Source organism: Coenobita brevimanus, chromosome 100 (assembly GCF_032717465.1).
Source record: "Coenobita brevimanus isolate Jiangsu-jjx chromosome 100, ASM3271746v2, whole genome shotgun sequence".
NCBI classification, from domain to species: Eukaryota; Metazoa; Arthropoda; class Malacostraca; order Decapoda; family Coenobitidae; genus Coenobita; species Coenobita brevimanus.
The window spans coordinates 64,065,453-64,342,779 of record NC_137053.1 but is presented as its reverse complement, the minus strand read 5'-3'; the positions used below and the strand labels follow the sequence as shown (position 1 = coordinate 64,342,779).

The 277,327-nt window shown below is 44.3% G+C and overlaps 2 protein-coding genes across 2 annotated transcripts in view; one reads left to right on the top strand and one right to left on the bottom strand.

Annotated features, from left to right (window-relative positions):
- Positions 1-37,020: 37,020 nt before the first annotated feature.
- LOC145414581 (uncharacterized) lies at positions 37,021-188,169 on the top strand. Its single transcript, XM_080284099.1, has 11 exons — positions 37,021-37,049; positions 48,669-48,803; positions 49,209-49,388; positions 51,400-51,729; positions 93,309-93,356; positions 116,600-116,672; positions 163,166-163,349; positions 169,805-170,046; positions 186,456-186,673; positions 187,098-187,410; positions 188,066-188,169. Exons 1-11 carry the CDS (start codon positions 37,029-37,031, stop codon positions 188,167-188,169), a joined length of 1,848 nt encoding a protein of 615 aa, XP_080140225.1. The 5' UTR covers positions 37,021-37,028.
- Positions 188,170-212,432: 24,263 nt separating this feature from the next.
- Positions 212,433-277,327, bottom strand: part of LOC145414710 (uncharacterized) — a 373,182-nt gene continuing 308,287 nt past the window's right edge. Inside the window, exons 6-10 of the mRNA XM_080284237.1 lie at positions 258,231-258,414; positions 240,670-240,935; positions 215,092-215,306; positions 214,626-214,860; positions 212,433-214,324 (exon numbers count right to left, since the gene is read on the bottom strand). Coding sequence (XP_080140363.1) covers positions 214,218-214,324; positions 214,626-214,860; positions 215,092-215,306; positions 240,670-240,935; positions 258,231-258,414 — 1,007 coding nt within the window. The 3' untranslated portion in view covers positions 212,433-214,217. The remainder of the gene's footprint in view (positions 214,325-214,625; positions 214,861-215,091; positions 215,307-240,669; positions 240,936-258,230; positions 258,415-277,327) is intronic.

Below are 277,327 nucleotides of genomic sequence, written 5' to 3'. Positions count from 1 at the left end.
TAAAATCAAGAATTAGGAAGTAACAAATCAAATGTCCCTGGACTCAGTGAGTTTTTAAGACTGCAGTGTTTCAGTTTAAGATGAGTTGTTTCTTATAACTGAAGTAACCAATATGTTTCATCCCTTTGTACACTGAGCTTAGTTGCATTCTAAGTGGCTTTGGACATTTTGTAACAGCTCTTCCTTAGTGATAAATTCTGTACCTTACACCTCATTATGAAGGCCTTGAAAGAAACAGAGGCTTGAGTGTTGCAACTGCACGAGGCTTACTTGAAGGAGTGTTAGTGCCAATTTTAACATGTGGGTGTGAGATTATGGTGTGGCATGAAAATGAAAAGTCAAGAGTAAGAGCAGTGGAGATGGGACTGCTGAGGAAAATATGTGGAGTACAGAGAGTGGATAGGATTTGGAATGACGTGATTCATGAAAGATGCTGAGTGAGGAAGTCTGTGGTCACCAGAATCGAAGAGCATGTACTGAGATGGCATGGCCATGTGGAGAGAATGAATGACAGTAGAGTGGTGAAAAATGTATTCTTAGCGAGTTTGAAGGAGGGAGGAGGCGAGGTAGGCCAAGAGGAAGGTGGAAGGATATTGTGGATCAGTGTGTGAGGAAAAGAGGTATGGAAGTTGTTGAGGCATAGAGACTGACAAGAGATCGAGCTTACTGGGTGATTTTTGTGTGAAGAAGCACTTGACCAGGGATTTGGCACCCCATTGTAACTTGACAGCATTCGGATTGGCTCTTTCAGATAAGTATAGGTGAAGCTGCAGAATGTGGTGAAAGTTTTTGGTCTGTCAGATGGAGCCAGGATTTTGTGGGCTTGAATGATGAGTGAATGGAAGTATGTCCCATTGAATTGGACAAATTTTGGCTCTCTGGGCACTGCTAGCCCTCACCCTGCCGTAGGGTGGGAAAGGAGGTTCAGATGACAATGATGACACCTCATTATCATATGTTATTGATTCAGGCACTGTCAGTATTAGAGTAAGTAGCATACAAGACTGTGTTAAGGTGTAACATGGCAAATATATGACAAAGGAAAAAGTGCTGTGGTTTTGGAGATTTTGTAACATCTCTTCTTTATTGATTAATTCTGCACATTACACCATTGTATCCTATTATATGTTATTGATGCAAGCACTGTCAGTATTAGAATGATGTAAGTAGCGTACAAGAGGGTGCTACGGTGTAATATGCCGAATAAATCGCTCAGGAAGAAGCGCTAGTGCTGTAAAACCTCCATTGCTACCTAGAATAGTGACCTTGGTGACATCCCATAAATTGAAGCACCCAACAAAATGTTTCTTTCTAGTTTGTACCCCTCAATGTGTGGATTGTTAAGCGCAATTAGTACAGTATTGCAGAGTGGTATGTTCATAGCTTGCAGTGCAGTGTACACAAAGTCCTCGCTATGTGTCCTTACATTTTTACATTCGTTGCTATTTATTCCACAGTAATTTATGGAGGAATTGCAGTTTCATCACTGCCAGAAAAGCAGATTTGTCAGTTTCTCCTGATTTACAGTAACAGTTTTGAGGGAAATTTTTTTGATATTTTGGAATACATCACAGACATGTAACGAGGACCCACTGTAGTAAGGTAGATTTTTAAAAATATGTATACATGATGCTCTGCTGAAATTTTTGTCTTTTTTAATGGATTATTATTAATGTTGTTTTCAGAAACTTTACACTTGTAACTACAGTTACTTTCTTTTGAGCCAAGGCAAGTGAAGCTGAATTATTCATTTGTAAATATAGTCTAAGGGTATTATGTAACAGTCATTTCTTTTTCATAGCTGTAATCTTATAGTGAATCTCAGTGTTAGAAGTCAGCATATGAAATTTGTTATGGTAACTGAACACTTACCAAGTTTATGTAATAAGAATAATAAACATACAGGTTGTTCATTCAGTACTTGGTTATTGAATTTTGCTTTTGAATATTGTAAAGTTGCATTTATATTTGCCATAATTTCCATGTAACTTGTATTCCTGCCATTATCTAGCAAACAGACTTGGTGCAACCACTCTAGATTACAAATCAAAATAGAGTAATGTATATCAGTGAATAACCATTATCTACTTTTGGGTCAGTTATATCATATTTCACGGAGCTCTGATGGTGATGTAAATTAAAAGGAAAAATACCAGTTACTGATACCATAACACTTGCTGAAAGAAACCTGTTATTTGTCCTGCAGCTTTAGAATAAGATACAAAACAGGGCTGATCTTGAGATTAACCTCTTTAATATGGTGATGCATTTTTCATTTAATTTTTTGTGGTTGCCGGATGAGTTGGTTTTACTGAAGGGAGACTCTGGTAGTTAAGAGGTATATGAAGGCTGTATATTTAACCCCTCCAGTTTTAAAAAGTCTCTCCTAAGCAAGTAAAGTTGCCTGCTATAGGAATACTAAGAATGTATTACAAAAAAAAAAATGGGATTGAAGAGGTTCAGGTTTGTAAAGCTTTATATATATACTTTGGTTATTCAGAGAGGTTGAAGGCTTTGTGTATAACCCCTCTGGCATGGAAAGTCTCTTCTAAGCTTAGTAAAATTATCTTCTGGTAGCAAGACTAAAAAGAATGCAGTGGGATTGAACATTGAAGGAGGTTTTGTTTTGTAAAACATTATATTCATACTCTGGTAATTCAGAGGGGTTTGATGCCATTGGGATGTGTATAACAGGTGCTGTGCATATTTATGGCATGCAAATATTTTTTACTGAGTTTCCAGAAATGGGAATTCAACCCCTTTCATTTCCATAACATATTTTCTTACTCTGTTCTGTGTATCTACAGTTGATTTGATTTAACCTAGGAATTATCTGCAGTAGGGAAGGAGTTAAGACAGTACCTCTCTCCTCCAGTCCAAAAGATGTTTTCTGATATAAATAAGTATAGAGATAGCTCGGATAACTTTAGAAATACATAAGTCAGACTGATGGGGTTAATAATTGTGTGTGTATTTTTGCATAACAGTTTGATATAATTGCTTGTAATGAGAGATATTAGTATGAGGGTTTCTGTACAGTCTGTATCATACTGTAATGAAAGAAATAGGTACCTTATTAAGTGTACATAATGGTAAGCCCTTTTTATTTGGCATTACTTGGAAGGATAGGCCAGTGGTATGCTAGAGCAAGGGTATATGGAGAAGTAATGCAGTGTATCTATGCCCTTACTTGTACCAGGTTATCTTGCTTAAACTTGTAGCTGCCATCATTTTAAACACCTTCACAACAGTGATGTATTTTTAATTTTCATCAGGCAACCACCATGTGACATAATACAAAAGGCAGCATCTAACCCTTCAAGTGTGAAAAATATCTTAAGATGAATAATGTTATCAAGAGAGCAAAAATATCTCTAAAGATGTCAGTGGATTGAAATGGTTAATAAAAATTGCTGTCCAGAAACACATTTCTTGCTGTTATGCAGAAGCAAAAACCTGTAATTGTCAAAATGTCATGGTTGGAACAGAAAAGTGTGGGAGTAATAAAGGCCCAGTATAAAAAGAATTAGCTGTATGGTGATCTAGTAACTCTTTAGTCATGGACGTTTTTCATTTTACTCATGTTATCTTCAGACCATTTTGTTCAAGCTCAGAAGGAATTCTAACTGTGAAGGAGTTAATGAAGGCTGTATCTATTCCTTCCCATTCTAAATGCAGCTCATAAATTAAATATTATCTTTATTATGGTAATAATAATAATAATAATAATAATAATTAGTAATTAGATTGATGGGATTAATCTCTTTATTCACATGATTTTTTTTTTCTATATCCAGACAATTCTGTTTAGCTTGGGACTTCACTGTTGTACTGGAGGAGTTGTTAAAAGCTGTGTCTAACCCTCAAGTTAGATGACTTTTAGGGTGAATAGAATCACCTGGTGACACCAAGAATGTGGTTCATTCATTAATCACCCTATCACAGTTTACCCCATATAAAAAGAGGATGTAGTTTTTTGTTTAATGCTTGCTGTTTCCAGAAGATTCTGTTCAGCAAGGGAAAACACCACAGTTTTGAAGGAATTAATGAAAGTTACTTTATATCAGCCCCTGAAGTTTTTTTTCCTGAGGTGAATTTAGTTGTGTGGGGTTACCAAGAATAAGACAGTAAAACATTGATTTAGTGGACAACAGTTCAGCTTATTTCGTATTTAGTGGACAGCATCTGATAATCAAATTTAAATATTCGCCCACATGGTCAGAGGTTCCAATCAGCAACAGCAAGGCCACAATATTCACCTCCTGGTACTGCTCTGGGATTGTTTCTTGCCATCCAGTTGGTGTTCACTCTTCATTATGTGTGGATGACTTTGCAATATATGCTTCAAATTCTGACATCTCTGTCCTTGGTGCTGGTATTCAATGTGCAGTTTCTGTTGCCTCAAAGTGGGCTACTACCCATGGTTTGTGTTCTCTCCTTTCAAGTCTAATGCTATCACATTTACCTGCTCTCGTCTCATTCCTCAACCGTCTGTTTTTCTTTATGACTTTCCTCTGCCATATAAAACCACTGTTTCCTTTCTTGGCCTTATTTTTGATTCTCGTCTTACTTGGAAGGACCATATCAATTTCTTTAAAATTTCATCTTTGCAGCGCCTCCGTCCCTTACAAACTTTGTCTCTTGTCGTCGGGTGCCGATCGAACTACGGTACTTTCCTTCCCCTCCATGTTCTCGTTCTCTCCAAACTTAATTATGGTTGCCAGGTTTATTCTTCTGCCTCAGATACCGCCCTCCAACAACTTGATTCCGTGCATCATCACGGTTTGTGTTTGGCTATTGGCTCTTTCAAATTTTCCCCAGTTGAAAGTCTCTATGCTGAATCAGGAGCTCCTTCACTTTACCGCCGTTGTGCTTTGCTCACTCTTCATACCTCTGCTAAGTTGCACTACTTCTCTGATACCCCTTCTCTGCTTCCTCCCGGTCCTGACTTGAACACTCTTTCCTCACATCTTAGGATCAAACCACCTGTTGCAATTTGAGTTCGTACCTTCCTCTCACACTCGTCCCTTGCCTATGGTAATGTTTTCTCTTTCCAGACAAGTCTTTTCTCCCTCATGGCTTCTTCCGCATCCCAGCATTTGTTCTTCCATTTTCCAAGTCTAATTCTTCTTCCCTCATTCTCCGTTCTCATTTTTTAAACTATCTTTCCTGTCATTCTGTTGCAATTCCTGTATACACAGATGGTTCCAAAACCCCAGAAGGTGTCGAGTTCACTTTTCTCTTTCCTGACGCCATTTTCATGCTTTAGCCTTCCTGTTTGTGTGAGTGTTTTAACGGCTGAGTTGTATGCCCTCTTGTTTGCGATGTGGTATATTTGTCACTCCTCCTCTTCTATATTTTTGATATTCTCTGATTCTTTTGGTGCCCTGTCCCTTCTTGAATCACTTTCTATTTCTCACCCTTTAGTCCTTCATATCTTAGAATGGTTGTTTTGTGTTTCTTCTCATCATATATCTGGCCAGTTCTGTTGGGTCCCAAGACATGTAGGTGTTGTAGGCAATGATTGTACTGATTGGTTGGCTCACACAGCTGTTGCCAGAGATACTTCTCCTCTCTTACTCATTCCAGTCTCTGATTTCTTTCCTGCCCCATCTTCCTTCCTAGAACATTGATGGCAGTCTTTTTAGGACTCTGTCACAAATAATAAACTCCATGCAGTTAAGCCCGTTATTTCTCCCTGGTTGAACCCTTGCCACCGTAATAGGAGGTGAGAAACTGCTTTAACTTGTCTTAGAATTGGCCATGCTAGGTTTACTCACTCATACTTGATGTCCGGTGACTGCCTTCCCCTCTGCACTCATTGCAATACGCTCCTGTCCATATGCCATATTTTCCTCGATTGTTCTCTTTACATTTTACTGCGCCATGTTGCTTTTCCTTTCTTGACACAACTTCAACATCCCCCCCTTCTCAAAGACTTCCCCCAAGAATCGCCATATTTTTCCATCCATAATATCATTTCCTTCCTTGCCCCTGTTGGTATTCTTTCTGACATTTGATTACATTCCCTATTTCAGTAGTCATGCTTGTAATATGATATATGTCTTCCGTTAATACAGTACATTTCTTTAACCACGTCATGTCAGTGTTCGTGGGCTGCCAAACATACACAACTTGTATCCGATGATCTGGCTCTTAGCTGGATTTTGGCACTAGGTTCTTATTGTTCTTCCCTGTACTGCCCAGTTGGGTCTACATCTCCCTTTCCAAGGCATCCCAAGGTTCTTTCTCTGAAAATTACTCATGGGATTATTAAAATAAGTTTTTCATTTCTATTCATAATTTTAAGGATTTTTTTCTGCTTGAACAGTAAGACACTGGAAAATTCCAGATGAAGTCATTTTGTTTCCATTTGTGATCAGTCATGATGCATAGGAGGATTTATGCCTTCTTCTAGGTGATAATAGTCATCATCATCATCTTCATCCTGATATCCCTTCCCACCATACGACAAGGTGAGGAGTAGCAACGTCCAGACAACCTAAGTTTGCCCAGTTTAATGGGCCATGCTTCCATTCACTCATCATTCAATAATGATAATAGTAATAATAACAGTAATCATTTCATTCATTGTTTATAATGGCTTCAGCCATGCTGCTTAATCTCTGGCAGCCTTCCTGTTCAGTCCCTTATCTCTGAGGTCACACTTTATGACTTTGTTCCAGATCTTTTGGGGTCTGTCACAACCCATCCCCAGACGTTCACACTTCTCACCTTCCACACTCAATTTTCATCCTTCATCCTCTCAGCATGCCCAAATCATCTCAGTCTTTCCCTCATCACATCAATACATTCCAGTCCCATCCTTCCCCTCAACTCTTGGATCATAACCCTAGCCCCCCCCCCTCCCAAGGCCTCGCATTGAATGATGCATGACACATCCATCTAACCATTTAATAAAAAGCAATAAATTGTTTTTGTTAGTTTACTTCATTTTCTTTTTTTGTACGTATTAAGATTGCCTATATGATAGGGAGAAGTATTTGGATAGGTTGGGGGGAATTATTTCACAGACAGTCATCATAAATGAACGGGGTTTTGCTACTAATAATTTGCTAAGTTGATGTTTTACTGCATAAAAGAGATGTCCTTGGATTAAAGGAGTTAACAGCCGTAACCCAGCAGTTCAGTTTTTATTTCTTAACTAACCAAGTCACTTCAGTGATAGTTACGTATTCTACCCAGCTGAGAAGTTACAGTTGATTAAGAATCACACTCATTAGATCTTGGGTCGTATATCTAGGTATCTTTAGGAGATATGATAACCACTTCCTTAACAGTGCATTCTTCACACTGCACCTCTTCCTTTTGCATGTTATTGATACAGACTAGGTTGGTGATAAGATGATATAAATAATACACAAGAGAATGTTTAGGTTTAATATGCAAAATAATAAAGAGATGCTGTGAAATCCCATTAATGACAGAATAAGATGCAGTGTTGGTAATTCACAGCCAAAGGGTTAAATGGTACTGGCAGGCAAATGGTCCTATAGATCCTCTGTTTCTTCTCCACATTATGAGAATAATTTATTTATTTATTTTTTTTATTTATTTATTTTTTTATTTTAATGTGTTCGACTCTGGACATAGGCTTCACAACCTGCTTCCAAGGCCCAGTAGTCCTCCTACATACCATACACCTCTACATGTCACCACTTTGGCACTAACACCCACCGTTAATATTGAATACATGCTAGGGCTGTTTCATACAGGACTGGTGTATTGGTATTAGTGGGGATGTTTTGACAACTTGTCGTTAGGTCTTCAGGTAGATCTGTAAAGTCTGATTTTATGAAATTCAAATCCTGAAACTGTTCCCTGCCCCAGCGGGGATTTGAACCTGGGTCCAGAAGGACTGCAGGCCATCTCTCAACTGATTGAGCCACTGCCTGTTTCCAGAAGATTCTGTTCAGCTGGGAAAACACCACAGTATTGAAGGAATTAACGAAAGTTACTGTATATCAACCCCTGAAGTTTTTTCTCCTGAGGTGAATTAAGCTGTGTGGGGTTACCTAGAATAAGACAGTAAAACATTGATTTAGTGGACAACAGTTCATCTTATTTCATATTTAGTGGACAGCATCTGATCAACCCCTGAAGTTTTTTCTCCTGAGGTGAATTAAGCTGTGTGGGGTTACCTAGAATAAGACAGTAAAACATTGATTTAGTGGACAACAGTTCATCTTATTTCATATTTAGTGGACAGCATCTGATCAACTACTGTCTCCTTGGGGTGACCCAGTGTAGAGGTATGTGAAGCTATATATAACCTCTCCAGTTCAAAATTTGGAAAGCTAAAGAAAATTGTTGTGATAAACCAAATGTGAAAAGAAAAAGTAATTGGAATCAGGGTGTTAACAAAGAAACCCACCAGTGTAAAAATGGTTGTCATCTTCATCCATGACCTTAAGATATCATCTGGCACAATGATGGATGATTCTCGACACAGTTTCTTTTGGATGAGATGTGCACCTACCCACTTTTTTTTTTCTCTCCTTTTTTTTTTTTTTTACAGTGAACACAGTTATCCAGCATAATTCGTCCAAGTCCTACGGTGAATAAAGTGAAATGCCTGATGTTGCATTGTACCCCCCCCCCATTGGCTCAGGATTCGGTGTCGAGCTGGATATTGTTACTATCTGTCTTGACCCTCTATCCTAGAAACTGTCCCATGAGTAAAAGATGAAAACTTAGCACAAAATACAATACAGTAATGATAAAGTACAGTAATACAGTACATATTGTACTACTATATGTACTCACCAAGTGTTGGCATCGATGAAAGGTAGAGTTCTCCGCCATGCAGTACAGTACTGCACTGCACTGCACTGCACTGGGGGTTTGCACCACATGCAGTCGTGCTTTCAGGATCACAGTAGAGCATTAGGACACGAGCACTGACAGGCCATGAGCTTTGCAACAATGAGTATAGGATGCCTCAGAGTCAGTCACAACACTAGGGTTTTGCGACTACATGGTCAGGGCGGAGTGCCCAGACACATCTTTACTATACGAGATCCACGGCCGAGAATGAGAACATGGTGGTATGCTTGGCGGCCCAGGTGAGCCGCCCCAGTAATAGATTCGGATTGGCTGGCACATAGTGCGTGTTCTCGTTGGCTGGCGTGTTTGGGGGTTTTCTCGGGGATCGATTGGTTACCGCTTAAGAGCTGGTTAATATGCCTCATTGCCAGATATTGCTTAGAACTGCTGGTTACATCCTGTGTTAGTGCCAGATGTTGCATAATGTTGATGAATATTGCTTTAATAGAGCCGAGTCAGCAGTGCTGGATATTGCATTAGGATGGATGTTCGGATGATGGAGAATTGAGAGTTTAATAGAATTTACTGAAATATTTTTTGCACAACCCTTTGTCTGTTTTCAATATCTAGTCACCAGTAGGATACAGAAGAATGCCCATACCTGGTGTGTACTGTATTGAAAATATTCAGTCATTTGAGTGCAGTGCCAGTCATTGGAATGTGTTTCTCTCTCTCTCTCTCTCTCTCTCTCTCTCACACACACTAATTTCATTTTTTTTTTTTTTTTTTTTTTTCCCCAAATAGAGGCTGATTATTTGTGGATGTGGTGGATAGACTGGTGATTGTATTGCTGAATTCTTGGAACCTTTATATATATATATATATATATATATATATATATATATATATATATATATATATATATATGTGTATATATATATATATGATATACACAGGCATCATTATATATGGGAATTCTGTTTGTATGTTATTTCCATGAACATACTGTATATCAAGCATCATTCATGTATTATTCTGTTTATTAGTTGGTTTTTATTGAGGATGATTGTACTTTTTTTTTTTTTTTTTTTTTTTTTTTTTTTTTTATTGTGGTCTACTGTATGTTGTTTGTAAGTGCTCACCACTGCTCTTCTCAGTACTTTTTACTACATTACTACTCAGTTTCTCTCCACTGCAGTGCTCAACAGTTTTGTGTAATGTAATTATGCATACTGTACCAGTATGAAGCTTTCCATATACATTAATTCATCAGTTAGTAGACTTTCACATAACAGGTTCTTCACCCTAAGGCTGAAAGTTAACATTAGAACACTTTTTTCATTATGCAGTATGCTATGTTCATTGTTAAGCAGTCAGGATGTGCAGTGAAGGGCCATCTGGAGGTAGCTAGAATGAAGGAAAAAATATGTCTTAGGGCTGAAAAGGTTCATAATGGATAAAAGAGAGCAGTGTAATGTGTGTGTTGTGTAAGATTTGGTATTAACACTTTCCGGACCCAGTTTATAGACTGTACTTTCTTGTTGCTACGACTGTGGTAACGAAAAGAAATGTTCTCATAAAAATATCATTATTACTCATGAAGCCATCATGCCGCTTTACAACAGTTTTTTTTTTTTTTTTTTTTTTTTTTTTTTTTTTTTGAACACATCCCGGACAATGAACAGTGGTTGTACCATAGCTGCCCTTAGTGTTCAGTACCATAGGGTATACTGCATATGGAAGTTTTCAAACAGCATCATATTGGCTACAGTGACCTCTGCTGTTGTGCTGCCATGTTTTTTTTAATGTAATCAGTCATAATAGTGAACTTTTTATTTTTTTTTTTTATTTTTTTTTTTTAAGCTGTAGGGAAATTCTTAAATGTCATAAATAATAAGGTGTATAAAACCTTCGACTTAGTTATCAGTAGTGCAGCAAATGCCAAATTTAGGGAGTACTCATGAGAATAAGTGAAAAAAAAAGATTGATATAAGTATAATGTCTGTAGAACAAGTGAAAAAAAATAGAATAGTAAAAGTATGATGTCTGTTTTTCAGTTTCAGTTGTTTTTAGCTAACATCCCTAGCCCCGGGCTCCTATGCTCCTCCTTGAGCAGCGTAGGATTGGATGATGGATGGATGGAATATATTCAAATAATTCTTATGTGCAAAATATCCTGTTATATTATTATTTGTGACTTAAGTGTTTCCAGTTATAATTATATACTGAAACACATTTTACATCATTGTTTGCAAAATTCCATCAAAACAGGATGGTATAATAAGATTTTAAATACAGTGATAAACAAATGAGCTGATGATATTTGTTTTCCCTCTTACTGTGACTTAGTGCTTATCCTCCCAGCATGCTTGTAGGTGCCTGACGGGATGACTCGGCTGAAGTAGCGTTTTTCTTGGCAAAATATTGAATTCATATTCTTGTCGATTAAGGAGACTCCCTGCAACTTCCTCATTACCAGCTTGTTTCTGTGATTGATATGTTATTTATGCAGTCAGCATTGGGACCACCAAGATTCAGATACCATGCAAAAGAATATCAAGGTTTAATGTGCAAAATCCATTACCAAGGAAAAGGTGTTAGATGGCCCATTAAGCCAGTGAGACTATAAGCCTTATCATTGGGTGCCAGGTAGCATCCTCTGGTCCAGAGATATGTTTTTGTTGTTGTTGTGATCCAACGCTCATTTGAACATAAACTAATGAACAACATAGTGAAGTTGTCCTTCTGCAACCCACAAGCCTTTTTTTGTGGTATACTGGAGGGAGAGAGCTGAGGGACATTTGCATAACTAGAAAGCCCAGCCCCCTTGTTACATTGGTACCATCACATGAGGGCATACCCCTCAAGCAGAGGTCCAAAACTTTAGGGAGTGAATTCAGGATAGGGGTAGAAAATGGAAAGTTGCTTGGCTAAGTGCTAATTTCCTCATGAAGTTGCTCACTGATTGACAGTATGTCTGGATGGGCAAAGGCCGTAAAACGAAGAGGAGGTCAAAGTCCTGTTCAAGCAGGGCTGGAGATGATTTTATTATATGTTGTACTGAGATGGTATCAGGACTGTGGGTGCATGAATGGTGTTCGAATGAGAGTGTGGCCCATTTAGTTAAGAGGCTTTTAACTGTTTTCCCTGTCAGGTTTTTTCTTGCTTTCTGAACCCTACCTCACTGTACCCTTAGATGGGAAAAATAAATCAAAATGATGATGAAGTGTGTCTAATTGTCTGGGAAGTGTTAATACTCTTCACTGTATAGAGACTAACCCCCATCAAAATAATGATATATTTTGTATCCTATTCTTGTTGCTTCCTGATGCTTTTATTCAGCTTAGGTAGAGACATCAGGTTCTGAATGGGTTGATGGGGGCTGTTCCATACCTGATTGCTACAGATGGCCTCACCAAAGCTTAATATATCATGTAGAGATAGCAAGAACAAGATGTCATAAATGCTGAAGGGACTAATCTGTTTGGAGTATCTTTATTGAAAATGTGCCTGATGCAACCACCATACATCTCGTATAGTAAATGCACATAACCGTGTTGGCACTGGACTAGCATGTGAAGTCTTTGATGACCTTTTAGCAGAGAAATTTTCAATACTTTCAGATGGCTATGTCAGAAGTTTTGACCATCTCATACCAAAAGCTAAGTTAGCCAAGCTACATGCATGTGGTATGTGTCTCTAAAATGAAGTTGATCTTGAAGTTGATCTAATTCAGCGAGGTAACTTGCGTGAAAAACAGCCACACTATCTACACCATAGAGGATAGTTTCTGATGTGAGTTACTTCATTGAATGCTCAGGTGCTGTTCAAAGACACATAGCACACATATTTAGCATAACTAACATAACTTCACTTGTGAGACAACCTTTAGGCAGTTACAGTGATTACAGTACTGTATTTTTATAGATATCACTGTACTGTAATACATACTTGCTCAGGTTAGTTTCTTAATATAAAAAATGAAAGCTGGGGTTACCTTTGTTTACAGATTAACATTATACGTATTACCTTAACAGCTTACCAGATACCGACAGTCTAACATGAGAGGTCATAATTACTGTTACTCTCCATGGTTTCAATTATGGAGGATGTTCTGTTTTGTTGGTGACTTATCATTACATATAAAAATATATTTTTATTGTTTTGAGCATGGGCTATGTGAATATTGCAATAACACATACACCTATTAACTTGGGCATTGTTTGAAAGCTCTTTTAGTTGTCTACACGCTTGGGTACCTGTTTGCTTGATCGTGTCTGTGACATTTCACTCTCATAACATCTTTTTACATTGTTCCTGTTACCACCAAATGGTTTTATGCAGCTTAGGGAAGAATCTTTTATTGGATGGGTTTGTTACAGCCTTTGTTAAACCTTTCACCACAAGAGATCTCCCAGATGCTGATTATTAATGTCTAGAGGTAGCAAGAACCAATAAAACATTTCAGTGGATTGGAAAGGGTTTGCTTGCTGGACTGAAGATGTTCCTGTGCAGTGTGTGTTTGTGGAAATTGTCAGTCACTGAAAGTGCAGTTCAGAGACATCTTCCTGTACATGTGTTGCTGTACATGTGCATTGCTGTCCATGTTTTACTGTACACATGCATTGCTGTACATGTGTGTTACTGTACATGTTCATTTCTGTACATTTTACTGTACATGTGCATTCTTGTACATGTTACTATACATGTACATTCCTGTACATGTGTATTACTGTACATGTATTTACCTAATTGTATTTACCTAATTGTGATATACAGGAAATGAGCTGCACTCATGGGGTCCCGTCTCTATTTCTCAACAAGTCAAATTTAGCTTTAAACTCGTTTAAGTTTCTAGACTGGACGACCGCTTTGTCCAGGCTATTCCACAGGTCTTTACATCTATAAAGAAAACTATATTTCTTGATATCCTTCAAGCAGCTTGACTTCTTCAATTTCATTCCGTGTCCTCGTGTTACTCTCTTATCCCATACAAACAGATCTTCTTTGTCAATTTTGTCTACTCCCATCATGGTCCTGAACACTGCAATTATGTCGCCCCTCTTTCTTCTTTCCTCTAAGAAAGGCAAATCCAACTTTTCCAGCCTCTCTCTGTATGACGGATCTGCCAGACTGGGGACCATTTTGGTTGCTGTTCTTTGTATTCTCTCAATCTTGTTTATATCTTTCTTTTTGTGTGGGGACCACACTACTGCTGCATATTCTAACCTGGGGCGGACCATGGCCACTATCAATTTTTTCATCTCCTCATCCATATAATGAAATGCATTGCTGTATATATGTGTTACTGTTCATCTGCATTGCTGGACATGTGACTTGCATTGTTTACATAAAACTTGTGTCCTGCATTCTCTTCACTGCCATGATAGTAACCTAACCCACCTCATGAAAATTATCCAAACTTTAACCTATGGAAACCCATCTCATAATAATGATCAAAACTGACCACTAGAATCCAGTGACATATTTTTAAAAATTCATGCATGCCACCACCAAACAAATTATTTAATACTGGAGGGACTTTTTGAACTGGAACCAATAGATATAACCTTCATTAAAATCCATTGCTATGTGGGGTCCATCCCAAGCTGAATAAAATCATATGGAGGTAGCAAGAATACCAATACACACACACACACACACACACACACACACACACACACACACTATAACTTCCAATGAGGACAGTAGTTGATTCTTTGAATCCAGGTCATGTCCTCTTTTTTTTAGGTTGTTCTTGCTGATACTGTATGATTTTATTTAATTTAGGAAGGGGCTTTCATGCTGGAAGACTTTTTAAGGCTATCACTATTTCTCCAGTGCTTCAAAAAGCTTTTCCTGTCTTGAATAAAAGTCGCAGAAGGTGATGATAGAATATAAAGCAACGTCTCTGGGTCCATTAAGACAACTCCGTTAATTTGGGGAATATATCTTTTAGCTTATTCTTGCTGCCACCATATAATTTGATTCAGACTAGGGAAGGCCATTTATAATGAAAGGGTTTATTAACGTGGCTGCCCCAATTCAAAAGTCTGTCATAGTTTGAATCAAATTGTCAGGGGATTGCAAGAATAAAATGAAAAAATGCTTTCCTGGAGCTAACCACTATAGTCTTGTAGTTAATAAAATAATACTTTCCCCATAGACAAACTTCAGAATGTGGTGTGTGGATTAGTGACAAAGTTAGAAATATTGTCAGTACATCATTGTATTTGTTCTTAACCCCTTCAATGTAATGATGATGCATATTATATTTTGTTCTTTTGGGGATAGCAAGAATAACATAAAAAGTACATCATTGGATTGACTGGGATAATCCACTTGTAAAGAACAATTGTGGGAAGTATGGTAGGTTGAACTGTGAGGAACATATTTCTGTTCCAGTGTGCAGGGATCTGTATATACTGTACCAGGTAGGTCAGAGGATAACCACATACATTCTCATTATCAACTTTTTTAAAGGTTGATTAGATAAGGACTGTAATTATAGGTACTGTATGTTGTAGAAACCTATTAATATAGCATATAATAAGTTATGATATATTATGTCCATGAACAATATTGTTTCCCTGCTTATATTTGCTTGATAATTGCTTTTGATCTGTAATAATGAAACAAGAATATTACAAAGATCCCCCATGTTGCTGTTACCTGTGCTGGGATGGGATTCTCAAACATATTTACAAGTAATTCTCCATTGTACTGTAGAATTGTTTTTGCAGGAAGAACTAGAGATACCCAGGAGGAATATGCACTCCTTTTTTGTTGTTCTTCGTGTAGAAAGTGGATTCAGTCTATAATAATTTTCCTGGTAACCAAAATTTTTATTCTCATTTTTTAAAAGTGGACAAGGAGATATGGAAGACTAGGCATTCTCTTTTCCATGTTTTTCCTGCAGAAAACAGATTTAACCAATAAAATTTTCCTTGTAAGAGATTTATATTATTATTTGTTATTATTTATTTGTTATTTTTTTATTTTTGAGGATGTACAGAAGACTTGGGAAAACTTGGCACTCCTCTTTTCCTGCAAAAGTTAATCATGGTTATGATGGAATGAGCCATAATTGTGTTTGTTAATAATTACTTTCCTTGTACAATACTTTTTTCTTCATCAACAGATGGTAATTTTACCTCATACATTTAGGTTGCTATGGCAGGAGTTCAACGTGAAAGAAGGAATGTGTTTGTTCTAAAAATGTTCTATATTTTTATATTTTATGGATTGAAGCTGTTTGTGATGGGGAATGTATTCACAAAGTAGGCTGACCAAGTGTAGAATTACTGTATTCAGTAGCTGTATGTTGATGAAAAGAGACAGTCTCACTATAGGGAAGTGCATGCTACTCTTGTGATTTGCTGGTGCCATTGTAAATGATGTATGATATCACATTGTATCATGCTTCTAGTTTTCTTCAGTGCAGTTCCCATTTACCACTCATTTGACCTATTAAACTGACTATGGCATGAATTTCAGCAATTTATATTTATCTAAAGTTAGTGTTGCTCGTAATCTCCACCATAGATATTTTGCCCCTTTCATACTAGGAAGTTATTGTCATCAGAGGAAATGTTTTCTCATAGTGACCTGTATATTGTTGTCATAGATAAGAATGTAGTCATCAGCATACTGTGCCTGTTAACCACTTGAGTCTATTGGCATAGTTTTCATTTTCATAAGGCCACCAGCAAACAGTTTATTCACCATAAAGGCTATACTGTATCTTGTTTGAGGGGTTTATGATGGCTGTGTCTAACCTCTCCAGTTTAAAAAGTCTCCCCTAAGCTGAACAAAATTGCCTGTAGGTAGGAGAAATAAACTATAAAAAGACGTCACTGGATTCATGGGATTGTTGTTGCATGAAGGATATAGATTTGGGCAGAAGTGTATGTGAAGGATACAGGTATGTTTTGCATTTTTTTTTTTTTTTTTTTTTTTTAAATTTAAATACAGGGAAAGGAAACAAATTACATATAATAAACATTCACATACCAGATTAAAGATGTCCTCCATTCATAAGAAAATCTGTAATAGTTGCCCTTGAACTGCTGTAGGATGAAGTTTGGGGAGATATTAATCTGAGGAAGCAAGTTCCAAAGAGAAGCAGTTTGGGGAATATAGGAATTTTGATAAGCAGAAGTTCTGCAGTATGGGAGTGTGACAGTCAAGTCATAGGTGCCTGTGTAGCACAGGGGGAGACGTGGAAAGGTGTCACAATGGATGCAACTTCGTCTAAGCATTTGCCAAAAAATATCCGTAAAATAATGCTAAGGATCCAAGACTCCATCTTACTCGTAGGTGAGGTAGTTCATTTGTAATGCAGGATTACTAATTATTGTATTCTTATAGGTTTGTTCTGAATTTCGTACAGTTGTTCTAGTGCAACCCCTCCACATTCACTTTACAAGGGTGAGCAATATTTGGGTTGAGAGCCCACATGAGTTGTAACTTATTGCTAACTGCTCGTCAGTGAAGAAGCTGTGGATTCTGTAATATAATCCAAGTTTCTGTGAGGTGGTTTTGACAAGTGATCTAACATGAGAAGTCCAACTGTGGGTATTGTTAAGCAAAACACTGAGAATTTAAATGCTTTTAGAGATAGGAATATTGGTTGCGTTGAAGGTAATACAGTTAAGTAAACTCCCAGTTATCTGGTATAATAGAGCCAAAGGCCTGCCGAAAACTGTCAAAATGCTGGATTATGCAAAATTCCCTTCTAGGGGTCCCTAATCCCCCAACCCTCTAACACTTATCCACTGTCTGACCCCCAGAGAGTGCTTTCAAACGTCAAAAAACAGATGTTCTGAATAATAAAATACTGTAATGTAAAGTACAGAGTGATTTTATGTACCAAAGCAATTTCACCACCAACACTCTGTGAGCTGTGAGGCCCACCAACCGTCAACCCTTCCTCCCTCAACACTCCACCACTTCTGTATTACAGTACAGTATAACTCCAAACTTTTTGTGTATTTCTCTTTTTATTTTCTTTTTTTGTGATTATGGCTGGACGTTTGATGACTCAGTAGAGAGGCAGCCTGCAGTCCTAATGGACCTAGGATCGAATCCCAGATGGGGCAGGGAACAGTTTAAGGATTTGAATTTCCTAAAAGCAGACCTTCCTGATCTACCAGAAGACCTGCCGACATGTCATTAAAATACCCCCGCTAATACCAATACACCAGTGCTGTATGAGACAGCCCTAGCATGTATTCAGTATGGATGGTGGGTGTTAGCACCAAAGTGGTGACATGGGGAGGTGTAGGAGGACAACTGGGTCGTGGGATAGGTCACTGCCCCCGAAAAATAGGCCCTGATGCCTTTGCCTAGAGTCGGACACGTAAAAAAATAATAATAATAATAATAATGTACTTTTAGTCAGAAGAAAGGATTCTTCATGCTGGATAATGCCAAAGATTTTATGCTTACTGCCGTACACCATTTTAAGTCAGCCATTGGCTGTGACGGATGATGTCGTATGATGCAGCACTGGATAATTGGGAGTTTACTATATAGGAATTGATCAGTATCTGTCTACTGTATTAGTAAATTGGATAAAGTTGGTTTTCCAAGCATTAAATGAGATAATGTTATTTTGTCCCCGTTCAGTGATCTTAGATAAATCTTTATTTATGGAGAGTTCTTTTGCTGAGTTGGGAGTTAGAGATGTCAGACTTTGTGAGTGGTTGGTCAAGTGTAATGGAACTATGTAGCACTGAGTCATCTGCATATGGCTGAATGGGATTATGGGTGACAAACTAGAGATCATTAATAAGAACAGGCGACAGGATTGGGGTCAGGACTGATCCTTGTGGCATACTGGCCTTAATATCAGATGAAGCTGGTTTAGTAAGTGTGTAAATTTTGCCCCTTCCTGTTTTCTGCATCTCATGGCCCTGTTGTTATACCCAGTAACTGGTGATGGTTTGTCCTGATCAGTATACACAAAGGATTTATATTTGATGACTGGATATACAGTATCATATGAACATGAGGTGATTTAGTTCATTTGCCTCCCATTTTTAAATAGAGGTTAAAATGTGATCTTTCATGGGAATGTGACAAGCACAATGTCACTTTCGGATGCACATTTGTCGTCTTGAATATAATGGTTACTCATTGGATGTGTGATTTTCATCATTTGTTGGCTGACAAGTGAGCAGTTTTAGCATACAAGGTTATCAAAAGATAATCAAAGTATTGTGTTGTATATTTCCACAGATAAAATCCTACATTTCAGTTCTTGTTAGTTGCCTTACACATTGTCAGTACTCTTTAGTAATTTTTGTTGTTGGTTTAGATGAGTGATTTTATTAACTTTTTAATTGGTAACTAATGCCAATATGTTGTAAGCTCTCTTTTATTTTTCATTTTTAAAATTAAGGTTCTGATTTGAAGTTGTACAGTGATGGTTTTCTGAATTTGTTTCAGATAACTGTATTTTTGTACTAACTGCAGTATACTGCTTTTAGTTGGGGGGTCAATAGAAAGCAATCCACATGGTGTAAGAATTTAACTCCTGGAGGAACAGCTTTAGCTACCTGGGGATTATTTGATATTCATTCGATTTTAATTCCTGAAATCTGGGTGACATCCTCATTAGTTAATTCTTGCTGCTACTAGAGGATATTGCTTGGTGCAGGAAAATCTTCTCACATTCTGTTTAGCTGTCTGTTTATCTGTCTGTCTATCAATCAGTTTGTCTACCTATCTCTCTACCTACTTGTCTTTCTGTTTGTGTATTGCCAGACGCCATATTCCCAAAAAGGGTGGCCACAAACAAATTGCCTCCACATCACTCTGTTCTCAGCCATCTACTGTAGTTGCCCTTCCTTCAACTCAACCCCCCCCTCTCTCGTATCTGTCTGTCTGTCTATCTGTCTATATCTGTCTGTTTGTTTATCTGTCTTTCTGTTTGTCTTTTGCCAGGCACCTTATTCCCGAAAGGGGTGGCCACAAACAAACTGCCTTTATACCACTCTGTTCTCTGCCATTTTGCTGCCCTCCCTCCAACCCAAACCTCCTTCCCTCTCTTATATCTCTCTCCACTTCATCTCTCCATCTCCTCCTTAGTCCCTCCCTCTTCTCCCCCTCCATTTCACTCGCATACACTCTTTCAAGTCAATTTCTCATTCACCATCCTCTCCACATGACCAAGCCTCTTGTATTTAAGGGATTTATTAATGTTGTTCGTACCCCCTCCATTTCGAAATGTCTATCCATGACTATAAAAATATGTCAAGATATAGCTGGAATATAATGAAAAAGACCATCCCTGGGCCAAGTGAGTTGATTGTATTATATTTATTAATATCAGCTTTTGTATTTCACTTTTATTTAATGTTTTAATAGTTCAGCACAATTTGCCTAACCCCTAAATGTCGGTCCCCGTTCCGGAACGTTTAGACAGACTTACCTTTTCAGCCACTGCTCTTCAATAAATAATCGTAGGACATTGGAACATCACTCATTTTTAGCCTAAGCTAAAGAGTTGTACTTTGCTGGGTATAAAGATTTTTATGATAGGTTTCATAGTTTTCATAGGAGCAATTTTTGAAAAATCACCAATTTTTTTGTGAAAAATGCCTTTTCCTTCTGGTCAATTTTATAAAGTGCCCGACCCCAAGGGGTTAATACTGATAAACCCAAATTGTATTCTTGGTATTTTAAATGACTGCCTGGCAGTCTGAAGGTAGAGATCTCAGATTGGGAAGAGTATTGGTTTACATGCCGTGGTTGAGTCTTAAAAGTGACCAGAGGTTTTCCCTTCATGTAAAATATTACCAGGGGCATCTCCTACCCTTAACTGCTCTAGACTGTGGTAACCTAGCTTTGGGCCCATACCCTCCAAAGGGTTTTACTGCAATTTGGACTGTACCGTACTATAATAAGGTTTAGAAATGCCATATTAAAGGAAATACGTTCAGAACAAATTACATTAACATCTCATTCCAAATAGTGTATTATATTTGTCTATTGCTCTATCTGTCTGTCTGTCTGTATATAGCTATATCTGTCTCTGTACCTGTCTATCAGTGTGAGCAAAAGCAGTATACTGTATTTCATGAAACAGTTACACTAATAACAGTTTTCCTTGCCAGTCCAATAACCTTTTTTTGGTGTAACTTGTTGATGTGAAAAATTAACTGCTTCACTTGGATAATATATTTTGTTATTCTTTCTAACACTAAACAGTTTTATTCATCACAGGACAAACCTCTGTTAGTGAAGGGAATACTAGACTCTTTATCGGTATGATTTGTTTCTCTCTCTCTCTCTCCAGAGAAGGAACCAAATACTAAGTTGTTCTCTCAGAGAGGGAGAGAGAGAGAGAGAGAGAGAGAGAGAGGGGGGGGCAAATTTTGGGATAATTATGCAAAGTATATAATGAAACATGTGTAATCTGTCTGTCTATCTATCTATCTATTGCCAGACGCCTCAATCCCGTTTGGGGTGGCCACAAACAAATCGCCTCCACGTTGCCCTGTCCCCTGCCATTTCACTGCCCTGCTCCCAGCTCACACCTCCCTCTCTCATATACCTCTCCACCCCATCCCTCCATCTCATCCTCGGCCTCCCCCTTCCTCTTCCCCCCTCCACCTCACTCACATACACTCTCTTCGTCAGTCTTTCACCCTCCATCCTCTCCACGTGGCCAAACCACCTCAGTGTGTTCCTCATAACGCTTCCTATCACATCCACATCCACACCACAACGTTCCTTTATATCCTTATTCGTCAGCCTGTCTCTCCATGTGACTCCACATGTAATCTTACTGAAGAAATTAGTGTAGCCGAATGTATTAAAATCGCAAAAACAATTCATAACCCCTTGCATATGGTGATGTCATTTTTATCATATTCTTGCTGCTACCACACTGTTTTATTCAGCTGTGGAAGAAGTTCATGTAATGGAGGGACAATATGTATAGTAATGTTCAGTCCTGTAACCCTTTAATCACTTTAATGCAAGAGGTCTTTTCTAAGTAAACTCTTCTGTAGATAGAAAGATGGAAGTAAAAAATATGTTACCTAATCAAAGGGGTTAACTGCAGTAGAGCAGTTGCACAATAGACTCTTTGTAATTTACTGCAGACTTATTAGTTAAAAAAGTGCCAAAAAGGCAGTGATGATCAAAGGCTTAAATAAAGAGTGGATGAATATTCCCTCTCTTACCTGGCACCTTCTGATATACAGTACAGTACAGTGATGGATATTTTTCCTTGGTTGATTACTTTTCTGATACAGTATCTTGATTCTCTGGATTCTCTCCTTCCCATGCAATTAGAATTTGGGACGGGATGATACTGATATTAAAGAAGTAGACTAAGAGTTTTGAAAAAACAAATGGAATGTCTTACGGAACCCATAAGATAGATGTAATAGCTTTCTGGTTATCCAGAATTTCCCAAGTAACTATATATGCACATCCCTAGAAATGTAATTTACAAATATGGTAGATGCCATGGTCTTGTGAGCTAGAGTGCACACTACTGATTGAAGGGTCTCTTAGCTGATGCCAGGGAAGGTATCCGGTCACAAGTACTACATGCTTCACTGATGTTCTGTTGATATAGACACCTTTGTCCCTTGAGTGGGCTGTTTGGCACAAAGCTGCATCATCATCATCATGATCATCATCATCATCATCATTTTCATGATTACCTACTTACAATACCAACTCTTGTGAAAACTGTACTTTTATGCCGTGAATAGTTTTATAATAATAATGGTGTAACAGAAATAAGAAATACAATGCAGTAGAACCTTAACATTCACACAGTGTTCCATTTGTGAGTTACAACATTCAGATCTGGATGGGAACTGTCCTGTGGTGTTTAGGGAAAAAAAAAGTAAAAAAAAAAAAAAAAAAAAAAAAAATCAGTCTGGGAGCCTTCACAAGTAACTGAATGTTAGTGAGAGGAAAAATTGATTTTTTTTTTTTTTTTTTTTTAAATACTATGAATAATGGTACTGATACTGTATGAAGCACATCCACTGAATACTGTATGTAAGTAAGTGACAGTTATGTGAACAGCACATCAGAATTTGTAATAATGTATTTGTCAGTCGTGCTCATTGTTATGATTTATAATGTAATAGTACTGACAATATCTTGACATGAAGGATTTTGAGTAGGGTAACCATATGTCACTTGGAGAGAGAGAGAGAGGGAGAGAGGTTCCTACCACAAACAGTCTTGGACAGTCTCAAAACAAGGAAATACTTTTATTTGACTGTGTAAACATTTATGATGCTCAATTATATTTTTCCACTATTACTGACCAAATGTTGAAATGAATATTCATATTAAAGAATATATCACTCTCCACAGTTTGCCCTAAGCGTTGATTTATCATTACCCAGATTGTGAAGATGCACTTCAGATTAAAAACTATATACAGTATGTGCTGAAAATACTGATGTCTATGAACAGAAGTAGTCTAGTTATTTTGAAGTACCAAATATAAAATGATTTACCATGCAGAAGTATGTGTTTTATTTCACAGGCATCTACTTAAATGTAGTAGCATACTGGTACATTTTCCTGGGATGAGCACAGATGTTAATATTGTGCATCCTCTGCTATAATCATGCACAATCTGCTTTTGTGTTTATAAATGCCCCGAGCATATTGGTGATCCGCAGGTTTATTAGTGATCCACATGACGAGGTTAAGTAGATATTTCCAGTCCCTGTGTGAACCTTATAATTTGTTTTATCCTCACCTTGTAGTTCATCTGCCTTATTACCACTTTATATTTTTCTTTGGATAGAGTTTCTGTATTGCTCATTATGTAAACAAGGCCAGAAAGACTACAGGTACAGTATGTTAAATTTCAATGCTATGTAGTTCACACATTAACTCTTTCACTGCTATGGATGAATTTGGAATTTTAAAAATTCTAATTAAATCCACATCATTTTATTAAGCTGAGAGAATTTCCAGAGGTTAATCAAAATAGGTTTCAACACTTTGACTGTTATAATTATTTTCCAATTGAAGAAATCGTCTTTTGGTAGCTCAAGTAAAATACTGTATTGCATTTATAGAAGATGAAAGAGTTATCATATGTATGTAGCTGTTCAGCAGTGCAGGATTACAGCTTTTTTTCCCCCTATGGTTCATTGAAACTAATGTTATTTAAAGTGGAAAGTAAATAGGATTCCCCTGATTTTGAGGTTTTGTACAAATCTCAGGTGCATCTTCCAGATTTGGGGATGAATTTATCGAGTGGAACTTCTATTGAGTTAGTTTGACCAGCGTTGTTTTTAATTCATGTATAGGTTTGAATGCTAAGTACCAGCCTGTGTCTTTGTCCTTTATCATGTTGTTTTTGTCTGGTTTTGTACATTTTTAAAATTTCAAATACTTTTACTGTATATTATTAGTCATATCAGGTTTAGCATGAGGATTGTGATTTACCCAACTTAAAATTGTTTGTCTGTAAATTAAGAAAATCTTTGGTATTGGATAAACTTATAACTGCACATATATTTGCAAGAGAAAATGAGCAACACCTGAGCTTTATCCAAAACCTAAGTTTTCTTTTGAAACCTTAAATTTCAAGGAAGGATTTCATATATTAAGAGGTGTATTGTTTTAATCCCATTTACTTATGTGCCGAGAAGCCAGTAAATGTCACATTTCAGCAAAGAGGCTTATTTTCCTTAATTTTACTTTATTTTTGTTATTTCCAACACATGTTATTTTTGTAAGTTTTGTGCCTTTTACCTAGTTGGTACTGTACTATGAGTCAGGTACTTTACTGTTATGAGGATGAGTGTGAAGTGTGGTTGCAAGCATGGTAAAGGTAACCACATCACTGCATTGCATACAATCACCCGTGCCAACAGCACAACATGACTCTCCTTAGGGACTCGGGGCTGTTTGGCCAGACTGCCTAGGGAACAACTACTACCATTACCACATTACCATTCACCCATGCAGACTTCAGCCACAGTTATTCACCACCACCACCCCCACTACCACCACCACTTGTGGTTGACATAAATTCACAATGAAAACTCAGGCTGAGATTTTCACACATAACACTAGATTTTCACACAGATCTCAGACCTTTCATTATTGAATCCCTTGGGATGAGGAGAACAAAATATTCTCCAAGTAGTCACTGCTACAGTAGCCAAATGGTTAGTGTTGCTACCTATGAAGCTCCCAGCTTGTTAGTGCAAGGGCTCAAATCCTGGTGTGAGTAGCTGGCACCATTTGACTCCTGTGTCCATCCAGCCTTTGTGGGTTGGTTGGCAAAATGAATGCATCAGGTAGCACCTAGGGGAGGTACCTGTGGTAGCCTGGATGATACAGTAGTCTCGTATCCAAACATAAGTTATGGAAATGAGCGCCATAGTAAAGTGCCTTGTAGCAACTACCCCAACCTTCACCTGTTATTCCGTTTATTGAAGTGATGGAGGGACATTACCCAAAGAATTGTTTAAGTAGATTGGATCTGGGTAATTTGCCCTCAGAAGCTCAGTAGAAATTGGCATGCTTGTGTGGGTGTGTGGAATATTACATGTGTGAATGAAGAATGGAAGGGAGTGAATGTAATTTGTAGATTTAAGGAAACAAGTTGCAGTGGCTGTGATGGCTTTGTTTGAAATGAAGATATAAGGGAGTGAAGTGGATGGATGGATGGGAAGGTGTGATATGTATAACGTCAGGAAAGCACAAACATAGGTGGAGTATAAAGATGGAACTGGTTAGTTGATGAATGATGAATGGCAGAGAGGAATGAATAACAGCTTAATGAACTGTAGAATTAGAGCCAGCAAAACTAGTCCCCCTCCAATTAAAAATGAACAAAGAAGAAAGCCCAAAGTCAAGATACAATACATTAATTTTGAGATGCCTACACGCATCACATTTAAAAGACTGGAGGCCGTGGGTGGCAAACTGAAGAAGATAGTTTTGGAGTAGGCCAGCTTAATACATGAAGGCAGTGCCAGCTGACTCGGGTAAAATGTAGACTACTCGACATAAGGGTGAGAATGTGTTTCTAGGTGGATTATTGTATGCATGCTGTAAGTGGAAAGGGAAGCAAGCTGAACGGAATTAAGATCAGAGGAGTAACAATAGAGGTGAAAAAAAAAAAATGCAACATTATAGCAAGAGAGAGAAGTTAGGAGTCAGAGGAGAATTTATGAAAAGCCTCGGATTCTGGCACTCCACTCTGTTTTGAATAGCTGTGTGTGGCTGTATAGTTATCCATGATTTGAGAGATGATATAAACCATTAGTCAATAGTGAAAAGATGGCAGCATTATTGTACTGTTCTTTTGGATTCAGTAGTTTATATAATCTTACCAAACTGTTTTATGCAATATCTAGTGTGTGTGTGTGTGTGTGTGTGTGTGAGACCAAACGGGTGAGGGAAAGTGAAGTCACGATATTTGTGAGGTGCTGTGCAACTGCACAGACTTTCGTTAGGCTAATTGGAGACTTGGAGGTTCATTCGGTACGATATCAAATTTTTCTTGTCATACGATTTCATTCAGCTTAGGAGAATTCTCTTGTAAATGATGAAAAGCAAGCTCCATTAATCTCTTCATATTTATTCTTGCATGAGCGTCGGAACTTTGTTCAGCTGAGAGCCCTCGTAGTGAAGGGGTTGCTGTCGGAGATTGGTTGTCAGGACGGACAAGGAAGTGAAAGGAGAACTTACATTAGAACAATAATGTGACAGCTGTGACCATGGGTATGAAAAGTGCTGATTTATTCATTCTCATATGACAGTCCACATAAATTCTATATTCGTTTTCGGCAACTGGTCAAATATTAAACAGTAGCCTATCTTTTGGTAATATTTACTTGTTTCGAAGAATTCAGGACAAATTTTATTTTCATTCAGTGCATAATGAATTTACTTATTTGCTTTGCTTTGATGATCACTAGTTTCGGTGTTCTGACACAGTTGTGCTAAAATATGCATCCCACTTGCGGTATGTGACGTTTCGGGACCCTTGTAGTGGTTCCATATGTACGATAAGTATTGTACATATACGAAATTTCACGTTTACGATGGACGTAGCAATTTCCACTGAGCTCAATAACATGAAGAGGCTTTCTCATGGCTAACAGCGCAACTAATGTAGCCGCCGCCAGGGCGGCGCTGGTGTAGCGGCAGCCATGTTACACCTTGCCTGATGCCCACGGTTTTTGAACTGTGTTCGTTGGGTTTTAGAAAACAGACGATGATTCAATAATTTATAGTGCCATGGTCAGCTGTGCAGCTTCTGGATGCAAAATTGGATACAGGAATTCATCAGAGAGATATGGCATTACACATCACAAGTAAGAATCTTGTTGCTAATTCTATAAGATTATTGCATCATGGGGTGGGGCGGGAAGATTCTTCCCCGGTATCCCTGCATGAATGAGGCTACTAAAACGGGCCTATTTATCTCCAGTCTTTCTCTGCATGTCTTCTTCTCTTTTGTTCACACTCTCTTGTAGATATTTCCATGTTTCTTTCGGCCTTCATCAATCTAGACATTCGGTTTCATGACATGCATAGTGCCATAAAGGGTAAGTTGTGCACTGCAGCAACCTATGGCGTTGTTTTATACTCATTGGCTAAATATACCCGATATAATTCGTTGAACTATTGTAGGCAGAAAAAAAAAATCGTAATCCGTTTTTTTTTTTATTATAAGCAAATGTGTCTCTTTAATAATAATCACTGCTTAGTGGAAATGAAGTATTTGAATTTGAATTTGTCTGTGTTTCATTGGCCACCAATATCACACGGCCGCGGTGGAGATACCCTCTTCATATTATAGAGCTCAGTGAGCATTTCTTATTGCGTACGTTTTGTACGATAATTTCACTATTCTCCAAAAAAGGAGAGAGAGAGAGAGAGAGAGAGAGAGAGAGAGACATCATCTCTGATATTCACTGGCTTCGTACCAAACTATAAAGAAGAAAAGGAGTATCGGCCAAGCAAGTCAAAAAGAGGCATCGTTCATACTCGTCGTAAAATGTAAGTCATAATATCATCATAGAAAGTGTTCTGCTTTACACTGGGGGATTCATCACTTTTTTTTTTATCTCAACCGATATGTGCATTTTTTGGGGGGATAGAGATAATAATCCAAAGATATAAGCCAACAAAGATGTTCTTTCCCCGCAAAATAAGTTAATAAAAGTAAAAAGCCAAATTCAAGATCAATTTATTCTCCAGATTGTTAGACAGCGTTATACTGTATATTACTGATATAAACTACATCGGCACTAGAAAGACTTGTTTTAGCATACAAGCCAGTAACAAGATGAAAAGTGAAAAAAAAAAAAAATAGCTGAAACCTAATCAACCTAGAATACGACCTTCAGTCCAAATTTGTCAAACCAATAGCATTTACCAGAATCAATATCTAAATTTCAACAAAAACTCTTACGTAGATAAACAGATTAAACATGAAAGATTCATTACGAAATGAAACTAGACACATTTTTACCCTTTTTCTTGCCAGACAAACCACCTTTCCTCAAGAGTATCAATTCCGCAAATTTTGTTGATATATATATATATATATATATATATATATATATATATATATATATATATATATATATATATATATATATATATATATATATATATATATATATATATATATATATATATAGAGCTTAGTGGTTCGCGTGTGTTTGTGTCAGATAATTTTGGTGTAAATTCCATAATTGTGTGGTCTCTGTACGATAATTCTGTGTTTCTAATATGACAACACTGGACCCTTCCCGCCTTCCGGGCCCGAGATCAGTCTGAAATTGCGTGTTGTTTAGTGTTGCGCGGATGTGTTACGGATATCTGTAGAATTATTTCACCAGTTATCAACTCGATGGCCCCAGTCTTCGTGACGGTGAGGAGAGAGATTCGGAGATGGAAAGGCAGGTGACCAAATGAACGTGTATGTTACTTAGAGAGCAGATGAATGTGACGTGCGATTACCAGAGAGATGGTGTGGGTATCTTTGGATTGCACGGATGCAAGGCTAATTAACAAAATGATTTGATGTGAACAGAGTTGAGATGCTTTCTAACGACAGTTGATATTCTTTTTAGTAACGGCGACCTGTTCAAATATGTAGGTAGTGTGATGAGCAGGGAGAGGAGCTTAGAGGATGAAATGTAAGGGTTTAGCAGGGAAGGAAGGTGACCTAAGTACATGGATTTGTTTTCCTTTTGTTGCACCCATATTTTTTTACTTTTATTTTCAGCTTACAATTTTTAACATTTCGATCGATTTTGAAACTTGTCACAAATAACTCCTACCTACTGAGCTCTATGATGAGCTCAGTGCCCCTAACCCGACAAGGGTGTGGTCAGAAAGTCAGACACGAAATAGAATCCAATTCGATCGAAATACGTTAAAAACTCACCCATACCTGGAATTTTTTTCCTTTGTTGCACCATTTTTTTTTTTTACCCCTATAAATTAACGATTTTCAACATCTTTCGATCGATTTTGAGACTATTGTCGCAAATTACTCCTACCCCTACAGAGGTGTGGTCAGAAGGTCAGACACGAAATAGAATCCAAATTGATCGTTAAAAACCCACCCGAATCGAACCTAACCTGCCCTAATTAACCTATCAACCATACTAAACCTAACCTTATCCTAACTGGGGGGAGGGGGGCGAACCTCCCTCTGGTGTCATTAACTAATCCAAACTTAACCTAAACATGAAAGCCCCTGAGCCTTTAAAAACAGCATATCTTGGGACGAGGGTATGCTGTAGTTTAGGCCTCGTCAGCCGCACTGGCACGGCTGGGGATGGGAGCTGTCGCTGGGTGATGAAGGTCGCGCATCACGGTCGGAGAAATTACTTACGAAACGATATTTAAACCCCCATGAAGACCGTATTTGTGCCATAGAGAAGACTCTCCCTCCCCCTGACTTCGGGATATAATGCCATAGAGAACATTGAAACAATCGACGGACGTGGCTGTAACTAAGGAAAAATAAACCAAGTACATTGACTCAGAGAGGTAACGTATGAAAATGAAGATTGGACTCTGGTGGAAGCCTAACTTACATACAAGTCAAAGACGGACAGAACCCTGATCATAACGTAGTATGTAATCAAAGTGAAGGGATTAACGATAATGATTCTGTTTCGGGGACAAACTTACAGTCGAAGCACCGCCCATAAGCAACTGTCACGTAGAGTCGCCACTCTTATTTTATTTTTTTCTTTAAGGCAAGGAAGATTGGATGCTGCTACTGCTGAGGATGACGAAGAAGGAACAACGGCTGGAAACCTGCAAGAATTTCCCTCCAAGAAAAGCAAAAACAATATAACAGAGGAAAATTCAATATCCGTTCATTCCGAAATGCGTGGACACACCTCGTTTGAAAGACTGGAGGTCATAGGCAGTATGAAATACAGACACAGAAAGACAGTTCCAGAGTTGACCAGTTGCATACATGAAGGACTGGAAGGGTTAACTCTTGCTTTAGAGAGTTGGACAGAAAAGGGATGAGAGTTTGTTGACGGGTGCTACGCGCCAGCGTAGTTTTGGAGGGATGCAAGCAGACAGTTCAGAGGAGCAGTGACCATTGATGTAGCGATAGGAAAGAGATAAAGATGCAACAGCGGGGCTAGAAGACAGGTTGAAAGGAGCCAGGAAGAGGAGAGTTGAGACGAAAAGCCTTTATCTCCACTATGTTGAGTAGAATTGTATGTGGGGAGCCTACCCACGCATGAAAGTTGAACTCTACGCAGGGTCGAATAAAACTCGTGTTTATACAAAGTCAACAACTGTGCAGAGGTAAAGAAGGCACGGAGTCGGCTTAGCACACCTAATCTCTCTTAAACACAAGAGCAGTAATACGATCTTTCCAAGATAAATCCCGAGAAAATCAATCCCCAGGTATGTTTAAAGATGATGCAGGATTGAGCTGGATATCGTAAAAAAAGAAAAAAAAAAGAAAAAAGGATATTCCTGCGGAGGATTTTGATGGGTTGAAAGATGTTAGAACTGAGTTTTTAATGTATTAAAAACAACAAGATTACTTTTGCCCCAGTGAGAGATATAAGCCAAGTCAGACGTTAGGTGTGCTATGTCCTCATTCCTTGTTTGATGAGGTAATTGCTGAGATGGACGCTGTGAGAAGCGAATGGAAAGGTGAAGGGTGGAGTCATCAGGGTATGAGTGGATAGGGTTAGATACACAACTTAGAAGGCCATTGATGAATTGAAGGAAGAGAGTTGGTTATAGAACAGAGCCCTGAGGAACATCATTACTGATAGCTCTAGAAGAACGGTGGCCGTCTACAACAGCAATTATAGAACGGCCAGAAAGGAAGCTAGAAATGAAGGCACAGATAAAAGGACAGAAACCTTAAGAGGGCAGTTTGGAAATTGAAGATTTATGCCAGACACGATCGAAAGCCTTTGAGATGTCAAATGCAGAGGCAAAGCTTTCGCGAGTGTCCCGAAAGGAAAATGACCAGGAGTCTGAATGGTGGGTGAGAAGGTCGCCAGTGGAGAGTCCCTAGCGGAACCCATACTGACGATCGGAGAGAAGGTTGTGATAGGAAAGATGTGTATTTTTTTTTTTTTTTTTTTGTTAAGAATATATTAAAAAATTTGAAATACAGGATGTTAAAGCAATTGGGCGGTAGTTGGAGGGCTGGGAAGGACACCCTTCATTTGGAACAGGCTGAATGAGAGCAAACTTCCAGCAAGAGGGGAAAGTACAAGTTAACAAAGACGAAGTTTGCTTAGGCAGGGTGTAAGCACAGAAGCACAGTTCTTGAGGACAACAGGAGGGACCCCATCAGGCCCATATGCCTTGTTGGTATTGAGGCCAGTGATGACAGAAAACACATCAATTGAAGAAATCTTCTTATCAGCTGCGAGGAAGTCGGAGGGGGGAAGTGATGGAGGAACAGCACCAGAATCGTCTAAGGTGGAATTGGAGGAGAAAGTCTGAGTGAAGAGTTCTGCTTTATTAATAGAAGAAACAGCTACTGAGCCATCAGAGTGGAAAAGAGGGAAGGACAATGAGGTAAAGTTTTTTTTTTTTTTTGGCAAGCTGCCAAAAGGAGCAGGAAGAATTTGAGTTGGAGAGTTCAGAACATTTTTTTTTTTTTTTTTTTTTTTTTTTAGCAGAGCAAAGGACACTTAGCACGATTTCGGGCAGAGCATAAAAGAAATGGGGTGAGTTGACTTCGATACCTTTTGTAGACCTTTTTGTGGACAGCATTAGAACAAGCGTGATTAAGCCATTTTTTTTTTTTTTTTTTTTTTTTTTGCTCATTACTCACAGGATTAGAGAAAGGAATGTATGCTTCTAGGCCCGAGAGAATAACCTCCATAATGCGCAAGGAAAGCTCAGATTGCTCTTGGCCATAGAAGAAAGTCATTTCAGGGAAAGTCAAAGAAGCATGTTACTGCCTGAGAGCCTCCCAATCGGCAGCTCTAAAGTGCCATACCTGCCGCCACTCGGGAGGGTTCACAGGCCTTGCTAGAACGATAGGACAGGTTAAGGTGATAAGATTGCGATTGAAGGAGCCCAATGGAGAGAAAAGATTAACATAATAAGGAGAAGGATTAGCTGTAACGAAGAGGTGATATGTTGGAACTCTCTCCAAGGCAATCGGGGATATGGGTAGGGTACTGTACAAGCTGCATTAGGTTATTAAGCAGAGAAAAGATGTAGGCTTGTTCACCATGCAGGTAGATCAGTGAAAGGAGAGGGAAGCTAAAGGTGGTGGTGAACATTGCAATCACCTAGAATGGAGGTTTCAGAGAAAGGAAAAATTGATAGAATGTGTTCCATCTTAGAAGTAAGATAGTCGAAGAATTTTCATAGAGTCAGAGGAAAAGTAAACAGCACAGAAACCATAGATATATTTAGTCAGAGAATGACGGGATAGCCGGAGCCAGAGAGTAGAGAATTCAGAAGATTCAAGATCAGGAACACGAGAGCAAGGTATGTTGTTATGTACATATACACAACAGCCACCTTTGGCTTTGAAGTGAATATGGAGAAAGCTGGAGTATACAGAGAAGGATTTTCTATCAGTCAACTCAGACAATGGAGTCTCGGTGAGGAAGAGAAGGTGAGGTTTAGAGGAGGAGAGGTGGTGTTCAACAACGAGAAAGATAGAGGAGAGGCACGAATGTTACAGAAAGTAATGTGGAGTGAGTCAGAGTGTTTCTCCAGGCATCTCTCATGGCCGTCACCGGGAGAGGGGCGGATGGTGGGGGCTTTTATGGTCTACCCCCCTGGGGACTCTGAGTCGGTGTCGGGATGCCGTTTTCTTATATTTTGAATAGGAAGTGTATTATGTAATGTGCATGTAGTTTGGTGTTGACAGTTAGAAGAACTTGTATTGGAGAGCATGCTGAAGTACTCTGTTACTGAAACACTGGAAAAGTTCAGCAGAGGGGGATGGCTAAGAGCTAGTCTCTAGGGCTGATGAAACGGGAGCTCCAGTTCTCCCTGTCATCAGCTTTCCATTCACCTTGAGAGTACCGCCCTGTTCTACTTGTGCTGCAGTCTACCCTCTGCTTTTAAACCCTTCAGTACCATAGTGAATTTTTAAGTTTGTTCATGCTGCTACTATATGAGTCTATTCAACCTAAGTGAGACTGAACTGACTGGGTTAGATGTAGACTCAGTAATAATAGACCGTATGTCCCTCTTAAATTGAATAACATTGTCTTGTAATATAGCAAGCATAAAATATGTCACCGGACTGAAGCGGTTAAAAAACAGTTTGAGTCCTGTTTTATGAGTAGCTGGAGTCCGTGGTACAGAGAGAGAAAAAAATCATCTTAAAGTTTGACGAATACATAGCAGAAATGTCGAATCAATTTTGAAAGACGCACTAGCAGAGATAGGTTTCAGTGTATTTCTCCAGTTGCAGTGTTCTTCAGACGGAACTGGGAAGACAGTTGTTACTCTGACTGTACATTAGGTTGCACATCCATCTTGCAACTAGATGAACCCGAGTTCGATTCTGGAATACTGATCGAAGTGGTGTTGGCCAGAATTTGTTTCCCCTGTGTCTCTGTTCACCATGCAGTATAAATGGGGACCTGAAGATAAGTGAGAGTGCTGCATGTCGTACTTTTGGGAAAGATTTGGACTTGGCACAATTGTCTGCCATAATGATAATCTTGCGGTTGATAGGCATTAATCGAAGTATTATTCATCTTTCGTCCAAGTATTATTTATCCTTCATAAAAGTTATTCATCTTTCATCCATGTATTATTCATCCTTTATCCTTGCAGCGTCAGAAACACCCTAAGTTCTCTTGTTTGGAAGGTTCCTTATAGCATGGCAACATAAGGCATGAAAATGTGTATCTAAGTATTGTTCATAATCATCCTTGCAGCATTAGAAACACCTGAAGTTCTTTTGTGTGGAAGGTTCCTTGTAGCATGGCAATATATAGCAGTATACCAAAAAGCAATGTACCTAATATATGTATGTAATTAAGGTTCATATTCCATTGGAGTATTTCCTCCTCTTCCCCTCCGCCGATCGATTTCTCCGCTGATGATGGGTACATTTTATCTGCGCTATCGATGGATCGTTCAACTTTACGACAATTACTGATGACTATTTTTTTTTTTTTAGTAAGATGTCATCACTGAATGATTAATATGCTATTTGTCTTTTCATAGAGATATATATGTTTTTCAATCCATAACTGTCATTGTTATCATATCAGTCATATCAGTAGTATCGTGTCTTCTGGCATGTTATGTTACGTCAGTTAAGTGCTGCTATGCCACTTTACTTTGTGTCAGTGTCATTACCTAATTTTACGCCATGTTGGTGATGTGATGTCATGTTACAACTGTCTTCCTTTGTCTGTATTTCCTAATGCCAATGGCCTCCAGTCTTTTAAACGCAGTGTGTCCTGGCATCACGAAATGAACAGATCTTGATTTTGGCTCACTGTTATCTTGGTTTTGTTTTCTTCTTGGAGGGAACAGTTTTGCGAGTTGCTGGCCTTTGGTTCCTATTTCCTTGAATAAAACAACAAAAGTCACATCAGTAGTCATGTTATGTTGACGTAAAGGGAGCGTCGTTCCCCCACTAATTTCATACAGGAATTACACTTGGTATCATTGTTTTGTCATGTGACAGTGGCCGGCTGTGTGTGTGTGTGTGTGTGTGTGTGTGTGTGTTTGAGAGAGAGAGAGAGAGAGAGAGAGAGAGAGAGAGAGAGAGAGAGAGAGAGGGAGAGAGAGAGCTTTCCCACCATGAAACGGTTATTGGTACCAGTATATCACTCAGGCTCATATGACTAACAGCTGGCAAACTGTATAAAATTGGGTCAGATTTAGGGAGCATGAAAGATTGAATAATAATAATAATAATAATAATAATAATAATAATAATAATAATAATAATACAAGATTATAGAGTTGTCCTGATTATGAAATTCGGTTAAGTTTAAGGAGTATGAAAGGTTAAATAATAAGGCAAAATGATAAAAGCGACTGACAAAAAAAGGAAGTGTGGTGTGTGTGTGTGGAGAACGAGATGGAAAAATAAAACGCAAGGAGAGGGTGGAAAAGGAATTATGACTGCGGCTGTACATGAGGGAAGATTTCTCGGATTGGTAGGAGGGAGTGCAGAGCAATGGCGTTGAAAGGATCAACCCTTCACACCGAGTACGTCTTTAAATTTATTCATACCTTACTGTTTTTACGCTAGCCCGGCCTACAACTTTCCACTCTTTGTGAAATCCGAAGTTGTACCAATAGGGAGGGAGGATTTTAACTGGAGAACTAATCATCAACATGGCCAAGGAATTGGGCCACACGCTCACTCACCACTCATGCCGCCAGAATGCTGGCTTCATCCGTTTGGCACATTTTCCTTTCCACACCTGGCCTCATAATTATCTATCAGAAAGTCAGAGTGACGACTATCGAATTAAAAAGGGGAGGTAAATCTTTGTCATGCACTCATCCGTAGAAAATTGAACCAACCAGTTCGATCCTTTGTCAGTTCTCTAACCTTATCAACCTCATCTCTCATACATTCATTTACTACGCCTCTCCACCTTTTCCTTGGCTTACCACGCACCTCTCGCCTTGAGACTCACAAAGCCTATACCCTTTTCAGCACTCAGTTTATGTCTATTCACTTGATGTAACCACAATATCTGATGTATGATTGAATATAGCAAAAGGAAAATGAGAAGGCCGTAATCGGGTTGCAAAGGCTAAGGCAGTTTTTACTGCGGCCACAAGTTACGAAATTGAGGGTTAGACCTCCGACGATAAACAAAAGACAACATGAGATGCGTGATGGATGTCATTTTTTACCTGCGTCACCCTGGATGAACTCCAGGATTACACACCTGGCATTAGACGGAATGGAATACAGTGCCGGAGCCAGTGAGAATGGACGGGTGGCACTGCGACGCTATCAAACCGCTATCATTGGCGGATCAGCCAACATCAAACTCCGCCCACCGTGATAGCCAGGCGCTCAACCCGTCCGTCCTCCATAGTTGCCAGTTTAGCACTTTTAACAACAGATTTAGAGTTAGTATTAATCTAGCGCTAACAGTTTTGGCGACTTCTATCAATTTGATCAATATTTATGCGATCATCAATAGCTTTTAGCATCAATTACCACGGTTACCAGAGTTTTTTGTAGCAATGGACAGCCTAACGCCTCTTCATCTGGCAGCTGCTTTCGTCCCCTCCCGCGCCCCCGTCAACCATTGGCCGCCATCCCGCCCTCCGTCGCATCGATCTGAACCAACCGCAATGTCGTTATTATTTCTACACTTCTTGCCTCGTGGGACACAACTTCGCTACAAATCATAGTTAATTACCTTCATCAATTATTTAACATTTCATTTGATCCGCTGAAGACAGAGAAACTGGAAAGAAGAGTGTCCGAGTTAGGAGCGATTTTCCTCCCCGAATGTAGTGACTCTTGGCATCCTTCGAGGGAAACACGGGAACTCGACTCTCAAATTCCGCTCAGTTGATTTCGGTGGTTCGTCTTAGGTGGTGTGGGTTTGTTGATGTGGCTGTCGTTGCCCGTCGAGTTGCCACGTCAGAAAAGCTTTGATACACAAAGAGACTAACGTTATAGGTGGTTGTGGTTGTTGCATTTGCGGGATCAGCGAGAAGATAAATCCGGCAAAATTCGCGTGAAGAACCGAGACCCGCTGCCCGTGTATCAGATGGAGCACCAGGAGGAGATGGAAGAGGAGAGTCGCTCGGTGAGTTTTATATGGTGCAGTACCCCTTCCCCTTCACGTCACATCCATACACTGGTACATAGACACATGCATTGATTGGATTCTCTACATCCTTTTTTTTTTTTTTTTTTTTTTTTTCCACCCGACATCCCGACATCTTGATTTCTTTGCCCAGTCCTTCAGTAGAACCGCTTAGTTCAGAACCTATCTTCATCGCGCATCCAGATACATAGATATTTTTTAAAAATCACATTATTCACTTTACCTTGCTTTTTCGACATCTTCATTCAATGCATAGCCTTTTATGGTACTGCGAAAATAATGCATTATAAAGAAGAAATATCTAAATGAGTCAGAATCACTACATGAAAGTGTGACCAAGTAGGGATGATTGGTTTCATTGTTGATTTATGAACTAGTTAATTCCAAAACTGGAAAAATACCATTCCATCAAACCTTTAATGAAAAGTGAACGGTCGGTCACCGTCTTGAGCTAATAATCATTTCGTGTCATCCCCATTAATTTGAATAATCAGGAAAATAAGACATCAGTGCGAATGGTATAGCCTAGCCTGGTTAATATGAAGCTGAGTGTCGAAGTCTTGAAAGAGGGTGAATAATCTGTTCTTGTAACTTGCTACGTTTCCAGTTTTCTATTTGCGAATCCTACTCATCCAGTTGGAAGTGCTAAATTGTGATGAGATAAAGATGGATACGGTTATATTAATCCTGAAGAGTAGTACATTTCCCTTCGATATCAAAGCAATCGGTCCTCTGCCTCAGTTTGATTACCGTAGTTGATTAACTGTGGTGTTCATAGCAAGTAAACCGACTCATATCCCACTTCGGAAGATAATGCTAATGCAGCGATTGGGGTAACGATAATACTCAATGATGTACGGTGGTACGGTAATGATAATGATACGAAGTAATAGGGGGCGTGGATATAGAAAAGCGCTTTATTGATGTGACGATTACAACTACTACTATAATTACTGCTGCTACTACTACTACTATAACTACTACGTTTTACCAGAACTGCGCAGTGAAATATTTTGAACTTAAATAGAATTACTGGCACTTAGCGGCAGACACATGCACTCCGCATTAACCGTTTCGGTACGATGAGTGTTAAAGAATACAGTACCAGGTAGTATTTCCAAAAGATTTTTGCCTGCTTAGGCTGCAGGAGTTAGATTTAACTTTTATTATTTAATTTATTTCCATGCTATTTGAGCTTAAACCAAGGCAGAATGAAGTCATTTGGAGATACAAATCATAAATGATAAAATTGGCGTGAATTAAGATTCCCCTCCTTTGTAAACATATTCCTCACAAGTTAGATTCGTTTACCTTAACTTAGCGAAGATTCTCGTCCTTTTGCAGCCTATCCCCTGTTGCCCCCCCCCAAAAAAAAAGCCTATTATGAATACAGTAGGCCTATATCCTTTCTAAAACAGTTTTTCCTGATTAACATCACACAGAAGTGTTATTCTCTTGTTATAACTCGGCAGTCAAGATGGTATGATGGTAATTTTAGGCCAAGTTAAAATGAAGAGAGTATAATACCGTATTTTGGTACGATGGAGAAAGAGCAATTTTAAGCCAGGTTAAGGTGAACGGAGCATAGTTCCCATCCTCATCACGCCGCATTTCCCTCTTCACCCTTCAGTCACCACATCCTGCCACCACCATCTCTCTCTCTCTCTCTCTCTCTCTCTCTCTCTCACACACACACACACACACACACACACACACACACACACACACACTCAATCTTCCTTCACCATTATCACTATACACCCCATATCAATCCCTCCTCACACATCATATCTCCCCTCACTACCCTCATCATCACCACTAAACACACACCTCATATCTCCCACATCCCCCCTCCTCACCATCCCCAACACACTTTACGTCACCATACCCATCCATCACCAACCTCATCACACTCTCCGTCACCATCCTTATTTTACACCCCATTACCACCATCTTCACGTAGCATCCTTGGCCGTATCAGTCATCATCATCTCGTCATCATCATCCAGCCACCACACCTCTTCCTTACTATCAACACACTCCATCACCATCCCTTTCATCATTAACGTCCTTCGCCGTCCTTGTTGCCTCCTCCCCTCACTATCCGCTCACCACACCACTTCACACCGTCCTAACCACATCTCTCCTAACCAAGCCTCTCACCATCCCTGCCATTAGGCTGCATCTCTTCACTATCCCTTCACCTTACTTTCCCTCACCATCCTAATCACATTTCTCCTCACCTCACCTTTCACCATCCCTGTCACCACAGCACATCACCATTCAACACTGTACTCATCGTCATCCCACCGTCCCTCACCATCCCGTCACCATATCACCCCTCACCATTCCCTCACCACACCTTCCATCATCCAGTCATGACATCACTTTTCAGCACTTCAACAGTCCATCACCACATCCTCCATCACCATCCTGTCACCACATCTCTCCATTGCCACCACACCATCCATCACCATCCTGTTAGCACACCTCTCATCACCATCCTGTCACGACATCACCCCTCAACATTTCATCACCACACCTTCCATTACCATCCTGTCCCACACTCCATCACCCATCACCAAACCTCTTCATTGTAACCACACCATCCATCACCATCCCGTCACTACAGTACATCCTTCCTAACCACACCTCTCACCATCCGACCGCCTTGCCCTAATCAACACGCACCAGGCCTTTCATCACCACTCCCGTTGATATCTCGTGATCTGAGGCATTTTAACCTCACCTAAATTTCTTACGTACAGCCGTGCGCAAAAGTTCTCGGACACTTCTTTTGACAGCTAAAGACAAGGAAGTTTTACGTGGTCTGTTTTCATGTGATAGCAATATGAAACGAACAACAGAGGAGTATAAGGAAGGGTACTCTGTTGTTTAGGGAGGAATGAGAAATCGGGAAGGCAGGACACAATGTTGTCAGAGAATAGGTAGGCAGGACAGTGTTGGCAGATGTTACCGGTATGTCAGCAAATTTTCCTCTTGGCTGTACATTTATTATTACCGGCATTATGATTCTGTTGCCGGTAAGCCGATGTGAGTGGCTTCCCTCATTAACCCTCTCACTCCGATACACAAGGTGGTCCGTATTGTAACGCTCCATATCCGCTCCGGCGGGTCGTATCTCGTGTGTTGTGGGGACGGCTCAGCCATTCTTATCAGTATCTACCCTTCATCATAACTCATTTCCTACTCGCTGCCACAGCCACGCCCACTGAGCCATCCCCGCTACGCGTTTTTCGTGAAGCTTTGTTACGGGTCGCCCTGTACGGTATTTCATTTTATTCTGCGTTCATACCATTTTATTCAGCTCAATGAGTGATATAAGGCTTTGAAGGGGTGGGCGTATTATTGTTTATATTCTTGCTGCTGGTATCTCCAGGCATTTTATTCAGTTTTAGGCAGACTTTTAGCATAGTGCAGGAGGAAACAAGGCTTTGTTTATCCTCTTCATTTCAAGTCCCTTCTCACTTCAATAAAATGGCCTGGAGATGGCAAGAATTCATTAAAAATGCATCATCTCATTGAAAGGGTTAATAGCGACTGGTTTCCGTCGCTACAAATGCTCTTTCTTTAACAAATACCTCTGGAGGCAGCAAGAATAAAAACCCGAAAACAGGTCGTTAGATTGAAGTGCTTAAAATCCTTCCTCATACTTCAAGTATAGGTTTCACTCTCTCTCTCTCTCTCTCTCTCTCTCTCGTCTTTTCGAACGTGAGGGGTTAAATACAGCCTCATTCAACCCCTTCGTTACGAGGGGCTTTTGTTGAGTAAAACCATCAAGTAACAACAAGAATTAACTGGAGAAAATGTCATCTGGATTCATAGGGGTTAACGTAGAAGACTTACGTTCGTATGCTCGTCGGGTAAGGATGCTCCCTAACACATCTTCCTCATCGACTTAATTGCCTACACCAGCGAAGTTGAAGGAGGCTATGTATTTATCTGTGTGTCTGTCTGTTTGTCCAGACGATATCTCCAAAAGTTCTCTATGAATTTCAATGTAATTTTCTGGAAGGGTGTCTCATGGACCAAGGAAGATATGATTAAATTTGAGGGTGGATCAGGATCAGGGTCCGGAGTATCCCGCACAATATCTCCAGAAGTTCTCAGTGAATTTCAATAACATTTTGTGGAGGGGTGGGCCATAGAATTGATAAAATTTGGGGGCGGATCCGGATCCTATCTCAATGGATCCGGATCCGGAGTATCTCGCACAATATCCAAAAGTTCTCAATGAATTTCAGTTGAATTTTGTGGAAGGGTGGGCCATGGGCCAAGAAAGAATTGATTAAATTTTGGGGCGGACTCCACGGATCCGGACCCAGATCCTTTTTAATGGCATTGGCAGAGGTATGCGCTCTCTGAGTGCTCTCTAGTTTAGGTTTATATTTTTGTCGGATAAGGAAGCCCTCTAGTACCTTTTCCTTAGCGATTTTCCTGTCATCATGTAGTTTCCAGTAATAACATACAAGAAGAGAAGTAATGAGTGGAATAAGTCGGTAAGGTAGAGGTGTTGCGAAATTTCAAGTACCACATAAATACGATTTTTGCCTTCATGAACCCTTTCAGTACGAGGGAGGGCTGAAAGAAACAGTCTGATATTAGCTAGAACAGGAAAAAGACGTCCTGGGGATGAAGGGGTTAATAATAATAATAATAATAATAATATAATAATAATAATAATGCGATAATAATAATAATAATAATAATAATAATAAAAATGATAATAATGGTGATGATGATGATGGTGGTGGTGGTAGTGATAATGATGGTGTTGATGACGATAATAATAATAATAATAAAAATGATAATAATAATAATAATAATAATAATAATAATAATAATAAAAATGATAATAATAATAATAATAATAATAATTATTATAATCATAATCATGATCATAATAATAATAATAATATATAACTGTTTATTCCTTCCGGTAATCGATTTTCATTCTGTATATTGTAACTACCATTCTTGCAATTTTTTTTAGGCCAGGAAAATCGACATAGGTTAGGTTTGTTTTGTTAGCATCAGGTTAGGTTAATTTGTTGGTCAGTTAATTTGTTTAAGTTAGGATTGGGTAGGCAAAGTCAGGGGGGAGAGAGAGAGAGAGAATCATCGCAGCGAAATTAAACTTAGCAAAACTGCAAAAATGGTACGGTATACAAAATGAAAATAAGCACCTTGGTACCCTATTTTTCATTCTATCCATGCTGTTACTTGAAGACTTTATTCAGCGTAGGATAGATTAATTGAACTGCATTATTATATATAGCCTTGATAACTCCCTTCAGTACTGTCGTATACTTTTTCAAATCTCTGACTTGGCCCAGATTTTTCATCCTGTAGCAGTCTGTTTTCTGTAGCTCAGTGGCACAAATAGATATTACTGCGGCTCTGCATCCTTTCCACAGCATTTCGTGTCGAGGACCAAATTTTACTTTTAGTCTCTTACTACAGTTCAGAACTCAAGATGGAGGGGTGGCAATTTTAGATCAAGTCAGAGTTAAAACAGTATTGAGTCCTTTTGTAAGATGAATAAAATCATCAGGTACCATCAAGAATAAACCAACACGGACCTTACTCCACCTTCATTGTGTTAATGCTTGTAGTAAAAGGCGGAAAGGTGAATTCAGCAAAGCTCACAAAGTTTCATAATTCCAGAGGTCGTTAGGGTGAAATATTGGGGTTGAGTGACGGTACATTTCTGTTCCCGTCTCGAAGTATATTCTGGTTACTGAGCAGTAAAAATGCTGCAGAGATTTCAGGGCAGAGATACCCCGGGGTAATTGTATTTTTAGTCTGTAGTTTTCATCCTTTTATGAGGCCAACTGTTTCTGTTTTTCGTGTCAATTTTATAATCCTTTAGTGACAATTTAGTCGACTTGAGGACATTCGTAAGTGTATTATTATTATTATTATTATTATTATTATTATTATTAGTAGTAGTAGTAGGAGGAGGAGTAATAGAAGTAGAAGAAGAAGAAGTAGTAGTAGTAGTAGTAGTAGTAGTAGTAGTAGTAGTAGTAGTAGCCTCAGGTTCATCTTAAACGTGATTCCAGTGGACTGCAGAGTAAACTTGTCTTTCTGAAGTCCATCATCATCTTCCTGGGGGATAGGGAGGGGATCAAGAGACGTTCGTATAATCGGGCAGCTCCACCGTCCAGTCATATCGGTGCCACCACATGAAGGCGTCCGTCGTCAGCACCGTGGTAACAAAAATAAATTGGTTAACATTTCAGTCAGCGGAGGGTTAAGTAGTGTGGTATTTCAATAACCAGCCAACGCGTTTGAATTTAGCTAGGTATGTGTTATTATGATAACCACCTAACTCGTTTGTATTTGGCTAAGTAAAGTTCACGGTACATAACTTACTTTCCCAGTCTGAGTTAACCCCTTCCACCGGGTGAATTCTTGTACTGATTTATTATCCAGACGATTTTGTTCAACATAAAAGATGATTTTCGAGCTGGAACGGGTAGGTGTCTCCCTCATTAGCTTTTTCACCATTAAAAGCCCTCTATAAATTGAATAAGAATATGGTAGAGTAACAGCCCGATAGAAAAAAAAAAAATAAAGGAAAAGAAAAACGTCATAGGAGTTAAGGGGTTAACTTGAATTTCTAATCCCATGACATATTTTAATTTTACTTCTCTCTCCAAGGGATTTGATTTAATTTAAGAAAAACATTTTGTCGTGAACGGGGTTAATGGAGGCTGTATCTGGCCCCTTGAAAGTGTGTTCTAAGCTGAATAAAAGCCTTTGGAGGTAGCGAGAATCCAGTGAAGAGTACGTCACGGGACTGAAGGGATCAGAGGTCAACGCCCTCAATCCGAAGACCTATGAAGATGCCACCAAGCAAGGACCTCTGGTAGCGATGAGGTTACTGGAGACTATATCTTACCCATCCATAATGAAAATTCTTCCCGTAGCTGAAAAAAATCGTCCGGAAATAGTGAGAATAAAATAGTAGTAGTAGTAGTAGTAGTAAAAGTAGCTGTTGTTGTTGTTGTTGTTGTTGTCGATGGTGTTGTTGTAACCCCAGGCTCATTCGAAACGTGAACCTGGTAGGCTTCATGCTGAAGTTGCCCGCCACCAGCGGCCAGCCATCTGTCAATCCATGGCACATGACATGAATTTGTGTGTGTGTGAGTGTATTTTCACGGTGAAGATGTACAGTATCCTGTAGAAAACATTTCCTTTCGACGAAATTATCTTTACCCTGTAGTGATTAGCGTTAGCTACGTCATTGTTTTTTGCGACGCCTCTAATTTTGGTGATGTAATATTACTTGGCTCATCTTGACGGTCTCTTATGTTACCACGTTACTATTAACGCCTATGTGTGATTAGCTCTTCGAAGGTAAATTCCACCAAAATAGAAAGTACATAGGTGTTAGCAGTGATTTATGCGTTCATAATAGACCAGTCACTGTAAATATTTTGTTTTTGCAGCATGTACACTTGCACAGGTCATGCGAACAAGCCATTCCGCTTCTGGCAACTCGCATCGTAAAGCTTATCAGTGTGACATCATAATATTACTTAAGGATGATCGTAATTGATGAGGAGAAAATGGAGGTATTTTCTTGGTAGAAACTCACCAATAATCCAGGCTCGATAATTAAGCTTACTTTGCCTGACCCATTACCCAAACAAAGCGCGCCGCCCCGTGTAGCCGTATCTGACAGGTAGTGACCGTTCCCAGCAAGGTTCCCAGATGTAAACAGACCCACGTGCACTTTCGTTGTGCCTGCCTTAAAGGTGTCCGACTCCCTCAGAAACCTGTATAGCCCGTAGTAAAATTCTGGCACAGAATTTATCGAGTAGCCATGTATCGAACTGATGACAGACACCACATCACTCTCTAAGTTTTACAAACAGAGCGCGACAAAGACGTACGCTTTTTCCCCGTACATAACTTTTATATAAGTTATCTTTCAGAGAACTGTAGACTGGGCCGATTACCACGAAACGGTTCGAAATTGTAGTCTACTAGAAACTCACTATAGTTAGATCCAGTTTCCAAGAGTCAGCTGTCAACCAGTACGGTTCCGTACAATAGGTCAGCTCTGGAACTGTCTACCTCTGTTTGTATTTCCTACTGCCTACTCCAGTCTTTTAAACGCAGTGTGTTCAGGCATCTCGAAATGAAAGGATCTTGAATTTGTCTCTGTGTTATTTTGTTTTTATTTTTTCTTGGAGGAAACAATCTTGCGGGCTTCTGGCCTTTGGTTCCTTCTCCCTTGCATAAAAAAAAAAAAAATCCTGGCTCGACTTTACTCTTTCAAGAATGGTAAATAGGACTGCACTAAAGTTTTCTTCCACAGTTGCCTTAAACACCTGCAGTGCGATGACGTCTTTTTTCTTATTATTCTTGCTATTTCCAGATGATTTTCTTTAGCCTATAGGTGATTTTTACAGCATCAGGGCTTGGATATAACCTCCAGTAATTCCTTCACCGTGAAGGATCCTGCCAACGGTGAATGAAATCGCCTGGTGGTAGCAAGAATAAAATACGTAGTGATCGTGCTCAAGAGGTTGACACTTAACTAGAACGGGCGAAATATAGGATAACATACTATATGCAACGAACTTCTGCCCTGTGGTGCCGAATGCCGATAAATGTGCTAACAAAATCAGTGAATAAAAAATGCCAATTCTTAGATGATGATCTAGATCAAAACTAAGTCGAATGAAATAATCTGGCGGTGGCAAGAATAAAATGGGTACTCGGTAAGATTTCTTACGTGAAAGGGCTATAGTGGAGATTGATTTTTTGTCATGAACGACAGGAGGCCACGCATAAACTGTATAAATTTGTCAAGAAAAAGTAGTTTCGATTTATGAAGACCTAAATGGCTTCAGGGTTTTATTATCTTATTTTTTACAGTGAAATATGCAGAAGGGTCTTGCCGCACGTCGGTAGCCTTGCGTTCCTTATTTGGTGTGACGTGGATTAAATGTTGCTTTTCTTCTGTGTTATTCTTCATGTTTCTTGTGTATGTATTCAGCAGGACAACAGGGGCCGTGTTAATAAACTCGCCTAAACTTAAGCTGTGTGTAAAATTACTTGTATGTAGGATTGCCTTTTGTGATACAGCTACTGAAGACTTAACTATCATATCTGAAAGACTATAAAAATTGAAAATGATACGAAAACGAAATGATTTATAGCAGTAATGAACCGTTGTGGAGATTTTGTTTAGCTCAAAAATGAGTTAAGGAGCCTTTGAAGATACAGGTCCAGGAGTTATGTTGACTTCCGTATCCATTGGACCCCACTCTAAAGATTGGTACAAATTTAATGGAGTTACCAAAAAAAGTTAGATGCTTCGGCTGTCTTATCCATCATGAATTACGAGAACTTTGAATTCCTGTAGCAATTGCCTGTATTCGCCAGTAGCCGTATGATCACAGGACGAAGAACTTTGAAATATCTGCTGCATTTTCTTTACCAGTAATCATTTCATTTGTCATCGCTCTCATTAAAGTGTTATATTTTGGCATCACCGTGAATTTTCTACTGAAACTTATCAAACACATAAAAGCATATGGCAAAATGTCGAATGTACGAACGAGTCCCCATACTTCTTTACATCGTACTTCTTCCGTTGATTTTCTGTATTGTACTTTCGTTGGTTCCCTTTATCGTACTTCTTTCGTTGATTCTCGACATCATACTTCTTTCGTTGATTCCCCATATCGTACTTCTTTCGTTGATTCTCAACATCATACTTCTTTCGTTGATTCCCCATATCGTACTTCTTTCGTTGATTCCCCACATCGTACTTCTTTCGTTGATTCCCCATATCGTACTTCTTTCGTTGATTCCTCCTATCGTACTTCTTTCGTTGATTCCCCATATCGTACTTCTTTCGTTGATTCCCCATATCGTACTTCTTTCGTTGTTTCTTTATATCGCGCTTCTTTCATTGAGTCTACAGATAACGGGGGTGATAATATGTGGCAGTTGCCGTCTATTCTTCCTCCTAACTACTACTTCAGTTCATCCGTTCATCTGTATATTCCACTTGCCATGCGGTTCTCACTTGTTTAGTTTAGTTTGGGCCATAAGAAAGTAACATTTATCAGGGTGAGGGAAAGGGGGGTTTGGAAGATGATGAAGAGAAGGGGAAAGAAGCTGTAGGAATGGATGATTAGGATGAGTCGTGGAGAGAGATGAGTGAGGGAAGAGAAAGAAAGCACTGGATAAATAGTTATTGGATTACACGATTGTCATAAGGCAGATAGCTTTTTTGAGTCCTATATTTCCCCTTGAATACGACCCACAGTAGTCACTGTTTTACCCACGAAGTGTATTAGAATATCCAGGAAAATTCGAACGGTGAGGGGAGTGATGAGAGTGAGGGAGATAAGGAATAGGGATGGGGAGGGATCCGGGGCGGAGCGCCGTGGTAGAATAGATGATGTGGATGAGTGAAAGATAGAGATGAATGAGCGAGGTGAAGGGAGCTAGGTGAATAAGAAACAGTGGTCAAGAGGAGAGTGAAAGTGAGGGGAGCTGTAGTAGAATGAACGATAAGTCAAGGAGAGACAGGAGTGAGGGAAGAAAAAGAGAAAGGGTATATATAGGAAGGTGAGGAGAGGGAAAGGGTAAGGAAGGGAAGAGCGGAGGAGGGAGGAAGAGAAATGAAAGTGAGGGAGGGGAGGAGCGGAGGAGGGAGGAAAAGAAATGAAAGTGAGGGAGGGTATGACTGGAGGAGGGAGGAAGAGAAATGAGGGTGAGGGAGGTGAGGAGCGCAAGAGGGAGGAAGAGAAATGAAAATGAGGGAGAGTAGGAGGGAAGAAGAGAAATGATAGTGAGGGAGGGTAGGAGTTCAAGAAGGAAAAAGAGAAACAGAAGTGAGGGAGGGTAGGAGCGCAAGAAGGAAGAAGAGTAATGAAAGTGAGGGAGGGGAGAAACAGAGGAGGCGGGAAGAGAAATGAGAGTGAGGGTGAATGGTGTCTGAATGGATGGCTGCTGAATGGTAATGTTTTAATGCTAGCACATAACATTGTAATCTCGACCATTATCATCGGACTCAGAGCAAGTTTCGGTTCTTCATATCACCCCTCCTTCAGGTAATATATTAGTGATCTAGTTTATATTTTCTTCAGTCTACTCCCAGCCTATTTTACCTAACTTGGAGAGAAGCTGTAGTAGTGAAGGAGTTGGTGAAGGCTATATCTAACCCTTTTGGTTAAAAAAGTCTCCGTAGTTTAATAAAACTATCTGGAGACAGCAAGAATAAAAGAAGAAGTGAAGTCCTTGGGCAGAAACGGTTAATAATCCCTGTAAAATCAGATGTGTTCTGCATTGCTAATCCCTGCAACAAGGTGACATCATTTTTATTTATTTCATGTATTAGCTGCACACTGTTTTACTCAACATATGAGGGACCTCATGTAGTTGAACAGTTTGTTTCGTTAATATTCATAATAATATATCGGTAAATGTCGAGAAATATGAAGCCGATGATGATATGATGCCAGGTAGTAAGTGTTCGGAGGCAGGATATATAATGATGATGGTGATGATGATAATGATGATGACTGTCTTTTTTCCCCCCAGCAGTGCGTGAAGAGCGAGGGCGTGGTCAGCATGGAGGAGGACGTGGGTGGAGGTGGTGGGGGTCGAGACAGCCCCATCAAGCCAGACATGAGCATGGTGGAGGGTGAAGACATCCTGGCCAAGCTGAGGGAACAGGTATATACCGTATTTACTAACTTTATGGAAGTTTCCGTCTGAGGGGTGGTTGAGGTTTATTACTCAATGCCGCTCAGGGTCGAGAGAGGCTGGTCACCCTTGTCTTAAGCGTCGGGACTGATTAGCCCGGCCCCAGCCCTCTACGCTCCTGATGGAGGCAGAAAGGAGTGGATGATGAATTGTTGGATACGACTGATTGGTTTCACTTAGGCTATCGTAGCTGAGCTTTAGTTGCGAGTAAGAGTGATTATAATAATATTTTGATTTTCGCTTATAACTACATAACACATCAAATCCAAACCTGCTTGAGTTTCAGATGTGTATAAGATTGTTCGTTTAATGATCTAATTCACTGACGCATCGAATTGAAGGGCTTTTAAAAATCCATTATGACCGCATTTTCAGGTCTCGTCGGCCACTACCAACCTTCTCCCCCCGACGGGCCTCCCTCTTCCTCCCCCGTCCTCTCTCTCTCCCGGCAACAACCATCACAACAACATCAACAACAACAACAACAACAACAACCACGTGCATAGTCTCTACGATCGCCTTCACACCCTCCTCCAGGCCAAGAAGAAAACGGAGGTGAGTTCTTTAAGGCTTTTTTGAGTTCTGTAAGCCTTTTCATAGTTCTTGAAGCCTTTGTTTGGGTCTATAAGTCTTTTTTGTAGCTATTTAAGACTTTTTGAGCTCATTAAACCTTTCTTGAGTTCTTTAGCTCATTTTTGAATTTGTAAGCCTTTTTTGAGAGTTTTAAGCCTTTTTTGAATTCTGTAAACCTTTTTTGAGTTCTCGGAGTCTTTTTTTTTTAGTTCTTTAACTCTCTTTTTAATTTCTTTAAGCCCTTTTTGAGTTTTTGAAGCCTCTTTTGATTTTTTTTTTCTTAGTTAACCTTTCTTTAGTTGTTGTGTTTTAATGATTTTTTTTTATTATTATTATTCCGTCAAGTCTTGTTTGAGGTATGTAAAAGCAAGCCTTTTTGCTTGTAAAAGGTACAGTTTGTTATTGTATGTAGGCCAGTCCCGTGCGCTTACGAATGAGGGAACCCTACCATGTTAAAGCCAGTGTGTATTGAAATGGTGACAAGTTAAGGTATGTAGTACGTATAGGAGGACTGCAGGACCTCAGGGAACGGATTATCAGTCATAAAACTGGAGCTGGACGGGCAAAAAAAAAAAAAGTGGGTGGCGTAATGAAGGCCATGATACAAAATAAATAATTGAGTATGAAGGTTGCAAGAAGACTGCAAGGTGTTTAGAGGGCACTTTAACATGAGTGTTGGACTTGTATGAAATGAATGTGAACAGCGAGTTACCTGAGAGAGCAGAGAAAATGTGACTGTTAGGGAAATGTGCGTGAGATGCGTAAAATCGTCAGGCTAAGAAACATATAAGAGATAGGTAAAAGATGTGGAGTAAAGAAGGCTAGATTAAAAGCATAGCAGAGTGTCTTTAGGTAGTATGATAATTTTGAGAAAATAGGTGAGGTGGTGCATGTGCTGTATTTTTTGAGTGGGAGGATGCGTGTTAGGCTAAGAAGATTGTAGCTGCTAGCTGGAAATGGTAAAGGAATGTGTGAGAAAGTGTTATGTGGTAGTTGAGGAAGCCAAGGAAATGACAAATGATCGAAGATTCTTGATGAATTAGGTCTGTGTAAGGAAAATGAGGTGAAGTGACTTGGCATCCCTTTCTGTGATGCAATAATTGGTGGAATAACTCTTCCATGGGTATATGTGAAATGCGTCAAATAATAATAATAATAATAATAATAATAATAATAATAATATTAATAATAATAATGATAATAATAATAATGTGTGAGTGGTTTTACTTGTACGTTGGTTCCAGTATTTTGAAGGACTGAATGATTTGTGAATTATTTGTGGTCCTTATAGCTTTGGGCATGCTTGTTGATAAACCTACTTTTGTACCGGGTGTTTTCTTTGTTTATGGCTTATTTTACCCCAGCTCTTAGGTGGGAATCAGGGTTGGGATGATGATGATGATGATGATGATGATGCGCATTACTTGCAGCTCAAATATAATATTAACACTAGCATAATATTGTCTTAGAAATCCTGTCTCACAGAACTCTTTTCACTGAGCGTAACCCACAGAACCTCACACGTCACCCACCATCACCCGTACCACCACCCATCATCACCTCCCACCCACAGCCACCACTCACCACCCACCATCACCCATACCACCACCCATCATCACCTCCCACCCACAGCCACCACTCACCACCCACCATCACCCACACCACCACCACCATCAACATTTATTATTACTATCATCATCACCATTATCTTCATGGATTCCTTCGTTTCTGCCATTTTGTGTTCACGAGAGCTACTTGTTTTCATTTGTCAGTTTCCTACATATATCATTAAATGTCTGGTGCTTTTCTTTCCTCACTCCTGTCTTGCCGTTCATTCTTTTCACTATCTGAAACCATAATGGAAGGATCTCTGGAGATAGGAACAATTCTTGAGCATGAAAGAGGGAGAGAAAGAATATTACTCTCGTATTTCCTACCTGTAAAACAAGAGTAAAAGTGTACTAGCATTTTTAACCTGGTCTGTGACCTGCAGGAGGAGGGTGATGGCGAAGATGACTCTCGCGACCTGATGTTCCGGGCGGAGGTGCTGCAGCGGCAGCGTGAGTCTCTGTTGTCGTCGCCTCAGGCCCTGATGAATGCGGTGCGGGGGGGCGCGCCCCCTTCGCTGGTACCGCCCTCGCCCCACCCCCACCTGCCCTTCATCCCCGCCACGGTCGGCCTCCCGCCTACCGCCCAGATGCCGCCCACGCCGGGCTCGGCCGGGTCCAGGGACTCCTCTGGCAACGGCGCCCGCACGCCCTCACACACGCCAGAGCCGCACCAGAGTCACCAGGCGTGGAGCTTCGAGGAGCAGTTCAAACAGGTACGTCATTTAACTCACCAACCTTGAGTCTCCCATCACTGCTACGCCTGGCAGTGAAACAGTTTTCACAGAGATTAATTTTTTTGTGTTGTTGTAGACTGCATAAAGGATATCCCCCAAATTAAAGAAAGTTAACCTAACATATAAATGTTTTTAAATTTGTACAGCAAATGAAGGTGATACATGAAGAAAACAAATTTTATTACTTGAGATAAAGCTGGTCGTACTTTGTCTTTTACCCAAGTAAGCTACGTGCGTATTGTCTGGGAGTTAAAGACAGCGTCTCATATAGTAAATCGGTCAGGAGTCATTAAGATGAAAAGATTTTCATTTACTATAGGTGGAATGTTTACGTGGATTGTTGTTATGGATTTTAAGGTAACAGGGACAGATATGCCAGAAGATCGTGTCAGCACTGCCTCTTGCACAGCACTGGATTGTGCAGTATACTAAAGATCAGGATTTCTTTAGAGGAAACATGTCATCTTCAGGTATGCCATGGATATCTAACTATAGCCAAGGACTGAACGTGAACCCTTTATGTATACATTAACCTCAACTGTCATACTTACGGTACTTGAAAGTGTCAGATTCATTTCATTGTTCAGTGGACGCCATTTGATTATAATCTTGCTGCACCCAGATAATTATATTCAGCTTAGTAGGTACTGAACGGGTTTTGTAATGGCTATATCTAACGCTTCTAGCTCGAAAAATCTCCTCTGAGTTGAATAAAAGCGTCTGGTGGTAGCAACAATATAATAATAATACTTGATGGAACTGAATAGGTGGTTAATCAGTCTTTCAGACCTTTCTTTGTATCAGTTATTGTTATACTTTACTATAACTATACTTCGACGGAATTATTGTATCCCACGGATGTATAGGTGAAGCTCATCTACAAACAGCAATAAAAGATTCTATGTGCAGATGTTTGCCCTGTTGTGTCGAGTTAGGATTTTGAAGGCTTGAATAGTGTGTTTGAATAATTGTGAGACATGATGGTTAACATTTGCCGACTCCTATGACTCTCTCAGATGGAAAAAAAGAAAAAAAATCAGGCTTTAGCTAGGGTCGAATGCTCGAGTTTCGACGGTGAGAACGTTAATACTCTCAGACTCTTATATCAGAGTGAGTAAAATCAAAACTTACTAGAATTGTCCCGACCATGACAGAGGTATATTGTGTTTTATCTCTTCGTTGGAGCCTACCTCTTCCCATTTCTTGGGTAGGAATTAACGCTGAGGTGACGATGCTAATATCTAGTTTGTAAACAGACTTTCCCTTGTCTGGTCTCGACTTGTGGCTTTCCAACTTGAACCTGAGAGACGGGATGAGAGTATATGCAGGGGCTGGAGTGTCTGATATTCTTGTCCACAGTAATTCAGTTTATTGGTAACTTCACCTCTTCAACCAGGAGACTTGTTTTTTTTTTTTTCCCCTATCCTCAGTGGTTTTATTCAACTTCTAATAGACTTTTCGAGCTGGAGAAAGTGTTCATTTACCCTCTAACTACGAACGAGCTCTCCTAACCTTCATAAAAGCCTCTTAACGTAGTGTAGGATTTCAGTAAGAAGCATGTCATCTGAGTGAAGTGGTTAGGTACAGTGTGATCCACCGTGAATGTCGTGGCGTAGATTTTCATTTCTTTTGTTGCTGAATTTCCCTTTAGTACAGATTTGCATAGGATTTGTTGCAGACTTTCCTCGTTGCTCATATTTTCGTACGTTGTGTTGCTGACTTTTCTCGTAGCACAGAATATCACTGGGTGTGTTGCTGACTTTTCTCAATAGTACAGATTTGAGTAGGATTTGTTGCTGATTTTCTTCGTTGCTTAGATTTATGAACGTTGCGTTCCTGACTTTCCTCGTAGCACAGAGGGTTTCTTAGGGAACAAGAATTCCTGGTAAGATATTAGTACTGTAACGAGTGAGTGGTAACTGAAGGGTGGTGTTCGTGAGAGGCACTGCAGTTGTTGTTTTGGTGTTGAGAGAGAGAGAGAGAGAGAGAGAGAGAGAGAGAGAGAGACAACAGAGTGGGTTGGAGGTTGGTTGAGCGGGCAGCAGTCCTGAGTCAGTGATTGACACCAGTTGTTGGTGCATTAGCATATCATGACCTCCACACCCACCACCACACCGGCGTACTCCACTCATCCCCTGCACGCCAATACCACTTTTACGTACTTGCTCCACAAATATTTAAAGTCCCTCCCCCCCGAGCCACACCTGTGACACTCAGCCAGTCATAACCGAGCTGGGGAGGTGCACACGGACGGAAGCATCACTCATATACATAGACCCTTATCAGTCTTAAACCTCCTGAGCACAAGCGTTAGAATACCGTGGCATATAGAGGAAAGTACCACTCATATACACAAACTGCAATCAGTTCTACGCCTCGGCAACATAAAAGCCAGAATACCGTGGCACATAGACGGAAGCACCACTTATATACACACATGACATTATTAGTTCTACGGCTCCCCAGCATAAGAGACAGAATGCCGTGGCACACAGAGGGAAGCGCCATCATATACAAAGACTATTATCGTTCCTACGCATCCCGGCCATAAGAGCCATAATGCCGTATTGGAGGGTCAAGTCTGTCATCACCTCTATATCACCCGGTCATTTGGCTGAGTCTTGCCTGTCGAAGCAGCACTCGCTCACACAAATCATTATTAATCCTACGCCTCCCCAGCTTAAGAACCAGAACGCAATGGCAAAGGGTCGAGTCTGTCATCACCTCTATATCACCCCGGGTCTTAACTCCTAACTTTTAGTTGTGTTTGCCATTATGTGTATACATTTGTCTTCACTCATACAGCGGCCAAACACAATATCAGAGGGTACATTAAAAGGGGGGAAAAAAAAGAAAAAAAAAGAAAGAAAAACAACGATCTATGGTGATAACTGCCGTGGACACTTCTGTATCCTGTGAATTGGCTAAGGTCGTTTATGATACAATGCCCGGTCATTTGGTCGAGCAACGCCGTTCATCTTGGAGCAGCCCGACAAGCCCGTCACTCCCTCCTCGCAATAACAGTGGACCGGAATTCACAAACCTGCCATAAAAATTCTCTCGTAACTCTGATACCTTTTTACAGGAAGGAAAGGGAGAGTTTGATGATGATTCTTCCCCCCCTTCCCCCCCCTCTCTCTCTCATTTGTTATTCCTTAAAAAAAGAGTCTAACTTACGATCAGAGAGCCAATCTTCAGTCCGCTCGCGCCTCCGGATCCAGACCCGTATTCTCACATAGGAAACTCTCCATCACAGTAAATCACAAAGGAAAATAATCTATTAAATTCTCCTATACGGCTTTCAATGGTATTCTGGAAGACGTAGGGGACATCTTAGCACGCCTTAGCGATTTCTTAGCACGTTTTAGCGATTTTCAGTGTGTATTTCTTAGTGCTTACGTGTTTTTTAAAATCGGTAGTTTGATTCTGTAAGGATCAAGAGTACATTAAGGAGTCTTGTGCAATATGTAAATCGCTAAGAAAAATGCTACTAAATTTCCTGTCTGTGCCAACGAGAATACGGCTTAAAAGGGTTGCATTCCCGATGGCATAAACGATTCGTATTAATTGTTCCTTAGCGGTGTCCATTGCATATTTCTTCTCAGTAACGCCTTGTATGGGAGATGTGTACTTTGATGTCGACATAAGTTTGCATCATCATCGTCATCATCATATAAGAGGATTTTGATCTGTTTTGGCTGCTGACATGTTATTTTAGTTAATCTCGGAACTAAGGGCTTACATAAAGTCTTCAGTGATACCATCCTTACTAAAAATCTCCCCTAAGCAGAAGAAAATCGTCCGAAAACAGCAGGAAAAATGATATCGGATTGAAGGAATTAAGGTGTGCAAAACAAATCGTCAAGAAAAAGCATCACAAAGTCTCCAATGTCAGTGAGAATAGTACCCCAAGTGCTACAGAAAATGGGTCGCCGTCGCCGCCATGATCACTAGTTCGCGTTCTGGCTGGGTTTCCTGTGTTTACTTGTGCTGACAGGGATTGTGTGTGGCAGCGTTTGGCCCCGTAATGTGCACCTTGGCAGGGTTAATGACCGTGCTTGATGATCGGTTGCAGCCAGAGAAAGTAGGGCCCAATATGTGCCTGTATGTGAGCGGTTTCCACAGCACCTCGACCCCTGTTTAACCTAAGCCTACTAACCAAACCAAACCATTCCATACCATACCATACCATACCATACCAACGCAACCCAAACCAAACCAAAGCAAACCGAGCTAAATCAAGCCTAACCAGACCTAACCTAACCTAACCTAATAGGTCCATGCTCATAGTATTTCTTTCTCCATCCATCATCCAATCCTGTGTTGCCCCATGAGGAGCGTAGGAGCCCGAGACTAGGCAGTTGGTCCCGACATTTAAGATTGTTCGTACCCCTTCTGTGGTGGTGAGGTCATTCAGGAGAGCAAGGCGATCATTTGCCACATTCACAGAGTCAGTAGGGTGGGTGGGGGGGAATGAGAGGGCAGTCGATAACGTGGGTGTGAGTGAGACCGAGAGCGAGAGCAGTGTTAAGGGCGACTATTGAGGGTGAGGGAAAGGTTGAGGGTGGAGATGAGAGTGAGGGCGAAGATGAGGGGGAGAGCAGTGGTGAGGGTATGAAAGTGAGGACGATGTTAGGGTAAGGTGAGGGGAGTGAGAGACTGTGTGAGGGTGTGGATAAGCATGAGGGTAAGAGTGAAGTCTGCCATGAGAGTGAGGAGATAGTTAAAGGGTAAGGGTGAGGAGAAGGGTGGAGGTTAGTGGTAAGGGTGAAGGAGAGGGTGAGGGTAAGGGTGAGGTCATTGGCAAGGGTGAGGGTGATGGTGGTGGTGTGTGGGTTATCAGGCTAATATTCAGGTCCAGCACCATGAAGGGATTTATAGAAAACTGCCGCGGGGGACAAAAGCGCTAATGACTCGGACGCTGATAACACCGCCTGATGGATCACCCCCGACACACACACACACACACACACACACACACACACACACACACACACACACACACACACACACACACACACACACACACACACACGGCTCTGCGTCTGTGCATACTGTGTTGTGTCTACATCAAGACGTATACTCTGGGTAGGTACAGAACAAGTACCATATTCTTATATTTTCCGTGATTTCATGTAGAAACCGCTGATGAAATTTTGAAAATATCCTCAAGTAACTTCATATTTTTATGTATGCCTGCGATACCTAATAATACAGAATATCATATGAAATACACTACTCACTGAGAAATCTTTTCCATGAGAATTAATAGTGAACAGCAACAGCGTTCATTGTGAAACTGTCGATCACCCGAGTCCGAATACTTCTTGTAGGTGTTGCATCTGTCCACACCCAGGTCAAGCAGTGTGTATTCAGTCAGCTTGCACAGCGTGGTATAAAAGTTTTCGTTTATTTGTATACTTTATATATTTGTACAAATGCGGTGTACACAGCCACTTGAATACGTGTGAGTGTAGTCTTCCCCACACAGTTTGTGCATAAAGTTCCTTACTTACTACCATGATTCTGTAGATGTGTGTGTGTGTGTGTGTGTGTGTGTGTGTGTGTGTGTGTGTGTGTGTGTGTGTGATATAGTTTATGACATATGTGTATAAACATGCGGTTAATCTTCACAGTTTGATGAGTGTACTGTACATCTGTGTGCACACGGTCTGCTGCATAATATGTACACAGATGTGTGTTCTCAGTATAATTCACAGCTACATATGCATACCACTGTAACCTGAACTGCTATTATTAAGGGGGATTCGAACCCACGTTAGAAAGCCATATCCTGGGTGGCATATGAGGATTCATAGCTTTTCTTTTTAAGCGACTTGTTTTGAATTTTACCCGTTCACCTTTTTGTGTGCTTTTTTTTTTAAGTCTTCTTATTACCGGCATGGGTTTGCATCACTAACGTAGAAGAGGACATTGAATTTTAATGTACAAAATAAATCGCCGAGGAGGAGGTGTTACGCAGTCTCCAAGTCACTTGTCCGACCCTGAGCGTCCTCTAAACGCGAGGACAGTGCCAAAGCAACCAAGGCCCGTATTCTCTTAGGGCGAGGAAGCTTTTTAACACATTTTCCGTAGTTTTTTTTTTTATTATTATTATTATTACACCTTACTCCTATTTAATGTTACACAACTCCTTTTAATTTCGCCATACGCAAAAGGATATTAACCAGCCATATCCAAAAAAATTAATCGCTAAGGAAGAAGTGTTAGGGAGCTTCCTTACCCGACGAGAGTATCGGTCCAAGTCACTGAGTCTCCCTGAGCGTCTTGGCGGCCGTATCACATCCCTGGTCGGCGCCATCTTTATTGTGGTTTGATTGCGTGGTATCAAATCATTGGCCCCGCCCCGCACCCCGCCGCCGCCCGCCATTGGTCCGCCACCCTTGATTGTCCTACGATCCCCACGCCGGCGATTGGACCTCCACCGTAATTGTCCCACGATCAAACGCATCCCATTGGTACGAGGTTTTTAATGGATGGGATCTTACGTTCTCTTTGTACCATCCACTGTCCACCTTCTTTCAGTCCAGTGAGTGACTAACCCCACTCTATTTCACCTGTGTTGGAGGAGCACCTTAACTGTCCCTTACGCCCCTTTTCCATGTTTTGCTATTATTTATACACTGGAAGCAGTCTTATGTTCGAACTGGTACCTGCTCGCTTTTCTTATGGACACAATATTATGTTCAAGTTGGTATGGCTTTTTCTTGGACGCACTCTTATGTTCAAGGAGCACGGTAATAATAATAATTATTTTTTTTCTGAAGCAGTTGTATCCTCGCTTCTTTAATTTTCTCGGGTCCGGCGGAGTACTTGATTTTTCCAAACTATTTTATTCAGCGTTGGGGAGACATCTAGTAGGGAAGGGGTTAAGAGGCCTGTCCCAGTCCCAGTGCAATGAACAGGATGAGAGTGAGAGGATAGAGCGAGCGCATTTTTGTTGAACTAAAAGGATGGAGAGGACGCTTTTTTGTTAAGAGGATAGACAGGATTTTTCTTTTTTCTTTAATTGACTTACACCCTCCGACAGACAAATGACCCCATCCTTACCCCAACCTTCACGGAACAGTTTACAGTGTCACTAGGAGGTAAGAAGACATATGCGGTGCTCACATTGTGCCGGATAGGGTGAGGGGCAGAGAATAAGGGGAGGACAAGAGGACTGGGAGAGGATGAGGGGACAATGAGAATGACAAAGAAAAAGAATAGGAGCAAAAGTTAGACCGAGGACGAAAGGACAGGCAGAGGATGAGATAAGGTGAAACTGCGAAGTTATACAGTATAGGGACTAAAGATGAAATAGACTGGGCTGATAGGATAGTGTGATGATGGGACTGTAATGAGGGGATAGGGAAGTATGGTATTTGATGATAGGATAATGTGACGATGAAACTATAATGAGAGGATAGAGAGTACGCTTTTTGATAATGGGGTAGTGTGACGGTGAGACCATAATGACAGAATAGTGTGACGACGAGACTGTAATGAAAGGATAGAGAGAACGCTTTTTGTTGAGTTACAGCTGCCGTCAGCCACATGACCTCCTCCTTCCGCCGATCTTCACCAAACACTTTACTGCTTGTTTACTCCTTGATCTTGGTTTACTCTTTACTGCCCCCGACCTTGTGCTCACCGCGATGGCCCCAAGTGCAATTCTGAAACTGTAATTGTGTGCCGAGTTTTATATCGCAAAAGTGAAAGCGAGCCTATAATTTTGAATCTACATTATTGGAACGCCTGTCGTTGTTAGATGTAACTAGCCTGCATTGTATTGTACATTACAGAGGCCAGATTTCTCTCTCTCTCTCTCTCAAATTCGAGCCTTGCCTTCTCCGCAGATTGTGTTTTAAGCATATGGCTGCTTCTTTTCCTGGAAGGTCTACCTAGGTTAGGTTCGTCTGTTGGGTTATATTAATTAAGGTTAGGCTAGGGTTGCCGGTAAAGACAGCAAGAGCGATCATCCAGGACAGAGAAAAATCTTTAAGCTCGGTCGTGACATGGCTTGGCCCGTATTTTCGTTGTATATTGAGGCATCGTGGCACACTTTTCTTGGTGATTTATTATGCATATTACACCTTGATAGTCTGTTATTTATACATGTTTAGTATGAATATAATCCGCCTCACCAACGTAGGAGAGGATAAATCGGTGTGATACGCGGAATACATTGCAAAGGAAGAGGTATTACGAAGCTTCCCATGTCACCAAGAATACAGCTCACATGTAGCTGTAGTAGAAGCAGTGGCATCCCTAGGCTCATCTGAACGCGAACCCAGTGGACTGCAGGTTGAAGTTACCCTCCTCGTGCAGTTCGCTATCCTTCTTTTGAGGGATAGGGAGGGTACCGAAATGCGTTTATATATAACTGATCAGGTTCACCGCTTAGTTATATCGATACCACCACGTGAAGGCGTCCCTCTCCAGCAACCCTGAAATGGCGTAGAGTGCAGAAATATGTTCCCCCGCCCCGCCCCAGAGACCACCATGCCTCAAAATTCGCTCGGAACTGCCTCTGATGAAGTTATTTGCTGGCGTTTATGAGCTCGTATTCTGACGGGGCTTCCGGTGGGGGTGGGGGAAGAGGGGGGGGGGGAGAAGCACTCGAGGGGAAAGGAGAAATTGAAAAGGATGTGGGTAAGAAGGGGGACACTGATTTGTGTGTGTGTGTGTGTGTGTGTGTGTGTGTGTGTGTGTGTGTGTGAGAGAGTGAGAGAGAGAGAGAGAGAGAGAGAGAGAGAGAGAGAGAGAGAGAGAGAATTTTAATTAGAGATTGAACAACATCCCCCCAAACATATATATTGCGTTTATCACCTGCTAAGTAGTTGTATACACTGAATTCTTGTTATCTGAATACAGTGCGTTCTTTCTGACATAAAGATCCGTAAACACTTTTAACATACTGGCTTATTCTTACCCCACAACTAAAGTTCATCGGAATTTCATGCAACCACCGCGTCGGATATTTGAGTTGTGGAAATGACAGTTCACCCAGACAGAAGGAAATCGATTGTAATTTAAGGCACATAGATATCCACTCTTTGGCTCTCTGTTATTTTGTTTTTATGTTTTTCTTGGAAGGAGGTATCCTGCTGGCTTCTGGCCTTTGGTTTCTTCTTCCTTGCATTAAAAAAGATAATGCTTGACTCCACCAGCACTGCAGATTACTACCTTTAACTGTGCTTTTAGACCAGGTAATTAAGGTAATGGAGATAGTTCTAGAAGGTATGATTAGAGAAAGAGTGAATATTGATGAGATACAGTTTGGATTTATGCCAGGCAGGGGGACCGCTGATGCCATATTCATTATTCGACAGCTTCAGGAAAAATATATAGGAAAGGAAAGGGAACTGTACTTTGTTTTTGTTGATTTGGAGTCCCTAGAGAGATGGTGGAATGGGCAATGAGAAAGCTGGGGATTGAGGAGTGGCTGGTTAATGTGGTTATGGTCATGTATGTGGGTGCTCGCACCCAAGTAAGGTTGAATGAAGATTTGTGTGATGAATTTTCTGTGAATGTTGGTGTGCATCAGGGGTCAGTCATAAGTCCCATGTTGTTTGTTATGGTACTTGAAGCCCTCTCACATGACTTCAGAAATGGACTCCCGTGGGAGATGTTGTATGTTGATGATTTGGTGTTGATTTCAGAGAATGAAAGGGAGGCGGAGGAAAGATTTAGGAAATGGAGAGATGGTATTGGACACAGAGGGAAGATTTAGGAAATGGAGAGATGGTATTGGACACAGGGGCTTAAGAGTAAATACAGATAAAAGTGATGTTATCTAGCGCTGGGGGCGGTATTGTCAAAGAAGAGAGTGAGTGCCATGTGCGATTTGCCACAAAGGTGTAGGAAGTAATTCCATTTTGTGCAGTGTTTGTGCTTAGTTGGTGCATAAGCGATGTACCGGTAGTGGTATAAGAGGTAGACTGCTAGATAATGCTGATTTTCATGTGCGCGGTGTGTCGGGGAGAGCATGTGGAGATTGGCAGGCGTGAAAGGATTGAACTTGCTGGTGAGTCTTTTGAGAGTTTTGTTATTTGGGAGACATGTTATGTGCTGGAGGTGGGGCTGGAGCTAGCTATGTGGCTAGAGTGAGAAGTGGTTGGAAGAAGTTCTGGGAGCTGTTGCCTTTCCTGACATTGAGAGGGCTTTTCCTTCGTGCTAAGGGATCTATGTATGCGGCATGTGTTAGGAGTGCAGTGCTGTATGGTAGTGAGACCTATGGGCAGTAAAGGAAGAGGATTATTCGGAAACACAGACGTACAGAGATGGCAGTGATTAGGTGGAAGTGCAGTGCGTCCCTGAGTGCGAGGCCTGGGGGGTTAGGTTAGCTACCCCATGGATTTAAACCACTGCGGAGTTTTCCTAAGCTGAATAAAATCTGTTGGTAGGAAGGATAAAATAAGAAAATTCGTCATTGGATTGAAGGGGTTGAGGGTTGTGTGGAGTGAGAGCTGAACGAACGATGCTTTATGGGAAGACTATGAAGAGCTTTGAAGAGAGGGAAAGTGAGAGGAAAAAGGCGCCATTATGAAAGGCACCTCCGGAACGCTAAGAGAGGTAAATTGGTCATGAGAGAGAGAGAGAGAGAGAGAGAGAGAGAGAGAAGGTTCCCTGTGGTAAGAAAAAAGAAAAATGATATTACTATATGTATGTCTGTTTGCGTGATGTGTACAAGCGTTTATTTATACGTCTAATCAGTAGATCTGTTTACAATATCGCAAGACATCTCATCATAGACTTTATTCAGTCTGGCATCATCAAATTAACCATCATCATCATCACCTTAGCTTCTCAGTCACCACTCATCTCCATTCCAAGCCCATCATCATCATCATCATCATCCAGTCTTCTCAGTCACCACTCATCTTCACATCAGGGCGTCCTCCCTCACGTACTCCACCACACTAATCGTCTGTTCCCCCAACCCAGAAAAAAAGGAAAATGAGCATGGACACGGTAAATTAAATATTACGTAAAACTGGGCCATAAAAAAGGAGTTTATGAGTGAACCCAGAATATGAGAACGAGGGTGAGAAAATGACGGGGGAAGGGAGGTTAGGGGTAAGGGGCAAGTAAGAGAGAGAAGGGGGGAAAGGAGGAAGGTAGGTTAAGGAATGGAGGTAGAAGGGTAGGAAAGGGAACAGTAGGGGGGGGGGAGGAAAGAAAGGAAGGACGAAGGGAAGAGGGAGAGAAGGAAGACAGGAGAAGGGAAGAGGCATATGAGGTAGAGGGTTGGGGTAGAGTAGGGAGAGGGGTCGGAGAAAGGAAGATATCAGAAAGAGAATGGAACAGGTGGACAAAGATAAGGGAAAAGGAAGGGTAGGGAGAGGAGATGAAAGAGAGAGAAGACCAAGATGGAGAGAGGAAGAGGAGGGAAAGGAGGAAGGGTGAGTGGGGTAAAGGGGAGACAGGAGAGATAGGTAAGGAGGATGGGGGGAGGGGGGGAAGACGAAGATGGTGGAAGGGCAGGGGTAAGGAAGGTGAGAGGGGACGGGCGGAGTGAGTGTAAAAGTGTAATTATTTGATCTTATGTTTTTCGTATCCTGCCTTTGTTGTTTCTTTGTTACCCTCACGGAGTAGTATATCATTTTACCACGATAGTTTTTTTTTTCGTTTTATTTGTTTAAGTGAAATGATGAGAGGAAGTGAATATAAGTGAAGGAGTTGTTTTTGTATTTTTTCTATAATCTGTGTGTGTGTGTGTGTGTGTGTGTGTGTGTGTGTGTGTGTGTGTGTGTGTTCTGCCAGTAATGTACACTTCCGACTCGCAACTTACTTTCCCACAATGCACGTATTAAGGCTTTTCAGTTTTCCTCCTTCACAACCGCTTACAATTATTTTACGTCTCTTAATTACATATCTCTGTTTTATCCTGCTGTCAGTCCTTTACCAAGGAACGCAAAATGCTTGTACTTACAGCGCATGTCAGCACCACAACCACAGTCATCATTACATCATTACCGTCTGATTCCCTTAATTGGCCTAAGTCATCAATTTCTCATCTTATACCACTTCAGCCACCACCACCACATTTACTATAGACACCAACACCATCACAACTATTGCGGTCACCTGCACCGCAACTACTACGGTCACCAGCACCACAACTACCACAATCACTACAGCATTACCATAGCTAATGCAGTCGCTACCACAGTAGCTACCAAAATCGTAACCATGACCAATACTATCAGACACCTGCACCGCAACTACCACAATCACCACCAACACCAGAACTACCACAGTACATGTGGAACTATTTCAGCTACCACAGTTATTACTACCACCACAGTCATCACTCAGCTACAGTAATGGCCTTTGCCACAGTTACTACCACAGTCACCATTATCACAGTTACCACCACAGTCATCATCATCACCACAATCATCATCACCACCACAACTACACCACATGAGCCCCCACCACCATCTTCATTACCACCTCACCACCAATTATTCACAAGCTGAACCTTAACCTGTGTGTAGTAGCTGAGCAAGAACAACACCCCACCCCCACCCCACTCCACCCCTCACATCCCCCACCCCACCCCATTCCTCCCCACTCCATTGCCTTTTCACTGTTCCCTTTCCCCTTCTTCCCCTTCCCTTCCGCTCCTTTTTCGCCCTCCTCCTCCTCCTCCTCCTCCTCCTCCTGTCCCTTCTCTGCCCTCTTCCTGCCCCACCACTTCCTTCTGCTCCCTCCTCCTCCACCTCCTCGTATCCCTTCTCTCCCCCTTCCCCCCATTCCTTTTCATCACCCCTCCCTCCCCATCCCTTTCATTTCCTTCTCTCACCTCCTCTATCTTCCCCTTCCCTTATTATCTCCCCTCCCTTTCGCTTCCCCCCCACCCTCACCCCTGTATGTCTTACAACTTCATCTTCCACTTTCTATGCTTCTTTGCTTCCTTTCTTTCACTCATTTCCACTCATTTTCAGCTCCCACCCTCCCTCCCTCCTTCTCTCCCATCATATCCCTAATTCTACTTCTTTCCTATCCCCCTTACTGCTGCCCCCCTCTTCTCTCCCCTCCATTTTTTCCCCTCCCTTATTGTTCCTTTCCCCACCCCTCCCCCACTCCCCAGTAGCTGCTGCCAGCCTCTGCCTCTTCTGCCAGCCTATCTCTCCTCTCTCCCTTCCCTAGTGTTCATCTCTTCCCCTTCACCCCTCTCTCACCCCCTCCCAGGCATCCTCCACCCCTGTTCTCCCTCTTCTCCCCCTACCCCTGTCACCCCCGTAAAATCTGGCCGCATAATCGCTCTTTGTCCTCCCGGTAATGACTTGTTCTAAGCGGCCGATGACTGTCCCCCTCCCCCTCCACGTAAACCCCTTCACTGCGATTATGTATATTTTTACTGTGTTCTTGATGCCTTCAGTCAGTTTTACTCAGCATAAGGGAGACTTACTAACTGGAGTGGCTACATAAAGCATAAAGCCTTCACTGTAGCTTATTAATTTTCTTCTGAGGGACCACCAAGTCGTGATGGCGCCAGATTCCATGCGTCTTAGTTATGAGGCTGGAATGAGTCTCCTTGGTTACTAGTCATATTTATCCTCCAGTCTGACAACACCTGACCCTATACTGGACAGAAACAGGTGAGTGATCTTCGTCTATGAAGGTAAACAGACTATATTCCAGTCAGTGCTGGGGGTCTTTCCTAAATTCATATAAAATTAGAATAGTTAGTGAAAGGCAGATGAAATTGCCTTGGATCGGATATTGTCGCCATGGTGTGACAGGTGATGTGGTGTCGGCGATGACGTAAAGGTTCGCAGTTTTAACATTTGGAGATTTCGTAACACATCTCCCTTAGCGATTTATTATCCACATGACACCTCAACTATGGATGCAGACCATGTACGAGAGAATGTCAGGGTGCAATTATCAAACTAAATCGCCAAGGAAGAAATGTTAGGAAGCCCCCAATGGCAAGGTAGAGTAGGGTAGCGTGTGGCAGGCCTGATCCCCCCCCTCCCCCTGTCTACGGTGGCTGGCATTATTAAATGTAATTAGGGTGAAGCTAGGGTAACAAAGTGGCAGGAAATGGTGATTGGTAATGGTATATAATGACTGGTATTTGCATTTTTATTACTGATTGCATTGTGGTGCGTGGGTGAGCAGCGAAACAATCCAAGGGCCTGTCCTTCCCCCCTCCGCCATCTCACTCACACTATATTATACTCATACAATACTGCACACATACTATGCTTACTATACTCACATTGTACTATACATACACTGCTCATACTATGCTTGACTGAACACATCTGTGCTATTCTCACGCCATTCTGCAGCTCACTATACTCACATTATATTGTACTTGCAGTATACTCCTCTATGCTCATCTAGGCTGTACTCACACAACACTTCTGGGCCTCAAGGAACGGACATTACTTGTGCCTTGGAATGAAGTTGTCTGGGGAGTTACTGCAGTGAGATAAATGCCTGCAAGCAATCCTATGGCCAAGGATCACGCACGCACCCACTCACACATTCTCTCTCTCTCTCTCTCTCTCTCTCTCTCTCTCACCACACACACACACACACACACACACACACACACACACACACACACACACACACACACACACACACACACACACACACACACACACACACACACACATAAACCTAGGGAGTTCGTGGTGGGTGAGCGTTTGTCTGAGGACGAAAAGGGAGGGATGTATGTTCATGCGCGCATGTGTACGTGTGTGTGTGTGTGTGTGTGTGTGTGTGTGTGTGTGTGTGTGTGTGTTTGAGAGAGAGAGAGAGAGAGAGAGAGAGAGAGAGAGAGAGAGAGAGAGCAGGATTTGCATGAATGTGTGTGTGTGTGTTTTAGGACCTCTCTGCTTCCCATATTCCTTGTTGACCGTCTAATACTTATGACCAAAATAATAATGTTAGTAATAAAATCAATAATAATAAGAGCAACAGTGATAGGTGATACATAATAAGCTTGTCATTCCCTTATGTTGGGTTTTGTTGACAGGAAGTTGCACCATAATTGTCAAGGATAATAGTTACTCTTGTATTTTGAAGTTTGACGATAGTAATAGTACCGTAGGAACAGTGGTGGTGGTAGTAATAGTAGTACTAGTAGTAGTAGTTGTAGTAGTAGTATGATCATTACACTCTTTGTACTGTAACTTGACCTAAGCTTGTCATCTACCAACCTTAGATGCTGAGATGTAGCAATAGATTAACACAAAAAATATGGTGTTAGTTAGGAAGAAGTGCGGTGGAAAGGATTTGGAGCCGTAGTATTGTCTTTTTCTGCCACTGAGCTACGTGAAATAAGCTGCAAAAGGACGAAAATCTGGTTGAAAATAGGGCAAAGACAGTGTAGTAATAATAATAGCTGTAAAGAGTGCTTGATGTAGGACTTCTTGCGAACACTCCCTTACCATTTTTTGTAGGAAGGTGTATAGTAATTATCAATGAGTAAAAAAACAGTATCGTTACAAGAACGCCACTGATAATAGTAATGCCATAATAATACCATTAATGTATGGTGATAATCATAACTAGAAGGAAAAGAAGTCTTTTTGATGACGGTGATAAATGGTGATAATGATAGTAGTAAAATGAGTAGGGAAAACTGATTATAAGTAATAAATAATAAGTAATAAAATGCTTCCTGTGTGCGCTTCCGTATGTTTGGTTCTGTTGACAGGAAGTTGTGCAATAATTGTCAAGTAGTGGAGGAGCCACCTGCTGCCATGGCCCTGTTATTTGAACGGGTTATACTGTTATTAGGCACGGAATTATCCTATAAATTATATCACTGTGGTTTGAGGAGTATAGCTGTGCCGTAAACCCCAACTAGTTTGCGGTCGAGTTCTTTCTTTCGGTTATTGTTGCTGTTGCTACTGATCCTACCCCCTCCCTCTCCACTGTTCCTTCCCCCATACCCCAGTCCCCTTCTCCCTCTTCTCCCCCTTCCCCCTCCCCCTCTTGCTTGCGACATGCAGCTGTGGTTTTCCAATGGGGTGGCTTTAATGTGGACCTGCACATTTCCGCGCTTTGTGCTGCCCTCACCCGATCCTTCTCACTGATTTGCCCTGCCAACTGTTGCCACGTCCTGAAATTTCCTCTCCTTACATTCCACAACGCTATGGAACGAAAAAAATTCGCCCACGGATTCAGAGGGTTAAACCTTTGGGTGTGTTGTCCTTCTTTAACTCAGGAAAATCGCTTGATGGCAGCTAGAATAAAATATCTTAGTGGTCATTAAGGGCTAAATGTTCTGGTGCGGAAATATGGAGGTTGGTGGCCTCCTCCTTGGCGTATAGTTGTGATGATCCTACCCTCCAAACACCTGTATTGCAAGCTGCCTCGTACAGCAACATCATGAAGAAGAACCATCACAAAATACAACATAGTCCGGTAGTGAACACAAGGGGTGAAGGAAGATAGAAACACGGGTCCCTCGCAGCCACCGAAGAGACCGTAAAAGAGGCAGACACAGTAGAGGGAAGCACGGCACTGCCAATAGCCATTCCTTCTTCCCCATCCTCCCTCCTTCCCATTCTTGGGCTGGAACTGAAATTGGGACCTGCCTGTCATACTCGGGGGGAAGATTGGGGCTTGGTACATACTGCCATAATGACCGTGCAGTCAATGGGCATTGATCTAAGCTTTCGATGTCCAGTCTTCCTTTCCTTCCTCTCCCTTTCTCCTTCCCACCTCCTCTTCGCCTTGTGAGATTAGCAGCTCATTAAATTCTGTAGCTGATGGCTTAGTTTACGTGCACATCACACCGCACTAACGAATATTTGCATCTTGCCTACACCGCAGCAGTCACAGCGCTCACCCAGGCATTCTTTATCCATAGAATGAGACCCCTTCAGACCTAGGATATATGTATTTTTTATTCTTGCTATGTTCTCACCCATGTTCGCATCCTGTCAAGATTCGTTTATTGATATACAGACGCACTCAAATGCGCCACTCCAGCAGCACAAGATTCCACATGCACTTCTCACCACACACCCGTCTGTGAAAGGTTGGGAGGGGGCGGATTAGTTCTGTGACAGAAAGTGGTATTCGTTGGCCTCACGGTGCAGCTGTCGCTCAGGATCTGTAAAACATGGCATGATATATCTGCTAGAGCTGTCCACCTATATCAAGCATATACAAGCTGGTCGCCACAGTACACCCGTATACTGCCTTATGATTTTGTTCGGCTTTGCAGGTTAGATATAGCTTTCGTTGACCCCTTCACCACAAGCCGTCTCCCCTGTTATAAAATGTTTAGGTGGCAGCTAAACTGGGTTGATACAAATTACAGTAGGGCAGGTGGCTGGAAGTTTGAAATATGCAGCTGTAACCTTATTTTCGTGGACTTTCGAGACGCACATGTATCTCTTCCTTGTTTGTTTAATTCTGCATTTAACATATTATCCCCTCCAATTTGCCCTTCATACAGTAACTTGGTCCAGATTTTCGACATTTTGTAGCTTATTTCACGTATATCAGTGGCGGAAAAAGATGATGCTACAACTCCATATCCTTTCCACAGCACTTCTTCGTGACTACCATCATATTCTAGTGTTCTTCTATCGTTACAACTCAGAATTCAAGCCGTAGAGGTGCTATTTTAGTGTGAATAAAATTAGTTTAACTTCATCCATTCATTTCTCTCATTAACTTTGATTACTTTCCTTTACTTTCTGAGCCGTGTAGTTCATAAGGGTTTAAGTTTGAGGAGAGGTTGGGGTTAATTGCTCACACAATACCGCTTGGGGAAGGGGAACTGGTTTCTCATCTTAAATGTATGAATTGAGTAGCCTAGCCTCGGGCTCCTACGCACCTGAAGGGATAATGAAGGAGTGCATGATGAATGTATCCTAAAACACACACACACACACACACACACACACACACACACACACACACACACACACACACACACACACACACACACATACACAATCTTCCTCCCCAGCATATGCCGCCCCGGAGCAAGGTTACAACTCGACATTAACAAAACCAGCACAATCCAAACATTAATATTGTGGTCAAATTATAGCCCGTAGTTTAGATAATTTTGGCCTTTCCTCCTATGATTTAAGTCGACTAATCTCACTCGCTGTCTTATTCCAAACCGGATCTAATCAACTCTGGGACCGAAATCCAATACCCGATGAGAGCTCCACTTGATACTTGGTTGGGGGAAGGTAGTTTATAAAGAGAATGTGTGTGTGTGTGTGTGTGTGTGTGTGTGTGTGTGTGTGTGTGTGTGTGTGTGTGTGTGTGTGAGAGAGAGAGAGAGAGAGAGAGAGAGAGAGTACAGGATAATTTTCGGAGGGGAAGAGGAGAAACTGCAACGAGCAATGAGGATAAACAAAAGATTGAAAAGGAAATGGGCAAGAGAGAGAGAGAGGAGCACTGGAGAGAAAGAAGAGAGAAAAATGGGCCGAAATCCAATACCGCCGAGACTTCCACTTGATACTTGGTGTAGTGGGCGGGGCTGGGTTCCGAGGAGGCAATTTATAAAGTGGAGTAGAGTGGGAAAAGGAGGGGGAGAAGGAGGAGGAGGAGGGGGAGGAGAAGAAGGAGCGAGAGAAGAAGAGGGAGGAGGGGAAGGAGGAGGAGGGGGAGAAGAGGGGTAGAATAGGAAAAAAGAAGGGGAAAAAAGTAGGAATAGAAGAGGGATGGAAGATTGAAAAGGAGGTGGAGAAGATTATGGATTAGGAGAAGGAGGAGAAAGGAAATTATAAAAATGAGGAGAAGGAGGATGAAGAGGAGATCGGAAGACAAAATAGATATGCATGATGGAGAGAGAGAGAGAGAGAGAGAGACAGACAGACAGAGAGTAAACGGCATTCATCTTTGCTGTCGATACCCTTATATTTACGTGTGGGTAAGAGGTGTTATTAAGGCGTTATCACTTACACCGTGGTTATGTGGCCTCCTGATAGAGCAGAAGAGGGAGTGAGGGTGGGGGAGGGTGAGGAAGGGGGATTGGGCTACTGTAAGATGAAGGATAAGATAGTTTAAGGTTATGTAAGATAGCATATAGGGTGAGATTTCTGGAGACCTATGAGGAATTTGGTTAGCTTGATATGTTTCTAGGTTAGGTTTTATTAGTATTATTAGGTTATCTGTAGATGAGGTTGACTTAGGATACATTAGCATGACTGAGTTAGGGTTGCATTGGGTAGATAAGCATGAATAGTTTAGGTCAGGTTAGAATAGCATGTTAAGCATAAATAAGCCACATTACTATGATTAATTTTATGTTGGATTAAATTAGTATGATCACACACACACACACACACACACACACACACACACACACACACACACACACACACACACACACACACACACACACACACACACACACACACACACACACAAAATGGTTACGTAGGTATGGTACTGCTCACCTCAGCCGCTTTGTTAAACTAGTACACATACTGTATATGGTCACCCTCTACCCTTTGCCCTACACCTGACTAAGGAGTGGCTGAGAGAGAGAGAGAGAGAGAGAGAGAGAGAGAGAGAGAGAGAGTGAGAGAGAGAGAGAGAGAGAGAGAGAGAGATACTGAGTTAATTGAACGATGATTATTATAGTAGTCTTGAAGGCGATGTGATATACTGAGCCGAACAGTGATTAATTAAACTTTTATTTATTTATTTATTTCTGTGTTTATAGGAGCTGGTTAGTGGAAGATGAAGGTAATGGGAAATGAATTAGTTCCGTAACTTTAACCCTTTCACTGTGATTATTTTTTCTACTTTTGCTGCCACCAGACGATTTTGTTTAGTTACTAATGTTAGGCTGTAAAGAAGGAAATATTGGATGTAGTGAGCTCCTAAAACACACACACACACACACACACACACACACACACACACACACACACACACACACACACACACACACACACACACACACACAGGACAAGTACTCAGAAGCAGACCTAAACACACAACACGAGCAGTCACAAACAAACAGTTACATGCACAAACACAAGTCACAAACACACAGGTACACGCACAAACACACCCTACCCGGCACAAACACACACACAACACTGGTATATTTGCATAGAACAAATGGGTTTACAGGGGAAGGCCAGCATAGGAACACACACACACACACACACACACACACACACACACACACACACACACACACACACACACACACACACAAAACACTTGGAAAATTATATCAGAAAGCAGTGAATAATACTACACACACGTGCGCTTCTGTGTGTGTGTGTGTGTGTGTGTGTGTGTGTGTGTGTGTGTGTGTGTGTGTGTGTGTGTGTACCCCGATCCATAACACTGGTACCGGTTAACAGCTGTACCGTAGATCCTGTTCAGTACCTTAAATGGCTTCATGTACCATAGGGAAAATGGTTTTTATTGTATCATTAGGCTGTAGGAGGGGTAACGCAGGACTCTTCGTAGCGCCTGTCCCGTAGCGATTTACTTTGCATGTTAATTTGCACCTAACTTTCTCTTGCATGTAACTTATATAGTTTTCATATCAACAAAGTTTTCATTAATAAATCACAAGAGGATATTGAAGTATAATTTGTAGAATAGGTTGCTAAGGAAAAGGCGTTAGGAAATCATCAAAGCCACTTGTGATGAGACCAGTTTTTATATTTCTGTGGATTATTCAAGTGGAAGAGTTATGCGCACTTATGACGATGGTTTTTGTGAGGATAACTTTCAGCGATTATAATTATCTGCCCTGTGAATATTTCCATGTTGTTTTGTTGTTGTTGTTATCGTTTTTGTCGTTGTTGTTGTTGTTTCGGTTAGCAGGTTTACCATATATGATGTTCCTGTACCATAGGGACATTACCACGACCTTGAACGGATTAATATGTAGTGTATTGTAATGGACATAATAAACAAAGCTTAGTGTTGGGTTCTATAATAAACGACAAGCAAACACCATAATTAACTGAGTATTCCGCACCATGATAATGATAATAATATTTGGAAATGTAATATTACCCGAGAATGATATTATGAGTACTAATCCTAAGTCCACCATAGTTAACAGCTTGCGTTGTAATAATACTGGAATCTGGTGAAAAGCAAAAGGGTCTCATAATAATCAGAGTATAACTATCATTACCGTCATTATCATCATCATCATCATCAGCTGTAATAATGCAAGTGCCACAATAAACAGTTTGCATCATAATTATCCGTGCACCACAACAATCCAGCCTGCACCATAAAACAGAATACCATCATCCGGATGAGTGCGTACCATGGGGTAGGGGAGGTGCGAAGGAGGGAAAGGAAGGGAAGGAGAGAGGAGAGGGGAGGAGGGGAGAGGGAAGGAGAGAGGAGCGGAGATGAAGGGCGGAGAGGGAAGGGTAACGGAGGAAAGAAGAAGAGGGGAGGGCAACGGAGAGGAGATGAAGGGAAGAGAGGGAAAGATAATAAACGAAGTAGGAGGAGAGAAGGGCAAAGGAGAGGAAGGAAGAAGAGAGGAGGATATTGGAGAGGAAAACATGGGATGGGAGAGAAGAATAGAGAAGAGGAGGGGAAAATAGAAGAGAGGGGAGAGATGTGGAAGAGAACAGGAAGAAAAGAGAGGAAAGGTGAGTAGTGGGGGGGGAGAGGAAACAAGACAGAAGAGGAAAGGAAGAGAAGAGAGGAGGGGAGGGGGGGCTGGTGTGAGGGGAGGAGGGCAGGAGGGTACAAGCCAATAAAACAGAAGCTGGTCATTAGGCTTGTGGAGGGGTGCTAACAGGTGAGAGAGAGAGAGAGAGAGAGAGAGAGAGAGAGAGAAGCTAGTCTTTAGGTGGGAGGCTTGGTGCTAACAGCTATTGCTATCATGTGTTGGGGAGAGAGAGAGATGTGAGGGGGGGGGGAGGCTAGCTCACTCACACGCCCACCTTTTAATACATTCCAGTCAGGTGGCCAACACGGAATGCTTGTGTGTGTGTGTGTGTGTGTGTGTGTGTGTGTGTGTGTGTGTGTGTGTGTGTGTGTGTGTGTGTGTGTGTGTGTGTGTGTGTGCGCGCGTTTTGAGAGGCACCACAACACGGCTCAGACATCATCCTCATTCTCATTATTTCCTTGTCTAGGCAAGTCGTTACAAGTCTGTCTGCCGAAGTTGTCTGTTGTCCACAAGCATAGAGAAGCAACCCGGGTGTAGATTTTGTATAGAAAAATGACACTGTGGTTATTATCTGCAGATACAGAGAAGCGACCCTGGGATAAGACTTTTATATAGAATGCCACCCCAGGGGTATTTTGCTATATGTACAGAGGAGCGATCTAGGGGTCACCTCTCTGTAAAGAAAGCGACACGGGGTAATTTTTTATAGGTATATGACGTAGGTTTGACATATCTGTATTGAAAAACGACCTAGGGTAATTTTTCTATAGGTGTAGATAAACGACCCCGGGGTTACATTTGTGTATGGAGAAGCGACCCCGAGGCCATTTTTCTGTTGGTACAGGAAAGCAAACCAGGAATCTCATTGTTATACTAGTGTGAAAAATATACTGTACACTGGACGTCATTCTGTTTAAAAGATTCCACATTATAATATCAGCGGCCGAAGAACAAGAGAACAAGGCAGAGATTTACTAAATAGCTTCCTATTTCTTCCCCATATTGTTTTTTTTTTTTTTTTTCCAGGAAGAATAAGATACATAATAGTTCAACTTTCCCTCTTTACTGTCCATCCTCCGAACACACTTACAAGTTATGGAAGGATAATAATTGTCGTAAGTTATCTGCGAATCTGAGGCCCCAACCTTATGTCAGGGAAATACTGAGGCCGTGTGTATGGCTGACGGAGCTATTCTGGGCAGTGCCAAAGAGGTCTGCTGGGGGAAACAATACCCAGGGAGGAAGGTCGACGGTGCCACGGTTACTAGTGCCGGAATGGTCCTTATGGCTCCGGGAAGTATATTCATGGCACTAAGGTCGAGAGTACCTGGGGAAAATAGTGCCAGAATGACACTTAAAGCCCATGGCGATTGTTGCCGGCAATAAGGTCGAGGGTGCCACAAATAATATTGCGAAAATGGTCCTTATGGCTCCAGGAAATAGGTTGGTGGCATTAAGGTCGAGAGTGCCAAAGGAGATAGTGCCAGAATGGTTCCTATGACCTCGGGAATAATGTTGGTGATACTAAAGTCGAGAGTGCCACGTTGAGCAGTGGCTGGTTGGACCTTATGGAGTTACGGAGCGCGGGTCAATCGTTCATGTGTCGGGTATTGGATCTGTTTCCTGTTGTGTTAACGGCCCAGAGTTTCCTAATGACGGAATCATGCCCGTCTGCTCCCTGCCTACCCACGCCTTTCTTCCTCCCCGTTTCTCCTTCCTCCTCGTCTTTCATTTTTTCCTTCCTGGCGTCCTTCACTTTCCTCCCTCCTCCCCTTCTTTCGCTTTCTTCCATTCTTCCTTCCTTCCTTTTTCCTCCTTCCTCCGGTCCTTCATTTTCTACCTTCCTCCCCTCCTTCACTTTCGTCACCCTTTCGCTGCATTTACTCTCTTCCTTTTTCTCTCTCAATCCCTTCCATATTATTACCTTCCTCCTTTCTTCTATATTCACCCTTTCCTGTCATTTTTTCTTTCTTTTCCTTGCGTCTCCTTCCGTTCTTCGCTTTTCCCTTCCTCCCTTTTGTCCCCTCCTTTTTCTTATCACCCCCCCTTCTCCATCTCACCCCTTCCATTCCTTCGCGTCATCTCCATTTCCACCTTTTCCTTTCGTTTCCTTATGTTGTATCCTTCCCTCTTCTATTTCTCACTCACTCATTTCTTATTTCTTTTTAGTACTGGTATTTAACCTTTTTAAGCCCATCGCGTATTTCTTCCTTTTCTTCCATGTTCTCGCCATCAGGGTGTGTTCTTCGTTTTCTTGTTGGTTGTTTTACCGGAGGGAGTAATGGGAGGGAAACAACCTTCTATTTTCCTCTCATAGTTAGGTTAGATCTTCCAGTGTAAATAGTTTTACCCCGGCAGATAACCAACTTAGGGACCAGTGACCTCCTGTTATCTGTTATTCTTATGTATAGTACGCTTTTTTTTTTTTTATACTTTCATTCATTATATCATCTTATCCTACCTACAAGTTTTTTTCCCTTCCCCAGTTCATTAACTTTCCATTTCCATTTTTGTTACCTTTATTACTTTCATATTTATAGTACGGTATATCAAACATAGTAAATCTTTGAGTACAATAGCTCCAAATCCCCCTAACCCCCCCCCCCACGTCCCCTGTGCCTGGGGCTGGTGTGGGCGAGGCGGGAAGGGTGGGGTCAGTTTAGGGTCAGTTGAGGATGTGTGGAAAAACAGAGGGGGAAAGAACAACACACCATTAATGGCCGACCAGGCTGGAACCTTAACTGATGACTGCCACCTGGGGACCCATGTGATCACTGTCAGGTGCTGCTGACTGCTGGTGATGACTGACTGCTGGTGGTGGTGACTGGTGGTGATGACTAACTTGTGGTGATGACTGACTGGTGGTGTTGACTAGTGATGATGACTGGCTGGTAGTGGTGACTAGTACGGTGATGTAGGGCCAAGAGTCTCACTCAAGGCAGGTTACGACTGTTACTGACTTGGTCCAGTAATTTTCGTGTCGGTGATGATGTGGGCGACAGATGGGAGGACTTGATCAGTACGAGAGATCTTCCATAAGCTAAATAAGATCGTCTAGTTGTAGCCGAGATATCATACATAAGTAGGTACTTGCCCTCTAAGGCAGAAGTTTTTTTTTTTTTCTTTTTCTTTGGTCTGTTACCCCCCCTGACGTGTCCCGAGTGCATCTAGTCCTCCCATGCCTTGATGAATTTTGAGACGATAAAAAAAAAAAAAAATGCCGTAATCTTTACGTTTACTTACTGTTCATCAAACACAAGAATTAATGGATTCATCAAACTAATCAGCGTGCGAATACATCAGTCATTACACTGAAGTACATAGACATTATTAATTTCATGGAATCCTGCGGGAGTGAAGAAAAATGCACCTCGGCAAATTCCACTGCTTTTAGAAAACTCCTGCTCGGCAGTCCAAGTGCTGTTTCATTGTTCACCCAGAGGCAGAACACATCACACCACCAGATACCCAACAGCCAGTAATCTAAAAAACTGTTGCAGCAGACTTGTCAGACTCGTGCTTGTGTGTGTGTGTGTGTGTGTGTGTGTGTGTGTGTGTGTGTGTGTGTGTGTGTGTGTGTGTGCGTGTGTGTGATTAACAGATTGATCTTTTACCTTGGATTAAGAGAGTATATGCATTACTCGCAATATTATAATGATTACCCCCATTGTCGAAGCCCTACACTGCTTGCTTTAACTTGGCCCAAAATTGTCATCTCTCCATCTTTTTGTTACAATACACAAGCGCAAGAGTATGGTGCTAATCACTAAGTGCCAAGAAAAGACTGTACAGCCTTGACATTGTCTTTTTCTAACACTGAGCAACGTGAAAAAGCAGCAAAAAAAGGTGATGTGACCAAGTTAGGGTGAAGAATACTGTATAAAAGTGTTAACGCGGAACGGATCTATTCTTGTACCACCCTAGCCAGAACATCCCCAGTACCCCAGGTTAAGAAAAGCTGTTGTAGAGGGTTAATAGGACTAAACACGAGGCACCGGGACGAGGGGACGAGAAGAGGGCCAGAGTTGGGTGGTTGTAAAATGTAACCGTGTTGACTTAAGGCGAGAACCACAGGAGATCAGTGGGACCCAAACAGCCTCCTCGCTATTGGACAAACAACAGGGAAGGAGACTGGAGTGATAGCCTGTTCAGATGACTCGCGTGAGACACCTTCACCCAAAGAACCAAAACAATCGTAAACGTCGCTCGGTTCTCACATTCGCGCAATTCCAATTCATCGTCATAGAAGCATCATTGTCGTTATCATCGCCCGACGACTTCTTTCAGAGCTTATTCTGCCAATCGTGAGACGATTTTAATAAAGATCACGAGAGACGCCCCTGAATGGAAGGAATTAAGGACGATTACTCCTCTGCTGTAGACCCTCAAGTACGGGTATAGTCACTCTGTTTTCAATTGAGTCACGCCTGCAGCTTTATTGTTAATATTGTCTTGCATGATATTCGATGACCTGGAGTTACGAGTTAGGAATTAGTCTTTGGTTAGTATATTTGGTTAGTTTTTACCTGGCAGATTTGGGTTAGGCCCACAACTCTAGTTATATGAAATTCGACGTCTTAATTATGAGGCAGGGATGAATTTACTGCGATATTGTAGTTGCTTTGTTTTTACCGGGACGGAACCATTCTCACAACTTCTAAGTCGTAATTGCACAAAAATCGAAAATAGTTTTGTGATCGGAATGAGTCTTGCCAAATAGTCAGATCGACCCTCCAATCTGACTACACTTGGCCATCAACTGAGCTGAGAAGGGTTAGGGATCTTCGTTAGGTTAGAACAAACGCACCACAACTGTCCACGCAGAGTGTGTGGCTTAACGAGAGGTAACAGGTGTGCTGAAGGCGGAGGCGATGACTGACCCCAGGTGAAGAGGGAGAGGTTTGTTGTATTACCCCTCCTCCCTCCCCTCCTACTCTACCTCCTCCCTCCCTCTCCATGCACCTCCTCTTTCACTCTATGCCTGGCTGTGTGCGGCCTCCCTCCCTCCATCCCTACCTTTCCGGTACCCTTCTCTCCTCTGCAAGTCCTCCCTCCCTGTATACTCCCTCTCTTCGTCTCCCTTTACCCTCTCCCGCCCATCACTCTTCTCCTTTTTCCCCTGCACTCCATCTCTACCCCTCAGCCCCACACTCCCTGCCCCCCTCCCTCAGTTAGGCCTCATCCCCACCAGCCAATCATGTCCCTGAGTTGTAAGCTTTTTCTAATAATAATTGCTAATGGAGTGTGCCGCCTCCACCATCAGGGATAAACAGCCTCCACACGCATGATGCCATCCTTTTACCCGTTTTTTAACACTTTCAGAAATAAAATTGACGTCCTTAGACTGAGAGAGATAATAGAGCTTACTTCTAAAGCGTTCAGCCCTAGAATGCTTTCTGAAACTGAAAAAAATCGTCTGACGTTAGTCAAAAATGCGAAAAACGACACCATACAAAAGATTTTTGCAGGTAACATTCGCCTTTGAAAAAATCTTCATAATGATGCATCATGTAATTCACAGCGTACTGAAAACACAATATCGCATCTCATTCCTTCAGCATAAACTAATGACATTGCATTGACGAGTAGGGAATAACATATTAACTTACGGTGACTTCCTTGTATTGTATATTCTTCTTGATTTCAGATAATTTTAAGCGGCTTAGGAGTATCACAGGTAGAGAAATGGTTAAGGAAGATCATTCTTATCCTTCAGAGTGAGGGAGGCCCTATTAATTTATATAAAGTAGTCTTGTTCGTAACCAAAAATAAAAATGGAATACTAGACGACAGAGAAGGTGTAAGCGAAGCAGATGCAAGTCTGGACTTAGAAGGCATAGAAGCAGTGCCTATCGACCACACAAGGGTATTTAAAACAGAATAAGTTTTTATTAAGTCTCGGTCTTCCAGATTGCGACACTCAACTATCGCACAAATAGTCCAGTCCCTGTTTCAGTTCTAAGCAGTAACATGCAGGGGTTAAGAAGACCTCGTCCATATATCGCATGGCCGGCCCAGGAATTGAACCTGGGTCAACTTGGTTGAGGGCGTAGGCTGTGGTATTGGTTCCAACGGAGAAGTATCACAGGAGCGCAGTCTCAGTATCGCCTGATGTACTTGGAGTGATTGCCGGAAATAATAACCAGATGGGCATGTAGGCTGGAAACAGACCTCTGTGACCAGGTGGCTGAGAGGGGAGTGTAGCTTGTGGTCTGTTCGTCTCCCACAAAAATTCGCTCTGTGTTTTGGTTCCTACGCCCAAGGGAGGTGGAAAAGGCATATATCCGTATACTCGTATCTTTAGGTTTTCTCAGGTACCTCTTCCTTACTGATTTAATTGGATATGGAGGTATCCTTTTATACCGTTTGCGTGAGATTGAGGGAGAGAGTGGAGCGATATGCGAGAGAGGTGGGTGTGAGCTGGGGAGAGGACAGGCAAATGGTAGAGGACAGGGCGACATGCTGGAAATTTGTTTACGACCACACTGGGATTAAGGCGTCTGGCTAGATAGACAGACAGAGAGATAGACTGAGGTAGGTAGTGTTTCTCGTAGGCTAAGGGGGATTTCTAGTGCCTCTTCTGTAGCGAATTATGCGCATAAATAAAATTCAAAAAATTATAAAATTAAAATAGCAGAATGTACTAAAGAGTCACAGAGAGAGAGAGAGAGAGAGAGAGAGAGAGAGAGAGAGAGAGAGAGAGAGAGAGAGAGAGAGAGAGATAATGAAGTTGTTTTTGTTGTAGCCATAGAATCATCTGCAATGTGAACCTGGTGGACTGCAGTCTTAAGTTATTTTTCTCCTACAGTCCACCATCCGTCTTTCAGGGGATAGGGAAATTGCTGAGGGATGTTTGTATTACCAGGCAGTCGAGCCGCCCTGTTATATAGGTGCCACCACATGAAGGCACCCATCTCCCGCACCAAATGTGGAATGTAAAGCAGCTTTACGAATGAAAAATATATATTAACAAGAGATCATATACTCAAATTAAGCCCAAGAATGTCTGTAAATATAGCCCCTGATTCTTGAACTCAAGGGGGAGGCAAAAGGTATATAAATTAATAACAGAGTGGAAAATCACCCGTATTCTTCGTTACCATAAGTCCGAAATTCCTCCGAGGGCATGTTTCCTCCCTCTTAGCTGATGAGGCAGTGGAAAATCACCTTTGTTCATCATTATCCTAAGTCCGAAATTCGTCTGTCGGCATGTTCCCCCTCCCCTCTCTCTGCTGGTGATGCACTGGAAAATGGCCCTTGTTGATTATTACCTTAAGCCCAAAATTCCTGTATGGTCTTGTTTCCTCTCCACAGCTGGTGGGATAGTGTAAAATCACCCTAACTGATCATTACCATAGGTCCGAAATTCCCCTATGGCTATGTTTTCCCCTCTCAGCTTGAAAATCACTCCTGTTGCCCATTACCATAGAACCGAAGTTCCTCTGTGGGCCTGTTTTCTCCCCTCTCAGCTGGTGGGGATCATCGACTCAGCCAATATGAAGCTTTTGGGAACCCGATTTTGATCCTTACGAATAGACGGCCGTAGCGGTGATCTTCCCCCGCCGCCACTTACGCCGCAGTGATTGAGTTGTTTGGTAAAGGTAGCTCCTCTTTCACGGAATTCCCTCATGTAATCTTATCTTTCCGAAGAGTTTGTGTGGGGGAGGAGAGAGGGGAGACTTCCGGAACGGGGGAAGTCAGGGGAGCACTTGTGGAAATACATCAAACCTTTAATGACTCCACTCCTATTAACCGTTTCTTAGGCGTAGGCGCATTGAGGTGTTTTATCTCTTACTATACGAACATTTTTATGCAGTTGACGACAGTAAAGGAGAAGCTTCCGGAAAGAAGATGGAGTCAGGGGAGCACTTATGGAATACATCATACTTTAATGACTCCAGTCTTATTAATCATTTCGTTGCTGTAGATTCATTTTTTGGCTAACCCGTTCATGGTCACGTTCTTTTGTATTTTATTCCAGCCAACATGAGACGATTCAGTAGCTGAGGGTGAGTCATACGAGCCTGGCGTGACACTGATACCATAAACCCTCAAGAACGCGCCTTCTCTCGTATTTGAATCTAGTTTACGTAAGACGATTTTATTCAGTCTTAGGTGTTAAATGCCAGACGATTTTGTTGTGCTGGAGTCAAGAGCACGTGAGGGGGATATATTAAACCGTAATGACCTTTTATTGACCCATTCGTTGCCGTGAACGCACTTAAGGGTTAAATTTTTAAGTAACGTTGAGCAGGAAAGCGAAATGAGAGCAACAAAAACCCAAATTTGATAGTGAGAACAACAGGAAGGAGTAACAAAGAAATATTCACCAACTGCAGATACTGAGGGCGTAACAGAAACCAACAGGAGACAAAAACATAAACTGACCTAACCTGGCCAACAGTGGACAGCAGCGAGAACAACAGGATCCGTAACCTCATTTAAGCTAACCTAATCTAACTTAACCAAACCATACCTAACCAAACTATACCTAACCAAACCATACCTAACCTAACCAACAGCAGACAGCAGTGAGAGCAACAGAAACCAACAGTAACGTGATCACAGCCTAACCCAGCTGCCCGCTCTCCCACCATCACTCTTATCTGCTACCCTTTACCCCCACCGCCTCTCCCCATTCCCTACCTTCCTCCTTCCCTCTCTCCCTCTCTCTTTCTCTCTCTCCCCCATTCTGCTTTCTTTTCCTCTTATTTCTCTCTCCTTCTCCCTTCCTCATTTTCCCCTCCTTACTTCTTTCTCCGTCCCTTTCTTCTTCATCTCTCCCTTCCTTCCCTCATTTTTTTCTCTCTTCCTCCCTTTCCCTCACCTTTCTACCTTCCTTCCCCCCCATCTCTCTCCTTTCCCTTACCTTTCTCTCCCTTACCTCTATCTCCACCTCACACTTCCTCCTTCCTCTGTCTTCTCCTCCCATCTACACATTATGATATTCTAAGTCTGCCATTCTCTTCTCAACCTTCAATCTTTCTCTTTTCCTTTCTTCTTTTTCATTGATGTCTTTCCTTCTTTTCGTCTTATTTCTCCTCGTCTTTCATTTCTCTTCCTTCTCTCCACATCTTTTCTCTTCATTTCTTCCTGTCAGTGCTGTTTAGCATCTCTTCCTTCTATTTCTCCTCCCACCTCCACCTGTCTTTCCCAGTCCTTTCCTCCTTTCTTCCTTTCAGTCGTATTTCTCTTTTTCCCTTCAGTTCACCTCCCTCCCACCCATCTTTCTCTCTGTCTCTCCACACCGGCCCAGGTCGCCTTCTTTTATTTACCTCTTTCATCTCTCTCTCTCTCTCACTCTCTCTCTCTCTCTCCTTCCTTCCCATCCTTCCTCAGCTCTTCCAGATTACTCCACCTCTTATATTCCCTTTTTCCTTCTTTACTCTCAAAGGCCCCTTTGGCTTACTCAGCTGAACAGAATCGTCTGACTTTAGCTGAAATATATCACTAGAGACGTCCCGACCATGAAAGGGTTAATGGTACCGGTATTAACACTCAGGCTGCTATGACTTACTCTCAGCTTCATGGATTAAATCGTTTTAAGATGAAACTTCAAGAGTTGCCCCGATCATGAGATTAAGATTGACAGCATTAACATTCAGGGTTATATTCCCGCTCTCAGCTGAAAAAAATTGTCTGGCGTCAGAGATCGTTTGTTTCGTTTCCTATATCAAAGGCTCCAACATGCATGCTTCGGCCTTGGTCACCTAATGGCGGCTGTCCATGCTGCTCTGTTTCTGGCAGCCTCCCTGTTCAGTGAATATAATATCAGAGCTTTCCAATTTTTCGTACATCTCTTCATTAGTCTTACTTTTTCACTAATGTAATGATAGTGATGGTGATAAGATGTTGACTGTAACATCAAACAAAAGCTAAAACATTCATTGAAAAATCACCATCCCGTAGTTCATTTACAGAAGCTTTGGCAGTCAACGACGCTGAGTTTAAAGCTTGTGAATGAAATAAGTCATTACAGCCTTCTAAAGATTATAGTATGATGCTGACTTTCAAACAAAACTAGAGAACCAGAGGCTGGAAGTCTGCAAGTGGTTATGTTTTCCATAGAAAACTGAACAAAAGAGTTAAATCAAGATACAGGGTACGGTCCTTTTGAAATGACACGTGCATTTAAAGGCTGGAGATCGTAAGCGGAGGGATATACAGTTTGAGGAAGACAGTTTCAGAGCTGACCACTTGCATACATGAAGCGCTAATAGTACCGGTAATGCAATAACGTAATATCAAAGTATCACACAAGAAGAAGAAAAGAAAAAAAAAATGCTAGCTAACCATGCCGGCCTGTGTGTGCGACGAGAAGAACCTTAATGTCTTCGCCGTGAAAATCGCATAAAATGTCCGTGAGATATACGACGTCTGCCGCTAACATATTGCCGCCCTGCACGCCACCACGGAACTCGTATTTACCAAGAATCTTATCCCATTGCCTGGATAAATATGCCTCCAAAGCACCTCATTGGTTTTAGAAATCGCTTTTGTTTCAAGTATTTTGTCTCCCTGATATTCATTCTACAGTAGTGTAGGAGTGAAGTCCATGGTAGGGGTAGCTTTGTAGATGAAAATAACGATCTTTAATAATCATACAATATACGCTTAAGGAAGTTGGTAAATATTGGAGGTTACATCAAGAGAGTTGGCAAATAATTCAGCTTAAGCAAAAATAAATAAATAATCACGAAGAAAAAACTTGATTAATATGGATGACCGCCACACTACCATACCACTACCATACCTTCACTATACTACCACACCAGTACTACATTACCACACCGCCACACCTCCACTGCACTACCACACCACCACTCTTCCTCCACATCACACTACCACACAACCACACCAAACCACCGCACTCTCACGCCACCACACCTTCACTACACTCCCACACCACTATCGCACTACCACACCATTGCTACCCTTCCACCACATCACCACACCTTTGCAACGCATCCACCACACCTCCACTACACTACCACACCACTACCACAATACCATACCTCCATTACACTACCACACCACCACACAGCACACCACGCCGCCGTTCTCTCGCAGGTGGACGACACTTGGGCTACATGAGGGATGTGGCGGTGAGGCGAATTGATTATCCCACAACACGACTGGAAATTATATATCAGGATTGTTTTATAAATAATTTTCAGATTCACCAGAATATGTATTGCCAACTTACTGACGCTTTATTTATTGTGAGGATAAAACTTAAAACTATTTTTTGATACGTTAGGTGAAACTGTTATATATTTCTTTTAATCCAACTTGGCCTGCTGCTGGAGAGGGACGCCTTCAAGTGATGGCACTGATATATCTGGACGGTGGATCTGCCTGGCTATACAAACGCCCCACAATCCCTCCCTATTCCCTAACAGGAGGATGGTGGACTGCAGAAAGGCAGTTTTGGCCTGTAGTCCACTGAGTTCACGTTCAGATGATCTTGTGTTTGTAACTTCCATTACTATAACTTAAAATTGCAGTCTCTCCATCTTGAATACTGAGTTATAATAATAGATCAACAGTAGAAGATGATGCTGGTTAAGAAGAAGGGCTGTGGAAAGGGTTGGAACTACTGTATAGTATTATCTTATTCTGTCATTAAACTACGTGAAAGAAGCTGCAAAAAGACAAAAAACTGGGCCAGGTTAAGGTAAGAGAAATATGGTGTGTGTGTGTGTGTGTGTGTGTGTGTGTGTGTGTGTGTGTGTGGGTGTGTGTGTGTGTGTAATTAATCCCAGAAGCCACTATGAAACAAGACACATTTGGAAATCTCGCGTTAATCTTCCTCAATGTCCCTGTTCAACCAGCGGTACATTTGGGAACCTGGATGTAAGTTCGATTATTGTGTGTCGTATTCTGTGGGATGATTGTGACCATAGACAACCTGTGCTTCTATATTCGTCCACCTTAACCTGACAGAGATTTTTGTCGTTTTGAGCGAATTTTCCGGAGCTCTGTTATCTTATAATTATTCTTGGAGGGAATAATGTTGCGGGCTTTCCTTTGGTGCCTTCTTCCTTCCATATAGAAAGCCCAGTGGCAGAATAAGAGAGAATACCATGCCTTTGTATCCTACCCAGTGAGCTTTGGTTTGAGTAGCAATATATTCAAGTACCAAACTCTTGTTGCAGCTCAGCATTCAGGGTGGAGAGATGGCAGTTTTAGAGCAGGATAAAACGGAAAGAGCACTCGTATTGTAGCATTTTACTTAAGGGAAAAGCCTCGTCTTCTGTGAGATTCGAACCCTTGCATGTAAGTGATGGCCGTCACCCCAGCTGATGTATTCCCCTGCCTGACAAATTCACTCGGTAATGATTTTTGCAATGTAATTTTACGGAATTTTACTGTGTGGAATGTCACAAAGATTGCACACGTTTAAATATTTGTCTTTCTACGTCATTTTAAAATTTATTTGTCAGGTGTATTTTACAGTTGTTGCATTCAGATTGCTAAATGTCTTTTCAAAATGACATACTGTCTATTCGTGGCGGCAGATGCAATGTTTATTACATGTTAAGGAACACTACAGCTCAGTTGTAAAGCTGAGTAAACATGAAACAGCAATCAGGCGACAGTTTTATGTAGAAACACCGGAGACGGTATTTATAATCTATCCTAAGCTTAAGCTGTGTATAAGATTACTTGTATATACGTTGTTGTTCGCTCAGACGGCTACCAAACACTTCACGATCAAATCAGAGGGAATATTAGAATTTCAGAATACGAAAAACAAAACGATATGTGATAACATTTCAGTATTAGGGATTCTTGTTTATCCTGAAAACTGGTAAGATCCTGTATAAATACTGGATAGGTTACTTTTCCTGATTTTAGGAATGGGTTACATAATACAAGAGGCTCCAAATGCATCCAGGTAGAGAGTCTTATTTACAGTACAGTTACGTGTTTATCTGACAGTCTGTGGGTGGGTCTGAATCCTTGAAGGCCGGACAATAGCGTATACACTTACTCGCGTGTTCAAAGCAGGTAAAGAAAGAAACATGTGGTGCTTAACCCCTTCGATCCGACAACGTATTTTACATGTTATTTTACCTATCTCCGGGATACACACACACACACACACACACACACACACACACACACACACACACACACACACACACACACACACACACACACACACACACACACACACAAATGTTAATAAAGCCATCTGGTGTGGCGTTATAGATGTGAGTGTGTAGATGGTGGCGGGTGTAGGGCGTTTGGGCCTGTGTTGAAAGTATGAAGAGTATGTTTGGTGTGTTGAAGGTGTGTTGAGGGTGTGTGGGTGTTGTGGGTGTCTGTTTAGGGTGTGTTGAGTGTGTGGGTGGTGGCAGGTGAGGGGCACGTTTGGGCCCGTGTTGAGCGTCGCCTCGGCAAGTTTGGAGATTCTGGCGGCCATCACATTGATTTCCTATTGATGCTGCGCCCACCTAATGAACGTGGCCCTGTCCTCTCTTACCCTCTCCTGTCCTCTCACCTCTTTTTTTTTTCTCCCCATCTTCTCTGTTTTGCTCTCCTCTTCTTAACTCCTGTATTCTCTCATATTCTCTCATCTCCTATCCTTCAGTCGTGTTTTCTTCTGTCTCCTCTCCTCTCCTCCCCCACCTTCCCTCCCGTCTCTTTTCTTCTCTCCTCTGGCCTGCCCTGCGCTCCGTGGTACTCATTTTCTTGGCTGCTGCTACTGTGTCCAGCTCTTGTTGTATTGACCCCTGCATGGCACTACTCATAAATGTACCCTGTTGTGCCTTCAAAGTTGAGCACATTTGTCTCTTAAATAAATATATGAATCGTACGTCCTTATACCGATACTGTGAGAGATAAAATCAGATGAAGTACCAAAAATCGAATGAAAATGAAGAAATGATGAACAGTGAAAGTAAATCAAAAAATACTGATGAATGAAATTAGGTGAAGGAATACTAATGAATAAAAGTAAAAAAAAAAAGAATAATTGAAGAATTAGAACAAATGAAAAAGTATTGAGAGGAGACAGAGAGGAAGAGGCAGACATGATCGAGAGATGGCATGTCCTTCCGTCATCAAGGTCCCCTTCCCCTTACACACCCAATGTCCCCTCACTGTCCACACACACACACACACACACACACACACACACACACACACACACACACACACACACACACACACACACACACACACACACACACACACACACACACACACACACACACACACACACACACCAATAACAACAACGACGATGACGAGTACAACTAATGAATGTTTGAAGAATCTGTTTCTAAGACATTAGAGATGTGGCGGTGTGTGGTGTGGTAAGAATATGTGCCAGAATTAGGTGTGTGTGTGTGTGTGTGTGTGTGTGTGTGTGTGTGTGTGTGTGTGTGTGTGTGTGTGTGTGTGTGAAGCACACATGGTGTGGCAGAGTGTAGTGTGATAATGTTATGAGATTGTGAGAGGTTGCGATGTGTGATATAGTGTTTCATTTATTTATTTTTTGACGGAACTGGACTACTCTTACAACCTAAATACTGAACAGTAATTGCATAAAATTCGATGAGCCTTAATCATGAGGTATAAAATGGTCTCCTCGGTTACTAGTCAGATCGGCTGTCCAGTCAGACTGCACTTGGTGATCTAATAAGCGAAACCTTTTTCAGAAATCTCAGGGAGTGGCTGGTAAATTTGTTGTATCTCGGTAATAGGCCTACTTCTTTGGTCTTTCTTATCATCAATAATCGAAGACAAAAGAACTAAAGACGCCTCAGAAAAATCCTAAGTTCTCTAAAAAGAAGGTTTAGTTAGTTGTGTATATATATATATTTACTGTATTTTATCTTTGTTTTCTCAGCAGGTTCAGTTATTACAGTATTTATTTTTTATCTTTGTGTTCTCAGTGTGTTTAGTTTGTATTTATTTTCCCCCCTTGTGTTTTCTCCCATTTTCCGATATTACTCTGGATAAACGCCCCAAGAATCGTAAGTTCCCAAGCAGAGAGTTTTGTGTGTATATTTATTTTTTTACTTTTGTGTTTTCCTCCATTTTCCGATATTTCTCGGGAGGGCCCCTGATCGTCTGAGGGGTGGGGGATGGAGGGGGGAGACGAGGAGGGGAGAGCGAGATAGAAATAAGGAGGGAGGGAGAGAGAGGAAATGGTGAAAGAGAGAGGGGAATAAAGGGGCAGAGGGGCGTAGAGAGTTTGGGAGATTGTGGAAAAGAAAGGTGTAGGGGGGAGGGGAATGGAGGGAGGGGAGAAGGGAGAGGGAATGGAGAGGAGGAGGACAGGGATGGAGAAAGCGAAAGGGAGAGGTGAATGGAGCGGGAGAAAGGCTGGAAGGGATGGGGAGAGTGTGCGAAGGAAAGGTTTAAGAGGATGGAGATGGAGGGAGAAAAGGGGAAGAGGGTGGAGGAGTGTGTAGGAAGAAGGGGGAGAACGGAGGGATGGAGGGGGATGAAAGGGTGGGTGGGTGGGGGGGTCTGATGTTGGGATAGCATGGCGCTGGTCCGTCTCCCGTACTAACAGCCTCCCCGCCCTCCATACCCTGGGATTTACACAAGTCATTCCGGCCGCTGCATGGTGATCTGGCCTGGGATATACGGCCACCCACACCACCACCACATACAACTACGCTCACCACGCTGTTTTCACATACATGGTCCGGACTTCCACGTTTTGAGGAAGATGCCATTTCTTACAGGTGGTAGAAATCTCAGGTCAGAGTAGACTGTGCCTTTGTAAAGTTGTCTGCTAGCATGTTCTTTGGAGTTTACGTCAATTGCGGGAAAGGGAACTGCAACTGACAGCTGAAGAGCTAACCAAATTGCACGTCTGAGGTGGCTGGAATTGCCGGTGAGAATGATACTGTAGCGAGGTGATGGTGGTAGTGGTGATGATAATGTTTTGGTGGTGATAATGGTGATGGTGTTACATAATGTTGTCCCTCAGCAGTGACGCCTCACTTTCTTCCGTCCTCACCTGCCTTGCACTGTGTACCTGTCAGCAACCTGTGTGTTGGTGTTGGTGTTGGATAAAGACGTGTGCGGTGGTGATAGTGCGTGATATAGTGGCGAGAGGCTAATTTGTCGGCGCCCCGCCGTCCCTTAACGAGGGTAGAGGCGCCGCCGTCACCCCCGCTGTGCCGCAGCTAACAACCGCACGCAGGCTGCCGCTGCCGCCGTCACCCCCGCTGTGCTGCAGCTAACAACCGCACGCACACTGCCGCTGCTGCCGTCATCTCCACTGTGTCTCAGCTAAAAACCGCGCTCAGGCTGCCGCCGTAACCCCCGCTGTGCCGCAGCTAACAACCGCACACAGGCTGCCACCAACACCCATGCTGTACCGCAGCTAACAACCACACGCCGGCTGCCACTGCCGCCTTCACTCCCGCTGTGCCGTAGCTAACAACAGCACGCAAGCTGCCACTGCCGGTGTCATCTGAAATTTGTCGTCAGCTAATCTGTACATATATTGTCATTGCTGTGGTCACATGAGGTGATCAGCAGGTAATGCAGTTTGCTGTTGATGCTGCTGCCGTCGCCAGAGCCACCCAACTGTGACTGTGATACGGGAATAGGCATGGGTGGTGATGGTGGTGTCGGCGGCGGCAGCAAATAATGGGTCAAATATGTTAGCGAAGGGGTCATTACATCACGTCTGGTCGTTCTCTACTATGACCACACGTGCTGTCCAGGCTCATCAGAGGGGAGATGCCGCGATACCCAGGGTGATTACTGCCTTATCAACCGGTGTGCTGGCTGCTGTCACACATTAACTCTCTTGTGGTCACCCTTGTTCACAAGATATCCCAGAATACCATATCAGTCGTAGTGCGTTCACTCTCACACAGGCACATGTTACTTCACTAAAAACGCCTTCAGCCACCTCAGTAATTGATCTCCACTCTCTCCCGCCAGTCCAAGCCACTCTTTCCTTCATCTATATTGCTATAAGCATCCCAAACGGTCCCTAGCTTCAGTCAAACCAAACCCAGTCTAACTTAATCAAACGTAGCCTAAAATATTTTGCCAGACCCTAATTTAACCTAACCCGACCCAACCACCTGACTCCATTATCTCTGTCTCAAGTGCATAATTTCTCTTCTGCCTTTCTGCTAGCAAGTTTCATCAGCTAGCCAACTCTCTTCCTTTTCCCATTCTCCCCTTACCCCCAGCCCTATTCCCATCCACCCTCCCCTTCCATCCATCTCCTTCATATCCCATCCCCATCCATCCCTTATTCACCCCCTCCAACCACCTATCCCACCCCTATCCTCCATCCCCGCATCTGCTATATAAGTCCACCCTCCCATCCATCCCAATCTCTCCAACACCCCAATCCAACCTCCCCTTCACCCCTTCCATCCACCCTACCCTCACCCTCCATCCCCCCCACCCACTATATAAGTCGAGCGTCTGCTATTAACGTCATCTTTGTTACCCGAAGCCAATTATAACCAAAGCAAGATTTAACGCAGCTCGCTCTGTCATTACCAACTTGTCCCTCTTTACACAACCCACAAACGGCAATCAACCAGAGTTCTTGAAGGTCAGCTTTGTCTTCTTTAGATTACACACACACACACACACACACACACACACACACACACGCACACACACACACACACACACACACACACACACACACACACACACACACACACTTCTAGCCTCCTTTCCTAACAAACTCATTACCATGTTAAATGAAGTTTTTTCGAAAATTAATCCCTCTTTACATTTTTAAAATTATTATCCAGGTTGCCTACAGTCGTAGTATAGATCCACAGCCATCATCATCATCATCATCATCATCATCATAATGTCACTGTAATAGAGTGGTTAGGATCCAGAAACAGCAGAAAGGAACGTACAGAAGTGGGAGACTGTCATCAGAGTGCCCTGCAAAAATGGGCCACACCTCCTTTCACTCATCATTCAGACCTTCGAAGTTTCCAAGCTGGTTGAGTGGGACCCTATTTTTCATTTTCGTTCTGTTTATACTCTTGTCATTTCCCGACGATTTTATTCAGTTTAAGATAAAATTTTCGAATAGAAGGAGGCGTACAAAACCTAAATGAAGCCCCTTCATGTGGAGGCTCTTCTTAAGTTAAATAAAATAGACTGAAAGCGGTAAGAATATTTAAAAAAAGAACGTACTAGGATTTAAGGGGGTTAGAGATGAAAATGTCTGCGAAGGAAGTGAGAGGGCGTGGGAACAGGAAAGAAGAAACGTTAAAAAGAATATCAGATGAACGTGAAAGGACGGGAAAGAAGAAACGGTGAGGAGAGGAAAGAAATATGACAGACGAATGTGAGGAGAGAAGAGAGAAAAAGAAACGAGACAAGGTGATGGATGCAAGATAAATGCATGTGAGAGGACGGGTGGAGAGGACAGGAGAGATATAGACGGACGAAATGTGAAGAAGAGACAAGAGGTGATGAGAGGGCAGAACAGAGAGAATATAAGATGAGACAAAAGGAAACGAGGTTAGATGAGAGGAGAGGAGAGATGTGAATAGGAAGATAGAACAGAGGAGAATAACGGAAAACCAGACAGGAGGAGAGTAGAGGAGATGAGAGGTGAAAAGAGTGTGGTAAGAAGGGACAGAGGAGAATAAAAGGAAATGATACAGGAAGAAGAAAAGAAAGAAGATGAGAGGATGCAGCAGGAGCATAACAGGGGTGGTGTGGGGTGAAGTGGGTTGGTGTAGTGGCGGTGGTCGTGGTGGCGGTGTGGTGGTGGTGCTAGTGGTGGTGGTGGTGCGTGCTGGAGGGCTCTTCATTACACCCCGCCCCCGGCCCCTTCGTCCCGGGGTGAGTTATGGGTGATTAGGACCCTCTGCCTCATGCTGCCTCTGACGTCATAATCTGATAGTGTGCTCCTCCGATGGTCAGTGGTGGGGGGCTGTGGGGGGGAGGAGGTTATGATGTGCTGGTGTAGTAGTGGTCATTGAAGTTTAGGGTGTGTGGTTGTGGTGGTAGTTGGAGTGTGGTAGCGGTCTTTTAAGTTTAGAGTGTGTGGTTATGGTAATGGTGTGGTGGTATGGTAGCGGTCATTGAAGTTCAGGGTGTGTGGTTGTCGTAATGGTATGATGGTAGTTGTGGTGTGGTAGGGATCACTGAAGTACAGGGTCTTTGGTTGTGGTAATGGTGTGGTAGTTGTGGGTGGTATGGTATGATAGATGTATAATGTAGATATAATGTGTGTGTGTGTGTGTGTGTGTGTGTGTGTGTGTGTGTGAGTGGGGGAGAGTGGTTGGTGGTACAGAATAAATACAGTAGTTGTTGCTAGTGGGTGTTGGGGTGATGATTAATTGTGGTTAAATGTGTACCTTGCATTGCAGTAGTCTTGGAGTGGAAATTGCAGAGGAATAATTGTGATGTATGACTGTGCAGTCTGTCGTCATCACATCAGTGGTTGTGGTGATATGTGTGATGATAAACTCTGCAGCAACTCCGGTATTGTGTTCCAGCTTACTGTACGCCAGGCGATTTACTTTAAGAGAAAATCGTAGACGCCCAGAGGGTTTTGTGATGACAAAAGTGAGTCATAGGATCCTGAGAGAATGAAGTGATGATCGGTGTGATGAGTCATTGATGGGACGAGATGATAAAAGTAGAATGGGTGATCTGTCCATTGATTTTCTCCCATCACTCGTGTTCTCTTCGCACCCAGTCTTTGCTGTTACTTGAGCGTCTTTCTTAAGCTGATTTAAATCGTCTGGAGTTACTGAGAAAAATTATAGATGCGTTTGGCCTGAAAAAGACACTCGTTCACTTTGGAAAATGCCTCCAAATCTTCTACCTTATATTTACCTTGATTATTTTTAGGTACTCACCTGTCATTCTGTGTGTGTGTGTGTGTGTGTGTGTGTGTGTGTGTGTGTGTGTCTAGCTGCCTTACTAACCCCTATTTCTCCCTCAGGTACGGGAACCCACGAAGCACTCCTCCTTTGAAGAAGACAAACGCAAGGTAGGCGGCCATCCTTATGTTACTGTACTGTCTTGGTACTGTAGTGTGTAGTAATGTGTCCAGCACGCCCGCACGCACACACTTGCTACACTTGCTAGTACACACACACACACACACACACACACACACACACACACACACACACACACACACACACACACACACACACACACACACCTCGTTCGCACGCTATCAACGCACGCAGGTTACGTGAACTTGAGTTTGCTTGCTGAGGCAGTGCATGTCTACTCAACATATATCATATGGAACTAGGTGTTTGGTGCTAATGTACGTGTGTGATTGTGCTTGTGCAGACTTGACAGAGACTATAAAATCATTTCCGTGAGACTCAGAACTCCTCCAGCGAACAGGAGATGGTGCTCATGCCTTTACATATCATTGTCTGAACACTAATACTGAACTGTCCATATTTAAGTATGTGATGGTATTAGTACGGATGTCTTAATAGGTCTTATGGAAAACCTGTGACGACCGTTTTATCGAAATTGGGATATAAAATGTTCCCTGTATTAGCCTGAATTGATCCCGCGTTCGTACGATCATCAGCCCACTCCTATAACCTATTGATTTCCATATTTTTTGTATATATTGTGATCGACACACCTTGAAAAATAATGATAATAATAGATAGATAGATAGGTAAATGAATAGATTAAATACATTAAATTAAGATAAAGTATGGGAACCGCTGGATATGTAATATTTATGATATTTTTAAAATCTCATCCTTGTTGGTATATTTGGCTGGTGCCTCCCTAGATAAGTCCGTGTTAGTATGTGGAACTCGTCTTCATGGTACTTTGAACTCCAAACACTAATTCTTTTATTTGCAGTTTTAACGTGCAGTTTTCGCGTGTCGTTTGGTGTGTCAGATTTGAAAGACGCTTGCTGTTGTTGTTGTTGTTGATGCTGCTCTTATTGTTGCCGTCGTCGTCATTGTTGTTGTTGTTGTTGTTGCTGTGACCCCATTCTCATACGGAAATAAAGCCGGTGGACTGCAATCTGAAGTTGCCCTTTTACAGTTCACCACCACTCTTTCTGGGGACTGGGAGGGAGCTGAAGAACGTTTGTATAACTGGGCGGTGCCAGAAAATGAAGGCGTCTCACTCCGCTAAAGTGCTGGAATACTTTTTTTTTCCTTTCTTTTTTTTTTCGTGTGCACGTATGCATTATCAAGTTATCTGAGAGTGTGTGTTTGTGGTGGGAGGGGAGGGGGTGACTGTGTGCATGTGGGAAGATGGGTGCACATGTCCATTATCCATGTATGTGGGATCGAGTGTGTGTGTGTGTGTGTGTGTGTGTGTGTGTGTGTGTGTGTGTGTGTGTGTGAGAGAGAGAGAGAGAGAGAGAGAGAGAGAGAGAGAGAGAGAGTGTGAATGTGTGCGTGCGTGAAGGTGGAGGGAAGGGGAGATGGACATAAACAAGACAATACACTGACCCTCACTGATTCTTCCTCCTCATTAGTTGTCACAAGAGAGAGGAGGAAAGGGGGAGGAAATCAGAAGGGAGAGAAAGATGGGCGAAATCAGAGGGGGGAGAGGGGAAGGAAATCATAAGAGAGATAATGCGAGGAGGGGGAAACAAAAGACGCAAGTTTATGTGATAATAATGGAAGGGATTTAGTTCTCGTTGGGTTAATTCATATAGTGGAAGACCAGCATGATTCCTGTAATGGAAGTCTGTGTCTGCCTCCCTTCTTTTCACTCCTCCTCGTCTCTCCTTTCTTGCTCTCCTATCCTTATCTCCACCTCACGGATTTAGGAAACACAGTCATATTCATCTTTAACAAACAGCCTCGAAGGGACCATTAGCTCTCTTACTGGTTGCTTTCTTTTATACTCCATCATCCATCTCTCCGTCACCCATCTTATCATCCATCTTTCCGTCTCCCATTTTTTCACTCAACTCTCCGTCTCCGATCGTTTCATCCATCCCTCCGTCTTTCATCATTTTATCCATCTCTCCATATCCCATCTTTTCATCCATTTTTCCTTGTTCCATCTTTTCATCAATCTCTCCGTCTCCCATCTTTTCACTCTTGCCCTTCTCTCCCTTCTCTCCTTCCTCCTGCCTCCGTCCCTCTCCCAGTCGGCGCCTCCCCGGAAGTGTTTGATATGATGGATATCCCCAGGCAGCGATTCACTCCCTCGCCTCCTTGGTCTTACCCTTCCCTGTTTCACTTCTAATGTCTCATGGTGATGATGGTGGTGAAGAGTGGTGATGTTGGTGGTGTGGAGAATTTACGTAGATGGTGCTTATGGTAATGTTAGTAGCCGTGGTAATAATGGTGAGTAGTGATGATGATGAGGAGCTTTGGTAAAAAGGGACGGTAGTACTAATGATGGTGATGATATGGTGATGAGTAGCAATGATAGTGATGAAGAGCTTTGGCGTGGATGTTGCTTGTTGATACAGAGTCGACAATAATGATGATTTTGGTAGATTTAATGATGGTGATGATGGTGGTGATTTAAGGCAGGTGGTGAAACATGATGAAAACATTATGAGAGTGATGAGGTTGTGTGTGAGTGGGACAGTGAGTAATGATGAGGAAATGGGGGATGGCAGTCGTGGTGTGGAGTGATATGGGGAATGAATGAATGAATGAGAGAGAGAGAGAGAGAGAGAGAGAGAGAGAGAGAGAGAGAGAGAGAGAGAGAGAGAGAGAGAGAGAGACACGTAGTAGTTGTATGTTTAAATATCATTTTGTGTGTGTGTGTGTGTGTGTTGATAGGATTACTTAGTTACCCGGATGGCTGATCGTGGCTAGGAAGCAGTATTGTCAGAATGGTCGGTATATCAGACTATTGGATGGTTGGGTCGGGCGTGGGTGGATGGTCGGTTCATGTGGATAGTCGAGTGGTCGGGTGATGAGCACAGTAGTATGATGTGAGTAAGAGACCATAATATAGTTAGAGTCTGGTGTTGTGAATGATGCGATGGTTGATTCAGGTGGTGTGGATGGTCGGGTGGTTGAGTGGGTATGGATGGTCGGGTAATGTGGATGGTCAGGACAGGTCGGGTGTGGATGGTCGGGTGGTCGGGTCGGGTCGGGTGTAGATGGGGCAGCTTGAGTCATGAACCAGGAATTACATTGTCCATTTTTTGATTGATGACGCAGTGCTGATCATGCAGGAGAGAGAGAGAGAGAGAGAGAGAGAGAGAGAGAGAGAGAGAGTGGAATAGATCTGAACCAAGAGAACGAAAGATAAGAGAGACTGAGAACAAGAGTCAAGGTGATGAAAATATTGATGGAAGTTGAGAGGGCAGGAAACAAATAGGAGAGAGGGAGACGAGTGGAAATGAGTCTCTTTCTCTCTCTCTCTCTCTCTCTCTATTTATATATATATACTGTACACACTCATGTTATATAAATGTTTATGTAAGTATGTATGTATATATGTACGTCTCCTATACCTATCCCCTATTTTTTTCTCTCTCAAAATTAATCCATAATTGCTGTTTCCTATTTTGTATGTGCTCTCCGCCCTTTGTCTTTTACTCCCTCCCACCCCATCTTCTGTCACCGCTACTCATCCTCACACCCCATCTAGACCCTCTCCCCCTTTACCTGAACACCGTATCTCCTTCCTCTCAGTCTCATCCCCAACTTATCCATATCCTTCTCCCTCCATCTTTCACACCCTACCCAACTCTCCCTTCCCCTTCCTAAATCACCCCATCCCTTCCTTCCCTTTCCCCAGTCTCCAACCCCCCTTCCCCTTTCCCTTTCCTCAAACACCCCACCCTTCTCTCCACCTCATTCACCACCAACTCCCCTCTTCTATCACACCAGTCCTCTCATTCTCACCCACACCCAACCCCCACCTCTCCTTAACCCCTCCCAACCACCCCATCCCTTCTCAATCATTGTCTACTGTCCCACCCTCCCAATCCCACCCTCCAATTACCTCTCGTACGCGCCCTATGCATATTTGGGGATATTAATTACTTCATATGCCCGTGTTTATGCTGTGGATGTGCGGGCAAAGGAGCCAAATATACTTTGATTTACTGCCATACAAAGATTTATTGAAGGATGAAGGTGTACGCAGTGAGTATTGAGTGTGTGGGTGTTTTGTGGGAATGGATATATGTGTGTGTGGGTGTTTTGTGTGAATGGATGTGTGCGTGTGTGTGTGATGGGGAATAGGGAGTGGGGTGGAGTGAGGGAGGGAGGATGGACTGAGGTGTGAAGTGCAGAAAAAAGTGGATGGAGGGAGGATTCGACCTCTGGCCCAGCAGGATCACAGTTCACGACATATCCACTTAGCCAAGATGAGTACTCCACTTGCCTACCAGATAACACTTTTTTAAAAAGAGATAATTGCATAACGAAATTGTGGTAGTATGAGGATAGCGATTTTGAGCCCACTCTGACCCTCTTCCCGTGTGATGGTGGTGACGATGATGGATGATGAATTAAGACGTTGATGACGATGTATCCAAGATCGTGACACTAATGATGATGATGATTAGTTTAGGAAGATGCATGGCTTTGATGATGATATTAGGAAGTTCTCTTTAAGCTTCGACAGTGTGTAGAGACAATGCAGAGGAAACAATTGCCTCCGCCTGTACCCAACCAGACACCCCCACCCACCCTCGCTTTCTCACCCCCCTAGCGACCCGACCCGCTAACAAACGTCTCGAGCCAAACGTGTAGCATATAAACACTGGGAACGGACGGGTATGTATGCTATATATAAGATAAAATATACGCACGCACGCCGCTGTCAGGGCCGAGTATATCACAAGGCAGTATATCATATCCCACAGTCTGCCCGAGTACGAACCCGGGTATGTTTGAATAGATCTTAATCTGAGAGAATATTCAGTTCATAAATATAAATGGCGCGTGACACCAGAGGACAGGTGGTCTGGGAGGGTTCCTATTACCTCTTCCTTTATATTCCAAACTGTATCTTAGTATTTTCTTGTGTTATTTGTATAGAGATTATGTCGACATACTTTGCATCAGTAACATACTTGAGGATACTGGAGTGTAATGAGGAATAAACCACTAAGGAAGAGGTGTTTCGAAATCTCCAGTCCCACATAGTATACAGTCACAGGTTTTGGAATATAGTATAAAATGTGCGAAGTTGTTTTAATCATACCTCAGAGTCTACCAGAGGACATGCATGGATAGCCTGTACTTGTTTATACTCTGGCATGCACATCATATTTAGCACACACACACCTGCACATCATATTTAACACACACACACACACACACACACACACACACACACACACACACACACACACACACACACACACACACACACACACACACACACACACACACACACACACACACACACACACACACACACACACACACACACACACACACACACAAAACTTTTCCCTCATGTTGGTGAACTTGATCCCGTTTGCCCCCTCCTGCCATCTTCCCAACCCCTTCTTTCTGCCATCTCCCCAACCTGACTCTCAATCCTCCTCCTCATCCCACCCTGAACATCCCCCCTCCCTCTCACTCCCACCATGCAGACAAGGCAACACAAAGCTTCTCTTATATTTTCAAAACAACACATACAAACTTCAAGACAACGTAAATGTAAAGGTAAGATGGTAAAAATGCCTTTTCACGAAAGCTGATCAGATAAACTCTTAAAAGATAATTAATCTCAAAGGTTTCACTGATGTACAGCCAATTTCTCCAGCCTTTAATAAGATACATAGCTAAAAGTGCCTTAAATGAGCAGCCTGGAACACACAGTCATTAAATACACGGTACTCTAGACATTTCCAGCATCCTCTTGTATTCTGTTCGTCTGCAACGTCCAGCATTCTTGACCACTTTTTAATTTTTCAGGATTCCTACCCATTTTTTTTTTTTTAAGCAGTATTATCATTTCCAAAAGTGTCCTCCACTTCAAGCACCCTTGGCCTCTTCTTTCAAAACCCCTGACCACTTCTTCCAGCATTTCCCTTGCTCCCTTCCCAGCGACTGTTTTCACATCCACCACCATGTCCCACCTCTTCCACTTCCAGAAACCCTGTCCACTTCTTCCAATGCCCCCTCCTTTCAAATCCCAGCAATCTTTTTCACTTCCACTATGTTGTAACACCTCTTCCACTTCAAGTACCCTTATCCAGCAACCACTTTCTCTTCCCTCCATCTTGTACTACCCCTTCCACTTCCAGTACTCACATCCACCCCTTCCAACACCCCCTCTTCTTCCCTCCCAGCAGTCATTTTCACTTCCACTCCATTCTGTACCACGTCTTGCACTTCCAGTACCGTAATCCACATCTTTTAACCACCATCCCGTTCCACCTCTTCCACGTCCACTGCTTTTACCCCCATCGTCCAGCACCCCACTTTCCCCCTTTCCCTTCCCTTCCAACACCCCATTTCCTCCTTTCCCTTCCCTTTCAACACCCCATTTCCTCCCCCTCTTCTCTTCCAACACCTCCTTTTCCCCCCTTCCTTCTCTTCCAACACCTTTTGCCCCCTTCCTTCTCTTCCAACACCTCCCCTCTTCCCCTTTCCTTTTCTTCCAACACCCCCATTTTCCCCCCTTCCTTCTCTTCCAACACACCCCCGTTTTCCCCCCTCTCTTCCAACACCCCTCCTTCCCCCCTCCCTTCCTCCCTGACCCCGGTGTGGAATCGACCCAGGGAATGATAAATCAAAAAACAAACTCCCTGGCCGAGAGGAGCCTGACGACTCGAGCACCGCCACAAACCTTATTATATTATAGCTTAAAATTCCCCCGCCGGATTCAACACGGAGGCGCGGCTGAAGGAGGAGGCCACTGTCGCCCTTATAGCCCCCTCTTTATAAGGGTGAAATTCCTCTGCTCCCGGGTCTTATTCTTATCTGCCCATCGCCCCTTCAATCAAAGCCACTGAGGGTGCTGAGAGCTAGAAGGGCGTATATTCAGTTTGCTGGAGGGGAGGAGGGAGAGAGAGAGAGAGAGAGAGAGAGGTGGGGGGGAGGAGAGAAGCAATCAGAATAACCCATGTCGTTATTGGGATAGCCTGCCTCAATAATAAATACTGACTACTAATAGACCGTAATTCTTTCTCTTCCTCACGATACATATTCTCTCTCTTTCTCTGTCTTACCTGAGGGTAGTGGGAAAGTCATTCTGCGGCCATTTATATATGTGCTGGATGGGTCGTGCTGTACAGGATATACCCAAGCATACCCACGTTTGTACTCAGTTATACTCAGAGGATTTTATAACCTAACAAGGCTTATTTGTACTGCCAGAACAGGATATGCTCGACATACTCACGTTCCCACACCGGCAGATTCATTTACTGTGATATACTTCCTCGGTCCATATATGTATGAGATTGATATGATGTGCAGTCGAGGATATCCAAGTACAGGCTACCCACATTATACTCAGTTACACACAGGAATAATATAATCTTGCATGGGTCATTTATACTTGATCTTGATAGCTCTGACTTGAAATACACTATATCTATATTTGTCTATCTATCTATCCACCTACCTGTCCACCTATGTTTACTTATATCTTTCTATATTTTTCTGTATCTATCTACCAATCTCTCTGTCTATCTATCCATCTATTTATCTGTCCTTTTGCCCGCAAGAATTTCTCTTAGCTGGTGTATATATGAGTACCCAGGATTACATAAGGAAATACAGATAGCACGAATCTTACGGGCCAATATCGAAGTGATTTGTGGGTGTGGGTAGCAGGAATGAAAGAGGATGGTGGTGGATGGGATGGCAGAAGGTGGGAGTGAGTGGGGTGGTGGGGTGAATGAGGTGGAAGGGAATGGTGTAAGTGTGGGTGGATGGGGGTTGTATTGGTGGGGATGGATGGGGTGGTATTGGTGGGGTTGGATAGGGGTGGGAGTGGTATTGGGAGTGCATGGGTTTGGGAGAGTACAGTGTCTAGTCGTAACTCAGTAATCAACAGGCCGCCAGGATCCCCCTCTCGCTCCATATTATTTATAGCGCAGGTTTTTGTCACTGTAATCCGAGTTGGTGGCCGCACGGTGTGACGATGGTGGCGGTGATTGTGCTGGGGAGATTGTGGTGGAGGTGATTGTGGTAGAGACTGGTGCTAGTTGTGGTTGTGGCCTAGACTTAGATGGTGATTGTCGTGCAGACGATATTGTGACGATTAGTTGTGGTAAATTGTGATGGTGTCGTGGATGATTGTGAATGGAGATTATGAGTCATTGCTGGTCGTGATTGTGGTGGATTGTGGTTGTGGTGGTGACTGGTGGAGTGCGATTGTGGTGGAGTGTAGCAATGGTGGTAATTATGGTGGATAATATGGCTCGCAGTGGTAACAGAATGAAAGCAGCCTTCACACACACACACACACACACACACACACACACACACACACACACACACACACACACACACACACACACACACACACACACACACACACACACGAACGGAGTGAGTGGTGGTGGTTGGTCAGTGTTAATTTATTTGTGGTGTTGTGAAGGATCTAAGGAGTCTGATTGCCTCTGGTCACGCTCACCCACTCTCACTGACTCTCTCACTCCCTTTCACATATCTACCCTTCCCATCCCACTCCCATCATTCCTAATCTTCCTCTTATGTGCCTTTCCCTAACCTCTCCACTTCACTTCCACCTCTCAGTCCACCAGTATTGTTCATTTGAGACCAGCAACTCCCTTCCCCTCTCCACCACTTCCTACAGTCCCTCTACTCCCTCCTCCTTTTCCTTCGACCCCAGTACCTCCACATCCCAGTTCACCAGTATAGTTTAGTACCAGTTTACCTCTCACGACCCAACTCCCTTCTCCACCCCCTTGATCTCCCACGACCCTACTCTGCCTCCAAATTCAACTCCATACCCCCATTTTCCTCCTGCAGTCCCTTCCATTTTACCTCCTACGACGTTCTCCCCCTTCGCCCTCACCTCGTACAGTTCATTCCTCCTTCCACTTCTCCACGACCTAGTACGACCACCTCTGTCGTGCTACTGCTACTTCCTATGACCCTTTTCCGAACTCCTTGTCTCCCCATCTCCCTTACCTCTGTGATCCCCTTCCCCATCTCCACCTACGACCTCTATCCTCCACCTGCGACACCCCACCTCCACCCACGACCCTGCACCGTAACCTACAACCGCCTACCTCCTGCTACGACCTCCCCACTTCCACCTACGACCCTCTCACTTCCACCTGAGACACCCCATCTCCACTCACGACCCCACACCTGCCACCTACGACCATTCATCTCCACGCGCGACCCCATCTCCACCTATGATTCCCTTTCCCCACCTCCACTTACGACCCCTCTCCTCCTCCTCTCTGGTCGTGCGTGGGGTAAACACCGAACTGACGTGCCGTGTGAGTGATTAATTGGTGGATCTTGATTGGAGTTTTAATTAGATTGTGAGTAGGTCCCACCCCTTAGGCATCTCTCTCTCTCTCTCTCTCTCTCTCTCTCTCACACACACACACACACACACACACACACACACACACACACACACACACACACACACACACACACACACACACACACACACACACACACACACACACACACACACACACACACACACACACACCTCTAAGCTCTCCTCTGCCCTCGCATCATTCCCTCTCTCTCATTTTCTTACTGTTTCACTGTCTTCCACATCCCTTTCTTCACTCCGAGTCTCAAATACTCAGTCATAACTTCTTCCCCTCCCTTCCTCTCTCATCACTCCTTCTTCCCCCCCTCCCCTTCCACCACTCTTTCTCTCTGCTTTTGTCGTGCCGCAGGCAAAGTCAGACTGATGATGATGATGATGATGATGATGATGATCTACCACCTTTCCTATCACTTCCCCTCCCCTCCTTTAGCCCACTGCCCTTCCCTTCTCTCCCCTCCCTTCCCCTCCCCTCCCCTCCCATCACTTCCATTCCCCTGCTCTCCTGTCCCACTACCACTGTCCTCTCATCACTTTTTCTCCTCCCCTCCCCACCCCTCCTCTCCCACCATTCTATCTCATCCCCCCCCTCCTCTCCCACCATCCTATTTCATCCCCTCCCAACTCTCCCACCACTCTTTCTCTCTCTCTCATCCCCCCCCCCTCCTCCGCCATTCACAGCAAATCATACAACACCTCGGAGCCGATTCCTCCTAACGATAAATCGATTTATTCACCAGACCCGAACCCACCAAGAGAAAATTAAACTGTGGAAATCCATGCGAACGAAGCTGTCTCTCAAACCGTTCCTTATTGGCGGGTATTTATAAACTTTTCTACATTTGGCCACTTGAGAGTTTGGGACGACAAGAAAGTTGAAAATATCGACATTGGTAATTTTTGTAATATCTGTATAACTTGCATAAGGAAGGTGAAAATAACGGCGTTGATAATTTCCGTAGTTTCATCATTAATCGTATTTAAATAGATAAATAGCGCATGAAAATAGCTCTGACATAATAGCAAATACTGGCCGAACGATGTGATGCTTCGATTTATCCGTAAATAAGGAATATAAAAAGAAAATTTTCAAAAACTGAGAAAAGGTGGACAGTCTTCGATATCTTACTTCCTTACACAATCTAGTTTGATATTACAAATGAACGCAATATTTCTTACTTCGTTTAAATAATACCACCAGCATCCAAATCTGTTACGACTCGTGGACGCTCCTACCAACTCTTATCAGTTCGTTCGGACTGGAAGTTCGAAACTGTCTCGATTACTATACCGTATTTCTTTCACCTTTACTTGTCGCAGATTTTCGTGCACTTGCAGCCTATTTCACTTATCTCAGCGGCTGAAAAATATATAAAAATACGGCACTACATCCTTTCTAAAGCACCTCTTTGTTATTAGCATCCTATTCTAGCATTGCTTTCTTGCGAAAGCTTAGCATTCAGGATAAAGAGATGATAATTTTAGGTCAAGTTAGAATGAAAAAAGTTTAGTAATACAACCGAACACAATCTTCAACCACCCTCTTTTCTCTCCATCCCGATCACTTCCTCTCCTATCCGACCCCTCCAGCCCCCTCCCCCTCATCCATCCTCCCTCCCCCACCCTACCCCTCCTCCCTCAGCCACCCTTCCTCCCTCCGTCCCATATCCGACGATGGAGGTATAATCTTTTAGGAGACCGCACGAACTGGTTTAAGTCGCTACCCCGCTTGCGCCGCCATGTTTGTCCTGGCAAAAACGACTTTGCCAGTATACCATGTGTCATTCAGTGGTGAACATTTTTCTGCGATCTGGGTCATCATGCCAGTTTCTTGTGCCGCATATGGGTGTACAAATAGGTTCACCAAGACACTGAAGCCTAACATTACATTCCACAGGTACGTAATTTGTAATATGATGTATATTTTGGGTGTAGCAGAATTTTATCCGTATTTATCTGCTGCATAGACGCTAGTCAGCAGCGGGAGGCTATCAATGCTACTAATGCTACCACAGCAAAATACAGGGCTTTCAGATGAAGATAATGATGCATCAACAAAGGATGAATACACCAACATCCCCAGTTCTGTCCAGTCATCTCTCTGTTCCAGCAAAATTGTTGCATACATAGCAGCAACCTCCATGTACCCGACCCCCCAAGCCCCCCGCCCTCCATCCCTCCAGGCCTCCTCCTCCCTCGCACCCTCCCCTCCTCCGTCTCTCCTTCTCTCCCCTTGGCTGCATCTGCGAACAACCGCAAAATTTTTCAGGCAGGTCAGACTCTCGAACTAAATTTGTCTCGCTCTTGTCCCTCTTCACCCGTCAGTACTTCTGGATGCAGCATTGACTGTTGTGGGTCGTATTGTCTGCCTGAATGACCGTCGTGCAGTCGATAGGCATTGCAATAATTTAAGCATTCTTTTTCGTTACACTCAGAGAATCGACTTGTTCCTGCTGATTGAATGATGGCTAAAAAGGAAGACAGGAAATTGGAATTTTGAGGGTGATTGGTGAACATACTACCCTACTGGAGATGGATAGATAGATAGATAGACAGATAGAGATAATAGAAACATAGGTAGATAGATAGATTGGTTGATTTAGAATTATTTACATCAGATAGAGGGACTGGGAGAGGAAATGGAGAGAGAGAGAGAGAGAGAGAGAGAGAGAGAGAGAGAGAGAGAGAGAGAGAGAGAGATTGGGGAGGGAGAGTTTGCAGGGGAACCCACCATAAAGTAGTGAACAGCGGGAGGCCGACACTTCCTGGCTACTGTGTGCGTGTGTGTGTGTAGAAGAGTGAGCGTGTGTGTGTGGGTGTGTGTAAGAGAGAGTGCGTGCGTTTGCCCCCAAAATGTTGGTGTTTGTAATATGTGGTTGTGTATGTGTGTACGTGCACGTCTCTATGTACAGAAATATGTTGGTGTGTGTGCATGGAGATATGTTGGTGCATGTTTTCGTGCGTGTGCGTGTTTGCGTGTTGAATGTGTGTGTGTGTGTGTGTGTGTGTGTGTGTGTGTGTGTGTGTGTGTGTGTGTGTGTGTGTGTGTGTGTGTGTGTGTGTGTGTGTGTACGAGCGTGTGTATGCATGTTTCTGGCGGCTAGTGTCAGCGTATCAATTCTTTATGTGCATGATATACAGTGGCGTTCGTCTTTGAACAATCTGATTATTTCTGTTTATATCATATTGTGTGTTGGAGACTGTGTTAGGCTGGTTGGGGTGAGGGTGTGGGTAGTGGGATGAGGGTGTTGGGGTGAGGGTTTGCTAGGGTGACGAACAGGGTGTGATACTATATACGGTAGTTGGAAGGTGTGCTAGGGTGAGAAAGGTAGGCAGTATGGATGTATAGTAGACTTTGTGTGTGTGTGTGTGTGTGTGTGTGTGTGTGTGTGTGTGTGTGTGGTAGCCTAGTAGTAGTGTAACCAATTTCATTTTATTCAATCAAGGAAATCTTTCCCTCTTGTGTGAAGATTCACATTTACAGATTTGCGCAGAGAGAGAGAGAGAGAGAGAGAGAGAGAGAGAGCATGGATGGGTGGAAGGGGGAGGAGAGTAGAGTCAAGTAAAGTTAGAGTAAACCTTCCCTGCCCCTCCTCGTCTTCCCCCCTTCCCCCTTCCCCCTCTCCCCGTTCCCTGCTTAAGACAGCCTCAAGTGCGTGTTTATGAGCAGCGCTGAGGGATGGGAAGCTTCGTTAGAAATGCAGAGGTTATAATTAGCTCGGGAATGGAAAATTAATTCATGATCCCCGGAACAACATTAATCACGGGACCCGCTGAGGCTGAGGGTGAAGTAACTCGCCAAACTAAATGGTGGAGGAAATTCTCTTTCTTTCTCTCCCTCTCTCTCTCTGGCCTTCATTAACCCTTTGACTGCCAGGATTGCCCTCTGCTGAACAAAGTGGGCAGATTTTTTTTTTCTTGTATTTCACCCCATTCAGTAAGAAATGTTTCTCCCAGGCTTAATATTATCGTCTTGTTTTCAAGCACTTCAGGTAGATCTCTCGTAAGCTGAATTAGTTCGTCTGCCAAAAACTAAGGGAGATAAAAGACACCGTATGAATGAAGATTTTAAACTGCTTGGATTTCCCTTAGTTGCATTTAAACATATTCGGGTTTTTCTTGGCCGGATAAAATTGCTTGCCGTAGGAATCTTTAAGCAGGGTAAAATATTCTTGTTTTGATTTCCATCAGGTAAGTAAAATCGTCTGAAGGTAGTCAGATAAAAAAATACCATCGTGCTGAAAGGGTTGATATGCCTTCTAAACCTTTTACCGCCAAGATTTTCCTCAGGTGAAACAAATCATCTGAAAGTATTAAGCGTCTGTGCTTTAGCTCCCCCGGTCCCGAAGGCAACACGAGCATTTCCAAATTAGCATTGAAAATCATCAGCCAATTACTGAAAATAATCGGCCGTAAAGCTGTAGCGCCGGGCGGCCGTGTATTAAAATATGGAGGATACATCTTGGCTTATCTGATCCCTGCCAGCCTCTCGCTCTTACCCCTCCCCCCCCATCCTTCTCCCCTCCCCCATGAGGCATCTCCTTAACCCCCCTCTCCCCCACCTCCAATCCAACCACCACACTCACCAGAAATCTCCTCTGAACCCCACTTCTTCGACCCCCTTCTTAACCCCTCTTGTCTTCACTCCACACACATCTCTCCTTCTTTTCCTTATCCCCTCCCTTCCTTCCCCCACCCCTCATCTCCCCTCCCCCTCTTTTTTCCCCATTCTTTATCCTCTCGCTGACCCCCACTTCCTCTCAGACATCTCTTTACACTCCCTTTCCTTCCTTCCACCATCATAACCCCCCAACTGTGCCTCTTTTCCATATCCATCCCTCCTGTCATCTTCCTTCTCCATCCCATCCACTTCCCATTCCGTGTTCCACCTTACTCCATGTTCCCGCTTTTCTTTCCCCAACCTACCCCAACTTTCTCTCTCCCACTCCCACCTCTCTTTTTTTTCCTCTCCCTCCTTTTCCTCCCTCCCTCCCCTCTCTTTCTCCTCCTGCTCTTCCTCCCCACACCCTTAGTCCTTATCTCTTAGCTGGTAAATCTTAGAGCTGTTATCCTGTGATTCTTGATTCCTTGTTAGTGGCGGCTAGACCCTCACTCGCTCTTGGCTTGTCGTGAATAGAAAAGTTCGCGACATTTTATTATTATTATTATTATTATTATTATTATTATTATTACCACTACTACTATTGTAATTATTGTTGTTGTTATTGTTATCATTATTATTGTTAATATTATTGTTATTTCAGCCTTTCTCTCCACGTTTTTTACTATTTTCTGCCCATTACCCCGTCTTGTTTATAAATATCTGGTAATTTCGTTATCGTGTTCATAATGGTTCTCTCTCTCTCTCTCTCTCTCTCTCTCTCTCTCTCTCTCTTTTACATTCTGGACATTTTTTAGCTTTCTGTCCCACATCCTTCATGTGTTATAAATTTCTGTATAATTTTTTAACTTCCTGGTCATATCCATCTGGAATTTAGGAAGTTTATCGATATTTTTTTTAGCTCTTTGGCCTTCATTTCACCTTTATTTTATTTATTATTATTTCTTATTTCTGGACATTTTCTTTTCGTATTTTTTAAAGTGTTATGATATTTACATTTTTGGACATTTTTACATGCTCATAAATTTCTGACAATTTTCTTCACACCATATGTATATAAATCAATGAGCTATTTTCTTGCAGTTTTCTAGACACTTTAAGCTTTCTGTCCTCCTCCCTCGCCTGACGTTTATACATTTCAGGACATTTAACTTAGATGTGCTCTTTTAACTTTCTGAACGTTTCTAACACTGTGGTCATATCTTTCTCGCAATCTCTATCTGCCTTTCAGTATCTCAATCTAGCTATCTCTCTCCTTCTATATGTCTGTGTGTATGCGAATCTTGGGGCTTTTAAGATTTAGTGGTCTTTTTCCTGCTCAGAGTAATAAATATCAGGACGTTAAAGTTGAGCTACCCACATTCTTCCCTCCCTCCTCCCCCCTCCCCCTCTATTCCCCAACTTGCAAGCATGTCCCACATCCCCAGCCCTCTGCCCTTCCTATCCACTTGCCTACACCCGACACCCTCCTCCCCCACTCTAAATCACCGAGTGTGGATGATATCAGGCGCCCCGCTGTGTATTATTTGTTAACACCTTGTTGGAGTGGCCCAGGGCGCTCTGTTATGTAGCTGCTTCGGCTGGGAGGGTCTGCTATACTGTGGTGGGTTGGTGGTAGGGACAGAGGTGGTAGGAATGGTGGTGGAGGTAGTGTGGTGGTAGGAATGGTGGTGAAAGTACCGTGGTGTTAAGGAGGGAGATGGAAGTACCATGGTGGTAAAGGAGGAAGGTGGCAGGAATGGTGGTGGAGGTACTGTGGTGGTGTGGAGCGAGGTGCTAGGAATGGTGGTGAAGGCATCGTGGTGGTAGAAAGGGAAGTGGTAGGAATAATGATACAGTACGTAGTTGAAGCAATGAAATACCATCATTATACTGAGATATACGTGTCGGCAACTTATGGGTGTTACGAAATAATCAGGAACGAGTTTATGAACGTGACCTCGCTTAATTGGTAATCATACCTATAATAGAAATCATATAATTTAATATCGTGCATGAAAATAAAGGCCCTGTAATTACGGTGTTCAGTTAAGTATTTACACGTTCATGAATCTGTAGGTAAACAGAACTATAATACAGATTCATAACGGGTTACTAATGACTACCCTTGGGATCTCAGTATAATCTTTTGCAACCTGGGATTTAAGACAGATGCTGATTTTGACCCTGAAGAAAGAAAGATACAAATACAGAATAGAAAGTGACTAAGATAGATAGAGATGATAATGATGATTGTGATGTGGAGGTTTATGGTATGTAAGAGGACTACTGGGCCATGAGTGCAAGCTGCCTATGCCCAGAGTCGGACACAAAAAAAATACACAGGTGATGATGATGATTTTGATGACGATGGTGGAAATACAAAGATGTAAATGCAGATAATTGGTGATGGCGATGGTAGTGACTTAAGAGGGTCATGGCCGTGGATGGTGATGGAAACGATAATGATGTTAAGATTCCAAAAGAGAAGAAGGTAAAGATGTTAGGATGAGATAATGATGTTGGTGGTGGCGAAGGCGAATGGTGGAGAGAACATCCTGACGCATCATGATTGACGAATGTAACTCTCGCATGTTGTGGCCCCATCCTTCATTCCTCACCCTGCTCACACACACCCTCACCCTTACCACACCCTTCCCCGTACCACACCCTTACTCCTGTCCCATCCTCAGCCTCACTTTACTATGCCTTCTCTTCTGTCTCTCCTTTATCCCACCCTTACCACACCCATCATCTTCACTCTTGCCACACCCTGCCCCATTCACATCCTCCTCCTTATGTATCCCCATCCCTTCCCCCATCCTCATCTCCGACCCCCGAGCGACCTTGTCCCACATTCACCCTTACCCCTCCCTCACTGCTGCCCCGCCTTCACCCAACACACCTTCACCCTTACCCCACCCTCGCCCTTACCACAGCCTGTCTCACTCTTCCTACTTGTCACGCCCTTTCCCTGCCCTGCCTCACGATCTCACCCTGTTGAATACACCCGTACCACACCCTGCTTGACACCACCTTACCCTTTTCTCTTTATCCTTGCATCTCGTTCTTGTCTGTCAGTCATTCAATAAATACGTACGGTACCTTATGGCAGAGTGAGGCAGGGGGAGGGGAGTTGCAGGAAAGGTGAAATACCAGCCCAGGCAGTGAAACAGTATAAACTCTGATTATAATGATGATAAAGGATGGTTGATGATGACGTTAACGATGATAATAATAGTGTTATTGGAGATGATCATGACGAGGATGGTGACCATGATCGTTAAGTGGTGACGATTCATGAAGAGGATGATGCTGGTAATAATGATGGTGATGACTCATGACGAAGATGACGGTAATAATGATAATGATATACCCTTGCTGTGTTTAGTAGAACCACTCATGCCTCAAAACAAGCCCTTGGTCTTCCTGTTCCCTCCCTCCATCCTGACTGCCTCCCGTGTGAAGGTGTTCCCATGTCCTAACTCCTGGCCGCTCTAGCTTAGGAGTAGATGTATGGTGGGAGGGGTGGGGGTGGGCAGACCGGTAGAGCGGTTCGGGTTACCTCATATGTCTGATCACCAATGGGGGTAATAAAATGTTGCGTTGTGATTGGGTGGGATGGGGCCGCCTGCTGTCCTATTGGCCAATTATCGGATGGTAATGAGAGTAGTGACCATTGTAGGCTGAGGCTTCAGACGCCCTGTGTTTATCTCACCAAAATCAAGCATTATTTAATTCCCTCATCTCATTACCCGCGGCAGGTGGGCGTATCCCGCAGGAGCCGCAAGGTCCGTTGTCCCGCGGCGCAGGCTGCGGCCCCGGCCGTATCGCGCCGCACCGCCCGCCGCAGCCCGCTTAATCGTTAATGTCCGTCGCCACCAATTTATAGTGATCGAGGCATTATCAAAAAAGTCATAATTTGGACGGCGAGGCGGCCGCGCGGCGCATGAATATGAAAATTGTACATTACTGGTGGGGGTACGTTGGTATGATGGGGTGGGGTGATGGGGTTGTGTGTATCGGGTGGGGTTTGTTTGGGTGGGATAGGAGGTACTGTAGTATGAGGTGATGCTGGGCTGTGTACTGTTAAGGTGTGATGTTGGGGTTGGGGCACTGAGAGGTGGGGTCGGGGTGGGGTGTGATGAGACGGGTCGGGGAGAGCGAGATGAGGTGAGGGGAAGACAGGTGGGTGTGCTCGGGGTAGAATAGGACTGGGCTAGTGGCTCAGTGAAGTCAGATAGTTTGATTAATGCCTATCGAGTACACGGTCGTTAAGGCAAACAACCACTTTTTGTTGTCTTATGCATCTCTGACGCTACGACCCACAGTAGTCCGCCTACATCCAGCTGCCCAGTTATACTGCAGGGTGACCAGAGGCAGTGTGGGAAAAAGACTTTTGTCCAGGAGGCTGACTTTGGGTTGATGTTGGACGTTAAAGGTGGTGGTGGAAGGGATGGGTCATGACTGGGTAAAAGTGGGAGGTGGGGGAGACAAGTGGCTGGGAAAACAAAGTGTATTTTGCTTGAGGTGTAGAAGTAGGAGGGGGAGGGAGAGGGGGAGGGGACTGATACGGGAAAGCCTGGATCGAGAGGTACGGGAAAGAGAAAGAGAGAAGGGGAGGGAAGGGATATCCTTGATGACATATACCAAGTTTCTGAGTCACAAACATCTGAAATATTTGATATATAGCGATCTAGGTGAAAGTGACTGGATTAGTGGTGACTACCGGATCTACAAGATAACTTGGTGACATTATGAGTGTCTGGCCGGTCGTGGTGTTCTCCAGTACATGGCTGGAAGTTACGTGGCTCTTGCGTTGGCCATTACTTGATTTTAAGATGCATTATATGCTGTGCATTTTGTTTCGTCTACTGTATTCCTCGTGATGCAGAAATAAGACCAATACAGTGGCAGTGCGGCAACAGTGGCTGGGTGTGAATTAGGCAGTGTTGTGACGTGTGGTAGTGCTGACTGTTTTCATCACGTGCATCCTCCCCTTACCCCGACACCGCTTGTCGTCTTCCCCTCATGTCCCTTCTTCTTCCCTCCCTTTGCCCTCCTCCCCTCACGTTCTCCCCGTCGTCTCCCTACCCCTGTTCTTTTCTCCCTCCCCTTACTCCCTCTTTCTCCCCCTGTCCTTTCCTCCTAACCTTCCTCCCCTTGTCCCCATTCCCATCCACTTTGTCCTTACCGTCGCTTTTTCCTCCTCCTCTCGTCCAGTCATCCCTTCCACTTTCCCCGTCTTCACCCCCCCCTTCTTCTCCTCCCCATACCCACCCCTCTCCCACTCCCCCTGTGCTTTCCTCCTTCGCCTTTCCTTGTCTCCTCTCCTTCCCTCCCTGTTATCGCTGTCGTCATGCGTGGTCTGCCCTCCCCCATCCATCTTACCCTCGTATCTCCTAAATCCGCATTAAATCGTAATCGTTCGCTTAGTGCGTAAACTCTGCCCTCATTTCCATATGCTGTATGTCGGTTGTTCTGAAGCTCGTAGTACTGTATTATATCGTAGTTGTATAAGTATGCGGTAGTTGCGGAGGTTGTATAAATTTGCAGTATATACGCCCTGTAAAAAATAATCGGCACCCCTGATAGCAGTGAGTTTTGAAATGAATCGTAGAAGTAAAACGGTGTCCATCTGCTAATGTTGGTAATTCGGAATGCTTTGTCCGCTTGTCATAATTATTCTGTCACACCATAAGGGTTCCTATTAATTTATAGTGGGTGTACAGTCAGGGACAAAAGTTCGCCTACTATTCCACTGCATTTGTTTCACGGCTAGGGTATGCCCGTCACTTTCCTCCCTGCGCATCATATCTGTGAGAATCATCTACAGGCAGAGAAACATACAAAGCTCCTCTCAGCTTAGAAATATTAGTTAGCAGAGGTAACTGAGAAGTACGGCCTTTTTTCACCCGACTGTAATAATGCCACATCTCAGAATGTATACAGAGCTTTACCATTTTGCTGTATTTTAATACATTTCCGTCACATGGCATTATTTATACATAGCTCTCCCGCTTTGTGTTATGCAGTTTTGCCAGTTAATTTGCAGTATTTAAAGTTTCATCAGCTTTAATAGAAATCATTATTTATAAATTTATTACTTTACAATATCTAGCTACAGTTTTGTTTTACAGTGAGCTTTGGTAAAGCAGTATTTGGAGGGAGCCTTGTAACTTCACTATATACAGGGAGCTTTGTCACTGAAGTTTTACAGAGAGAGCTTTGTCACTGTGCAACAAGCGCTTGGGAGTATTTGTTTGAACTGGTGGGACAAGTATGCAGTGTGAGTGTGTTTGCTTGCTTTTGCCGTTGCTTTGTGCCAACACCCGTCTGTCTGCAGCTTTGGTTCTTACCACTCAGACAGAGGACGTATCTATTTTGTGTTTTACTGCTTCTAGCACCTCAGTATTTCATTTAGCTTAGGAGGAGACTTCTCGAACTGGTGGTATTTGATGTAAGCTTCATTAACCAATTCAGCAGTAGTCTTTCCTGAGTTAAGTAAAACCGTTTGGCGACAGCAAAAATAAAACAGAAAAGACGTCGTTGGATTGAAGGGCTTAACTCTTCTTAAATACACAACTTAGGTTTGTGAAATATTATCTCACCTCTTGTCAAAAATCAGTCTTAAATTCTTAGCACTTATTTATTGAATAAAACCACAAATATAATCAAAATAACACAGCATCATGCTTCGTATGAACTTTGAAGAAACCAACACTGGAGACATATTTAATGGCTAAGAAGTCATATTATACAGTGCTTGGCACCCCCGGAAAATTAATGATGTTTCGTACCCATATGTGGCGGGGGAGTGTGCACCCCAGGTAGGAACGGACATACAGACAGTTGAGGACCTGGATGTTATGTGACTGTGGGTTGTTTTATACGGGATAATTTCTTAAGAATATAAAAGAGGTTGATTGTGGTAGGCACGTTGGTTCATTATATACAATTCCTGCCTGACTGCTGCTAGAATAGGAGAATACTGACCCCCGTGTAGGCGATAGGTTCAGATCTGTCCCTTCTTCATCTTCCACGCAATTTCGCTCTTCCTTTTCTTCTTCTTCCACATTTTATCTCTTCCTCATCTTCTTCCAGATAATTTTCACTCTTCTTCGTCCTCTTCTACATGATTTTTGCTCTTCCCCTTCTTCCACATTTTCTCTCTTCCTCTTCTTCCACTTAATTTTCGTTTTCTTCTTCCACATAATTTTCGCTTTTCTTCTTTTTCCACATACTATTTGCGCTCTTCTTTTTCTTCCACCTAATTTTCTCTTCCTCTTCTTCCACATAATTTTCTCTCCTCTTCTTCCTAAACGTGTTGATGCGTCACAACACTTGTCCCGCCATACTCAAGTTCTTGCCACATTCCTTCACCCCGACATTTGCCCCGAGACATCCCCTCACTCCCCCCACCCCCTCGTCCTCTCCACCCTCACCGCCCCCTCCCTCTTCCTCTCCACCCTCACCGTCCCCCCTCCCTCCTTTGCCTTTCACCCCCTCCCTCTCCACCTTGATTTTCTCCCTCGCCCTCCTCTCCATCACCCTTCACCCCTCCTTTACCATTCTCCCCCCCTCCATCATTTCCATCTCCCCTCCCCACTTTTTGCAAATGTCTCTTCCCCCTCTCTTTTCTTGTCTCCCCCGCCCCACCAGTCTCCCTCCACAACTCTCTTCTCACTTCTTCCTCTCGTCCACCCCTCCATCCATGTCAGTCACCTCCCTCCTCCTCCTCCTCCTTGTCATCTCCCACACCTTCTTGCTCCCTTACTCTTACCTCTCGCTTTCTCCCATTCAGTTACACGTTCCACCCCTTCTCCCTCTCCTTGCCCTCTCCCACCTTTCTCCGTGTCTTCTCACCCCTCCTCCAAAAAAGGATGAAGTTATAGGGGATTAGAAACTGGGCAGGACAAATGAAAGGCAGGTATGGTGAACCATACAACAGTGATAGTAAATAGATTGTAGGTTTGGTTGCTGACAGACGTTTTTTTTTTTTTTTTTAATGAACAGCCATCATATAAACTCAGGTGTCAGTCAGTGGAATGAAACCCACGTCAGAGCGTCCACAGAACTTGAAACCCTTCTTATTTACTATCCTTGTCTTATTGTAGTAGTCTAGTTACAGACATAGAGGAGCTGCCTGCATGGACCACCTGGCCAACTGCAGCTGTCCTCTTTCCTATGTTCATATGGCAATACCAAGCCAACCGAGCCACTGCATAACCCCACATCTTATAAGGAACTCTATCCCTCGTCCCACGGTAAATTATTTCTTATGATCCTTCCTTAAGCTGGATAAATTGTCCATCGGTAGCGCGAGTAAACTAACTGCGACGTCGTAATGCTACCGATACTGGCGGTGCTGCGCAGAAACAATTAGGGAGGTGTGCGCAGCGGGGTGTTGACAGGCGTGACAGGAGCCGCCGCGCCCGTCCGCACGCACAGCTGGCCGGTGTGGCGTAAAATATTGGCGCATTAATGAGAAGGTGAAGGTAGGGTGTTGGCCTCCTGGTGGGTCGCTGGCAGTAATGTTGATATCATGTTAATTATTGCACTCATCCATACACATCACCGCCTCCAGGAAGTAACCAGGGGAGTTACCACGTCTCGCCCGAACTTTCATTGTAAATCTCTTCAATCTCATGACATATTTTTTGCGTTATTCTTACCACCTCCAGACGATTTTATTAATCTTAAAATAGTTTTTTTTTTCTTTTCAACTGGAGGGGTTAGATATTGCTTTCATTAACTCTTTCACCACCGGGAGGCTTTTCTAAACTACTGTAAGTGAATTCTCCGGCAGCGCTAAGAATGGAGTGGAAGTAGGCTTCATCGTACTAAAGTGGTTGAAGGCGTTGGGGTGATGCTGGCCCGGATTCATCAACAGACATTCGATTAACCGCCTCTCGTAACTGGATTTCTTTATGCAGTAAGGACATGGAAAGCGTCAGAGTAATAGTAGAGGGATGATGATGATGATGGTGGTAATAACGATGATTTTGATGATGGTGATAGCAGCAAATATGAATGCTTTTGTATTCATGTATTAATGAGAAATTGGGTTAGAAATGATAACGATGATAAATAACAGATATGTATATTACTGTCTTCAAGCCATTTCATAGGAGGGAATAGAGTTATGATGATGATGATAGACAAACATGAAAGCTGATTTTGTCATCTTTTTCTTGCAGTTGTACGAGTTAGACGACAACGTGAAAAGGAAGGAATTTCTAGACGAACTCTTCTCATTCATGCAGAAGCGAGGTGAGTACGAAGCTTACTGAGTGCAGAGGCAGTTTCCCGGTACTATGTTCTCACTAACTTGGTTAAAAATTGCCATCTTTCCATCCTAAATGCTCATCTTGGCCTAAAATTACCATCTTTCCCTCTTAATTGCTCATCCTGGCCTAATATTACGATCTCTCCATCTTAAACGATTAACTTGGCCTAAAATTACCATCTCCATCTATGCTTAACTTAGCCTAAAATTGCCATCTCTCCACCTAAAGTGCTGAGTTCTAACGAGAGATTAACACAAGACTGATGCTTGCCACGAAGAAGTGCAGTAGAGCTGTCGTATTATCTAATTCTGGCTTTGAGCTATGGCAATAAATTGTTAAATGGTAAAAATTCTCGCCAAGTTAATGTGAACGAACTGGAGCATGTATCCACCAATGTGTAATAATCGAATGATCAAAAGTGGGTACGCGAATGAACAGGTAAGTCCCTTTAAATGACATTATTATTGAAACGCATGATAGGAAGAGATAAATTTGGCCTTTCTACCTTGTTACTGACTATATTATGTAAAATGGAGTGCAGTGTACTAATTTCCAATGCTTACAGGTGTTTTGAAATTGGCCGTTCTTAATTGGGGTCTTTCCTACACCTTCACACACTTAAATTTAATAATGGGACTGTAAACAAAAGAATCGTAGGACTGTAATCATCACTGCTCACTAATTACACCCCACCTCAAGATAATCGTATTGCCGAACCTAACGATTCCAGCCCATTTCTTCCATAACAATCAAGCCTGTCCCAACCCCAGCAACCAAACCTATCCCATCCCATCGCTAATAATATAACCAGTCCTGAAACTCTGAGCTGCTGTGTACTAACTTAGGGCCTTCTGGGAAAGATAAAGGTCCCATTTATAATACAGGTCGGATATTTGCATTTCTTATTGGACACAAGATGTTTGCCATTTTCTGTAGCTGTATATTTTCTTCTATGTAATTTCAACGTTTTGACAGGACTAATTTTATGAAAGTAGTTTTTTTTTTTTTTCTGATCTGAAGAACATCTATAACTCCTTTCAGCAATGGCCAAATTTATCCCTTTTTTTTTACTTATTTATTTATTTATTTATTTATTTTTTTTTTTTTGCGTTAACTTTTCCCAATATTGCCATCTCTCAATCAGTAATGCTTTACAATAGGGATTAACGCTAGAATATGATGATAGTCACGAAAAGTATCATGGATTACTCGTAGATGTAAAACCGTCGCACTGTCTTTTTCTGCCACTGAACAGCGTGAAATAAGTTGCAAAGGACGAAAGTATGGTCCAGGTTAAGGTGAAAAGAATATCGTCAGATGGGGAGGATTCATACTGAAGTCCGTGTGTGTGTGTGTGTGTGTGTGTGTGTGTGTGTGTGTGTGTGAGAGAGAGAGAGAGAGAGAGAGAGAGGTATGAGGGTGGAGAATACAGGAGACTAATGGATGTTTCCCCCTACCTCGCTGATTGATGCCTCCTGGTGATTGGTGAGAGGGCCACTAGTGATGTGTTCGCCAGTGCTTCTCATGTTTCTCTCTCTCTCTCTCTCTCTCTCTCTCTGTATTTCCGTCTGCTTGTGTGTCTGTCTGGTGTATTTGTCTGTCTTCCTTTCCTTGGATATGATGATGTCATATAACCTTTTCCCGAGCGATATATTTTTCCCCCTTACACCTTAACACCCTTGAACTAAAACAACCCCTTCTTAGCAGCATAAAATCGTACGGCATCATATGGAATACAGTTGTTCTTGAGAGGGTTAATAGTACCATTGTTTAGTCTCGGTAGGACTCACTAACAGCTGAAGAAAATCGTCTGACTGGGATTAAATACAATAAAACTCTTAACTGTGGGTAGGTCAGTTATCCTTTTATGTGTAATCATTTAAACCATATCGATATTAAAGAGATGATAGAAGAGTACAGGGGTAGAATATGCATAATGAATTGTTAAGTAAGAAATGCCAAGTTGTCAGCTATGCCATCTAAAAGACTGCCCATTGCCTCCACTCTCCCTACCTTTGCCCCTCGTTCCATTTATCTCCGCCTCTCCCTTCATGGTACTTTTTACCTCTCCGTTACCTTTCCCTCTCCCTCACATACTGTTTTTATTTTCTTTTTCTCTTCCATCCACTTTTATCTTCTTCTGTATCTGTCTTTGCCCCACTCCATCTTTCGCTCTCCTTTCATTCTGTTTTTACGTTTCTTTCCATTTCATTAACTCTTACTTCAATATCCTTTTCTTTTCTCCCATTATATTTCCACCCTCCTTCCATCACTCTTTACAGGACTTCTCTCTCTCTCTCTCTCTCATCCTTTTCTTCTCAATTTTTTTTTTTTATTATACATCACCTTCACCTCTCTCCCTCCGCCCATATGTCCCCTTCCTCCCACCATCTTCCTCCTGTACCTTACCTCATTAGGAACTCCCAGAACATCATCAGTCCTTTCCACACTTCTCATTGATACCTTAGAGTTTTGTCATTCACCATTCCCTCTTACATCATCATCATCATTATCATCATCATCATCATCATCATTCCTTCATTACAGGAGGAAAATTTCGTACCTAAGGCTATATTAGTTCTCTCTCTCTCTCTCTCTCTCTCCACATCATAGTCTTAGACACCCTCTTCTCCACGTCTTCTTCCAATCCCCACCATTCGTCCACCCTCGGCTTGTCCATCACGGCCCATTGTGTTTCGCTCGCCAGGTGTCCAGCCACATCATGTTGCTGTGTCATAGGGAGATTTGCCGGGTTTGTAAATATAGGGAGTCTGAAGAATGAAGAATGGATGGAAGGAGGAGGAGAGGAACATAGGGAGGAAAACAAAAGAAAGAAGACAGAGGGGAAAGAAAGATGAGAGGTAGAAAGGGAGGAGAGAAGAGAAAATCTCCAGCCACATAACGCTGCTGTGTCATAAGGAGCTTTGCCGGATTTGGAAATACACAGGAAAGGCTAAGGAAGGAAGAATTAATGAGTGAGAGTGAGGGAAGAGAGTGTGTGAGGGAAGAAGGGTGTAAAGGTGAGGGGAAATTGGTGTGAGGGTGAGGGGAGAGAGTATCCCAACCACTACCCCTCACCTCTTGTGCCCCAGCATCTCTTACGCACTTCATACCGTGGCGGGTGGTAGCAAGAAAAAATACGGGGCCTGAGAGAGAGAGAGAGAGAGAGAGAGAGAGAGAGAGAGAGGAAGAAAATTCAGGAAAACAGTCAAGAAAGAGCGTCACGAAGAACTTAATGAAGGAAATGTAAGAGGAATGGGAGGTGAAGGGGTTGAAGAGTGAAAGGAAGGAGCGAGGAAAGTGAAAGGCATACAAAGGAAAGCAAACAGCAACAGACCTAGTGGCCCTTTCGAGGCTGTGTATTACTGAGAAATCTTTGACTATGATATCTTTTGAATGAGCCGATGCTGAGGAGAGTAAACCAAGAAGAAGTAAAAGTAAGGAAGGCGAGAGGGAAGGAAGGAAGGAAGGAAAAAGTGTTGGAAATGAGGAAGGGGTGAGGAGCTGAAGGGGGTGGGGGAAGATGGGGGGAAGGAGGGGAGGGGAGGTGGAAAGATGGGGGGGGTTCGGTGTTGGGTGTCACGATATGAGATTCCTGCGTCGGTGTTGCTCGTGACGGAAACAAATGACTGGCGAGGGGCGCTCCGGTTGCTGCGGAGGGGGGGTGGGGTGCTTAGGAAGTAGGAAGAAGGTGGAAAAATGATAAAAAATGAAAGGGGAAATTTTAGATGGTGTCCAGCATTTATTTCTTCCTCTCTGTATAAAAGAGGTAACACAAATAACCCGAGCTTTCTGTCCTGCAAAAATATATCTGTTCCGGGTTAATGAAGCCACGGTAAAGCTCTTATTTTCATGTGTGTGACAAGGGGGGAGGGTGGAAGAAGGAAAGAGAAGGAAGGAGGAATTAAGGAGAGAGGAAGGGAAGGGGGAAGGAAGAAGGAGAGATGGGGGGAGGAGGAAGGAGGGAAAGGTGGATGGAAGGAGAGGAAGGAAGGAAGGAAAGAAGAAGGAAGAGAGAGAGAGAATTAACGTGTGTGTGTGTGTGTTGTAATCTTAGGCAGGCGTTCCCTTAGTCCTTGCCCGGCAGATGGAAGCGAAATTTACTTAGCCATAACCCTCTGAGGTTCCTGTGACGAACTCTTAGCAAAATAAAATGATCGTCGTTATATGAAATAGCATCCTAGAGTTGTCCCGTCCATGAGAAGTGAATACCGTCACCATCAGCACCCGGACTCCCGTGATTCGTTCTCTGTTGAGTAAAATCGTCTGACGTTATCTGGAATACAATCCTAGAATTATTCCGACTATTAGAGGGTTAATAGTATCAGTATAAACACTCAGGCTCCTATAGCTCACATTCAGGGTCCTATAGCTCACAAAACTAAGAAAAATCGTATGTCATTAGCTGCAATAAAATCGATAAGAAGACACGGGCATGGGAGGGTAAATGACACATTATTCAATTATCGGTCATTAGACAGATTAAACATTCACACGGGAACCCTAATTAATTCATTCCGGTTCTTTATTACCTGTAGGAGTAAAGAGGAGGCCGGTAAGGGCGAAAATCCATTCAAAATGAAGATCATTTTGGTTCTTAGTATTTCTTGGAGGGAGGGCAAGGGCGTTAAGGGCAGAAATCCTGTTAAATAAAGATAATATTCGTCCTTATTATTTGCTCCTGGTAGGTAAGGGAGGAAACTCATTTAAAACAGGTAATTTTCGTCCTTATTATTTCTTATGGAAAGGGCGAGGGTGGTAAAGGCGGAAATCAACTTAAGATCAAGGTAATTACGCCCATATGGCTTTTGGCAATGAGGAGGAGGGAGGTAAGGAGGGAAAATCAGTTAAAATGAACGCAATTTCCTCTTTATTGCATGTGAGGGTGAAGACGAGGGCGGAAATCCATTTAAAATAAGCGATAATTACGACCTTATGAGCGGCCGTCTTTGGTGAAGAGCGCTGCGGCGGGGAGATGGTGGTCAGAGAGAGAGAGAGAGAGAGAGAGAGAGAGAGAGAGAGAGAGACTGATGGTGTAAGGGCATACGAAGGGAAGGGTGAGGGTGTGTGAACGTGTGTGTGCAAAATTGTCTTGTATTAGCATGGAAAGTGAGAGTGAGAGAGAGAGAGAGAGAGAAAGAGAGAGAGAGATAAAATTATCCTTTGTACTTTCATTTTTATCCACATTATACTTCAACCAGTGAAAGGGCTACTCTGAATTTTTATTATTATCATTATTATTATTATTATTATTATTATTATTACTACTACTACTACTAATTATTATTAAATTTTTTTTGGTGGGGTGGGGGGCTGGGGGTTATGATTTGTTAGACTGAAATAATGAAGATTTATCCTCATACTCAAAACATTTTCACGCACAATCCTTCACCTCGTAATTTACTCAAGAATTTATCGGTCACTTCAGTTCATTTTCATTTATATGCACTGTATGTGTTCCAGCATCTCAGGATCCTATGTTTTTCTCAGCGTCACCAGTTCCCAATACCTCCTTCATCATCTGACCTAACCTGATCTAATCTAACATAAAAATCTTCCGTGCTTCACCAGCATCATCATCATTATCTAAAATTTAGTCAGTTTATTGCAGGACGAAGGCCTCTTTTAATCCTTTTCAATCTTTTTTTTTTACTCTGATGCTACTTCACACTCATTTGCTTCACTGTCACCGCTTGCATCATCACAACCACCTCCACTACTGCCTTCAACACCATTACCACCTACTGTTTTCACTCTCACCACCTTCACCATTCACTATTCCCATCACCGCTGTCATCACCACCACCACCATCATCCACTGTTTTCACTCTCACCACCTTCATCATCATCCACTGTTTTAACTCACCACCTTCACCTTCACCACCTCTGCCTTCCACCACCACCACCCACATCGCCACCACAAGCACCCACCCGTAACTCCTGCAGCGGAAATATAAACCCGGCTACGTATTTGGCCACAATTTTTACCTGGGAGCTTGGGAGCACTTGAGATGCAGTGGTTGGCCTTGATTCCCTGTGAAGATTGTCCTTAAGTCAGCCGTTACGAGACAACTCTGCCGCCTTTGCCTCCCTCACTATTCTCACTTCCGCCTCACCCGACCTTAACTCTTGTACTGCCTGGGAAATTGACCTTATGCAGTTTTGGCGACTGTTAACACTTACGATATCCTTTTGGCATACACATGATGGGTGTTTCGGCAACTATTTACATACGGTATATTATGCAGGAACTGCCTAATGTGGCCCAGTTGGCCTTATGCAGTTATCCTCCTTTATTATGTTCATTTGTTTTGATGTGTTTTGATGAGTACATTGTGGAGCGAGTGTCTTGCTGCACACAGTATGCCTATCAACAAGGTACCGGTACACCAGACTTTGTTTACGGTTGTCATTGTTTAGACGCCATGAGTAGCGAAGGTGGGGCACAACATTTAGATTAGCTTCGTTAAAACATTTACCAATTTTTCACAAGAACCACCGACACCCGTGCTAATACCATTACACTGGCCCTGAATAACACAACCCGAACATTTATTCAGTATTGATGGAGGACAATAACGCAGACATAATGACCGGTGAAGGTATGTGCCATGAAAGGGGACCGCTAGTCGTCAGGGAACGGACTACCAGGTCTACAGTGTGTCAAGAATCGGACACTTCAATATTTATACATATATACCGGTATAAAAGAGCTGGGGAAACTTGTTTATTATAAGCAACTAAGAAAATACGTCACTGTTTTTAAGGGCGTAACAGGTTCGCTTTTCTTGCAACTGTAATAACAAGAGGTATATAAAAATGTCACAGATCACCCTAAAAGAACAGTACAGGTTGGATAGAGAAGTAGTGTGAGGTGATTTGATGGTATAATATTATTTGGGGAGAGGCGTTGCAAGTGGCCGATAAGAAAGAAAAGGGAAGAAAATGTGTCTCAATATTGGATGTGTGCTTATAGTAATATGATGATTCTTTCAGAGGAGCTTGGGTATACGGGTGAGGGCCTGAGCGCGAGGAGAGGGAGGGAGGGAAGGGAGGGTTGGCCTGGCTGGGGGCCCCAAACATTATCATGCACAGGGCCCCTTAGCACCTGGAGCCGACACTGAGAATGCGGCTCTTTGTGTTGGTAGGCTTTCACCTGTGTAGCGGAACCCAGAGTCCATCACATCACGGGCCTGGAGTTTGTATTTAATAAGGATGTTAGGCAGTTTTATTGACAAATAACTCTTTATGGCAGTTTACTGTGTTAGTCAGCTTAGATGAGGCCTCTTGTCGTGTAAAGGTGTTTTCTTTTTTCAGTTATGTGTAGGTTGCAACTGAGGGCATTGAGTTGATAGCACATTCTCTGACACCCAACAGTCATCCTGCTTGCCACACACCGCCGTTGGTTTTAGAAGTGCAGGAAATTTTGACAGTAAATAATTCTTGGAAGGTTCATAAAATCTGGTGATAGAACAACTCGGATGTTGTTTTTGTTACCTCTGGGTCATTTATACGTGAACCCGATGGACTGCAGACTGAAGTTGCCCTTTTCCTGCAGTCCACCATCCTCCTTTTGTGGGCTAAGGTGGGAATTGAGGGGTGTATGTATAACGGGGCAGCGGAACCTATTGTATTGGTGCCACCACGCGAAGGTATCCCTCACCTGCACGTAGCCGGATGTTGATTCACTTAGATAATGAGCCGTGTTGTGTGTCTGGGTCAAGTGATTTATGACCTGAAATCAGTGGCTGTCACACCGTAAGTACCGAGGGTCATTGAGTGTGACAGTGCGAGGCGTCACAGTGATTGATAATTGCTGGGGTCGATATCGTGTCTTATATCTGCCATAAATTAAGATGGACAAGGCGCGGGAGAGGCGGCGTGGGGCGGGGCGGTGCCGGGCCTGGTATAATTACTCCTATGTACCCTTGCACTAAGGCCCATTCTGCCCCAGCCTGACCCACATCTAGGCCACATAGGGACTCTACCCTCTGTATCCAGGGCTATAAGGTCGAGAGTGGCCTGTATAAATGGCCCCGCGGGGAGTGTCGACGGGGGGTCTTGGGCTGCAATGTGGCCAGCGGGGGGTGGGGCCGTCATGCCTGCTTATGGCCTTACGTCTATATCGCTCACACATTATATTCCAGACATCTGGCTATTCATATAAAAGGAATGAGTTTTCAACAGTACTCAAAAAGCTATGAAGAAGAATGAGGGAGTTAGGTAGGAGGGGGCGGTGGAGTGAGGGCAGTGGGTGGCGGGGTTCACGCTGGGCTCATGCCGTCATATATCACACTTATATGATGGCCCCGCTCCACTACCTGTGAGCTAAATCACTCTTGAGGAGCTGATGCAGCCACCTTGTTGCTCAGTGTGAGTAATGGCCCTGTGTGAGGTCGCTAGCCTATACCCTTCCCTCGCTTTAGCACACTTACACCACGGTACACTACACTAAGGCACACTACCCCCACTCTAGCACACTTGCACCATGCTACACTGTAGTAAAGTACACTACCCTCACTCTAGCACACTTGCACTAAGGTACGCTGCAGTAGGGTAGGCTACACTACCCTCACTCTAGCACACTTACACTAAGGTACGCTGCAATAAGGTACACAACCCTCACTCAAACACACTTACACCACGGTACTGTACACTGAGATACACTACCCTCACTCTAGCACACATATATACCATGATATACAACGGTAGGTACACCTTTTTGGCATCGCAGTATGTTGCATACAATAAATTTACAGTGTTACATCTATATTATATTACACTTTAATACACCTGTACAATAAGACACCAACACAGATAAATTTACACTCAACTGCCTCTCATTACAGTACATACGTACTCTCCTTGCCTTTCAAAAATACAAATACACTGGCTCTTACCCACACCTCACCTGCACTTTCAATACATTATTTATTTCCAGCTGCACAGGTACACTACACAGCTTCGTCATCATCATCATCATCATCATCTCTATTTCTCACTATAAATAGAATGGGTAGAATTAAAAAACGAGTCAAGGAGAACACATATACTTTAAGCAGATCTCCCTCACAGTGAGAAGTTTCTTCCCAGCGGAATACTATCATCTGGCGGTAGCAAGATTATAGTACGGAAGGAAACGTAATAATAATAATAATCATAATAATAATAATAATGATAGAAATAATAATAATAATAATGATCATACAGAAAGGGTTAAGGGCGGGAGAGTGGTTTGGAGAATATGGCTGATGTGCGCGTGGGTCCAGAAATAGTGAAATGTTTAGGATAGTGCAATGCGGTGTGTTGCATATGTATGAGGGGTTTGTTGTGGCAGGATGTGTGATGTGGTGATACTGCCTCTATGGTCGCCTTATCTTCGCCTGTCGCAGTTCTGTTGTGTCACTCTGCCTGCCTAACGTCTTCAGAGGTGTGCCCCTGTAAAGTAAAATCGTCTTGCAGTAGCTAAAATATTATAAACGTACATCCTTCGATATTGCGTGTCACTCAGCTGTCAAAGGTATTCTTCAAAGCCATAAATAATATATCCTTATATTTCTGATCCATAAATACTCCAGACAGCCTTCCATCCACTTCCATAAACTTCATTGCCAGACATCTTTGTGCAAATATCTGATGACATCCTTTGACTTTTTCTGGGATCTACCCTGTTCTTCACATATCGGCTCTTACCTTCGCTCTCTCAGTCAGTGCTCCTTCATATTGCCTAGATTAACCCCTTCGCTACTAGGGGGATCACCTAACGTGAATAAGAATCATTTGGAGACCCCAAGAATAAAATTGAAATACGTCATTGGATGGAAGGGGATAAGAGACCGCCATATTGCCCTGGTTGTATTTTACTTGGCAGAAACTTTGAGTCCTTTAATTCAATCAAATGCATGCAGAGTAGCGATAGGCGTAACCCATTGAATTCGGTGAGGGATTATTTAGTTTATTCTTCCTGAAATTGAATGACTTTGTTAAGCTTAGGCGAGACGTTATGTAGTGAAGGGGTTAATGGAGGCAATATCTAACCATTGCATTTACAAGTCTCCTCCAGTCAGCATAAAATCGTGTGAAAGTAATAGTGGTAATAGTAGCAGCAGTAGTAGTAAGAGTTGCAACCCTAGCCTTATCTGAGCGTGAACCTAGTGGACTGCAGGCCGAAGCTGCCCATGTTCAGCAAGTTCACCATCCTCCTTTCGGGGGATAGGAAGGGATTTAGGGGCGTTTTGTATAACCAGGCAGCTCCACCACCCGGTCATATCGGTGCCACCACGTGAAGGCTTCCCTCTCCAGCAGCATCTGAAGGAATAACATTAATAAACTTGAAAATTGCAACTTAGGTTTTAGTTGCACTGCTTGTGATTCCGTGCGTGGTGTTATGGTGATGGTGGTGATAATTGTTAGTGCTGTGTTATTGAGGTCACCACATCACACCCCCGGGGTTATTGTCCTTGCCCACACTGAAACTAATGTGTGTGTGTGTGTGTGTGTGTGTGTGTGTGTGTGTGTGTGTGTGTGTGTGTGTGTGTTTATGTTTGCGTGTGTATGTTGTGTGTGTCAGCCCATTAAGCGCATCTGTGTGCACTAGACCCGATCGAGAGGGTGAACTGAGGGCAGATGAGAGTCAACATGTGTGTGTGTGTGTGTGTGTGTGAGTGAGGGTCATAAATTTATTTACACATTCACACACACGCATTGACCGCTTCATTTGTTCACACTTAACCCCTCGATGAGGTTGGATACACACGGGTGGAGAAAGAGAGAGGGAGGGAGAGAGAGAGAGGGGGGGGGGTAGAATGAGAATGGTGATGCAGGCAACGACGAGAATGAAGTGAATTACAGAGTCAACACCAGAACACAACCATGCCACTTCTCACGTCACAAACACAACGTTCTCCCACACTGCCTCACTGTCTTGAGAGTAATGAGCACTCAGGAGTAGTGAGGACAAAAAATAAAATAATAATAATAATAATAATAATAATAGTCATCATCATCATCTCATTTCATATGATATCTGGAATGGGAATGAGGAGTGAAGTCTTAATAAATGGATATAAAACTAATACATTTAAGATATTAAAGGGAAAGTAAAATTGACAAAAGACTAGGAGAAAGTTTGCTTAGACTGAAAGTTAAGAAAGAGTGTTAACTTATGGGAAAGAGAGGGCGAGCAAAAACGTAGATGCACATAATGAAATTTGTGCAGGTAAGTCAGATGGATGCCAGAAAAAACATCAAGCAGAGACACTGCAATACACAGGGGGAATTTTGACCACAGAGTAAGACGTTGGGATGGCGAGCAGCATCTAAAAAGAGGGAAAATCGTGGACGAATGAAACAGTATATGGGTTAAGGAGGAGAAATAATAAAGGAATAAATAAAAGGTGAAAGCAGTGATGTATTGCCATGGTCTAGAGAGAGAGAGAGAGAGAAAGAGAGAGGGGGGGGAGGGGGGACGATGGTGATAGAGAACGGGGCTGGAGGAAACAAAGGGGCACAGTGGAACCCATACAGAGGCCTGTCCCTCACCTTGTGTAAGACGGCCTCACATTAATGACTTTAATTTACAGTAATGATGGGGTAGCCTTTCCTCTTACCACCCACACCCACCCACACTGTCCTTCCTCCACCCACACTGACCCGCTGCTACCCACATTGTCCCTCCACCATCCACACTGTCCTTCCTCCACCCACACCGACCCACTGCTACCCACATTGTCCCTCCACCACCCACACTGTCCTTCCTCCACCCACACTGACCCACTGCTACCCACATTGTCCCTCCACCACCCACACTGTCCTTCCTCCACCCACACTGACCCACTGCTACCCACATTGTCCCTCCACCATCCACACCCACCCACACTGACCCACTACTGCCCACATTGTCCCTCCATACCCACACCCATCCACTGCTAGCCACACTGTCCCTACCATCACCCACATCCAACCACACTGATTTGCTGCTACCCACACTGTCCCTACCATCACCCACGTCCACCAATACTAACCCGCTGCCACACACACTGTCCCTTCACCATCCATAGCCATCCACACTGATCCAGTGCTACCCAAACTGCCCTTCCACCACCCACCTTCAACTAAACATACCCACCCACCATCCACACATTTCCACACTAACTTGGCTTTATACTGCCATCTCTTCCTGTAACACTAGAGTGATCGTATTAGTAGTAGTTGTACCCCAGGTTCATCTGAAACATTTACCGGTGGAGTACAAGTTGAAGTTGCCTTTCACTGGCAGTTGACCATCCTCTTTTGGGGGATAGGGAAGGAGGCACGGGACGTTTGTATAACAGTGTTGCGTGATGCAGTGCAGAAGCAATTGATTAACACTAGAATACGATGCTAACAACGAGGAAGTGCCATGAAAATATGTAGAGCCGTAGTAGTAGTGATTTTTTTTTTTCCTGTCTCTGAGTTATGTGAAATTGTAGGGATTTGATTTCCAGGCTACGAAAAATAGGGGCATCGAACCCTATTGCCTGGCGATGTGGTGCAGAAGGAGGGGGACGGGGGAGGGAGGGAGGTGAATGGTGGAGGGGAGTGGATCGGGGACAGAGTGGGAACTGGAAGGAGCTAGAGAAGGGGATAAAGAGATGGGCGAGAAGGAGATAGGTGAGGGAGCGAGTGAAGGAACTGGGAGAGGGAACAGGAGAAGAGGGAGGGGGCAGGTAAGGGTGAGAAGAGCTAGAGAAGGGAGGGGGCACATATGAGAGAGGGAGGGAGGACGAAGTAAGAATAGGGAGAGGGAGTGGATCGGGGAAAGAGGGGGAGAGAGAAGAAGGAGGAGGGGGAGAGATGAGGGGCAAGGAGCAAGAGAATAAAGGGGAGGGGAGGGGGGCAGAGGGAGGGGGAGGGGGTGAGACAAGGGGTCGTTGAAGACACGTATGGTTAGCGAGACTTTCTCCTCTGGTGACTTGTTGTGCTCGGGGTGATACTGTGTACTGCTCTCACCCCCACCCCAACCAACCCCTCCACCCCGTCATTTCTTCTTCCAGTTCTTCCCCCCCCCCCTCTCTCTTTCATAAAACCAATCTTTGTTTTGTTTTTATTTTATCCTTTCTTCCCTTTATGCTCTTTTTATATCAGTCATTTTCTACATAACCTATGAAGCGTGCATTATATTCGTATCTGTTCTGTGATTAGCTGCGTGGTATATATTACACCCATAAAAATCACTGAACTATATCACATCAAGATCTCACGACAGCTTAACATACTCCAAACCATACCATATTAAGTGACATTAACATTTTTGTAGGTGACATTTAACACCAGATTGTTATCGAAATACGAGATCTTCAGTTACAGTGGAATATACGCCAGGTGCTGCATCCCCATCCCCTTCTGCCTCAACACGTCTTTTAAAACTAACTCGTGCCATCTCCAGACGATTTTATTCAGCTTAAGGGTGAATTTTTAAACTGTTTTGGGTTTTGATATAGCCGTGGTCCATACCTTCATTTCAGCAAGATCGCTTGGCACACTGTTTTGACTCTGCTTGACCCGAAGTTGCCATCTTTCCATTTTGAATGCTGTTATAACAATAGATTAACACTAGAATATGATGCTAGTTATGAAAAAGTCTTTTAAAAAGGTCTTAGAGCTGTAGTATTGCCATTTTCTGCCACTGAACTACGTGAAATAAGCTGCTAAAGGACAAAAATCTAGGCCAAGTTGATGTAAAAGAGGTCTAGTGACTTCATAAGGATCTGTCATGGGATTGAGACAGTTGACCTATTATTTAATCCTTTTTCGGCATTTTGTGGCTTTGCTCTTGTTTATGCGTACAAATGTGTTTCAAAACGTGAGATTGTGTGTGCATTTACGTGCCGGGTATTTGTGTGTGTGTGTGTGTGTGTGTGTGTGTGTGTGTGTGTGTGTGTGTGTGTGTGTGTGTGTGTGTGTGTGTGTATCATATGTACTGCAGATTGGTGTATGTTCTCTGTGTGTGCGAATACGTTCAAACCTGTTTATGTGGGGGGACCTGTTTGTGTTTGTATGTTTGCGTGCGTGTATGTGCGTGTGCAGTTGTGTATGTGCACTTCGATGCATATGTGTATGTGCGTGTGCAGTTGTGTATGTGTGCGTGTGTGCGGTGGTGTACTTGTTGCGTGTAAAAAGCCAGGTAGCACTGTAATGACCCTTTAGGTGTAGTCAAACATATTTCTCTCTCTCTCTCTTTGTCCATCCATCTATCAATCTATCTATCTGTGTATCTATTTGTATCTTTATCTTTTTATACATTTGACTTGATAATCGTGATGTTCATCTATGTCTTCCGACGCATCTGTGTACACTATATCCATCTGTCCATCCATAACAGTTGTCAGGTTTTTCATCCATATAGAGGAATGATAACATAGAGGTATGAAGATGTGTAAATAGAGTGGTGGTATAGAAGGCAGCATAAGAAAGATAGTTATGAATATTAAAGTGCATTGTGAAGGTATGGGCATGTAAGTGATGTGGACAGGGGAAGATATGGAGATGCATAGATGACATGTGTAAGGATTTAGAGTTGCCAGGAGGACAGGTGTGGGAGTATGGATATGTGGGGATGTGGAGGGCTGTATTTTACAGGTGTAGGGATAAGAATGGGTGTGCACGGTGGATGTGGGGATATGAAGGGTTGCATTATGCAGGTGTGGGGGTTGGGGGTTTGGAGGGAACGGGTATGAGGTAATGTAATGGAGGGATTACAGATGTGGCTTTTGAGGGGGTGATGTCTTTGGGGGTATGAGGGAGTGCATTATACAGATATAGGGGTATGATGGGGGTGTGGAGGCTATGGAGGGGGTGAGAAGGTGTAGTGGTATGGAGGGAGGTGCAGAGGGCAGGTGTAGGCGAGGTGATAATGTTGTGCTTTTACGGCCCCTCAACAACATCGCCCTCGAACTAAATTTTACTACTCGAGCCGGACCCGCTGTGTGAACGACCTGAGAGTTGAAGTGTGGTTGGTTGAGGTGCAAGGTGGTGGGGAGGGGGTTGATGGGGGAGGGGATATGGTGACTGTTTCTTTATATTAAGCTTTTCTTTGACTTGGGTGAAGCTTGCTTCACTCTTATTCTTGGTCACCCATCACTATGTTTGGGGACCTGGATATAATTTCGATTGTTGCGTGACTTATTTTAGAGAAAGGTTCAGGCATCAGTGAGTGAATACCTGCCATAATAACCCACGTGTAGTTAACACACACACACACACACACACACACACACACACACACACACACACACACACACACACACACACACACACACACACACGGCACCCCAGAAGTCACGTTCCAATACCACAAGTCAATAACTTCCTCTCTGCCTGCCTGCCATAAGGACGTCCGCTGCCATACATACGGTGCCACCCTACCTTATTACCACCCCACCTCACTCCCCACCCACCCCAGCTCACCCCCCTCCACCCCACCCAATATGAGCAGTTGACCCAGCTTTGTTACAACGTCACCTTTAACCTCAGCTTTCTATACACGATCAGTTGACCTAGCTTTGATATGACCGCGCCCATCCTTCTCCAGCAATTAACCTTCCTTGCAGAACCCCAGCCCTGACCTCCAACAAGCACACTCCAGCACTTGACCTACCTTTGTTATGGCCCCGCCTTTGACCCGAGCAATCCTTTAGTTCATGACAGCAAAAGAGATAATTAGTGTTTTTAACCCTGTAATCCAACAAAAGCTTCTTGTGTTAGTGTGAATAACCACGTCCACAGCAGCTTAAGGAGTAAAGAGAATGTATAATTATTTTACCTAACTATTGTACATGTTACGCAGATGCATTGATACACAGATTTAGAGGTCCTTTCCTGGTGATCCGGCCTTAATATTAATGGAAAGACGTACCGGTACTTTTCTAATTGCAAAAGTTCAGAGAAGGGTGAGTCTAAATACAGATAAAACCCACTTATGTTTGCGTGAATAAATGCGTTAGTACGTCTGTCATTAGGTGAAGAGTGAACATGTATGAAGGTTTGCAGGTAAGTATAGGGTGTATGCTGAGTGGCAGGTGTGTGACAGACGTGTTAGTTAGAAGATAATAGAACTGTATTAAGAAGAGAAGGAATTGTACTGTTTTCACTCTAACGGCCAAAAAATGCCGCTTTTCCGCCGTGAATGTGTAGCTGTAATAATAGATGAACACTAGAATACAGTGCTAGTCACGAAGAAGTGTCACGGGAAGAATATTTAGCAGCACCGTTTTCTGCAGAAGGACTAAAATCTTGGTCAGGTTAGAACTATACCGTATATATGTAGTAGAACAAAGCCGTAGGGTTAGCTTTGACTGGGTTTGTAATATATTTCAGTCACTATGGTTTACTTTAATAACGAGGGGGTGAGGAGCAATTCTTCAGTACGACGACCTGTTGTATTATGGCCAGACGATTTATTTATTTATTCATTTATTCATTATAGATTACAGGAGACCTCTAATCCATTGGAACAGAAGACGCATTTTTCGTTTTATTCTTGAAATGAGAGAGAGAGAGAGAGAGAGAGAGAGAGAGACTTCAAAGTTCAAGCTAATGGAACATGGGATAGGTCAAGAGGACTGGGGTCTGCGCTCCCTGTCAATACCTTTCCTCCCTCCTCTCCCCCAGCGCCATTACTGCGGCCGATAGATAGGTAGATAGATATAGACAGACAGAGACAGGAGGCGCAGACAGAGACAGAGTAACTTCAAACCTGTCTAATAGAACAGAAGGAAAGGGGGGGGGGACAAGAGGAATGGGAGGGAGGGGTCTACGCTCCCCACCAATACCTCTCATCCCTTCCCTCCACACACCTCCATTACCGCGGCCGTCACCCCGCTTATCCGGATCTGGGGGCCCATTGGGTTAGTGGAGATGATATGCAAATGTTTGGGAGTAATTGGGGCCCTTGCGTTACCCGCCGCCCCAACCATAGGCATCAGGGCTCATATTTTTAGATTGGGCCTCATTAGTGTGGGGGGAGGGAGTGGGAAGGGGCGGGGAGGCGGTAGAGGAGAGGGAGGGAAGGGGGTAGGAGAAGGAGAGGAAGGAAGGGGTGTTACGAGGGGAGAGGGGTGGGAAGAGGCGGATGAGGTGGGGAGGAAGGGAGGGGAGGGAAGGGGAAACACGAAGGGAGAGGAATGGATAGAGACGAGAGACTACGGGAGAGGGAAGGAGGAGCTGTGAGAGAGTGGGAAGAGACTGGGAGGGTAGGGGAAAGGTGAGGAAGGGAAAGGGAGGGGAGGAGAGGGGGAGTGAGGAAGTGGAGAAGCTATGGAGAGAGTGAGAAGTGGTGGGGTGACTGAAAAGGAAGGGAGGAGAGGGACTATGGGAGGGGGAAGGCAAGGGACGAGTGAGGGGGAACTGTGGGGGAAGGTACTGAAGAAGAAGGGAAGGGAAAAGGATGGCGTGGAGGATGGATGGAAGGGATTGAGAAAGGAAGGAAGGAGAGGGACAGGGAAGGATAGAGGAGGGAGACAAGGGGAAGGGAAGGAAAGGGAAGGAGAAAGTGTTTAGAAGGAATAGTTCTGGAAGAGGAGGGGAAGAAAAGGGAGGGGTGGGAGTTGAGAGGAGACTGTAGTGGAAGAGAGGGAGAGGAGATACTGGAGAGAGAGGGGAAAGGAGAGAGTGGGAAGAAACAGTTGACGAGGAAAGAGTGAGTGAATGATGGGAGAGGCTTGGAATGATTGGTGGTGAGAGAGAGAGAGAGAGAGAGAGAGAGACCTAAGGGGAGTGCTGAAGGTAGGAGGATGGCCTTATAAGGGGATAGGGGGCAAGGTAGGGAAGGAGGAAGGGAAGAATAATAATCCCATATGTGCCATGACGTCATTTCTGTTTTATTCCTGCACCTGCTGGACGATAATATTTAGATTCAAGATCTAATTGTCAGTCCCTTCACTATTATGAGGCCTTTTATTTTATTCCTGCTTTGACCCTGCAATTTTATTCAGCGTAGGGGAGACTTCTCAGAATGAAGAAAATTTAAACCCGTATGTCATAAAGTGAATAAACCATGTGGCGGTATCATGAATAAACCGAGACTTCAGCTTACTGCAGTTATTAATGAAGATCATTTCTAAACTATTCATAACGCTGACAAAAAAAGTTACGTGGGGTAGCATGAATAAAGTAAGAGACGTGTTCCTGCCGAAAAAGTTACATAACTGAGAAGAAGAGGAGTAGAGGAAGTGGAAGAAGAAAAATAGAAACTACAGAGGGTGCTCTGAGAACACAGCGACGCCATGCCCTAACTTTGACCTTCATTTGTGACCTTGGCCTTTGATCAGTTTGCACCAAAAGTGAGCAAATTCCTTCCCAGGCCCAAACACAATGTACTTACCAGTTTTGCTCGGAAGTGGCTTTAGCTTTCATGAGATAATGCCTTATCTAGAACTTTGACCGTAACTCGCGAACTTTGACCTTTGCTGGATCCTCATAAAATCGAATTATTTCTTTCTAGACCCACATGCAGTGTATATACCAGTTTTGATCAAAATCTAGTCAGGTATTAATGAGGTACATACTGTACATACATAGAAACCGACTCGATCACAAGTGCTGTGCCCTCGACATCGCTAATAATACTCCTGACCACCACTAGAGTAATAGTTTGAGCAGCGTAGATTTGTCTGGCAGTTGCGAGATTGACAGAGGAAAATGACGCCCTAAAGTGAACACAATAGGTTCATGAACGTCATAGTTTTGACATTTGGTGCTCATGTTTTCTGCTCAGCTTACTTAAATATCTGACATCATCCGAAATACATAGTGCAAGGTAGGTAGGCAGACTAATTCGCAGGCAGAGAATTAAAGTAACCTGGGATCACAGCAACAACAACACTCATATATCACTTCTAACCCTCTCATAACCACTCCTGCAAACCCAGCTGCTACCCGCTACAGCCGCGTCCGCACCAGCATGCCGTGCACTCTGATGCAACCCCGTACCCCGCCAGTCAGTCAGTCACGAAGTTAATTACAACAATAGAAGCCTTGCGTTATAATGGCCCCGCCGGATTTCAGCCCTCAAGTTGTTGTGAAAGTCGGTCGTGAATGGCGGGCTACGCGAGAGAGAGAGAGAGAGAGAGAGAGAGAGAGAGAGAGAGAGAGAGAGAGAGAGAGAGAGAGGGAGGGGGTGGGGTGCTAACATTTCAATTAACCTACCCCAGCAAGGTTTGATATTCCAGAGGGGCTTTAAATCACGGCCATATCAGCACGAGTATATATCACGACATCATCATCATCATTTTAATAATCACTATCATCATCATTTTATTAATCATAATCGTCATCATCATCATTACCTTATCATCATCATCGTCATAATTCTTCTTCCTCTTCTTACGAGAGACTTTCTTGAACTTGGAAAGTTTAAATTCAACTTTTTTTTTAACACCATATGCCTTAGAAGTCCTTCCTAAGTTGAATAAAATAAACTAGTAAGAGCAAGAGAGAAAAAAATCACATGAAATGGGTATGTTTAGCAATTTCGTCCAACAGTACATAGGAGTTAATGTTTCAGAGGTCACGTTTCAGCAGCCATACCCATCCTATGTTTCACTATTAGTTTCATTTCATTCTACTTTCGGAGTTCCACCGTTCATGTTTCAATAGCCAAATCCAGATCTAGTTATACCACCAAAAGTTTTCCCTTCTTTCCTTCCGTCAGTGTTTCAGAGGCCACTTTTCAGCAGCCATTATCCACTCATAACCGTATCTTCCCCATGTTTCACCGCCTGTTTCATTTTCCATCCAGCCTCCTCATTTTCACCCCATACACTGCTCACGACTTACCCATATAGTTTCACACACGAAGCCTTGGCCGCCTCTCCGTTTCACCGGTATCTTTTTTTTTCTATCTTTTTTCTCTCATGGGTACTAAATTACATACGTTTTATCATTCTCTCTCTCTCTCTCTCTCTCTCTCTATTTATGTAACTTCTAACTATATCTATCTGTCAACTCAACTCTGTATTTATCTGTTTTATCTAACAGTTTATCTAATCTCTCTCTCTCTCTCTCTCTCTCTCTCAATGCTAAATCACACACGCCTCATCTATTATTCGGAACATTATGCACGTTAACCCTCCCGTTACCACGCAAAAAATAATCATTATCTCTCACGGCCCCGACCTTGTTTCTCTCTCTCTCTCTCTCTCTCTCTCTCTCTCTCACACACACACACACACACACACACACACACACACACACACACACACACACACACACACACACACACACACACACACACACACACACACACACACACACACACACACACACACACACACACACACACACACACACACACACACACACACACACACACACACAAAACCATCAATGGAGACTAGGGAACATTTTAAGGGGTTTACGTAAGGGAACTAGATAACAGTGTATTCTAAGGAGACTATTTTAGGAAACTTTTTAAGGAGCTTACTTATTTGACTACCTAAAGGGACTACTTAGGAAATTTAAGGGACTAGGTAAGGATAGAGTCTAAGGGAAATAGTTAAGGGGACAAGGCTGGGAGAGAGACTAAGGGTACGAACAAATGAGACTAATAGAGGGTAATGGGTGTGTGAATCCCCTTGGCTGCGTGGTGGTAATTCAATAGAGAGAGAGAGAGAGAGAGAGAGAATGGGTTCCTGTTCGTCCCCTAGCGGCCACCAGACAGTTTGCTTGATTTACATAATTAGCATTTCGCATGGGGACGACTTGAACTGGAAGACTGGCCGCTGCTGCCTTGTGGTGGTGCTCTGATGTATTGCGGTGCTGTGCTGTGGTACGCTGGTAACTGTGGTGGGATGTGATGTATTTTGGTGGTGTGGTGTGGTGGGGTAGGGTGGTAGTTGTGGTGAGGAATGATGTGTTGTGATGCTATGCTATTGTGGGGTAGGGTGGTAATTGTGATGAGGTGTGATGTATTGTGGTGCTGTGCTATGGCGTGTTAGGGTGGTAGTTGTGTTGGGATATGATTTAATGAGGTGGTGTGGTGTGGTGTGGTGTGGTGTGGTGTGGTGTGATGTGGTGTGGTGTGGTAGGGTGGTAGTTGGGATAGAGCTGTGATGTGCTGTGGTGTTCCGGTAGAGTGGTGGTCATGTTTTGTGTTGGGGTGTGATTTACTGTGGTGGTGTGGTGTGCTAAGGTGTTAGTTGTGGTGTTGGTTTGGTGTGGGAGTGCCATATACGAGTACAGTAGTGGTGGTGTTTTGTGGTAGGGTAGGATTTGTTGTGGTGATGTGGTGTGGTATGGTAGTGGTAACTGTGATGGAGGAATGCTGTTGAAGTAGGGTTTTAAGTACTGTAGTGATGTGGTGTGGTAGTGGTTTTGCTGGTGATAGTTGTGGTTGAGGTATGATGGCAGTTGTAGTGGTAGGGATTGTGAGGGACTGGTGGTAGCTAGTTATGGTGGTGACTGTGAGTGCGGTGTACTCATAGCCTCACGTCACTACTTCGCCACTCCTGCCTTCCCAACCCTCACCTTACCTCACTTCACCTCCATACTGACAAGTCAAGATGGCATTTGGACTTGATTTTCGGGCTGAGATTGGCGAACAAGGATACGATCAATTCGCAGTCATAACTAAGATTTGTTACCGCAGGAAAGACAAAAGACATGGGGAAAATTCTTGACTCATTTCTCATTGTCCGTCCTGCAGAACTAAATGACGACAATTTTTCTCGTAACGAAGGCGTGTTTTTGCAGGAAGATCGAGACATGGGAAATTCTGTCCTCTCCTCTCTTTGTCCTTCCTGCAAATACAGCTCATAGTTACAATGGAATATAGATCATAAGTCTAGGAATCTCAGCCTGGAATCCTAAGACCAGTATTGTCTTGGACTTGGGAGACTCACGAGCACCTCTTCCTTAGCGATATCGTTCTTTATTTATTATAGTTTGGTGTTCTCACAAGTTGTTTGTGCCGTTTTACTCGTGTACCACCGTAACTTACACTGACGTGAATATTAAAGCTTCGTCTGCAGAAATAGAGTGTTAAGGAAAGAGGTGCCAGGGAGATACCAAAACTCAGGAGAATACCCCCCTGCCCTCAGTCGAAAAGATTACATGACGTGAGATGAGCCCCTCTCCTCTCGCAATCACCCCTCTCTCTCCCCTCTGTCCTTCTCATCCACTCCTCTCCCTCTCTCTATGTCCCTCTTTCCCTCTCCCTATTCTTCCCTATTCCTTTCCTCTCCCCTATTTCCCTTCTTCCCGTTCCCTTCTTCATCTCGCTCTTTCTTCCAACCATCGCCTCTCCCCTCCCATCTCTCTCTCTCTCATCCCTCTTTCCTTCGTCCCTCGCTTCCCCCTCCCCCTTCCCCTCCCCCCTCCATAAAATCTAAACTGAAATCTGTGGACCAGTCATAAATTCCTCTGAGACACGGTTCTTTATTAAAACCAATTAATTTTAGGGCAATATAAAGATTTTCCAAGCTTACAAGGTTACATATGCGCTGGGCAGGCTGTGGTGGAGGGAGGTTTTGTGCCTTTGTACCCTGAAGTTTCTTACGTATTTTGAACTGTATCTGTATATTTAATACTCTCTCTGTCTGTTTGCTCATATCCTCTTCTGTCTGTCTTTCTGCCAGTGTATTTGTGCATCTATCTGTCTGGCTGTCTGTCTCTTGCATCTGTCTTGTCTATCTATAAGTCTATTCATTCTGGATGTCTGTGTCCTTAGCTGCCTATATATATCTGTGTTTGTCTACCTGTTGAATGTTGACGCCGCATTCCCTACCGTTTCCCTGCTCAGAAACGACCCCTCCTTCCACGACACACCACCTTCTGTTTATATTTTGAACCGTGAAGGGCTATAGTATTTTTGAACCATTGATATCCATTAAGTTTTGAACCATTGCTATATTTTGATTTATTAATGTCTTTTATTTTGAAACTCTGTTGTGTTTGAACCACTAAATTCTGCTGTACTTTGAACCACTAGTATATTTTAAACCATATATTTTGAACCATTAGTGTCTATTGCATTTTCAGCAATTAATACACGGTGAACCACTGGTATTAAGTTTATTTTGAATCATTGATGTTAGTTGTTTTTTCATTCACTGATGTATTTTGAACTTGTGATGTCTATTTTTTTTTTTTTTTAACCATTGATTTTTTTTTTTTTTTTTTTTTCTGCTGATGCATTTAGCAGCGCGATGTCCCATTTCTTCTTTCAGTTACTCGTATTTTTTCTTCTGTGGTGTTATGTTGATTCCAATTAATTCACTGTGTTTCATCGTGTTAACTTTGTGGTGTGGTTGTTGGCTTCCAGATGTGGCCATAACATAGACCCTGTTGTCCTGGTGTTGCCATAAACCTCTGATATCACCATAAAGTCATCCTCCCATAAATATAAAACCCATGTCCCTGCTAAGGCCTCGTAACTGCTTCCCACAGTTGAATAAAATCACCCGCCGGTAACCAGCATAGAATGTTTAGTGTTCCAACCGTCTTTTTGACATTAATCCTGTGGGTCCGGGTTGCTTCCCTCTGCTGACTTAAATCGTCCGGTGGCAGCCAGAGAGACTATGTAGTGTCCCGTTTGCCCTGTAAGGGTTAACCCCATTAGCACGGGGATGTCATTCATATCTTAAGCTGGCTAATACCACAAGGTTGTTACATAAGGCTAGATAACATCTTCACGGACACTGTATATTGAACTGCTGTGTCTTTACAATCTGGTATCCACGTGAATTGTGAAACCTCCTTCAACTTATGATTTTTTCTGGGAACCTTGGTATCTCCTTGACCCTTGATAGTCCACTCAGCCCCCAGATAGCCAACCACCCCACTCAGCCCCCTGATAGGCCACCACCCCACTCGCCCTCCGATAGCCTACCCCAGTGAACCCCCTGTATTCTCTTAGGTGCCCCAGCGTCGTGGTGAAGCCTCCAATGTGCTCTTAAATCCAGCGATGTCCCCGAGTGCGGCTAATGTCCGCCTCGTCGTAAAATGTTTGTGGGGCATCAATCACCGATAAGATTAGGCGGGGCAAGAGCTGCTTGTGGCTTACTCGGGGCAGGGGGGAGGGGGTCCACGGGGGGCACAGAGCATGGAGGGGGTGGATGGGTGGAGTGGGAGAGAAAAAGGAGTACGGTGGGAAGGAATGGGGTGGAGTGGTTGAGAAGAGGGTGGAGTGGGATATGAGGAGTAAATTGAGAGGAATGATGGAGAAGAAATAGAATGGAAAGTAGGGATGGAGTTAGAGAAAGGGTGGAATGGAAAGGAAGAGGTTAGAGTGGGAGAGAGCCCCAAAGACGCACTACCCAGTACCCAAAGATCCAGTTCACCAAAGATCAATACCTATTACCTTAAATATCAGTTACCAGTTACCCAGTGCCCAACTACCCATTACTCCAAAGACCCAATGCCTAATGCTCCAGACACCCTGTATCCAGTATCCCAAAGACCCAATACCCAATACCTTAGAGGCCCAATACCCCAAATACCCAATACCCTAAAGACTCAATGCCCCCAGTTTCCCTGAGGCCATTACAGGGAATGAGAGTTACCATAAGACCCTGAGACCTCACACCCCAGCCCTGCCCCATAGACCACAGCCTTTATGGACAGGGAGGAGGGAGGGAAGACAGGGAGGAAGGAAGAGGGAAGACAGGGAGGAAAGAAAGAGAAGGGAAGAGTGAGAAAAAGAAGGAATGAGGGAAGATAAGGAGTTGGGATGAAGGAAAGGGAAGAGACGGAGGGAAAAGAAAGAAGAGGGAGGGAAGAGAAAAATAATGAAGGAAGGAGAGGGAGAGAGACGGATCGAAGGAAGGAGTTGAACGGATCGAAGGAAGAAGGGGAAGGACAGAGGAAGAAATGGAGGGAAGAGAAGGAGAGAGGAGACAAGAAGAGATGTGACTTAGAGTCGCAAAGACGGTAGCCTGGTACGGCAAATTTCGAAAGTATTTATAAATTTCCGGAAGATTTTTTTTTTTTTTTTTTGTCAGAAAATGAAATTAGCAAAAGATGCTAAGATGTCACCTTGGTCAAGGCTAAAAGGTTGTAAGCATAGTGTCCCATCGAATACTAATTTTGTTCCTTAATACCATGGATATTAAGGATGGAAATGACGATAGGAATAATGAGGGTGTTTAGGGTTGTGTGGTTGGCATGTTTTAGGGGACAGAGCCTTGTGTTTCTCATTTTTTAAAAACCATTTTTGCGTTACCGCTTTTTTTTCTGCTCATTTTTCCTCCATGTCTAAATTTTTCCCTGTTCCGAAGTAACTAATTTGTCTATTTTGGTTTTTGGTTGTTCCTTCTTTTGTGTTTTAAATTTTATATTGTACAGTACTAGAATCCTCCACTATTTATACTTCTCTCTTTTTTTCTTCTATTTCTAGGGGTTTATACTTTTCATAACACCTTCGTTTTTCTCACTATCTTGTTTTAGTCTTATATTTTTTTCCAGTCTTCTTTTGTTTTCTCATCTTTTTGGAAACTGATTTTCATTTTTTGCCTTGTGCTAATAATCGTAGTGTTCACAGCCTTTCCTATTCATTATTTTTCATCTTCTGTCAAAGCTGTCATTTTGCTTCTCTCCTTTATTGTCCCAAGCTTAAACTCATGTAATTGGAGAGTTAGTCCATGGATTCATATTAAGGTCGAACCACCTACGCTCCTTTTACTCTAATTTGGCCAAAAATTCGCCATCTCCCTATCTTGAATGTTCAGTGTAACAAAAGATAAACATTAAGATATGATACTAGACGTGAAGAAGTGCTGTGGCAAGGAAGTAGAGCCGCAGCGTTGTCTCTTTCCATCACCAAGGTACGTGAAATAAGTTGCAAAAGGGCGAAAATTTAGGTCAGGTTAATGTGAAAGAACTATTTTAAGGATCGTAATATCTGTGTGATCTGTGTATCTGTTTAACTCTGTATAACTCTGCCACTTGCTTTTATTTGTCTGTCTCTTTATCTCTCTGTCTATCTATCTATCTATCTATCAATCTATGCTTTTTTCCTCAGCCATCCCCTTCGTTCGTTCACCATAGTTTTGGTCACCTTTTCCGGTGTCTCACCCCCCCCCTCTCTCTCTCTCTCTCTCTCTCACACACACACACACACACACACACACACACACACACACACACACACACACACCGCATCCACACGCTCCATCTCCCACATTAAACTTTACTGCAGGCGGGTGTGAGCATAAACTTTGGTATGACGTCACGCCCTTCCCCCCACTCCCCCTTCCCCCTCTCTTCTCTCTTCCCTTTCTTTCTCTGTCTCCCCCCCTCTCCCTTCCCCTCCATTCTCCTCTTGCCTGCCTCCTTCCTCCTACCCCTCTCTCTCCCCCACCATCCTTTCCCCCTCTTCCCCTTCTTCGCTTCCCTTCCCTGCATCTGTTCTTTCCTTTCTCTCCCATTCTCCTCTCCCTCCTCCTCGTTCTTCATTTCCCCCATTCCTATTTTTCCTCTCCTTTCTCCTCTTCCCCCTTTTCTCCCTTCCCTTTCCCCTTTCCCTCTTCCTTTTCCCCTCACCTTCTCAAACTCCTTCCCATTGTTATTATTTTCCCTTCCCTTCCCCGTCTTTTCCCCCTCCCCCTCCCTACCCTTCCCCCTTCCTCCCCCTCCCTACTCGTAACCCATGTCTCAGGCTGGGTGGAGGGAGGCGCCTATTGGTTCAGGGGAAACCAAGGAGACGCCGTGGGATTGGCTCAGGGGACACGATATAGGGGATTACGTATATGGCTAGGGAGTAATGGCGCCTGGTGGTATAGTGGTTTAAGCGCACCAGTCGGAGTGACGGTCTGGCTTATGTTCGAATCCTAAGAGGTGACTGGAGAGAATTCGATCTTGATTTTCCACCTATAGGAAAGTAGGCTAGTCTTCTGCCTATAATGTGCTATACTCCTTTTCCTCGAACTTGGCCGAAAATTCCCATCTCTCCAACTTGACTGCTAAGCGGCAACAATAGCTTAACACTGTATGGTGCTAGTCACCAAGACGTGCCATTGAAAGGATGTAGGGCCATAGTACTGTCTTTTTCTGCCACTGAGCTACGTGAAATTAACCGAAAATGGACGAAAATTTAGGTCAGGTTAGGGTAAAAGAACTGCAGTTAGTGCTTAAGGGTGCACTATGTTTGAAATTACTTATACAAGGTTTTAAAATTATGCTGTGGGTTGTATGAAACTTAAACCGAATGATTATGTTTTATTACATGGATGATAGGACCAGGCTCCTCTCGAGGGCCACATAACTGGTTTGGAGGGCACAGCAGGAAGTAACGCTAAGGGTCCCTGAGCCCCTTAGTTCGGAGGTTCAGGTCTTAAGGAATTTATTGGGTATCCGTCACGCTGGCACGTTACTGGACGACACCTCACTCCACCTCTCCCTTCACTCCTTGTCCTCTGCCATCCGGAAGAACGCAAATCCAATCCTACACTAAGGTGGAGAACATGTTGATAATTTGAAACCGTTAAAACAGTTTGCTGATATTCCACAGGACCCAGCGACATGGCGGATGACGTGTGAGGGTGTGTGGTACGAAGTAGGATTGCTGGGCCTCAGGGAATAGACTATAAATTTTGTGTCCAGAGTTGGATACTTAAAAAAGGGTGAACACTTTAAATAGCAGAGTGGCAGCCCATAGTGAAATAATTAAGTGTGCAGGGGACAAGATAGGAGACTGAAATAAGGAAGAAAATACAACTAGGATATCCATATGGCTACCCAGGGATGAAGTAAGAGAAAGAGGTGTGTGGAGAACAAAGTGGAAGGGTGAACGAAAGAAACGCCGGAGACTGGAAGAGAATACAGTGGAGAAAGTTGTGAGAGGCTTTTGTTCATCATTAGATTTTGACTGATGAATGATGATGATGATAATGTTAACGTTGATGATGATGATATTGATGATGATGATGATGATGATGGTAGTGTAGATGCTGTTGATGATGTGTTTCCATGATGTACCTGATGTCTTCTGGTAATTCATAAAACATCTGTCCCCTGTTCTATCCCAACCCAAGCAAAAATTGAAGACTGTGGTTATTATACAAACCTCACAGACCCCTTCGTGGTGGTCCGGAGGGCGGGGGGAGGAAGACCGAGATAGAGGAAGAGGAAAGGTAAAACTAGGGAGGGTTTGGGGAGGATAAATAAACGAGTGATGTGAAAAGAGGAAAAGCAAATGGCACAGAGAGAGAGAGAGAGAGAGAGAGAGAGAGAGAGAGTTATATATAGCATTACTTAGATGTGTAAACTCCCCCCCCACACACACACAAACTATGCTGATCTGATCTTAATGCCAACAGAATAACTTGATTTTTGATAGCAGGGACATAAGAAATTTAGAGAGAGAGAGAGAGAGAGAGAGAGAGGTCAGTGGTGGTAGCGGGGACAGCGGAACAAATGGATTACGATTGGTCGGTAGAGCACATGTCCCCCTCCCCCTTCTTCCTTGTTCCTCTTCCCTTCCTCCTGTGTCTTCCTCTTCCCTTCCTCCTGTGTCTTCCTCTTCTCTTCCTCTTTCTTCTTCTTCCTCTTTCCTTGTTCATCTTCCCTTCCTCTTTCTTCTGTCTTCCAACTTTCCTTCCTCTTTCTTCTGTCTTCCAACTTTCCTTCTCCTTTCTTCTTTCCTCTTCTTAGCCTTGTCTCATACATGTTGGTTAGATCTTTGGTGGAATTAATTTTTTTCCACCAAATAACCTTGTTTCTGAAGGTCGCTTGTTATTTGTACTTCCTACCGTATACATGTTCTCTCTCTCTCTCTCTCTCTCTCTCTCTCCACACACACACACACACACACACACACACACACACACACTTTAGGTAACTGAGGGAAAATGAGCAACTGTAGATGAGTGTCTGAATGAGCAGAGTGCATTAGAAGCCATCGAGCGTGAAGTTGTGTGTGTGTGTGTGTGTGTGTGTGTGTGTGTGTGTGTGTGTGTGTGTGTGTGTGTGTGTGTGTGTGTGTGTGTGTGTGTGTGTGTGTGTGTGTGTGTGTGTGTAAATCATCATCATCATCATCATCGCCCATATCCACAGTAAAATATAAGCGAAATAACAGTGAACCAGAAACAGAAGAAAACAAAAGCAGAAAGACTATTATCAGAGTGTCCAGCGAAATTGGTCACAGACTCCATTCACTCACCATTCAACCCTCCCAAATTTCCTATTCACAAATTCACTCATTCTCATATTCATTTCACAATTCACACTTCCTCACACACTCACATTATACACCGTGAATATTCAGTTTCTCTCAGTATTCAGTGTAGAGTTGTATTGTATTGACCACCGCCCTAGGGAGGAATGGACTGGAATCGTGGCGAAGCGTGGGCGTGGCGAATGAGTGTAAAGGATGTGTGAGAGAGAGAGAGAGAGAGAGAGAGAGAGAACTAGGAGGGTCACAACGGTAAGGAGAGCACGTGTATCTGTTTGTTTGCGTAAGTTGTTGTGCGTATAAAGGCGATGTGGGAGAGGGGGGGGATGCGGCAGTGTTGGCACAGAGGATGGGGGATGTTGGTATAAAGGGAGGGTGGGTGTTGGCATAAAGGGTCAGGTCAGGGGTTAACAATAGGTGGAGAGGATGACTCGTTCCACACAATGTCGCACACCACGCCACCCTCCCTCATACTTCACACCCCCACCCATTTCTCTCCATCACACACCTACTCTCCCTTTCTCTTTACCTATTTCTTTTATACCTTATCTCTCCCCTTTCCCGCCTTCCGTTCCCTGCCTCCACACCAGCCCTGCCTTCCCTCTTCCCCACCTCCCTCCCTCCATACTCTTCTATCTCTATTCCTTTCTATCACTCTATCCACTGCCCTCTTTCCCCCCTTCCCGTCCATCCCTCACCATCCTCATCCTCTTTCTCCCTCCCCACGCTCCCCTACCCTCTCTACACTATTCCAGCGCCCGTGGCTCCCTTCTTCCTCCTCTTCCCCTCCTTCCTTCCTTCCCTCCTACTCCTTCCTGCCTTCCCTCCAGCACACACACACATTCTTATACACAAATACATACAATAATACACATTTATTAAAATAGCACACATGCTTGCGCTCCTCTCTCTCTCTCTCTCTCTCTCTCCGTAATCCTTTTTCCTATTGAGGGTGGTGGTGATTGGAGTGATGTGGTATTATCCCTCCATTAACTCTCATGTTGTCATTAGTGCCGCAGAGGGTTGAGAGAGAGAGAGAGAGAGAGAGAGAGAGAGAGAGAGAGAGAGAGAGAGAGCGAGAGAGAGAGAATCCTTGTCTTCTAATCATTCTTAATTTTCTTACTCTTTTCTAGCAGCATCTCTATTTCTAATTTTCCCTGTTAATTTTTAAGATCAGCCCCCCACCCTTTTTTTTTTTTTTTTTAATTCTTAGTCTTATTGTTGTTTCTTAGCTTCCTTGTTCAGTTTAATTCCCTCTGTTCATTCCTAGCTTCCCTGCCCATTCCTAGCTTCCCTGCCCTTTCCTAGCTGCCCTGTCCATTCCTAGCTGCCCTGTCCATTCCTAGCTGCCCTGTCCATTCCTTGTCTCTATGTTCATTCCCAGCCTCTATATTCCTTACTAATTTTCATATTCATTTATAGTTACTCCTATTCATTCTAGTTCTTTGTTCATTTCTTGTTCCCCCTGTTTATTCCTTGTCTCCCACTTCATAAATTTTTGTGTAAATAACTTTCTCTCTCTCTCTCTCTCTTCATTCCTAGACCTCTTGTTCATTTCAGATATCAACACCCCTCCCTCCTAGTCATTCATTCTCGCCCCATTCATCTTTAGCAACTTTCATCTCTTATTCCTTCTGATTGTTCTGTCTTTCCCTACCTTCCTTTCCCCGTCCCCCTTATATTCCCCTCGCTCATTTTCAGTCCATCCTCATCTCCTTTCCCCGAGCCACATATCTTCCTTCCTTCTCTCTTTTTCGTTCATCCTTACCTCTTTTCCCCCGTCCCCCTAACCTTCCGTCCATCTTTCTTTTCGTTCATCTTTGCATCTTCCCCTCCCTCCGTCTCCTTCTCATCCTCCACTTCCTTATCCTCCCCCTTCTGTCTCTCTGTCCAGCCTTACCCCCACCTCTCTTATCCTCCCCTTCTGTGTCTCTCTACATCCTTCCCTTCCCTTCCCCCATATCCTCCACCTTCTCTCTTTGTCCATCCATATCCCCCCTCCCTCAGTGACGCAGGCCAACTACTGTCACCCCGGGGGAGCTCAGGGTTAATTAGTACTGTGTGGGGCCAGTCCGCTCACATACGCCACCACCAGGAACACACCCGCATTTTCTCGCCTGCCTCTCGACCTTACACCCTCCTCTCAGGTCTGTCCGATGTTGAGCCGAAAGGGAAAGATGAATGGTGATCGGAATATGAGTTTGTGTGTGTGTGTGTGTGTGTGTGTGTGTGTGTGTGTGTGTTTTGGTTATGAATCTGGCTTGTGGCAAAACGGACATACATTCAGATGATGTGCGACAGAGTGACATGGAGGCGATTCGCTTCTGGCCACCTTTTTCAAGAGTAAGGCTTCTGGCTACTGATAGATTAATAGATGGGTAGGTGAACAGATGTTTAGATAGATGGAGAGATCTCTGATATATTCATGGTAACTTCTGACGATTTTATTAAGCATTGGGGAGGTATCTCGTAGTAAACGGGTTAATATAAGGGTCACTAACCGTTAAAGAGAGGGAGAGGTCTGAATGGGGAGGGAGAAAGAGGGGAGGAGATAATGGGAGGGAAGGTGACATCGAGAAAATGGGGGAACAAATGGGGGAAAATCTCAGGGGAGGAGATAAGGGTGAGATGAATGACGGGGGGAGAGAGAGAGAGAGAGAGAGAGAGAGAGATTGGTGGAAGGTGTGATGGAAGGATGGATGGATAGAAAGGAACAATGGATGGCTAGATAAGTGGATGAATAAGAGGAAGGATAAGTGGATGCAGGGAGGGAACAGTGGATGGACGGATGGATAGGGTGCAGGATGTATGGATGAATGGAAGGATGGATAAATGGAAATGGAAAAGGGATGTAGGATTGTTGAAGGAATGTGTGAAAGGATGAATGTTAAGGTACTACTGTAACGAAGGAAGGAAAAGGGAAGGTAGGATGGATGGGTGGAAAGTAGAGTGGAAGGATGGATGGATGGATAGAAATTTTAGTAAACCAGATGGAAGGGAGAACATAACTAAGTCTCTGAAGATGGAAGAAGGATGGAAAGATGAAGGATGGGATGGCAGGGAGGATGAAAAGTAAGGATGGAGGGAGGGATTACGTAAGGTGGTCAGGAGGATTGATGGCGTGATGGATGGATGGATGGAAGAAGGAAAAAAATGGACGGATGAACAGGTGGATAAAGAGAATGGATGCTCGGACAGATAGATGAAAAGAATAACCATAATACTGAAAGAGAGAATAGGACAGACATAAAATAGAAAGAAGGAGAAACAAAACAAGCTGGAGAGAAAGAAGGAAGGGAAGGAGGAAGGAAGTTGAGGTACTCTGGATGGATAGGAGGAAGAAAGGACAGTAGGATGGATGGATAGACAGGTAAAGTAGGTGGATGGATAGATAAGAAACCAAGAACGGACTAGGAAGAAGGATTAGAAGGAAGGGAGAGAACGAGGTAAGGATCTCGAAAATGATCACTAGGATTAGATGAATAGATGGATGGATGAGTGAAAGAAAAGAAGAAAAGTGAGATGGATGGATAGAATGGATGAAGAGGAAGAGAAGAAAGGGAGGAAACAAAAAGGGAAGGAAATGGAAGGAAGGGAACAAGAAGAAAAGAGGAAAGGAGGAAGGAAGAGGTGGAAGCACGGAAAGAAGGAAGGAATGAAGCCAGGGAACAAGAAGGGAAGGAAGGAAGGAAGGAAGAGCTGGAAGAAGTTAAGAACAAGAAGGGAAGGAAGGAAGGAAGAGCTGGAAGAAGTTAAGGGGTCTCCAAGGTGGTCAGTGCTCAGCCAAGCTACATAGAGCGATCACCCGCTGGGCTACCTTCCTTTTATTACCTCCTGGACACGGACGGATCTAAGCCTTGTTGACCTCGTGCCGCTTCGACGTAAACTTCACCCAACCCTCCCATACCCCCACCCTAACCCCCACCTCCATCTCCACCCCTATCACTGCCCCTTCCCCTGACCCTTCGTCTTCCCCTGCTCATCCCCTGGTCCTTACTATTACCCTTACTCATATGCTTACCTTACTCCTTGCTTTCCCTCTTCCCCATATCCCACCCAAACCCTCTCACCCCCACCCGATCCCCTACCCCCACCTCTTTCAGCCAGAGAACGTCATTTTAAAGTTTACTGTTGCTTGTACCAGACTATTTTATTTAGTCAAGAACAGCAGAAAGACGATTTTATTTGGTTTAGTAGCGCAGCCAAACTGTGAAGAAAATACTCTGGACTAAATCTAACTCCTCCAAACGTACCCCTGAGACTTGGGAGTTTGAGCATTATGTTACATGTGGCTTAAGGGTGAAAATTGTACCTGTCTCCAAGCCTTACCCTGAGAAGCCGAATTCTGGGCCTTATGTTAGGGAGTCAAAAGGGTGAAAATTGTACATCTTTTCCCAGCTTGTCTTGAGATGCAGGATTCTAGGCTTTATGCTTCGGGGGCATAATGGTGAAAATGTGCCTGTTCCCCCTCCTTCCCTTCTTGCCTTGAGACTATGCATTTTGGGCCTTATGTTATGGTGGTATAAGGGTGAAAATGTGCCCGTCTCCTCCCCTTCACTGGAGTCGAGGTATAAAAGGTAGGGGTACAGCCAAACTACTTCTTAATACTTCATTGTTTGTAGCAAGTTTTGGGAGAGGGCGAGCGTGTAAATACTGAGCAGGGTGTCTTACGAGTTTCTCTCTCTCTCTCTCTCTCTCTCTCTCTCTCTCTCTCTCTCTCTCTCTCTCTCTCTCTCTCTCTCTCTCTCTCACACACACACACACACACACACACACACACACACACACACACTCACACACACACACACACACACACACACACTTGATAATTCTCGTAACTTTAGTCATATCTCTTGTTTCTGGATCGTACCCATTTAGTATTTTGTGGAAATTGGATGATAATGATGATGGTGGTGGTTGTAGAGGTCGCTCCTTGCATCTTGAAAAACTTAATCCATCGCAGCCAAACCCAACACGATCCAACCCAAGGCAAACCAAACCACACCACACCACCAACTCAATCAAACCGCATTACACCACACTGCACCCCACCACATCACAACCCCAAATCTAACCACGCTGCACCACATCACACCACTCGAACCCAAAACCACACCACACCACACCACACCACACCACACCACACCACACCACACCAATCCAAGCCAGTCCATGCTAACCTAACCTAACCCATTTTAACTTAAACAAGCCACCACTCCTCTGCACAAACCTCATTGACCCCATCACCATCCACTCATCCGGTCAGACATCTGTGGCTGCAGATGAGTCAACAACGAAGACCAGGGGGAGGCGGGTGGGGGTCATGTTTGTGGGTTTATGGCTCATGATCTGATTGTTTATGGAGCCGACTAGGATATTAGATTATTTATTTTTGTGTGACATTTCTTGAGGTTGAATGTTTTCCTGCCAGCCTTTCTGTATGTCCATTCATCCATCCATCCATCCATCCATCCATTCATTCAGCCATCTATCTATCCATCTATCCAGCCACCCATTCGTTTGTCTGACTTCACCCATTCATCTGTCTCTTACATTTGTTAACTTTTCTGTCTGCCTGTTCATCCATCTGTTTGACTATCCGTTCATTCATCCATTTATCCGTCTAACTTACATTCAGTCATCCGATGTCTTTGTCCATCCATTATCCAACCATCCATCTGTCTAACTACCCATCCAACCATCCATTCATCCATTCATCCATCCAGCCATGCAGTGATACACCCGTGGTCCCAGGTTAGTCAGCCACAGGGAACCAGGAGAGTTGGCTCGGGGGTCATGTCCTCAGATTTATGGCCGATGCTCAGCTATAACATGTCAGATTTTTTTTTATTCGACCAGGATATTAGCCAGATACTTGATTCAGTTCGTGAGATTTTATCTTTATTCAGTTCTTCTCTGCTAGTCTCTGTCGCTCTCATTCGATCTGTCTGCCAGTCACTCAGTCTGTCCATCTATCTTATCTATCTGGCTATCTATCTATCTATCTATCTATCTGTCTGTCTATCTATCTGTCTGTCTATCTATCTGTCTGTCTCTCTATCTATCCATATTGAATCTTAAAAACAAAACATCTTCACCAGCCACTTCCCACATAGAACAAAACTAATATGAGTGTTGGAGGATGGAGGAAGGAGAGGGGGGGGGGAGGCTGAGCGAGATCGTGTCAGTGACTCAGCAAGCATCAGTAAATGTCTCTTAAAACAGTCACCCACACAGGACAGAAGAGAAAGGGATGAGCAATAACTGTGGTAAAAAGAATGTAACATGTAGAGGAAAATTCATGAGCAGATTGAAGGGTGACAAAAAAGTAATGGAGATTTTTTTTCCATGAGAATTTTAAGTTTCCTTTTGAAGCGATTAAGTAATATTTCACTGGCAATAATAGGCCCACCTTTTACAACGAATTAAGAACTTTCCATTTTAGAAGATACAGTGACTGGTGTGAGATAAAAATGAGGATCACTTGACTTATGGTAGTAAAAATCCTCTTTCGAATAAACACTAAGATAAAAATAAAGATGAAGTAAAAGTCTCATGACCGACGAGAGCAAAAAAAAAAGTTTCATAATCTGAGAAACAGAGAGAGAGAGAGAGAGAGAGTAAAACAGTCCATTACCTATATACCCAAAGACCGAGTAACTCCCTTGCGACGTATAAGACAAACCTGATAATGAAGGAGGTAAATAAGATCACGCCGGGGGAGGCACCTGCGGGATTAGATTACCCAAGGAGCTGCCGTGTCTTAGGTCATTAGTGTCCTCAAGCCCCCTACCCCCTCCTTCACTTTCCCCCTCCCCTCTCCCATCCCTCCTCCTCCCCTTTCCCTTTCCCCCTCCCGCTTTTCCCCTCCCCCCACGTACATATAGCCTCGTATTCTCTTCCATATCGATTTATTTTGGGATAAGGCTGGTTAATATAGTTTTACACGTGTATATGCGGAGTAGGGCGATAGAATGATTTAAGTAACACAGACGAGATCGGCAAGGCGCATTAAGCAATATAAATCGCTTAGGAAGAGGTGTTAGGGAGCTTCCTTAACCAACGAGAATACGAGCCATAGACACACTCACGGTTATCTGCAGTTCACTTATTCATTCATTCATTCATTCATTCATCCACTTACATAGTTACCCTTACATTCATCTTCCTACACGTTATTGAGCCATTCAGTTATTCATTCATTCATTCATCAATCCCACATTCATGCGCCTACATAGCTACCCGAACGTTATTCACCTATTCATTTGCCAGCTCAGTCATTCATTTATGCACCTTCGCCGCTACTCACACATTTATCTACCTAGACGTTATTCATTCACTCATTCATTCATTCATTCACTCATTCACTCATGCACGTACATTCTTCCATCCTACCGCTCACCTACCCGTCGATCTGGAGCTTTCTAGCCATTTGTCCATCCACCTATTCATTTATCCGTTCATTCATCCATCCATCCAGACATTGTTTCCCAATTCCCTCATCCACGCACATTTTCTTCACTCACCTAGCCATTCATTCACGTGTTCATTCATCTGTCCACGTACCCACCTCTTCATCCACACATCGCTCACTCATCCATCCATCTATCCAATCAGTCCTTCGATTTGCCCATCCATCAAGCCACTCAAACATTCCTTACACATTTGCTCATACTGGATTTTATTTTTTTTTTATTTATTTATTTTTTACATGCGAGGATGCACAATGTTTTTAACTCGGTCGCAAAGTCAGTATCATTAATAAAGTATGCTTGACCTCACCCCCTCTCCCTCTTCCCCACCCTGTTTCTTACCCTCCTCCTCCCCTCTCTTCACCCTACTGCATCCCCACCATGACCCCTATCCTTCCCTACTCACCTCTTCTCCCTCATCTCCACCTCCATCTCTTCCCCTCTCCTCCTCCTCCTTCTCATCCCCCTTTCCTCCTTTCTCCCCTCTTACCCATTCCTCCTCCCCTTCTCTCCCCTGTCTAATCTTCCCTACCCTACCTTCACACTCCTTCTCTCTCTGTCGTCCCATCCCACTGTTCCTCCTCTCCTCTCTCCCTAACCCATCTGCTTCCCTTTCCGCTCCCTAACCTATTTTCTCCCTTCTCCTCTCCTCACTCTGCCTTACCTCCCCTCTCCCCCCTTCTCACATATTCCCCCCCCCCCCCGGCTCATGATAGCAGACAAATCAGGGCCGAGACGGTAATAATACGCTGGCTGAGATAATGCCACGGCCGCCAGAATTATAGGCAATTTGAGGGCGGGATGATGATGATGATGATGATGGGAGTGGGCGGGTGTGGGCGGTGCTGGTGGCTGATAAGGTGTTTGATATCTGGATAGGATTAAGATGAACGGCTGTAGATTTCCCGCCTGCTTATTACCGGTACCCTCCTCCTACTCCTCTCCCCTCCCCTGACCTTACCTTACCTTCCTCTTCCCTCTCCCTCCTCCCCTCCCCCTACGGGATAAAGTCATAAGGGAGGTTAGGAGGAGGGTTGAACAGGTAATAGGTTTGTGCTGTGAAAGAAAAGATAGAGGTAGGTTACAGGGGTATGGTGTACTTAAGTTTGGTTATTTGATTGCTGCGGAAAGGCGCTTGCTTGTTAGGCCTTCTTATGTTCAGGACAACTCTGGTAATCTATTTCCGTTGACGCCAGGCGATGTTATTCAGCTGAGAGTTGGTCACAGGAGCCTGAGTGTTAACCTTTTCATAAATTCTTGGCGGTCACTCGATCCCACTCCATACTTACCCCCGAACATGAGACCAGTGCCACACCGACCGAGTCACCAAGTCGCCTTACCTTGTAGTTTTCTTCTCTCCCCTATCCCTCCCATTCCCGCACCTCGCCTTGCCTCAATTTACCTACTTTGCACCGACTCTCCCTTCCCCCCACTCCCCTCCTTTCCCCCTACTCCCCTCCCTTCCCCTCTTTACTATCCTCCCTTACCTTACATCATTCCTGGCTTACCTCTCTCCCACCTCACCCCCCCCCTCCTTCTTTTCCATATCAGTCCCTTGTCCTTCGCTTTTTACCTTCTCCTCCCCCCCCTCCCCCTTTTTTTTTTTTGCAGTCCCCCCTCTTTTCCACCATTTTTTTTTTTCTCTCTCTCTGTCACACACACACACACACACACACACACACACACACACACACACACACACTAGTTTACAGAGGACTGCTCACTTTAAGATCATCTGTATTAAGTGTGTGTGTGTGTGTGTGTGTGTGTGTGTGTGTGTGTGTGTGCGTGCAGGCTTGAGGCAGGCTTGGATGAGGAAGGTCCGGCAGTCAATAATTATCAGCCGAGGTTATTGAAATATTTCGTGTTGAGACGGCCACACTGTCTCACCCAGCTTCGATCTTCTCAGAAAGGTTCGTCCGCCAACACATCCCGATTAGAGTTCGTCCACCGTAACGTAGGAGGAGATTTTCGTCCTTCTGTAGCTTGTTTTCCGTAACTCAGTGGCAGATTAAGACAGTACTGCGGCTCTGTACCCATTCCATAGCACTTCTTCGTGACTGTAATCGGTTTCTTTTCACCTGACAAACCCGGACTACGCCCACAAAATGAATACTATGGTTGCATGAAAAACGATGATGTTAGTTATAAGGTAGGAATAGTCTCCTTGGTTACTAGCCAAATCGACCCTCCAGTGTGATTATACTTAGCCATCCTAAGCTGAAAGGGGATAGCAAACTTCCTCAGATTAGACCAAACTTGCTGTAGCATCTTAGGTTAATCTCCTGTAAATCTTACCATTCAAGATGAAGGGATGGCATTTTTAGGCCAAGTTAAAGTAGACAGACTATAGAACCCTTGTAAGTGAACGATTCTTTTCGAGACTGAACGTTGCTTTGTGAACCCGGCCACAATCACACGATAGACACGGTAATGGACCAATTTGAGTTTTTTTAGTGTCCAGGTGAAGCGTGTTTGTGGTCGCCATATTGCCTACCCCGCCAATATTTCTCCATTTTCTGAAATAAAATATGTTGTTAATGACTTTAGGGGGTTGTTAAAGTCTGGGACGGTGGCCAGTAAGGGAAGGGGATACATACATACATGCACGTACAACCCATTCATACATACATACATACATACATACATACACATAAACATTCAGTCACACATTCATTATCAAACACGTGTACACGAAGCAGACTGATTGATAAACACACACAGACACGCAATACCCACACACCATGTCTCGGAATATCATAATTTTTTTCATCATTTTGCCATTTACCATATTATAAAGGGATGAGTACGATCCAAAAACAAGAAAAAGAAGCCAGAAAATAGATTTTGAGTCATCATAGCACACACACACACACACACACACACACACACACACACACACACACACACACACACACACACACACGCACACATTATGTACAAGGACGTGACTGAAGATTACACCGTTCTGTAAAAACAAATAGTACCATCATCATTGAGGCTGATTATGCAAGAATTGTCAGTCAGAGAGAGAGAGAGAGAGAGAGAGTTAAGAATGAGAGGTAGATAGAGGAAAGGGAGGCAGGATAGGGAGGAAAAGAGAGAGAAAAAAATACAGGGGAAGGAGACTGGAGGCATGGGATGGCAGGGCAAGGAGGTTCAGTGAGGGTACTATAGAACAGGGAGGGAGGACGCGGAAGGACAGGGAGGTTATGGCAGGGAACAGTAGAACAGGGAAGTACGAGTGTGTGTGTGTGTGTGTGTGTGTGTGTGTAGCAAAAATCCGAACCCTGACAAACATTTTTAACGAAACTCTACAAAGGCAAGCATTAAAGGTCCAATGGCTTATATTCCAAGTAGGGTTCAAGTTAGGGTTCTTTGAGAGGGTGTTTTGGCCTTAGTTCTGCAGAGGATTCGTTTGTGAAATATAAACAGCAAGGTGCGTAGAGTCGGCCAATTTATTACTTGGTGTGCTTATACATTTGTACTGTATGTGCGACCACAGCGAGGGAATGCGCCTTGAGGTCAATGCAAAGAACGTCAAAGAACGTGAAGGAAGAATGCGTAACACAGAGCGGCCGTCTTCCTTCGTGAACCTCCCCCCCCCCTCTCTCTCCATCGCAAACTCTCTCTCTCACTCTCTTTTGTGAACCTTTCCTCTCTTCTTCGTGAACCCTGCCTCTCTCTCCTTCATGAACCCTCCCTCTGTTTCTCACATGATATAAGGCAATTTAGCGGCTCACCTCCCCGGGCCCCTCCGAGCACCCAGTAATTCAGGCACATTTTTTCTTATTGGATATTTCATTAGCGTCTCCCCCTGCCTGGCTGGTGGCTTGTTGAAACGGGTGCAGCGTGAGGGGCGGTAATGGGGCTGTTATGTCGGGTTGTTACGACTCTCGGGTATGTCGCATGAGTGTTATTTGCTCTTGTCAGGCATTGCGGGGGTGGGGGAGGGAGAGGGATGAGGAGGGGATGGGATGGGATGGGGGGGATGGAAAGAGAGAGCGATGGGGAGGGGAGGAAGTGTGGGAGGAGACAGGAGGAAAGGTGGGGAAGAGAGGAGAGATTGAAGAGAATGGAAGGAGAGCCCTCGAGGGATGAAGGAAGTAAAAAAATAAAAATAGTACAAAGGTAACCAAACAGCAGCAGATCTACTTGTTCTTTGAAGGGTTTTATTGAGCAGGTTTTAACAGAGATAACTATTCTGTAGTTGTTTTACGAGGGAAGGATACATGAAGAGGAAGAAAGGTAGGGAGAACGAGAAACGGTGAGGAGAAGAGGTTGAAGGGAAAAGGGGTGGTGGGAGGGAGAATGTAAGGCAGAACGGTGAGGAAGGGCGGGAGGAAGGAGAGAAGGTGAGGGTGAGGGCAAAAGGAGGGAGTAGGGAGAGTCGATGAAGGTAAGGGAGAGGAGAGAGGAGAAAGAGAGTGGTTGAGAGTGAAAATGGGTTAGAAGGCATAAAGAAAGATTGGAGGTTGGAGGAGAGGTGGGTAGGAAGAGGAGGAGAGGGGGAGTAAGTTGGAGGTGAGAGGGAAGATAGGGGAAGAATGAAAGTTAAGAAGGGGGAGAAGGAGGATAGTGGCTGAAAGTACTTAGTACAGGAGGGGAGAAGAGGAAAGATAGAGGGAGGGAGGTGTTGGCAGAGGGAAGGAGGAGGGAAGATTGGGAGGGGTGGGGGTAGAGGGAAGGGATGTGGTGAGGGTGAGGGAGGAGAGGTTGGGGACAGGAGGGGGTATTCTTGGAGGACTGGAAGGGAAGAGGGAAGAAAGAGTGAAGAGAAATAGAGGGGGATAGGAGGAGGTGATGATGAGGGAGGAGAGGTGAGGGGTGTCGAGGATGAGAACCCGGAGTAGACTGATGAGGACATGTCAACACGTCACAAAATTATTGGTAATTATTTCAGTTGCTTTGATAAATTAACTACGTTACCCATAATTACTAAAGTGAAAGTGTTGTTCATTGTCAAAACATATACACATGGAGAGAGAGAGAGAAAGAGAGAGAGAGAGAGAGAGAGAGAGAGAGAGAGAGAGAGTATTCCAAGAGGTCCGTTTGGCTAGCTAATATATATGCAAAAGCAAAACATGGACATGGAATGAATGACACAAGTCAAGGATGAGGCAGGGTATTTGGGAGATAAGTTATTGGGGAAGTGCATGAGAAGCCACACTCAGGGTAGACTGAAGAATGAGGAAGTGGATAGGTTAGGGGTCTGGGGTGGATGGCAGAGGGGACGAAGGGTGGATAATGAAACACCTGGGTACGAAAGATGGATAGTAGAAGTGGATAGTAGACACACATGAGAATGAAAGGTGAATAGTACACACGTAAAGGTAGAGTGTAGACACCTGGTTCGAAAGTTGGATAGTGGACACACGTGGGGATGAAAGATGGATAATAGATGTGGATAGTTGGGGAGAGATACAAATCGGTAGTTTTATCACCACTGGAACCTAGCAAGATTACACTGCGGATCTGTTATTTTTATTTTTTACTCATTATTGTACTGTATGATTACCCCACGATGTTACTACCATGAGTCTGGTTCGAAACATGGTAGTGATGGTTATTTTAGTGGATTCTGCGAGTATGTTCTCTCATAGACTAGCATATGTTTGCAGCCTGTTGGGTTATACTGATGTATTCTTAACACACGCAGACGGCCAATACAACACATCGTATTTCACAAGCACACCGTTCACCACATACACTACTTGGACTATCAGCGGATTGAATGGCAAGCCAGGCATGGATTTAGGGGAAGAAGCAGACAGACCAAAATGGAGAGATGAAAACTACAGATATGCTTGTACTGAAAGGAAGAGGCCAAGTAACAGCCACCCGGTTAAATGAAGGGAGATGTGAGAGACCGTCTTGTAGAGGACTGTCCCGGTTTGTTAATGATTGTTGCGGAATTTTGTTTTCAGTTTAGTGCAAAATTGACAAAAAAGTACTTCCTCTTGGACAGCTCTTAAAACTCATCTTGTAAAACTCATCCTGGTGTACACAGCCATCCCAGTTTGATTTATGAGTGTGTTGGTGGATTGTGTTGGGGTGAAGGTGGCACTTGGTATTGTTGAGGAATTTCATCTTCAGAGGTAGTTAGAGAAAAATTGACAAAAACCATTTCCTCTTCTACAGGTCATAAACTCTTCCCGGCACACAGGTAGAGTTAATAATTAATTCACTTATAATATTTCACTTCTTCTACTTCTCACTGTCATATCCTGGCTAATATTCCCAAGCTGAGAGAGAGGGTTGTTATGTTTCTTTCTCTCTCCATAGGGGATTCTCATTCGTTTGGTGCATCAGGGAGGAAAGTGACGGACATGCCCTAAGTATGAAGTAGACATAGAGGATTAGTACACCGAGTTTGATTTATGAATGTTCGTGGATTGTGTTGGGTGAGGCAGGGTAAGGATTGTGGTGTTTGGGTGAAGGTGAGGGTGGTGCTGGTGGTGGCAGTGAGGATAAGGGTAGGATGAGGGTGGATTGTCTTAAGAATATGAGTGTTAGAGTGAGTTTCAGTGTGGATTGTGTTAGAGTGAGGGTGAGGGTGGTGGGGTGAAAGTGAGGCAGGGTGAGGGTGGATTTTGTTGGAGTGAGAGTAAGGATGGATTGTGTCAGGGTGAGGGTGGTGAGGTGGGCGTGAGGCAAAGTGAAGGCGGATTATGTCAGGGTGAGGGTAAGGGTGTTGGGTTGAGAGTAGAGGTGATGGTGTTGGTGTTAGGGACGTCGGCTGTGGTGTGACTTACGGCCGTCCTCCTCTATTGTTACGCTTTTTGCTGACGGTGATAACGCTATTTTTATTTCGTGGGGGACAGGAAGGAAGCACTCGCCGGCCTAATGTTCCTCGCGGCTTTTTGTTGTTATAACCGGTTTTTGCTCTTTTTTTACCCACTATTTTGTCATCATCTGGTTAATGTTTTTTGTCGATTTTTTTTTTAACACTCAGGCTCCCATAACTCACACATTGCAAAGGAAAATGGTCTGGTTGGCTAAAATATAATACTAGGGTTACCAATTATGAGAGAGTTCTTGGTGGCTGTGACTATCAATGCCCAGACTCTTACAGTCACTCAGAAAAATAATGTGTAAACCCTTATAGACCACATCCAATTTGGGCGTCTTAACCACTAGACCACCTGGTGTCCATTTGGTTATGCGTTTACAACCCAGCATAGCAAATTGTTTCCTGGCCAGCAAGAAACCAATTTATCTTGTCACTCAGTGCAGAGTCACTTTAAGGTAGTACCACATCGAACGCTCCCACCTACCAATGGAGATAACAATATGAAAGACTTCCCCATCAGGTAGCACTACATAGAGTGAGTGGACGTCCCCTTCTACCACCGGAGATTGCCATCGCGCGTTTACTCTGGCGTGGCATAACTCCTCAGCCTCTTTTAGCTCGGTTAAATAGCAAAGAATAATCAGAATGCAGATGTGATTTGTGCAGTTTACAAGGAGACTTATTCCTACCTCATAACCAAAAGCGCTTTCAAGTTCACGCAATCACGACTTATATATGTGTTAATGATCAAGGCTTGTATTCTCGTCGGTTGAGAAAGCTTCCTAACACCATTTCCTAAGCAATTTATTTTGTTTATTACACCTCACCTTCCTCTTCTGTGTTACATAAATCCTTCCAATATCGCCATACTCTGCATAAATAACGTACAGAAGGATATTAACCGCCATATAAAAAATAAATCGTTGAGGAAGAGGTGTTAGGGACCATCATTACCCGGCGAGAATAGAGCCCAAGAGCCCTCAGTTAATAACGTACAAAAGGATATTAACCAGCCATATCCAAAAATAAATCGTTGTGGAAGAGATGTTAGGGAGCTTCCTTACGTGACGAGCCCTCAGATGAATACAGACAGACTATAAAAAAAAAAAATACGTTTTAGGTTTGAAAGAGTTAACTGGCATAAAATTAGTGTGAAGGGGCAGTGCGTTAATATTGTAGTGGTGGGTGTGAGCTGGGGGAGAGAGAGAGTCACACCATTAATCACGAGGAAGTGTTGGTGGTGGTGCTGGTGCTATTTCTGTGTTCACTATTCATTGTTACAACCCAGAAGAGTAGCTATAGAGGGACGCCTTCATGTGGTGGCACCGATATCGCAGGCTACAAACTTCCTCGGTTATACAAGCATTCTGAAATGGATTGGATTAAGTTAAAAAATAAGCTGGATAAAGTTAAAAATAGATTGGATAAAGTTAAAAAATAGATTGGTAAATGCAGAGACAGGACAGCATGAGGCAGACTCAGATCCTGTCTACTGCTACGGGGTAAATACAACTAATCTCTGTTCGCTTTTAACTGGACGTAAAATTTCCATCTCTCTACCTTGAATGTTGAGCTGTAGCAGAATATTAACACTAGAATATGGTGCTAGTCACGAAGAAGTTCTTCGCAATGGATGTAGAGCTGTAGTAATGTCTTTTTCTGCCACTGAGCTACGGGAAATAAGCTGTAAAAGGACGATAAGCTCCGCCAAATTAAAGTGAATAAACTGTAGGTAAATAAAACAGCATAAAGCCCTCTCTTGCCCTGTAGAGCTATATTGGCTTTATAGTCATGACATTTGAGCCACTTCAGCCCTGTGACGTATCTTGAATTTTTATTCGTGAAATCTCCAGACGTTTTACTCAGCTTTGGTTAGATTTTTTGGTCTCGAGGGGTTAGATTATAGCCTTCATTATCCCCTGGAATATTACACTTGTTTCTTCAGTTGAATAAAATCGTCAGGGAACAGTAAGAATATAATAAGAAAATAAATCCTCAAAGTAAAAAGCTTGACATTCCTTTGATACCACCTGCTTTGCTGTCATGTCTCCACTTCTTTCGCGCTTTCTTTCCACCGTCCTGCCGTTTCCTTCATTTTCTCTCCACCGACTTCATTTTTCCTCTTTCTTCCTCTCGACCTACTTTGGTTTTCCTCCATTTTTCTCGCCACCTTCCTTCTGTGTTCTCCACTTTGCTTTCCACGTTTCTGCCTTTTCCTCCATCATTCTCTTCACCAGTATACCTTTTCCATATTATTCTCCACATTCATAGTGTTTTGCCCACTTCCTTACTTCTTACTCCATCCTTTCTCCATCATCTCCATCTTCCTGTTCTTTCCTCTCACTTCCTTCCCTCCTCTCTACCCTCGTCGCTCACGTCTCCTCCAGAAGCCTTCTCCCTCTCCCTCTCCCTCCCCACCCTTCCATCTCTTACCGCCGCCCTCCCTTCCACCCTCCTAGCTCTCCTCTCCTCCCTCCCTTCCTCCCTCTGTCTCTTACCCTGCTCTGCTTCCCTCCTCCCTCTGTCTCTCTCATTCTTCCGTCTCAAACCCAGTCTTGTTGCGCTCCTCCCTCCGTCTCTTACCCAGCCTTGCTTCCCTCCTCCATCCCCCCTCCCCCCCCCGTGTGTGGTGGAGGGAGGGAGCATATTGGCAGGGGCAGCACTAATTGGCCTTTGCGTCCATTAATAACACTGACACTCCGGCATCGCTCGCACTTCATTTGTCACTCGTGGCGCTCTTGATAACTGGCACAACTTGGCACCTCACCATGTAATGAGTCCTGCCCTCCTCTGCTCGCCTCATGGCTGCGCGGCACACTGTTTGTCAGCACAGCGTGTTTACATACTGCTGGTGTCTTGCTGTTTACTCATGCATCCCTTCACCAACCATCTGCCTCACGACTCCTTTCACATCAACACTCATCATATTTTCAGTTTTTATCTCCTACCCTGAGATCTGGAAACCTAGCAACCCATGGCAGAACAGTTGGTGGCTTTAAATGTAGTCATGTACTCTGATCACATTGCTCCTACCTTGACCTGATGTTTGATCTTTGCCTCCTCAGGTACCCCCATCAACCGGCTACCCATCATGGCCAAACAGGTGCTGGACCTGTACGAGCTGTACAACCTGGTGGTGGCGCGTGGCGGCCTCGTGGACGTTATTAACAAGAAGTTGTGGCAAGAAATTATTAAGGGACTAAAACTGCCATCATCCATTACCAGTGCAGCATTTACTCTTAGGACACAGTAAGTATTTATAGCGTTTTACAGCAGTTACTGTAAATATATCATACTATAACATAAAGATCATCAAGGAACTGAAATTACCATCATCTGTCACCAGTGCAACATTTTTCTACCCTTAGAACACAGTAAGTATAATCTCATAGAGCAGATACCACAGGCATATTATCCTGTAGAAGAGATATCATAGCCATATAATACCCTATAGCATTAGGGTTATGAAGGGGCCCAAACTGTCATCATTCATTAGCAATGCAGCATTTTCTTTAAAGATACAGTGAGTAATATTATCATATAATCACAGAACAGATGCCATAGTCACATCATACCCTAACAGCCAGTAAGGATTAATGGGTATGTTCATTTGCCTTAACCTCCACATGGGTCACACAACTCTAGTGTTCTATTGCAACTAACTCCAGTCGATTATATTCAGCTGAGTGGAACTTATTATTATTATTATTTTTTTGTATCAAAAACTCAACTCCTCTGTCTTTCAACTCGCCAAAGTCTGCTACAAGAGTATATCTTAATATGCAGTCCATTATCATCTCTTCAGTATCCTAGAGATATCTTTCGGCACCTGTCATGGAAAAATCACACTGCATTCCTTACAAAGCCCACATCTCTGAGACTGGGAGGGCTAAACCGATTCAGTATTTTTATTACTCGTGTGCGGTTGCTAACTTTGTAAAGCGGCCCTTGTTTACCCCTTTGTGGAATACTGTTGTAAGTGTGTGTGTGTGTGTGTGTGTGTGTGTGTGTGTGAGAGAGAGAGAGAGAGAGAGAGAGAGAACACTAATGAAATGCGGAGGAAAAGAGGGGAGACTGGCCTGATTTTTGGAGCTCCATCATTACTCTTCCTCTCTCCCTCCTCCTCCTCCTCCACCTCCTCCTCACATGCTCTTTTTCCCCATCTCCTCCGTTCATTCTACCCTTCCCTATCTCATCTCCCTCTCCTCTTCCTCACCTCTCCACCCCTCTTCTTTCTTGCATTATAGTCCTCTTTAATGAATGGAATTAGATACCATAGTTAGTTTCCTTTAACAAATAGCCAGGAGAGGCCATTAGCTCTGTTTCTGTTTGTTTCTTTATAATCATACTCCTTTGTGTTCCTCATCTCCCTCCCTATCTCCTTATCTTCCTCCATATCACCTCATCTTCCCTCAATTCGTTCTCGTCCTCCCCTCCCTCTCAAGCCCAATTCACCCATTACCACTCCCCTTACCACTCCTCTCCCAATTTTCCTCTCCTTCATTTACTTCTCTCCCCACTCCCCTCTCTCCCCACATCTTATCATCCCCTCTCCTCCATCTCATTCTCCCCTCTTCTCCCTCTCCCCCTTCACCTCCCGTATACATTATTCATGGCGAAAAACTCTCAATATTCAAAGTGTTGTGGATGAGGGGGTGTTTGTGAGGGCTTTACTGTTGCGGCTGCTGCTCAAACATTCCCCTAATTCTCGCCTTCTGTCTCTCCTCCGTGTATCTCTTCATTATCTCTCTCTCTCTCTCTCTCTCTCTCTCTATCATTTTCCTATCACCTCGTCCACCTATACCTCCTCCTTTCACTTATCCATCTCCCCTCAACCCTTCCTCCGCCTCTCTACCTCTCCATCTTTCCTCCACCCGTCTGCCTACCGACCACTGTCATCAAGATATCTCACATATTCATATTTACTTTAATACTTGCTTAATTTTCTTTCATTCATCCAGTTATCTCTAATTTTACCTCTCCTTCCTCCACCCTTCCACACTCTCTCCACGTTCCTTCCCTCTCCTTCTCGCTCCTTACCTTCCCTCCATCTTTTCCTTTCCTTCTCTACTTTCCCTTCGCCTCCACTTTCATTGGAATATCGCACACCATCATATATATTGTATAACCTTCTTCCTTTTTCCTAAGTTCTTCCAGCAACCTCCTCCTTTCCCACTCCCGACCTTCCTCCACCTTTGGCTCTCCACCTTCTTCCATCTCTACCACCTCCTCTCCACCTTCCTCAAATTCAACCTCTCCACTCCACCTTCTCTCCATCTCTACCTTCCCTCCACTGTCATCAGAGTATCACACAGCATCATATTTATTAGTCAGTTATGGCGAGCAAAGGGCCACCCAGCACGGCCACCCCTTTGCTGATGGTTGTTAGGAGAGGTGGCCCTTCTGGTCCGGAGTCGTGGAAAATAACTTACGATCAATTCTCTGTCGTAACTATGATTTGTTTTTTTGCAGGATGACGTAGGGAGATTGCGCAAGGTCTGGTTAAAGTAGCTTTGGTTTTGATGTGGTCTGGTTTGGTTATGGTGTACTATTTGGCTAGGTTAGTATTGATATGGTCTAGTTTGGCAAGGTTTAGTTTGATATGACCTAGTTACCAAGGCTAGGTTAGGTTAGTGTTGATATGGCCTGGTTTAGGTAGATTTGGCTTTGTATGGTCTGATTTGGTTAGGGTAGGATAAGTTAGGTTAATGTTGCTATGGTCTGGTTTAGTTAGGTTTGATTTGACATGGTCTGGTGTGGTTAGGGTAAGATAGGTTACGATAAGTTAGGGTAGAGGTGGACAGTGTAAGGAAGGGTTAGATTAAGGTAACATAAACTACTATACAAACACAGGTAAAGTTGGGGTAGACTGTGTTAAGCTCGAGAAGGAAGAGTCGGATGTGCTTAATAAGTCAAGATAGGTTGGGCTAGTGTAGGTTAATAGGAAAGGGTAAATTGCGATAAGCTAAAGGTGAACGTGAAAACAAACGCCATGGACGCTAAGTCGTTGTGCTCATCTCCGTTATTTAGGCCCTTGAGCTTGTGGCGGGTTATTCAGTCACATACAAGGCCACTGTATCATCCAGGTTACCCTAGATCCTCATTTCACTTACCAACCCACGAATGGTGTATGGACAGTTGGACATCATAGTCGAGTGCTGGTAGCTGTCCTCATCATGATTCGAACCCTAATGTTACCAGGTTGGCGGCTTGGTAACCAGCAACACTAACCACTCGGCTGCTGTGGCCCGGATAAGCTAGATTAGGTTGAATTACGTTAGGAGTGTAGGTTGTTGGGCGCCACATCCCCTAGTTTATTCAGAATTTACAGTAAGAGTGAGTGCGAGATGACGGTGAGATGCGTCGCTGTGAGTGCCGGCCGTGTCGTTGGCTGCTGTAGTTTGGTGCACAGATGTTCTAGGTGACTCCCTTGCCTCGCATTATTTATGTGGCGGTGAAACATAGCGTTAATGAGATAAAGGACGTGGCCTGCCCTCACGGCTTGACCCCATCACAGGTTGTGTACATCACATGTACACGACCTGTACTGAGGGCGGGTTTTGTAGATTCCTTCCTTCATACCCAGACACAAATCACTTCAGCACAAGAACATAATTTTTATTAGATACTTCCTATCTCTAGACGATTGTATTCGCGTAGGAGACACCTCGACCTGTGGGTGTTACTTACGGCCTTCACTAACTCTTCGCTATGGCCGCTCGTCTAAACCATGAAAAAAAAATGTCAGAAAAAAAAAATGTCATTGTAGTCATGGGATTAACACAGGCTAGTAAATATAGATTATTATGGACGACTGTTTATATGTGGCACTTGTATATCTGTAGCTGTTTATGAGGAAACATTGTGGCTCAAGGGCATTGCGTTCGTCTCTGTCTGTCATTTCCCTGAGTTCTGGTTCGAAATTCAGGCATTGTGGATATTTAAATGTACTTTCCTATGTCAAGTCTACATCCGGTTGGTTCTAAAATTAACTGTCATGAAGTTCCATCTTGCCTACTCCTTCGCTTACACTGTTTTAACCCTTTCAGTACGATGACATTGTGTGCTTGCTACCACCTACTAGTTTTATTCAGCTAAAGGAAGACCTCGTAGTGAAGGGGGTGATAAAGATTATATTAATTTTAACTCTTCTTGTTAAAAAGTCTTCCCTGAGCTTAACAAAATCGTCTGGAGGCAGCATGAAAGATGAAAAATATTATCCTCGTACTGAAAGAGTTAAAAGGAGCCTGAATCTCTTAGATGTCACGTATCAAGGCATCTCGAAATAACGGATGTTCAGTTTGGCTTTCAAAGTTGAATTGGAAGGCTTTTACAGGTACACATCCTTTGCTTCCTCCATTCTTGCATAGAAAGGAAGTAATATTAAGATACAAATAACCAGTGAGGAAGAGGAAGTGACAGGAAGAAGCCAGATCCACCCATGTCTGTAAGTGTTCTCGTCCTGTGTGTGTTGACGGAAGAGAGAGAGACGCGACTTAGCTCGTGTTCTCGTCCTCTTGCCAGATTTTGTCACACGTCCTCCTTGGCGATTTCTTTTGCTTATTGCGCTTGATATTTTCTTGCATCATCATCATCATCACCATCACCATCACCATCACCGTCGTCATCATCATCATCATCATCATCATCATCATCATCACCATCATTATCCAGACCGCTTTTACTTCCTAAGGATGGGATGCGGTTGAGTCCAGAGAACAAGAATAAACCTGATCGGAGAACTTGCAAAAGTCTGTATGTTATTTGAGTGTGTGGTGGTGGTAGTGGTAAAGAGTGGGCGCGCCTGGGGTAAGTCAGGTCCAGCCCCGCCCACCCACGCCCACCCCAACCCACACCCGCTACTGTGTTACCGACTCATAACCCATCTCTCCCCGCTTAGTATGTTCTCTCATAACTTCTTCGGTCCTAGGGGTAGAAACTTTCTGTACTGGTTTTACTCTGAAGACCTGAACTTGCCGTCCAGCCATCCTCACTGCTGGGTTATAACTCGAGTTAAATACTTGAATATGAAGCTAGTTACGCACAAGTGCTGTGGAATGGATGTACAGTAGAGCCATAGCATTATCTCCTTCTGTCACCGAGCAACGTGAAATAAGCTGCAAAAGGACGAAAATCTAGGCCAAATTTTAGGTAGAAGAGGTATAGTAAGAAACAGACGTCAGTGTATCTAAGTCGATAATTGGCAGTCACGAAATTATTTCTAGCTAACAAGTCTTGCTAGAGAAACTAAAGGCTTAGAATTAATATTGCGAACAAAGAAGACAAGCCCCGAATTTTTGACATACAGTTTTTCAACGCCTTGCTATATTTAATTGAGCTGCTTCCCTGTTCAGAGAGTGTAGTTCACAACGATATGATGTCAGATTTGGTCGGTCTGCGTTACATACTCTAGATTTTGCCGCCAGAAGTTGTGGACGTGCCTTCCCCCTTGAGTTTTAAGTTTTCAGTAGACAACCCTCGTCATATGAAGTAAAATTATATGTGGAATTTGTATGCCTATGGGATGGAGCTAAGATTTTCGAATAAGTTAACCCCTTCATTACGGTGACGTAATTTTTATTCTGTCCTTGATGCCGCCAAGTTGTTGTTGTTTTTTACTTAACAGAAATTTCGTATACTGTTGAAGATTACGTGTAACATCCCTGATGCGAAATGTCCTTTAAGCCTAACAGCAGTGACTGGTGGTAATGTCATCATCATCCTGACCTTTTTATTTCCAGTTTAAGGATGGGGTGAAGAAAATCGTTTTGGGGTGACAAAACTATACTATCTAAGACGTCATGGCAGTGAACAGGTAGACATGGAGCCGTACCCATAACCTCCCATCTTCAAAACAAAGGAAGCAGGGGCGGTGCAGCTGTGACGACCTGTTGCCCTACAGGCCAACCCTTCTTGTCTGCCACAGCCACCAACTTCAAAGGCTTAAGCACCCAGACCGACTCAGGAACCCAACTTTCATATCCGTGATGCTCTCTTGACACGCGCTCACCCACCACCATATTGCATACGAGTATACTGGCGGTCGGTTACAGTAACTAGTCAATACATATTGAAAATCCTATATATATATATATAGAATTCACATTCAGAAATCTTCAGGCCCTGCTTCTGCACATGGTATTAAGGTTTCCAGCACATCAGTTCTGTTCTAATTTAGTCCTGATCTGTGGTTAATTCTGTAAATATATTTTATTATTTTAGATTGCATGTTGATGGAGTCACCTCTGAATCCTTGTAATATCCTATTTTTGCACCAAGTGCTGAAGAAAGAACTTTGCAAATCAAGAAAACTTACGAAAATTGTCTGTGTGAATTTGAAGTAAGGAAATCGGGAATCAAAATCAGATCATTTCGAGATATAAATATACAGTATTTTGCAGCCCATTTCCTTCAGCACAGTAGCAGAATAGGATAATATTTTTGTCGTCCATACTTTCCATAGCGCGTTTTCGTGACTAGCATCATATTCTAGTGTTCATTTCTTGTTATAGCTGAGCAGTTAGAATGAAGAGATGGCAATTTTAGGCTTAGTTAATGTGGACATAGTAGAATTCTCTTTCCTCTCCAAATACACCAGGTACCTACAGTAGGCCTATATCTGTATTTGTAGTATCTATATCTACCTTTTTCTATATCTGTACCTCTTCACCGATATTCTCAATCTCTGTCCCTCCCCTCTGCAGGTACACCAAGTATCTGTACCCGTACGAGTGTGAGAAAACCAAATTCTCCAACCCAGCTGAACTACAAGCCGCCATCGACAACAACAGACGTGAGGGTAGGCGTACCTCATACCCTTGCGATCCAGGGCCTCCTCTGTTGAACCTGCCTGGCCTCCACGGGCTACACACACCACTCTCCCTCGCCGGACCCCACTTCAACGGCAACGGCTCCACATACCCTCTCCCACAGCCAGACGCATTCGGTGAGTTTACCATAATCGTTTTGTTTTTCCCTGACGAAGATCTCTAACCACTTCCAGTTCGGGTGAGTTTGCTATAGTTGTTTGTTTTCGCCTGACCAAGATCTGTAACCCCTTTCAGTTCAGTTGATGGCCAAGTGTAGTCAGACTGGAGGCTTACTCTGACTATACTCCTTTTACCTTAACTTGGCCCAAATTTTTTCGTCCTTTTGCAGTCTGTTTCACTCAGCTCAGTTGCAGAAACAGACAATACATGTTGATAGAGAGACTGGGGGTCATAACTAAGGAGACTCCAAGTTGCCCTTCATACCAATTTGTTTCTTCAAATGGCTCGTTAATATTATCATGCATGTTATGTACCGGCAGTGTCGGTATTTTTAAAAATGTAAATTAAATCGCCTGACGTTTGCCAAAATTAAATATATAAATTCTCTGCCGTCATCTAGGGGTTAATGTAGATTATTTCACCGGGGGTAATTGTGTAGCGAATAAAACTGTGTGAGCAAAATGCATAAATTGCCAGAGCAAAATGCGTAAGTCGTCAGTTGTGGTACCGGGAACAGTACTAATGATGATGATGATGATGATAATAATAATAGTAATAATAATAATAATAATAATAAATCTGGTCTTTCGATCGCAAAAGTCCCATTTCTTCTAAAGGAATTATCTTGAGCTAGAAAAACGTTTGCACCTTTATAATTACAGGAACTGTGACTTTCATATACAATAAAAGCTTCATCTGCAGAAGTGGTGGTAAATGTATCTCTAAGGGGCTGCTGGGAGCCTCCTAGAGTCCATGGTGTTTTTGTTGCACTGGCTAACCTGGATACACTCAAGGATTAGGCGTCTGGCATTAGGTATGTAGGTAGCTATATTTTCATATGAGATTGCATATGTGAATTGTCTCGGCAGTCCAAGGTTGTCATGGATTTCGCTGTGCTAGGCAGAAAGAAAGACGGACTGAAGATGATTGTTCCTTAGTTAACCAGTTGTGTTCATGAAAGACTGGAAATATTGGTTAACTTCCGTGAGAAGGAATGTTCCACAGTTGATCATTTGTGTACATGAGAATATAAATGTTTGACCTTAACTTGGCCCAGATTTTCGTCCTTATGCAGCTTATATCGCATAGCTCCGTGGTAAAAAAAAGACAGTACTACGGCTCTTCATTCTTTCAGTAACACTTCATGGCTATCAACATTTCCTAGTGTTCATCTCTTTATACAATACAGCGTTCAAACTGGAGAGATGGCAATTTGAAGCCAAGTCAAAGTAAAATGAGTATTGCTACCTCTCGAAGTTGCTATTATTCAGCTGAGGAGAGAACAATATGCGTTTGTAATAATCAGCCAGACTATATTTATCAGAGTAGTGACAAATTGGAAGACATTATAGTGAGCATATTAGGGTGGCCGTCCTCGTCCCGCCCCTCCACCGCCACACCCTCATCACCGCGGACTGTGCATGCCGTCACTAGGGTGGGATAGTTAGGTTGAAATAGGATAGGACAGGATAGGTTAGTTTGTGTTGGGTTAGGTTCAGCTAGGTTGGTTTAGGGTTGGGTAGGATAGGATAGGGTAGACTAGGATAGGTTAGTTTGGGATAAGATAGGTTTTAATAGATTAGCTTAGCTTAGGATAGGATAGAATAGGTTGTTTTGGGATAGGGTAAGATAGGTTAGGTCTGCATATTAGGGTGGCCGTCCTCGCCTCACCCTACCCCCGCCACACCCTCATCACCGCACAGTGTGCCTGTCTTTGCTCAGGTGGCTGACTCACAAACACGCTCTCAAGAGGATATTAACTCCCTCAGTGCCAGGACGTCTCTATCTGTCTGTAGCTAGGTGGATACATAGGGATAGCCACAAGCGAAATGCCTTCATGCCACCCTGTCCTCCGCCATCACGTTGTCCTACCACCAACCCACACATCCCTCTCTCATATGCTTCACTCCATTCCTCCATTTCAGCAGTGGTCTCCCCCTCCACCTCACGTCTACACTCTCCAGGTCAGTCTTCATTCTCCATCCTCACTTATATGCACAGATTACCTAAGGTATTTTTCCCCTCATAGCTAAGATTTGTATTTAAATGAACAACAACAAACATGGAGTCGTTGTCTTATTGCCTTACGAGACTTCGGCCATGTTCTTCCACCCTCTTCCTCCTCCTCCTCCTCCATCTATATCCACCTACCTTCTACCTCCTACCCTCTGCCTCTTCCTCTCCTCTCCCCCTTCCCGGCCGGACCTTGGTGGCGTCTTGTAAATCGTGATCATTTTCAACATTTGCATTTGCAGGCCACGCTGGCAATATCACAATTACCCGTTGCTGCGTGATTACGTATGTAAATGATGGGCCGGCGGCGGGGCGGACTGGCCGGCTGCTCTGCCCAGATATTCACAGACCCTCTTAATACTCAGGCTCCTATGACTCACTCAGCTCAATACATCGTACATTCTCAGGCTCCTATGACTCACTCAGCTCAATACATCGTACATTCTCAGGCTCCTATGACTCACTCAGCTCAATACATCGTACATTCTCAGGCTCCTTTGACTCACTCTCGACTAAATAAATCTTTCACATAGCTAAATACACCTTAACACTGTCTCCTGTGACTCACTCTCAGCTAAATACGTCTTGTACTCGGCTAAATGCATAATACATTCAGGCTCCTGTGACTCACCCAGCTAAATACATCATAAAATCTCAGGCTGCTATGACTCACTAAGCTAAATACATCTTACTGATTCAGGCCTCTATGACTCTCAGCTAAACACACCTTACACACTCAGGCTCCCATGACTCTATCTATAGCCCAACGCCTGAATCCCGTGAGGGGTGGCCGCAAATAAACCGCCTCCATGTCGTCCTGTCCCTGCCATATCGCTGCCTTCCTCCCAACTTACACCCCCCCTCCCCTCACTCGTATACCTCCACTCCATCCCTCCATCTCATCCTCGGTCTCCTCCTCCCTCTCCCTCCCTCCACGTAACTCACATACACTCTCCAAGTCAGTCTCTCACTCTTCATTCTATGACTCAATCACCTAAATTCATTTGCTGCATGGTAAGCAAACGTGTAAACGAACTCAGAGAAAAGTCCTCGTGCTGAAGTGGTTAGACTCAAGAATGTTTAAAAATATGGTCCCTGATGATCGACATTCCTGGGAGCGAAGCTGGGAACTAGACCCGTATTCACGAAAAATCTTAACTAATTCTTACGATAAACGGGGCTGCATAGAACTGAGATACTGTCAGATTTATTTTATTTTATTTTTACGTCATTATTCACTGCATTTTGGCTTTGAATGTGTGGTAGCATAAAAAACCGTATATGCGACTTGGTGGCGTATTCAGAAATGGCTTTGATGATTTCGTAACACATCTCGCGTAGCGACTTGTGCTGCACATTACGCCTCAGTGTCCTCATAGTTTGATGCAGACTACACTGTGTCGATATTAAAGCCATATAAATAACATGGAAGAGACTATTAAGATTAAGTATACAACACAAATGACTACGGAGGAGATGTTGCAATGCTTCCGATGTCAGTTAGTATCGGAGCGGCATAAATTACGTACAGCAGAATATTAAGGTGAAATATGCAGAATAAATCACTACGGAAGAGGTGTTACGAAGCCTTCTATGTTACTGAGTACGACCTTTCATCTCAAAAAGTTTTACAAATACGACGGCTGAATCTTCCTGACGAGGCTCTAGTAAACTCCTTTTGGTCTCCTGTTTCTGTATATTCCGTCTCTCACTTCCTCACTCTGTTCCTCTTCCTATCCATTCGTCGTTCCTTTCCTCCTTCTGTCCCTGTTTCTATCCATCCATCGTCTTCCCCATCCAACCGTCGCTCTCTTCCTTCCTCTGTCCCTCCTTTCCTTCCTCTTCCCTTTTCCCTATCCCTCCGTCTGCCCCTTCTCTCTATTCGCATCCTCTGTGCTCCCTCCTCCCCTCCCTGTCCCTTCCCTCCAGACCCTCATCTCTCCTGCTTGTCCCCTCCCAACCTCTGTCCCACCTTCTCTTCTCCCTATCCCTCCCAGTTTTCCTTCCCCTAGCTCTTTTCCCTACCCCCATTTCCCTGTATCTCTCCTTTTCCCTCCTTCCTCTCCCAGCCACTTTCCCTCGCTCCCTCCTTCTCCTTACCACCTCCATCCTATGTTTTTTTATTCCCTCCTCTATTCTATACTGTCCGTGACTCACAGATACCTTGGTTATAATCTAACCTATGATTAACAGCCTCTAAAGGATCGATAGGTCTCACACACACACACACACACACACACACACACACACACACACACACACACACACACACACACACACACACACACACACACACACACACACACACACACACACACACACACACACACACACACACACGAGTATTCTGGTGGCCTCTCAGGACTTCTTAACACCTATTCTTTAACGAAATTGTTAAGCAGAAGAGAGAGAAAAAAATGATAGGAAAAAGAGTTCGGGATGATGATGATGATGATGATGATGATAATGATGATGACAAGTGAGAAGCATCAGAGGTGAATTATGCAATCGTTTTCTCCCGTCTCTACCTTTGTGTCGGCGACTTTGGTGGGGAGACAATAGTGAAGGTGTGGTTTTGTGGGGGTGCAGTTTTTACCACCATCACTACCACTACCATCACCACCACGACCATAAACTGTTCACACCATACTCCCTGTTCTTCACTTGTTTCCCCCACACTCCCATTGTCCTCTTATGGGAGCTGGTGTTGATTACTTTTTTTGTCTGTGTTTTTGCTTTCATTGTTGTGGCGTAACTGCTCAATAAATGCTGAGGGTACGGTGTGTGTGTGTGTGTGTGTGTGTGTGTGTGTGTGTGTGAGAGAGAGAGAGAGAGAGAGAGAGAGAGAGAGATGTGCGGTCGTGTTTGTGGTGGTTGTTCTGGGGATGCTGGTGATTGCGGTTCTCGGAATGTTGGTAGTTGTGGTGATGATGGCTATTATGGGGAATTAGAAGTTACGGGGAGAGTTATTGGCAAATGTTGGTAGTCGTAGTGATAGTTATGAGGGAATGTTTGTAGTTGTGATAAGAGTTGGATGTTGGTAGCTGTGATGATAGTTACGATGGAATGTTGGTAGTTAGGGTAATCACTGTGAAGGAACAATGGTTTATGGTTTGAAGGAAGGGGGTGAAGTGAGGTTAGGTTAGGTTAGGTGTGAGGGAAGGTTGTGAGGTTAGGTTTGAGGTTAGGAAGGAAGTGAGGTTATGTGGTGATGAGCAGGACATGATGTGGGTCGGGTAATGAGAAACCGCAAGAGGTTGGTGATGCGTTAAATGTGTCTAATTAGCACAGAGTAATTACTTGTCCCAGGTAGCTGCCAAGGCCGCTGCACCGCCACGACACTCACATCCTAACCTTCACTGCTCATTTTCACTGCTCACCTTCACTGCTTATTCCCCCCCCCCTCTCTCTCTCTTTCACACACACACACACACACACACACACACACACACACACACACACACACACACACACACACACACACACACATTCACTCATCACTTAAGTCTAAGAAGGTGTGGGCTTAAAAAAAAAATAAGTACTTTGTGTAGTAATTTTTTTTTTACTGTTTTTATTTTAGTTTGGCGTAAAATTGTCATCTCTCAACCTTGAATGCTGAGTTATAGCATTAGATTAACACTAGAATATGATGATAGTCACGAGGAAGTACTAGGGAAATGATTCAGTGCCGTAGCTTTGTTCTTTTCTGCCTCTGAGCTACTATAAATAAGCTGGATAACGACGGAAATCTAGGCCAGGTTAGTGTGGCAGTACTATAGTAATTAAGGTATTGGGATAAAAGAAGCTCCATTTAGCAGTGTTTCATTCTTGACGCTGCCCTCACCCTCACAGCCCCTCATCCTAACCCTCTCTCTCGCAGACGCTCACCCTCACTCTCATCCCTTCACTCTCACCCTCACCCTCACAGCTCCTTACCTTCACCCTGACACCCCCTCACATCCTGGTTGGAGACGAGGCGGTGCAGGAGTTTGGCCGTAAAATGCAGGTGGATTTATGAGCACCCATTAAATAGGAGCAATAAATAGGAGGCGGCTAGGGGCTGATATCTGGCCTGATCTGGCAACACTGATTATTTTACTGTGGCTGTGTTGGCGTTATGATGGCGACGTGTTGTATGTCTGGTTTAATGTGTGTGGGTGCTTTATGTGGTTTATTGTGGGGGTGCTGGGTGCTTTATGGAGTTTATGTGTGGTGTATGTGTGGTTTATTGTGTGTGGTTGGGTGAGTATGTGGTGTACGGTGTGGGTACTGGCATTCTTTATGTGGTCGGTGTGTGGTTTGTGTGAGTGCTGGGTGCTTTATGTGTTTGGTATGTGGTTTATATCGGATGTGGGTACCGGCGTGCTTTATGTGGTATATGTGTGGTTTATAGTTTGTGGGTGCCTGCTGGTGTGACTGGTTTACTGCCAAACCGGGTTGGTCACTTCACACTCAGCCAGGTCATAAATGGACCAGGTGACCGGACTTGGACTAGAGCAGGACCTCTTTCCATACTTCTATCCTTCCGCTTCCTCCCCTCCTTCCATCCATCCTTCCTTTCTTGCTCATCCTCCTTCCCCTCCTCCTTCCTCCCTTTCCTCCTGCTTCTTCTCATTTCCCTTCGCTCCTTTATGTTTTCCTCCGTCTCAGAGGTAAACTATCAGCATATGCGGCTGGACGTCACACCATAACCTACTATCCTGTGTGACCCTATCTCCCCGCCATCAGCTACGGTAAAAACTAAAAGATATTGACTGGATTTGGGAGAGACCGTTCTCTTACATCAGTCTTTGCTCTTGCTTCATCTCCTTCCCCATCTCTCCCTTCCTTTCCCTCCTCTACCCTCCTCTCTTTTTTCCTTTCCCCTCCTCACCTTCCTGTACACCTTCTGTTTCAATCTTCCCCTCTCTTTTCTTGGTCACCGTGTTTTACCTCCTTCCTCCCCTCTTGTTTATTACTTCTTCACCCTTCTCCGGCCCATCTCTTTTCCTTTCAGTTCTCCGTACTTTCGTGATCTCTTTTTTCGCTTCAACCTCCCTGCCTTCTTCTCCCTTTCTCCACATCTCACTCTTTTCTCCCTCATTTCCTTCTCTTGTCCCTCCCTTCTCTCCCGCATCTCCTGCCACTTCACAGCGATGAGGTCTGCTGTATTTTAATCATGCTTCCACCAGAATATTATTTTCAGCGTAAGGGAGATATCTAGTGCTAAGCGGGTTAAAACGATCAGCATTAACCCCTGGACAGGGAAAGACTTCCCTGTGCGAGTAGAACCTTTCAGTAAAGAAAAAAACATTGTTATTAGTTAATTCTTGTTTCGGCCGGGTGATTTTAGTGAAGAGGTTACAAATAATCTCCAGTACCATTACTAGGATGACGACTCTCCTCTACAGCGAGACGATTTTATTCATCACAGAAAGACCCTCTCGTTGTGAAGGATTTAAGGAGACGGAGGCTGACCAATAATTCACAGGCGCTGCGAAATAATAAGCGTCCCGAGGGTGAAAGCGATGCCAATGAAAAGCCGCAACCCTACGAGCTAACGAGACGGCGATGGTGAGATATGATGCGAGAGAGAGATAATGAGGGAGATATTAAGGCAGGGTCACGCTTTTACCCGATAGTTAGCAGCAACGATAAGGTTAGATAAGGGAAGATGGATCAGCCGTCAATTCTCCCCACCTTCCAGCCCCTCCCCCCTCCCCAACCCCCACCCAGCCATCGCCCTAGGCCCCCTCCTCTCCCCCCTCTCCTCTTGTCTTTTCTTTATCTTCTTTCCACCTTTTCCTCCTTTCGGGTTATCTTATTTTTGCTCCTTTCCTCTTCCATTCTCTTCTCACCCCTGTCTCGTCTTTCTTCTCATTCCTCACCTTCTCTTCCCTTCTCTTCTCCTTCCTCTCGTCTCCTCTCCTCTTCCTATGTTCTCCTTCCCTCCTTCTCCCTTCTCTCCTTCTATCCTTCCGCATCATCTCCTCTCCTCTCCTCTCCTGTTTTCTCATCTCTCCTCCCTTCTCATCTCTTCATTTCCCACCACAAGGCCGAGGGGCTAGTTGAAAGAGGCCTATCCCTACCCTCCGCCTGCCGCTCGATTATCAGTCTTAAATCCCCTATAATTAGGAGCTTAAATCGTATATCTATTGGGATGTCTGATACGGCCTTCAGTGTCTCGTCTCCACTCAGTCATATCCTCATTCGTCATTCACACTGTTCTTTTCGCTTTTACGTGATTTAAGTTTGATGGCCTACTATGCTCTGTACACTTTAACATGGTCTAAAATTGCCACCTCTCCTTCATAGCTAAGTTGTATTGAGAGATTAGGATGCGATGCCAGTCATGAAATGCTATGGAAAGAATATAGGCCGTTAGTATTGACTTATTCTGCTATTCAACAACGAGAAATAAACTGCAAATGACGAAAAATCACCGCCAGGTTAAAGGTGGATGAACTCTGATTTTTGGCCCAGTGATGGTGAGGTGAAAGGGTTGGAGTGCGTAATGGCTTTTCTTTATTTCCTTTAATGTTCAGTCCATATGTTCTTCATTCCTCAACTGTACATCCTTATCAGTCATTTGGGGCCCTTGGAGGGAGAACGATAGTTGAAATATACCGTTCCCCGTGCCGGCCAAGTATGGAGCGAAAGCGTGTCTATAGTGAGGGTAGTATATGTAGAAGTGGAAATGTTTAATTAGCAGTGTTTTTGTTTGTCAGAGTTTGTATATGTCCTCCGTATGTGCAGACTGTTCAGGCATATGAAAGGACACACTACTAGCACCTTCTTCAAGTGCTGGTCACCCTTTGAGTTTCGAACCACCAGACTCAGGACACATACACTGGGAAGAATACACGGTAACCACCGAGCCACACCGGGTCCTCAGTCACTCAGCATCCTATAGATCTCGTGGTATCAAGAATTAAATTAAAAGAAGTCACCAGAGTGAATGGGTTGATGGAGATTGTTTCTGTTTATTACGAAATGTTCCCAGAATCCTTGTTTTGTCCCGAGTACACATGTTCTCAGTATCCTTGCTTTATTTCGAGCACACATAACTTTCTTTAGGTGGGGAGCTGGATTGGCATAATGACGATGCTTACTGGACGAGGACCCATTCTCCTGTCGGGGCCACGGGAATATTTACGGCCGCCCCCTCCCCAAACTTGGTCGTCAATGAGTGATACCCGTCAAGCCTCAATTGCCTATCGTTCTCTCCTCCATCATCTCAGGGTCGTGTCCTCCTGGGCTTATGAGGCTCCCTGGCACCTCTGCCTTACCAATTTGTTTTTGCATATAACACGTTCCCTATTCTCTTGTTAATTATACAGATTGTTTTCCTCTCTTGTCTCGTCTCTCCTCTTGTCTTTTCTCATCTCATCTCATCTCTTAAGCGCGCGCGCGCACACACACACACACACACACACACACACACACACACACACACACACACACACACACACACACACACACACACACACACACACACACACACACACACACACACACACACACACACACACACAAGAGTACGCTTAGTTCCTTGACTGCAAGGATGGTGGCCAGAATAAAATACATGAATCGTCTAATGCAGCGGGAGGGTTAAAACCACCTTGAATCAGATGGCATATTCTCTTGGTAAACTTTCTGTTTGCTCCAGACAGTTTTATTAAATCTTAGGGAGACCTGTTGTCGTGAAGGAGTCAGTGGATGCTTTATCAGATCCCATTTAGTTTGAAAAGTCTCTCCTGAGCTAAATAAAATCGTATAGAGATACCAAGGACGAAATAGGGAGTACCTCGTTGGACTGAAGTTGGTAAGGTATTTAATGCAAATTAAAGCGCAAAAAGGGTGATAGAAAGTATCTTCAGTCGGCGGTAACGCGTTCCTCAGGGAAGAGAATTTCAAGCATTTAAGTGATCGATTCCCTTCAAACTAGGATTTAATCTGAAGAGAAAAAGACAAAGAAGAATCAGAGCCGGGGCTGTAAGATTCAGGACTTCGATTCTTAGATAAGCTTTCCATCAAATATCAGTTGTAACTAAGATTTTATGAAGGACATGGAAGAGAAAAGAGAGTACAGTATAACTGGTTCACTTTGGCAAATGGTAGGAATGAGTGGATGGGAAGAACAGGAAAGCGTTCAAGTCTTTTATGTGTCTAACGTATCGGGCTACACAGCACTCATCCTCAGAGAGGAGACATTTTCTCCGGGGATGGGTCCTGTATAGCCGGAAACGTTAGAGAATTAAGAACTTAAGCTCTTTCCTGTCTTTACTGCCTCTCGTAACGATACAGTAACTTCTCATGTCGCTAGTTCGTCTGGAATACATATCTAAGTTACGACAGGGAATCGATCGTTAAAATGTTTGAGAATACCACTCCAGGTGTAGCGATTGCGGAGAGAGAGGCGGGGCCCACTCAGTTGTGTATGGCCTTCAAAGGGGCTCCTCCGAGACAATGAAGGTTTTTGATTCCGTCCATAAACGATATGATAATGAGTCTTTTGTGCCGCTCCCTCCCTACATGAATGGCCGCGGCACGGATCTATTTATATTACCCCCCCGCTAATTGTTACCTGCCGCCCTCACTTCACCTCCACAGCCTGACCAGAACCTGTCTTTCTCACCGTAGACAGGTTACCTATACTCTCTTTACTTCAGCTTGGCCTAATATTTCCATCCTTCCATTTTGAATATTGAACTGCTGCAAGATATCAGTACTAGAAATTGGTGCTATACCCTTTTTTTATTATCTTAACATGGCCTAAAATTTCCAGTGATAAATTAACACTAGAATGTGATGCTAGCCACGAAAAAGTTTTACAGAAAGGATGTATAGCCGAAATATTGTCTTTCTTGTAATGATCAGTTACAAATGATCTACAAAAAGACAAAAATCAGAGCCATGTTCAGGTGAAGAGAGCATAGTCCTGGAGTTTTGCTTTCCTGATCAGACTCTCCTCTGACATGATGTTTTGACACCAGGTTCTTATGAGTGACCTGTAGGAACCTGGCCACTTCAACCAGAGAGAGAGAGAGAGAGAGAGAGAGAGCACAAGCTAGGAGGTATTCTGCGCGGCTGTGTGTGTGCGCATGTATACGAGAGAACCGAACCAAGACATTCCTTACCTTGCCTCTGCTATTGTTACTGCTGCCTCTATTGTCTGCCTATTATTGAGTCAAACGTGTCTTCTGCTTATCACGCATAACTGATGGCCGGGGCAGGGAATAGAAGAGGAGGAGGAGGAGGAAGGGAAGATAAAACGTGGGAATGATGAAGAGGTGGAAGGGAAGGATGTTAAAGAGGAGGTTATAGAAGGAAGATAAGGAGTGTGAGAGATAAATATAGACACGTTTGCAGGTAGATATGGAGAGAGAGAGAGAGAGAGGATGAAGAAGAACACGAAATAAACCTGCATACCTACATATACAGCACATGCATACAGAAGGAGGAGTGTATTAACGAGGAGACCGAGTTTATACAAAGTTTCCGACCCAATCTCGGTAATCTGACCTCATTATCAATGGAAAAACACACTTCCAAATTACAAAACCTTAAGAGTCACGTAAGTTGAAGAGAGAGATACGGAAAGAGAAGACAAGAGAAGAGGATGTAAAGAAAACAAGGCATATGAAGACGCATGGATGAAGAAAAAGAGTACAGAAGGACGTGCGGATAAAAAGCGAGGACTGCAGACAATAGAAATGATTAATTAATGGCAGGATCGACTTGGGCGGGCTTTTAACTCCGGGTGTGGGCATGGGTGTGTACCTGGGTGTGGGTGTAGAACGTGGCTGTGGGTGTGGGACTTGAGTGTGGGTGTGGAACTTGAGTGTGGGTGTGGAAGGTGGGCAGAGGTGTGGAATGTGGGTGTGGAACATGTTTGTGGGTGTGGAACTTGAATGTGGTTATGGGACTTGGGTGAGGGTGTGGAATATGGGTGTGGGGCGTAGATGTAACTATAGCTTTGGAACTTTGATGCGGACGTGGAACATGATCGTGGATGTGGGTGTGGGTGTGGAAATGGGTATGGGTATGTTATTTGGGTGTGGGTGTAGACCATGGGTGTGGGTGTGAATGTGGAACTTAGTTGTGATAGTGAAACTTGGATGTTGGTGTGGGTGAAGGTGTGGGTTTGGGTGTAGATGTTTGTGCAGAGGGTTTACTGTGGTTGTATAGTTAGGCATGGGTGAAGAAATCTGACTGTGCATGGAATGGGTGTATGTGAGTTTTAATGTGAAGATGTAGGTGTAGAACGTGGGTGTGGGTGTGAAATTGTAGATAGTATGAGTGTGGATGTTGCAGTGTCGGTGTTGAACTTGGATACTGGTGTGGAACTAAGATGTGTAGGCCCTGTATGGAGATGTAGTTACAGAATTTGGGTGTGGGTTATGCCTTGTGGGTGTGAAATCCGGTGGGTGGGGGTGTGATGACGTGGGTGTGGGTGGAGAGCTTGGGTGTGGGAATGGGTGTTGGTATAGATATGAGTGTGGATGATGAGTTATTAGTGCAACGGGAAGCAGTTGTTTGATTACATTAGATCATTAGGTCAGATTTACTTAGATTTGGGTGTATTAGGTTAGGTTAAGGCCATTTTTGCTGGGCACAGATAATAACCGAATTGTTTTACCTTTATTTTCCTTTATTTTCTGTTTTGGGGTCCTGCCCACCCCATTTATAATAGCGGTAGGTAGCTATGTAATGTACGAAGGCTTGATAAAGAGAAAGATGAAAGGAAGACCGAGGGTAAGGTGCTGATGATAATGGGGAATAGATAAGGTGAAGATATTATGAGAGGAATATGCAGGTGAGTGTAAGGGAAATGGATGGTTAGTGTGCATGGTTGGTGGTGATGTGGTATAATGCATGAAAATATAGAGAGATGAAGATGAAGTCTAAATGTAGGATGTAGTCTGATTAGTGGTGAGGGTATATATAAGCAAGGGATAATGATGATGGTGATGTAGATGAAAAAATGATAAAAGAAGAGGGCGCAAGTGTAGGTGTAGCCGAGTGTGGGTGTAGGCTAGATGATGATGGATGATTGTAAGACCATGGCCTTTCTTCCCACTCAGGCCCATGTCTAATACCGCCCCCACCCACACCCACATATTATAACCTCGCCCACATAGCTATTCCCACACATATAATTTCACCCACATAGTTATAGATTTTGTATTTCTTGGTAGGGTGTGTGTAAAATCCTAGTGCAGTAGGCAGGATGGCTGTGGGTGCTATGGTGGTAGTGGAAGGTAGGTGTGGGTAGTACAGAAGTGGGAGACGCATTTGGTGGATACCTTTTTTTGGGTGCGTTGTAATCGCTTTGAGGCCTCGTACCACTGAAGGTAACTCACACCTCTTGTATAAATTAATATGGTCCTACTCTGCCACACCTGCTGATCGTACTCTTATTTGGAGAGTAACCGACGTAGTCTGGAGTGGATATAAAGGTTGGAAGGGAATACACAAACATTAGAACATAAGAGGATACCTGCAGTAGACCTATTGACTCGTACCAGGAAGGCAGCTCCTGAAAAAGTGTGACTAAACTACTACGGTAAGGTTAGGATCATAAACAAGAACATTTATTTTATTTCTCTCACGTTTCAGATAACGTGCAGTCCATCATCTCTTATTTAATTTCCGTTTAGTTTGAAAAGCCAGAGAAATTAGAAACTGTCGGTTGTATTATTAAAACTACGAGAGGGAAGGTGTAGGCAAGGCTCCCATTATTTTACCGTCATTTAGCGGATGCTTATGAATATTAGATCTGATAAGCCTGTATCGCATCTTGCATGACACAATCCCCAATGCTGACTACGGATAAGCTGTGTTGAAAATTGTTGTTGTTGTGGCTTCAGGCTCATCGGGACGTGAACCCGGTGGCCTGCAAGTCGTTGCCCTTCTACAGTCCATCTTTTGGAGGATCGGGAGGGAGCTGAGGGACGTTGTTTAACTTGCAGTGAAGTCGCGTGGTTATATCGGTGCCACCATGTGAAAGCGGCCTCTTCAGCACCGGAATATCTTCGTACTGTGATAATGTAGTGTGGAATAGCAAGGGAGTAGACGGACGGGTTGTGCTGCAAGGGTGAAGGGACGGTACCCACTTACTAGATGCAACCTTAGAAAAAAATTTGATTCGGTCAGTTACATTTTAATTCAGAAGTTACTTTCTTCGTGCACAGGAAAACACAGGACCATTAACAGACATTTGCAGGTATATGTAAAGTGCTATTAAGGGTTTCACTGTGCACAATTAAGGACAAGTTTGCCGAATATTTCACCTCTGCTTCTCACTTCCCTCTGCTGGCTATATTCCTAAGCTGAGAGAGATTTGATATGCTCCTCCTCCCTTAGATGACTCTCTTTGATGTGTCAGGGAGGAAAGTAAAGGACATACCCTGAAGTGTGAAGCAGTCGCCGTGGAATAGTAAGAGAACTTTTATTCCTGACTGTAGCAACGTGAGGCTGTGGGCGGAGGTGAGGTGGAGGTGGAGGTGTGTGACGCGCTGTTAGTCTGTACATTTGCATACTCCCAGACTTGGTGGTTTCCAAAGCACTTTGATTATACTTTGTAATTGAAGATTACGCTCCCGCCATTATAATGATCGACTGGCATTATTAGCTACCTGCTCCCAGCGTGTTCCAGTCACCCCGTGGGCAGGAGGGCATTCATCATGTAATTATTAAACGTCGGTGATGGAGGTGGGTGGGAATGGGCGTGTGTAGGCGGGGTAGGGCGTGTGTGGGCGGGGTTGGGCGGTATAAGGCGTCACAAGCCCCGCCCTCATGTTGCCTCGCCGCAGTCCCGCCACCCACCCCGACACGCCCCCCTCTCCCTCCCCCTCCCCTTCTTTCTTCTCACGCCTAAACCCGCATACCCCTTCTTGGCCCCTAGCACCCTTCCATCTACCTTCCTGCATAGTGCTATCCTTGTCTTTGTGTCTGTTATTATATACTTTAGTAATAACATACCCATCTCACCTCCCTGTCCCCTTGCTTCGTGTGCTCCTTTTTCCACCCCATATAGCCCTCTTCTTTCCCTCGCCCCTACTTCTTCCCCCCCCCTTCCTAGCGTCCTCCCTCATCACGTCTACCCCTCTTCCCCCTCATTTCTGCCCTTCATCCCCATCACGCCTTCCCTTTCTCCCTCACATCTATCCCCTCACCCGTGTCCTCCTTACTCCCCATCCCCACCCCCTCTCCTACACCAGCCAGCCTTGTTAACGCAAATTAGAACCATGATTAAGTATGCATGAGGCCCCTGGTTCCACATTTACCAACCATCTTGAGCTTAAGTTGTCTTTAGCAATACTTTTTTATTTTTTCTTCTTCACTAACATTGCCACCATCCACTGCGTAGCCAAATTAGAGTGAATAATAACCTGAAAAAATACGAAAAACAAAACCTTTTCCGATAATAATGCACCGCTGAGGAGACTTGTTTATCCTGGACATTGGTTAAGATCCTTGATAAATATGACTAGTGCTGGCTCCTTCTCTTTTTGTAATTAACGGAGGGGGCGTGGCCAGGTGACGGAGCTGCTGTTGACTTACTCCTGGGGTTGTGTTGCCCTGGCCATAGGAGTCCGTCTAGCACCTCTTCCTTAAACTGTTGCTTGATTTCGTTTAATGTGTCTAATTCTGGGCTTACAGTAGACTTGATAACCCGTTCCCTAAGACTAAGGAGTCCTACTACGTACCAGACATCTTCATTTGTCACTTTCGCATGATTTATTTCTGGAGCTTTATTCTCGTGGCCGTAGGGGACTTTTCCAAAACCTCATCCTTCGTGATTAATTTTACACATTACACCTTAGCCTTATTGAGGGTAGGGGTTTCTTTCAGTTTACCATCATCGTTTAGCGGTAGCCAAAACAGAATGCCAAAAAAGTTACCTAGCTGTCTATGGGGTTCGATCAAAACAGTACTTGAACCTTTTGAGGACGGCCTTTCCTCATCACAGAGGAATCACTGGCGGTAACCAAGAGAAAATCACCTTAAGTGGGTTATCTCCCATCTAAAGAGTTGAAATTCTCTCTTGTGGTATTTATTCTCTTTTTACGGGTATAGAGTGCGTAGTTAACATAAAATCTGAACGTGTTTTTGCTTGCAGAACAAGAGGCATGAAAGATTCTACACTTTCTTTTCTAGCCTAGCAGTTTTTTGGCTCAGGTTGAGGAAGGTCGCTATCAGGGTCACAAGAGGCGCTGCAGGAGGGACTAGGCTGTCCATGGAGCTCTGGGCTCGTGGGGGGGGGGGCAATAAACGCAAGGATGATCAACTAAATTTCTTAAATAAATTTGTTCTCTGCCAAGTATTTCCTATCAATAATATTCATTCTACTAATTTCTGCACTAAGGTCGAGGAGGGTCGCCACCAGGGTCACAGGAGGCGCTGCTGGAGGCAACGCGGCTGACCATGTGGAAGCTGTACAACCAAGGGCTGGGTGTCGGGGGTGGAGTCGGGGGCTTCCCACACGACGACGACGGACCCAAGCTGCCACCACCACACCACCCCCTGGCCGGAGCACCGTTCCCTCCGCAGAAGGAGGCGCTCAACCTCGACCTGAAGGAGGATGTGAGTGAAAGTAATTGTTTGAAGTGAAAGAACAAAAAACTGAAGTGGGTAATGACTGATGTGGGATGTTATGCGTTAGTATGTATTAATGGAATGATGATTTATATCTCGCTGTTTAATTACATTCAGAACCAAGTGCATGTGCAGATGGTTAGCTCTTTGAGGTGGAACCAAAATCTCGGAGGCCTGAATGTTGTGTAAATGATTACCTGTCCAGTTTACTGGATATGGTATTGATAGTTCTCCCACCTTCGTTGTGTCTCTTCTGGATCATACCTCATCTCCGTCCGTATGTGGGACAAAAAGGTCAAGATGGTGATGCCTTCGTGTCGCTCCTGTTGTATAACCTACTTGTCTGCCTTTACGACCTCGTGTACTCAGTAGGCATAAAACTTAAGCCTTCTTGTTGTTGTGCCCCCATCAGGAGGTGCCGCCCTTGTTGGACAACCGAGGGTACCAGCCATTCAACCTACAGCGGCCGGTGCGCCTCAAAGACACGGTCGATCTGCGCAACGACCTCCGGAACGACTTTCGCAACGACTTACGTCCCGATATACGAAACGACCTGCGCGGCGACATGCGGAGTCGTCTGGAGGAAGGGTCGTCAATACCCCCGGCAGCTAAACGCGCCAACCACCAGGATGAAGGGCTTGACCAACGACTACCCCCGCCCACCACACCCACACCGCCCACACCGCCATCTCACCCGGGGGCAAACATTAAGATTACTTCTAGAGGTGAGTCGTATTCTAGTGGAAAATTAACAATAAAAATAATATATCTTTACCTCTTCAATCCGAGGGTGCATTTTGCAGATAATTCTTGATGCTAGGACGTAAAAATGTTTGAGTGACTCTCTCTTACAGTCTCTAGACAAATGACATCAAATTATGTATGGTTTCCGTCCGTTAACGGTTAAATGCATTCCCATCAGGACAATAACAGTAGAATTAAAACATGCTGTATGTATGTATGCATGTATGTATGTTAGGCCTGTGAGCTGGAGCTAGTATTCTGGGGACTGAATGTTGTGATCCATTCGACTGAGCATGTTGCTGATAGTTCTCCAACTTTCGTACATTCTCTTTTCTGTGTTTCTGGATCCTACCTTACCCCACCCATCAATGAAACGTCATGATGGTAAGATACATAGTTTCTACATCATTCTTTGTTTCTGGGTCTTATCTCGCTCAGTCTTTTGAGTGGAGAAAGAAAACTGGAATGGTGATGATAATGATGATGATGATGATGATGTGTTGTGCTAATAAATATCTTGCGTGAGAAACTGGAATGCGATAAGAAGTGTGAGTGGCGCTTATTGACCATGTTTAGAGATGTGCATGGCGTGTAAGTAGGGTAATATGTAACTATGTCTTTGTGATGGTGTTGCAGGCGGGCGGGGTCAGGACCAGAGCATGGTGGTCAGCATGGAGGTCAACGGCATCATGTACCAGGGCGTCTTGTTCGCTCAGGCTCCCAGGGCTCGCTTCAGCTAGAGTCATCATGATCATAGCTTGAGTACACCTTGCCAACTCACACCCGCCAACCCACAACTCTGAGTCTGCTGCCCTTCTCTGTGTGTCTGGCAGCTCCAAGGCTCAGTCTCGCCGCCCACGCCAACGAGTTCGCACTTCATACCCAAGAGTTCACATCCTACAGCCTGGACCTCTCATGTTTAGGGTCCAGACTTCACAGCTCAGCCACCAAAATCACCAGCCCATTGTCCAGTCACAGCATTTAACAGCCAGGAATTTACAGACAGAACCTCGGCAGTCACTTCTTGCAGCAGTTCACACCTTACAACAGTTCACAGACAGCACCTCAGCAGACACACTCTACAGACCGGACCTCTTAGGTTTGTGATCTTAACTTTTCAGTTCATCCATCCCAAATCATCTGACCATTGTCCATTGTCTTTCATGTGCACACTATTACACACGCCAGGTCAGTCACACTAAGCACGCACTAATATTTCATGCAGTCTTAGTGCTGCTGACCCTTGTACCCTTATTCATGCTACACAAATTACCAACTTCATTACACCGGCAGCCGAGGTTAACACATGCGCGCTGTTTCCATTTGTTTCATCACACCAGACATGCGCACTCACACTCCTTTTACAGTCGACACGTAGTTCCTTCGCTTCTTACCCACAGCTGTGATGATGTCGGCGATGATGGTGACAGTGAAGCTATAAACAGTGATCAAGGTGACTGAAGTGCAGTGGTGGTTAAAGTGGTTAACTGGTAAAAACCTGGACACTTAATGATACTCAACAGGGCCGATTCTAAAGAGAGACAAGTGGAGCAGTGAATTGCAATGTTCCGGTGCTCTTATTGTCACTGAAGTAGTTGTGCGTTGCCTGTACGGGTGACTTCATTGTTTAAAAGGTATATACGCCAGTCTCATGACAGACACATATACGCCAGTCACGTGACCGACACTCGAGATCGGTGGTTCAGCTCTGGTGCCTCAAGGTAGACCAAGAGCAGGGCCAGTGGTGTGTGTGTGTGTGTGTATGTATGTGGCTTGCCATAAGAACCCGTCATTTAGTTCATATTGAACAAAAGACGATGGTAACCACATTTCCAGTCCCTCACAGAACAGTGACGGCATACTCGAATGAACGCCATCTGACACTTCTTGCACCACATGTCATCCGATATTTGGTCATTAAATAAGACGAGTGGTCGTAAACAGTAAATTGCGAAGTGAAATGCAAACTCCCAGTCGTGAACGATATTTTCAGAAACGTGAGAAACCAGGAGCATGTTTAACCTCTCAGTCGTTGTTGACTGCAGTAAGTGATGTGAGATGCAGGCTGACCATACCTGATAACCACAGGCGTTATATATATATATATATATATATATATATATCTATATATATATATATATATATATATATATATATATATATATATATATATATATATATGGTTGTCAGAATTAGGGGCTTGGATTCCCCTTCGCTGTTTAAGGTGTAAACCTACGACCCGAGGTGTGTCGCGTTGATAAACACGACGAACGACTCACGAACATAGAAGGTGGATGACCAATGGATGTGGTGCATTCCAAAAGTAGGCATGTACTTAAAAATGAGAATGTGATTATACTGAACTTTGGTATAATAATAGGTAAAAATAAATTGTATGTTGACCTATATTATGTACTTTTAGATTGTCATTAATAGATGACAAGGAGGCACCAATATTTGGTTACGATAAGTCCCAACTTTTCATTCCGAATATCCTTGTCCAGCATTAGATTAACTGAGGAGGCCTGGTGTAACCGCTGCCAGGACAACCCTTCACTCTCTCCTGTATATATAAGCATGTGAGGGTTTGTGTACTCCTCAATCACGCTACTTTAATAAAAAGAAATCCCACATTGGTGTGTTTGGCAACTAAACACCAAGTGACTGGATGTTACTCCAACTTATTGTACAGCTGTGTTTACTTGAACCTTACCCATATATATCTTTATCTGTGGCAATAATAGGAACTGTTTGCTACATCCACTATTTTTGTCGACCTAAGCAAGAAATTTCAACTGTGGAACTTGCAGAGTTTTTTTTTTTTTCTCCAGGTTCAGAGGGTTAATGTTATTTTTAACGATTTGACAATCACTTTGTACAGGAGTTTGAAAGTAACGAAATAGGAAACTTGTGGACCACCCGAGTCAATATACTCTCGTGAATGGTCATATATATTCCTTGTGTTATGGTATTTCACATCCGGGTACGCAGACGAAACTTCAGGTTGATGACATACAGTATTATATATTGAATGGCGTGATGGAAAGATGTATATAGTTATTCTGTATCAGGCAGGTGTATGTAAAACGCATCTATAAAGAAGACCAAAATACAAGTATATCCAGATGGTCAGATGTGTGAGGTTGAGCCAGGATTCCAGGTTCTTGAATGATGTGTGATGAGTGCTTGGCCCATATCACTAACAATGCTATTGATATTTCCCACATTTTCGTACGTTCTAATTCCTTTTTTCGAGATCCAACCTCATCCCATCCTTAAGTGGAAAAAAAAAGGTCACGATGATGATGATGTTTATGATGTTGATGACAACCAGGACCTATGGTACAGTTCTTCAGAATTCTTGGTCATATCTTTCAGAATGTAAAGCCAGGGGGAATTGCGATACTTTTGTGTTGAGTACATCGAGTTGGTAGAATCCAGAGGCCAGAAAAGGAAAGTAAGCAAGTGCAATGAGCCACCAGCGGAATACCTAATGAAACAGACGACAAAGCAGAGGACGGTGCTGAGTGCTGCAAAAAGTAGTAAATGGAGGGTAAGGATGAGTTGTGTCACGCCATACATGTGTTAGTAGAGGCTGATTCTGACTCTTAGTTCGATGGGCTTTGGAAATTTCGTAGCACCCCTTCTTTAGCCCTCCTTGTCTTGTATAACACGGCCCAAAGTTGAATATGCGTTTTTAGTTAGCAATACTTTAATCTGTTCACTCCCATGACGTCTTTTCGTACTTTATTCTGGCTATCATCAGGCGATATTATTTAGTTTAGATGGACCAGTTTGAAGTGGAGGTAGCTGACAAGGTCGTCGTGAATATTTTCACTTCAAGAGGTCTCTCCCATGCTGAATATAATCGTCTAGAGGTAGCAAGAAATAATGTAAAAATAATACGTCATCGTATCGAAATGAAAAAAAAAAAAAAAGTAGATTGTACTGAAGGTTTAGTAGAGATTGCTTCAAACCTCTCCATTTCGATGAATTTTTTCAGTCATGAATAAAATATTTTGTCGTCAGCAAGAATATAATATGCCAGCGCACTGAAGAGGTGAGTTGAGGTTGCAACTAAGGCTCCAATTCTATCTCCTAAGCTTTGTAAATCGTCTACAGACAGTTAGAAAACCACATCACACCGTTGACGTTTATATATTCTTGCAACCCACACACGATTTTATTTAACTTGAAATAGTTTTCGTACTCGAGGGCCTAGATACAGCATTAACACCACTACTGGGCATCATTTTCAATTCCCTCAGACTTATTGTACTTTATATTTTATTCATACTACCCTCACATGACTTAATTAAACCTTAGGGGAGACATCCTCTAATGAATGCTCTATCTAACCCCTACAATGGGAAAAGTCTTTGCTAAGTAAAATCGTCAGGAGATGGCAAGAAACACCAACAGAATATGCTCTTTGACTTGCTGTTGTGGCCCCAGACTCATATGAACTTAAACCCAGTGAAATGTAAGGTTAAATTCCCCTTCTTTAGCCCACCATCCTTCTTTCGGGGAATAGGGAGGGAGTTGAGGGAAGTTTTGTGTAACCGGGCAGTGGTGTCACCCTGTTATATCGGCCCCATCACGTGAAGGCGTTGCTCTCCAGGCCCTCTGACGCAAAGGGTTAAGTATTAGCCTGGCACATCGACTCCTGGCGAAGGGAGGCAAGGCTGTGAAGGCAACAGGTAGGTTCCGAAAATTATTAAAACGCGTCTCGCACAGTTAACTCTCCGTCGTTAATAGAACAAGCCAAGTAATTATCTCAGACCGCCGTTTGTGTGTGTGTGTGTGTGTGTGTGTGTGTGTGTGTCAGCCTGCGTGTATGGGTATGTGTGGCGTGACCAGTTCGTAGCCTATGTGTATCACAGACCTCCGTGTGTGTGTGTGTGTGTATACAGCCGGCTGCAACCTTAACCCCCCGAACTATGTACCTAGTATAGAAAAAAAAAAAAAAAAAAAGATTGATAGCCGACAGAAGCGAGGGTAATGGAACACGAAAATTACTCGGCCTTAACCCCTTCGGTACTATGACGTATTTTATTATTATTATTATTATTTGCTTTTTTTTTCAGGTTAGGAAAGATCACGTGTGTTCATGGGGTTAATGAAGGCTGTATTCCATTTCGAAGTTTCATGAAAGTTCCCTTGTCACTTCTCAAAAGGGTTGGTGAAGGCTCTGTCCAACCCCTCCATATCGCAAAGTCCCTCCAAAGCTCAATAAAATCGTCTGGAAATTGCAAAAATTATAAAAGTACGTAACCGGATTGAAGGGGAAGGAAGGATGACGCTTTTATTTACCTATTTATTCAAGCAACCTTCTGACAGTTAACCACCTTTCAACCATGACGTGTATTATGTTCTATTGCTACCACCAGACGATTTTGTTTAGCTCTGAAGAGATTCCGACCTGGAGTTTTTTTCTTTCGCTACATGAACAGAGGAAGGAAAAAATGCCATATGCCAGATTACAGGTGTCCCATCATTACTCACATGGCTTCCTTTAAGCTGAATAACATCGTCAGGTGGTAGCAAGATTAAAAGGAAAATACGGAACCGAATGGAAGGGGTGAATCCAAATCCCATATCTCCTGGTTCCAATCTCCCTCAGGTTGCTGAGTAAAATCATCCAGAGGAAGTATGAATAAAGTGCGGAAGTCGGCATTCTAAATGGGTTTGGAGACTACCTAACACCGTTTCCTCAGCTCTCAATATCTTCTTGTATGTTACTGATGTAAAGTATGTCGATATTAAAACGATATAAAAAAATAACAAGGAAATGTTAAGGTGTACTGTCTTATACAAAATAAATAGCTAAGAAAAGGGTGCTATGAAGCCCTCCTATTCCCCGGAAAGTATGGCCGTTAACCCTTTTAATGAGATGAGGTGATCAAAAAAAGTCTGAAACCACAAGACTCGCAAAGCCTAACTGTTCATAGTAGGGTATTTTATGCTATGGGTCGTTCATTCTAACGTGGCGAAGATTCTCGCCCTGTTGCAGCTTGTTTCCCCTGGTTCAGTGACAGAACAAGACAATAGCAATAGTAAGGTTGTGTCCTTTTCGTAGCACTTTTTCGTGACTAGCACCAGATTCCAGTTATAATCACTTGCTACATCTCACCATGCTAGATGGAGAGATGGCAGTTTTAGGCATAAGTTAAAGTGAAATGCGAATACATTTGCACCATCTTCATATTCTGTCTTCCCCAGCTAGATTAACCCCTTCAGCCTGAAGAGGTCATTTATAATTTGTTCATGCCAAGAAGGTTATCTGGTAGTGAAGGAGTCAACTCTGTATCTACCCCTTCAAGTTTGAAGTCACTATTAAGGTAGCCGGGGAAAGTTCCGCGTTATACACTCGCTCATCACTTCGAAATAGTAAATGTCAGACTAGTGCCAACATTCATATATCTCGTAACTGTATGAGAAGGGTGGGGATGGAAGAGGGACGGGTAGGAACCATCAACTCCCCCATACCTTCCTCCTCCCTTAACATCTCCCCCTTCCACACAGTGGTACCAGACATTGGAGTGTCTGGCTACTGCTTCACTAGTCGTTGTCTCACGCATGAAGGTCCGAACTGGCAGGCAGGTGTATAAGGCGGAACTTTCCCCGGGTGTACATAAACTCTTTGAGCATATGAAGAATAAAATATTATGTAGGGTACGTCATCAGAGTGAAGCGACTGTCATCAGGTAGTAAATATTTCCTTCAACTTATTGAGAAATCGCTGTCAGGTAATTGTTTTCAAGACTGCAATGTCTGCTGGTTAGCAGCCTCCGATATGATTCTCAGAATATAGGCTATAACTGGAAGTCATTATCTGTTACACAGCATTTGTGTGTATGAACAGCTTCCGTCCGAATATACTCGTTATACTTATATGTATGTTACTACGTTCATAGTGTTACAAATTAAATTGCCAGCAACACATAGATGAACGCATCTTTCACCCCAAGGGCTGGCAACAGAGCAAATCACGTGAAAGAGCTCCGAAAGTAATATATGAAAGTCTTAGTTATACCACACTGTACATGTATACACTCCGATATAAAATACAAACTGATTTACCTAAACTGCCGTACTGTAGGAGAGAGATATTTAATGTTAAATAATTTTTCTTTTGGCATTGACGTTGGCCAGCCTGCACCGTCAGGCCTGTCAACTATACAGTATACAAAACTCATATATTTTATTACGGGAAAAAGTTAATTTAAAGCATATGTTGTATATTCGTTATAATTCAGTACTAAGCCTCCTTACATATTTAAGTACTTTCATATTTACCTACTTACACGTCACAAGTAATTTTTATATATTTTGTTAAGTTGGCAATTCTGCAAGCCACCTTGCAGAGTTGGAGTTGGCCGGAGTGGATCATCATCAGTTTTGTTGTTGGACGTGAGGGGTAGTGATGCTGGTCTAGATTTTTGTTGTTTTTGGCGTAATATCTAACAGCATTGGACAAAAGCAATATTAACTGAAGTGCGGAAGTATATTTTTACTAATCAGATGCAGATGGAAACTGAGAAGTGAGCTTATTTTTGTGATATCAACGGCTGAAATTCAAGGCGTACCAGCATACAAACAAATGGCCGTGACTTGCCTCACATCACCACTACGTAAACTCAGCGCTAAGGAAGCTAACTTCATGATCGTCGTGATTTTTGTGATCTTTACCACCCAAAATGAGCTTATATATTATAATTTTGTGCCCCCATATTTGTAAAAGGATTAATTTCACATGGTTCATGTTACAGATTAAAAGTCCCGCCAAAACATCCGTGTCCGGCACGTGAGATTTGTCAGATTGCAAAACCAGTATGTTGGTGATTTGTTTTCAGAGCTTTGGCAATATTCTGAAATTTGTACATTTTGCAGTGATTTTGGGGATTTTATAATGGCTAACTAATTTCAAGAAAATTTGCTATGTTCGTGGCGAAGTAGCAACTGTTCTGTTATTTGTCATTCCTTCCCGAGGTGTGTCTGTGCCTATCCCACGTACAGTATTGTGGTTAGTGATTGACGAGTGAAATTACTGGAATTGTTACATTGACACAGGAAACCAAGGTATTCATTTTGGGCGGTAAAAAGAATACTAAGTTCATATGAGTGTGATGAGTACCTGAGTGCGGTGTCATAACATCTTAAGAAATTGGGTGAAAATACGGTCTTGATATTTGATGTAAGTTAGAAAGAGAGAGCATAATTCTTATACAATATACTGACTTTAAAAGCTTCATATATGAGTAAATAATTGTCTTTGAAACGTCAACGAGTAGGATCTTGCACTTGAATAGGTGACTCGGAATATGGGAAGCTCACACAAGGATGAAAAACACGATCAACACAGTATCCAAAGTAATTACATTGTGTAATGTTAGCACCAGCTTATGACTGCTATTAATCATTTATTCAGCATTTTGTTAATATTCTAGATATTTTTAATTTGATTCTAGCTATTTTGTGGGGTTTTATGCACATATAGACATAATGGCGCCTTGCCTTCCGGTGGAGACGAGGCTGCCTGGTAGTAGCGCCCGTACCTCTAACCAGACTAGTGTGGAGCCACCGTGCTGTGTGTTAATTAGTGATTGTGAAGACAGTCCGCAGTGTTACATTGCTCAACAAACAAACTTGTGATACTCGGGATTTTGTTGGTGTCGCTAGAATGCTTGGATGACAGTTGAACCACGACTTCTGCTGTTTACATCAGGCTGAGAGAGGTTCACAGACGTGGCAAGAGGGGTGGACACAGACGGGTACAAACAGCAGCTAAGTGTATTTTTCCTGTATTTTTATATGGCTGTATTCTCATCGGCTAAGTGGCGCCCTAGCACCTATTGATTTAGTTTGCATATTGCTTTTGTTTTTTGGTGTGTGATTGTACCTTTGTGAAAAGGTTATCGTAAATATTAACGCGCCGTATTGGATATAAAATGATTCAAAGAGGTGCTAGAAGCCCTTTAAGCTGGCGGAATACGGATCATAGCCTGTTGATTACTTTTCCACGAGCCAGACGATAATCAGCTTTTCCTAGGTGGTAGATACGATGGCAGCGGGAGAAGGTGAAGGAAAAACATTTGTATGTATAATTAATTGTCCGAGAATCAAGGCAGGGATATAAGGATTCTTATTATTAATATTATTATTATTTGTTGTGTTATGCAGTATATATATATTCCATGTCGACAATTCCACATCTCTGCCCCGGATAACGTTACACTGTCATATCCGGTGGAAGGAATATTGGTGATCCAGGAGTTTGATACTAGATACGAATATCCTAAGGAGTAACAGAGGGAGAGGCACTACTTAGGCTGTTCGTATTTAAACTTTTTTGTGTACAGATGAAAGAGAAGTAAACTAACGTAGTAAACAAGAGGATGACAGGGTAGCAAGCTAACTTAGTTGGCATCAAGATAAGTACGGTAATGTATTGCTTAGCAGACGACCAAATTGGATATCAGTAACAAGTTCATAGGTAAAGGTAGAATATATTGGTACGTTATGGAAAGGAGTCTATAGTGGGGTGATTTAAGTTCTTACCGTACCTGTAGGCGTACAGTAAAGACATCAAAGCAAACCAAGGAGCTACCTTAGCTGGATTCACCCATCAGCTAATGCAACCGGAACTGGTAGTTTCTATACATTATTTTGATGTTCTCCTAATGAATGCTTTAGGAATTCACGGAGTTGTAATAATAAATATGGAAATTACGAGGTACACTAAACTGATGGGGTAGGCAATTCGGTATTTGTAGCAATTTTTCGTTTTGTGGTAAGGTCTCGTTCACAAGCAGAGTTTAAAATGAACAGGAATCAGGAATAATGAACACTTTTACTACCAGTATTTTAATTTATTGTAGTTGATCCACCCATCGCTTAGTGTCATTCATGTCATTGAGTCTCTTGGGTCGCATTCTCTTCTGGAGGCACCCGTGCACCTTTCTCGTGGTAGCTTTTTGCAAATGACACATTGCAGCTCTTGAGTATTGCTCATATGTCGATATTTAAAAGACGTAATTATACAATAGCATAGCAGAATGGAGTACTGGGTATTCAAAACGAAAAACAAATAAAGAGAAGTCACAAAGCCTCAACTCAATGGGAATACGATAACAGATTTGGCAGACATTCAGGCGCCGGAGGATGTTCATGGGCACCGCTTGTCTTGTGAGATCAGCTGGATGTTTAGCATGATCTCTCTAGGTTTTAACACGGGTTTGAAATTGTATGAAGGAACTATTGACGCAGCTCAACACCCATTCCAACATGGTAGCACAGTAATTAGTGTGCAAATTTGTGCTTTCTGCCAGTATATTTCTTGCTGTGATGTGGTGAAGATTTCAAAGTCTGAATGAATGTTTATGCCTGTATGGCCCATTTCAGTGGGTACGATGTTAGCAGGCCCACGACCTTGTGATATCTATGTATTTTTTATGGTACCAATCCTGCCAACTTCTTAGGTAGGATACCGGTATTGGAGTGATAATGTTCATGTGCATGTCATATAGTTCCCACTTTAGTATTTTATCTGTCAGTGGGTCCTACTTCATCTCATGCCCATCTATTTAAGTGATAATGGTGGTTGTGCAGTGAACATTATTGTTGATACTTATGTGCTTTTCTTGTTACGTTTCTGGGTCCTGCCTCGTCCCACCTCAGGCTTGTGATGTCTTTGTGGATGCCTTGTACTTTTTTTACTTGTTTCTGATTCTTATCTCTTGAGGCAGGAACTAGGCGTGAAATAATGGTGATGATTCAGCTGGTACCATACATGAGAAGGGCTCCATCACTTACTTGTTCTTGTACCGATTGTTCTTTCACCTTAGGTGGGTATTTTAATCCTTTTGCCTGTAGTTCAGTGGTCAGATAAGACTATAGCTTCCTGCTGTTCAAAATGCTTCCCATAACATATTTTTTGTGACTGGGATCATAATATAGTGTCATTGTATTGTTACAGCTCATAATTGAAGCTGGAGAAACTGCAGTTTTTAGCCAGGTTTTCACTGAGAGCCTAACATAGTGAAGTATCAGGGGACATACTGAAACAGAAACACACGTTTGTTGGCTGAGCATTTCGAGTAGGAAAAGAAAATAGTCGTCACAGTGACTCTGCCAAGTAGATGTTCCAGTCATAGTACCTTCATTATATGTGCATCTAGGTACAGTAGAGGTTTTCTGCTGGTGAGAGTACCTACCATACTGGTGCTGAGCCATTACTGTTACTGCGTTGTTCTTGGTGTGTGTGTGTGTGTGTGTGTGTGTGTGGAGGGGGGATACGTTAAACCTACTGAACCGATACTTTTAACTGTGTGTCAGAATCCCCCAAGTAGATGGTACAGCAGTGACTAAAGGGGCTATATATAACACTAATACTTGGAATCAGGTTTGCCTAGGAGACAAAAGTAATATTGCTAAGGAATGCGTGTTCAGGCAAGGTAAAGCCTGGCAAGCTCAGGTTGGGTTGGTGGGATTCTTGCCTGTGAACCAATGCACCAGTCCTATATGAGACAGCCCTAGCATGTATTCAATATGGACGGTGGGTGTTAGCGCCGAAGTGGTGACATGTGGAGGTGTAGGAGGACTACTGGGCCTTGGAATAGGCTACTGCCCCCGAGATATAGGCCCTGAAGCCTTTGCCCAGAGTCGGACACAAAAAAAAAAAAAAAAAAAAAAAAAAAAAAAAAAAGAGATACCGTACCCTGTAGAAGCAATATGCGGTGCTTAGGCTATCTTCTCTCTTGTCCTTTGGTCAGCGGTTGCAGGTCTGAGGTTGCATCGGGAAGTGATTTGTCAGGCATTCTAAACAGAGAGGCATAAGTATATGGTTTGTCTATCTATCTATTTATAGCCCGACGCCCTAATCCCGCAAAGGGTGGCCGCAGACAAAACGCCTCCAAGTCAGTCACCCACCATTTGACTACCCTCCCCCCAACTCACCCCCCCCCTCCCTCATATACCTCTCAACTCCATCCCTCCACCTCATCCTCGGTCTACCGCTCCCTCTCCCTCCCTCCACCTCTCCTACATACACCCTCTTAGTCAGTCTTTCATTCTCCATTCTCTCCACATGTCCAAACCACCTCAGTGTATTTCTCCTAATCTTTTCAACCACATCCACATCTACCCCACAACGTTTGTCATTCTTCATTATTGATGGCTTGTGTGATAGTCCCATCCTGTAGTAGTTAATAGTAGAAGATTAATTATGAATGCTTAAACAAGCATGTGTTTCATGCTATCAATGTATCTATTGTCTGATGCCTTAATCTAGTGAGGGATGACCACAAATCGCCTCCTCTACAATTTGTCTCTCCCCCCCCTCTCCCGCCATTCATCAATTTCTCCATCCTCATATATATCTCCACTACATTCCTCCATCTCATCTACCTCACTCACATTCACTCTTCTAGTAAGTCTCTCATTCTCTGTCCTCTCCACAAGGTCAAACCATCCCAAAGTATTTCTCGTAACACTTTCAATCACATGCACTGAAATTAAATATAGTACTGAAAATTGTGATGTTCACTTGTCTTTGGTTGGTGGTTGCTACTATTCAAACCAGGTAGGAAGCGATATGCCAGGCAATGTCAGCAGAGAAGCATAAGCATCTGGTGTATTTTTTCTTAGTACTGTATTGGAAACTCGGTATGAAACCATATTCCCATCCCAGAGTACCGTACTTTTCTGAGTTAGGCAAACTGCTTGTGTGCTCCTAACAGCAAAATACGATGCAGTTCCTTTCCCCCTGGCCCCCAATAATCCATCATAAAATGTCGGTGAAAATCTAGGAGAGCTCTAAATATAATTTACAACTGCTTTTCTGTAATCAGTAAATGATCATAATGACATGCTTAAAAAGTTGCAAAAATTAGTATATAACTTTGGAGATTCAGCCTCACTTTTTATATAAAACTGTTCATGGCAAATGGCTGCTTACTGTTTTGGGTTTCCAGGTCGATGTAGCCCGAAGGTCAGTCTGTCAGTCTAACTAACAACCTCAACAATTTGAAGACAACTGGGTTTTGGGTCAAATTGTCTTTGCTGACCCAGGACGCCACAGTAGGTGTAAAGAAACCTAACGTTAATGTTGTTTGTATCATATGTTAGGGTATTTCTGCAGCATTTGTGTTTTAAAGGAATTGTTTAATTATTAATCTATATCCTTGTCATAAAATTATCTACATTTGTTAGTGGGAGCTCTCCTAGACTTTGGCCAAAATGTCTTTTGATGTCTTTTATGAGGAAACTTTTGCCGTATATTATAAATTTAAAGGGGAATCGTACTTTAGAATATAAGAAAAAAATAACTGCTGTTGGGCAGTTGGTTCATGCTAGGCAGGGCTAGTCAAAAAGGCCACTCATATAAGTGTGACTGAGCATGGGTAGATGGCCGTGAGTCCAGGGAACTGGGCAGAACTTAGCTGAGAAGCAACAGCATTGCTGTCAGCCAGTCACAGAGTAGTGTGATAATGCCTGTTGCTTATTCTAGGGAACTTACACTTGAAACGAATTTTGCTGAAGAAACAAGGCACTGATGACTGATGTGATACCGGTACCACTTAAAAGTCCTATGGTATCTCATTAGTACTGTACCTTGTTTCTTTGGCAAACCACATTCCATTTACAGGTTCCCTGAATCCAATTACAGACCTTATCTCACTACATTGTACCTCATTCCTCAAATATTTAACATAAAATGCTACTCTCTCTTCTCTGTTGAGGTTGGCCCAGTTCCCTGGACTCCGTTATTAATATTCTAATGTATGATCACCCTTTAAAGCATGTGTTTTCATGTCATAGACATCCTCTTAAGACATTCTTGTGTTATTCACACATGTTGCTCATACATCTATACCCATGTATTAACAAATATGACAGGGTCTGAGTTAGTAGTATGGGTTGCCAGTGCTAGTTGTTTTGTAACTAAGAGTGGCATTTAAAGATTGGTACACAAACTAAACAGTGATCTTGTGTGACATGGTGCAGATAAAGTAGAATTTTGTCATGATATTCAGCTCTAGCTGTGCCCTGTGGAAATCATTATTTATTATACCCATTCATTAAATCTGAGTATATGTATAAAATAATGGGAAATGTCTTGAAAGCATAAAGTTAAGGGAACTGTCCATGTTTTGAGAGGGTACCGGAACCAGTTCTACGGTATGGACTGTACAGGTACCTTATTTTCTTGAGTGGAGCACTGAACTGTTTAAATGGTTGCCACCACAAAAGTATTCCACCCAGTAAATTATTCCAGGAAAGGACAACAGTGCCAAATCTTCAATACTGAAAAACAAAATACACCACATGCTTTCTCTTCTTGTTGAACTCTTCAAGCATCCCTCTTCCTGATGTAAAAATGTACAGTACCTGATTCATAGGCAGGAATCCCAACAGTTCTGGGCCAAACTTGTCGAGATTTTCCCGAGCAGAACATGCGATGCTTCAGCAAACCTGACTTGATACATTACATAGAGTATAGTACTACAGTATGGTACATGCCGTAGGTTTTACAGAATAATCATAATCATACTGTACTCACCTATTTATGGAGGGTAGAGTAGTGCACCATGCAGTACAGTGCACTGAATCCTGTGCGGTCTGGTGGCAAATGGCTTCCACAAAGATTACTCAAGTTCCACCACCTCAGGCTTTGTATACATCCTTAAAATACGGTAGTCAAAGCATTCGAGCATGAAGCACTGAAGGGCCACAAGGTTAGTCACAGCACTATAGCAACGAACAAGGCATGAGAGGCCACAGACAGTCACAGCACTAGGGGTTAGCTATTGTATGAGCCACAAGAGCAGAGCTTACAGGTATGTCCTCACTATACGGCATCCACGGGAAAATGAGACAGCAACGGTAGGTTTGGCGTGCCAGGTGGGTCGCTCCTGCAATGTACAGTATTGTGATTGGCTGGTGTGTTGTTGGGTTTTCCGGCACGCTGATTGGGTTCTGCATCAGAGCTGGATGATATGCCTCGTCACCAGGAAATGCATAGGACTGTCAATTGCTTCCTGTTTTGGGGTCAGATATTGTCAGAGTCCGCTGGATATTGTTTTAATAGAGCCGAGCAAAAAGCGCCGCGTATTGTGTTTGGCCAGATATTGTAATGACTAATAATTGAGAGTTTACCATATTTTTTTCCTCATTATGTTAGTCAGAGTCCTTGCTTGACTTTTTGCTTTAGAGTAACCAAAAATGTAGCTTAAAACTTCGTGGAGATTCTCGTAACCTCCCCGCCGGTAGCTGTAGTAAAGGTTATGTTATTCATGGTTATGGAAAAGCTCTTTGAAAATACAGTAGCTCTCACCTAGGATTAGTTGCTATAAGTTGGGTAATAGCTACATAAGTAGGAGATATTTTCCTTAGTTAAGTCATATGGACAGTACACAGATGGGGAAGTGAAATAGGTAGCTAGGTATCATGTGAGTTCAAACCTGAGGGGAAGAATGGTAGGCAAAGATGATGGTTGGATGGAGTAAATGAGTGTAAGAAACCAAAATGTGGAAGTTGATAAGGCTCAGGACTTGGCTAGGGATAGAGTTGGTTAGATATTTTTCAAGAAAGTATGTAGGAAGGATTTGGCATCCTATTGATAACTTGAAAGTCAGAGGAATGACTGGCAGGTGTAGGCCTTGGTATGTGAAGGATGTCTGTAAAGAAAAATATGAAATTACCAGTATGTGCAGATGGTCAGGGCTGTGAGGTGAAGTCAGGATTCCAAGAACCATTGTGCGGCCCATTCCACTGGGCATTCACCTGAGGTTTCACATTTTCTTTTCTTGTTTGTGGATCCTACCATCCCTTGTCTTTTGGTTGGAGTCTGGTTGCGATGATAATACTGGGGAAGATGAAACTTGGGGCTAGGGCACTCATTACTTCTTAAATGTTTCACATACGAGCTTAGATTCAGCAGAGCTATATATGGTACCCTTTAGTTATTGTTAGCAGACAGCACATACAGATTCACTGTTAGTGTACCATATTTAGATAATGGGCTTGCAGACATCAGTTAGTTGTTAAATACCAGTATTTATGGTAGCTATATGCCATACTGACATTTGCATTCACGTTAGCCTAATTTATGTTACAGTATATAGACCTATAAACGCTTACTGAAAAGGAAAAGCTGATAAAGGTGGGAAATCTGCGGACTTAAAGTATAGCTACCATACCTTACAAATTTGTTCACAGTTTTTAAGAGGGGCGACTAACAAGTATTTTATTCGTTCTTGACCACAGACAGGAAAATGAAGCAAGATAAGATAATTACAAGAAGAGTATGAGTCTTTAATAATGTGTCCTGAGTCATCCTTGCATTTATATTTTATCACAGTCATGCTTGGTAGCCTCATCAGAACTGTATTTTACAATACTGTGGTTGCTGATGTTGTTGATGTAGCAATCACAGGCTCATTTGGTTGTGAGCCTGGCAAACTGCTGCCAGAAGTTGCCATTTCCTGTAGTCCACCATCCTCCTTGCAGAGGTAGGGAAGAAGCTGAAGGATGTTAGTATAACTGTACAGCTGAGTCATCCGGTTATATTAATGTCACAACAGGAAGGCTTCCCTAACCAGCTTCTTGTTCAGCCTCTTCCTGGTCCTGAGTACACTCTTCCCCTCCCCCATGCCTTCCATTGTCTTTATTTTTTCCTTTGTCTTATCTTAGCCTTCAGGGCATAATGAAGGGTCATCTGAAGTTCATACTTGCACATGAGATTGGCTCTGCTTGTGCCTTTCTCATGGGCCTTGATCACCTCCATCTTCTTGGCAGTGGAAAGATTCCTCCTCATTACTTTTTCAGGAGAAGAAGTGCAAGGAGATTCCTTGCAAGAGCCCATTTTTCACATCACAATGGAAAAAAACATGGCAAAATAGGGAAACGTGAGATGCACATGTGGTTGTCTGACCACAATGAAAGATGGGCAAGTGTGAGGCCAGTCAGGTGTGATACAGTGTGTCCACAGACTCTGATCCTGCCCAGGCCTACCAGAAGTAGCCCCAGAATAGCCTAACTTGTCACGTGTTCCCACCAGCAGATCTCCATAAACCACAGCCAACTTTGGCAACTGTGTTCTGAGTCAATATGCACACCGAGAGCAGTTCATAAGGGCCACATAATGTGCTTCATTTATCGACTGTTCTTCAGTATAGTAAAAAAAACAGCTCAGTGGACTCATAGGTGTTTGAAAGGACCACATGATGGGTCTGTTTTATTGATCATTGTTTGGTATAGCTGATGAAAGTTTGGTGGCTCTGAGAAGTTCGATAAATCCAAAATCCATTCTGTCACGCTTCAATGTAGTGTGAGTCTACTGTAATGGGCTGTCAGTATGCCAGTACTGCACAGGTATATATGTCAACAGGAATTCCGCAGATACTGTACTTTTTCTGCGAAGAAATTATATGTACTGTAGGTGATCAGGTTCACCCCATATTTGTAGTGAGTTCAGTCCACAGCATTATTCCAGTGGTCTGATTAAGACAATAAGATGGAATCATTTTGGACAGATGTTGTGTACTGGTACAGTTATATCTAAATTGCAATTCATTCATACAGTACATCAGAAAGATGCTAAACATCGGCCACATTATTAAAGTTTGATCAAATGAGCTATCATTGTATGTGTCAACAGGAATTCAGCAAATACCATACTTTTTGTTTGAAGAGATGACAACCTAGGTGTTCTGAGTCATCCCATCCACTGGGGTGACTGGACAGGTTGAAATGGTGACATCATACAAAATTGCTATTCCAATGGCATTCCCTTGCACAACTTATGGACAGAATGGGGATGACAACAGACACCAATACTCATGTAGGTTAAACCTGGCAAAAATCAATAATGCAAGCAACCCAACTAATATAATGAATGAGAGTAGAAAAAAGTACCGTACAAACATGGGACTTAAAAAAAAAAAAAAAAAAAAAAAAAAAAAAAAAAAGCAGAATTACAGTATGTGGAATTGTACTACAGTGCTATTTTGGTTCTATTAGGTGTTTCTGTTTAAAATTGCTGAACCATTTGGAAAGCACAGTCGCCACTTGCCTGGTTGATTATTTTAGAGGCAGCTAATTTGCCACTTAAGGTGAGTGTACACATCACTTCTTAAGTGGAATCATTGACAAACTAACACAAGAGTTCATTTCCTTTTGCTTCGCTTTTTAAGGCTCCAACATGCTTGCATGCGTCTGCCTCGGTCACCTAATGGTGGCTCTCCACGTTGCTCGATTTCTGGCAGCTTCCCTATGCAGTCCCGTGTCTCTTGAGGTGACACTCAGTGACCTCGTCCCAGGTCTTTTTTTTTTGGTCTACCTTTCACCTCCCTACCCCAAACATTTACGCTTCTCACTTGCTGCACCCAGTTATCATCCCTCATCCTCCCTACATGCCCAAACCATCTCAGTCTACCTCTTCTCATCACAACACCAGTGCACTCCAGTCCTATCCTACCTCTCAACTCTTCTTTCGTAAACCTAGCCCCCTCAGGCCTTGCACTCAGGAAGCACTGCACATCCACCTAATCATTGCCATTTCTGTACATTTGAGCCTGAGAATATTCACCTCCTTTACTGCCTGGTCCTCTGTCATACAGCATTACATTTCTGACACATGCTGCATACAAAGATCCTTTAGCACAGAGGGAGAGCCCTCAGTTTCAGGAGAGGCGACAACTCCTTCTTCCAGCCAATCCTCACTCTAGCCACAGAACTAGCTCCAGCCCCACCTCTTGCACATTACATTTTTACAGCACATAACATGGGGGAGGTGGTGGCTTAGTCGGTAGAGAGATGGCCTGCAGTCCTACCAGACCCAGGTTCAAATCCCTGCTGGGGCAGGGAACAGTTTAAGTATTTGAACTTTATAAAATCAGACTTTACTGATCTACCAGAAGACCTGCCAACATGTAAAAATACCCCCACTATTGCCTGTATCAATACACCAGTCCTGTATGAGACAGCCTAGCATATACTGTATTCAGTATGGATGGTGGGTGTTTGTAGAAGTGGTGACATGTAGAGGTGTATGATATGTAGGAGGATTATTGGACCTTGGGAGCAGGCTGTGAAGCTCGGGGGGGTCGACTGTTCATGGCCGCATTTAAAGGGTTAATACACAGTCAGTCTGTCAATTCTCTATAGCCAGATGCCATAATGTCATAAGGGATGACTGTTTGTCTTTGTGGTTTTACGGGGAAGGGCACTAACCTTCTGCCAACCCATTTCTTGACATGTAGGGAATGTGTGGGATGGTTATATGGTTGAAAGATGCTTTATTTTTTTCTTCTTGCATTTCATTATTGCAATTTTTTATCATTTAGCCCCTTTTAACCTCTTATTTTCCCTAAGGAAGGCTTATAATTGATGGAGGAAGATGGGGTGGAACATGCTCGATGTACTTTTAATATTACACTGAAAACATGAAGGTAAACTTTACTTTTCAGCTTTCTGTAAGTATCCAAACTGTTTGAAGTTGTCATATCTTATGGTAGCATTACAAGTTTCTGGGATATTGTAGTATAATCTCCATTGCAGTGCAGTATTTTGCTAGATTATGAGGATTTTTGTCTAGTTTGTGCACAGCAGAAAGAAGTATTGACCAAAAGTCTGTTGTCTTTTTTTAAGAACAGCTTTTTATTTTTTTTATGTGCTCGACTCTGAGCATAGGCTTCACAGCCTGCTCCAAAGGCCCAGTAGTCCTCCTACATATCATACACCTCTACATGTCACCTGCCCTGAGGTGGGAATGGAGGTCTGGATGATAATGATGATGATGATGTCATACTGTTAGGTAGGGACAATTACTATTCACTTATGATGTAATAATACCTTCAGGTGACTATGCTGAGTGAAAAGTCAAGTATTTTATGTAGAGGTGACTAACAGTAGATGCTTGGTTTTAAGGAGCTCTAGGCATATGTGGCCATTTATTAGTTTTCCACGTGGTGGTCTGGGTTCGTTGTTCATATTGCTACTGTGGGGTGAGCGACTGGTCATTCTTGCCTTAACTGCTTGGGTTGAGTAGCCTGGCTCTGAGTCCCTATGCTCCTGATGGGTCAATAAAAGTGTAATGCTATAAAAAAGTGGTCTTTACGGATACTAACCACTTTTTGTGATACACTGTTCTGTTTTGGTTTACTGATTTTAGCAAAGTCATCGGATGCATCTCAGCATGCATCCTAACATAGATCAGTGGTGTGACCATCTTCATCCCCAGCTTTGTAGACTATCCACTGTTTCTCCCCGCAAGACCTTACCTTTGATGTCATTACACTATCTTGTATGTAGATCTGTGCTTGAAGCTGTTATACCGATTTACTCTCTTACCAGTCTTATTCTGGATAAAGGTTGATGGGAGGTGTGTGCTTGTGGGCACTAACATTCAACATTTCCAGTGTGACATCATAGGAATCACATTTAGATCTTGTGGTATAGTATTGATGTGTTATTGTGTTATATTGCTGGGGCCATCTGAAAGAGCAGTTCACATGGCAATACAGTTCAAATCCTTGAACCTTTACATGGAATAGTTAGGATCAGACTTGTGACAACACAGTCTTCATTCCCCTGCACGACCTTCTTCTCCACCACCACCTCCATATATGTTGTTTGTTTACTTTCTCAGGGCACACATATATAGATATCATTTTTTAAGTGGTAGGTGGTGGCGACCATCATCCACTCACTTGATATAGTGCTGCCTACTTCTTCCTTAGCTGTTATCATTCTTTTTCTGTGCCTGCCCTCCTCTCTTCCTATTTCTCTCAGCTTCCCCGTCACATCATATTGCTTTTCTTTCCTTTACAGGTGGCTTTACATTGAGTGACAAGCCAAATGGTTTCTGGCAAGCCAAGAAACCATTTATAACGCTGGGTGGTAACCATATAACCAAATCGTACGTGCTCCCTATGTGTCAAAAAGTGGGTTGGTGGAGGGTTAGTGCCCCTCTCCGTAAAACAAATAACCCAAAGTCAAATGGCCACCCCTTACGGGATTATGGCATCTGGCAACAGATCGATAGATTTTTTTTTTTCCACAGAGATGGTTTGGGCATGTGGAGAGAATGGGGGATGACAGTTGGGTATGCCTACAGAAAGTGGAAAGTATTAACATTAGGGGAAGGATTGTGAGAGGTAGACTAAAAAAAAGACCTGGATAAGGTCATTGAGTGTGACCTCAGGATTAAGGGACTCATTAGGGAGGCTGCCAGATGCTGAGCAGCATGGAGAGCCTCCATTAGGTGACTATGGCTGATGCATGCAAGCATGCTGAAGCCATTAAAAATGAAATGAACAAAACAAAGCTTCATTCCTGGAGGTTTCTGACATTATTCGTCTTGTCATACTGTTTAATTCTGCTGCTTCATGTGATCTCTGTTTGCCTAACTCAGTTTTTTATTCTTCAGCAACTCCCTAGTAGCATGTCATCAGAGGTTGAAACTGGTTTTCATTTGTTCTGTGTTTCATGTGCTATTGCTTCATTGAGATTACCATTTATAATTGTAAATATTACTGTTGAACACTGTACCTGTCCCTGTGTATCCAAGGTTCTAGGACTACCATCCTTATTTTATGGTTGCATATTGCATAATGTACATGTACTGTACTCTGATTTGTGCATTATTTCTAGCACTGAATACATATTCACTCTTCGTAGTGAGGATATACCATACTTCAGTATGGCAATATAATACTGTACTTTATTCACTTAGGCTAAGCCCATAGCCCTGTGGAATCCAGCTATTGCTTTCTTTTTCTGGTAGAAGACATCCTTTTCAGGAAATTCACAGTAGTGTCTTGTCTCACAAAAGCACTACAATACATAGCTAGTCCAAAATGACCTGCTCCTTTCTCATTTTTCTCCGTAATGAAATGCCTCCGAAAACATTATTGGGTGCATGTACCACCAGTTTGTCTACTTCCCTTTCACGGCTTTTTCTAAACCCTTAGAAAACAGTCTTTGTTTTCATAGGTGTACCCTACGTTAAAGCAATGGTTCACTGGATTGTCTACTTGTCTCACAATGCGTATGCCATAAGTCTAGGGTACGAACTTGGATTTTGGCACGCATTTAGCCTAAAGTGGGTGCAGGTAGTATGCCCTTTTGTTTGCTTGCTTATGTTCATAGCCTGTCAGTTTTACTAATGGCATATGATGATTCTGATGCACAAAAACAGCCATTACTACATCTTGGCTTTCACATGCATCAGTCTTCCTGCAGATACTCATTCCCCGATTATACTTCGCTAGCATGGAGAAGGCTTTATTCTGGCTGTCACTCTCCATCTGAGGAAAAGGTCCGGTTTTGTAAATGGACTATAGGTAGGCTGATACAGATTCACTGGCCCTCAAACCTAGTGGTCACACCCTACTTGACATTTTGCAAAAACTGTACCATAATATTGATTCAGTAGCTAAAATCAAGCCAAGGTAGTGTTTTCCAAAGCAGTCTGATTGTACCATTCCATCCCCCTCCCACACTGCCGGAGACTAGTTGAACTCGTCATTGTTGTTTCTAGAAACATTTGAACCTTACATTATACTTGCTAACCAGTTGATGAGGGAACTGCCATACTTTTTAACTCTTTCACATTGGGTGGCACATCGACGTGCCACTAATGAAATGTCTGCAGCCATCGGGTGGCACGTATATGTGTTCTGGATTTTATATATATTTGTGCGCCAGCACTGGGCACCCAATAGTGGTTCAGTATCAGGAGGTGGCAAGACTGAGGAGTTGCCATCATGGGAGGACCATTTTATTGTCTGTTATTTTTGTCACATACCAGAAGTATGTCGAGTCATGAGGTACCCATATGAAATGTTCCGCTGCTGCAGCAGCTTACTTGGATCTGATGGAAGTGATGTCTGATAACTCAGATTGTTGTCAGATGAAAGTGAAAGTGAAAATGAAAGTGCCAATTAAAAAAAAAAAAAAAAAAAGCTTTAAGTTTATCAGCATACCGAATGGCATACGGCCGGCAGTGGAGGAGCTCCAACACCACAGGTTTTGACAGCTCACCTTACAAGTAATTGTTATTATTATTATTATTTTTTTTTTTTACATTATTAGACATCATTTTACTCAGGAATTTATGGTCTATTTCTCAGTGTGGAATACACCAAGACCTCGCTTTTCGACCAGTCGTTATTCGACAGTTCGTTGTTTTGACATTTATAAATCTGTACCCCGTTTCATTGTTCAACATGGTTATCCCCACCATCTCGACCATTCAGACCGTGCACCGCCAGACAAACTGACTGCGCTGCCTCTCTCCTGTGCTCGGCCCTGTTGATCGGCCTCGTGGAATACTGCAGCACCACTGTGGCTCCACCAAAGACCCCTGCTGTTACCCTAGTCAAGCCCAGTCATGTGGTCACCAACCTGAGTGAGTGTTTCACCATCACATGGTTGGGTGACGATTGCGCCAATGATTATCAAATGCTCTTAATGCACGATATTTTTTTGGCGCCAGTTTTACATAATGCACATCTTAGTTTGCTTTAGGTTAGGTAGGTTCAATGGGGGGTCCTGGGGGCAAAGCCTCCCAGTTGTTTCAGCACTTCCAGTTAGGCTTCCACTGCTATTCATGGTTTTAAATTGTACATTTGAGTTTGTTTGGTGTGGCGATGTCATGTCCAGTCGGGGAGGATCAGTGATAAACATGGTACGGTATTGAAAAGCGTTCAGGCGGCATTCTTTAATATCGCTAAGTAGGTACCGTGTATTTTGTTTGTATCCAATATTCTTTGTGATCGAAAATCAGATTTCAATCATCTGAGATGTATGTAGTACTAAAATAGTTTTCCTTGAGAATGTACTGGTAGATCTACAAGAAAATAGCTTAGATCCCTGTGTGACTTTTTAAAATATTTACTGGTATTTTGTGGTAGGTGGGGGTGCTCACCATCCACTCATTCAATGTAGCGCTGCTGTTGGGTGTCTGCCCTTTCCTCTCCACCATCCTTCTTTCCTTCCATCCTCTTCTGTCTTCCTTTACTTCATTCTTTCCTTGTCCTTCTGCCTGCGGGTAACTTTACACTTCCTCTTCTGTCTTTCTTTCCTTCACTCTTTCCTCTTCCTTCTGCCTGTGGGTGACTCTACACTGAGTGACAAGCCAAATGGTTTCCTGTTCACCAGGAAACCATTTACTACACTGGGTGGTAACCATACTGTATACTGGTAACCAAATTTTGGCGCCTGGTGGTTTAGTGAGTAATTATTGCGCTCCAATTGGATTGAGCCGGTGATTATATCCAAGGGGTGGTTGGGGTTGATTGCTCATGTAATGCCACTCAGGGATGAGCGAGGCTGGTCACTCTCATCTTAAATGTCGGGACCAACTGCTTAGCCCCGGGCTCTGACGCTCCTCGTGCGGCAATGTAGGATTAGATGATGGATGGATTTTTTTCATCTTTACTGAACACTTCTTGAATGACAAAGGTGGTCATGAACCTAATGCCCCCCCATTTGTTAACAATCTTAGGGGAAAAATAGGTTCGTTACTTGACCACTTTTATAGAACGCATCCCTGTCGAATAGTAAGGGAGAGGTGTATTTTATCAAAACAATTATCTTTGTATACCGGTATCTCAAAACCCCCCATGTGTGGGACATCCAGCCAAAAGGAAAGGTTAAGTAGCGTAATCCCTAACGGTGATCATTTCTACTATGGTTGTTAACTGTTCAGTAGGTATAGTTTCTCATTATTATTAGGATACAGAAGTCTCTGCCAGAGCAAGGGAGTAAGCCATCAAAAATACAAATATATATCTGTGGTGAATTAAATGCAAGATTACTACTAACACTTATTTATTACACTTCCACATAAGTAACAGCCAATGCTTCTCTCAAAGGCTTACTATATCCCATGCTGGAGTGGCTGAAGACCAGGCATCTCAAGCATGGTCAAGGAAGAACACAGGAGCTGTACATTCTGTACATTAGGGTAATTTACAACAGACTCTTAAAAATCTACTTACAATAAAAATATAATAAAAACATAGTAGCTACATGCTGCCTGAGCATGACATAGTGAGATGCCACAGAGAGGTGGGTGAAGGGTGAGGGGGAGGGGGAGGCTGGCCCCAGGAGTGAAGTGAGTACGGCAGCAGTTGCCCCACCAACCTGCCCCGGCCCTCACAGCCACACCAAGCGCACATCATAACACTCACAAGCAATGCTGCATAACACTCACATGGCTGTTCATTGGGATCAGGGTCAGTTGCCTGCAACTTCCTTGAACATTACCTACTTGGGAATGTACGGAGTAGCATGCCAGGCTCTCAGCCTCCATAGATGTGACAAACATTTGGAGCTAAACATTGATATCTTGCTTGGAAATGGAGTACAAAACATTCTTTTGAGAGAGTGCAAGTAGTGGGAACCACTGTGAAAGGGGCAATTCAGGGGGTGGGGCAGCATACTGAGTAGGGGGCCAGTCTCCTGCGTCATGGCAGCTGCAACCAATCTGGCAGGGTGGTCACACCCTCATGCTGGTACCACCAGCTACAAGACTGACACGATAATGAAGCTGTGCCTGTTGCACAGTGATGACTGTTGACTCGTCAACTGAGGCCATGAGCCGTGAGCACAAACGAAGATCCCTGAGTAAACTGCTGCACACTGACCTGCCACATGGCCTGGGCCACCTCACACACCCTGCCACCACTCGATTCACTACCCGCACACTTGCACTAACAATAAATATAACATTGAAGATAAAAATATTACACAAATTAATAGGAAGAATAGAGGCTACGATGAGATGAACTTAATTATCCACATCTTTGAAGGAACACGCAATTGTTTTCCATAAAACGGTTATAAGGACCTGGAATTTTATGTAACAAAATTCAGGTACAAAAATGCTCATCACTTATACAATTTTGAGATCTGTACCACTGCCACCAACACGTATTGCACGATGCGTCTTTTTTTAAGAAGTAGCAATGGGCACCTTTTCCTTTTATTTCATTAACTAAGTCCAACGATTTTACTAAATTCCTTCAGATGCACAACTTGACATTGTCCTATTCTCCAATCACCCCAAGTAGGACATAGCCTCTGGCAATACTGCTCTGCACAGTAACCTCTCCTATGGACACACCCCTACAGCCTCAACCACCCATTATTCACAGTCATATTTGAATGAAGTTAAAAAAAAGGTAGTGGTGGTGGGTGGCAGGGCAAAATGGGGTGAGTGGTGGTTGCATGACACCTCCAGTACAGTTTTGAGGAGGGTGGTGAGGTTTTTGGTAGGAGGCAGTGACCATGGCAGTGACACTGTGCCAGGCCTCTGTTTTTTACTCTTGGTAGGGAGGTAGCATCGCCAGGCAGCCGTTGTGCCATGTCACCCGGCTGAGTATTACTAACATGAGATCACCACTTGGCAGACTTACCTTAAATGACAGAACAAGAAACAGGAATATGCCACTTGCTCACACAAGGAACATGACTGTACAACTATCACACACAGCATAATAATTACACAAATAAATACAGTTTACCCTGATTCAGGGTTTTGCTAGTTCATTAAGCAGTACACTGACTTGATAACAAGATACTATCTTGTCCCAAGTTTCTGTTTTGATGGGAAACAGTCAAATTTCAAACCAGGTTGGGAGCAAATGCAGTCTGGAGGAAAAGGGAATGTTTAGTCCTGCCTCCAATCTTGAAGCTCCTTCACACTGCTTCCTTTAAGTGACCAGGGAAGCCTACACCTTAGGCACCTGGTCCCTGATGAGCTAAGCCTACCACCTTAGCTGAAGCGAGATCGAGGCGCCTGTGCAAAGAGGACCCCCTGGTAGAGTGTCCCATTGATTTCCATACTGACTACCAGACTTTGATCTTGGCCCCTCCCATCTCCTGCAACATATGGAATAACAATGTTACTTGGTGAACTTTTTAAATTTGGTCGCCAGTCCCGTTCATTCTGGTTACGAGCCTACTTCATCCTTGAACTGAATTGAATATTGACCAAATATAATGAAGGGAAGTACTATTTGAATCATCCAGTATACTCATCATATAATACTAGATGAAACATATCATAGGGATCATATTTCAGATATATATTAGTATATATGCATGCAATATATATATATATATATATATATATATATATATATATATATATATAGATAGATATACACACACACAAACTTACCCCTGGATGTGATTTTGATGTTAGCTCCTGGCTGAGTGGGTGTGCCAGGTGTGGTGAGGGGTGGGAGGCGTTGGTCAAGAGAATCATCATGCTGAGCTTGACGCTTGGCTGCTGGTGGAATCGAGCTTTCCTCCAGACGGCTTCGCATGTCAATGCGGAAATCATTACGTGTGTCACTTCGTTGTTCGTGGCGTAAGTCGTTACGGTCACTGGCCTCCTTGAGGCGTATTGGTCGCTGCAAAAAGAAAGGATGACCATTGGTTACCTTACAGAAGCAGTGGTGCTGACAAAAAATGACAGTGATTCAGCATATGTCAGTTTCAGTCAGTGCATCTGATTGTGTGCATCTGATTGTGTGTGAATACTTCCAAATGAAGTTCAGAAGTGCCACAGCTAACTTAAAAATACACGTACTCAGGGCACTTCAGATTGGGGTAAACAAAAGACCAGACATTTATAGACATACATCTTCCTTAAATTCTAAATTGAGGGCCTCCTTCTGTGGTGGGAGAGGGACACCAGCAAGAGGGTGATGTGGTGGTGGTAGCTTAGGTCCATCATCCTCATGGTGGAAGCCACCACCCCCACCAGCACCAAGGCCCTGGTTGTATAGCTTCCACATCGTCAGCCGCGTTGCCTCCAGCAGAGCCTCCTGTGATCCCGGAGGTGACCCCCCTCGACCTGTACAAGGAAGTTATAAGTCAGTAAAGTGAAGGAACATGCTGAATTGCCTTGGTAGGTGAAGTACTGTACTGAGGAGGACGGCAAGCCAGGACAGCAAAAACATTTTTTAAGATGTAAGAGCATTTACTTTATAGGAGTGGCCCAGTCAGTAAGTCACACCATAAAGATATTCAGAGAGTTTCAGTAGCAAAGCCCCATATGGTTCTGCATCCATCTGGTAATTGTGCAGCCCCTATAGCATCTGCCATAGCCCCAGCTGCAGCAGCAGCCCTAATGCCAACCCCAGCTGCAGCAGCAGCCCTAATGCCAACCCCAGCAGAAGCAGCAGCATCCTTGATCCCAGCCCCAAAAGCAGCGGCTCCAGGCCCAGCCCACATCCCAGCAGCAGCAAAAGCTTTGGTCCCAGCCACAGCTTCAGTAACAGTCCCTACCCCAGCTCCAGCAGCAGCAGCAGCCCCTGTCCAGTCCCACCACCAGAGGCCCTGGGCAGGGCCCCAGTCCCTGCACCAGTGGCCCTGGCCCCAGTCCCTGCACCAGTGGCCCTGGCCCCAGTCCCTGCACCAGTGGCCCTGGCCCCAGTCCCTGCACCAGTGGCCCTGGCCCCAGTCCCTGCACCAGTGGCCCTGGCCCCAGTCCCTGCACCAGTGGCCCTGGCCCCAACCCCAACAGCAGCAGCCCTGGCCCCAACCCCAACAGCAGCAGCCCTGGCCCCCAACCCCAACAGCAGCAGCCCTGGCCCCAACCCCAACAGCAGCAGCCCTGGCCCCAACCCCAACAGCAGCAGCCCTGGCCCCAACCCCAACAGCAGCAGCCCTGGCCCCAACCCCAACAGCAGCAGCCCTGGCCCCAACCCCAACAGCAGCAGCCCTGGCCCCAACCCCAACAGCAGCAGCCCTGGCCCCAACCCCAACAGCAGCAGCCCTGGCCCCAACGGCAACAGCAGCAGCCCTGGCCCCAACGGCAACAGCAGCAGCCATGGCCCCAACGGCAACAGCAGCAGCCATGGCCCCAGGCCAAGCAGCAGCAGCCCTGGCTCCAGCCCTAACAGCAGCAGCCTCGACTCCAGCCCAAGCGGCAGCAACCCTGACTCCAACCCGAGCAGCAACAGCTCCGACTCCAGCCCTAGCGGCAGCAGCCCAGGCTCCAGCTAGAGTAGCAGCAACCCTGGCCCCAGCCCCAGCAGTGGCTTCCCTGGCCCCACCCTGAACAGTGTCAAGCAGCCCCTGCCCCAGCCCCAGCAGTGGCAGCCCCCCACCCCAGCCACAGGAGTGGCAGAATAGGCCCTGGCCCCAGCAGTGGCCAACCCTGGCCTGGGGCCCTGACCCCACCAGTGGCAGCCCCCCTTCCTAACCCAGCAGTGGCAGCACCCACCCCCACTCTAGCAGTGGCAGCCCCCCAGGTCCCGGCCCCCGCTGCAGCAGCCCCCCAGTCACGGCCCCAGCAGTGGCAGGTCCACAGTCCCAGCCCCAGCAGACCCCCAGTCCCAGCAGCGGTAGGCCCCTTGTCCTGGCCCCAGCAGCGGCAGGCCCTTGGTCCCGGCCCCAGCAGCGGCAGGCCCCCGGTCTGGGTCCCAGCAGCGGCAGGCCCCCGGTCTGGGTCCCAGCAGCGGCAGTCCCCCAGTCACAGCCCCAGTCCTGGCGCCAGCCCCAGCCCCAGCTGCAACAGCCCTGGCCCCAGCCTCAGTGTAGTGTGAAAATTTGACTCCCTGGAAATCCTGACTCCTTGCATTCATTGCGCATGAGCCATTGACTGCCAGACGTACGACTCATTCGCAGCAGAAGCCCTGCAGAGAGAGGAAGTAGCGAGATGATTGGTTATTTCGTACATCAGAGGACTCGGGAATTTTGCCAACTAATTCTATGCTGATTTCACAATTCATTCCCATAATTTTTACTAGTTTAGTCCTAATTGCCATTATAAGGTCTCTTTCCCCTTTGAACCGTGTACAGTGAACCTAATTCGGTGGGCCAAAAATAACTTAAGGATGATTCCTCAGTAAACAAAAGTAGTTGCGTGTTGAGAAAGACAGATTACCCACTGATATTTTCATTTTGATTGTAGTTATGACCCTATTAAAGCTATTACAAGAGATTTACATGGCTTACATGTAGTTTTTTCGAAATCGTGTGAATGTATCAGTGGTTTTGAGATGGTTATGCAATTACCAATGATAGCAAAGTTTCATAAGCTGTTGATCAAGGTGAAGCATAGGTAGAAAGGTCAGAAATAGAGATTAAATTCTATATGTAAACAGAGGTTACATATAGAATTTAAATGGAATGCCAAGAGATTTTGTTGAGAAACCATCTGACAGTCGATTCAGTGACTAGTTGTGGGAAACGTTCAGAAATCACGAGATACTGCTCTTTCAATAATGCATAATAACCAGTGAGTTTTCTTGTCATTTGCTGCCATCCCTTACTCGCACACCCCATCTCATATATTTCTCTCCATTCCATCCCTCCAGCTCATCCTTGGTGTCCCCCTCGTACTGTCCAAGTCAGACTCTCAACTTCCAGCTTCATATCTTGGCCAGACCATATTATTTGTACTATCATTTTCATAACATTTTTTGTTGCAGGTAAAAATAGCAACAGTTATACATTTTGAAGGCCTCTTCATTTAAGTTGAATTGAACAGGTAAGAACCATTCTGATTTACCAAAAGTGGGTTTGCTAAATGGATGTGGAATTTAAGTTGAAAAATAGATGGTTAAACACTAATACTGGTTATAAGTTCTTTGGTGGTCGCATTTTATAACTGAACTATAAGCCCTACTTTGTTTCACATAAAACAGTACTCTGCTGGTAGCACTACTGAACTTCAACCTTAGACTATTCACTTCTGGTCAACATTTTCACTGTATCAAGTAAGTATTGGAGATTGGATGTAAAGCACACCACTGCTTACTTTTAGATTAAGTGAAGGTCCAAAGAGTCTAATGAATTATAAAATGCAACCACCACAAAATATTATAACTAGTATTAGTGTTTAACCACCTCTTTTTTCAGCTTAAATTCCACATCCATTTAGCAAACCCACTTCTGGTAAATCAGAATGATTCTCACCTGTTCAATTCAACTTAAATAAAGAGGCCTTCAAAATGTATAACTGTTGCTATTTTTACCTGCAACAAAAAATATGTAAATGAAAATGATAGTACAAATAATGAGATGGTTTGGCCAAGATAAGAAGCTAGAAGTTGAGAGTCTGACTTGGAGAGTACAAGGGGGAGACCAAGGATGAGCTGGAGGGATGGAATGGAGAAATATATGAGATGGGGTGTGTGAATAGGAGGGATGGCAGCCAATGACCAGAAAACTCACTGGTTATTATGCTTTATTAAAAGTACAATATATCGTGGTTGCTGCACACTTCCCACAACTAGTCACTGAACAGACTGTCAGATGGTTTCTCAACAGAATCTCTTGGCATTCCATTTAATTCTTTATGTAACCTCTATTTCTGTTATTTAGTTTATATTGACATTTCTATCCATGCTTCACCTTGATCAACAGCTTATGAAACTTCGCTATCATTGGTAATTGCTTAACCATCTCCAAACCACTGAATACATTCACACAATTTTGAAGAAACTACATGTAAGCCATGTAAATCTCTTATAATAGCTTTAATAGGGTCATAACTACAATCAAAATGAAAATATCAGTGGGTAATCTGTCTTTCTCAACATGCAACTACTTTTGTTTACTGAGGATTCATCCTTAAGTTATTTTTGGCCCACCGAATTAGGTTCACTGTACACGGTTCAAAGGGGAAAGAGACCTTATAATGGCAATTAGGACTAAACTAGTAAAAATCATGGGAATGAATTGTGAAATCAGCATGGAATTAGTTGGCAAAATTCTTGAGTCCACTGATGTACGAAATAACAAATCATCCCGCTACTTCCTCTCTCTGCAGGGCTTCTGCTGCAAATGAGTCGTGCGTCTGGCGGTCAATGGCGCAAGCGCAATGAATGCAAGGAGTCAGGTTTTCCAGGGAGTTAAATTGTCACGCTACACTGGCCCCAGCAGCAATGGCTCTAGCCCAAGACCCTGGCCAGCAGCAGCAGCAGCCCTGGTCCCAGCCCCAGGCCAGCAACAGCAGCCCTGGCCCCAGCCCCAGGCCAGCAACAGCAGCCCTGGCCCCAGCCCCAGGCCAGCAACAGCAGCGGCAGCCCTGGCCCCAGCCCCAGCCTCAACCCCAGCAGCGGCAGCCCTGGCCCCAGCCTCAACCCCAGCAGCGGCAGCCCTGGCCCCAGCCTCAACCCCAGCAGCAGCAGCCCTGGCCCCAGCCTCAGCCCCCAGCCTCAGCCCCAGCAGCAACAGCACCCCTGGCCCCAGTCAGGGCTAGGGCTGCCACTGCTGGGGCTGTGGCTGGGGCCAGAGTTGCCGCTGCTGGGGCTGGGGTTGGGGCTAGGGCTGCTGCTGCTGCTGAGGCTGGGGCTGGGGCCATGGCTGCTGCTGCTGGGACCAGGGCCAGGGCTAGGGTTGGGACCAGGGCTAGGGTTGGGACCAGGGCTAGGGTTGGGACCAGGACTGCTGCTGCTGGGGCTGGGACTGGGGCCAGGGCTTCCACTGCTGAGGCCGGGGATAGGGGCTTCCACTGCTGAGGCCGGGGATAGGGGCTTCCACTGCTGAGGCCGGGGATAGGGGCTTCCACTGCAGGGGCCGGGGCTGGGGCTAGGGCTGCAGCTGCTGGGGCTAGGGCTGCAGCTGCTGGGGCTAGGGCTGCAGCTGCTGGGGCTAGGGCTGCAGCTGCTGGGGCTGAGGCCAGGGCTGCTGGGGCTGGGGCCGGGGCTGCTGGGGCTGGGGCTGGGGCTGGGGCCAGGGCTGCTGCTGGGGCTGGGGCTGGGGCTGGGGCCAGGGCTGCTGCTGGGGCTGGGGCCAGGGCTGCTGCTGGGGCTGGGGCCGGGGCCGGGGCTGCTGCTGGGGCTGGGGCCGGGGCTGCTGCTGGGGCTGGGGCCGGGGCTGCTGCTGCTGGGGCCGGGGCTGGGGCCAGGGCTGCTACTGCTGGGGCCGGGGCCGGGGCTGGGGCTGGGGCCGGGACCGGGGCCAGGGCTGCTGGGGCTGGGGCTGGGGCTGGGGCCGGGGCCGGGGCCAGGGCTGCTGGGGCTGGGGCCTGGGGTGCCGCTGCTGTGGCCAGGGCTGCTGCTGTTGGGGCCAGGGCTGGGGCCAGGGCTGCTACTGCTGGGGCCGGGGCCGGGGCTGGGGCTGGGGCCGGGACCGGGGCCAGGGCTGCTGGGGCTGGGGCTGGGGCTGGGGCCGGGGCCGGGGCCAGGGCTGCTGGGGCTGGGGCCTGGGGTGCCGCTGCTGTGGCCAGGGCTGCTGCTGTTGGGGCCAGGGCTGGGGCCAGGGCTGGGTCCAGGGCTGCCACTGCTGGGGCTGGGTCCAGGGCTGCCACTGCTGGGGCTGGGTCCAGGGCTGCCACTGCTGGGGCTGGGGCCAGGGGTGCCACTGCTGGGGCTGGGGCCAGGGGTGCCACTGCTGGGGCTGGGGCCAGGGGTGCTGCTGCACGGGTTGGGGCTGGGGCCAGGGTTGCCGCTACTGCCGGGGCTGGGGCTGGGGCCGGGGCTGCCACTGCTGGTGCTGGGGCCAGGGTTGCCTCCGCTGGGGCTGGGGCCAGAGCTGCTGCTGGGACTGGGGCCTGGACTGCCATTCCTGGGGCCGGGGCCAGGACTGCCACTGCTGGGGCCATGGCTGCCATTGCTGGGGCTGGGGCCAGGGCTCCCTCTGCTGGGGCTGGGGCCAAGGCTCCCTCTGCTGGGGCTGGGGCCAGGGCTGCTGCTGTTGGAAGCGGGGCCTTGGGACTGTCACTTCTGAGGCTCGGGTAGGGGCTGTTGGGGCCGGGGGCTGGGATTGCTGCTGCTTGGGCCGGATGCTGGGGTTGCTGCTGCTTGGGCCGGGTGCTGGGGTTGCTGCTGCTTGGGCCGGGTGCTGAGGAGCTGCTTCTGCTGAAGCCAGGGAGCTGCCTGAGCTGGGGCCATAGCCGGGGGGCTGTATTTGCTTGGGCTGGGGCTGGAGGGCTGCTGGGGCCAGGGCCGGGGGCTGCTGAGGTCGGGACTGGGGGGGCTGCTTGGGCTGGGCTGCTGCTGCTGATAGGGCCAGGCTGCCACTGCTGGGGTCGAGCTGCCACTGCGGGTCGGGTGCCAGGGCTGCCGTTGTTGGGGCTGGGGGCCAATGCTGCCACCGCTGGGGCTAGGGGGCCAGGGCTGCCATTGCTGGGGCCCGGGGTCTAGGGCTGCCGCTGCTGGGGCCAGGGGGCCAGGGCTGCCACAGCTGAGGGCAGGGCTGCCACAGCTGAGGCCGGGGGCTGGGAACATGGGTTGCCGTTGCTGGAGCATGGGGCCAGGGCTGCCGCTACTGGGGCAGGGGCCAGGGCCGCCGCTACTGAAGCCAGGGGCCCAGGCTACTGCTACTGGGGCCGAGAACCAAGGCTACCGCTGCTGGGGCCTGGGCTGCCATGGCTGTGGCTGGGGTCGGGGCTGGTGCCTCTAGGATTGGGGCCAGGGCAGCTGCTGGTGGGGCTGAGGCTGGGGCTGCTGCTGGTGGGGCTGGGGACAGGGCTGCCACTGGTGGGGCTGGGGACAGGGCTGCCACTGGTGGGGCTGGGGACAGGGCTGCCACTGGTGGGGCAAGGGCTGGGGCTGCCACTGGTGGGGCAAGGGCTGGGGCTGCCACTGTTGGGGCTAGGGCTGGGGCTGTCACTTGTGGGAGTGTCGCTGGTGGGACTGGGTCTGGGGCTGTCGCTGGTGGGACTGGGTCTGGGGCTGGGGCTGTCGCTGGTGGGACTGGGTCTGGGGCTGGGGCTGTCGCTGGTGGGACTGGGTCTGGGGCTGGGGCTGTCGCTGGTGGGACTGGGGCTGGGGCTGTCGCTGGTGGGACTGGGTCTGTCGCTGGTGGGACTGGGTCTGGGGCTGGGGCTGTCGCTGGTGGGACTGGGTCTGGGGCTGGGGCTGTCGCTGGTGGGACTGGGGCTGGGGCTGTCGCTGGTGGGGCTGGGGCTGGGGCTGTCGCTGGTGGGACTGGGGCTGGGGCTGTCGCTGGTGGGACTGGGGCTGGGGCTGTCGCTGGTGGGACTGGGGCCGGGGCTGTCGCTGGTGGGACTGGGGCCAAGGCTGTCGCTGGTGGGACTGGGGCCAAGGCTGTCGCTGGTGGGACTGGGGCCAAGGCTGTCGCTGGTGGGACTGGGGCCAAGGCTGTCGCTGGTGGGACTGGGGCCAAGGCTGTCGCTGGTGGGACTGGGGCCAAGGCTGTCGCTGGTGGGACTGGGGCCAAGGCTGTCGCTGGTGGGACTGGGGCTGCTGCTGGTGGGGTTGGAGTTGGGGCTGGGGCTGCTGCTGGTGGGGTTGGAGTTGGGGCCGGGGCTGCCGCTGGTGAGGCTGGGGCTGTCGCTGCCGGGTCTGGGGTCAGGGATGCCCATACCGGGGCTGACGATGGGGCTGCTGGTTGTGGGCCCATAGCTGCCACTGCTAGGGAGGGGGCTGTTGCTTCTCCTGCTGTTGCTGGGGCCGTAGCTGCATCCGTGGTAGAGGCTGCTGTAGCTGGAGCCGTGACTGGAACCATTGTAGGGGCTGCTGCGCTGAGGCTGGGGCCAGGGCAGGACTGCTGCCAGGGCTGGGACTAGGATTCCTGTTACTGCTAGGGCTGGGGCCTGAGCTGCCGCTGCTGCAGCTGGAGTTGGGGCCGAGGCTACTGCTGCTGTTAGAGGTGAGGTGGGCAGGTGGGTGTGTAAGGGGTGAGGTAGGCTGGTGGATGTGTGAGGGGTGAGGTGGGCAGGTGGATGTGTGAGGGGTGAGGTAGGCTGGTGGGTGTGTGAGGGGTGAGGTGGGCAGGTGGATGTGTGAGGGGTGAGGTAGGCTTGTGGGTGTGTAAGGGGTGAGGTAGGCTGGTGGGTGTGTGAGGGGTGAGGTGGGCAGGTGGGTGTGTGAGGGGTGAGGTGGGCAGGTGGATGTGTGAGGGGTGAGGTGGGTGTGCGTGTGAGGGGTAAATGGGTATATGGTGTGAATTAATTCAGTGTGAGTGTGTGGAGGGTGAGATTTGTGTAAGTGAGGGTGTGTGTGTGAATCAAAATAAAGGAAATGTTTGATCACACTAGTTTACGGTGATGCAGAATGATAACGACCGCGACGATATATAACTTCGAGCCCCAAATCATGATTAATACATCAATAAGAACAATTACGACGCTTCCCAGAAACACAAAGATCAAAAGCCTCAACATATGCCATCGCCAACCCACTGTTTTACATTCCTCTTGGATTAGTTACATTTCCTGTTGCCCGGCAGACTACGCAAATTACATAGTGTTATTTCCGAACCGGCGCAGGTGGTTCACCTTCGCATGTTAATTACTCTGGGAACTTCGAGAGCTAGGTGTCAGCAGCTGGTGACGGCGGGGAATGGGACATGCGTGTTGGGATTGTATTCTATGTAATTTCTGGAGATTTCGTAACCCCTCTTCCTTATTCTGTTTCATGATATTGGTGCAAATTCTTTTGATATTTCAGTTAAAACATTAAGATGCAAAAGAACCTGTGCTCTTTTGTTATCATTGCAAGACTTATTCCTTTTTATTCAGCTTATTTTTAAAAATCTTTCTCAGCGAAATGCTATGAAATTGATACTGCTGATGAGGAAGACAGTGAGGGAGGGGACAGGAAACGGAAGAATGGGGATGAGAGAGAGAGAGAGGGGGGGGGGGTTGAGGGAATGGAATGATGGAAATAGACGAGTGAGATGGACATTGGACAGAATAAGGGAAGGGAAGCAAGGTATGAGGAAGAGAGAGGCAGGTTCGGTCAGGTGGTTGGGGTGAAGTGAGGGCGGCAGGTAACAATTAGCGGGGGGGGGGGGTTATATAAATAGATCCGTGCCTCGGCCATTCATGTAGGGAGGGAGCGGCACAAAAGACTCATTATCATACCGTTTACGGACGGAATCAAAAACCTTCATTGTCTTGAAGGAGCCGCTTTGAAGGCCATATACAACTGGGGCCCGCCTGACCCCAGTCTTGGTTGTCTACAATAAAACCACCAGACTTATACCACACCAATCTTTGCCTTTCATCCCTAGTGCGCACGCGCGCACATATGTTTATTGCAGATTGGCTAAGACAGCTCCCCCTTTGTGATTTGTGATTACACCCTTCGGCTGAAAGAACTGCACTTGAACCCTTCAAAGGTGTAGTGGAATGGAGGAGAAAGGTGTTAATTTGCCTAATCTTCTAATTATTCCTGCTTCCGCTAGACAACTTTATTCTCGCGACTAAACCTAAGAAAAGGAAATAATTCTTCTCCTGGAAGCCATACGCGGCCACAAAATAATTAACCCTCTTATTGCCGCATCTTATGTTATTCTTGCGATCGCCAGACGATTTCATTCAGTTGACTGGTAGGTGCATGAATGTTGATACTGTCACCACTAATAATCTCAAGGTAAGGAGAACTCGAGTTATTCCAGCCAATTCCAGATGATTTTATTCGGTTAAGAATGAGTCACATGACTCCGAGTGTGGTAATATTGTCATCGTTAACCCTCTCGGTTACGAAACCAGTATTTTATACCTGCTAAATCCAGACGAGTTGATTCTGGGTGATGCACAGGAATTGTGAAGAATACAAAAAATGAGATTGTTTCACACAACACAGCTACGGTACCAAACATTTTACAATTAAAATAGTGACTATTAAACTCAAAATACAAACATGAAGTTATCTGCTATACTAGTTCACGAAAGTTAACTAATAATAGGATTAATGAAGGCTGTATCTAGCATCTCCACTTCGAAAAGTCTACCCGAGCTAATTAAAATCAGAGATGGCAAAAAAAAAAAAAATCATCGGAGGGTGCGGTGGGGCAGAGATAAGCACGAGCATCACCTGTGATTCACAACTTCAGTACCAGCTAGTCTTTTGTATTACATTTCTGCTACTGCCAGACGACTTTACTCAGCTTTCTGGTGGGACCTGCTATTGAAGGCTCGAGGATTTCTTCTCTTAGGGACTGTGTCTAAATATTTTCAACCCAAGGGGTCTTTCCTAAGCTAAATTAAACTGCCTAGTGTGTGCCAAACTAGATACAAAGTACGTCTTTGGACTAAAAGGGTTAAAAGTAGCCACAGTGATCCTGATGGCCCAACCCACTCGGCGGCGGCGGACACATGGACACAATTCGTCAACATCCAAGACGACTCACGTAAAAACGAAGTAACAATCCAGATTAAAGAAGGAGGCGTTAAGGGCACGACGGCGGCTCCTCTGACACGCGACTCCGGCCATTAATTACTGAGAAGATAAAGTTGCAAGTTGGACGGCGGGTCGGGGCGGAGCTGAGCCTCTCTGACCCCATCCTTGTGGCAGTATCGGCGGGGCGGCGCTGCTGGCGGCTGATCCATCTTCCCTTATCCGCCTGATCCCCACTCAGGCCCCTAATCCCGTCGGCCTAGGAGGCTCCCAAACACCTTTTCCTTACCAATTTATTTCTGCATATGCCACCTTATCAATCGTTTTTATATGTTATTTAGGCGACTATATCCACACTCGAGCCACGGCGACTTAGTATTTACGCGGTCACCTTACTATACTGTATGATCTTCCAAATACTAAGTTCGAGCCCCAAATTGTGGCGGACATTTATATTGGTGCTGGTAGTACTGTATGTCTTATCGTATGCTACAGTACCGACAACACACAAACCCACACACACACAGTCAGTACAATCCAGTTCTCACTACAGTCTCTCCTTTCCGAATCGTATACTTGACCAATATGGGATGGCCCCACGTCTGGCTAGCACACTTCCTCCGCGGTGAAGGTCTGGTCCTGCAGTGGAGTTCATACAAACTTATAAAGATGTCCATATTAAGCAGATAATATCCCACAAAAGCATGTTCGGGTGCAATATGTAAATTAAGCCACTTTGGAAATGCAAGAGAGCCTCCCACGTCCACGAGAAGGCGGTGCTCATTCTCATCACTTCTATCCGTCTCCGGCTCATCCATACGCGTCCGGGCAGTCTCATCTTCCTTATCTCCCTCTGGTCTCCCCTGGCGTCCAGCGGTTGTCTAGATTATTCAACTCGTTCTCTGTGATTTATCCGCGTACGAATTAAGCGTCAGTCTACTTGAGCCGCTGTCTGCAACGCATGTCGGTACGAAATGACCGTCGCTCAGCCGTAACTGTGGGTACCAGGCCCTTACCTATCCATGGCCCGACTGAGAATAGACGTGGGGAGAACTAACACTGCATACCGATACAGGCTTTAACTCTCACTATTTATTATTATTGTTATTATTATTATTATCAAGAACAAGTAATTTTATTTAGCTGCAGATTCATGTAGCGCAATGGGTTAATGGGGTTTGTTTCTATACCCTGCAATACCAAACGTATCTCCTTGTAAGAATAAAATTGGCTGGGGGTAGCAAGTGTGAAATATTAAAGACATCACTATACTAGTACGGTTAACTTTCCTTACGTGCCAATCCTGCCCAGATTTTTAGACCACTGTGAGGAAGGAGGCGGCTTAGATTAATGCCAACTGACTACACTTTAGGGTTAATACGTTACAGGCGGATTCTGAAATAACTTTTTTCGTGAAGTGACTGGTCAGTTCGTGAAATGAAGTTAATCCGAGTTGGATGTTAGGCTAATTTAGGCTGATGGGATAATCTTCGTGAAATGGCTAGTCAGTTCGTGATATAAGGCCAATTTTAGTTGTATTTACAAAAGTTTGGGTAATTTCTGCTGATGGGATAATCTACGTGAAATGGTTAAGTCGGTTCGTGATATGAGATTAAACTGAGTTGGGGTAACTTAGGTTAATTTAGGATGGGATAATCTGTATTAAATATGTGTAACCAAAGATAAAGTTAATACAATTCGGTTAGATTGAGTTAATTTATATTAATGCAAAGTTTTGATATACAGGTTAATCATGGTTTATTACGGTTATGGTTAGTAGAAGTTAACTAAACCTTAATTATAATTAACCTAAACTTAACCCAGATTACCTCTGCCTAACCTTACTTCAGTCTAACTTACATTTACCCAACCCAGTTTAACTTTATTTCAGAAACTGATTAGGCATTTCACGAAACGACTGATTTCACTCACTAACATAATGCACTCTGTTTCTGCAAAGTCACAATCCTCCCCCAGACTACGACAAGCAACCGTCGAATTTACAGACCAGAATCCTGTTTTATTTCTAGGTATGGAGATGACGGGGTTAAGGAGAACTTGCCTGGAAAGTGTGGGGATACAGCAGCAGTGGGAACAGAAATGCCTGAAGGACCCGTTTTTCCAAGTGTCCCCTCACCGGATGCAGCGTCAGGTAATTGATAATATCGATATAGATACAACGGCTTTGGCTCAACACGGAACTTTCTGAAAAGGCTGGATCTGAATCGAAAGAAACTACAATATCCTCACAGCAGTCATTTGTAGATTTAACCGATCCATTTGAAGATTTCACGACACTGGTACAAAAGACACTGTTCAGATTATAAATGGACAGTCTTTCTTGAGACTCCTACGACTCACTCAGATGAATAAAATCGTCAGGCGTTAGCTGGGGTGGAATACTAGTGTTCCGATAATCAATGGGGGTTAATCGTACAGGTATCAACTCTCAGCTTCCTATGAATAACTCAGGTGAAGAAAATCGTCTGGTGTTAGGTGGAATCCAATACTAGAATAACTTTACTATGAAAGAATTCGAGAGATTGTATTATACGGTGCTATTTTAGACTATTTAAAATCGCATCATTCGAGAGGTTCTTCTTAAGCTGTGATAAAATCGTCTGGGATGGCAGGATAAACTCAAACTGTCATCGTGCTGCTGAAGGAATAAATATCGGTGACGCGGCTCTACGACACTGAACCCCTACCACCACCAATGTTTACCGTGGTACGTCAACGAGAATACGACTAAAACACTGATCTAATACGACTCGCAGACATTGATCTACCATTATCACCACAGTTACCCCTGCTACGTCAACAGGTATAAGACTTCACAGACACATTGGCCCAGCATCAGCACGTCTGTGGGCTGGCTTGATAAAAACCCTCACTTATGCTACACTGGCAGGTCCTCATTGCCTTGGGGCCATCATCAACCAAACCCACCCCACAAAACTCCTCCTCTCCTGCACTCCTTTCCACTCCATCCCACTCCTGTACTTCTCCACTCCGCACCTGTATTCCTCCACCCCACCACAATCCTGTACTCCTCCACTCCACACCTGTATTCCTCCACCCCACCACACTCCTGTACTCCTCCACTCCACACCTGTATTCCTCCACCTCACAACACTCCTGTACTCCATTCCACCCCACTCCTGCACTCCACCCCACCCCACTCCTGCACTCCACCCCACTCCTGTACTCCATCCCACTCCTGCACTCCACCCCACTCCTGTACTCCAGTCAACCGTGTTCCACCGTTCTATCTATTTTCTCTTTCTCCTCCACTCCTCTCTAATTCACCCCTCTCCTATCTATTCCATTCTCTCCTCTCCTTCTCTCCAACTCTATTCCATTCCGTTCCACTCTTATCTATTCGCTCCTCCCCTCTACTCTCCATCCATCTTCTTGATATTCGCTCTTGCTTCCTATTTTTTTACGCAAAAATGACAACCATGGAAAGTTGTCCCTTTCAAAGTGGTAAAAAAATCGCAAAAAGAGAAAAAGACTAGCTTATTTCGAGATGCCTGGACACATTACGTCTGAAGGACTTCAGGTCATAACCAGAGGGACGTATATGGCAAAATATGACAGTGTTGGTTAACTAGCTTTTTCTTTTTCTTTATTTTTTATACAACTAACAGAACATACCACAGTCATATTCAACCCTAAATATATTTAATGGCTTAGAAAGAAACAATAAATTGTTCTTCATCACTATCTTCCGCTTTTGACAAGTTCATCAAACTAATTTTTCTGCCAATGCAATATTTCTCTCTCTCTCTCTCTCTCTCTCTCTCTCTCAATTTCTGTCTGCTTCCACTGCTTTACTTTAAATAATAGTGTTTCCTCCTTCCCACTGTAACTATAAGACAGCCATTTCTCAGCCTTCCATCTTCAACAATCCTTCCTTCTCCTCCATCACTTTCGCCGTACCTCCTCCCCCGTCGCCACCACGCTCCGGTATGCAAATGCAAAATAATTATTCACCCAGGGTAGAGTTCCAATTAAGAAGTGACGAGAGTAAGCGAAATTAATGGGAAGCCTCCGGGGTGGAGCGGCCACCACCACCACCACCATACAGGTCCTTCCCGCCCTCCCTCTCCTCCCTGCTCTGCCCCCCATCCATCACCGTGTCCTTCCTCGCGCATCTTGGGTCCTCTCGGGTATGGCTGGATTTCATACCCATCACGTGGGTTCTGTGGGGTCGATATTCTACTCTGATATACCACGGATTACTACATGTTTCCTAGACTAAGAACTCTGACGATAACTTCTTTGATTATCATTGATTCTAACTCCAACCGAGTTTGAAATCGTCTCGGGGTAGACAGAATAACAAAACCGTCTCCATCCAGAGTGATAAAAGAGTAGGGGTGGGGGGTACTGAACTGAAGAATACTGTTCGGCATTAACCAAAATAATATACCATGTTCTTAATTCGCTGCCTTGTGAATAATACTTCCTTCTCTTCCAAGTGGGATTTGTGGGTCTTGGAGATATAACACGGCTAATACAGGTTTTGAAGAGTTGAAATTTGAAAAAGAATCCGTGGTCCATTTCATTACACACTCTATGTTTATCTCATTCTGAATTCTGAAGGTCTGCGTTGTAATCCGAAATATTCTCTCCTTTCAGGTCTCATTGGGTCCCTTCCTCCACTTGGGTTATGGTGGCGTCTTCTTTGCGGTTGGATACAGCTCGAAACAAATTCCATAAGACTGAAGAGGAGGAAGAGGATGAGCTGCTGACTTCACTAGGCATTCGGATGATTACTTCTATTTTATTATTTTTCATGCCCCCACAGGAAATCCACAGCGCCACAAATATATTATTTCCACAATAAACACAGCACCATGCCAGTGTACGTCGTTTGCCTGACCCTCCTGTACCAACCAAAGATATAACCCCTCCTCAGGTGACTCAACCACCGCACTGTCGCCTCACACACCAAATACTACTCACCTAATGCACATCACTCACCACACAAGCCATGAAACTTCTATAAACACATCCCTGGGAGCGCCAGGTATCTGTAGCCGATCGGGTTCACGTTTACATGGGACAACAAAGACAGCAAAAACAACAGCTCACCCTGCTCTGAGGTAAACCATCTATATCACAGGACACCTAGTATTTACTCATGACGATGCCAGACGATTTTATTCAGCTAAGAGTATAAAGAGTCAAGATTCCTCTCTCTCTCTCTCTCTCTTTTCGTCGATAACGGCCCTTGATACAGGTGGGGGAGACAAGGAGGGGAAGGTGTTGGGAGGGGAGAGGACAAGGATAAAGGGAGGGAGGGAGGAAGTGAGAAGGGTATGAGGGAGAAATCGAGGAGGGTAAAAAAAAAATAAAAAATAACAAAAATGCAAGAGAAAAGAAGGCGGGATGGAAATAAGGAAGGCGGGAGGGAGAACAAAGAATGGAAGTGGTACAAAGAGGGAAGGAGGGAGAAAGAAGGGAAAGTGGGGAGGGTGAAGGAAGAAGGGGAGGCAGGATGAAGTGTGAAAGATGGGGATAGATGGAGAGATGGAGATGAAGCAGAAGAGAGAGAGAGAGAGAGCCAACAAGGAAGGCGTAGGTGGAAGCAAGGGAGGGAGTGTGAAGTGGGGTAGGGAGAGGGAGTGGGAGGGGATAGCGCCCCCTGCTGTGTAGTAATCACCCCCCGGCGTGCTCAGCAGTGCGGCCGACACACGCTCTCACCACACATTACCCGTCCCTCCTTAGTCATCTCTCGATTAAACCTGACCGCATCCCCTCCCCTCTGGCGCGGTTGCAGGTGAGGGAGAGTAGAGATGGAGGGGAGGAAGGGATTGAGATGTGGAGGGGATTATAAGGGGGTAGAAATGAAGGGAGACAGGGGGAGACAAATGTGTAGAGGGAAAGAGGGAGGAGATGGAAGTGAAGGAGGGTCTGAGATGTGGAGGGTGGAAAGGAAGGGAGATATAGGGAGACAGACTAATGTATAGTGGGAAAGAGAGGAAGCAAGAAGAGGGAGAGGAGGAGGCGAAGGGGGAACTGAGATGTGAAGGAAAAATATGGAGAGGGGAACTGTTAAGTAAAGAAAGAGAAAGGAAGAAAAGTAAAAATGAATACCAGAAACTGAAAGGCACGTGGTGATGAACAGGGATAAAAGGTCGGGATGGGTCAGAGAAGAGAAAATAAAGGCTGACTGCCGGGAAGGGAGACAGAGGAAAGAGGAAGCAAAGATGCGGGAAAGGAGTTAAGTCAATAATCACATAAATACTGCATTAAAATTTTCACTGGTACAGAAACCCATCGCTCTCTCCTTTCACCCTTTCCTCTTTCCTTCCTCCCAGCCACTTAATCCATTGCGCTCTTCTCTCTCCCCCTCTCAACTTCCTCTCCCCAATCCCCCATACTTGTCACTCATTCTTGCTCTCTCCACTTCACTTTCCGTACACTCTCTCTTGAAGATGCCGTTCCACCCACTCCACTTCCCCTCCGTCATCACCCTACACCTCCCCCTTTTCTCCCTAGATACTTCCCCTCATCTCTCACTCATTCTCTCTTCCCTCCCCTCCTCTCTTTCACCACTTCACCTATCCCTCTCTCTCCCGTTCCCCTCTCCCCTCCTCTGCTCCCTGTATCCCAACACTTCCCTTCTATTTACCCAACCCATCAGTAAGGCTCGGACAGATAGGCAGGCAGGGGATGAGGGTAAGGGGGGAAGGGTATGAGTAGGGTGGAGGGAAGGTCAGGGGTAAGAGGGGTAGGGATTAGGGAAGGCGAAGGGGAGGCGGAAGAGGGAAGAGTAGGGAGGGATGAGGTGTGAAGTGTTAAAGGAAGGAATGGAGAAAGCGAGAAAGAGAGAGGGAGGGGGAGGGAGAGGGGAGCAAGGTGGAGAAAGAGAAGTAGGAGTATGTAGGATTAGGTAAAAAGAGAGGATGGACAAGGGCGGTAAAGAGAGAGGGAGGTAAGCTGAGGGGAGGGATGTGTATTGTTACCGAATGGGCTGGGATGGGGGATGGAGTGGGGTCAGGAGGGGGGAAGCATAGAAGCCGAGTATATTCCAACCCCTTTTAACTCCCGGACATGATGAAGTATTGACCGGATGCTTTACGGCCGCGTGGCTAAATGAAACTGTTTGGCCGTGTATAAATAAAAGATGAGGTGGCTGGGTGGCGGGCGGGCTGTCGTAACACTTCGGACGGGCCAGTTATGCTAATCCTCGCAGCTGAAATATTAGAAAAAAGTGTGATAAAGTACCCATTGGCTGGGGTTCCCACGGGGCTGCCTGGCTGGCTGGCTGTCGGTCAGGCGGGGTCGAGCTGGGTTGGGTTGGGTTAGGTGGTTTGTTGCCGAAACTACACATAGCCTTGTCACTTGCTTTTACCCCAACCCCCCACCCCACCTCACCTCCCTGTGGTTCGTTTTGATACCTGCCAATCGACTCTCTCAACGATGGATAAAGAGGGAGGCGAGAGAAGAATGCGGAGAGACAAAGACTGAGCGAAGGAAGGAAGGAAAAAAAGAAAATGAAACACTAAGAATCTCTTACGGAAAGTAAATACAGATAATACAGAAAGGAGTGGAGGGGAAGAAAGCGAGGAAAAGGGAAGGGAGGCAGGAAATGGAGGAAGAGATTTAGGGGTCAAAGAGCGAAGAGAGGAAGGACGGAGGAGAAGGCGGGAAGGGAAAAGAAAAAAGGAAGGAAAGAAGAGGGGGGAAGGGGGGCAGGCAGGGGAAGGAGGACGAGAAAGGAAGGAAAAGTTGCGGTGAACTTTGTAACTGCAACAAAGAGAATATGGAGTTAAAGGGGCGAGCTAGTGAAGGGTGAGGGGGAAGGAGAGAAGACGGGTGGGAAGGAAGGGGAAATATCGATAATGGGGAGAGAAAAGGGCTAACTAGGAAGGAGAGGAGAGAGTTACGAAAAGAGGTCAATCCCTATAGTCCCAGGTGTGGTCAACGTGGTCGATTTTTGCGCTGGCTGAGTGTGAAGTGACCAACCCGGTCAGGCAGTAAACCGGTCACCTCACCCGACACCCACACTCTATAAACCACGCATAAAGCACGCCGGTACCCACATCTTACATAAACCACATAAAGCACCCAGCACCCCCATACTTAAACGACAAAGCACGCCAGCACCCACATCCTACATAAACCACTTTATGAACCACGTAAAGCACCCAACACCCACACTATAAACCACATAAAACACTCCGGTATCCACATCCCAGATAAACCACATATCAACCACATAAAGTATCCAGTACCCACAAAATGCACACCACACATAAAGCACGTCGCTCTCATAAACCCAACACGGGAGCAGTAAAATAATCTACCTTCCAGATCAGGCCAGATATCAGCTCCTCGCCGCCTCCTATTTATTGCTCTTATTTAATGGCTGCTCATAAATCCACCTGCATTTTACGGCCAGACTCCTGCACCGCCGCCGCCGTCACCAGGGGCAACGCAACGGGCAGGGTAGTGTTCCCGTGGGTTTTACACGATAGTCTCTTCTCTTCATTCTGGCTTCCGAGAGAGACTTTTTACGGCTCGGGAAAGACCTCTTATCAAGACGGGGTTAGTAACATTTGTTTTCTTTCAACCTCCTGACGATTTAGATTTAGCTCGTTAAAAAAAAAAAAAATCACATTAACAAGGATGTGCAATCATACAAGAGAACATTAGGGTTTAATATCTAAAATAACAAGGGAAAAAAAAATGTTACAAAGCCTTTTAAAAGCCCATGGCCCCAAATCCTACCTCTGGTCCCGAGTCTGAGGAAATTACACTTTTGTTCATTCTGCCTCTATACATGATGCTCTCTTCTCCTCCTCCACGACTCTGACTTGGCCACTCCATCATGGCACCCCCTCTCCTCCCCCTCCTCCTTTCTCTCCTGCACCTCCCCCCCCCATCCTCCTCCTTCCTACCCCTGCCCCAACCCTTGCTTCTCCTCCTGTACCTCCCTATTTTGCTTCCCCCTCGCACTCTTCATCTTTTCCCTTCTTGACCCTCAACGTCCTTCCCCCATCTTATTCTTCATCTTCCCCTCCCTTATGCTGATCTTCCTCCTGCTCCTCCTCTCCCCTTCATCCTTATCCCCTTACACCTTCACACCCTTCTGCTTCCCCCTCCTCTAGCTCCTACCATGTCCTGCTCCCCGTCTCTCTCCCTCACCAGCCCCACAATCATGGGCACATCGATGAACACCAAAACTAAAAATTCCAGTGGTTCGGACACAAAGGGGCGGGCCTGGTCACTCACCCTCGCCTCACCCCACTCCACCCAACCCGTCCACCCCACCCACCTCACTCCACCCCACCCCACCCACCTCACTCCACCCCACCCCACCCCAACCCACCATACTCCACGGTAAGAATACAATGGAAATATTGTCATCACTGTCAGGGAGTTACTGAAGAATGTAACTCAAGCATTACAAGGGCTTTCCCGAGCTGGACATAACCATCTGGCATAAGGAAGCAGTACCATCTTAATCCATGTTTAGCTAGCAAATGGGATGGGTTGGATCCAAAACCTTAACCTACCCGAACCCCGCCTAACTTAACCTCACCACATTCCTCGTGACCCGGCATCCACACGTTTAATTAACACTGGGTCGAGGGAAGTGGGGGAGGGAGGAGGGGAGATGAGACTGGGATGCTGTAGGGAGGGAAGGGGTGGGATGCTGTAGGGGAGGAAGGCAGGGGAGGGATGCTGTGGTTGGGGTGGGGGTGTAATCATCTATCAGGACGAGAGAGGCTCATTTACCCCGGTCGGCAGTACAGGCGTCCCCACCACCATCCATCATTATCATACGTGATCGCTGTCCTAGCCGCTCCTCTCTCTCTTTCTCTCCCGCCCACCTCGCTTTGCTAGTGTGGATACGACTTTCGATGGTATTTTCATGCGGCTAGTCTTTCGTGATCACTGCCATTATCTCCCTGTAGACCACATATTCTCACAAGGAAATTATATCCACATGTAGCTGTGCGTCTTGTTAAAATGTTGGCATAAACTGTTCCACTTGAGCAACTCCCGGCACGGTGATCATGACCAATTCTCACATAACCTTTCACCTAACCACTTATTTCTTATACATCGTAATTTTATTTACGCGTATGTTTGGGCATCAACTAGATACACCTTTTCTCTGTCCTCTAAGGCATCAGTAATCAACAAATGGCATGACTATTTTGAGCACCAACAGATCGAATTATTGCGTGCCACAACATTAATACTACTTGCTCGCCGCATTTCTTTAGACTAGGGGACCTCATACAGCACACTGTATTAGCAACAGCAAGGGCATGCCGGTGTGTTTATGGCAGGACACTAACATTAATAACAAAATAAACCTGTTCACTTGACGATGACAGCTTGACTCCCGTTACCCAGTACCACTTTTGTTTCGACACTTATTTTCGGCTCTTACTTAATCTTCATTTTGTTTTTTTTCAACTTTCCTCGCATCTTTACTCATTCATCAGATCCACCTCCGCGCACCTCCTATTTTTTCATTATTTATATTTTTTTCAGCCTGCTCAACATTCTTATTTATCATCTCCACTTCACCAGGTAAGCTAGCGAGTCAAGGTGAGGAAACTGGAAAAATTTAAGTGAAGGCTATATTGCGGGACACAGTTGGGTGATTGGCCAGACTTTCTGCAACTGATTGTAAATGCTAACTATGCAACATTACTCAACATGTTCTGACTGGGAAGTTAGTTTTGAGAGACTCCCAAAACAAGAGAGTTTAGTAAAATCATTCATTATAATCATCATCATAAACCCAACGCCTAAAGTAACAATTTATTGATATGTATGTAGCCTAATTCCGTATCCAATAGACTGATGAGGTGATTCTGCATAAAACATGGACTTTCACTTCAAATGAGAGAGAGAGAGAAACTTGCAATGCACACTGCGGTTGCATTCATGCAAAACAACAGCTGATGATCACGACCCTCAGTCATGCAACCAGTAGTCGAGTGTGAGGGAGTGGTTCATCTATGTCATTCACTCTGCCACACCCTCATACAAACACACACACACTTGCCCACTTCCCATCGCCCGCACTCAATGACACATCCTCATACACACACGCACGCACATGCTCACTCACTTTGCCACATCCTCATACACACACACACACACACACACACACACTCTCCCACTGCCTCTCCCGCTCACTCTGCCACCCCCTCACACAAGCACTCGCTTGCTCGCTCACACACTTATTCGCTTCTCCCACGCCTTTATACTCGCCCACCGCCACAACTCCACTCACTCATTCACTCACTCACTCACACACACTCACTCACTCACTTTCCACCACGCCCTGGGTGAACGTGGGATCAGGAGCCTAGCGAAAAAGATAAACAGATCGCATGCTTGCACAACATATGTTTCGTAGGCTGTTTCTTAAAAATGCATAAAAGATCAGAACAACCACCTCTACTTTGTGTTCAGGGGTATTTATGGAATATGCTGGGCTATGTTCAGAACGACTCCAGCGCTAGGATGTGTTAAGGCGGACAGTACTTAAGTCGAGCAAGCGACCCGGGCAAGACAAATATAGATATTGTGTGTGTGTGTGTGTGAATTAGTGTCTATCCTAGCGGTATCAGTCTTAGTTCTTCCCATTCCATCCGTATCCAAATCTATCCATCCTGTTGGTAAAGTCTTAGCCCCATCCTTCCATCTCATCTGTATTCATCTTAACAGTCTATCCGTCGCATGTGTACCATCTTAGCCCCATCCGTCTGCCCCATGTGTATCAGTCTTAACCTCGTCCGTCGGTCCCATTCCTATCCATCTTAGTTCCATCCGTCCGCCCCATCTGTATCCGTCTGAACCCCGTCCGTCTGTCCGTCCGTGGCAGCAGCCGCGCCCGCCGCCGGCCCATCATTTACATACGTAATCACGGAGCAACGGGTAATTGTGATATTGCCAGCGTGGCCTGCAAATGCAAATGTTGAAAATGATCACGTTTTCCTAGAGACTACAAACGGCTGGCGGGCTGAAGGCAAACGTGGGACCAGATGCCGGCTGTCAGTTCAGACCACTGGACTGATTTGGTTTCTTTCAGTTAAACAAAATCGTCTGGATAAGTCTGAATAAAACAGCCTAGTGATTAAGTAACAAGTTAATCGATAGTACTCCCCCTTGATATTAGAGTTTAACACAGCAAGAGTATCATTCAGCACTTTTTTTCACTCAAGTATTAGGGTTTATCATCTTAACAAAATCGTCTGGTGCTGGTCTGAAAATGACAAGGAGCTTGCGAAAGGGTTAATCGGTTGTTAAGCCCCTTCGACTGACAGGATTTCTTTCACTAAAATAAATCTTTGACTACAAGGGTCTCTAAACAATATCGTCGGTATTAAATATTTAGATGCGTCCGAAACGTGGAAAATTTAAAGCTATTAGGACAAGCCTCGTCTCACAAGTTTTTAATACTCTGATGCAATACAATGCAAAGGTGTACGATCCCAGTCAGGATTGTCGCAGCTGAGTAAAATGGTGCTAAGTTAAACATTTCAAACAAACCCTACCTACGTCCCCCTCCCTCTCTCTCTCACATCGAGAATAGGAAAAGGGTTACCTCAATCAAACTATAGTGTGACGGTGGACAGGAGTTACGTGGCCGTACTAATTTCCTTTACTTTCATGCTAAGTTGTTAGTAACTGAGTAAACTGGCTTTTGTACGCCTGAATGGAATATGGTTGCGCATCCAGAGATGGGAAAAGGTTAGGAAAGACATGGTGATGTGTGAAGGATGTGAGTGATGTGACAGGTCAGTAGCCGCCCATCCTAACATCCATAATGACGGCGTCTGCTGGTTTAATGGGGACTTTCTAAACCCATCACTACCAATGGCCTCATGTAAGCTGAAAAAATTGGTTGTGTTCGAGTGGCAGTGTTTGTAAGTAGGTCTATATTCAACAATGAAGACCCAGGACCGGACAACGGTAGAAAAACACGCCACGCAACATAACACCTGAGGATCCTTTAGAAATAAAACGACCAATCTAAGATGGGCACTAAGTAAGAAAATACCTTACATTCAACGTTACAAAAAAGTTGGAATGGCAGTGTTTGTGAGTAGGTCAGTGTTGGTCGAGAATCCAGAACTAGGCGATGGTATGGAATTATATTACCACCCTACCACCCGAGGCTCCTTTAAAAATACGACGAGCAAAACTAAGATGGACACTAAGGAGTTAAGTTTATCCCTTACATGCAACACTGTAACTAAAATGAGAGAGAAATATGTCCACATAGTTCGTACGACGTGACTAACAACCCATTAGCCTCACCTGACACCACGCTGACACCCGAACCACTCTCAACCATGCGGATACGACAGGTGAACAAGACAAGCACGTCATGGCTACTTCACAGGATTCTCTTGACCTTGCTCCTGTCTAGGCCAAGGTGCGCGTTTCATCAGCATTGTCACTAGCATCATCACTTTTTCATCCACCGTCAATACTCACACCACCATGTCAGTACAATTGCCACAAACCATTAATCATCATCATCATCATCATCATCATCATCAGCAGCAGCAGCAGAAGCAGCACGATTAATAAGCTTATCATCCCCCCAACCCCCACCACCACCACTACCACCATATCCTTTTCCATTATCGCCACTATCACTATCATCAACACCCTCTTCTTCCACCATCACCACCAACATCCTCTTCCCCGTCCTCCACCATCATCACCAACATCCTCTTACTCCACCATCACCAACATCCACTTCCTCCACCATCATCACCAACATCCTCTTCCTCCACCACCATCAACATACTCTTCCTCCACCATCATCCTCTCCCTCTATCATCATCATCATCATCATGGTCGTGGTGGCACAGTGTGTGGCGATGTGGGGACGTGTTGGGGGACAGACATGGCAGTCAGTAATAATGACAAACGACCCTCTCCCCCTCTGAGTCCTCCCAGCCCCGCCCTCCAACCCCCTGCTGCTGCACCTAACATGGCCAGCACTCTCACTCACTCACTCACTCTCACTCACTGACTCACTCTCGCTCTTTCTCATACTCACTAGCCGTGCCCTACCTCTCTTGGCTATTACTCATTATGTCCCTCAGACTCTGTTTACTCTCCCTCCCCCCTCCCCTCCGCAGCCCTGTCCTTTCATCTGTTGCTCTTGCCCTTCAATGGCTCTCACTCTCACTCTTTCTCTCCTAGCCCTGCCCTTCCACCCCCTCATGCTGCACCTTACATGGCCATCACTCTCACCCAGTCACTCTCTCACACTTACTCTCATTGCTTATATGGTCCTGACTCTCACTTCAAAGCTTCCATATCCCTGGTTTTCAGCTCTTACACTCAAGCTTACATGGCCCTTATTCTCACTCTCTCTCTCCCAGCGCCGCCCTTCCACCTCCTGCATTTGTCCCTTAACACGGCCATCACTCTCACTCTTACAAGTTTACACACGACCCTCCCTCTCTCACATTTCCCATCTCTCTCTCATTCCCCCCCGCCCTTCCACCCGCGGCTCTGCCCCTTCTATGGTTCGCTCATTCTCACTCACTCATTCACTCACTTACTTGACACTCAATCCCACGTTACGAAAGCTACAACGCAATCGGGAATACGACCCTCTACCCGGTACCACTCACGAGATGCGGCGTCAAGCAACACAGTAAGAGTGATGAAAAAATTCGATACACGTTATATCCGAGTACTTCACCCTAAAGGCATCTTCCAGCACCTCTCACAAGATGCGGCGTCAAGCAACAGAGAGAAAAGAAACTGATGGGAAAATGTCGATAAAATGTAAACCAGACAATGCATACTCACCCCTAAAGATCCTGAATAAAAAAAAGCAAATAAAAACAAATACAATAATAATGATTCACCCAAGAGGTAAGAGGGAAAAAAAAACATACAAACGCCAATATGCCAAAAAAATATATACGTTATAATATAAAAAAGAAACCACAACTTACCCTAAAGTTTTTACGCTTGTCAGTCTTCATTTTGAGTGCCTCATAGTCCAGCACCCCTCACACGATGCGGCGTCAAGCGATACACAGAAAACAATAACAATAAAATAACAGCAATGATAATAACAATAATAATAATAATAAATAATAACAATAAGGATAATAAATAAAAAAAAAAAATACCGTAAATCTGAACACTCACCCAAGAGGTAGTCCTGCGGCGCCAGAGGATGAGGTGCGCCGTTGCCATTGAGCTGCGGACGTGGCACGAGGCTGAGGGGGTTCTGCAGGTTCTGGAGGGACTGCAGGGACTGGAGAGGCAGGAGGGGCGGCTGGGGGGGCTCGCCATAACTGCCGTAGGAGGAGCGGCGCCCCTCCCTCCGGTTGCCGTCAATGGCGCTCTGAAGCTCGGCTGGGTTGGACAGTTTCATTTTCTCGCACTCCAGCGGGTACAGGTATTTCATGTACCTGGGAAATGGGAAAAGGTACATTGATTAATTCCTGTATTTTTATTTCAACCTCCAGATGATTTAACCCCTTTAATCCCCGTATCCCCTTTATTCCTGCGTCCAAGATAAATTAATTAACTTCTTCAATACCCTTAATCCCTTTATTCTTATGTTTCTTTATTCTTTCTACCCAAGACGATTTTATTCTTCCTCCCTCCATACGATTTCTTTTTTGAAAATCCCTTGCTGTCTCCAGAAGATTTCATTCACCTCATGATAACTTTTCGAGCTGAGAAGGGAATACAATTACAGCCTTCATTAACCTCCCTCATTGCAAAAATTTCCCCTGAGCTGAATAAAATCATCTAGTGGTAGCATTAATAATAGAAAAACGTCATCGAAAGAATTGGATAAACTTGGGATATTTTTGGAACCAGGAGTTAGATATTTCCTTCATTAACGCCTTTAGTAGAAGATAACTTTCTAAGCTCAATAAAATCGTCTGGAGGTAGCAAGAATAAAAAAAAAATACCTGACGAAAAGGGTTAAATATAGTATAATTTTTAAGTAAAAAATTTGGGCTCAATTACGGAAACTTCATCTTCCACACAATCACTGTTTCAATTTGGGGTTTACAACGGATGTAGTCTCCAGTTCTTTGTCCCAATACACAGTAGGTATAAAAACACACATTAAATAAACAATAAACTAGATCCTAAATACTGCACGTTAATTCAGTTTACATAAAGAGCACACAATGGCAACTCGTCAGATCAAACTCACAAAACATTATCACCATTAACACAAAAATATACACTTACGAGGTCGGCAATCACAGTACATGTTCCTCCAAATACATCTACTTACTTAGCAAATCGACATGGCCTCCACTCCCCCACACAACACTACTTACAGAGAATGTTCTAGTGGACAGCATCACGGTCATCAGGATATCATTTACCCCAGGAGAGACTCTTCTCTGAGTCACTCAGTTAAAACATATTATGTCTATCAACTGAACAAGGACTGCTAATGACGATAACTACTGCGGTTTTTAAGTCTGAGGGGGAGACAGTCTGCTACACCACCTCTTCCGAGTCGCACAACCCTCACTGTATGCCCTCCAGTACCTCGACCTCTCGTTATGCTCGAGACACTTGCTTCGAGATTCCGAATGTTTGCGACTGTTGTGCGAATTGCTGGCAGCATCGAGATCCCGAGCTGCTGGCTGACTCGCTCGTGTAACATCATCATTATCAACATTTTTACCCTACTTCCCCACACTAAACTGCTTAAATTCACTGTTCTCAGTAAAACAAAATATCATACAGAAGAGATGCAACAGACTTTTTTCTCCTACGCGAGGAGAGTTCGGCAAGGTTAGGAGTCATGCTTAGGTTAGGTCAGATTAGGTTAGGTTAGGTTGGGTTAGGTTACGTAAGGTAAGGTAAGGTAAGGTTAGGCGAGGTTAAGGTTAGTTTGCGTTAGGTCAGGAAGTTTTAGGCTATGCAAGGTAAGGCTCGAGGATAAGTTGGTTGAATGGACAGAATTGGTGAAAGGCATCCGACACACCGACACGGAAGTTATCAGCTCCCTCCACCCTCCCCGCCTCCTCCTCCTTTCTCTCTCTGCTTACTCTCCTACATGTCTTTCTCTCCTTCTTACTCTCTCTCTCTCTCTCTGACGCGCGCGCACAGGCAGGCAGGCACGCGCACACACACACACACACACACACACACACACACACACACACACACACACACACACACACACAAATTATTGCTGTGCGAAACCCATCGATCGATCTCACATCCAATCGTTCAGGCAATGCTATCAATAACACCCAGGAGACACTAAAAATTTTTGGAACTCTTACAAGACAGGGAAACCGTAACACTACACGCATTCTTCACAGGTGTAATGACAATTGATATTCGCCTCTATTACACAATTTCATAAGGTTCATATTCCTTACTGAGATTTGCTTGGGCATTCGTCTTTCGTGCTGGTATTTTGATTCACTTAAATGTATCTCAATTACATAGTGCCTTGAGGGGGGGAGGAGGAGGAAGAGGAGGAGGAGGAGGAGATACTAAAGCGATAACTATGTAGGGAGGAAGAAAATTAAAAAAGGAGATAGGGGTGACGGAAGGTGCGAGAGACAGTGAGGGAATAAATTACTGAAGGAAGAGGAAGGAGCAAAGAAGGAAGAGAGTGAATAAAACGAAGGAGCGAGAGAAGGAGAGAGATGATTGGAGGGAAGGAATGACTGAATGACCGACGTGTAAAGGAAGGAGAGAGAGAGAGAGAGAGAGAGAGGGGGGGGGGCAGGGGATGAGTGGAGGCTGGAGAGTGGTGGTGGTGATGGAGGATTCTGGTGCCTGGGGACGTCAATTTACATTCTACTTCAATTTTATGTAGATTTAACTTTCTGGGTGCGAGGGGTGGGGGGAGCGGGTGATGGAGCGGTGATGGCAGGGGGGAGGCAAAGGGAGGGTGATAATGGTGAGGGGTGATGATGGAGACAGTGGTGGTTGTGGTGGTGCGAGGGTGATGGTATTAAAGGATAGTGAGGGAGTTGTGGTGGTGGTGGTGGTGGAGAGGGTGATGGCGAGGGAGAAATGGTAGTGGTGGTGACGGAGGGAGTGACATTATTACCTAAACTATCACAAAAATGTCATCACCACATAAATCCAAAGGATCATCATTACCATCACTAGTAATATTCACCAACTGTACCATCACCATCATCACATGAAATCGAGATCATCATCATTACTATCATCATCATCATCAATACTTCATCACCTTCGCTATTACCACGGCAACTCTTTTCATCAACACTTTAATGGAAATCTGTTACCTGTTAATGATTACTCACTCTCATCACTAAACCGCTGTTGTTGCCGATTACACCCCCCTCACCACCACCTCCACCACTACCACTATCACAACCACCACCACTACCATCACCACAATCACCACCACTACCATCACTACCATCACCACCACCATCATCACTACCATAACTACCATCTCCAGCATCACCACCATCACTACTATCACCAGCATCTCCACCATCACCAGCATCAATTTCCTCTCCACCATCACCAGCATCACTTTCCTCTTCACCATCACTTTCATCTACAGCATCACCAGCATCACTTTCATCTCCACCGTCACCAGCATCACTTTCATCACCATCACCAGCATCACTTTCATCTCCACCATCACCTGCATCGCTTTCATCTCCACCATCACTTTCATCTCCACCATCACCTGCATCACTTTCATCTCCATCATCACCAGCATCACTTTCATCTCCACCACCACCAGGATCACTTTCATCTCCACCATCACCAGCATCACTTTCATCTCCACCATCACCAGCATCACTTTCATCACCATCACCAGCATCACTTTCATCACCATCACCAGCATCACTTTCATCACCATCACCAGCATCACTTTCATCTCCATCATCACTTTCATCTCCACCATCACCAGCATCACTTTCATCTCCACCATCACCAGGATCACTTTCATCTCCACCATCACCAGCATCACTTTCATCTCCACCATCACCAGCATCACTTTCATCACCATCACCAGCATCACTTTCATCTCCACCACCTCCAGCATCATCTCCAACACCACCCCACCACCACTGACACACTTTAGTGCTAATGGTCTCTTTATGCCACGATTATGACCTCGCAAGGGAATTCAAAACTAGAGGATGAAAGTAACTAAGAAACGGAGGAGGAAGGGGAGTGTAAGTGGGGAAAGTAAACAGAGAAAGAAGGTAAAACAGGGAGAGAAAAAATGAGATGATGATGAAGAGAGGTAAAAGGAGAGAATTACGGGTGACAGAAAAGGAGAGGGGGAGAGATGAAGAAAGTGAGGGATGCGGGAAAATGTATGGGTAAGACAAGAGAGGGAGACAGAGAATATTGGACGAAGGGGAAAAAGGAAAGAGTAAGGGAGAAGCTGAAGATGAGGTTGGGTGAGAGTGGGAGCGGATACGAAGGAAAAGATGGGTGGAGGATAAGGGTAATAAGGAAGAGGGAAAATGAGAGAGAGAAACAGGAAACGATAAAGGGAAAGGGAATGGATGTAAACAATGGAATACGCTGAGGCACAGGTCAAGCAAGAGGCACTGTGAGACAGGTACTAGTGCGAGGTGAAGCAGGGTCAGACAAGAGGTCAGAGTCATAAGGCATGGACGAGGGAAGTGTAGATCTATACTGCAACTTCTCTGTCACCTTTATACTGTTTACCAGCCCATACATACACACTCGTACATACATACATAGGCACCTGCACAGATACTGCACCGTAAACAAATATCTTCTCTGACACCTACTCCGTATCAACAAAAACCTAATATCTACTCTGACACCTACTCCGTATCAACAAAAACCTATCAGTGTCGAGTTCTTGTATCAAACAGTGTCAAAGTCCGTTGTGGACGTTTTTACTAACCAACAATAGTAAAAGACAAAATTAGGCGCGCGCGCGCACACGCACACACACAAAAACACACACACACACACACACACACACACACACACACACACACTATAATATACACTGCACGCACACCTCCTCACCTCTTAAGATCTGGCCTCGACGCTGTAACTATTATACCGTGTCATTTGTCTGGCCCTCGAGCCCCCCCCCCCATCTCTCTCTCTCTCTCTCTCTCTCTCTCTCTCTCTCTCTCTCTCTCATAGGTACGGGGAAGAGAGATGATGTTATGCTGAAGAGTTGACCCACCATTGGCTGGAAATACGGCGGTCTTGTTGGAAGTTAACCCACATGAATATCTCATCCTCACACCTCACACATCAAATGGTAAGGCAAGTGGTGTGCTTTCTGAAACGACGTGTGTTCGATCCCACGCTGGGGTACGGAGCAGCCTGACTTGAATTTCGCTAGGCTATACGACTTTACAGACCTTCCACTGGACCCACCGACATGTCATAAAAATACCCCTGCCATTACCATCACACCAGTCTAAAGAGACAGCCGTAGCGAGTGTTCAGAGTGGACGGCTGGTATGAGTGACCGATGTGGTGATATGTGAAGCTGTATGGCACGTTGAACTGCTGAGCCTCAAGGAACGAATTATGAGGTTCGTCAGTCTTACTTCTCATCCATCACACATCACCCCTCACTTTCATATTCTTGTTCCCTTCCACCTCGTCTCTTATTCCTACTTCATACTCCTGTTCCTTCATCTCTCACCCCTCGGACCTCACATCACACTTGTTATCCCTCACAACTGTTATCCTCACAATATTCACATCCCCCTCCCCCTTCCTTCACATTCTCACTCCTTCACACAAAGTCCTTACTCTCACATGCTCTCTCTCGCATTTCACTGTACACTCTTCACCTAGCTTTTATTTCTTTCATAAGTACTGTAGTATATAAATACGTGGATACTCTTGTTCTGCTAAGGAAATACGTTAGCTGATAAAGAGTTACGAAGTATTTCAGTTCTATGGCTACACTACGGTATACTCTTGGTAACTAATAGCTTTTTGCATTAAGATAAAAGCATGGCAGTTGATAAGTAGGTTATTCAAACCTTTTACTTCACCCTTTATACCGTATTTATTTTTCATTCATTCATTGCTCACATATCACACCCTCATCCCTCGCTCCCTTACCTCTCACAACACACCCGCATCCTTCACTCCCCCATCTCAAACACCACACCCTCATCTTTCCATCCCTCATTCCTCACACACCTTATCCTCATCCCTTACGCACCACACCCTCATCCCACACACACCACTCCCTTACCCCTCGTATACCACACCCTTGCCCCTCACACACCTTACACTCATCCCTCATACACCGCACCCTCATCTCTCACACACCTTACCCTCACTCATCCCTCATACCACAATCTCACACACCACACACCCTCACCCCATAATCCCTGGGCCATGGCTGCCGGTCGGTCCAGGTTACGGGTGGATGATTACTGTTACTTAAGATTTAATGCTGTGTTGAGTTACCCTGAGGGATGAGGGAGGGAAGGTTATATTAGGCAGGGACCAAAATGAGCTTGACTCAGGCCAGGGAAGATGCCTATCGTGTGTCTATTTAGGATCCAAACGAGCTTAAAGTAGTGTGTGTTGTCAGTAGGGTAAAATAAGTGCCTGATGTTTAGTCCTTGCCACAGTTGGCCAAATAAGGGCCTGGTGTCTAAAGTGCTGTACTGTAATTGGATGGTAATGTAAAGTGAAGTAGGTATATACATGAGAATACAAATGATATACAGATAACACGTGGCCTATTAGCTTATAATGTGATTAATTTTCGTTGTGAACAAGTTGACTTAGATATTATATACATACATACATACATACAGTAAATTCTAAGATGTCCACAGAAACTGCCCTTCTCAAAGACATAAGTTTACCTTGCCAAACTACAATGTGGCCATAACCCTTCTTTTCTTCAAGGACCAACATATAACCCTTATCAACATCTAATACAACTAAAGCAATCCACTGTGCCCAGAACTGTACTGCTGCCCCTCAATCCATACCACGCTTCCTCAAATCATATACCTCACTAACAAAACAGGCAATCCCTCTTTATAACCTCATCTAGAGATCTCTGGGAGCGCACGGATGAAGTGAACTAGATTCCAGTTCAACAGGTATATGTCCAGAAAAACTAAGGGTCAAAACAATACCAACTTAGGCTTCAAGTTGGGAGTGACACTTGGAGACAGGAAGAGAGCATCACGGATAAGACGGCAAACCAAAGTGAAAGATGTTTTGGAAGTGATTAAAGAGCAGAAATAAAGATGGGCAGGACATGTGGCAAGAAGGGAGGACAACAGGTGGAGGTAGAGACTGACTGGACCCCTAGAAATGGAAAACGTAGTAGGACAAGACCAGACACAAGGTGGTGGGATGAGAAAGAAAACCCGGCAGGAGTAACATGGCAGAGACGGGCAAAATGTCGTAAGTCATGGAAAGGGTTAAAATAGGCCTTTGTCCAGCAGAGGACTTGTAATGACTGATGATGATGATGATGGTGATGATGATGGTGATGATGATGATGATTCAAGTTCTGGGAGTAATTCAATCAGTCACGTAAAAACAAACCAAAAATAGTGATCAAGGAGATTCACTCCTGGCCAATTTCGGCTCATAAACTATCATGCAACAACAACTTATTTGCAGAGGGAGTGACGCAAATTCGTAAGGTAAATACACATCGACTACAGTAACCAAGGAGACTCATCCCTACCTCATAATTAAGTCCATCGAAACTCAAGCAACCACGACCAAATCCTCAAGTTGTAAAAGTTACCCACAACAGTAATCATGGAGACTCATCCCTGCCTCATAACTCATCGAAATTCAAGAACCACAACCAAGTACTCAGGCTGTAGGATTGGCCAACGTGGGTCAGGTAAACACACACACACACACACACACACACACACACACACACACACACACACACACACACACACACACACACACACACACACCTTCAGCCGCTAGACCCTATAAACCCCTTTAAGAGCGGGAGCCATCGTTCTAAAAATGAAGAGATATAAGAAAAGCGAGCAATCTAACAGACTCCATATCACCGCGGTCGTTAAAGATAATGAATTCGTCCTCATCGTGTTGGGGTAATCATGACCAGCCTGGAGCCACGAGCGTTGCCAGATCAGGAGGCGCTGGAGTTTGTCGCTAGGTACGCTGAAGAGCAGAGATCGCTAGAGAGAATGCTGACCTCAACAAAACATAGCTATTTTAAAACATCTTCAAATACGACTAAACTGATCAGGTGCTGGAAGTTGTCGCTAGGTACGCAAAACAGCACAGATCGCTAGAGAGATGCTGAAATGTCTTTAGCATCACTATTTTACTGATAACAGCCACCAACCTCAAAGAACTCGGACACCACATACCTCCGCCAATGCCATTAAAAGGGATCCGGATCCATGGAGACATGTGTGGAATACAGTCTCCGGATCCTCCACAAATATAATCAGTTGTTCCTTGACCCATCTTCTACAAAATTTTATTTAAATTCACGGAGAACTTGTGGAGATATCGTCTGGACAAACATACAAACAAACACAGGTGAATACATAATCTCCTTCAGCTTCGTTGGCTGAAGTAAATATCGCTAATTTACCGATATAACTACGGTATAGTATCGTAAAACTACTGATACGATCACTAGGATATCGCTAAAACTACTGATATTATCCCAAGTATCGTTAAACTACTAGCGGTATCTCTAGATTATCGCTAACTATTGATAAAATCTCCAGAGTATCGCTAACCTACTGATAAAATTTGCTGACTGATGACAAAATCTACATATATCTTGAGAAATGATAAAATCTTCAGTACATCTCTAGAATGAATTATAACATCACTGAAGGGATATGAGAGAAGGCTGGAAGATTTGTAGAGTTGAGGGGGGGAGGGTTAGACGAGGAACAGAGTGGAGGAAAGGTTAGAACGTGTGTGTGTGTGTGTGTGTGTGTGTGAGAGAGAGAGAGAGAGAGAGAGAGAGAGAGAGAGAGAGAGAGAGAGAAAGAGAGAGGTGGTAACACAGTAGCGGGCGTGGGCTGGAGTGGGCGTGGGTGGGCGGGGCTGGACCTGACTTACCCCAGGCGCGCCCACTCTTTACCACCAAACGCTACCCTCACTCCACGCACTCAAAACACTGCATTCAGCTCACTCAACACACTCAAAACACTGGACTCAGCACACTCAAAACACTGCATTCAACTCACCCAACGCACTCAAATCACTGCACTCAACATAATGCTCTCAATACACTGCACTCAACGCACTCGGACTCTCACTCGCACTCAACAGCATTAACAGTGCACCTGTACTCCCCCCCGTCTCTCTCTCTTTCTTTCTCTCTCTCTCTCTCTCCAAATAAAACACACATGCTACTTTAAATTCCGTGTCTGAATAGTCACTAGGGTTATAGATTCATAGTTAAAAAACAAAGTAATCAATAAATGGGACTCGAAACCAAGATAATATAAATGATAAAATAATCGACACTGACGCTGAGAAATACAGGACAAATGTCAGAAATAGACAAGGCATTCGACACCAAGGAAATATAATCAATGTAAGGCAATCAACATTAAGAGATACAAGTCATGAGAAAGTAGTACAAGGCAATGGACAAGAAGATGATAAAAGACATGAGACATAAGGATTCTCAAGCATATCAGCACCAAGGAAATCGACACAAAACCCTCAACAAGAAGAAATCTATTTAATCGACATGGGACACGGAAAAACTGCCAGAAGACTCGACACAAGGTAATCCAGGTTAATAGGAAACATTACCTGAGCGAAATGTCTGAGATTTAGGGGTAAGTTAACATAATGAGTTTTTCTGTCAAGCCCGTTACCTGTTTTGCATTTCCTCTCTCTCTCTCTCTCTCTCTCTCTCTCTCTCTCTCTCTCTCTCTCTCTCTCAATATTCCACCGGTAACCACATAACTTCCACAGCTGTCTCACACAAGCCACGCAATTCCACCCAACGAAACACACACACACACACACACACACACACACACACACACACACACACACACAATCACTACTCCACTGACGGCACCAACACTAAATTTAAGACGCCATCGTACTGAACGAGTTAATTGTGTGTTCATCAGACATTTACCTCAAGAAACTATCACTATGCTGAATACAATCGACTGGTTGCATAAAAAAAAGGGGTAATAAGACCTCCCTATCGCATAACTTAACCCAACCTACCCTTAACTAACCTAACTAGCAACCTGGCCTAAGTTTTTCCATTCACCAGGAAATTACATCACTAGTTACCCCCTCCTCTCTCTCTCTCTCTCTCTCTCTCTGGGAGATGGCAAAGCTCCCGAACTAACGCACACACACATATGCACACACGCGCATGGACAAGCACATGCAAACGCACGCACACACACAGACACAGACACAAACACAGACACACACACACACACACACACACACACACGCACACACACACGAACACACACACACACACACACACACACACACACACACACACAGCGTGCAGCGGGAGTCAGTCTCAGTAAAACCGCCGTCGTGGTCAACAGCTGTGGGTAATTAAACCAATTACAGTTTTTATCGTAATGGGATTTGATCGCAGCCCAACACACCAACCACACCCAGACACGCTTCAAACCTTTCCCTATATCCTCCCCCACCCTTCTCTCTCTCTCTTCTCTCTCTCTCTCTCTCTCTCTCTCTCTACCTCCGTTTCACTCTCTTTCCTTTCTATTATTTTCTCTTCCTCATCTCCCTTCCCCCTTTCTCTCCTTTACCCTCCCTTCATCTTCCTGTTTTCCTCCCATCCTTTCCTTTCCGTTACATCCCCTTTCTCTTTCTCTTACCGTACTCTCATCCCCCTCCCTTTTTCCCTTTCCTCTTTTTCCTTCCATCCCTTCCCCTTTCTCTTCCTTCCTCCCCACCAGCACCACAACCACATATTCCACCGTTCCCTCCCCCCTCTCTCTCCTCCGGCACACATTTCCCCACTAAACACTACCGCACGTGATAATTACCCTATTGTTTGACGGGAGCAACGATAATGAAGATGCATGAGCTACCGGCGTTTGGTGATTTTGTGGACACGAAAATATACAATGGATGACAGCCTAAAACTTACCCACTGTCATCGTCATCAATATTAAAATACACCCAACTACACCATATCCTTCCATCTTCATCGTAATTATCTATTATCTTTCAAACCTCAATCAGACATAACAGTATGATCTTTCATGCTTACCTGCACCATATCCTTCCATCTTCATTGTTATTATCTCTTATTTTTTCACCTTCTATCAGACACCATACCTTTATCGTTCACGCTTATATGCATCACATCCTTCCATCTTCATCGTTATCATCCCTATTATCTTTCATCACAAGAGCTAAACCATCTATTCCATACCGCAGTCACTTTCACATCACTAACACCACCAACATAACCCCATCACTCCCACACTAACACCACAATCACCATCGCACCATCACATTCACCACCATGTTCAATACCACACCCACACCACCACTTCACCACACCCACAACACTAGCTGATCACCCCCACCCCATCCATCCCATATTAAATTTTGGAAAAAAAAAAATCCACGGCTGCATCCAGTCTTCCATTTCTCTCCTCTCCCCCTCCTCTTTCTCCCTTTTTCCTCTTCTTTCCCCCTCTCTTTCATCTCCTATCCCTAGCACTTCCTCCCTAGCTCTTCCTTCCGTATCCTGTTCCTCCCTCTTCCTTTCCTCCTCCTCTTCCACCACCCGCTTTTTCACTCCCATGCCATCACCACAACGCCGTCATCAAATCGTCATCACTACACCACCACCATTACCATTCCTGTACCATCACCACAGCAGTATAACATCCTTAAGTAAAGCTGAACACCATCGCTACCACAATTCCACCACAACGCATCATAAAATCACACTATCACCACCACAACCAACATCACAATGAAAAAAAAACTCACTACACCACATTAGCACTCAAACACCAACAACAGCACCACACCATACAACCACTTCCACAAAAAAACACCACCACCACAGATTTGCCACACCACCACTGCACAACACAACCAAACACCACCACCACCACCACCACCGCACCATACCACAACACCACCACTACTCTCACCATAACACCAGTAACCAGGAATGAGAAGCCCCTCAAATTACACGGCAATAAAATGAGAGGTAATTGGTGTACATCCAAGCACTAAAAAAAAAAAAAAAAATGAAAAGGAGAAAAACATGAGAAGCAAAAAAACAAAACAAAAAAACGTATACTGTAAATGAAAATGATGTCAATGTTCTAAAGTGATTGCTTCTTACACTTACTGGGAAAAAAAAAATAAGTGGAGAGAGAGAGAGAGAGAGAGAGAGAGAGAGAGGAACCAAGCAACGTGTGTGGTAGGTGAAGTGTGGGCGTCCGCAGAGTAGCAGGAAAGGCACAAATTTTCATGCAATAAAGTGCAGGTAAACCGCAACAGGTGTATAGGGGGGAGGGGGCTTGTAATTAGTCAGGTATTTATGATCATATGATAATGGCCCTTGTGGCACCTGTCGTGGCCGTGTGGTGGGAAGGTGAGAGGCGGAGTGGGAAGGGGGTGGGAGGAGAGAATGGGGGATGGGTTTGGATAGGGGACGAATGGGTAGGGAAGGGTAAGGCAAGGTAGCTTGGGTTAGGGTGAGGATGAGGGTTGTAAGGTAAGGTAAAGCAGGTAGGGTTCGTTAGGGCAAGTTATTATAGCATGGGGAGAGGGATGGGTTTGGATAGGGGACGAATGGGTAAGGGAGGGTAAGGCAAGGTAGGTTAGGATAGGGTGTGATAGAGGACAAGGTAGAAAGGGTGATAAAAACGAGAAATTAAGCAGGAAAAAATAGGAAAAGAAGAAAATACTGAAAAATATGCAGGAAAAGAAACTGCAAACAGTGAAGAAAAGTTAGCCTAATATTTCACCACGTCTTTCTGTCCCTAAAATTTCACCTTATCTTGTGCGTCTAATATTTCACCTCATCTTGTGGGCCTAATATTTCAACTCATCTTGATCCCTTCTCTCTGATGGCTATCCTTCCTGAGAGAAGCTTGGTATGTTTCTTTGCCCACTGATGAATCTCTCTGATATGGTGTATAAGGGAGGAAAAGTGACTGACATTGCCCAGAGAACCGTATTTTGAGTAGCTGTGGAGCTTTCGTAACATCTCTTCTTTAACGATCTATTCTGCTCACGATACCTCAACCTCCTTTGGTATGTTACCGATGCTGTCAGTCAGTATTAAAATATAAATGTTATGATGTGATCTACCAAATAAATCGCTAAGGGAGAAGCACTACGAAACCTTATATGCCATGAAAATAGTCCAGTGAGAAATAGAGGGAGTGGAATAAAAGGCGAAATTTTTGTCCGTGGCTGTGGAGTGGTGTAGTGGGTTGCTGTCACCGCCGCTGCTATTACCGCCCCTTAACTAATGCCGCTATTTCGCCAGTTACTGAGGCTATTTCGCCGGTTACGGGTGCAATTATTATTCCGGCTAATGTGGGTGATATAAACCGTGGGAGGGACAAAGATAATTTCAACTTGTACTCCTTGTAATACGGTACGTTCTAATTACGGCCACCGGTAATTTGCATACACTCAAGGCTGACTCCTAACTTCATTGTTTCGCCTCACATCAACAATACCGTCTCCTGTTGCATGAATAAAATACAGACGGTGCGTTTCTGGCAGTTAATTTTTCTGAAGAGCAAAATCGCCATGTTTTGTTGGAGTATCCTATATTTTCTCAGCTTGCAAGTTCCTTTATTTCTGCATATTAAAAAATTAAAAAAAAAAAAAGTCAACAGCAACAAAAAGGCCAATCAAGGGTGTTTTTAAATCCAGTGTTAGTTTGAATCACATAAATACTGTGACTGCGTTGATAGCAGCGCCAATATACTTAACGCCTTTAAGGTAATGATCGAACGTAGATATAATATTCCCACTACAGACGAATTTATTCAACAGATTAATCCTACGCAGTCAAAGAGTAAGGCATTTAATTGCAATTTTCGGTGAGCAATATCTAGTGTTCACTTAAATATAACACCCAATTTCGTTCACAGCAGAGACATGGATTACAAAGACGGTGTTTACTCTGTCGTCTAAGTGTTTGGCTAAGAATTCTCCGCCTACTCTCTACCCATACTCGTTCTACCTCCTCCCTTCTCCACTTTCTACCTAGTCTACGATGTTCTTTTCCTTCTTCCTTTCTACTTAAACTGCTCCTCCTCCCTTCCCCATCTATTCCCTACCCATACTCGTCCTCCCTCCCCCACGTCCTCACTTCTCCGTATCCAAATCTCTCCTCCATTTCGACTGCTTACCCCACTTCCGTTCCCTCCTCCTTTCCCTCCCTTACCGTCTCCTTTTCCACCCTTTATATTCTTTTTTCTTTCTCTTTCCTCCCTACTTTACTCTCTCACTTTCGAATGTCTTCCCTACCTCCCTTCTCTTCCCTTTTCTCTCCTTTCATTCATTACTTTCCGTTCCCTCTTTCTATTCCTTTCCTACCTTTCCTCCTCTTTTCTTCCCTCCCTTCTCTCCTCCTCCCTCTTTTCTTCCTTACCATCTCCTTTCCCTTCCTTCATTCCTCCTTACTTCCTCCTTTCCCTTCCTTCTTTTCCTCCTTACCTCTTCCTTTCCCTTCCTTCTCTCCTCCTTACCTCCTCCTTTCCCTTCCTTCTTTTCCTCCTTACCTCCTCCTTTCCCTTCCTTCTTTTCCTCCTTACCTCTTCCTTTCCCTTCCTTCTCTCCTCCTTACCTCCCGTCCTCCCCCCCCCTCCCCCCGCCAACTTTTGCCATCTGCTCGCGGTCTCTGGTTGTGGAGCGGGCAATAAAACCTTCCTTTAATAAGCACATAACGCCTTAAAACCCGCCCTGATAGGCAATGTTGCGTGAGAGTGGCATTACAAGGAGGGGTGTAGGAGGGGGGGTTGAGGGGGTTTTCCTCGCCCGGGGCCATCACCGCTACGACTACCTTAACGATCAGACGACCACTGGCGGGACGGGGATGGTGGACTATCAACACGCAGCATGATTGTGGCACCCGCTTCCCCTTTCACTGACGCTCCTGTGTTCTTAACATGATTTTATATTTCTGTTTATTTATGGCGACTGGCAAACGATTTTATTTCGCTACAGGACTGTTATTAATCTCTTGCGAATTAACCACACCACTAAGATGGCAACAGTTCTTAATATTACTTAGGTTTTCGCTCAATTTAGGAGAGACTTTTCTAACTGGAAGGGTCAGATGTACCCTTAATTAACCCCTTCACTACCAGGGTGTTAGTTTAAAGACCTTTCGAACTCAAGGGGTTACACAGAGCTCTCCTTAATCCACACAATACTAATATGGCCTCTGAATACAATCGTGTTACCAGCAAGAAAAATTACGTCCTCGAACTAAAGGGCAACAATGTATTACGTCCACCACATCCACGAATAACAACATTTAGGAACTGGTCCCTATGAACATCTCCCAGTATCTATCTATCTATCTACCTCTCGACACCGCAAGCTGTGAAGAGAGGCCTGTACAAAAAGATCTTCAGTAATTTCTGTCCCTCCATAGTAGGTACCTCTCTTTCCACGACACACCAATTTCCCTCATCCATTCCTGTTCTGGATCTTCCTCTCCAACCACCTCACCCTCGTACAATATCATTCTCTCTCCCCATTCGTTCCGTATGGTCAAATCCCCTGAAATATTTATAACAAATTCAATGCAACTGTAGTTCTAAAGTACTTTACATCAAGAGCTCTCATTCATGATGTTAAAACAGCTCAAGCATCGCCCACACTACTCTAAGCAATACTAAATCCTGTCGGCTCTTCTGCTTCAGTCAGCATGGAAGTTGAATATTGGTGTGGTGCATCTGTAGCGACTGACGCGGACGCCTTTAGCTGGACAAAGATCAATATCATCAGTGTCGTTTGCTTAGCATTCATGAGACTAGTTTTCAAAGTCATGGAAACAAAACCTGAAGATGTGACGGTACAGTATTACCAAAACTAGTCTCAAAACCACAACTAGAAAAACAGTGTATTAGCAATTTTGTGCCTTGGAATAACCCCTCAGAGATGAGGTCAGTGGGGTCCAGAATAGGCTACTCGTAATAGGGAAGAGAGGACACAACTATCCATGCAATATACTGTACCATGAGTGCAATTAACAATACTGGTTTCTCAATAGCAACCTTCAGCAACCCAGTCCAGGAGTAATGGTGTCCCCGGGAATGGCACCCCTTGGAAATGCGGCCAGTTGGGTCCAGAAATAATGGGAGGGAGAACAGAAGACACGACCTCATTCATGCCATATACTCTACTGAAGGTACAATTAGGAATATCGGTTTCTCAAATACCATCCTTCACAAACCCAGTCCAGGAGTAATGGTGTCCCCGGGAATGGCACCCCTTGGAAATGCGGTCAGTGGAGTCCAGGAATAATGGGGCAGAGAAGGAGACAAGAGCCCATTATGCTGCCACACCCAGCGTCCATCACCCCAGCCCCGCGCCTCATCACTAATGCACACCTCAATTCCAAGGGATGGCCGGCCGTGGGAATGGGCGGGCTGGGGCGGTGCGGGGAAGTTATAGAAGCGATGGCGTGGAAATGACTATGAGGCTGCCGACGTGGGAGGAGCAAACCATGGATGGAGATGGAGAAATGCGTAAGGAGGAATGCGTAGGAATGGAGAATTGCGTAAGAATGGAGGAGGAATGCGTAAGAATGAAGGAGAAATGCGTAAGAAGGAGGGAGAGGTGGGGAGGTACGTAGAGAGGACAAAACGTGGAAGTTATAGTAAAGATGGAGCTGAAATGGCCAAGCTGTGGGCGTGGAAGACGTACAAGTATACCACTGATGGTAATGGAGAAATGCATGAGAAGGAATGAGGTTATGTCGAAACGTGTATGTGAGAGGAAAAATATACATAGCAAAGATGAAGACGAAGGCGAATATGGGGTTCGGGAGACGACAGGGGAAAGACAGGATACAGTACTTTAACAAAAATATGACGGAGGAATATAGGAAAAAAAAATTATGAAACATACATAGAAGGGAAAGGGACACTAGAACCATGGATGAATATGGAGCAAAAATCACCAAAGTAAGAGGAAGATTGACGAAAACCCTAGGTAACTTTGTACCTGCTAAATGCGTAAGTAGGCGGAAGACTGGCGAGAAATGCGTAAAAGGGAGAATGACACTGCACCTTAGATGAAGAAGCAAAAAAATGTCCTAAGTCGAAGAAGAGGTGTGAAAAAACGCGAAACGAGGTGGGATAATTGGCGAAAAATGCAGGTGGGAGGAAAACTGGTGAAAATGTGTAATCAGGAGGAAAACTGGAGAAAATTATTGGGGAGAAAACAAACTTTAATGCAACCTGTATCAAAATAAAGGCGAACTTACCTAGGGAGAGGAAAGACAGAAGCGCTGGGGATGGATGACAGTAATTTGAGTCCCTTGATAATCCTTAGGTTATCGCGTAATATATAACTTTGGTATCTGTTCTATGGGACTATAAATACTTACTGCTTCCTAAAAGTCAATAAATGCTGCATTGGTGATGGATGATGGTAGTCTGAAGCCTTGATTTTTATGTTACTGGGTTGGATAATTATGATGGTGGCATCTGTTCAATGAGAGTAGGATAAAATATACTCACTGTGTCCTAAGAGTAAATGCTGCACTGGTAATGGATGATGGCAGTTTGAGTCCCTTAATAATTTCTTGCCACAGTTTCTTGTTAATAACGTCCACGAGGCCGCCACGCGCCACCACCAGGTTGTACAGCTCGTACAGGTCCAGCACCTGTTTGGCCATGATGGGCAGCCGGTTGATGGGAGTACCTGAGGAGGCAAAGATCAAACATTAGGTCGAGGGTGGTTGTCAGCAAAGTAGCCTACCAATGCTGCACAGGGAACATTAAAGCAGGCAATCAATTTTTGCTAAGTCTAAGTCTTCCCTTAGAACGCGACAATGAAGCCCGTGGGTGAGGAAGGGAAGAGGCAGGGAAGGGCATGGCTCATTACAGGGTGAGATGCCAAATTGCCGACACTTTATTGAACCAGCTGAGCAGCCGATTAGTTTATGCTGAGTCCTAATCTTACCCTAGAACGCGACAGTGGAGCGAGTGAGTGTGGCAGGCAAGAGGCAGCGGAGGGCAGGACTCATTACATGGTGAGGTACCAAGTTGTGCCAGTTATCAAGAGCGCCACGAGTGACAAATGAAGTGCGAGCGATGCCGGAGTGTCAGTGTTATTAATGGACGCAAAGGCCAATTAGTGTTGCCCCTGCCAATATGCTCCCTCCCTCCACCACATGGGGGGGGGGGGAATAGCCGGCATGGAGGAGGGCAGGGCAGGGTAGGGCAGGGTAAGAAAGAGGGGGGGGGGAGTGAGGCAAGTAAGAAGCATGGAAGAAGAAAGAACAGCAAGGAGGGTAGACAGGAAGTGAGCAAGGAGGTGGGAAGAAAGGAGAGGGAAGACAGCAAGAAGAGTGGAAAGAAGGGCGGAGATAAGAAGGAAGGTGTGGGAGGCATAAGGAGGAGACGGGTGCAAGGAAAGTACAGAAGAACACGAAGGAGAAAAGTTAGGAAAATGGAGGAATCTGTAGCAAGGCGAAAGAGGAAACCAAGGAGGGTGGAAAGGAAGAAGGATCGAGGGCGGATCTGGGTGGAAGGGAAGGCAGGGGTACGTGGCAATGAGAAAAGGTAGCAAAGAAGAGAGGAAGGAAAAACATGACAGGGGTAGGAAGAAGGGCTGAGCAAGGAGGGAGGGAGGGATTGAGCTGGAATAGGACAGGAAGGATGGAAAGAGGCTGTGGTACTGGGAAGAGGTTAGAGTGGGGAGGGAAGGAGCAGGGAGGAAGGACACAGCAGACAGGGATCAGGCAAGATGGATGAATGACGTGAAGTAGAGACTGAGAAAGCTGGGAGGGAAACAAGGAAAGGCAGGGCAAGACAGAGAGCAGGGCAGAGCGGGGAGGGAAGGAGGAAACTGAGGGCAGGAGGGGAGGGAGAATTGAGAAAGGTAAAACAACTAATGAGACTGCAAGCAAGGAAGGGACAAGGACCGGGGGACAAGGACAGTGGGCAAGGAATGGGAAGGCAGGAATGAGTGAGGAAGAACAATGAGGGGAAAAAAAAAAAAAAAAAAGAGGGGGACAGGAGGAGAGGGGAGAGTAGGCCAAGACAAGACAGGGTAGGGTAGAGCAGAGCAGGTTAGGGGAGGGCAGGACAGGACAAGAATCGGTAGCAGGGATCGGCAGGGGACGCAATATCACACCCCTCCACCACCACCCTCTGATTAATGATGGTCCACTAAAGTCAATATTTTATTCAGTAGCCGTGTGTGTGTGTGTGTGTGTGTGTGTGTGTGTGTGTGTGTGTGTGTGTGTGTGTGTGTGTGTGTGTGTGTGTGTGTGTGTGTGTGTGTGTGTGTGTGCGTGTGTGTGTGTGCGTGTGTGTGCGTGCGCGCGTGTGTGTGCGTGCGTGCGTGCGTGCGCGTGCGTGCGTGCGTGCGTGTGTGTGTGTGTGTGTGTGTGTGTGTGCGTGCGTGCGTGCGTGCGTGCGTGCGTGCGTGCGTGCGTGTGTGTGTGTGTGTGTGTGTGTGTGTGTGTGTGTGTGTGTGTGTGTGTGTGTGTGTGTGTGTGTGTGTGTGTGTGTGTGTGCACGCGTGAATGCGTGCGCTCGCGCATAACATCTCACCTTTTCTGTTTCTAATTCTCATCCGTCGGATAATATTTCTAAGCTGAGAGAGGCTTGGTATGTTTCTCTGACCACTATGATTGTCTCTGGTATGTTTGGTCTGGGAAGTGACGGATAACCCGATGTATGAAGCAGACGCAGTGGGGTAATAGGCCAATTTTTGTCCTTTACTGAACCAGTTTATCATCACCAATCAGTAACTCGGCAACTCAGCTCAGTAGCAGCGACCACCACTCCACTCCACTCCACTCTGAACGGCTACCACTAAATAAAAATTGGTCCATCACCGCAACTATGGTCTGATTGTGGCTACGTGGCGGCGGCAGTGGTCAGTTTCACGTAGCATCGTTCACAGACGGTTAGTCAGCCGGACGAAGGGAGAGCTAAGCATTTCGGAACGTGTGTGATTCCGTCAGACCACCCGGCCACCACAACACGGAATATTTCAATAACCCGGAATGATAATTGTTGCCTACTGGACCTGCCTCATCCCAACCTGCCTCCCTCTCCCCTCCTTCCCCCCTCAACCTGCCTCCCCCTTCTTCCCTAAGTTTACCTCCCCCTCCCTGCCTTTCTCTCAGCCTACCTCCCTCCTCTCCTTCCCATCAACCTATTTCCCCCTCCCCTCCTTCCCCACAACCTGCCTGCCTCCCTCTTACCTCAGTCCCCTCAACCTGCCTGCCTCCCTTTCCCCTCCATCCTCTTACCGTACTTGCCTTCCTCTCCCCTCCTTCTCTCCCTCTCTGAAATAGTTTCACTGTGTGTTTGTGGTAAAGTTAGATTTTGATGTCCGTGTGTAACGCTTGGTGTGTGGAGGTATGTTTATATAATTTTATTTTTGCAACAGGGCGTCAATGATCTCTGACGTATGAGACTGAAATCTATCATCACCAACAACAGCAATAATAATCATCATCATCATCATCATCATACCATACAACTCAGTTATTATTTATCCATAAGAGTATCATTGAATATATACCCAGTATCAGGCGGTAAGGATGTAAGGAGGGGCGGGGGGGTCGGTAAGACGGAGGGGGATGATGGAGGAGGGAGGAGATGGTGGTGGTGCTGGGGGAGGGAAGGAGGAGCAGTAATAACAAGCTACGACTTACCTGCTCTTTATCACAACTCCGCCCAGATATCAAACACCTTATCAGCCACCAGTCCCGCCCTCAGCCCGCCCACCCCCGCCCACAAATGAGGCCCATCACCCACATTAGAGGGTTGGGTGTGTATTAGCGAGGGGCCGTGGCGGGACCAGTAATTTGGGTGAGTATATCATGATGGCTGGCGGGCATCTGGCTGAAGGCACGGGAGGCGGGGGGCAGGGGAGAGGGGAGAGGGGATGTGTGTGAGAGAGAGAGAGAGAGAGAGAGAGATCACAGATGGAAACAGACACATTGACTGACAGGTGAAATGAGCTGAAGCATACATCTACCTATATACGTACACACACACACACACACACACACACACGTATACTTATGTGTACGGGGAGAGAATGAGAAGGCCAGAGAATGAGCAAAGAGAAGACAGAGCAAGCCGACCAGCCCAGAGCCCCACATCGTAACAACATTGAGACGATGGCACTCCTTCCAAGGCTTCCCGACCCCCCACTGAAGCCCCTCACACACTCATCGCTCCCTGTGTACACCCCGCCCGGCATGTGCAGATCTGTGTGTGTGTGTGTGTGTGTGTGTGTGTGTGTGTGTGTGTGTGTGTGTGTGTGTGTGTGTGTGTGTGTGTGTGTGTGTGTGTGTGTGTGTATGTGTGTGAACGGTATACATAACGTGTGTGCTTCATACGTGTATTCGTAATCTGGTTATGAGTATCTGGGTAAAATAAGAGAAAGTGATGGAGAAAGTATAAGGGTAGGAGGAGTGAGAGTGAGAGAGAGGGCTGTGCGAAGGTGGTGGTATCTGGGTGGCAAGGCTGGTGATTGCTAAGGAAGGCTTGTAGGGGATCAAGGTGAGAAAGGGGAGCGAAAAATGAGGAACTGGTGATAGAGAACCGAGAGAAACTGGGAGATATGAAGAGGGATAAAGAAGTATAAGGAGAACGGAATAGAAAGGAAGAAAAATGGGAAGAAGGGTAAACGAATAGATAAATAAGTGCGAAAAATGGGGAGAAATAGGAATTGAAGTATATATATAGGGAGGATAAATAACAAATGTGGTATGTAAGGTAAGTACTAGATTAGATTAGGTTTGTTACATGAGGTTAGGTTAGGTTAGAATAGGACAAGTTAAGTAAGTTAGGTAAGGGAAGGTAAAGAAGGTTTAGGTTAGAATAGGACAAGTTAGGTACGGTAAGGTACGGTACAGTGAGTTAAGGTAATGAAGGGTTAGGTTACGTTATATTACAAGACAGCACAAATTAGATTGACACAATAGGGTGGGGTAGAGGCAGGGAGCAGCAAGGGATAGGCAGGGATGGAGAGGTGTTAATAACGGTAGGCAGAACAGGAAGGCAGGGGGCAGGAAGGCAATAAAAGATAGGCAGGGACCGGGAGGTGTAATATGGGTAGGCAGGGCAGGTAGGCTGGGAGTAGGGGGGGCAAGAAGGTAGTAAGGGATAGGCAGGGACTGGAAGGGGTAACAGGGGTAGGCAGGACAGGCCCGCACTAATCTAATACCTCCAGCCTGTCCCTCTGATCTGGTTACCTCCACTCCACTCAGGGCGATAGCTGGCCAAGGGAAAGGAAGAGTAGAGATGGAAGAGGAGAGAAAAGATATGGAAGTGGGAGGAAAGAGAAGTACGAAAATGGAGGGAAGGGAGGGAGGAAGCGTCATTATGATACGGGGGTAAGGAAGAGGTGAGAGAAAAGGAGTGAAGGGAAAGGAGAAGAGAGAAGGGAAAGGGAGGAGGAAAGAAGAAAGAAAAAAAAAAGGGAAAAGAATAAAATAGGAGAAAAGACATGAGGTAAAGGTAAGAGAAAAAGGTAGGGAGAATGGAAAAGAAAAAGAAATGGTAAAAAAGTGGGAAGGGATATTAACCTTTTCAGTACTGTGTCTTTACGGTATGTTGCCAACGCCAAACGATATTCTTTAGAACAGACTGATGGCTATATCTAACCCATCTAGAACGTAAGTCTCAAGAGGAGAGGAAAGGAGAGAGGAAAGGAAAAGAGAGAGGAGGGAGAGGCGAGGGGGGGAAAGTAGAGGGGGAAGAGAAAGTGTGGGGAGTGTGTGCGGGGTACAAGAAAGAAGAATGTGGAAAAAGGAAAAAGAAGATGGAAGAGAGTGAAAGGGGGGGAAGACACAAGGACAGAGGCGAGGCAAGGAAGAAAAGGGGCGAGGAGGAGGAGGAAGGGGAGTAAAAGATGAGTAAAGACGAAGAGAAGGACGGAGGGGAAAAGTAGGAAGAGGGAGGTGAAAGATAAACAGAAAATCATAAAAATTAATTGATGTCTCATACATAAACTGTCAAACCTTAACACAAGATAAACGCGTCGTAAATTGGGTGTGGCCCGTCTGCTCTGTCTCCCTGTCTCTCTGTCTTCCTCTCTGCCACGTCTCTCTCTCTCCCTACCAACCTGCTTGTCTGTCTACGTATGTGCTTGCTTGCCTCCCCATCAACTTTCCAAGCAGAACTACCTAAAGCAATCCTGATGAGTTTATGATGACAGAATTAACACCAGCTCCTATACCTCCCTCTTAGCTCAATAATATCGTCTGGTGTTGGCTGGAAAATACCACAGATGTGCCGATTATGAACGAGATAATGATAGCTGTATCAACACTCAGGCTCCTATGACTCACTCTCAGCTGAATAAAATCGTCTGGCGGTTTCCAGAATGAACATACTGGACAAACTGCAGGAGAGCTAATAATACCAAATGATAATATTATGAGAGTGATAAATGTGCTATGTTACTAAGAGCACCAAGTTAGGTTTGTTGAAGGTTTCTTGACACTGGTGGCGACGTCCTATGTAGCGTACAGCAATAAGCCGATCGTGAGGTGATGGTGACAGTATTAGCGGTTTCACGCGCCTATATTCTCTCTGCTGAAGAAGTGCGTCTGGTCTTGGCTGGAATAAAACAGTGTTGTCCGAATCAGGGGAGTTACCTGGCGTTTCTTTTCCTGGAAGTGCATTTGGCTGACGTGTGGTACTTTTATTTATACTCCTTGGTGTAGATGTGGAAGAGAAGCCAAGTGCCAACACACACTCTCTAAGGCTTCTTGACGCTGCACGTATACTCTTATTGCTGGATCTTATGTCCCCACCCCCGAACCCACACACTACTTATCCATTGCCCCCCCCCCCCTCTCTCTCTCTCTCTCTCTCTCCTCCCGCCTCTTAAGAATTTATTATTCTATGTACTGTACTGAGCTGACACTGAGGGGATCAATAATCTATAACTGTGTGCGTGTGCGTGTGCATGCGTGCGTGAACGTGTACTGATGATAATCCTCTGTGCAAAATACAAATCCTTAAAAGTATGGCACTATGAGCTAATTCAAGGCAACATAATCACATCTTGAAATAATACAGTTCAATACGCCAACACTGAGCCACACATAAGCGTTAAAGCAATCAATTAAAATGCCAATTCCTCCTCAGCACCTAAATGATTATATATATGGGAGGTAAGATACACACCTGATACTAAGACCTAACCAATTAACACACAATATGAAGTGTCTCAAATCAGTCGTAATAACAGCTTCCCTTACCTGGATGTGAGAGGCACCGTTATATTAATTACTTATCACTAATACCAGGTAATACCGGTACTTCACACACAAAGATGAAGAGGCACCGGGAAGATTGAGGGTCGCAGCTTCCCACACAGGCGCCAGCAGAAATCCGACTGGAAGTTATGCTAGTCCGAACGGTTCGAATCCCGTGCTTATTCAATATTTTCAGGATTCACTCTCAGGTTCGGATTTGTTTCTAGTTTTTATTTGGTCTTATCGCCGCCCACACAAGGCATTAGTTCGGATCACATTCAAAGGATGATGCCCATAATCACTCAGCCTATTGGACTTTATAAACCACAGTGGCCCATAAACAGCGCTCTAACAGACTCGCAAGCTGCGGGGACGGACAACACGCGAGAAATAACCCGACGGATGTAGCCGTGGACCGTTATATATGGGTCACTCCGTATACAATTCAGTCTAATTTAGTTATTTTATTCCGGCTTATGTCAAACGATTTATAAAACAGATGGAAAGCTCCCTATATTGGTGTCCATTTTTCTACCGATTCGTTCCTACATTCATCCTTTCTTGTCCCTATCACTTCAAATTTACCTCCCCTTTCTCTCCATGCCCACCCCTTTCTCTCCATGTCCAACCCCCCTCCTCCTCCTCCCCTCTTCCACCCTCCTAATTTACCTCCCCTTTCTCTCCATGTCTACCTTCACCCCCCTTCTTTTTCTGCTACACCCCCCCCCTCCACTGTCCAGGGTTTCTTCAAAGGTTAATTAGCGAGGTAATGGGCCTGCCGAAGAAGCCCCCTCCCCCTCTTCTTCACCCCTCATTCCCTCCCCCCTCCTTCCCCTTCCCCCTCCCCTCCCCTCGTGTCTCCTACTGGGGACATCCGGGAACCCGTGTCCTTTTGTCAGTAATTGTGTATGTATGTATGTATGTATGTATGTCTTGGGGGCTGTATGGGTGGAGGATGAGGGGGGGGGCAGTCCGTGGGGGGAAGAAAGCTGTATGTATAAGAGGACGGAAGAGGGAGGGTAAAAGAAGGGGAAGGAGGGGAGGAACAGGAATAAGTATGAGGGAAAAGTGGGGGAAGGGGGCAGTATAGAGGGGTGAGAAGAGGGGGGGAGGGCGTTAGGTACGGTATCGTATGAGAGGAGGGGAGGGGGTTGGGGGTTATATATGATTGGCGGAGGGGAGGGGGAGGTGACAGTGTGGATGGGGGAAGGGAGTTAATAGTGCCTGGTGGTTTAGGGGTGTGGGGGGCAGTGGTATTCCTGATTATTGGGGGGGGGGTAGTATATGGAGGATGGGGGGAGAAGGACAAGGAGACAAGATTCTCTCTCTCTCTCTCTCTCTCTCTCTCTCTCTCTCTCTCTCTCTCTCGTTTTCGGAACATCTGGAAGCAATAATTCGTCTTCCATTCTTTGTTGACGATTTTTTTTTTTTCTTTTAGGGGTGGAGGTAGGAGGATGGAAACTTGGAGGGGAGGGAAGGGGAGAGAGGGGGAGGGAAAGTGCCGAAGGGAGAAAGGGAGGAGGAGAAGAAGGGAGGTGGAGGTAGAGACAAAAGAGAGGATGACTCGGAGAGACTGATGGAAGAAATATACAAGAAGGAAGAAGAGATGAATGAAGAGTGAGATACGAGGGAAGAGATGGAAAGGGGTAGAGATGGGGCGTCGGTGAGATGCAGGAGTAAGATATGAAGAGGTGGAGGATGGATGGATGGATGGATGGAGATTGGATGGATGTATGGATGAAGGGATGGTTGAATAAATGAATGGATGGATGGAGGGATGAAGGGATGGTTGAATAAATGAATGGATGGATGAAGGAGGGTTTGAAGAAATAAACGGATGGATGGATACTGGTGTGATATATGGATGGATGATGGATGAATAGATTGATGAAGGATGGATGAATGGATGCTGGAAGACAGGAAAGGATAGTTACACAAAAAACAAAGACCACACAGTCCTAACGGTCCTGTGTCGGCGGCCCAACCTTGCTAGTAATAAAGCAACATTCTAATTACAAAAGTTTAAGACTGGACAGCAAAGGTAGAATAGGTGTGCACTGATGGAGCGAGGGAGAGAGAGGAGAGTTGGAGATAGAGATGTAGGGAAAGAGGGAGAGGTGGAGAAAATGAGTAAGAGAAATAGAGCAAGGGAGGGGGAGGGGAGAGAAAAGGTAGAGGACGAGGTGGAGACAACGAAAGGAGAGACAAAAGGAGAACGAAAAGAAAGAGGGGACTGGAGACATAATGAGAGAGAGAGAGAGAGAGAGAGAGAGAGAGAGAGAGAGAGAAGGTACCATGTCTCCAAGGTGGTCAGTGGTTAGGAGATAGAGAAGTGGTCACACCGCCCGCTGCGAGACCCAAGTTTTATTACGGGCAGGACACAAGCTCGCCCCTGCATTATTGTCTCCCCCTCCCTAAGATCATTGTTTTTCCCGGCCCCTCCACCACGCGGGGCCGGGCGATTATGGACCTTGTGTAGTACGGTTCAGGGGTTCGATTCCGCCTGTGTACCGTGCTGGGGTGTACCGTGGTCCTTACGTCGATGGTCCTTACTCGCCAGGGTCGTAGTTTCAGATCTGCCTATGGTGCGAGCGTGATGGTGTGAGACTGATTTTTTCCTGAGCAGGGATGGAGTACGACGGTCCTTAGCTTTCTTACAACGCTGGCCCCTTCAATCCGATTTTTTAAAAGTCATGCTACTTTATGACGATTTTTGTAGGCTATGGTGAAATCATTTTTAGTGACGAGGATTGAAAACTTCTCCATTAAACGCTTCACAATCTGACTTCTCTCCCTAAATTCCTTTTCAACATCTATGGGTAATTGACTAAAGAATGTCCCCGGGTTCAAGGTGTCACAAAATCGATTAAACCAGTGGGGTAAGAGTTGCGCTTCTCAGGGTGTCATGGATACACACTAACACAGCCTAAAATAATCCCACCAGTTCCATTTTTTGTTCAAGTTGAATTGAGGGAGGAGTGGTACGCTAAAAAAGTACCGGTAATGAATGGGTGAGCGAGGTGAAGTGAGGTGAGATGAGGTTGTACGGCGGGGTGAGGATGGGTTAAGCTAGGTGAAAGTTATGTGGGTGAGTAAGATAAGGTGACCTTCTGTGTGTGTGTGTGTGTGTGTGTGTGTGTCCAGACTCTGTAATCAGTTTCCTAAAGCCCACCATTCCTCCAACGCGTCACACTCCTTGGCATGTGCGTAACATTTTTTTCCCGTAGGGTACTTTTCCGTCCTCAGTCCCCACGTGTAAGTCCAGAACTCCCCTCCACCTCTCCAACCCCCCATCAAGGTGTAGTAAGGCTGTTAGGACACTCTGGCTGCTCACTATGGCCTCACCCCCTCACCCTCCTCCCTCCACACATACACAACTCTCCTCACACACAAGCTAATCACCTCCCGGGTACACACGCTCACTTACACAGCACCACGCACACAAAAAATGTTCACACTCGCTTACATGTCACACACACAGACACACACACACACGCACACACACACACACACACACACACACACACACACACACACACACACACACACACACACACACACTGCCTCAGCACCTCATATGTACTGCAAAAGAATCACAAAAATTATCATACTTACACACTGCCTCACACTTACAGCAACATACTCGTACAATCACACTTTTTATTAATGAAACATACCACGTCACATTTACTTCACGAAATTACAGTACCATTCACACTAAATTATGGACAAGATGGAGAAAGTATGCATAAAATTAAACACACACCACCTCACACTAACTTACAATGACTTTCACACTACACCACACACAATGCCCTCAGTTGTTTTTAATGAGAGAGAGAGAGAGAGAGAGAGAGAGAGAGAGAGAGAGAGAGAGAGAGAGAGAGAGAGAGAGAGAGAGAGAGAGAGAGAGAGAGAGAGAGAGAGAGAGAGAGAGTAATTATGAGTGTGATGGAATGAAAAAGGAAATTACAACCACGGCCCCCACGAGCAAACTAAGGCAATTTCACGGCCGCCATTAATCTCAGCAAGCTATCATCATTACCACCAGAAAAAAACATATATGCTCGCCAGGACACGTAATTCATCATCAAAATCACCATCATTATCACCATCACCATCACCACCATCCTAGTCATCATCGTCACTATCATCATCGTCATCATCACCCACATCATCACCACCATCACCATCATTATCACATCATCATCACATATCACAAGCTACCTATCATCATCCATCATGCACAGTCTCTTGGTCGTGTTGTCTACAATTTTCCACAAACAGAAGAATAACAGAATTCCAAGGTGAGTAAAATCGCCTGGAGGTAGCAAAAATAAGGTAACAATTGAGAGAGAGAGAGAAAGAGAGAGAGAGAGAGAGAGAGAGAGAGGGAGAATGTGGTGAAGTAACAGTCAGAGCGGTGATAGTGATGGAGAAGTAGAGAGGGAGGCAGAAAGAAGAGGGAGGGAGGGAGGGCCTGGGCGGTAATGCAGTAAGCGCAGTAAATAAATCGTTTATGGCTGGTTGCTGGTCACGACTTCTTCCCTGGGGCCCCAACACTCCACACAGCCCAACCATTCCACCATACTGCACCACTACACCAACAACTGCAACTACAACCACACCACTCAATACAATAACAACCGCCACTGTATCCATTCCACCATATTGCATCACGACACCAGTAAATACAACTCTAAATCACAATCACCACTAAAACCACTACTACTGCAATCACCAAATCTTCCAACTACACCTACCACTAAACTAAGCCTCACAACCACAACCTACAACCAAAATCCCCAAAACTAACAACTGCAGCCATCACCACAACCATCAATGCGAAACGGTCTTTTTTTCGCTCTTCGGTAGTGTATTTAAACTTAATATTAAAAATTCCTAAGTTTAAATGTCTGGAGGCAGTAAGAATGTAGTTAATGACAACATAACGCAGCAGTTAAGAGAATACAAAAGAACTGCCAGACCAAGATGATGCACGCATTTCTCATCATTCTTGCCTACCCCAACACACACACACACACACACACACACACACACACACACAGAAGGGGGGGTGGAACAAGTCATTCCGGACGCAAGACACATTGGCATATATATAAGCCTACCATACTACTTGGAGTTCCAAGTCATATATATATCGATTCTACAACAAACAAAAAATCACTACCAAGACGATCTTCAAAAACTCTTGCTGCCTCTGCTGCATGAGAGCTACTTTTATTCTGATAAGGATGCACCTCTCACACTCAGGGACATAATGATCTGCCTTGACTCCTTAATTTCTCTTAAACTGTAAAATATCATCAGGTAAGGGCAAGAATGCAAGGTGGTTCATATATCACACTCCCAGCTCTCGTGTTTTCCCGGGACGGCTCAGTATGCCGGTGCGTGAAGGGCAGATATTTTGGCCACTTCGTTAAATTTCTAGTTACCTATGCAATCAGTGGACATATAAAAGCTGAAAATTAACAAGCACTGGACGCGTCAAGTAAAGAAGAAAATGATGCAGGGTAGACGCTGATAATGCTGCCTGAACGTGTCCTGCAACACACGAGAAATGGGATGCGTAATATCTGGACCACCTTGTTGTATGAAAAAGTTGCCATCGTGTTGAAAAAGGTTAATTCCGTGTGGTTAATGTACCTATTCCAATGACGTATATTTAATTTCTTGCTACCACCAGTCAGGCAGCAAGAAGGATGGGGGAAGGGAAGAGGGAAGAGGGAGTGAGATGGAGGACAGAATAGGCTGATATGGTATGAACGAAGGAGGATGTGAGAAATGGTGAGGGGGGGAGGGACAGGAAGATAAAGAGAGGATGGTGAACGGAGGAGGATGTGAGAAATGGTGAGGGGGGAAGGGACAGGAAGATAAGAAGTGGATGGTGAGAAGGGAGAAGGCGGGAGGAGGGAGGGAGAATGGAAGACAGGGGGGAGGAAGGAGAAAGATAAGTAATGGGTAGGACAGATGATAAGAGGGAAGACGGAGGGGGAAAAGGGGGAGATGGCGAAGAAAGGAAGAAGGAGGATAGGAGAAAGAGACGGTATAAAAGAGGTAGGGAGAGAGGGAGAGATGGTGAAGACAGAGGTGAAAGGAGGCTGGGAGAGAAATTGTAGAGAGGAACAAACATTGAAGAGAGAAGTGAAGGGGAAGGGACAGATGGCGGGGAGAGGGAGAGATAGTGAAGACAGAGGTGAAGGAAGGAGGAAGAGAGAGATGGCGTGGGGAGGAAGGGGGGGGAGGTAAAAGGTGGGGGGTTGAGAAGGACAATTGGAGAGACACTAAGACTGAGGAAGGCCTGTTGGGGGAGGCGTGAGGGAGTGATGGATGGTCAATAAATCCTTCAAGACTAGCCTTCCTTCCTTCCTTATGTCTTTCCTCCTTCCTTCTTTCCTCCATCCCTTCCTCTCTTTCAGTCCCTCATTCCGTCCCTATTACTAACACCAAATTATTAATATGACACTAATAATCAGCATTAATAACTGTTATATCCTTTGTTTTAATACATCCATTCCTTTCTTCCAATACTCTTCATCCTCTTAATTTCACTCTAATGTCTGAAATCCTTAACATCCTCGTTCCTTCTATTTCTTCCTCTCATTTCCTTCTCATTCTCTCCTTTCATCTGCTTTATTCTTCCCTCTGATTTCCTTATCCCTTTATCTTGCTTCCTGTTACTCCTCCTTTCCTTTAGTTCCGTTATTTATCGATCTTTCTCCTTCTCCAGTTTCCTTCAACTGAATGCCCCATTTCTCCAACACCCAGAGGCGGATCATTTACTTTATTTATTTATTTATTCACTTATTAACTTACTCGTCCATTGGCATAATATACAACGAATATATACACTTTCTGACGGATCACTTCAGGAATTATTCATATTTTCCAAATGAGTCTCCGCCGAATCATTAAACTAATTTTTTCTTCTTTCTTTTTTCCCTCGTCCTAATTTCTCAACATACTAGGCCTTGTACACCCCCCATCCTTCAACCCTGGATACGCCCTCCAACTCCCCTATTCCTCCATCATCCTTATCTTGCCTCCCTCCCTCTTTCCTTCCTTCTCTTCTTCTTCCTCTGCCTACTTCCTCTTTCCCTTCACTGCCCTCTCCACACTTCCTAGTCTCCCTCCGTCTCCCCTTTTCTCCTTCCTCCCTTTGTTCCTTATTTCTCCCTCTTTGTTTTTCCTCCTACCTTCCGTCCTTCCCTTCCTCATTTGTTCTTCCTTTCGTAATTCCTCTTCTCCCTCTTCCTCTTTTTGCATCTCTCTGACCTCTCCTCCTCCCAACCTTCCCAACAGTCTGCTATCCTCTTTTCTCCTCTCCCTCCTTCCTTTTTTCCTTCTCTCCCACTTTCTCCCATGCCTTCCTTGCTCCCCCTATCCTTCCCTCCCTCTTTACTACTTTCTATCTTTCCTCCTTCCCTCCTTTCTTTCCTCCCACCCTCCCTTCTTCCCTCCACCACCAAAGGCCTCTACTCGTCTCCGTGTCAACCCCACATCCCAGATTCTGTTAGAAATAAAAACTCCTCTTTAGATTATTTATTACCCTCGGGTTTAAGAGGTGGGGAAGGAGGAAGGAGGGGAGGTGGAGTGTGGGGGAGGGAAGAAGGAGGGGAGGGCAAGGAGAGAGAGAGGGAAGGGATGAGGAAGAGGAGGGAAAGAAGAGGGAGAGTAAGAGAGAAGGGTGAAGGAGACAAAAGGAACAAGGGGAAGGAGGAAAGGGACAAGAAGGGAGAGGAGGAAATAGGGGCAAAGGAAGAGAGATAAGGATGGTTGAGACAGGGTCGAGGAGGAGGGGGGCAAAGGAAAGAGATGGAGGAAGAGGAGGGCAAGGAGAGGCTGAGCAAGGAGAAGGAGAAAGGGATGAAGGAGGGATGAGTAAACAAAGCGTATGGAGAAAGAAGAAGAAAAGGAAGAATGAGGAGGGAGGGACGGAGAAGGGACATGGAAAAGGAAGCTAAAGAAAGGGAGAAAGACAAACGGGCAGACTGGAAAAGAAAAACTACAGCCAAATGAAGAAACACAAGACATATCGGTGGGAGGAACTAGAAACGGATCAAGGAAGAAAGGATGAAAAGGTCAAGATGGAAGAATTGCTAGAAAAAGGAAATAGGGGATGATAAATTTAAGCTCCCCCTCTCCCCCTCCTAGTTCAGGATTCTACAGAGGGGTGGTGGTGGAGTTGGGGGGGAGGGGTAGGAGAGGGGGTAAGAGGGAGTGGGGGAGGAGAGGGGGTAACAAGGGGTGGGGGGAGGAGGGGTCTGGTCCCGAAGTTGCCCCCTCTATAAAGGTAACCACAGCCGGTGCTCTACCCCCGGCTATCACAAATTGTCTCAAACTCCGCCACAACACAGCCCTAACCCACACCTCAACTCAGGCCCGTGGATATCAACCCTTATGAACGAGAAAACATAAGGACGAAAGTAGGAGGCCCAAATCCAGAGTGGCCTGCGTCCTCTGAGCCGTGACCAGAGTGACATCTTAGCTCGAGTCCTCTTCCATTAAAACTACATCTATAGAATTGGTCGCAGCCTCCATTTTTTTGCTTGATCCATAAAACTTGCGGTTTGGAGCCGATCCTGTGGGTGCCCGGGAGGGGGGGAGGGGCTCTTAAGGGTGCACGCCTCCACTCCCAAGCAGATTTTGAAGCCAGCGATTTTTTTTTTTCTTTTTTTTAGGCCTCGAATATCTGGGATGTATTAGGTTTTTCTTCCTGAGGTTGGCTTGTTGTGACCTCGCCGGGGAAGGGGATGGCACAAGAGACCTTCGTTATTGGGTATTAGGTGTTGCCTCTCAAGTCTTCTGGCGGTCTTAAATGGCTCTCTCTGAAGTACCCAAGGAAACGAGGCATCGGATTTCAGGGGTTTCGTAATTTACTATTGGTTCCCTCAAGGTTCAAGTCTATTTTTCACGGGGTGTCTTTTCAGGATGAGGAAACCCAACTAGGCTATAGGACCTCCCTGCCCCCCTGCCCAGACCTATCCTACCATGGCCCTATTCTCGACTGTTATAAAGGGGCTCCCTGGCACCTATTTCTTGGCGATTTAGTCTCCATATTACATCTTATTACTCCCCGTATTCTATTTATGTCTTCACGATACTGACACAGACTGCGTTCACAAAATAAAGGTGAATATTATCGCGTTAAAAATAAAAATAACCGGTGAGAGAAAGGTGTTAGGGAGCTTCTTTAACCGACAAGAATACGGGCCCTCAGCTCCTCCTCCTCCTCCTCCTCCTCCTTCCCCGTCCCTCTCTCCCTCTAAAAGTTCAATACGCCGCGCCCGTCAAAGTGATCCTACAAACCACATCCTGTCGGGGATTAGGACGGGCCGGCGCGTTGAGGGGATGAGGCGTGGACGGGGGACTGGGGGCCTCCATCTGTGTCATCCTAAGAGTTGCTGTGTCCGTCAGTGTATTAAATGTCTTTCATTGTGTGTCCCATTATAAACCGATCCTAAGCTACCGTATGAGTCAGCCTATATGTGTCTTTCATTAACTCCCATTATAACTCGATCCTATGCTATGTGTCAGTCTGTCTATGTGTCTTTTAGTATGTACCACTTTATTAGTCCATCCTATGTTATGAATCTGCCATTCTGCTTCCTTGATGTGTCTTATATCCTTCCTTATGTATCCTGATAATACATTTCTTTCACCCGGGGAGTTGCTGTGTTGCCCAGTGAACCGTGTATTTAATTATGTATCTTTCGTTACGTCTCCTCATCAACTGACCATGTAAGTCGCTCTGTCTCCTCCGATGTGTCTTTTAGTAGGTTTCCTTGTAAGCCATCGCTGGTTTCTCGTTACGGGTTGCATTATGTCTTGTTTGTATGTTTTTATTAGTCACTCAGTGTCTTACTTATCTATTTTTTTATGTCTCCCTCTGTCTATACATGTCACATCAAAAGCTAGTAGCCTACGGTATTCTTGTCGGGTGTGGAAGCTCCCTAACACCTCTTCCTACGCAGTTTATTTTGCATATTACACCTTACTGTTTACTTCTGTGTTAATTAAATCATCTCATTACCACCACTTCCAGCATAAATAACATACAAATTGATACTAGAGACTCGTATCCAATATAAATCGCTAAGGAAGAGGTGCTAGGGCGCTTCCTTAACCGACGAGAATACATACCAAAGTGTTACTCCTCCATGTGTCCGTCTACAAGTGGCCCTGTGTCACCCTTCTCTGTCTCCCTCATATATCTCCTTCTAAGATGCTATGCGCCTTCTAATAAGTCGCCCCGTCTCCCTACATGTCGCCTCATCTCCTTGTATGTCGGTGTCTATACTGTATGAGTTGCCCTGTATTTCCTTCTAAGCTGTCTTGTGTCTTTTCTATGTGTTTTCTTGCATGTCGATTTATACTCTCTCTCTCTCTCTCTCTCTCTCTCTCTCTCTCTCTCTCCCACCTACGTTCCCACACATACCCCCATACCCACCCATGCCCCCAACTATAATGCCATAGTTACTCGGCCATCAATACCCCAGACAGCATCCTCTTAATGGCACCATGAGGGAAGGATGGGGTTAATGGGGGACTCTTAGCACTGACATATTCAATTACGGGCTTAGGTAATGGGTAGCAAGAGGTGGAGGGAGAGGAAGGAGTGGATGGATGAAGAAAGAGGGGAATGAAGACAGACAGTGTGAGGAGAATGGAATGGAGGGGAAAGGAAGGAGAGGAGGCGGAGAGAAGAAAAGAGAGGAGAGAACGGAATGGAGGGAAGAGGAAGGAGTGGATGAGGAGAGAAGAAAGAGTGGAGGAGATGAAAAAGGAATGGATAGGGAATGTGTAGAGGAATGGGAAGGAAAGAATCAGATAAGAATAGAGAGAGGGAAGAATGGAAAAGAAGTGGAAGGAAAGGAAAGGGAAGGGGATGTGGAAGTGAAAAGGAATGCATGAGATGAGAAAGAGGAGAGAATGGAAAGGAGTGGAAGGAAAGGAAAATGAAGAGGTTGTAGACATGAAAAGAAAAGCATGAGAAGAGAAGACAGAGAGAAGGGAATGGAAGAGAGAAGAGAAAATAACGGAAAGGAAAGGGAAGGGGTAGTGGAAGAGGATATGGAAGGATGAGAAGAAAGAGGAAGAGGAGAGAAAGGAAAAGAAGAGAGAAGAAAGAAAGGGGAGGAGGAAAAGGAAGGGATGAGACAGTGCTAAATGGAATGGTCAGAATATAAACCAAAGAAATGGACACAGTACAGTATTCTTCCACTTTTTATCCCGATCTACGAAATCCAGTAATTGGCGTCAGAATGTGTTTAATTCCAGCTTGACTGTTAAGAGACTGAAACTCTAGGGTAAGAATACGAAGCTTTCATCTTTTACTATTCTATCAATCTATCTATCTTTATATCCCTCCTACCTGCTTCCCTAACCATCCTCTATCTGTCTGCCTATCTATCTATCTATCTCTATCTATCTGTCCCTCTCACACTGCTCCCCTATAGCCACTTCTTCCCTCCCAGCTTCCCTCTCCTGCCACCCGACTTCGATGTCTCCAAACCTTCTTCCCTCCCTCCTTTCACATCTCTCCCTCTTCACCTCCTCCTCCCCCCAGTTAAACACTTAGCACTTTACCACACTGCTATACTTGTCTGAGCTGGTTCTCTCTCTCTCTCTCTCTCTCTCTCTCTCTCTCTTTTACAACAACCCTGCCACTTGCCCGAGCTGATTCTCACGGCGATAAAGAGCTTGAGAACACCGGCCTTCCCTGCCTCATATACATACCCAGCACCACGCTCAGGCACTCACACTCTCACAATGCCAATCAGAAAGTCAAATGGCCACTCTGAAAGCCGTACACCCACTCACACAGCCACAGAGAGCCATCCAGCCACTCAGAAAGCCACTCAGAATGACATATCGCCACTCAGAATGACATACCGCCACTCACAAAGACACATCGCCATTCAGAACGACATACCACGCCACTCACAAAGACGTACCGCCATTTAGAAGACATACAAGTATTCAGAAACTAATACAAAATGACATATACCCATTCACACACTTAAACATCAATAACAAAGCCATGCAGCCACTCAAAACCCAGGCAGCCACCCAGAAAGCCATACGGTCATTCAGAAAGCCATACAGCCATTCAAGAAATAATACACGTCTCAAAAATCCACACAGCCAATGAAAACGCCAAAAAGCTGCTCGGAAAGCCACTCACTCACTCAGAATACCATATACCCACTCAGAACGCCTTACTGCCACTCGAGAGGAAAACATAAGCTTTCTTTATGCTCGACTCTATTTGGAGGAGGTAACTTGCGGGCTCCCATCCTTTGGCTCCTTTTTTCAGCAGACAGTAACACTCCATCCATCAATGTGTCCAGC

Coding starts and splice junctions, on each gene's coding strand:
- LOC145414581 (XM_080284099.1), top strand. CDS start 37,029: ATGGAAGAGGAGAGTCGCTCG. Junction 49,389..51,399: donor AGGCCAAGAAGAAAACGGAG/GTGAGTTCTTTA, acceptor TGTGACCTGCAG/GAGGAGGGTGATGGCGAAGA. Junction 186,674..187,097: donor ACCTCGACCTGAAGGAGGAT/GTGAGTGAAAGT, acceptor TGCCCCCATCAG/GAGGTGCCGCCCTTGTTGGA.